Raw genomic sequence first — 288,358 nt, forward strand, 5'->3', positions numbered from 1 at the left:
AAGATACTTCATCCACAGACAGCAGAAACCAGTTTGGAGAACAGGCATCCACATTCCCAAGAGGGGTGTGGGAGGCTTTTGGTTATTTGGCAAGCTAAGGATGTTTGTTATAATTTAGGGTATTATAGTATATTGATACAAATTGAAAGTTATTTTTGTTACACTGTATATATGTTTCTACTCTTATTAAATGATTTTTGTATATCGATAAAAATTTAAAGCCGGGCAGTGGTGGCGCACGCCTTTAATCCCAGCACTCGGGAGGCAGAGGCAGTCGGATCTCTGTGAGTTCGAGGCCAGCCTGGGCTACCAAGTGAGTCCCATGAAAAGGCACAAAGCTACACAGAAAAACCCTGTCTCGAAAAACCAAAAAAAAAAAAAAAAAAAAAAAAAAAAAAAAAAAAAGATTATTTTTGATACAACATATTGTATATATGCTTCTATTCTTATTTAAGGTATTGTACCTATGAGGTTTATTTAAAAATGCAAGGTAAAATTCTAGTTTTTAAAAGCTGTTATTATAAGCTATATAAGATAATCAGGAAGCATAGGTTAGTGGTCAGTCATTTATAACAATCAAAATTGTAGATATGTTAGATATGCTTTCCAGATCATATAGAGATATATTTTAGATAGTGGTCTTCAAACCTTTCAAAGACATAGAATATGGCATTTAAAATGTTTTGTTAACTTAGGGATTTTCATGACAATGAGACACATCTGCTCCTGGCAGCAGCAATTTACTTCAAAGATGATGGGCATTGAAGAAACTCCTTATGGAGTTTGCTTTCCTTGTGGCTGTGCCCGCTGGGCAAAAAAACTGTTCTTCCCTTTGACTGCAGACAATGTGCTGTGCAGACTGGACATGCAGGACACACAGGAAAATGACTGACAAACTTTGCCAAAACAAAGCAGGACAGTCCTTCAAATTTCCTGCTTCACTGAAAAGTTTGCCAGGTATTTTGGGCCTGAAGGCTGAAAAAGTATGCACCAAGATTGCAGAGGACATTTGGGTGGCTGTCCAGGCAGCCAAATGTCTCTGTTGTTAGCTAGTATTACATCCTTCTGTGTCTTTGATAGAGTTGAATACTAGATAGTTACAGTTGCAGTTTTCCTTAGATATGATAGAAAGTAAATTAGGTATAAAAATTTGGATTCACTAAGATAGAATAGGTAAAGCATTATTTTCTCTGAATATGCTAACTACAAATAGACAGAATATTGTAAATGTAATTTTTACTTGATAATCGTTTTTGTTGTATGTGGTTGTACCATGTTAAAGTTAAACCTTTCTTTTCATTTAGAGAAAAAGGCAGAAATGTTGTAGAATATTATTTTACGGTGTGTCATTTTTATTTATGTTGTATTTGTTTAACTCTGTGAAGCTGTGTTACTTTGCCTGTCTAAAACACCTCATGGTCTAATAAAGAACTGAATGGCCAATAGCAAGGCAGAAGAAAGGATAGACAAGGATCGCAGGCACAGAGAATATATAGAAGAAGAAATCTGGGAAAGGAAGAAGTAGCCAGAGAAGGAGGAGGACTCCAGGGGCCAGCCACCCAGCTACACAGCAAACCACAGTGTAAGTAAGATTTACAGAAGTAAGAGAACAAGAAAAGCTCAGAAGCAAAAGGTAGATGGGATAATTTAAAGCTAAGGAAAGCTGGCAAGAAACAAGCCAAGCTAAGGCCAGCAATTATAATTAAGAATAAGCCTCCGTGTGTAATTTATTTGGGAGCTGGGTGGCAGGTCCCCAAAAATAGCAAAGAGCAAAATCCAACAACAAACAGTCAAGTTATCAACTATTTTTTTATCTTTTTGTATATGTCAGTGATGTTTGTGTGTGATTTGTACTCCTGTATCTGCCTGTGAGTTCAAGCATGTGCAGATCTGTGTGTGATCTGTACTCCTGTTTCTGAGTATAGGTGCATGCATGTGCATGTCAGAGTACATCCTTGGTGACAATCTGCCATCTACCTTTTTAAAAAATTATTTTTAATATGTGCACATGTGTGTGTGTTTGTGTATGTGGGTACCATGCCCAAGGAGACCACCAAGAGGACATTGGATGCCCTGGATCTGGAGTTTCAGACCATCAACATGCCTGACATGAGTGTTGGGAACTGAACTTGGTCCTCTGCAAGAGCAGCTGATGCTCTAACTACTGATCCACCTCTCCAGTCCTGCCGTCCACCGTTCTGAGTAAGGGCTTCTTGTTCTGTGTACCCCGAATGCCAAGCCACCTGGTCCCTGAGCTTCCTCAGTCTCCTGTCTGTTCTCTCATCTCACCATAAGAAATCTGGGGTTACAGGCACATGCTAACACATTCATCTTTATGTATGTTTGGAGATCTGAACTTGGGTCCTTGAATTTGCACAGCAAGCCCTTTACCATTTACCTGCTGGGCTATCTACCCAGCTCCTATAAATTATTTTGTAATGAAAAACAAAATCTCTGCTAGCTGTAGGATTTAGTATACACACACAAAAGAAAACATTAAATTTCCCAACCTTAAAATAATCTAAAAAAGATTACAACTTCTTCTAAAGTTGAAATTCTCTACATCCTGAATAAAGACAATGTATAAATAATGCAGTATGTAATAATATAACAAGAGCTCATTATTGGAAATATTAAAGATGAACTATTATTGGAAAGAAACTAGGCCATCAAGCTTTCTTGGGTATTACTTATTCTTGCACAAAAGTCTACTAATTGCCAAGGTTAAATTTGCTCTCTCTCTGCCTTGCTTCACCTCTTCCACAAAAACACAAGGCACAGATGCGGCTCTTACCTCATAGCCAATGCAGTTGGCTCAGTGTTACTGTAAACTTCAGATCTAGATATTGTCACCCATTTGCTCTTTCCAGAGACACTCAGCTCTGATTTCAGGACACCTGTCACATTGTATCACACTTTTTTAAAATGCCAGTGACAGTGCAGCTGGAAATTCAAATGGAATGAATTTGAATGGGTCAGCAGCACCTGTCCAGTAATTTTTAACTGGTGTTTGAGGCTGACATTTCCATGCAAGGTGACCAACTATGCAAAGCTGAGCCATATGTTTGGAGGCAAGTTCCTCTTATCCATGTCTATAGCCATTCCATTCAATGAAGCCTTGGTGATGAGAATCAAGTATGAAGATGGCTGAAATAATTGGGTCAAGTCTGCATCAGGCTGGTTCAGTAGTCAATGCAAATGAGGGCATATTAAAAAATTGTAGCAGATCATATTCTCTCTGGATAAAATGGGAATGAGGATGGTGATGCATCAACCAATTTCAGAAGACACTAGCAAGTAAAATATAAACCATTGATATTTATACAGGTGTGGAATAAAAGTAAACAATACTGTGTAGTATAAATGTAGGCAGAATTCTGTCACAAACACCTGATTTCTAGTTCATTCCTCCCCATAATAGTAGACTTAAAGAAGTTAGCCAGTAATGGAAGCAGTGGGGAGTTGGAATATTGGAGGTTAAGGAACTTCTAATACTCCTAGCTTTGCTGTGCTGGGTTGAGTTCCTACCATTTGGCATGACAAACTCACCTTTCCTCTATTCTACCATGTTTCAGGCCCATCAGCAGGTTCCCTTGTCCTTCTACTAGATCTCACCAGCAGAGAGCAAGAATGGGTGGAAAAGACCAGAGAATGACCTGTTTCCACTCCACTGGTGGGTGTGTCTGGGCACAGGTCAACACTCTCTGTTCAGATGGCCTTGCACACAGCCTGACTTCAGATGGCCTTGCACACTGCCTGACTTCAGATGGCCTTGCACACAGCCTGTCTTCAGATGGCCTTGCACACTGCCTGTCTTCAGATGGCCTTGCACACTGCCTGTCTTCAGATGGCCTTGCACACAGCCTGACTTCAGATGGCCTTGCACACTGCCTGTCTTCAGATGGCCTTGCACACTGCCTGTCTTCAGATGGCCTTGCACACAGCCTGACTTCAGATGGCCTTGCACACAGCCTCTCTTCAGATAGCCTTGCACACAGCCTGTCTCCAGATGGCCTTGCACACAGCCTGTCTCCAGATGGCCTTGCACACAGCCTGTCTCCAGATGGCCTTGCACACTGACTGTCTCCAGATGGCCTTGCACACAGCCTCTCTTCAGATGGCCTTGCACACTGCCTGTCTCCAGATGGCCTTGCACACAGCCTGTCTAACTTCTAGTGACACATTGCACAACTGTCCCAAATGGCTTCTGTATTCCTTGCTGACGCCTTTTGTAAATACTCCCTCCACGGAACTCTCCTCTATGCACTTGATCTAATTCATCATGTGTTTTTAGCTGGAATCCTAAATGAAATAGTCAGAAATCATGTTTCTGATTGTGGGGCAATTAGTGTCCATTCAAAAACAGTTGTTGGACAGTAACAAGAAGTGTGACTATTTCTCTTTACTCTGTTAATGGTTTCCTTGACAAACCTGAGGGGTACAGACTTTGATACTATCCCTCAACTCTTCTTTAAAGTTATACGGCCTCACTTTTATTAAAATTACTCTTGGTTTATGCGCTGTCTTGGGGAGTGGAGAGCAAGCAAGCAGCTTTGCCAGATTGACTTGAGTTGGTCTTCTATCCACCCACTGTACTGTGTGTGTGTGTGTGTGTGTGTGTGTGTGACAGAGACGGGGGTGAGAGAGAGAAGAAGAAGCAAGTAAGTCTGGTTTTCAAGTTTCTTTTTTAAATTTGTTTCTTTAGTATTAGTGCTAGGATTTTAGCTATGGTGAGTTTTAGACTTAGAGTAAACTTAGAGCTGGTGTTAGAAAGAGGGTTAGAGCCGGGCGGTGGTGGCGCACGCCTTTAATCCCAGCACTTGGGAGGCAGAGCCAGGCGGATCTCTGTGAGTTCGAGGCCAGCCTGGGCTACCAAGTGAGTCCCAGGAAAGGCGCAAAGCTACACAGAGAAACCCTGTCTCGAAAAACAAAAAAAAAAAAAAGAAAAAAAGAAAAAAGAAAGAGGGTTAGATACAAACTTAAAATGGAGCCATGTGAACATTAAATTTAAAGTTCCTATGGTTAGGGTTAGGGACAGATATTGGTGTAACACTGGGATGGGGGTATAATTACTGTTGAAAATGATTTACAGTTAGTTTTAGTCCTAGTTTTACTACTTGGGTTATATGTTCAGTTAGGCTAGTTTAATTCTTATTGGGAGGCAATTCCCAGGACAATGTTACCTGGGTTCTATCAGCTTTTATTCTAGAGTATTTTTTCAGGGATGTTTGTAGACAGCCTCAGGCAGGGAGCACAGATTTTCCTAACGTGTAAGAGAAGACAATGTCTCCCTCCAGGACATGCTTGGTCAGGTTAGCTCGTGGTTCACCAGAGAAGACTGGAAGTTCTAAGCTTGGAGTTTCTCAGCTATGCCCACTGTACCTGAAGCATACAAGTGGCCTCTTCACATGGCCTTTGGGACTTGAAAGACAAGGGGCACTAATGCAAGCCCACTCCTGTTCATTCTGACTGCTGTCTTATGAGTAAACGTGGCCTGTGTTTTATGTCTTCTGCTAACACCTATGGACTGTAGGAAGCTAAACTACTAGGTTAAGTGTCGGTCAGTCTCCTGTCACTATAACAAATCCCCAGATAACTAACTAATAAGGAGAAAGGGCATATCTTAGCTCACAAATGACAAGGCTGATGGAGTAGACCTGTAGATTTTGAGGCCTCTGGCATTGCTGTTAAAACAACCACAGCAGGATGCACAGGGCACAGAAAACAGCTGATCCCATGGCCAAGGAGCAAACAATAACAGGAAGGGGCCCATTTGAGAGCAGGCCCCCCGGGTCCTCAGGACCTACCACCACCCCCCGGTAGCACCATCCTAGAGACCAAGCCTTTCAACATAGGGGCCTTTGGGAGACATTCATCACTCAAACTACAGCAGCTTGCACACAGAGTCATATCTCATGCCCTTCACAGCCCTTGCCAGCCAATGGCATCCTTTGATTAGTTTCCATCCTGAAGTTGGGTCATTTTGTATCTATCAGGCCTGCTGACCTATGCAACTGTAACCACTTTCCCTCTAGATACTCTGGGCCATGAAGTGTCTCTCGTTTTTTTCTGTGTCTCTGTCCTCCCGCCTTCATTGATTAGAGAGCCTATACTCGTTACATTGCTCTCCATGATTAGAGAGCCTATAGTCATTACACTGCTCTCCAGTAGCAGCCACATCACAGGAAATGGCCTCTAAAGCAGTGTGAAGGCCACAGCACTTCTTTTACCAATGCTTTTCTCGGGCCCCATTTGGGGAAATAAAGTCAGAACTTGACGCCTAGGTTAGCAACACATGAAAAATCCACTCCCGTGGCCCTCTCTTCCTAGTCTTTAAGTTCTTCCCTCCAGGGCTGGGGAGATGGAGTTAACACTGACTGCTCTTCCAGAAGACCTGGGTTTGCTCCCAGTAATGACATGGCAGCTCACATCCATTCCTAACTCCAGATTCATGGAATCCAGTGCCCTCTTCTGTCCTCCATGGACAGCAGGCACAGACATTCCTGCAGACAACGTACCAACGCACATAAAAAATAAAATAAATTCTTTCCTCTATATTATGTGAAGGAGATGTCAGGGCTTGGCTGCTTTCAGTGCGGAACCAGCTGTTCAGTTAGCATGGCTTCCTGGAGTGCGAGAAGAGAGTGCCCGGAAGATCCGTCAGGTTGCTGGAGTGCGGGAAGAGAGTGCCTGGAGGATCCGTCAGGTTTTCACATTGCTGTGACCACAAAGACTGAAGGAATTGACTCCAGGGAAGAAAGGCTTGGTTCGTGGTTCTGAGTGTTTCCATCCATCGGGGCACAGAAGGCATGGTAGAACAGCTTAGCTGATGGCATCAGAAGTATGTGGTGGAGACACCGGGGTGCAGGGCAGAGACCAGCAGCAGGTATAACCTCCAGAGGTCCTCGCTTATGACCTGTTTCTACCAGAGAGGCTCTATTTCCTACAGGCTCCACAGGTTCCCAATCAACAGCACCACCAGTGAGGGGCAAACATTCCAAACTGGCATTTCAGATTCAAACCCTGACAGAGGCTTGAAGACATATACCAGCGAGGAAATACTTTCGCCTGGAAGTAGCACCTGCATTCACCTCAGATCCCATGGCCTGAAGCACAGGGCAGTCCCCACTGCAAAGGGCACGTGAAAGTGCAATCTTTCAAGGGAAGAGCAGGATGTTTGGGGACACTGCAGCCATGTGACCTGGAGCTGCACAGGGATGGAGAGTCACCATCACAAATGTCCATGCATCCTCTGGGGGTTCCGAGTTCCTGAAGCAGTCAACCTGGAGGGTTGGAACAGCCATGGTGCATGTTCCTCAGCTGTTGCTTTTTTCTCTTCCAACTTGTACGTAAAAAGCCTGTAGTGACTGATATTTTAAGCTGGAGTATTTCTGAATCTGTATCAATTCCCAACAAGCCCCGAGTCTACATACTTGCTTGTGTGTTTAAGAGTACGTTCTGGTGCTCACTTCAGCCCTACATTTACTACAACTGGGATGATACAGAGAAGATTAGCATGGCCCCTGTACAAGGATAACACACAAACTCATGAAGCGTTCCATATTAAAATAAAAAGAATGCTTCTGGTCCTGCCGGGGTTGTCTAATTGCTGCTGTTTTATGACGGAGTGTTGGCGAGTGTGCCCAGTGTTACGGTTTAGTGACAGTAGCTGGTTTATGGTGGCTCAGGCTGCCTAGTCACTTACTGTCCCCAGGTGGGACGCTTCACTTCTATCAGGACCCAGCAGTGAGCTGAGAGCAGCTTTTCAAAGAACGAATAGCAACAGTGTGGGCTTATTCCACAACCAAAAGTGCTTTCTCTGCAGCTTGGCCATCTCCAAGCAATGCCTTTGCTGCTTATGCCCATCCAGTGATAGTGGACGGGCTGGCCCAGATGCCGCGGTTTGTCCTCGTCCAGCGGTTCACTTAAAGCAGGGGTATTACGGGTTGTCACAGCTTGGTGCAATGTGCCCAAATGTGGCCTATGTTCTCATTGGAACCCAAGGAGGCTTGTCCCATGCTGCATTTCTCTGTGGAATATTGTGGGAGGTGCCACCACTTGCCCTTCTCCATAGAAAGGATTTCTGACTGTGCCTGGACTCCTTGAAACATCAAAGAGGTAGGGCTCTGAATTTTCATAGGGTTTATTTCCTATCCTTTTTAATTTTATTATTATTATTCTAATTTTGTTTGTATGTGCACACGAGGGCAGTTGCTCACAGAGTCCAGAAGTAAGAGTTGGATTCTCCATAGCTGGAATTACTGGCAGTTGTGAGCTAACTGACATCAGTGCTGGAAGCTGAAACTCATCCTCTGCAAAAGTATACACTCTTTTTTTTCTTAATTTATGGGCACTGGTGTCTTGCCTGCATGTATGTATGTCTGTGTCAGGTCCCCTGGAAATGAAGTTACTACACACAGTTGTGTGAGCTGCCATGTGGGTGCTGGGAATTGAACTCAGGACCTCTGGAAGAACAGTCAGTGCTCTTAACCACTGAGCCATCCCTCCAGCATGCACTCTTAGCCACTGAGTCATCTGCCAGGCCCGTCAGTCTTTTACAGCCAAACAGGATGTTCCAAGCAGATACAGGCGTTACTACCCTGCCTGTTTGCTGTCCAAGCTAAACTGCTCAAGGTGTGATTTACAGGCACTGCTTTCATTAGCAATAACAGTGGATCTGGGGTTCTGCTCCTTCCCCAAGCTACACAGCAGGGATGGCATGGTGGGTTTTGTAGCCTTTAGGCTTCTCCAAGGCAGTGCTCAAGCTGTTCCTTCTCCTGTGAAGTGGATCCTCAGTGGGCTGGCCACTGATTGTACTTCATAGCATTCTCATCACCATTCTTTCTCTGTACCACATTGTAGTAAACCCAATTGTTTGACTCTGTAGCTGGGCTCTGCCCCTTGCCCCCTGCAAGTTTGGTTTCCCATCATTATAGTGAGGAAATACAACGTGGCAGCATTTCCCAGTGTGGTGTCCGGGTGTCGGGGAAACTCACTGAAATGCCCTGTCCCAGTATTTGGAGCACAGTGTCTGAACTTCCTCTTCCAGGGTCTGACTAGGAGATTAGGAGGGAGTGGAGCTCATTGCTAACAGAAGAGTTTCCTGAGTCAAGTCAAGAAGTCACCACTGCCAACAGTTTCTGAACAGGGAACCCAGAATGCAGCCTGAAGCCACACAGCTGGGTGCCTCAACCTCCCTCCCAGTTATCAGGAGCAAGAGGACCAGGGCAACCCGATGCTATCCAGAAGCTTGGCTGCAAGGGGATCTGAGAAACAACACTCCTAGTTGGGTAGTCATGTGTTTCACCAAAACTTTTCCTCCAGCAGAAGGGAAGAACAGAGGTGAGGGCTAGTTTCAGTACGCTGACCCAGGAGCTCTTTGCTCTGCTGATTCTTCCCTAGCAACATTTCAGCAGGATCATGAGTTGCTGTATTCTTCCATCTAGGGAGAAAAAAAGAAAACTCTACTCATCCCCTTCCCTTTAACTGTGTCCCTCCTCTTATCCTGTATGCTATGAAAAAGTTGTCTTTAGACACTTCTTGGCTATGAGCCTAGCCTTTAATGGCTGAGCCATCTCTCCAATCCCAGATACTTCCGAGTGAATGCAAAGGGCACAGAGCCTGGATGATGATGCATCACATATACAGCTGAGTGCTGACAGAGGGGTAGAAGTTGAAGACTGTTTCTGAGTCACATCATTTTGAATGTCACTAGGTGTGTTGGACTGAACAATGAATCTCCAAAGATTTCTGCACATGTGACGATGTTATCTTTCAGGACAAAAAGGATGTTGCAGGTTGATTAGGAACCTCAAGATATGAAGCCGGGACATGGTTCCCAGGATAAAGGCACTTGCCACCAAGCTTCAGTCTGATCCTTGGGACCCACATAGCAGAAGGAGAGACCCAATTCCCTCAAGTTGTCCTCTGGCTGCCACCAATGCACTGTGGTATGCGGACATAATACACACAAATAAAACAAACAAATAAATAAAATGCCAGACGTGGTGGCACACACTTTTAATCCCAGCACTAAGGAGGCAGAGGCAGGTAGATCTCCATGAGTTCAAGGGCAGCCTGGTCTATATGGTGAGTTCCAGTATATCCAGGACCCACATAATGAGACCCTGTCTTAAAATTAAAAACAAAAAAGTGTAAGATGGAGGAATAAGTATCTCCTGTTGCTGGCTTCAAAGTTGGAGAAGAAAGATCAATAGCAAGTGTTATGCCTGCATCATGAGCCCCCCAGAGACCATCAGGAGTCTGAGTTCATATTTAAAAGCAAAGAGCCTTTATTGAAAGCTCAAGCTTGGGCTTTCTGTCTGTTCCAACACAGCAGTTGGATCAGGGAGAGCCCTGAGCTCAGTTATGGCAGGGATTTTAAGGAGTAAAGGATGGGGGGATGGTAATTCCAGATTCAGATGGGGGTTGAACTCCTGATTGGACAGGAGTGAGGCACAGAAGTCTTGTCAATCAGGGATTGGTACTGGCATTGCTGCAAGGAAATTAGCAACAATGTTAATAATAAAGGAAATGATATACAAGTGATGTGAGCTCTCCTTAATGTTCTGGAGCATCTAGTACTTGTTTGTCTCAATTCTGATTGGTCTCCTGCAGGGTACAGTTTGTGGCTTTTCCTGGTTATTGTAATGGTGAGGCCGAGTCCCAGTATTGTTTGCTAGTCTGCAGCCTGTCATGGCTGCACTAATGTTAAGCTAGGCCTCTTCACAAGGAGTGTGTGCATTCTCTGAAAACTTTGAACTGTTTACAGCTGCTGTCCAGAAAGGAAGGAACAGGGTTCTAACAATGACTCCAGTGAAGAAGAAGAGGAATTCTACCCTAGAGCATCCAGAAAATAACACAGTGCTGTCAACCTTTTGTTTTCAGCCCTCTGAGACCCATTGCCCCAGATTTCTGACTTCTGCAACAAGGAAATAAAATGAACAAACATTTTTTTTTTTTTATTTATTTTTTTGATATATATTTTTTATTTTACAATACCATTCAGTTCTACATATCAGCCATGGGTTCCCCTATTCTCCCCCCTCCCAGGTCAGAAACACAGGCGACTGACCTAGGATTACAGCTCCCAGTGTGTGCGCCAACAGAACACAGGCTGCTGGAGCTCCCAGAAGTATCTGAGATATTTTAATTTGTATCTTAAATTTTGGAAAACAGATACAGCTGTCACAGAATACACAAATGTCTACAATTAAGCTGTGTGGACATGCATACTTTCCCTCCTTTTTGTTCTGAAGGCTGAAATACCTAAGAAATAGAATGGTTAGATATTTCTTAGTTATCACTGCTGGATGTAATTCCACATCTTTAATCCCAGCACTTGGAAGGCAGAGGCAGACAGAGGCAAGCAGATCTCTGTTCAAAGCCAGCCTGGTCTACAGAGCAAACTCCAGGACACCCAGTACAGACTCTCTCTCTCTCTCTCTGTGTGTGTGTGTGTGTGTGTGTGTGTGTGTGTGTGTGTGTGTGTGTAATATTTCTTTCCTGAGGATATGGGGGATCAGAACTTCTACATTAGAAACATGCTAGGCAAGGGCAAAGATGCAGCTACTCAGGTGAGAATTAGAAGATTTCATGGAAACCAGAGTAGACAAAAGCAAGGGCCAGGGCCTCCAGCCTCTACGTACCGAGTGACACAGCTGAGGCCTTTATTCTCAGCCCTGGCTTTACAGGCCCTTGTTCTCTCTCTGGATTCATTGCAGAGCCCTGTAAAGCCAGCAGATCTTGCTTTAAAATCAGTGACTACCAACTGTGGGGCATGGTGGCACACACTTTTAATCCTAGTCCTGAGGAAGCAGAAACAGGTGGGTGTCTGTGAGTTCCGGGCCAGTCTGGACTACACAGAGAGACTGTCAAGAATGAAAGGGAAGAAGGAAGGAAGGAAGGAAGGGAGGGAGGGAGGGAGGGAGGGAGGGAGGGAGGGAGGGAGGACATCTTCAAATTAAAGCAGAGCCTTTATGAGTGAACATATTTAAATGAAAAATTCACTATCTCTGATTTCTCTGTTGCTGTCTAGAAGTTTCACCAAAAATGAATTCCAGCTCAAAACCACATGCAGTCACGTCTGCATCTGACACCTTTGTCTCTTCATTGCCTTGGTTTTTTTTTTTTTTTAAAGATTTATTTATTTATTATGCATACAATGTTCTGCCTGCATGTATGTCTGCAGGCCAGAAGAGGGCACCAGATCTCATTACAGATGGTTGTGAGCCACCAAGTGGTTGCTGGGAATTGAACTCAGGACCTCCGGAAGAGCAGTCAGTGCTCTTAACCGCTGAGCCACCTCTCCAGCCCGCCCCCCCCCTTTTTTTGTTTTGTTTTGTTTTTTTTGTTTAGTTTTGTTTTTTGTTTTTCGAGACAGGGTTTCTCTATGTAGCTTTGTGCCTTTCCTGGAACTCACTTGGTAGCCCAGGCTGGCCTCGAACTCACAGAGATCCGCCTGCCTCTGCCTCCCAAGTGCTGGGATTAAAGGCGTGCACCACCACTGCCTGCCTTGGTTTTTAATAATGGCTCTTAATAGTTCAAGAATTTTAGCTTTTTGAGAAACTCACAGTCTAAGCAAAACAGACAAACCTTTAATGGCTGTAACAAAACATGAAGTATGGTACTAGAGCATTTGAGACAGATTTCAGAAATTATGTTAAAAAGGTTTCCATGAGAAAGAATGGGGAAGATGACTGTAGGCAGCAATGGGTGTGTGTGGCTGAACATACAGAAACAGCCCCTGTTAGACTCTTCATTTCCAAAAGTAAATAGTAATGACATTTGGTTATAGAGCAAGAGTTTCTCCTATTTTCTAAACTTTAGCAATACACAAGGTATTCACTATGATTAGGTATTTCCCCCTAACCAGCTATTTTAGTTTCGACAAAAAAAAAAAAAAAAAAAAAAAAAAATTGTAGTGCCCCTTTAAGGAAAAGTTGCAAAGTAGAGATCATGGAAGAATAGGGAAAAGATTGTGGAAGTCAATCTCCAGGGTCTGGGTCAGTGTGACAAGGATATACTATTCCATCTGTATCTCTGGGAGACTCAGGACCACAGCATTTTGCCCACGTGGCCAAAAGGCAGAATTTCCCTGGTTGCAGATGATGACAAACCAAATATTTAAACATCAAGCGGAATCCAAGGTCAGAGAAAACAGCTAATGTTTGGGCAAATCAATCACTTGAAACTTCTCATCTGTGAAACAGAAAACTGCCTGTCTCTCGGTACTTTTGTGCAGATCAGCTCATATAGGTAAAGAACGTAGGATAGTGTTTGATTTCAGAAAATGACAAGATAGGCCATATATATTTATGTGTCTAATTGAGACACGTTTGCTTGCTCCCTCGATTTAGAGAGACCGTACCATACCATTTGCCATTTGTTTGCTCTTCAAACCTATACAGCTAAAAGCTTTGAGTGCACAGAATATGGTGTCAGAATGCCAACCTTTTGAATTCTAAATGAGTAGGACTTTTTAACACAAGTTCCAAATGTGAACATTTCACATTGGCAGTTACTTCCAAGTAAGCTATATTTTAGAATGATTCTATTCGGTTCAGAGATTATGCAGAGAAATCCCTCCTTAGGGCTCTAAACTCTAGTAACTGACTGAAATTTAAGCGAAGGTTTCCTATTTTGTGTTTTTCCAGCCAGCTTCTGTTTCCACCCCTAAAGACAACCGGGGAGCCTTCTCAGAAAAAAGCCTGTCTCAAGTTCCGCTCCACGGAGACTGGCCCTCACTAAGGCTTTCCTTTAGATGGAACAAAGTCTTAAGACGGCAGCCGGTGTTTTTGAAACGTCCCCAGTCCCTACAACCTCCGGAACCCTTCTGAGGATCCACAAAGACCAGCCAAGTTAGCGAAGCCAACAATCCTCCACCACCCTCCCCTGCATCCCTCCCACCACGCCCTTCAGTAACCTTGGTTACAGCCACGCCCTCCTCAGTAGCTGCCCAATCATAAACGTCTGATGTCACCGGACAGGGTTGGCCTAGCTTGAATCTCACCTCAGGTCATTGGCTTTAAGCATCTGAACGGAAACGGAAGCGGACTCATTTCTTTTAAAGATGAGTTTCCCCTAGTGCAGAAAGCGTGAGTGAGGAAATCGCGGCCGGGTCTTCCGGGGGGCGGGGACTCACCTGCCAGAGCAGGAGGGGGGCACGGGCGGCTTCCAGCTGCAGGGCAGACGAGCGCCCAGGTCCGCAGGTCACCCCGGCTGTCCTCGGGGCCATGGTGCAGCCGAGACTCTAGGCGACCCGCAGGCGAGGCGCCGACCCACTACGGCGGCACCGGGTGCATGCCGGTTGCCGACTAGGATGCAGCCCGCACCCGCGAGCATCCCGAGCGGCCGCCGCTGCGGCAGCCGCAACCACAGCGCGACCCGAGGACGCGGCGCCAGTGGCTGGTAAATTTTTCTCTAGAGAGAGCCAGAAGAGAAAACAACCAAAGAAGAGAAAAGTGCCAAAATCTCGGTTTGGTTCGTTTTCTTGGCTGTCGTAAGCTAATTTGTTTATGAAAATGCCCAGCGTGTGTAATCTGAACAACTGGAGGCGATGGATCCGACCCCTGATCATACTTACTTACGTAGTTGGCATCCTGATCTTGGTTCCCTTGTGTATTTGGGAACGTCACAAACTGAAGGTAAGAGGGTCCAGCACCTCTACCCTTTCTTACACTGTTTGGCAGAATCTCTTTGTCAGCTTTTAATTCTTGAGGGTCAGAAAAACATTTCGTCTTTGAACATTAAACGGACCCGTCTGATTTCACTTTACCGCTACAAGTATAGGTGGAACCGGGTGGAGAAAAATAATGTTGCTGCTTAGAATGCTTCGCTGATACCCATCAGTTCCCGGAAAACTATTCTTGAAATCACATCTGCTGTGCAGATACTGGGCTTGACCAGATCAGATAACTACCTTGAAAGCTCCCTTCTGGATTTTATAAGCTTTTAGCATGCTTCCGGGAACGAAAGGATTCCCGTTAGTTTGACTTTGCTAATTGTTTTTACGTTTGAAGTTACATCTTTTATTTGCTCCTTTCTTTAATGAGATAAAGTCTCATGTAGACCAGGCTGTTTTGGAACTTGCTTTGTAGCCTAGCATGGTCCTCCAACGTCCACATTCTCCGTGCTTCTGTTTATTCAATGCTGGGGATGGAACCCAGGGCTTTGAGCACTTGAGGCAAGCAAGCATTCTACCAACTGAGCTACATTCGCCCCTTGAAGTTACTCCTCAGCCCCTTGAAGTTACTCCTCAGTCAAAACAAAAGTTTTACAAAAGTTCCTCGTGTATTTGTTTCTTTTTTTTTTTTATGTATTTGGTGTTGGTGTATTCATGGGATGGCCCACTTGTGGAGGCCAGAGCACGGGCCAGTTAGGGGAGTTGTTCTTTCCTTCCATCATGAGTGCTGAGTGAGGACTGAGCTCAAGAGATCAGTGCAGTGTTGGAGGCAAGCCCCTTACCTGAGTCATCTCTCCAGCTGCCTTTTGTTACTTGTTGATGTCACAACATGACGTCATGTGACATTACTAAAGTATTACAAGCTGGATACCTAACATATCCGTAATATATGTATAAAATGAACTTAGAATTATTAATAATAATAACCGGAAAGTACTTTATTATTTTAGAAGAGTTATGACATACCATGTACATGACCCCCCCTTTTGAGTGTGGAAAATATTTTAGTTAAACAATATGTCCAAACGTGTCTGGAGGGTCATTTTGTTCACTAAACTTTTGTTGGCTTTTCTTATTATAGTCCACATAGTTATTTAAGACTCTTATAATATAACATTAAGTATTTCTCATTTGTTAAGTTTTTTGCCATTTAAAATATATCCACCCAAATTTAGGTATAGCAATCGTAATATAAATATAATTTCCTCACTTAGTATATTCCTTGGAGTACTTAATTCACTTAGTATTCTCTTAGTTGTGAGCTTCAAGCGTAGTTTGAAAGTGCCATGAACCTTTAAGACCAATTCTAATCTGCAGTGTAAACTGCTAACACCCCAAGTTGAGTCCCTCAAGTTCTGACAGGGATGTTTAATGGAGGATGTGCGGGTGAGCCTGTCAAAAAATGCACTTGGATATGCAAGTCTGGACCTCAGAACAGTTTCAACTGCAGGTACACGTCTTGTTTAATCTACTCTCTGCCATAATAAAGGGCCGTGGAGACGGCTCAGCAGGTGGAGCAATAACCAGGAAACCCGACCACTTGAGTTCCCTCTCTGTGACCCACCTGACTGGCATCTATGGCAAGATGGGAGGTGGACACGGAATTGCCTGGAAGCTCGCCAGCCAGCTGCCTCCACTCTGCAGCACAGCAGCAGAAACAAGAGACGCCCTGGTTCCTAAGCTGGAAGGAGAGCTGACTCCCCAGAGCTGACCTCTGACCTCCACACCTGCACACCTGCACTCACACACACAGAAGCACATGTGTATACCATGAACTGAGTGCCTTCAACAGGAATTTGTGTTTTCAGTCTTGAAAACTATTTTGGAGTCAGATATCATGGGGACCAGAGGGTTGCTGTCTAGGGAAGGTACTCTCAGGTTGCAGATGGCCATGCCCTTGCTGAATCCTCAGGTGGTTGAACGATCTCATTTTGAGATCGCCAGCCCTATGAGACTATGACCTCATTTCACCTAAGTCACTTCCCATCAGCCTTATCTCCAAATATGGCCGTTTGCAATAGGGGTTAAGTTCCGACCTCTAAAGGGGAGCACACCTAGGTACTAATGGTCAGACTTTAGACAGTGTCCGCAGTTAAAGAATGCTTGAGATCAAGGACACAGAGAAGGAGCAGCAAGGGACCTGGCACCAGCATTTCCCAGGAATTCACAAGGAACCAATGAAGTGAATGCCCGGGAGGAGGGTCTCGAGGGGACATTCTGAATAGTGTGCACTGTTGCCAACCTGCCTGTCACTCTTCACAAGGAGAAAGGTCAGTGGGAGCTTAGTGATCACTGGAGCTGGGAGGACCAAACCCAGAACAGAATTGTTGAAGTACGAATGTGTGGTGAAAACTTAGAATCCGGAGAATATATGAGTTTTGAAGATTTTGACTCCGAAGGAGCCGAGAAATGATAGCACAATAGGTGGAGGGGACTGAGAAGATCAAAGAAAGGTTTTGTTTTTGTGTTCAAGGTTAGAGGCTTAACTGGGGCATTTCCTCAAAATTTTAGCTCATAAACAGCAAACAAGAATCGGATACAGAAAGCAAATAACACACTAGGAATGGGCAGAGATACTATGCAAATGTTCTTTTTGTTTGTCTTTGAGGAGAAGGATGAGGAGGAGGGTTCTTTTGTCAGGCTGTCCTGGAGCTCACAGAGACCCTTCTGCCTCTCAAGTTACTGGGACTAAAGGTGTGTGCTACCACACTCTGTAAATCCAGCCCCAAGGAATCTAGCACCCTCTTCTGACCTCAGCAGGTACCCACACTCACACACGCACATATTCACACACATACATACATACATACATACATACATACATACATACATACATAGAATTTTTTAAAAAGTAAATCTTTTTTTAATTGCTACTAATTATTTTGGAAATATCAGGCAGTATTAGTAATCAAATGAAAATTTAAGAAAAAAGTATTGATCTTTATAGTTTTAATATCAGAATCTAAACTAATGTGTTCTTTTGTTTTTCAAGGTTGGAATACACACTAAAGCATGGTTTATTGCTGGTATCTTTCTGCTGTTGACAGTACCTGTGTCCCTCTGGGGGATTCTACAACACTTGGTGCATTACACACAACCTGAACTTCAAAAGCCTATTATAAGGTCAAATCTTAATGTATTTGCTATTACTAGTATTAACTGACTTAATTCAGAAAAATGATGTTAAATGTTTTTTATGTTTTACTTTCTGTAGGATTCTTTGGATGGTCCCAATATACAGTTTGGACAGTGTAAGTATATTTTATTGTATTGCGTTAAGAATTCTTGGGCTGGAAAGATGGCTCAGTGGTAAGGAGTACTTTGCTCTTCTAAAGGACCCAGGTTCAATTCCCAGCACCCACATGGCAGCTCACAACTATAACTCCAGTCCCAGGGAATCCAATTTCTGATCTCTGTAGGCACCAGGCATGAACATAGCACATATGCATACAAGTAGACAAAAATACTCATACACATAAAATAATAAAGTAAATAAATCTTTTTAGAAAAATAATTCTTTTATGACACTTTTTTTTTCTGGTTTTTTTGAAACAGGGTTTTTTCATGTAGCCATGGCTGTCCTGGAACTCATACTGTAGACCAGGCTGGCCTCATACTCAGAGACCCACCTACCTCTGTCCCAGTGAGTTCTGGGATCAAAGGTATGCACTACCACAGCCCAGCTTTTTCTTTCTTTCTATTTTTACTTATTTATTTATTTTTATATTTTTGAGACAGGGTCTCACTATGTAGTTCTGGCTGTCCTGGAACTCACTATGTAGAGCAGGTTGGTCCTGAACTCACAGAGAGCCCCCTGCCTCTGACTCTGGCCAAGTTCACGTGTTGTTAGTGTTGGTAAGGAAGATAATATAATGAAAAATGCAGATATTTCAAATATTTTTAATGTGTAGCTGTTTTTTGTTCAGTTGCTTAAATTTAAGATTAATGGCTCTTAATCTTTTAAAGAATGAAATATTGTAAATTACCCTCATCGATATGTAGCCACAGGGAACACTTTTCCACCCCAGGCATCAAAATGTGCTGATGCTCAGTTCCCTTATATAGAATGGTTAGCATCAGCATATGGACTAGTGTGTCTCCCCTGTCCTTACGGTCAGCTCTAGATGGCTTATGACACCTGATGGAATATCAGTGTCATACGCAGGTAAGGGGACCTCCATGAGTTCGAGGCCAGCCTTGTCTGTATAGTGAGTTCCAGAATGCAGACCTGGGGTCAGAGGCTGTTACAAATATTTCTGCTCCAGGGTTGGCTGAACCCATAGATGCAGATTCTCATAAGGATGCTGATAGTTCGCTATCATGCTTTTTAGTTATTAAGTCTTTTATTTGTACACCACCCCACCGCAAAAAAGAAAATAAAAGGAAAAAACACTTTCCACAGTAGACACAACTAAAGAAAATGGCATTAGCCAGGTGTGGTGTTGCATCCCTTTAATCCCATCACTCAGGTGGAACTCTTAAGTTGGAGGTCAGCCTGTCTACATAGTGAGCTCCAGAACATCCAGGTTACATAGACCCTGTCTGGAAAGAAAAAAAGAAAAAAGAAAGAAAATGCCTTCAGTAGCATTTTCTGAATCAGTAGCATTTCTCTTTAACATCTGTGCTTTTCCATAGTGGTTGGCTTTGAAATTTCCAAAAATCGCAATCTACGTAGATACCTGGAGAGAGTGTTATGAAGCTTATGTCATCTATAACTTTATGATCTTCCTTAACAACTACCTAACAATTCGATTCCCAAACGTGATGTTACACCTGGAAGCTAAAGATCAGCAACAGCATCTCGCTCCACTCTGCTGCTGTCCACCATGGGCGATGGGAGAGTAAGTGTGTTTGGTTTTAACGGGCCTCTGTGTGGGTCTGAAATATCAGTCAGCTCTCTGCAAGGGGCGGGGACAGTAGGCAGAGCTCTTACCCTACGTAGCACATAATACAGTTTGAAAGATAATAAAATACATTATTACAATGTACATGTTGGAAGGTTTTTGTTTTATTTTTACATTGCTTACCCAAATAGAAAAGTTCATCAATGTATTGTAGGAGAAAACCTTAGAAAATATTTAATCAGCATCTTTTTTACAGTTGGGAATTGGAGCCTAAATGATTGTGCACGTGATCATACAGCTAATTGTCTTGTACTCGTCTCCCTGCTGAGACAAAGTCACTGACAAAAGCAACTTAGGAACACAGTTGAGGGTGCAGTCCCTTATGGTGGGAAAGGCACGTGGCAGGTGATGATGTCATACTGCATCTGCTGTCAGGAAGCAGAGAGAAAAGCCAGAACTCAGCTCACTGCCTCGTGTTCAGTCCAGGGCCCCAGCCTGTGGATCGCCGCCCACCCTCAGGGTGGTTTGCCTGTCCCAGTAAATCTTTCTGTAAACACATTCACCAGGAAGCTGCATCCTAAATGTCAATGCTTTATACACGTGCGTGTGCACAAGCTCACAGTTCATTTGTGCCTCCGTTTTTCTCCTGTGTTAGTTAGAGCCATCACTATCAATTCTATCAGCAAAGCTCCTGAGATAATCGGTTTTATTTGACTCACAGACTCAGTTCATTTGGTCCTGTTGATTTGCAGTGTATCATGGCAAGACTGGGAAACAGGAAAAGACCAAGGTCCCAGCACCTTCTTCTGTTCCTTCTGTTCTGTGTTGCACTATAGTGGAGCTGAAGGGAGGCTTTAGGAGATAAAGTGATTAAATAATTTCAAAGTGGTCTTCAGATTTCCGTGTTGCCACCACATTCTTACCCTACTATCATTTAGGAGAACAAAATTGGCAGAATTCAGTATAATTAGTGTCGTTTGTCAAAGTGATTTTTAATTTGGAGGTTTTGCGATGTTCTGATGCCACTGAATAGTTGAGATGTTATGTTCTCTTTCTCCTACAGAATGCTGCTCTTTCGATGCAAACTGGGAGTGCTGCAGTACACTGTGATCAGACCAATTACCACTGTTACAGCACTGTAAGTATGGCCTTCCCTTAGCTTTTTTTTTTTTAATCTTCATGATACATAACTGGGAATATAGCTCAGCTGATAAGAGTATTTGCCTTGTATGTACAAAGCCCTGGGTTTAATTCCCAGCACGACAGAAACCAAGTGTAGTAATTCATGGCAAATAATCCTAGCATTTGAAGGTAGAGGCAGGAGAATCGAGAGTTTAAGGCCAGACTGGGCCCTGTCTTAAAAAACAATTGATGTTCTTAGATGGAAAAAACAAGTAGAAGAACAATGTTGATGAAAGCTGTAAATACGTATATAAAAGCTGGATTCCATTACAATGAACAATGCAAAGGATTGCCATGAGATTCACATCCTTTGAGAGCAGACTGAACAGCAGATCAGAAAAACCAAAACTCCTTCAGTTGGGTTAAACTAAATAAACACAGATTATTTTCTACCTTGTTAAGAGTTTATTAGGAACACTGTCTTTAACTGGTGCCACCTTTAATCCCAGCACTGAGGAGGCAGAGGGAAGCAGATCTCTGTGAGTTTGAGGCCAGCCTGGTGTACATAGAGAGACTGAGTCTCAAAATAAACACACACAAAATCCATTTGATGTCAAAATATGAAACATAATTAAACTACCTGGGAAACTGTTCCCTAAAAAATCCAAAATGTCAATTTATGATTTATCTATTAGATATTAACATTCTGCAGCTCACATAATAAGAGAAAGCCATGTTTAAAAAAAAAAAAAAATCAGGGGCTGGAGAGATGGCTTAGCAGTTAAAAGCACTGACTGCTCTTCCAGAGGACCCAGGTTCAATCCCCAGCAACCACATGGCAGCTCACACCTGTCTGTAACTCCAGTTCCAAGGGACCCTTACACAGACACACACAGGCAAAACACCAGTGCACATAAAATATGATTAAATCAATTACTTAAAAAAAAACAGTTCAACTCTTTAATAACTTTTGAGCTAGAATTATTTATGAAATTATGATTTATTTCCTTGCTGCTTAGAAACTGGGTGAGCATATAACTTAATACTTATGGTAAAATTTACCTGTGGGGTAGGGATGTCTGGGTCTTCAGATAATTACCTGCAATTTAGAGGAAAAAGTGAGCTGTAGTTAATGATTATCAGTCAAGTTTTCCAGAATTAGGCCTTGTTTTTTGAAGTTAATGATTATTCTCTAGCTTAATAGTTCTCAGTTTATAATTTCTTTAAGTTAAAAGGAATAATCATACATATCTAGAAAAATGTTTCTCTGTCAGTGACCAAAGACAAGGAATTTTCCATAGGTTTACTGAAGTAAACGGACTCTAAATTTTAAGTGTTGCTACCACTACACCTTAAGAACGTGTTCAGGGCTGGAGAGCACTCAGTGGAGCACTCAGTGTTAAGAGCACTTGGTACTCTTGCAGAGGTTTAGTGAAATCTAGTTCCAGAGTATCCAGTGCCCTCTTCTGGTCACCAAGGGCACTGCATGCACATTGTGCATAGGTAAGACATTCATATGCATAAAATAAGTCTCTAAAGGGTACATATTAAGATACGGGTTTATTTGGTCAGTCATAAAGTTGATTTTTGCCATTTTTAAGGGTATGTGAGCTTGTTGGTGTCTACGACGAAGGGAACTTTAGCTTCTCCAATGCTTGGACTTACTTGGTTATAATAAATAATTTGTCACAATTGGTAAGTAAATCATCATTCTTCTTAACTGTACTAAATTTGTTTCTGTTGCTAAATACTATTAGGTACTATTTCTTGAGGAAAAAAATTACCTTTTAATTTGTACATGGAACTTGAAACAGCTTTAATGTATACCTTTATACAATGTAGAAGTACAGTAATATGTTCATGAATAGTTTGGTGATTTACATGCAGAGCTGTAAATCTCTTGTGACCACACAGCCTTGTGGGGATAAGTATGATGTGCCTTCTAAATAAACAAAACATAATGCAATCAGCCTATTCAGTAAGAGGAAAAAGTCTAATTGGCACGAGAGGATAGAGTTTAAATAAAAATAGAAGAGTTCACCAGGTGGTGGTGGTGCACACCTTTTTTAATCCCAGCACGTGGGAGACAGAGGCAGGCAGATCTCTTGAGTTCAAGGCCAGCCTGGTCTACAGAGTGAGTTCCAGCACAACCAGGGCTATACAGAGAAACCCTGTCTTGAAAAACCAACCAAACAAACAAACAAAAGCAAGAATTCAAATCTCTGATATCTATTTAGAATTTAAGGAAAATAAAACTGAAATTTAAAAAAAAAATGAGTGCTAGGAACTGAAAGGCTCTCTTAAGCTGATGTGTATTTCATCTAAAGTCTTTGGATAGTGCTTTTTACAGTATAGTAAACACTTCTAATACATAATTATTAGAAGTTTATAATGGAACCGAGCATGGCATTGCATGCCTTTAATCCCAGAATTTGGGAGGCAGAGGCAGGCAGATCTCTGAGTTTGAGACCAGCTTGATCTACAAAGTGAGTTCCAGGACAGCCAGAGCTACACAGAGAAACCCTGTCTTGAAAAAACAAAACAAAACAAACAACAACAACAACAACAACAACAAACGAGGAAGGACGGAAGTACAAAAGAAAGGGGGGAGGAGAGAGAGAGAGAGAAGAAAGAGGAAGAGAGGGAAGAAAAGAAAGAAGAAACGAAGGAAGGAAGGAAGGAAATATATTATGTTGGAAATATATTATAATGGAAATAAATGGGGTCTGTCTCCAGAGCTTTCTCTCATGTTCATCTCCATGACCAGCAGTCTTTTTCTGGGAATGTAGTCTAAAGAAATGGTAGAAGTGTTTTAGCCTTCTGGGATGTAATGCCCATTATAAGAAAGGACTGGAAACACTCTAAACCCGGTGGGCACAGTTTGGTCTTCCCATTGGCATTTAGACAGATACTAAAAGTAAACCTTATGAAACATACACAAAAGTTAGCTACTTTCAGTTGAAAAAGATATTGGAATTAATATCATGAGTGTAATATCTTGAATGTAATTCATACCACCTAATTGTGAACTTAAAAATGGTTACAATTGCAATATTATGTTCATTTAAAAAAATAAGGTGGAATGTAATCACCGTATATTATATGTGTGTGTGAAGTTGAAGACAGCAATGTTCTCAAGTAGAAAGTGGTAATGGTGTCATGGGACTATGAGGATGCTGGACTAAAGTCTGTCTAGTTGTGCAAACAGGCAAATTTATACTATGTGAATTATTTGTCAATAAAGATTTTATAAAATGTTTAAAAAAAAAGAAAAAAAGATATTGGGAACAAATTTTTATTTTAGTTCATGACAGATGTTAGAAAATTGGGTTATGACTGTGGAATATGCCTGGAGTGTTTGCCTATCACACAGCCCTGGGTCAGATCCCAGCATGAGGGTCACAGTTCCTATGTACAGAGAAACGGCTCAGTGCTAAGAGTCTGTTTGTTTTTAGTGGTACTAGAGCTAGAACCCAGGGCCCGGGAGTGTGTGACGAGCACCCTGGGTGGCCCTGCTCCAGTGCAAGGTCTGAACTCGGTTCTTCCTTTACTGCTCTCATATCCTGAAGTATTTTAAATTAGCATAAAGTATCTCCTGGTTTTAATGGGGAAAGTAAGCTTCCAGAAATACTTCTTGCTGTTGAAATGCTGGTTGGTTATTGTAACTGACTCTAAACTTGGGCATTTATTTTAAGAAGTAAGGCCAGCTGGACTTACAGACTGCTCTCAAGGAAATGGTTTGTGTGATGCAGATTTCATGATCACAGTTATATTGAAACTGCTTATTTAATGTGTTGCCTTATAAACTCTGTGTGTGTGTGTGTGTGTGTGTGTGTGTGTGTGTGTGTGTGTGTATGTGTAAATGTTACACAAGAGACTAGCTAATAATAAGAATCTGTTTTTATAAAAGTGGCGGTAATTTGTGTTGCCTTTTTCTTTGACTGAAGGAAACCTTCCGTTCATGTCATTTGTTTATTGCTTTGAGTTCCAGTACGTGAACACTTAGAAACATATTCAGGAAAAATGTTACGTACCTCTCTTGAGAAATCTCACATATATGCATCTTCAGCAACATATTAAAAGCACTAAAACGTCAGTGGACTCTGATTTCGGCTTTAAGGAAAGGTTCTGTCACTGTCTTCCTGCTGCACAATGTTGAATGTTGCTTTTGTTTCTAGTTCGCCATGTATTGCCTCCTGCTGTTTTACAAAGTGCTAAAGGAAGAGCTCAGCCCTATAAAACCTGTTGGCAAATTTCTTTGTGTCAAACTCGTAGTCTTTGTCTCATTCTGGTAAGTATTGCTTGCTCTTAAATATTCTCATTTTATAAATGCCAATAAAACTGTTGGTTAAGGAGTTTTTTAAATAATGTGAATACAATGCCAGGCTCAGTGGTGCCTGTCTGTAATCCCAGCTCTTGGGAGACTGAGGCAGGACTACCACTCAAGGCCAGCCTGAACTAGGAAGATGCCTTTGGGGCTGGAGAGAGACTCAGCAGCTAAGAGAGTGTGCTGCATATCCAGAGGACCACAGTTTGGTCCCAGCACCCACGCCTGGCGGCTCACAACCTCATGGAACTCTAGCTCCAAGGGGTCTGAAGTCCTCCTCTGGCCTCTGTGAGCACATGCACAGACTTGCAGTCAGACACACACAAGAACATCTTTTTAAAAAGCCATCCCTTCAGGTCTTACAAGATTTACAGAAACAGGGATGGAGAGATGGCTCAGCAGACAAGAGCACTTTGCTACTCTTGATGAGGACCTGGGTTCAGTTCCCAACACCAACAAGGTTAGTGGCTCCCAACCTCCTGTAACTTCAGACCCAGGTGGTCTAATGCCCTCTTCTAGTATCTGCAGATACTGCACATGCATCATATACACACATGCAGGCAAAATGCATGCACATTAAAATAAATATTAAATAGTTTTAAAAAGATAAAAAACAAATAATCTTAGTCATGTGTGGTGGTACATACCTGTAATCCCAGCATTCTGGGTGAGGCAAGAGAATCTCACATTGTGAGTTTGAGGACAGCCTGCTCTATAAAGCAAGTTGTGGACCAGCCTCTGCCACCTTGTGTTATCTTGTATCTGAACAATCAAAGAAGTAGTCAGATGGCCACTGTGACATTTAAAAGATGAAGATAATTTGAGACAGCCTAAATATCTTGATGCTGGGTGTGGTGATGTATACCTTTAATCCCAGCACTCCCTGGGCAGGCAGAAGCAGGTGACTCTCTCTGAGTTCAAGGCTAGCAGGGTCTACATAGCAAGTTTGAGGCCAGTCAGCTACATAGTGAGACCCTGTCTCAAAATGAACAAATTACCTAAAATCTGTCATAAGTAAAACAGTATCAATTTGGGAGAAAACATGTAATGACAGGGAAATGTTTATCAGTGAGTGTCCTTTAAAACACAAGGTAAGGCTGGAGATTGATCACAGTGTCTGCCTGGTGTGTATCCACTGCCCTACTGTCTGTCTTCAATGTCACAAAGCAAACAGCAAACTAGCCATGGTGTTAGGACAGGATAGGTACTAAGAGTTATAGAAACAATCAGATCCAGTTTAGCAATTCAGTAGGGCAAAAGAGAAGGAATTCATGAAATTACACTGCCAGAAGTAATGATTAGCAGTTGAAGGCATACATCATATGCTACAGAGACTTCTGGGACTCGATGGCATTATAATGCAGATACTCTGTGGGCTGGCAGGCTAGCTCCATGGGGAAAGGCACTTTCTATGCACGCCTAATGAACTGAGTTTAATCCCCAGGACCTCTGTATAGGTGGAAGTAGAGAACCAACTCCACAAACCTGTCCTCTGGCACCCTGCCACACTAATCATAAGAAGTAAGGCTTAAAAAGGGAGAAAAATCAAAACTGAAATTAATAGGGCCAGTGAAATGGACCAGCAGGAAAAGATGCTTGCCATCACCAACCAGACGATTGGAGTTCCATCAAAGAGCCCACGAGGTAGATGGAAAGAAGTGACTCCTGCAGGCTGTCCTCTGACCTCCACACACACAACATGTTACATGTGTGCACACACACAGCCAGAAATAAATATTTTTTGTCCTAGTAATTATCCAGGCATGGTGGCACATACCTTTAATCTCAGCACTTGGGGGGCAGAGGCAGCCAGATCTCTGAGTTCAAGGCCAGGTTGGTCAGCATAGCAAGTCCTAGAACAACCAGAGTTCCATTGGTAGACCCTGCATCTGAATGAATGAATAATACAATCAAATCCTAGTACTGAATACACATGTAAACACACTTGAGTATCAGTCTTTACTTACAAGCTGTTAGAACTTAGAATCTAATTGTTTGTACATGTTTTCAAAGCAAAAAAGATATCTGAACCAAATGATGAAGTTCTGAGAATACATAATGAAATTCATCTTATGAAGCTAGTAGAATAAATTTGTAAGGCAAGGTGAGTATATTTAATATAAGCAGACCTTGTTTGGGAATATGCCCTGAAGGCAGTATAGGCCCCCACACTTATTTACCCCAGGAACTCTTGGGGATTGAAGGATAAGAGACTTAAAGAGTTAAGAAGCAGAGAGAAAACACGGGATAGACTCGGGCGGGCCTGGATCTTTATCCAAATGGGCCCAGAACTGTATTCCAAAGGACTATTTTATTTATAACAATGCCAAGGGGTGGAGCAAAAGACCTCCCCCTTGCTAGTTATAGTCACCTGGTACCCAGGCCCATGGTCTAGTCAATCTCTTATGCAGCCCTGCTGGGTACAGCCACTAGGAAACCCAGTGGGCTCCAACAAGACAGAACAGTGGGGGGTACTGGGGTACATTGAGGCCTTCACTGTTTCTAGGTGCACGTTTTAATCTCTTTGTGTATATGATATGTGTGTGTTTATTGTGTGAGTGGCACACGTCCATGCCATGTGTGCATGTGGAAATGAGGACAGCTTTGGGTATCGGTCCTCACCTTTCATTTGAGATGGAGTCTCTTAACTGTCACTCTGCACACATCAGGCTCGCCGGCCTGCAGTCTTGCCAGGATTCTCTTACCCCACCTCTCGGCTCACTGCAGGAGCGCCGGGTTTACAGATGTGCACCACCATGCCAGCCTTCCCCGGCTCCTGTGACTCTAACTCAGGTCCTCACACTTGTGCAGGAGTGCTTTACACACCAAGCCCCCTCCCGAGCCCCTGATTGCATAGACAGTTGGTCATTTCATGATCTAGATCTGACCTTCACCTTTTCTTGACATACAGGCAAGCAGTCCTTATAGCACTGTTGGTGAAGGTTGGCGTTATTTCTGAAAAGCGTACATGGGAATGGCAGAGCGCGGAAGCTGTGGCCACAGGCCTGCAGGTAAAAGTGCTGTCAATGAATCAAGGGATTTTACTGTTTAAGCTGTTTGACACAGTGTTGCCCCAAATGTACAAACAGTGAGCAAGGCTGATAGCTTACTCATGGTGAGGAGCGGGAGCCCTAGAGAAATGGCCCATAGGTACTGATTGGTAGTGGTTTTATTCCTGGTCCACATATGTCTGCACATTTCCTTTCAGTCCTTGGGGAGCGGATTAAGAAATACTTGGCTGAGGGAGGGCAAAAGAGATGTAAACCTTGGCTTGTCATGTTTTGAAGTAGAAAACATAATGTTGAAAAATGAATATAATTTGGATTATATTTTAAAAAGTTGACACCCTAAGTAACTTTGAAAACGTTAGCAGTTTGAAAAACTAGATTTAAAGCCAAAGATGTTTGATATTTTCATGGCTGTTGTAGGATTTTATAATCTGCATTGAAATGTTCCTTGCGGCCATTGCCCATCATTACTCGTTCTCCTATAAACCTTACGTGCAAGAGGCTGAGGAAGTCTCGTGCTTTGACTCTTTCCTGGCTATGTGGGATGTGTCAGATATCAGAGATGATATTTCTGAACAAATAAGACGTGTGGGTAAGTAACAGCTGTTTAACTTTGGTTAGTGTGAGTGTGTGTATAGGGGGGGTGGGGGTTGTCTGTATGTGCATGTGGGTTTAGAGATGAACCTCAGGTGTGGCCCCTCAGGAGCTGTTCAGCTTGGGTTTTGGAACAGGGCCTCTCACTGTCCTGGGGCTCACAGATTGAGCTAGGATCGCTGTCCAGAGGCCCCAGGATCCAGCTCTGTCGCTAGCACAGGACTGCAAGCTGCCCAGCTTGGGACCTGTGCTGAGGACTGAACTCAGGTCCTCATTCTTGTGTGGCAAGCACTTTGCAGACTGCGGTATCACCCCAACCCAAATACATAGATTTACTCTAGTAATTTAAGAAATAAGAACATACTTAAAGCAGTACCATGATACAGGCTCTTCAAATCTAGGGAGGACAAAGAGGGGAACTATTTTTAGAATGATAAAAATAACTTTTGGCTAATAAATTTATATTGTCTTAAAGGGAGAACAATGAGAGGTTACCCAAAAAAAAATTATTTTCCTGAAGACTCAGAGAATACTGAACACACAAGTCTGCTTTCCTCATCCTCACAAGATGCAGTTTCTGCATGTTCAAAGCCATCCTCGCCCCTGGGCCAATATCAGGGCTTTGGACACACAATTACTTCACAGAATGCAGCTGCTGCTTCCAAGCTAAGTGAAGACATTGTGAGTGATGTCCCAGAAGAGCAGGAACCTCCTGATACAGGCCAACATCAAGACTTTGAAGACACAGTTACTTCACAGGATACACTTTCTGAAGCCAAGCTATGTGAGGATGTCATGACAGATACCCCTGAAAAGCAGAAGGACCCCCCTGACCCATCAATGGACTCTTAAAGCTGCCACAATCCTCTCTGTGGCAGGATTGCCTATTCAAAGCTGGGCAAAAACCAGATATAACTACTATATATAATATACACATGCATATAATACTACTACACACGTTAGTATATATATATATATATATATATTTGTATATGTTTTGTATATCACAAATAACATTTAAATTTCCTAGGCTTTGGCTTTCTTAAACTGTTAGGATATCATATATTCAAACAGTAGGTAACAACTTCAGCTGAACTCTCTTGCATTTCTCAAGAGGATGGACATTTGAAAAAAAAAAAATCAGTGCTTCTTACCACTGCATGAATGTAATGCTCTGGACTGAAAAATGTAAATTTAAGATTAATTTAATTTAATCATAATCATGTGCCATTTAAGTTTACATAATTATACTTCAATTACATGTCTTTCAACAAATGCAATACCATTTTCTGAAACTTACATATCTTTTACTCTTTTCTTTCTTGATTTCTCTTTTTTTTGAGACAGGGTTTCTTTGTATATCCCTGGCTGTCCTGGAACTCCCTCTGTAGACCAGATATACTTATAACCATGCAATAACAATGAGAAAAGAGGCCACGAATTTGAAGGAGAGCAGGGAGGGATATATGGGAGGCTTTGCGGGGAGAAAAGGAAACAGGGAAATGTAATTATATTCTCAAAAAAATTAAAATATCACACCATAGGTTTGACCCACAAAAGCAAAACATGAGCAGGACTTGATCTGCCACATTCTACAACAGATGGCACCTGTGCACCCACAGATGCACACAGCCCTAGGTCACAAAGCCCTGGGAAGATGGCATTTCTGGACCTGGACATGAGAAATGATGGCATTTCTCGTCTTTGCTTTCCACACATAACACCTACACTGTCTTAGTTGCCATATCTAGAGCTCCCATAAGGACAGGACAACTATATCAATCAAAAGCTGCTGCAGAGCAAAGGAAAAATATCAGTGACCTCAAGCAGCAGCCTACCTACTGGGAAAAAGACTTGCAAACAATATCTAGCTTAAAAGAAGCTAATACCTATAAAGAACTCATACAGCTCAGTAATAGAGCAACGCTGCTACAAATGAGGAAAATCCTGAACAAACATTTCAATAAAGGCATACGTACACTTAGAAGAAAATTTTAAAATCACGTTGTGGGGGGCCATTACTCCAGCAGGTGCTGTCTGCTCCTTCCTGACTGTGGACATAATATGACAAGCCATTTCATGTTCCTGCCACACCACAGGACTGCATCCCTCCATAGACCTTCACTCTGTCTGCACTGAGAGCTGTGCACTTGGCTCCAGCCAGGTTCCACATCAAGGCTCGCTTCCTTGCCAAATTTAGTGCAGCCTGTGCCCAGAACAATTTGCAGGTTGAACACAATCATCAGCTTCAAGGTTATCGCAAATTAAGGCCCCTGCTGCCTCTGGGTCTCTGCAACCTAAGACATGCTGTGAACCATACTCTTGAGGAAATTCAGCAAGTGTCAGTCATACTAAAAACCTGGCCAGCAGAATACTTCTAGACTATGGAAGTCTTTGAAACAAAAACTCACTGGATTCAGTGACCTGGAGACCATGATAGAGCCAGAGTCTGCCAGGGGGAGCTTAGGCACAAGCTCTAAACAGCATGCTGGACACTGGATAGACAACAGACATTGGCCAACAGCTTCCTGGAGGCTTAACTAGAGCTGAGACCTCAGTGTCTGTAACCCCTGCAAAGGGAAGCCCAGAAGCAGGAACAGCATTCCAAACAAGATCTTTGGGGGCAGTGGGAGTGACACCCAGGGTACTGTGACCATAGCTAGGACCTGGCCGTGAAATACCTAAGAGCATGTCAGGCTTCTGGAAACCAGGACAAACGTGCCTAGACTTGAGACCGAATCCCGTCAACAGGACAGACAGCTTTCATACTGTTACCATCCAGCACTTTCACATTTATCCTGTCAGTTTGTTGTTCTAGAGCTGCTCTTTGTTCCTTTCTCAGAGCACCCAGGCTCTGGTGGTTTGTGGGGTCTGTGTCAGCCTCCTAAGAGCTGCGCTGATGGATTACCTGATACTTTGTATCCCCCCTCTCGTCCTCAGCACTCCTCTCTCCACTCCTCTCTCCACTTCTCTGCCGCGCTGGTGTATTACCTGATACTTTGTATCCCCCCTCTCGTCCTCAGCACTCCTCTCTCCACTCCTCTCTCCACTTCTCTGCCGCGCTGGTGTATTACCTGATACTTTGTATCCCCCCTCTCGTCCTCAGCACTCCTCTCTCCACTCCTCTCTCCACTTCTCTGCCGCGCTGGTGTATTACCTGATACTTTGTATCCCCCCTCTCGTCCTCAGCACTCCTCTCTCCACTTCTCTGCCGCGGTAACACTAAACACTAGTCTCACTCTTTTCCTCCTTCCCCTCCTACCTGGTGCCCAAGGTACGATCAGTGCTCCTTTACTTCCTGAAATAGCGTTTAAGGGATGGTTCATTTTAATTTGGCTGTGACAGTATTTTCACAGCTGACCTACCCTTGACAGTGATGATTGTTGCAGACGCTGTTGTCAGAGGAGTAGAGGGACCAGGCCAGGGACAGCAATCTAGCAGAAGAAAACAACACCTCACCCACATCCTTATCCCTCTAACACTGCAACACTTTCACTGAAAGAATAAAGGTGATGTAATGTTGGAGCCCATTTAGGCTTTACCCAGCAGGTCTGCATAAAGAGGATGACTGGACCACGGGCCTGAGTGCAGGTGTCTGAGATGGTCTGCACTCGGCTGTGCTGGGGGGAGGTCTTTTGCTCCACCCCTTGGCATTCCTTTAAAAACCCTGGGGTAGAGACAGTCAGACCCTGATGGATTAGGATCTGGGCCCTCCTGAGGCTGTCCTGTATTTTCTGTTTCCCTCCCCTCTTCTATCTGCTATTTCCTGCTGCTTCTACTCGAGAGTACTCTGGGGAAATGGGGGGTGATGGCCCACCACAACGTAATTTTAAAAAAAATTCCCCTAAGTGTACATCTGTGCACCACCTGCGTGCTTGGTGCCTGAGATCTGAAGAGGGGGTCAGATCCCCCAGAACTAGAGTTACAGGTGGTTGTGAGCTATAAGTGGGTGCTGGGAACCAAACTCGGGTCCTCTGCAAGAGCAACACATGTTCTTAATTCCTAGGCCATCTCTCCAGTTAGTACTTTACTTTTTGTGTGTATGGATGTCTCGCCTGCGTGTAAGTCTATGCACCAGTGTGCATGCCTGGTGCCCATGGAAGCTAGAAGAGTGCATCAGATCCTTGGGAACTGGAACTGTTGTGAGCTGCCATGTAGGTGCTGGGATTCCAACTCGAGTCTTCTGCAAGAACAGCCAGTGCTCTTAGCTGCTGAGTCATGTCTCCAGACCCATCAGCCAACAACCTAACAATAGAGGTTTAAGTTCAGGGCAAAAGCACAGGAAACTGGAATACCAAGACAATACAGCTATGTGAAAACCTACCAAACCCATAGTAACTACACCTGGTGAGAGCACATTAAATGAAATCTCAAGAATCAAAAGATGATTATGAATATATTACAAAAATAAGAAAACACGAACTCCTGAATTCCAAGAGAACATGCAGAGTGAACAAAAGAAGGACGTCAGCATAAGATATGAAAGAACAGTGAAGAAAAACCAAACAAACGGAAATGAAAATTCCAATAATTCAGAGATCCGTGGAAAGATTCAGAAACACAAAGGACCATGCAGAGGACAAGAATACCAAGGCTTGAGGACAATGAGAAATTAGATGTTCATTAACAAAGATACATTAATTTAAAAAATATGCCTGGGCTGGGCAGTGGTGGTGCTGCCTTTAATCCCAGCACTTTAATCTCAGTACTCAGAGGCAGACGCAGGCAGATCCCTGCAAGTTTGAGGCCAGCCTGGTCTACAGGGCTAGTTCCAGGATAGCCAAGGCTACACAAGGAAATCCTTTCTTGAGAAACCAAATATATGTGTATACATGTGCATGTGGATGTGCACACTTGAAACATGCATGATTCATGAACTATGAAAGGACTAAATCTATGAATCATGGACAGATTAAGTTTCATGTCAAAGGCACAGGAAAACATTTTCCATAAAGTTATCACAAGAAACTGTACCATATCTAAGATGCTCATATAGTACTAGAGGCATTTAGAATACCCAACCTCCCATGTTATCTTATGATCAAAACACTAAACATACACAGGGGAAGGATATCTAAAGCTGCAAAAGAAAAAAGTCACATTATAAAGACTGACTCATCAAAATAGCACATTCCTTCACAAATTATAAAAGAGGAGAGTTAGGAATGAAGTATTTCAAGGTCTCAAAGACAGTAACTTCCATCTCAGACTACTATCCCCAGTCTGCTGATGTGAATGAAAATAGACCCTATAGACTCATAGGGAGTGGCATTATTTGAAAGAATTAGGAGATGTGGCCTTGTTGGAGTGGGTGCAGCCTTATTGGAGGAAGTATATCACTGGTCATAGGTTTTGGGGTTTCAGAAGCTTAAGTCAGACCCAGTAACCACTCTTTCTTCCTGCTGCTATGGGTCAGAATGCAGAACTTTCAACTCCTTCTCCAGCACCATGCCTGCCATGATGATTGTCTTAGTTAGGGTTTCTATTGCTGCAACCAAACACCATGACCTAAAGGCAAGTTGGGGAGGAAAGGGTTTATTAGGCTTACACTTCAGCATTGCTGTTCATCACTGCAGGAAGTCAGGACAGGAACTCAATCAGGGCAGGATCTGATGCAGGGGCCATGGAGGGGAGCTGCTTACTGGCTTGCTTCCCATGGCTTGCTCAGCCCACCTTTTTATAGAACCCAGGACCACCAGCCCAGGGATGGCACCACCCACCATGGGCTGGGTCCTCCCCCATTAATCACTAAATGAGAAAATGCCTTACAGCTGGGGCTCATGGAGGCCTTTCCTTTCTGATGACTCTAACTTGTGTCAAGTTGACACACAAAACTAGCCAGTACAATAATGAACTAAACCTCTGAACTGTAAGCAAATCCCAATTAAATGTTTTTCTTTATAAGAGTTCCCGTGATATGGCAGCATCTCGTCACAGCAACAGGAACCCGAAGACAGAAGTCAAAATGCTATTGCTGTAGGGGGAGGGGTGTGTGTGCACAACACAACATGGACAGACCTGGCTTCCCAAGACTGCTAAGCCAGGTTAACAGAAGACACTAGAAAGAATTTTTTGGATTGAAGAAAACAAACACACCCAAGAGGCTATGGACAATACAGATACTGTGACTGTAGTCAAATAAATAAGATGAGAAGAATATCAAACACTACAGAGTGACAAGATCAATGTGTATCCTCTCAATACCAACCCTGAACAGTCATGTTCCCAATTCCACAATCAAAGACACAGACCAGCCCTTTGGGGTCAAAAGAAGGATCCGTTTATTTGTTGTCTGCAAGAAATGTGACACCAGTATAAACAGATGGTATCATGAGCTGAGAGGGTGGAAATGGTGCTCCAAAGAAATGGAACTATAAACAAGAGCCAGACAGCCAAAAGGTATAAGAAAAGTCATTTTATCGACAGCAACACTCTATCAAGAGGACATTACAATTCTAAACCTCTGTGCACCCAGTATGTGTGCACCATCTCATTAAACAAAAACTACTAGATGTAAAGTCAAAGATCAGAGGGTAGAAAGATGGCTCCGTGGACCAAGTGCTTGCCACACAAGGAGCAGGATAGGGTACTGAACCCCAGCACTCACATCCAAGCCAGAGAGGTGTGGTGATTTTCTGTAATCCCCAAACTCTGGAGAAGAGCCAGGATCCCCAAGGCAAACTGGCTAGATGAGACTATTTGTTATTGGTGCTCTCTGGCTTCAGCAAGAGAACACACCTCAATGAATGAAGAGTGAGTGAGAGAGACACCAGTGTCAACTCAGGGCTCAGCATTCGTGTATATATATTGTGTGTGCACACAAGTACATACATGCTCACACACACAAACCACATGCAAATAAAAATCTTAAGACAAAGTCACAAATTAATCCCAACACATAGTAGATGACTTCAATAACCCATTCTTACCAACAGATAGGTCATCTTGACAAAAATTAAACACCTGAGTTAACTGACATCATATCACTAGACCTTACAGATACCTACAGAACAGTCCATTCAAACACTTTAGAAGACATTCTCAGCAACCTGTAGAACTGGTTCTAAAATAGACCATAATCATTTAATGGGACACAAAGCCTTAACAAACAAAGGGACATTGAAATAACTTCTTTTATTTTGACCACAAGGCTAAAAGCTAAAAATCAATAGCAAGAGTAACTATAGAACATGTAAACTTGTAGAAATTCAACAACACACCATTGGGTAATGCACAGTCATTGAAGAAATTAAGAAGGCAGTAAAAGATTAGAAGAATCCAAGCAAAAGGAAAACATAACACACTAACACCTATGGGGCACAAAAAGCATTCCTAAGAGGAAAGTTGTAGCTAAACATGCCACATTAAAAAAAAAAAAAAAATCAGCAAATCTGAAATAAATAAAAATGCTCTTTAGAGTCTTGGGAGAAATAAGAACAAGCCAAACCCGAAAACAGTGGTTGGAAAATTAAGATGAAGGCAGAAATTAATAGAAGACTCAGTGAAGCTGAGTTGGTTCTTTGAGTCGATAACAAGGGATAGAAATGTAGTTTACCAAAATGTTTGACTAGCATGCCCAAAGCACTGAGTTTGGTCTCCAGCAGTACACAACCCAGGTGTGGTGGCACACACCAGTAATCTCAACATTTAAGAAGTAGAGACAGGAGATTCAGAAATTAAAAGTTATCCTTAGATACATAACTAATTTGAGACCAGTCTGGGATACATAAGACCTTGCCCTCCCAAAAAAAAGAAAGAGAGAGAGAGAGAGAGAGAGAGAGAGAGAGAGAGAGAGAGAGGAAGAAGGAGGAGGAGGAGGAGGAGGAGGGAAGGAAGGAAGGAAGGAAGGAAGGAAGGAAGGAAGGAAGGAAGGAAGGAAGGAAGGAAGGAAGGAAGGAGGAAAGGAAAGAAAAAGAAAGGAAAGAAAGAAAGAAGAGAGAGAAGAAAGAAAGAAGAAAGAAAAGAGAAAGAAGAAAAAGAAAGAAAGAAAGAAAGAAAGAAAGAAAGAAAGAAAGAAAGAAAGAAAGAAAGAAGAAAAGAAAGAAAAAGAAAAAGAAAGGAAGGTAGGGAGGAGGGAGCAAAGAAAGAGAGAAAGGAGAGGAGAGAGGGGGAAGGTAAGAGAAGAGAGAGGAGAAGGGGACAAAGGGGCAAGATCAGAAGTAGGGAAAGCACTTCAAGATGCAGACACGGGCAAGGGCTTTCTGAAGAGACTTTCGGATCACTCAGGAAGTAACGCCAACAATTAAAAAAGGGGTCCCATGGCCGGGCAGTGGTGGTGCACTGCCGTGGGATCTTTCTGTAGGCTGTGAACATGTGCTGCTCCCACTGGCTGGCTAACAAAGCTGCATTGGCCTATGGCAGGGCAGGATGGAGCCAGGCAGGAAAATCCAAGAGAGACAGTGAGAGAAGGGAGAGTGGGGAGAGATGCCAAACCGCCATCCAAGGAGCAACATGGAATGGGGCGTAGATAAAGCCACGGAACACATGGCGATACACAGATAATAGTAATGGGTTAAGTTATAAGAGCTGGCTAGCAAGAAGCCTGAGCCATAGGCCATATAATTTGCAATTAATATTAAGCCTCTGAGTGATTATTTTATAAGCAGATGCGAGACCCGGGCCAGGAGATACTTATGGCTACAGTGCATGCCCTTAATCCCAGCAGCAGAGGAAAGTGGGTCTCTGTGAGTTCGAGGCCAGCCTGGTCTACAGAGTGAGTTCCAAGACAGGCTCCAAAGCTACAGAGAAACCCTATCTTGGAAAACTATAAAACTAAAGGGGGGAGGAGATCCCATGATATGACAAAGTTTTGCAACAAGACATTCAAATCAAAATTTAGAAAATTTCTGCTTTTTAAGATCATTGATGTTTTGTCTGCATGTATGTCTACGTAAAATCCCCTGGAACTAACTTACAGACAGGTGTGAGCTGCTATGTGGATGTTGGGAATTGAACCCCGGACCGCTGGAAGAGCAGCCAGTGCTCTAACTGCTGAGCCACCCCTCCAGCCCCTGCTTTAGCATTTTTAAGCTTTTCTTTTTTCTATCAGTGTTGTTTTCTTTTTGCCCAAGTAGAGAAGGAAAAAACACCTCCTGAGGACACTTCCTCCTAAGCCCTTCACTCTTTCAGAAGAAAGCTCTGGTTCACAACCGCCCCAGTCTTCAGTAGAAGCCTACTTTTATATGTTGCCCAGTTATTATAAGCCAAGATCTCAAAACCTTAAAAATCTGCTTAACTGGCACAACAATGAGGCAGACACCTTTTAAATCCCTACAAAGTCCAACAAAATGGCTTCCTGATATAAAGAAACAGAAGACATACCCTTTTCTAGAGAGCAAGAACAAGGCTACACTTTAAGGCTGTCACCATGTGCTTTATTTAAGCCACCCTTAACCATTCTTGACCATGACAAGGATTTTACACACTCGTTTTACGATTAGAGTCTCGCTCACTGCTTCACTGTGATGCTGACATTGCTTTTGTGATGCTCAACACTGAGCACAAGCTCCTCCCCCACTTGTACCCGGATGGGGTTATTCAGGACCACGGCAGCTTGTTTCCAGTGGGAGGCTTCGCCTGAGGTGTCCAACCTGACTTCATCAAGGCACAAATAAAACCAAAATGGGACAGCAGTCACTCGTCCAGATCTACAAATGCGGACCTATGGAAATTGAATTTTGAACATTTCATCAAGGCAAGTAATTCTTCTTTCTCTTTTTAATCAATTTGAATGCAAAAACTAAAAATATACTGAACCACCCATTCAAACTTAATAACTATGTCTTAGACACTAATATTTATTCAATCTATTTTTGCATGTTGTCTAGAAGAGAAGATTGAAATCTTCAAAGGAAATGACAGACCATGTAAATATGGTGTCCCTCACTTAAGGTAAACTGTTCTGAAAGTGACAAGTGTGGTCGTTTGTGGTTGTCCTTACCTTTACTTCTCTACTGGAAGTGTTCAAATACGGAGTCATCAGATCTAATCTTAAGAGTTCCACTGGCTGGCTTAAAGGGATACATGGTAATGAAGATAAATCCAGAAATACACGGATAGGCACCTGAGGAGAGAGTACATGTTGACTTTCATCAGGTCTGCTCCATTTACAATTAGCTCCTTGTGACAGGACGCTTTTCATTGCCTCGTTTATTTTACGCATCAACCTAAGGCACGAATCCTCACAATCAGTTTTTCAGGATGAATGAACAAGCCAAGGTTTAGGCAGGCTCAACACTTTGCTATGGTTTGTTACCTTTCTCCTCCATGAAAGCACACTCAACTTTTAAGTGGCCAAACAATTCCAGAAACATTTGTACCTAGAATATGTGAGCTAATAAGCAAATAATCTAACAGTAAGTATTAAAAGTATTAATGTGTTTGATCAGAGGCACCAAATTTAACCAGGCATGGTGGGTGGCACACACCCTTAATCCCAGCACTTGGGAGACAAGAGGCAAGGGCATCTTATGAGAGGCCAGCCAAGGCTGCACAGTGAGTCCAGACCAGCCAAGGCTACACACTGAGATGCTGCCTCAAACAAACAAACAGCAAGGGATGGGCACAAAGGCATCTGAACAGATTCATCCTGAAAACCAAGGTCTTTCCTACAAGGCAATGGTTCCCAAAACCTCAGCTGCAAGTTCAAGTTACTCAGGGTACACTCCATGCCAACCTGTGGTCAGGTCCAGGATTCTGAAGCTCTCAGAGTCCCCACACACAGCAATTTCAGTTGCAATCCATCTGTCTTTCATACTTTCAAGCCCCTTCCTCATTTGAAATGAAGAGACAGTGCTGCTCAGAAGCTACTCTCCTGTCTGTGAAAGGTGGCGACTGCCACAGATTTTCAACCTCTCTGGAGCCCTCAATCATCCAACCTTTCATAAAAGCTCAGGGCCCACACCACTTCCGGTCTGCTTTCTGCCTTTACTCCTGTTTGTGCCAGCGACTGAGAACCCGACACTCCCACTTCTCACTGCCTGGGGCTGGAATCCTCTCCGCTCTACTCACACTGTCCACCCCACTTGTGTTTCTCAGCCTAACCTCCTGGCCTCTTGTCACCATCAATAATCTTTCAAGCTCTCTAAATTCAGGTCTCTCCAGGCACCAAGCACACATATGGTACACATACATACATGTAGGCAAAACACACTTAAAATAAACACATCTAAAAACATTTGAAAGACAAACAAACCCATTCGGAAATGGCCGACAGGAGACACACGTGGAGCAATGGTGATTTATACTACCTCTGTATTTGATCTTCTCTTGGCTTTGGTGTTGCTGCTCTCTTGGTTTTTGGTACAAAGCTCCTAAACACAGGAGTCTTCTCACCGTCAAGGGAACAGAAGAGTATCTTCTGTATACCAAGGCCACGCCAGGGGTTAGGGACTGCTGGAGTCTCGGGTTTGTTCTCAGGAAGAAGAAGGCGTGGCTACGGGGTCGGTCTTGACTGTCTCTCTTCCCTGCCTGGCCTCAAAGCCAGACTGAATCATCACTAATACCCAGTGGTGTCATATACACATGGAGCCCACAAGACCCACAGGACAGCGTTGGCAGACTGTGCAGCTCAGCATGTCCGGGAAGACCATGCACACTTTGTGCAGCCCAGCATGTCCAGGAAGACCATGCACACTCTGTGCAGCCCAGCATGTCCAGGAAGACCATGCACACTCTGTGCAGCTCAGCATGTCCAGGAAGACCATGCACACTCTGTGCAGCTCAGCATGTCCAGGAAGACCATGCACACTCTGCACCTTCCATGTGCCGCACCCTCTGCAGCTCTCCCGGTTCCTCGTCTGCACCCCTAGAATAAGTAGGTTAATCTAAGCCAATCATTTTCCTACGTCCTGGAGCTGCTACTGCAAATCCATCCAAATCTGAAGAGGGCTTTATAAACTGAGGGGACCTTCAATTTGTACCTGGTGGTTTAGAAGTACAGATGACAACCTACGAGGTACATCTGACTTCTGAAGTTGTGGCTGTCCTGTAGGTTCTGCCTACCTCCAGAGAGCAGGACCAGAACTGAACAGAACTAAACAAGGCCCAGTTGTTGTCTGCTGGGGAACCTGGGGAACGAACTGCTTGGTAGAGTGCAGGGTAAGTCCCTGCAGAGCTGTCATCAGGAGCACCGGAGCAAAAGGTGGGGGAGAGGAGAAAGAGCTCCTCATGGGAGAGGGGCACACAGCTCCCCGAGGTCTTAGTCGCTGGTCATTAACTCCATTTCAGAAGAGGAAAATCTAACCTGGCAACTAGCCTCTCCCCAGACCTGTCAGAAGCCCTCAGCAGAACAAACTCCTATGTCAGGAACAGACGGACAGTAAGACAATCAATCATCTTACCCCATCACTCACAAAACTGAAAAAGTGACTTCTGAACCCCAAATCCCCCATTCAATGTTAGGGTTTTTGTTTTACCTGGATATTGCAGCTTTTTCCATTATTTCCTGCTGAATGAGCCCAGATGGCTCAATGACATCTAATATAATTATGCTCCACAATTTGTCTGACTTGGGCCTTTGCAACACAGCAGCTTCATCCTCTATATGTCTCAGCCAAAACTCAAGTGTTTCCTTAGGGAAATGATTGGCTTCAGATATGAGGTCCAAAGTGACACAATGCTGGTCTTTCTCCACAGAACTATAGGGCTTAACCTCACCAAGTGTTCCAGCAATTACAGGCAAAAGAGAGAAGCCTTCAGACACATCCAACACATAGAAAGGGTCAGAGGTGCTCGGCGCAGCTGCGCTCTGTCCACTTGCAGAGTTCATCTCAGTATCCTGACAGGGAGGATCCACGGGCTGGCACAGCTTCTCTGGGGCCAGTGAAGACAACACCTTCCTCATCGCCATCTTAAAGCCTTCATGATAGGGAAGGTTATTGAGCAAAGCAATCTCTGTAGGTTCTAACACACAGGTCTGCCCCAGAGCGTCAGCTCTACTGGTCTGAAGGTTCGCTAGAGCACTGCAGAGCTCAGCCTCATTCCCTCGAGAGAGGGAGTCTCGACTCTCGGTACAATTGTGTATAACTTCCATTGCGTGTTCCAAATGCAAGATATTGATGCTCTGGATTCTCAGGTAACAATCCTGACAAGATGCTTCCATTGTCACACGGTCCCCAGGCTTTATCCAGTAGTCTGCATTAGTAAGAAAGAAAAATATACATAACTGATTGTCTTAGTCAGGGTTTCTATTGCTGTAATAAACACTATGACCAAAAGCAAGTTTGGGAAGAAAGGGTTTATTTGGCTTACACTTTCACATTATAGTCCATCATTAAAGGAAGTCAGGGCAGGAACCTGGAGACAGGAGTTGACGCAGAGGCCATGGGGCGGTGCTGCTTACCAGCTTGCTCCCCATAGCTTGCTCAACTTCCTTTCTTATAGAGCCCAGGACCACCAGTCGGCGTAGCCCCACCCACAATGGACTGGGCCCTCCCCCATCAATTACTAATTATAAAAATGCCCTGCTGGGCGGTGGTGGCGCACGCCTTTAATCCCAGCACTCGGGAGGCAGAGCCAGGCGGATCTCTGTGAGTTCGAGGCCAGCCTGGGCTACCAAGTGAGTTCCAGGAAAGGCACAAAGCTACACAGAGAAACCCTGTCTCGGGAAAAAAAGAAAAAAAAAAAAAAAGAAAAAAAAAAGAAAATAAATGAATACAGATTTTAAAATGTAACTTGCTGAGAGCCAAGCTTTTTTATTTCCATGTCTTATCATTCCTCCCTCCACCACTCTAGGGTAGACAGCATTGTCCTAGTTTCAGATATGACCCAATAAAAGATCTTTGCCAGCAAAGTCATTCAACAGGAGAACCAAGACCTGAACCCAAATCTTCAGACTATAGATTCCACAGTTTACTGTCCTGGTGAATCAGATCCCTGATAGAGACTACACAGACATGTACTTCCTTCCTGCTTTAAATGGGTCGAGTTCTTTATATATCTAACTGCGAAAAACATGGAAACCCATCAAACTGCTATAAAACTGTTTTATTTACCTAAATAGAAAAATATCTTTAATATACATTTTCACAGGAAAGTTTGCAGATCTCCAAATTCTCTTAAAAGTGCAAGATTTTGTACTTGCATTAATTTCTATATTTGTTTATTGGAGGCATATGCACACGCTCTGGCATGATCGGAGGACAACCTGGGGGAATCAGCTCTCTCTCCCACTATATGGGTTCCAGAAATCAAACTCGGGTCACTAGGACTGGCAGCAAGCACCTTTATCCACTGAGCCTCTCTCCAGCCCACAAGATACATTCTTATGACTTGGGCTCTACAAATGTTATCAGGAGTTAAGTACTCCCTCACTTAATACTTTCCTAACCCCTTTTTGGGAAAAAAAAAAAAAAGAAGAAGAAAAAAAGCAGTACTCACTTGAGAAGCACTTATAATAAAATTAAAACATTATCATGGTTTCTGAGCAAGGTCGACAGGCAAATTCATGAGTGTTTTATTTCTGCTTTGTTTTTTGTTTTTAAAGTAAAGTTTCTTTCATCTACTGACAACTAATACTTAAAACTATGCAATGACTAATGAGAGTTACAGCTAAGGAGCATGCAACAGAGTAATTTTTAAATTTTAATTTATTTCTTTAGAGACAGGGCCTCACTATGTAAACCTGGCTGGCCCTGAACTGCCTCCAGAGCGCGGTGATTAAAGGTGTGTGACACTGTACACAGTATTTTTGTTTTTTAACAGAATATCTTTTATTTACTCTTTGATAATTTTATACACATAAACAACACTTCTTGATCACGTGCATTCTCAACCCCACCTCCAGGAACTCTCAGCCCCTCTCCCACTTTCCAGGGCAATGATTGACTCTCTCATTATTTTTTGAGACTGGGTCTCAGTGTGTAGCCAAGGTTGGCCTAGATGTTGCTATACAGACCAGACAGGCCGTGGATTCCCAGAGGTCTGCTTGCCACCTGAGGCCTTCCAGTCCTGTGACTAATGGCATGTACCACCACAGCGGGCTTTAGTCTCTCTTCTGAACTACGTATTAGTTACTTATATTTACTTTTTTTTTTTTTGGTTTTTTTTCGAGACAGGGTTTCTCTGTGTAGCTTTGCGCCTTTCCTGGGACTCACTTGGTAGTACAGGCTGGCCTCGAACTCACAGAGATCCGCCTGGCTCTGCCTTCCGAGTGCTGGGATTAAAGGCGTGTGCCACCACCGCCCGGCCTTATATTTACTTTTGAGCAAAGATATTTATAATTCTGAAATATTTAAGTAATATTCTTTTGCTGAAAACTTCATCTCCAAAGGATTCTTTTCTTCTTTTTGGTCAGTGATTCAATTACTTATATTAAAGCAACAAATTTTGTTTGATTGGTTTTTGGTGGGGAGTTTGGTTTAAAAAAATTTTAAGATTTATTCATTTTTTAAAATGTATATGGATGTTTTGTCTGCATATATGTCTACACATCAAAAGAGGCTTTCAGATCCCATGGGACTATGGGTATGGACGGTTCTGAGCTGCCATGTGGGTGGGTGCCGGGAATTGAACTCGGGTCCTCTGGAAGAACAGCCAGTGCTCTTAACCACTGAGCCATCTCTCCAGCCCCCCAAATTTTTTAAATGAGATGATACTTACCTGCAAGGGCCTGTACTGGGTAAACAGCCTGTTCCCAACAGGTCTCCTCAGCAGGACTTGTGGACAGACTGTGTTCATCATCCAGCTGGAGAACAAACCAAACCATAACAGCATCCAGCAGGCCTTCTTTAACAGCAGGAATGCTGAGAGGATGCGGCTCTTTAGCTGCAAAGACCCTTTAATTCCTGAATAGAAATGTAAAATGGGTAAGAAAACAGAGTTTAGGAAACTAGTAAGGAGACAAAAAATGTAAATAATAAAAAAGAATGAGAAGGTTTTATAAATGGAATATGTGTTTCCCTCAATGTCATACCTGAAACCAATTCTTAAAGTTCACAGTCTTTGTTGTTCGAATCTCAAATGATCTTATAATAAAAAAAAAAAAAACAAAAACCCTGAGCCAGATATTGGAGTGAAAGCTGAAAGATCAGAGAAGCAGAGCAAGCCACAGCCAACCTCACCTCACCAACTCCACGAATCCTCTGACTGTATGCCTCTTCGTCCTCAGCTGAAAAAAAAGCCTTTAGTTCCTGTCTCCTCACACCTTATATACCTTTCTCCACCCACCCATTAAAGGCTATGTGTGCTTCCCAGTACTGGGGTTAAAGGTGTGTGCCACCACTGCCTGGCTCTGTTTCTCTCCTAGCCTGAGTCAATCTCATGCAGTCCAGGGTGGCCTTCATGGATCTCTGCCTCCCAAGTGCTAGTATTAAAGGTGTGTGCCACCATTGCCTGGCCTCTATGTTTAATCTAGTGGCTTGTTCTGTTCATTGATCCTCAGTCACTTTTATTAGGGTTCACAATATATCACCACCAGTCTCGCCCTGCCCAGTTAGGGAGTCACAGAATATCATACATCTGCTAAACATGCAGCAGACACATACACACACTCCTGATGAAAACACACCAGTGACGTGGTGCCGGAAGACAAAAACATGCAGCAAAGAACGGGGTCATTTTATTCGGGAAAAGTACTCAGGTGCACACGCACACATACGGAGAGAAGAGCAAGCCCAGAACACACTTTAAACAAGCGATGCAGGAAGAGACACCATTTCAAAAGGTGACACTGGGGCCTTTACATTTCTGTTCTGTCCTCCTTCAAAGTGTTAAACACACAGACACTGTTTTTAAAGCCAAAACCTTTACAGGGTGTGTGTGGTGTAAGGAAAAATTCAAATAAAAACTATTAAAATAAATACAAGAACAGCTGTGGGGAACTAACAGCCACACTCGCACTACTCCTGGGACCACTGTGTCTGGTCAGAAACGACCTTAGAACCCAGGACTCTCGACGTCGCAGAACCAAACTTAAAACAGCTGCACACCACCCTCGAGAAAGGGGACCTAAAGGGGAAGCTTCAACTCCATTTTCAAGTTCATGCTGAAGCACCCTTCGGTCTCCTGCCACCCCACCTCACAAGGGCGCAACTAGAACACCTGTCACGAACACCATTCTTTCTTCAAGACGTTAGAAGGGATGTACTTTACAGTTCTCTAGGGGCACTTTCCGCACATCTTCCTATCACCCCAACACACGCACACACAAACCAGGGCGGTCCACCTGGCGGCTCCTCAGGCCTGCTCTGGCTTTAAAAGGCAAACCCAGCAGGAAGTGCAGCTCGGCAGTACAGAGCCTTGTCTAGCATGCGCCAGGTTCTAGGTCCAATCCCTAGCATCCCCAAAACAAAAGACCTAAATGTCTCTGTCTCAGGAGTCCTTCAGCCCTTGGTGAAATGGGATATGCCATTTCCCTAACACAATGGTTCTCAACCTTACTAATGCGGTGACCCTTAATACAGTTCCTTACGTTGTGGTGACTCCCAACCATAAAATTATTTTCATTGCTACATCTTAACTGTAATTTTGCTACTGTTATGAAACGTCATGTAAATATCTGTGTTTCCCGATGGTCTTAGGTGACCCCTGTGAAAGGGTCATTCAACCCCTCTCCAAGGGGTCGTGACCCACAGGCTGAGAAACACTGTTCTAACAACTTTAATTTGAAATTTAGATTATTAGGTTTAGATTATTGCTCCTTTTAAGGAAAAGGATTAATTTGAGAAAACAGCATGATAAAGAGAAAAATAAAGATCTACGCTGGAACTTTTGCCTCTGCACTTACATACATGATAACATGGCAGAATGTATCCCTGCAAGCAGCTTCATCTAAAGAGCACACACACCTTACTTCTGCTGTCACAGTGAACGTTCGTGTAGAGCACATGGCACGGCACGGCACAGACTCTCCACAGACTCTAGAGAGCTTTTCCCATGCATTCAAAAAGAATTTTTCAAACGGGAATTTTAATTTGCTGCTAATCATTTCTTCATAAGTAGAACTTAATGTACATTCAAACAGTAAGACACAGCTGGGCAGTACTGGTGATGGCGCACACCCTTGACCCAGCACCCACTCAGGAGGTGGAGGTAGAGGCAGGTGGATCTCTGAGTTCGAGGCCAGCCTGGTCTACAGCATGAGTTCCAGGACAGGTCTGCACAGAGAAAGCATGTCTTGAAACAAAATAAAACAAAAAGTAACACTTCGAAAGAAAATAAAAAAAGTAAGACTTCATATATTACCTGAAACAATTTAGGATATTTTAAAAATTCTTAAAAGTAAGAATTAAGGGCCGGGCATGGTGGCACATCACAGAGGCAGGCGGATTTCTGTGATTTCTAGGCCAGCCTAATCTACAAAGTGAGTTCCAGGTCAGCCAGGGCTGCTAAACAGAGAAACCATGTCTGGGATGGGGGGTGGGGAAGAGAGTAAGAATTAACTTCTTGATTTGTTTTACCTGAAGACTGTTGAAATCCACTTTCATAATTTCAAAGCACTCTGTCAGAGGCAAATACCCTCCAGGGACCCGACTCATCTTCTCCGTTGTGTACGGTTCAGCTGCTTCTCCACTATCCACAGCAGAGTAGGCTGGGCTCTGAAACTTCACATTTGCTGGTAAATGGACACCAGCAATGTCCTTAGTGCCCACCCTGGTGAGAGTGTAAGAAAAGGAGGTAAAAGATGGGTTCTTTAATTATCAACATCATTATCTTACAGTTGAGAAAGTATAAATATAAAAGTGAAGTAAGACCCCAAAGCCACAGATTTCTTCAATTGTAAACATACACGATCACATGAAGAAAATATGATAGTCTATATTAAAATGAACAACTTTGTAGGACTGAGAGATGGTTGCTGTTCTTGCAGAGGTCCTGACTCCCAGTCTGACTCGCAGCACACACCACCTGTAACCCCAGCCCCAGGGGATATAACACACTCTTATGTCCTACAGACACCACATACACACGGCAGACAGTCACACAAACACACGTGCATAAATAAAAACTGGAAAACTTTAAAAAGGAAAATATTTAGAACACATATTCAACAAACGATTCATATTCAAATGTACACTTGAATTCCAACAAGTTAATAGAAGTTAATCAGATTTGAGTGTTTTCACTCGACTTACCTTTGGTTGCAGAAGTAAATGTTCCCATGCATGAATTAAACTCTCCACAATTCCTTCTCAAAACACACCTGCATCAACAGTTTCTGTTACAACTAGGGACACTCTATAGAATGATGTTTTAAAGATACATGTAAGTAAAATGACATGCTATTTATATAAAGCTGTCAAGACATGAGAAAAAGGCAAACATGTTACAGAAAATCTCTATGTAAACTTTCCTGATACATTTTATTTTAGTATCTTCCCCTGAATCCTGAGGTGTTCCTTGGGCTCCTCTCTTCTTCATCAGCTTCCTTTCCTTAATCTAGGCATAAAAGGGTTGCCTTCTCAGACTCTCATTCCCTGCCTAAGTCCTTAAGAGTAATTGGTACCCACATCTTTACTAGTCCCTTCCTTAACATCAAACACTGAGTTCTAACACCCCAGACAAATGTTTTTCTCCCAGCCAGAACTTGGGATGTGGAGACAAGAGGATCAGGCAGAAGTTATCTTTGACTATGTTGTGGGTTTGAAGCTAGCCTGGGCTACATGGAACCCTGTACTAAAAAAGCAAAAGCAAATCAAGGAGGGAATACATCCAGATTCTCTACCATCAATGACCTTTCTCAAAATGAATTTTTGTTTTGTTTTTGTTTTTTGGAGACAGGGTTTCTCTGTGTATCCCTGGCTGTCCTGGAACTCACACTGTAGACCAAGCTGGCCTCAAACTCAGAGATCCTCCTGCCTCTGCCTCCCAAGTACTGGGATTAAAGGCATGTACCACCCCACCAGGAATGAATTTTCTTTTTCAGCTTCCTTTTAAACATGTTTGTTTTGTGTGTGAATACATGTACATACTCTTTCTGTGGGTACAGGTGTACCATAATGCACATGTAGATGTCTGAGATGGTTCTCTCCTTCTATCTTGTGTGTGAATACATGTACACACTCTTTCTGTGGGTACAGGTGTACCATAATGCACGTGTGGATGTCTGAGATGGTTCTCTCCTTCTACCTTGTGGGTTTGAGGAACTGAACTCAGGTCATGAGGCTTGGCAACAAATGTCTTTACCCAGTGAGCCACCTTGCCAGTCCAGTTATGATTTGATATTCAAATAACATTTAATGCTGACAAGAATCTTCCCTCCCAAAATTCCATCTTGACCGTCTACATTACACGTATCTGACTACGCCTCCCCTACCCCTTCTCCAGTCTCCACAAACCTACCCCAGAGGTCCGCTCCTTTCCTCATTCATTCATTCTTTCTCAGAAAGAAGGTTTCCCCTTCTCTGAACTCCTCTAGCTTTCACTGCCGGCACCGTTCACTTCTGTATCTAAAGATGTACAAAAATGTCATAATAGCCCTTATGCTCCTCTCCAGATGTGGAGGCATCTGAGAGGTAGGGATGACTTGGGTATCCTCCACGGTACATAGACCCAACTACCTACAGACAGAAAACATTCACTATTTATAACCGCATACACTTAGAATATGAAAAGTACCTCAATCGTCTAGTCCTACAACTCAGTCCAGAAATTTGCTTATGGTCAAGTAGGAGTCTGAACTGAAATATCTATTTCACCTGCTTCAAAAGCACTCTGTGAGGAAAACACACATTACAGTAACCTTAGCTTCATGCCAGTCCAAATCTTATGTGGAAGCCCTAATCGTATACTTGGAGACAGAGCCCTTAGGAGGCAATTAAGGTTAATGAAGTCACCAACGTGAGGTCCTAATCCAGCAGGACTGGTGTCCTACTGAAAGAACCAACACTAGCATTAAGTCACACACAGGAAAGGTCCCATGAGGACACAAAGAACAGGTAGCCAACTGCACCCAGGAGGAACCCTACCTGAAAAATTATGTGCCTGATGTTTAAATTCTGTTATCTTAGGCTCCTAAGACAACTTAGGACAACGTTTCTGTTTTGTATAAAATGAGTATGCACCTGCATTAACAATCTGATAAACTTCTTCTCTAACAAAGACCACTGACAAGTGTAAGTATCATGCACACATTATTAAAACAAGAAGAAGACTTAAAAATCAGAGTTTGGGCTGGAGAGATGGCTCAGCGGTTAAGAACACTGGCTGTTCTTCTAGAGGTCCTGAGTTCAATTCCCAGCAACCACATGGTGGCTCACAGCCATCTGTAATGAGATCTGGTGCCCTCTTCTGGCCTGCAGGGATACATGCAGACATTACACTGTATAATAAATAAATATATCTTTAAAAAAAAAAAAAATCAGAGTTCAAATAACAATAGAGTACCAAAAACTTCTTTACATGTAGACTACATTTAAGTAAGCCACAAGACAGACAGCACAGGCAGTTACAACACAAGTGTTACATTATGAAAGGGAAAGTTCAGCCGGGGGGTGGTGGATCTCTGTGACTGTGAGTTCAAGGCCAGCCTGGTCTACAGAATGAGTTCTAGGACAGCCAGGACTGTTTCACAGAGAAACCCTGTCTTGAAAAATTTTTTTTAAAAAGGAACGTTCTTTAAAATGATGGGCCAGAGGACGTTCAAATCCCTTCTAGCTCTAATCTTCCATTGCTCTCCTGCCCACAGTGAGATGCAGATGAAAACATAAGGCTTCTCAGACTGCACATACAGTATCTGAAGGCCACAGGAAGACACTCTGTCAACTGGCACTTCTAAACTTTCATTTTAATCAAGGATGGTGATAAAAATGTGATGTCTGCTCAGTGTGAACTGTTTACACTTTAAACAGTTACTTAACACTGCTGACCTACAGGAAGTCTATCCACTTTTATGGAAAAAGCATGAGTTTACATGATGTGTTAAAGAAGGGTTTTTGTTAACTTCCTCAGTATCAATTTTTCTTGAGTTCTTTGGGTACTTTTTAAAAAGTACGTTATTATAAAATCCTGTACCACAAAATGAGGATGTTAATACTCTTTTTAACATAAGAAGCTGGAAATGCATCTTAATGTTTCTGGTGAGTTATAAACACACCTTTCAGGAATGTGTTTTGGAATCTCTATATCAAGTGACTTCATATGGAGGAGCTGAATCCCAGTGTCCATCTTGTTTGCGGCCATGACGTCACAGGCGAGTTCGTAAATGGTCCTGGACACTTCGCAGGCGTACACGGAGTGCGCACCAGCGTTCTTAGCAAACATGCTGCAAGAGAAGAACCCACTGTGAACACTTCCAATGTTAACAAAACTATGACTCCAAACATGAGGTTTCCTTCCATTCCTCAATATAACGACAATTTCTTCTGCATTTAAAGATCAGGGCCAGCAAGACGGCTCAACGGGTAAAGCATCTGCCACTCAAGTCTGGCAACTCAAGTTCAATCCCTGAACCCACAGTGGAAGGAGAAAACTGACTCCTGAGAGTTAACTTCTGGCTTGCACATGCACATGTACACACAAAATACAGCACACACACACACACACACACACACACACACACACACACACACACACACAGATTAATAATAATCTAATTAGGCCAGGCAGTGATGGAGCACATCTTTTCTTTTTTTTTTTTTTTTTTTTGGTTTTTCGAGACAGGGTTTCTCTGTGTAGCTTTGCGCCTTTCCTGGAACTCACTTGGTAGCCCAGGCTGGCCTCGAACTCACAAAGATCCGCCTGCCTCTGCCTCCCGAGTGCTGGTATTAAAGGCGTGCGCCACCAACGCCCGGCTACACAAGATTTATTTATTTATCATGTATACAGTGTTCTGCCTGTGCATTTGCCTCTAGGCCAGAAAAGGGCACCAGATCTCATTACAGGTGGTTCTGAGCCACCATGTGGTTTTTGGGAACTGAACTCAGGACCTTTGGAAGAGCAGACAGTGCTCTTAACCTCTGAGCCATCTCCAGCACCCTGTGGAGTATATCTTTAATCCCAGCACCCAGGAGGCAGAGGCAGGTGAATCTCTGTGAGTTCAATGCCAGCTTGGTCTACAAAGGACAGCCAAAGACATATAGTAAGACACTATGTCAAAAGGTCTAAAAAAAAAATTAAGATAAAAATAATAATGCCGGGCAGCAGTGGCACACACCTTTAATCCCAGCACTCAGGAGGCAGAGGCAGGCGGATCTCTGTAAATTCGAGGCTAGCCTGTTCTACAGAGCAAGATCCAGGACAGGCACCAAAACTACAAAGAGAAACCCTGTCTTGAAAAATAATAACAACAACAACAATAATAATAATAAATGAAGCTGGGTATGGCGGTGCACGTCTTTAATTTCAGCACTCAGGAGGCAGAGGCAGGCAGATCTGTGTGAATTCAATGTCAGCCTGTTCTACAGAGGGAGTTCAAGGACAGCCAGGAATATACAGAGAAACCCTATCTCAAAAAAAGAAAAATAGTAATAATCATCATCATAATAATAAATAAAAAGAAAGAATGAACTAGCATACTTGTTTAAAAACAAATCATTCAATAAAAAATGACATCCACACATTTTGTTTTGTTTTGTTTTGTTTTGCTTTTTGCTTTTTGAGACGGGGTCTCTCTACATAGCATTGGTTGTCCTGCAACTCACTGTGTAGACCAAGCTGGCCTCAAAGTCACAGAAATCCTCCTGCCTCTGCCTCCCCAAGTGCTGGAATTAAAGGTGTGTACCACCACAGCCGGTTCAGCATCCACACAATTAAGACACAACTGGTGCCGGGCGGTGGTGGCGCACGCCTTTAATACCAGCACTCTGGAGGCAGAGCCAGGCGGATCTCTGTGAGTTCGAGGCCAGCCTGGGCTACCAAGTGAGTTCCAGGAAAAGGCACAAAGCTACACAGAGAAACCCTGTCTCCAAAAACCAAAAACAAAAACAAACAAAAAAAAAAAAAAAAAAAAGACACAACTGGCAAGAAGTTTGCTCAATAGGCTTTCTAGATTCCACCAAAATACTCTAAATACTCTAATATACTCTAAATACTCTAATATAAAAAATACTCTAAAATTTGTTATTCGGAATTTCAATAAACCTAAGTTTTTCTTAGTTTTCTTGAACTTTTGATAAGTAAAATCATAGTAAAAAGTACAATACTAATAGTTGCGTCAAGCTGGGTGGTGGCGGCGGCGGCGGCGGCGGCGGCGGCGGCGGCGGCGGCGGCGGCGGCGTGTGCCTTTAATCCCAGCACTCAGGAGGCAGAGACAGGGAGATCTCTGTGAGTTGGAGGCCAGTCTGGTCTACAAAGTTAGTTCCAGGAAAGTTACACAGAGAAACCCTGTCTCAAAAAAAAAAAAAAAAATTAGTTACATGAATAACTCTAAAAATATTATGAAAAATGACTACTATTTTTATATACCAACGTTATAATTTTGCTCTCTAACAAAACTGTTCAGTCATGTAAATATGATAAAGAAAGAATGATTACAACAAACCTCAGTATTCCAGTTCCTGTGCCAATATCCAAAACACTTTTGGAGCCCAAGCACACGGCCTTCTGGATGGCTGCATTATAAACCCTATTCCTCTTGGCGTCATTGAGCATGAGGAAGTGCCAGCGCTCCACCAACCAGTTGGCAGCACGGTAAAAGTTCTCCTTTGCATCACTGAAGTCGGGGTTGAGCTTCACCGCTTTATGAAAATACCCAGCTGCCTCATCGTGAAAGCCCATTCTAGGGGAAGATATGAAAGAATACATTCACCTCTGCGTGGTCATTACAGTGCCTCTGTTCACTCACGACCCCAGATCCCAGAGCAGTCGACCTCCAGGCAAAACTTTCTCCTTCTGTGAGTAAGGCACTCTCCTGACTTCTTTTCTGAATCTCTACCTAGGCATCTCAGAGGGCCTGTGTGTGAGAATGGGGCAGCAAAGGCATTAACTTGTACTGAATTGAATATGAGCAGATAAAAAATAAAAGACAAAAGGGAAATACGATTAAGTCTTCTGAATGCTGCTTCTCAAACTGTGGTGAAAACCTCCCTGTCACTGTTTAAAATAGCTAATCATAGGCTGACTGCACTGCCCACAACTAGACACTTCTCACATCCCATCGGACTTCAGCAGCATCCAAACTGGTCTATACTTTGTTCACTCCACAAGCTCTCACTTGAGCAGAGGCACAGATTTCTACTACTATCAAATTCTCTACACAGCTGTCACGGATCAGGAGTTTACAGAGCACACATTCAACAGAGCAGAACAAGAGGAATCCTCACTCCTTTCTTCCCAAGCACCGTTAGTCACCATCCATTCTAGAGAAGCTTCATCATGACTATCATTCTAGGCATGGCTAAGACAACTGGGACAAGTAACAAAAGGGAGATGCTGGTTAGATTGTAGGCACTCACGTTTTAAAACTGAAATACTTAAGGTCAGTGTACGTTACTTCTTTGTTACCCCGAAGGGAGAGGTATCTTGTTTATATTCTGATACTGCACAGAACAACACATCACAGAAGAAAACACATGGTATTGATGTGAACAAGCCTCACCATGCTGAACCAAGATGTGTAACAAGGAAGACTACTGCTGACTTCATTTATTTTATCAGAACCGCAGAGACTGTACACACTCCCTTCTCCAGAGCCCTGGCCCTGCACAGCCCTTGGGAGTAGGAGACAAAACTACTAGGTTGATTATTGTGTTGGTTTGAATGTAACTGGCCCCGAAGTTCACAGGGAGTAGCACTATTAGGAGGTGTGGCTTTGTTGGAGTAGGTGTGGCCTTGTTGGAGGAAGAGTGTCACTGTAGGAAATGAGGATGGGTCGCACACAACCCTACCTCAAACTCATTTACGTAGTTGAAGCTACCCTGGAACTTCTGATTCTCCTGCCTCTACCTCCCAAGTGCTGGGATCACAGATGTGTGCTGCTACACTAGGTTTAGACCTCACACGTGCTGAGCACAAATCCACCAACTGAGCTAGGTCTCCAGCCATACAGTCAAATTTTACATTTATTTTTTTCTGTGCTGGGAGTGCAACCCAGAGCATCACACTCAGGGCCATTCTATGGCAAGCTGTTGTACAGGCCTATCCTCCAAGCCAAACAACTGCCATCTTGGAAGGGAGTTTAGCTGTGTCCACTTGCAAAGATCATACCAGATGGACTTGTTGACTGTTTACATCTCTCCTAGAAAGGCAGGCTGGGTCCTGAGACCCTCACTGAGTATCCTGCGGTTCGTACCACCTGTTGCATGCGACACTGCTCTAAGTGCATGGCTTCAAGTAGAGTCTAGAGCTACAGTTCTCAACTTTCCTAGTGCTGCACCCCTTTAACACAGGTCCTCATGTGGTGACCCCAACCATACAATTATTGTTGTTGCTACTTCATAACTACTTTTGCTATTGCTATGAATCATAATGGAAATTATCTGATATGCAGATATCTGATCTGTGACCCCTGTGAAAGGGTCATTTGAACCCCAAAGGGGCCACAACCCACAGGTTGAGAACCTCTGGTACAGAGTGTATAAGCCAGGGAAGACAGTGGAAGGTGGCAGGGAGTCCAGCTATGAGCTATGAGAAGGCTATCATCCCTGCTGGGTAAAGGCTTTCCAGTGTAGCCTTTTGTGAGGGGAGCACCCACATTCAATAAGTAACCCCTCATCTATGCTCTGTAAGTAAGCCCAATGAACTCACTGGTTCCTCCAGAGACCTCAGTTTGTTGTTGGGATCTTAGGGAAAAGGGCAGATATGGCTTATGTCTTCCCTGGATAAGAATTTTACCAACACAAGCACTCCTCCAATGATCTACACTCACAGCCAAATTGTATGTGTACTTTCAACACCCACTATTTATCTTGTCCATTCACAGAAGCAGCAGCTAGAACTGCACAAAGAAAAATTGTGTGGATTCTACTGCTGTCTATACACAGGAGCAAACTACCCAGAACGCTATCATATTCTGCGGTAAACCACCAGGCCCTAAACTTCTGTGAATTACAAAAGCCTAATGCTACTGACATCCAGAGGCCAGACCATGCTGCCAAACATGAAGGAAGACACAGGACTGGCTTGTGCAAAATGTTAACAGTGTCAGGTTGAGAAACTCTGGGCTAAACAAAGCAAGATCATCCACAGCTTAAACTGAATGTGCAATTACATTGCTTTTTGACATTGAGATTCTAATACTTGAAAACGTACAGTAAGTAGTTCAACAGGGTAACTTGCACATAAGGTGGATCCTCAAATAAAAGTCCCTTATCCAACTCCAGGACGAACAGTATTCCTTCTACACAGGATAATGGAAAGTCTCCAAGTTATGGCTAATTAAATTAGATACTGGAAGAGAGAAAGGACTACCCACTCTTATTAGCATTGAAAGGGCCTTTGGAACCTTAAGTGAGGCAGAAATTCTGAAACAGATGTGAGAAGACTTTTGACTTGTTACAAAAACCTGGCTGTATTGAGATGGGCTGCAGGAGAGCCCTGCAGGGAATCGACTCCCATAGTAGTCAGATGCTTGAAGTTTCCCAGTCTCTGTCACACACACACACACACACACACACACACACACACACACACACACACACACACACACAGCCCTGCAGGGAATCAACTCCCATAGTAGTCAGATGCTTATAGTTTTCCAGTCTCTGTCACACACACACACACACACACACACCACCCCGTCGTCACTGTTAAGATCGCAGGGTTTGACAGGCACTCGGGGAAGAAAGGCCTCACCTTCACGTCGTCTTTGAGCTCCGGCGCCAGGCTGAGCACCAGGAGGTAATGGGCATAGGCAGTGCCGAAGTCCTGGGCGCCCAGACAGTGCTCAGCGCTCTGCAAGGACCGCGCCACCAGCCGGTCCCGGCCGGCCGCCCCTGAGCCACCCCCGGCGCCGCGGCGGGGTCTGGGCCTCGAGTTCGGCATGGCTGAGTCTCCGCTCGGAAGCCCTCGAGGAAGACGCCCTCCTCCGGGAAAAGAGACTCTGGACGTCTCACTTCCCTGAGACCCAAGGCGGCCACAGAAGGCGCAAGAGGAAAGCGAGCTCGGCCCTAACCAGAAGGAAGCTCCGCCTTCTCAGCCTCCGGCGGAGCTGCGCACGCAACGCGGGGCGGCGCGCAGTGATGACGCAACGCCAGCGCGCTCTCTCGGGGAGACCCCACCCCCAGTGCCTGCGAGACCTAAACTGTGAGAGTCTCCGCCTTGCGGTCAGGTTGATTGGGCGGGTTGAAACCCAAGGGTTCGTCCTCTCTCCCACCTCCTAGAGTTTGCTGCTACTGCTGCTGCTGCTGCTGCTGCTGCTGCCCCTGCCGCTGCTGCTCCTGCTGCCGCTGCTCCTGCGGCTCCTCCTGCTGCTGCTCCTTCTGCTCCTTCTGCTGCCGCTGCTCCTGCTGCTGCAGCTCCTGCTGCTGCTGCTCCTGCTGCTGCTGCGCCAGACCCTACTTGCGTCTGGCGTGTGCGATGCTCAGAGCTCAGGGCGCCCGTCTCAACATTGCAAAACGAAATAAAAGAAACTTAAAGTTGGTCATGGTGTACCCTCTTAGCGTTAAGTATTCTCACAAAACCCCGTGAGACGAAACTTTGAATTACACTGGATAAAGAAGAAAAAGGCAATCTCTGAGAACTGCTTCAAGGTCGCACAAGTTGGTGGGATGGGTATAGCCGAATCCGAGTTTCCTGATGACCTGTTACATTAATACAGAAGACTTAGGTCACATGTGGCCTCTAAGATATTAATCCGAAAGCTTTAAACTATATATAGGAATTGATAGCATACGCTATTTTTGTCCCCATTGTCAAGAGACTGTGTGTCAAGTGGCTGACAGGAAATAGAAGATAGAGAGCATTTTGGACATCAAATTCTCCGGTTCTCCTAAAGTGAACCTTTGTGTGACTTTTTGCTTTCTCCTGTGACATTCTCTGCCCCACTCTTATAAGCACCTACCTATGTGCACCCTAAGTATATAGGACTTAACTATAGAATATTTCTCTAAGATGGAAACACAAAGGAAGGCCTCTACACCTAATAGAACTGTGTAGAACATAAAGATCGATAGACTTGGGGGAATGATCTTGTTCCAGTCCATGCTTTTCCCCTTCTTATTCATCTAGTAACCTTCCTTAAGACATTCATAAAGACCCAACAAAGCTCTCTTCCTGGCTTAAGTCATAAGGTTGCTCTAACTATACAGTGAAATAATCTATAAAAGCATTTTACTTAGACATACATAGTTAATGTAAGTCATTGTTACATTATCTAGAAACATTTAGAAATCATCTAAACTTTTAAAAAAGCTATTATACCTGTAATAACTGTAAACATCTAACCAAATATGTATGATGTCATTTGCATGGTATAAAAGTCAGAGGTGAAAGGCTGTGGCTGAGTAGAGAGAGAGATCTCAGTCCTTCTTTCCAGAGGGTTGCATTGGAGATATGCTGGTTAGTGTTAATTTTCAACCTAACAGAATCTAGAATCACCTTGCAGACTGGCCTCTGGTCATATCTGTGGGTGATTATCTTGACTGACTTAATTGAAGTAGGGAGACTTACCCACTGTGGGTAACACCATTGACTGATGAAAATCTGGACTGAGTAGTGGAGAAAGGAATCTGAGCCACAGTGTGCATTCACCACCCCCTGAATGTGACAATGATACGACCAGCTACTGCATGCTGCTGGTGCCCTGGCTTCCTTGCAATCTCTTTGTCTCTTAAATCCCTTTGTCAGAGCCTTTTATCATCTGAGAGCCAAAGTTACATTTTAATTACTATACGTCAGAGATCCATGACACAAAAATGCCTCTGATATGCAAGCCCCTTGCCCAAGGACAGGTAGTTCCTGAAACGCTGGAGGCTGTTGTTTATGGGAGACAACAAGCCACATGTTTTCATTCCCCTAAACAAGTTTATCTGACCCATCTGCACTGGGTGTGCTTGATCACATGTGGGCAGGAGGTTCACAGGCTGGAGGTATGTCAGGATGTATGCTTGTCCCTGATTAGACCTGATGGGAAGTGCAATGAATTATGGATTTTCCTTCTTAAACCGTTACAAACTGTGATTCTGGGTCATTTCCTGGGACAGGGGTATGAACCTGGCCACTTGACCAGTATTTAATTAAAGCTTGCTTCAAATTTGGCTTTAGACTGTGGTAGTAGGCTTATTCTCAATCCGTGGGATTAACAATCACAGCCAACAAGAAAAGAAACTAAGACAGAGACTGATGTTTGTTTGACTCTTAGTCCCTGGCTGGTAGCGCTCTCCCGGAAGATGGGTCACTGAAGTCCACCCTTAGGCTTTAATAGGCTAGCCCACCTCTCCCTTCTTGACAGTTCAATGAGATCAGCTGCCTCTGGTTCTTGCCACCAGGCCTTCCTGGCTATGGAGGATTGTGTTCCCTAAAACTGTGCTCACAAATAAAACCTTCTTCCCGAAAGATACTTGTTGTCAGGTATCTCCATAGCAACAAGAAAAGTAACTAATACAGGGAAGATCATCTGGATCACCACATGAGTTTCTGCTTCACCTGAATTATTTCATTTTGCAAGTTATCTTCTACTATTGGCATGTTTTCCCTTCCACAGGGCAAGTTTTCTTTTGGTCTCTTTTTTTTTTTTATCTGCTCAGTGTCTTGGCCTGACCCAAGTACCTAAAAGAACTAGACTACATTGTTCTAGAATATTAGTTGAAGATGTGTTACATATGCATGTTGTGGAATATTTGTTTAATGATGCAAAGATGTGTTGCGTTCTTTTATGTTGCATTTGTCTAATTCTGTGAAACTATGTTACTTTGCCTGTCTAAAACATCTGATTGGTCTCTTAAAGTGCTGAATGACCAATAGCTAGGCAGGAGAAAGAATAGGTGGGGCTGCCAGGCAGAGAGAATAAATAGGAGAAATCTGAGAAGTGAAAAGATCAAGGAACAAGAAAAGAAGGGGCCGGCCACACAGCCACACAGCCAGACATGTAATCAGAAGGAAAGAAAAGATATATAGAAATAGAGAAAGGTAAAAGCCCAGAGGCAAAGGGTAGATGGGTTAATTTAAGTTAAGAAAAGCTGCTTAGAAATAAGCCAAGGTAAGGCCTGGCATTCATAAGAAAGAATAAGCCTCTCTGTGTATTTATTTGGGAGCTGGGTGGTGGGCACTCCCCAAAAGAGAAAAAAAAAGAGTAAAATCCAACCAACAACAGTACATGAATGAAACTTAGAAGCTACATGATTCCTTGAAAGAAACATGAGGAAAAGTACAAATCATAGAGATCTAAAATTTCTGTGGGAAATGGTCCAGTGCCTGTTCTCTACTGTAGAATTCCTAATATGCCCAGCAAAGTGTGCCAGTTACATCTTCACCAAGTCAGTGTTGGTAAGAGTTGGAGGGTGGGGCTGGAGCTATGGTCCAGTGGTTTAGAGAATGAACTGCTCTTCCAGCAGACAAGTTCAGTTTCCAGCATCCACATCTGGCGGTTTACAAACTTCTGTAACTCTGGTTCTGAGGGATCTGCCTCCAAGAACATAATTCATAATACATATAATTAAAGATAATAAAAAAAACTTCTGGGCTAGAGATGGCTCAGTGGTTAAGAGCACTGGCTGCTCTTCCTGAGGACCTGAGTTTGATTCCTAGCAACCACATGGTGGCTCACAACTATCTATAGCAGGATCTGATGGCCTCAGCTGTCATGCAGGCATACATGCAAATAGAGTACTCCGATACATAAAATACACAAATAAATAAATCTAAAAAAATGAAAAAACCCTTTAAAAGAGAGAGATGGAGAAGACACTAGGCAAGAAGTGTAGAAAGAACAAGGAAATAGAGAAGCTGGGTGTGGTTATTTTTCTCATCGCCTCTAAGATCAACCTATGGACGGTGACTACTGTAAAAAGGAGAATGATAGTCTTCCTGCCTCTTCTAAAATACCTCAGATAACCATGAGCTACCAGATCCCACTAAGGTAAGTGTTAGTTATTTAGCTGTGTTGTGTTCTTACCCTGCAAGGAAGTGTCACGAAACACGACAGAATCTGCTTATAAGAGTTTATTAGAGTTAAAGGGACAGAGTGCGCAGGCCTGTGGGAGAGACACGTGCGTGGAGAAGAAGAGAGGAGAGAGAAGAGAGAGAAGAGAACTGGGAATATGGCGCTCCGCTTTAAAAACCAGCTGGGGGCGTGGCTAGGTCACGTCACTACTCCACATGTGTGCGTAGATCACATGGTCACGTTGCCCGCTTACGTAGCCATGTAACGTCACAGATCCTGGTCACGCAAGACCCCTTGTATCCTGGTTACGAGAGACGCTTTGACCCGGAAATGGCTATCCTGACTGGAATTGGCTAGGCGGAAGTGTCTGCCTGGTAAATGCGACCGTGGGGGGTGTGTTGTGAACCCTTCAGTAAGATGTAAGTGAACTAGGTTTGGCACAGGTCATTTTGGCTTCTTATGTGATATAGTTTGCAGACACTTAGGAGGTCTTTTGCAAAAATACAACTGACAAAGTGTAAGGCCTGGTTGTCATAAGAAACCACAATAGAGCCGGGCGGTGGTGGCGCACGCCTTTAATACCAGCACTCGGGAGGCAGAGCCAGGTGGATCTCTGTGAGTGCAAGGCCAGCCTGGGCTACCAAGTGAGCTCCAAGAAAGGCACAAAGCTACGCAGAGAAACCCTGTCTCAAAAAAACCAAAAAAAAAAAAAAAAAAAAGAAAGAAAAAAAGAAACCACAATAGAGCTAAGGGTGACGGTGCACTCAGGAGGTGAGGCAGGTAGCTCTCCAAGTCCAAGGCCAGCCTGGTCTACACAGTGAGTTCCAAGACAACCAGGGCTACAGAGAGAAACTCTGACTTGAAAAAAAAAAAAGATAAAAAATAAAATTTTAAAAAAATAAAGGAAAGAAAGAAGCCAAAAAAGAAAATATATGTGACTTCTTTTTTGTGCCTTTATTCGGTTCTTTTGGGGGGGGGTGAAACAGGGTTTCTTTGTGTAGCTTTGGTGCCTTTCCTGGAACCCACTCTGTAGCCCAAACTACTCGAACTCACAGAGATCCACCTGCCTCTGCCTCTCGAGTGCTGGGATTAAAGGCGTGCGCCACCACCGCCCAGCAATTCAGTTCTTAATGAGATTGAGAATTACTCAAGATGGTTATCTTTATTGCAAGTTAACTTTTTTCTTGTTGTTTTTTGAGACAAGATTTCACTGTGCAGCCCTGAATGTCCTGGAACTCTCTCTGTAGACCAGGCTGGCCTGAAACTCACACAGATCTGCCTGCTTCTACCTCCCAAGTACTGGGATTAAAGGCTTGCAGCTTCACCCAGTGCAATTTAACTTTTAATGTAGTTGCTATTGGACGTGCTATATATTCTTTACAGAGGATACAAATGTACAATTCAGGACGAATGGTGAATGTATATTGTGCTAATTAGTTTCTTGTCAACCTGACACAGACCGTGGTCACCTGGGAAGAGGTGTCAGAACACGATTCATGGATAAAGCTATGCAAGGAAAAAAAATCTGAGAATTTGTGAGAAAATTTCAAAAAAGCAAAACAGAAGTCTTGTGACCTGTGTTCCTCCATAATAAGGGTTGTTCTCGGAAGGTGCCTTCTTGGCCCTCCCAGGTGTAGTAAATAGGGTAGGTTTGCTTCAGTTTACCCATCACCTACTGTTGAGTCAGATGATGTTTCCAAGGTTGTCCATCTGACTGGATACAGCCAAACTCATGTGACTTTTACTCATTTGACCTTGCTTAACCCTCAGAATAGAAATTGTCTGGTGCACTGAATAAAGTTGGCTATTGCATGGAACATTAGTCTGCCTCATTTTTAGGCTTCACTCTCCAAGGTTCATGCTGCTAACTAGAGCAATAACAAGGGGGAACTTCAATTGAGAATATACCTCCATCAGATTGGCCTGTAGGCCTGTCTTTGGAGTTTTTTCTTGATTGATGGTTGAAATGGGAGGGGCCAGCTCATTGTGGGTGGTGCCATTCTTGGGCAGGTCGTCCTTGCTTGTATAATAAAGCAGACTGAGCAAGTCATGGGGAGCAAACCAGTAAGCAGCATTCTCCATGGACTCTTGACTCAGTCCTGCCTTCAGGTTCCTGTTTAGAGTAAATGCCTTGGGGTCCCTCAATGATGGACTGTAATCAGGACATGTAAGTCAAACAAACCTTTACCTTGCCAAGTTGCTTTTGGTCATGGTGTTTACCATAGAAATAGAAACCAAACTAGGACATATATTTTACTTCCTGAGAAAAAGATTTCTATTAAAAAAAATACTGAGAAGAGCAGGATATCTTAGTGAGCGTGAATTAATCCCAATGTCAAGAACAAGACCACTGCCACAATTTGAGCCAAATTTGAAGCAAGCTTGATGCTTTTATTGTGGTGCACACAGCAACTGCCTCCTAAGTCTGGTTAAAGTGAGCAGCCCCAAATTCATTTCTTGGGTCCCTTTCAAGGAGTAAAATCAGGAGTAGTTTTACAGAAGAGAGACAATGGTGAAATAACAAAATTAAAAAAAAAATTTTCAAAAAAAATCATGTGGTCACCATGTGATAATCCTTTTTTGTTTTTGTTTTTTGGTTTTTTGAGACAGGGTTTCTCTGTGTTGTTTTGGTGCCTGTACTGGATCTCACTCTGTAGACCAGGCTGGCCTCGAACTCACAGAGATCTACCTGGCTCGGCCTCCCGAGTGCTGGTATTAAAGGTGTGCGCCACCACTGCCTGTCTACCTTGTGATAATGTTATGCCCAGATTCTGGGAACCCCCAAAAGACTACCACAGAGACTGAATCCTATATGTAAAAACGAAAGTCCTTTATTTCAAGCTCGGGCTTGGTCTGCCCTCTGTCTGACACAGCACTGAGAGCAGAGAGCCCTGAGCCTGGGTGGGGCTGGGTTTTTGACATAGCAGAGGTTGGGAGTGAGGGGATTTCCGGGTTTCAGGACCCTAATGGCTGACATTTGTCTTGGGGTGTCTTGCAGAGGGGAATAGGTCTGTGCTGGGCTCAGGCATCTTGCAATCTTATCTAATCTTATCTGAGAGTTGGAATATTTGGATTGTGAGGTTCTTCCCATTAGATGTTGCCCCTCCCCGGGTGGTATCAGCTTATGGCTTTTCCTGGATCTGGGTGCTGCCTGCCAATAAACTGAAACTCAGGCCTACATTTTAGCTGGTTTTTATGGAGCCTGTCATGACGGCATTGTAGTCAAGCTGCTGCGTGTGTCCCATAATTAGGGAGGGTTTAAGGAGGGTCAGGGAGGGTAAGGGTATTCTCAAAAACTAGTCAAGGTCATGGGTTGGGGAAGGTCAGGTTCTAGGAAATCGATATATATATATATATATATATATATATATGGATCTTAAAATTTTTGAGATAATATTCATTCTTAAGAAAAGTGTTAAAGAGTCAAAACCAAAGGATTATGAGATTAGTGGCAATAAAATAGTCCCCAAATTTTGGTTTTTCTTTTGTCTCATATCAGGTGGCATTTATGAAATGAGACAGAGATTTTGGATTTTACTTTAACAAGCATGCTTAGGTAATCAAACCAAAGTAACACATCTTCACATCATTAAACAAATGCTCCAGAGCATAAACAAAGTAACACACCTTTTTTAAAGAAGCATAAATATTTATTTGTAACTAAGGAGTTTGTTTGCAGTGTTGAAAATCTACAACTTCCTGTTAAATTCACATTTGCACTTCACCTTTTTAAACAAACATTTACAATCATTATTTTATACAGATATAGATATGTAAATACATTGAGTTCAGTGATCCTTCAGCATTTTCCACTTAAATATTTTTTTAACATAAAAACAGGTTATAGTTCAAAAGTCCAGAGTTAATTGAAACTGGAAAATATTTTCTCTGTAGAAAATAGTAAAAATGATAACATTTCCCGGAAGCCCTTTTAAGCCAAATAATAGCTGAATTATACATATAAATATTAATTAGATTCTGGGATACAGAAGAAACCTATCTTCATCTGTTCAGAGAGCTGTTTTATGAAGTTGTGTAGTGAGATTCCTATTCATCTTCCCCTTCACTGTTTGATTTAAGGCAGACATTTTTCTATAGGCTAATCCATAATCTAAAAAGCTTTTAGCCTCCCTTCCTAAAAGTACAGCCAGCATATCCTTTCATCAGCTTGATATGGTATATATTCTTATCCTAATAGTGAAATGTTTCACTAAAGAATGCCCAGTGATGGGCTGGAGAGATGGCTCAGAGGTTAAGAGCACTGCTTGCTCTTCCAAAGGTCCTGAGTTCAATTCCCAGCAACCACATGGTGGCTCACAACCATCTGTAATGAGATCTGGTGCCTTCTTCTGGCCTGTGGGGATATGTATAGACAGAACAATGTATACATAATAAATAAATAAATCTTTTAAAAAAAAATGCCCAGTGACTGGGCAAAACCAAAACTTAATAAGTCACAGTCATCCTAGCGTCTTCCCTATTAGGTAACCTCCTTGGATCTGTGGGTTGCAGTCTGATTGTCCTTTGCTTTATATCTAGTATCCACTTATGAGTGAGTACATACCATGTTTGTCCTTCTGGGTTTGGGTTACCTCACTCAGGATGATATTTTCTAGTTCCATCCATTTGCCTGCAAATTTCTTGATGTCATTGTTTTCCTCTGCTGAGTAGTACTCCATTGTGTATATGTACCACATTTTCTTAATCCGTTCTTCAGTTAATGAGTATCTAGGTTGTTTCTAGGTTCTGGCTATTATGAATAATGCTGCCATGAACATAGCTGAGCATGTATCTTTGTGGTATGATTGAGCATTCCTTGGGTATATGCCTAAGAGTGGTATGGCTGGGTTTTGAGGTAGATCAATACCCAATTTTCTGAGAAACCGCCATACTGATTTCCACAGTGGTTGTACAAGTTTGCACTCCCACCAGCAGTGGAGGAACGTTCTCCCTTGCTCCGAATCCTCTCCAACATAAGCTGTCATCAGTATTTTTGATCTTAGCTATTCTGACAGGTATAAGATGATATCTCAGAGTCGTTTTGATTTGCATCTCTCTGATGACTAATTATGTTGAGCATTTCCTTAAATGTCTTTCAGTCATTTGAGATTCTTCTGTTCAGAATTATCTGGTTAACTCTGTTGCCCATTTTTTTAAATTGGATTGTTCAGTATTTTGATGTCTAGTTTCTTGAATTCTTTATATACTTTGAAGATCAGCCCTCTTTCAGATGAGTAACACACCTTAAAACAATATTCTACCACAGACTTTGGCAAAAGGAAGTGATAGGAGTTCCAGATGTGAGGGAGAGACATTATTTTCATTATAGTAGCCACTCATGCCTCATAAATAACCCCAGGCCATGATAACAGCAAACAACCCGAATCTAACTCAGTGTATCCTAAAAATAAATAAATAAGTGGAAGACATCAAAGTAGGAGTAGCTGGAAAGAAAAGGTTCAGTGGAAATGGGAGGGGGCAGGAAGAGGGAGCGGGATGAATATGATTAAAATACATTATCTGCATGTATGAAATTGTCAAAAAGTTAATTAAAGGAATTTCCAGATGACTCTTTAAAAAAGATCCCATTTGATAGCAAAGCTTTGTATTTTGTGGTATGAAATAAATATTATCTGATATCTGAAATTTTTATTGTTTTTTATTTGTTTGTTTTCTGTTTTTCGAGACAGGGTTTCTCTGTGTAGCTTTGTGCCTTTCCTGGAACTCACTTGGTAGCCCAGGACGGCCTTGAACTCACAGAGATCTGTCTGGCTCTGCCTCCCAAGTGCTGGGATTAAAGGCATGCACCACCACTGCCCGGCAATTTTTATTGTTTATTTATATTGTCAATTGTTTATTCAGATATTGTCAATTTATCTTCAAGTGAATGTATGGGTATTTACTAATTGAATAAAATAATAAAATAATATAAACACACAAGTAGATTGTAAGCTGGGCAGTGGTGGTGAATGCCTTAAATTCCAGCACTTGGCAGGCAGATGTCTGAGTTCGATGCCAGCCTGGTCTACAGGAAGAGTTCTGAGACAGCCAGGGCTACACAGAGAAACCTGTCTCAAAAAAAAAAAAAAAAAAAGACTCATTGATGGTTTAATAATATATCAAATACATTTCTCCTCAAAAGTAGTAAATATTATCGAGTATGAGAAGTAATTTATCTGGTAACTTTTGTTCAAGATCAGCCTCATACTCTGCATGTAGCAGATGCATTTTATGTGAAGGTTGAGTTTTGTCACATAGAATACTAAAACAATGTACACTCAAGGGGAAGACCATATAAAATTAGCAACTTTTAGTGCTTCATAGTGGCGTATCGAATGATACAGCCTTTATTCCCCTGCAGATGTGTGCTTCTGAAGAGTGCAGAGCACAGCTGCCTGGATTCACGCTCATGCACCAGTTCAATCCCTCACATTCTGTCCACCAGGGCAGATGTGAATCAATGAAAATGTCAAATAATGCCAAGTCCTGTAATTAAGATGGTGTTGACCTCTTAGCCTCTGGACTTTCAGAGGTTGAAGGACCACATGTGAGAACAGCCAACCTGGAATGTGAGCTATATGAGTTCACTCTGTCCATTGCTGACCACGGCTGTTGCTCTTCTCACCAACAGTCTGTGCTGGGAATATACAAAGGCACGGGGACTCAGTCCAATCCCATGGACTTATGGGCCTTGGGCTTTTAGAAGTGAACAAGTAAGACCTGGGACAGCACTGTATAGTGACAAGTTTGGAACCAGAGACCAGGAACACCCCAGCAGAGAAGAATGCTTCTCGGACTCTTGTTGGGATTCAGCCCAAGCCACTGGCATTTTGTACAGAAGTGTTTTGCATACAGTGGGATATTTATCAACCCTCTACTCCAATGCTTGCCATTGACAACTGAAAATGCCTTGCATATTTCTCAGTGCCCACCAGGGGGCCTGTATTACCGCGGCTCATACACATTTGCTAATAAGCACACTTTCTGATAAGCAGTAGAATTCAATACAGAGATCAGGATTTTAGAATTTACAGTTAGACTCCCTTATCGCATGTAGGATCCATAGCACCCGCTGGTTCTGGATAAGGGTGATAAGCCAAAACCAGACAACTACACTTCTCAGTGAAATGCTACACTTGGAGCTGGCAAAGAGGCTCAGTGGACAAAGGCATCTGCTACCATCCATGGCGACCTGATTTCCATGCCTGGGACTGACACGGTGAAAGGACAGCAACAGCTCCTGTCCCTGCCTTGTCTCTGACCTCCACATTTGTGCACTGGCACACTCCACCCCCACAAGTTAACTTCCAAGTGAAGCTGAAGCCTTTATAATAAGGACCACATTTATTCTTGTTTTGCTTTATTTTGTTTTGAGACGAAGAAGTTCTTGTTTTGTTTTGTTCAGAGCAATATAACACAAACCTAAGCCATGTAGTAGAGTTTGTGGTTGTCAACCAAAGGAAATAAAGGTTCAATCTGCTGCAAAGAGGAAGAAAATCCAAGGTCATGTGGTTAGAATTTAGGAGCCCAAGAAAGGGTAGTGCCCTCCTACTCTCCTGACTCAGCTGAAAAGACAGTTCCACCAGGAACAGGGAAGAGTAACTGAGACAGTCCCCAACCCTGCAGGACATTCCATTCCAAAGTTCCTTGACAAGGGAATGGGAAGACAGATGGCACATGGTGGGGCCTATGGCCAGGAAGAGACCAGCAGACTAGATGCAGACATGCTATCAGGAAAGGGGCTGACCTCCAAAGACTTAAGGGAATTGCCCTCCAGTCCATTACTTCCAAAGAGACAATATGCAAGCAGCCACCCCTCCTTAGTTGAGTCCATTACATTTTTAGGAGGTTCCCAGCTGCTCATTGTAGGCAGTTCAGCATCTATAGAGTCAATTATGTGTGGTTTGGTTGTTTGTGTGTTGACAAGCAAGTGTCCATTTTTTGGTTTTAGTTTTTGTGTTGAGACAGGGTCTCTCTATAGTCCTGGAACTAAGTTCTATCCTGGAACTTCTTATGTAGACCAGGCTGGCCTTGAACTCAAAGAGATCTGCCTGCTTCTGGCTCCAGGGTGCTGGAATTGAGGTGAGCGGCACCATACCCACCCAGCTCCAAGGCCACTTTCGCAATGTGCAGGTAGAAATACTCTGAAGTAGTAAGACTGGCTGAGGGTTTCCTAGGCAAAGAGGGCCGTGCATCTGCTTACAGATAGTGTCCTTTTATTTACTTCATTATATTATTTAAGTGTGTGCGTGTGTGTGTGTGTGTGTGTGTGTGTGTGTGAGAGAGAGAGAGAGAGAGAGAGAGAGAGAGAGAGAGAGAGAGAGAGAGAGAGAGAGAGCTGTAATCTATGTGTTATCCTGGCTGTCCTAGAACTCACTCTGTAGACCAGGCTAACCTCAAACTCAGAGATCCACCTGCCTCTGCCTCCTAAGTGCTGGAATTAAATGCATGTGCCACCACCATTCAGCTATTCATACTCCTTTTTTTTTTTTTTTTTGAGACAGGGTTTCTCTGTGTAGCTTTGCACCTTTCCTGGAACTCACTCTGTAGACCAGGCTGGCCTCGAACTCACAGAGATCCGCCTGGCTCTGCCTCCCGAGTGCTTGGATTAAAGACGTGTGCCACCACTGCCCGGCTTTTTTTTGTTTTTTTTTAAAGATTTATTTATTTATTTTGTATACAGTGTTCTGCCTACATGTATGTCTGCAGGCCAGAAGAGGGCACCAGATCTCATTACAGGTGGTTGTGAGCCACCACGTGGTTGCTGGGAATTGAACTCAGGACCTTTGGAAGAGCAGCCAGTGCTCTTAACCGCTGAGCCATCTCTCCAGCCCTATTCATACTCTTAATAGAGGGGTTTTTGTTTGTTGTTTGAACTTAGACATCATTTATTTGATAAACATTCATACGTCTTTGGAGATTAACAGGCGAAGTGGCTGTGTTCTAACACACTTCTGGTTTTGCAACCAAAGTCCTGTAAATCTCCTGTTCCCCTAATCAAGTGTACGGTCTTTCAACCTCCTCGCCTTATGTCAAAACTAAATGGTGGGAGCAAGGCCTGTGCTGAGGCTGATCTGTTTTGTTGTGCACCCGAAATCTTCAGCACTTCACTTTTGACATTTGATTCGTGAAAACCAAAACAAGACCTACAAGTTTGTTTTCAGGGGATTGCGAACAGGTTTATGGTTTATTCCATCCTTGGGAGCTTTGTGTTTCACTACTTGTTTACGTTTTCAGAAAACGTGAACTGGTAGCTCAGAAAACGCCTGTGCTTTCAAAAACAAAGAAGACAGCTGGGCGCTGGCACCTTTAATCCCAGCACTCGGGAGTCAGAGGCAGTTGGATCTCTGAGTTTGGGGCCAGCCTGGGCTACAGAGTGAGTTCCAGGATAGCTAGGGCTACACAGAGAAACCCTGTCTGGAAAAAGGTGTGGGGGGGGATGAGGAAGAAGGGAAAAGGAAGCAAAGAAGACTTCCTCCACTTTGAGGGTTTTTTTGGGGGGGCGGGTGTCGGGCGCAGGAGGTCTCCCTGTGTTTCTCAGGCTGGCCTTAAACTCGTGGGCTTAAGCGATGCTCTAGCCCAGGCCTCCACAGTAGCATATACCCCCATTCTGGCTCTTTCTCAGACTTCTTAATCATACTAGTGTGTTATTTGTGTAAGGTTCAAATCAAAAAACAGAAAAAGGGCTGTGGACTTAAATTTGATTTTCATCATTTGATCACCTTACTTGGTAACTAACAAGACATACATAAGTTAGAAAATCCCAGGAACTGACTTAAACTGGACATTCAAAGTCCAAGAAACATGTGAGATAAAACCAACTTGTCAGTAAGCATGACAAGGCATTTTTATCTTGCTCTCGTAATGCTCTTGCAAGCAAGCAAGAATTGATAAGCTCCTGGGAAACTCGATCAGTCACTCTACAAACCAGCTCAGCTCATCATCCAGACCTGGCAAAGACTGAAGGACTAAAACTCCTAAAAGCATTAGAATTTTTCTCCTGTTTGCTAAGTATGTTAAGTAAGAATGATTTTCATTAACAACGAATCCAATAAGAAACAGTTTCTCATCACAAGAAATACTCTGTGAGTCCATTTGTACCCTGCAAAAGGGGTGGTTGCTTGAGCTGCCCTGCAGAATGTTGCAGCAAGTGGTGATTAGAATTTGTGACTATGCTCCGAACAAGTTTGTCAGTGAGTGGTAGCCTGGCTCTTCTATGAGAGTTCAGCCTTGAGTTATGTTCCTTGTGTGTGATTCCTATGTGGCAACTGCTGTTTGTATTTCCAAGAATTTCCTCTATCCATACATATTTTAAATTTGCAAAATCAATCTCATAGTGTACTTACTATTTCATAAGTATTTTTCATTAGCAATGTGATTAGCAGGTGGTGGTGGCACTCATCCTTAGTCCTAGCACTCAGGAGGCAGAAGCAGGTAGATCTGTGTGAGTTCAAGGCCACAAGGTCTACAGAATTCCAGGACAACCAAGGCTACACAGAGAAACCCTGTCTCAAAAAAACAAAACCAAACTAAACCAAACCAAAAACCAGTGTGCGATTAATTTTTTAAAACCATATTTAACTTTTTAAAATTATATAGTCTAGCTATAACTTAATTTCTTAGTTCCCTATTGTTACACATATAGACTGTTAATAATTTTTTGTTTTGATTTTTAAAAGATTTATTTTACCACCACTACCACCACCACCACCACCACCACCACCACCACCACCAAGCAGGGGTTCATTATATAACTGGCTGGCCTGGAACTGCTATGTCGAACAGGCTTGCCTAACACACACATAGATCTGTCTGACTCCTGAATTCTGGGATTAAAGGTATGTGCCACCATGCCTGGCTCAATTTATTTTATTTTTAATTATGTGTATGTGTCTGTGTGTAGGTATGTGCTTATGAATGCAGGTGCCCAAGGAGGCCAGAAGAGGGCACTGGATACCCTGGAGCTGGAGTTAAAGGTGGTTGTGAGGCACCTTTTGTGGGTGCTAAGAACCCGATTTGGATCCTCTGCAAGAAGAGAGTGCACTCTAATGCTCTTAACTACAGGGCCACCTATCTAGGCCCTTGGTTTTGCTTTTTGTTTTGTTTTGTTTTTTCGAGGCAGGGTTTCTCCATGTAGTTTTGGTGCCTGTCCTGGATCTCGCTCTGTAGACCAGGCTGGCCTCGCACTCACAGAGATCCACCTGGGTCTGCCTCCCAAGTGCTGAGAGTAAAGGCGTGGGCTGCCGCCGCCGCCACCGCCGCCGCCGCCGCCACCACCACCCAGCCTAAAAAGTTTTTAATATATAAATATACAAATATATATCTATATAACTAATTAAAAAATGGTAGTATGTAGTATGTTGTGGCATATGCCTATAATTCCAGGATTCAACAGGTGGAGTCAGTCGAAATACTGTGTGTTCTAAGCCAGCTTGGTCTATGTCTATATAGTAAATTGCTGGCCAGCCATGTCTATGAGGGAAATTGTCTCAAAACAAGACAAAAAGTTGTGTTATAAATAGGAGGCATATCAAAAGATTTTAAGGAAAGGAATGATAAAGTTTTCCGCAGAAGGCTCATGCTGGCTTCTTTATTCTAAGGTATAAAGAGGGAGTCAAGAATCTATTTCAGTAATCTAAGACAGAGATAAATAGTGGCTTGAGGCAGGGGATTGCTGTGGAAGGAGTGGAGGAATCAGGGGCAGGAGAGGAGTGAAGGTCAGAGTCCTGCTGTATTTTTGGAGGAAGACAGTTGGCTATGGAGTGTAAGAGCAGGAGAAGCCTGCAGATTCATTCCACGTTTCTGAGACCGTAGCAGTTGGAAAGATAATGTTGACATTAAGTAACAGGAAAAAGCCTGGATGTGGGACATTGCATCTGTCCCTCAAAGCAGCAGTGGGGATTCAAATAGAGATACCCAGCCAGCACTGAAGAGTCTAGAGGTCTGGAGTGCTGAAAAAATGTATCTGGGGGTCATTAGCATATAAATGGTCTTTAAATCCTGGAGACTGACTTACATTCCAAAGGAAGTCAGTATGTCAGTATAAGCGAAGCGGGACTGAAAACTCAGAGGAGCATTCCAACATGTCAACTACTCACCGGGTGTGTTCTATGACCAGGCATGTTCTGTGTGTTCTGTGTTGCTTGTAGATTGACCCATTTAACTTTCAAAACAAATTTTGTTGTTCTTTTTGTTTTGTTTTTCAAGACAGGGTTTCTCTGTGTAGCCCTGGCTGTCCTAGAACTCACTCTGTAGACCAGGCTGCCCTCTAACTCAGAGATCCTCCTGCTTCTGTCTAGGATTAAAGGTGTATGCCACTATGCCCAGCTAGAAATACAGCTCTTCAATTTACAGAGGAGGGATCAGAAGCACAGAAAGATGGAATAAATGTTTCATGACATGAACGGATCACATAATGCAAACTTGCTCTGAGAAATGTCATGTGAAATTTTTCTTGCAGAAGTTTCATCAGTTTAAAAAAATATTGGAAATTCTGGGCAACATTCCAGTTATATTTTTAAGGATCATAAAAGGGTTAGAGGTGTTGCAGGAGTTGAGAAGACTTACTGCTCTTACAGGTACCTGATCCAGGTACTTATCAACTTACCACAACCTGCAACTCCAGCTTCAGAGGTCCGACACTCTCTTAGCCTCCATGGGCAATTACACACACACACACACACACACACACACACACACACACACACACACACTTAAATAGAAATAATAAACCAGGTGTGGTAGTGTATAACTTTAATCCCAGCACTTGAGAGGCAGAGCTAGATGGATCTCTATGAATTCAAGGTCAGCCTTATCTACATAAAGAGTTCTAGGTAGCCAGAACTAAAAAAAAAAAAAAGAATTAAAAAAAGAATCACCAAGACTAATTGTTTCAAAGGTGCACCTCATTCCCAATTAACAACATATTCTAGGAAAGAATACTAGAGAGACTGAAAAATAGTTATGTTCAAAGTAAGAGAACAGGGAGCTTATGTCTAGTTTTCTATCTTCTCCTTGTTGGTTTTTTTTGTTTTGTTTTGTTTTTTTTTGTTTTGCTTTTTTTTTTTTTTTTTTTGCGGCGCTCTTACCCTGCGAGGAAACGTCATGAACTAGGACAGAATCCACTAACAAGAGTTTTATTAAGATAAGGGAGAGGGACAGATGTGCACAGGCCTGCGGAAAGACATGTGAGTGAAGTGGGACAGGAAATCATGGCACCGACTTAGAAAGGCTGGGCCGCGCCTGCACACACAGGCCCATGTGGCTATTCCACACATGTGCATAGATCACATGGTTGCGCTGCGTGCTTTACGCAACCACGCAAAGCCACGGGGTCCTGGTCACACGAGGAAATGACTAGACGGAAGTGACTAGGTCCTGCTGGGCATGCGCGACCATGCCCAACCGTGGGGGTGTGTTCTGAATCCTTATCACTTCTTCCTTTTCTCCTTTGGTAGCACCGGCTGCTCAATCCCAGCCTTACACATGCTGGGCGAGCACTCTGCAATGAGATGTACCTAAGGCCCAATACTTCTTAGGACATTGTTATTTGCTTTTGTGTGAGTCTTCCTGATAAACAGGCACCCTGGGCTAGCAAGAAGGCAGCAGTAGAGCATTGCATGCAAGGCTGATGACCTGAGTTCGATCCCAGTGACCTACATGTTTGAAGTGAAGAACTGACCCTGACCTCCACGTGTGCACCATGGCACATGTGTATGTGTGCATGTACACACAAAAATAAATGAAATGTAAAAAATAAAAATGTTATTTAGAAAAAGGAATGGCTACCACTCCTGCCAGCTCATTCTATGATATATGCAGAACTCAGCGGGATAGTTTCTCGGACATGTGCACGAGACAGGGAAGGATAGGAAGTACTGCAATAGCTACTACAGAAAGTGTCCTGAAAGCTGATCCAAACCGCCATGCTGGCCCGGGGACATAACAACCACCACCACAAACACGTAAGAGACCTACAGTGTGCCTCCCCTCTACCTTGGGGCAGAGATGGTATGAAAGGGGAGGTAGGAAGGGAGAATTTTCAAATGCTTTTCCGTGCTGATCAAGTTCTGAAGGAAGGACCTGGAAATAACATCACCCTTACCAACAGTGCTCCTTATCAAGTTTCACAGGGGTTCTGGTAACTCAGGTGGATCATGGTTTCTTAAATAACCCACCAGGGAAGGAAGACCAGACAGGCATCTCCGTAAACCAGAGGTGATTACCGAAACACCCCTCTACTGCACACAGGAGCCAAGCACAGATGCTTGTGCTACCCCAGTCCTAGAGAGCAGCGCGGTCCTCACTGACAATACTGGGGAAAGGATCCAGAAATAATCCTGTTAAGGTCATTTTCATAGCATGAAAAAGAACAAAAAGATTGTATTTTGGGGGAAGATTATGTAATGCTAAAAACAAAACAAAACAAACAAAAAACTTAAAAGAAAAAGACAGAGCAATAACAAAGTACCCTTTTTCTTTTGCCTTTTTTTTTCTTCTAAAGACAGGATTACTCTACACTGTCCTGGCTGGAACTTGATTTGTAGACCAGGCTGGCCTGGAACTCACTCTGTAGACCAGGTTGGCCCAGAACTCACAGAAATCCTCCTGCATCTGCCTCCCAAGTGCTAGGATTAAAGATATGGAGGCCATCGTTTCTAGTCTCTTTTTAGCTATTCTTTTCTCAATAACCTCCTTTAAGGGAAAGAGGGTCAAGAGGAATGGTCAGGAGAAAACTTATATCCAAGAAATGTAAGAAATAGAAGATTTGTGCTAAAAAAGGACACAAAAACAACTTTGCGATTTTAATGAGTTTTATTCTGGACCCAGATAAATGACATCCAAAAATACTTAGAGAACTTGGGTTGCAGTCATGTAATAGCATGAATAGTTTCAGGAAACACTTTATGGGCAAAGTCAGCCTGAATTTATCAAGAGTTACTGCTGTTGAATTAACATTACATATATAAAAAATTAGTAAACTCAACCCCTAAAGTGAGCATGGGTAGATCACAACCTCCCTAGAGAATACTGGAGCTTGAACCCCAGCCCTAGAAACCCAGAAGCCTACAGTCTTTAGTTTGAGGAAACAAGATTAGCTGAGGAGCTGAACAAGCAAAATGAGACCTGAGAACACAAAAGAAGGCACTGCCCAGCCACTCTCCCCATATCTATTCAATATAGTACTTGAAATTCTAGCTAGAGCAATAAGACAACATAAGGAGATTAAAGGGATACAAATTGGAAAGGAAGAAGTCAAACTTTTACTATTTGCAGATGATATGATAGTATACATAAGTGACCCCAAAAATTCTACCAGGGAACTCCTACAGCTGATAAACTCCTTCAGTAAAGTGGCAGGATACAAGATCAACTCAAAAAAAATAGTAGCCCTCCTATACACAAATGATAAAGAAGTCAGAGAAACATCACCCTTTACAATAGCCACAAGTAATATAAAATACCTTGGGATAACAGTAACTAAACAAGTGAAGGACCTGTTTGATAAGAACTTTAAGTCTCTAAGGAAAGAAATTGAAGAAGATATTAGAAAATGGAAGGATCTCCCATGCTCATGGATAGGTAGGATTAACATAGTAAAAATGGCAATCTTACCAAAAGCAATCTACAGATTCAGTGCAATTCCCATCAAAATCCCAACACAATTCTTCACAAACTTGGAAAGAACAATACTCAACTTCATATGGAAAAACAAAAAACCCAGGATAGCTAAAAGAATCCTGTATAATAAAGCAACCTCTGGAGGCATCACCATCCCTGACCTCAAACTCTACTATAGAGCTATAGTAATAAACACAGCTTGGTACTGGCATAAAAACCGACATACAGACCAATGGAATCGAATTGAAGACCCTGACATTAATCCACACATATATGAGCACCTGATTTTTGACAAAGAAGCCAAAACTATACAATGGAAAAAGAAAGTATCTTCAACAAATGGTGTTGGCATAACTAGATATCAACATGTAAAAGATTACAAACAGATCCATATCTGTCACCATGCACAAAACTCAAGTCCAAGTGGATCAAAGACTTCAACATAAATCCAGTTACACTGAACTTGATAGAAGAGAAAGTAGGAAGTCTCTTGAACGCATTGGCACAGGAGATCACTTCCTAAATATAACACCAGTAGCACAGACACTAAGAACAACAATTAATAAATGGGACCACTCGAAATTGAGAAGCTTTTGTAGGGCAAAAGACATGGTCAATAAGACAAAAAGACAGCCTAAAGAATGGGAAAAGATTTTTACGAACCCCACATCTGACAGAGGTCTGATCTCCAAAGTATATAAAGAACTCAAGAAACTAGACATCAAAATACTGAACAATCCAATTAAAAAATGGGCTACAGAGCTAAACAGAGAATTCTGAACAGAAGAAACTCAAATGACTAAAAGACATTTAAGGAAATGCTCAACATCCTTAGTCATCAGAGAAATGCAAATCAAAACGACTGAGATATCACCTTACACCTGTCAGAATGGCTATGATCAAAAACACCAATGACAGTCTATGTTGGAGAGGATATGGAGCAAAGGGAACACTCCTCCACTGCTGGTGGGAATGTAAACTTGTACAACCACTGTGGAAATCAGTATGGCAGTTTCTCAGAAAATTGAGAATCAATCTACCTCAAGACCCGGCCATACCACTCTTAGGCATATACCCAAGGAATACTCAATCATACCACAAAGATACATGCTCAGCTATATTCATGGCAGCATTATTCATAATAGCCAGAACCTGGAAACAACCTAGATGCCCGTCAATTGAAGAATGGATGAAAAAAATGTGGTACATATACACAATGGAGTACTACTCAGCAGAGAAAAACAATCAAGAAATTTGCAGGCAAATGGATGGAACTAGAAAATATCATCCTGAGTGAGGTAACACAAACCCAGAAGGACAAACATGGCATGTACTCACTCATAAGTGGATACTAGATATAAAGCAAAGGACAATCAGACTGCAACTCACAGAACCAGAGAGGCTACATAGCAGGGGGGACCCTAGGATGACTGTGGCTTATAATGAGTTTTGGTTTTACTCAATCACTGAGCAAGCTTCAGTGAAACATTTCACTATTAGGGTAAGAATTTGTACTGTATAAAGCTGATAATAGAAAAAATTAAAAACAAACAAAGAAACAAAAAAATCCAGAAATCTCAAAAAAAAAAAAAAAAAAAAAAAAAGAAACCCCAAAAAACAAAAAACAACAAAAAATCCAGTACTCAGTCAGGCTAAACTCCACATCTTTTTTACTAGCATTATACTGAAACACTTCTAGATCATTAAATATTCTCCCACACTGTAATTTTAAATATCTACATAGCACTTGGCTATGTGATTATATCACAAATGACTTTACAAATCTGCTGTGGTCAAGTTCAAGCTTTAAAGCTTTGTCTTTTAAAAATCACACTAGGAGTCAGATGTGGCAACACACTCCTGGAATCTGTCATTCCTGAGGCCAGAGCAGGACGATTTCAAGTTGCAAGGTAGCGATGACTTGAGAGGGATAACTGTCTTCAAAAGCAAGAGCAGCTGCAGAGTGTGGAAGTCATGGCGGAATTATGATCATTTTCACAAAATTTGTAATTAGAACATTTCTCAGAAGAGCAATGGATCGAAGAGTTTAACACTGCAAGTCTTCAGATAAATACCACCCAGTTATTTTCAGAAAGAAGTGGCTTATGCATGTTTTTACAACATATCACTGTTTTCTCAAACTCTGATTGCTACTAGATTTCATCAGAAAGCTTAAAAAAATTACTGTGATAAAGCAGATGAACTACAACATTTATCAGTTTAGATGCATTTCAGTACATAACTCTTAGAGGCGTTAAATAGAATCTTAATGTTGTGCAACCATCACCACTTCATTTCTAGATCTTTTTCATTGTCCCATGCAGGAACACTATGTCCACAAAACAAAGGAAAAGATTAAAATTTTCTTCTAGTTTTTCCAAGCTCAACTTACCAGCTCTTGTTCTTTGGGCTATTTTCTTTTTGTTGTCATGTTTTGCTTTATTTTAGAATGTTTTAAAATATTTGTTTGTTTTTATTTACGCTATATATGTGTATATTGTGTGTGTGTGTGTGTGTGTGTGTGTGTGTCTGTGTGTGCGCGCGTGTGCGTGTGCGCCAGCAGGGGCCAGAAGGAGTCTTACGAGCAGCTGTGAACCATCTGTGTAAGAGCAGCAAGGGTTCTTAATTGCTGATCCATCTCTCCAGCTCCCTGTTTTGGAATTTTTGAGACAGGGTTTCCTGTAGCTCAGGCTGGCCTAAACTTGCTATGTAGCTGAGGCTGGCCTTGAAATCCTTATCTTACATCTGCTCCTGGAGTGCTGTGATTGTAGACATGTGACACTATGTGTGGCCTTTATGCTGTTCTTGGAAGTATGTGGCGTTCTCATTGGTTCTCAGAAGGGTGGACAATACAGAAATGAGTCATTCTTGGTTATGTTTCCAGTCATCTGTGTCAAAGAATTCTGTTCCCTGTACATGTGTCTCATACCACCAGACAAGTTGGAAATTCAGACTAGGAGTCCAGCAAACTCACCTAAGCTTATTTTTACTTCTTTTTATATGTATGGGTGTTTTGCCTACATACATGTCTGTTATACAACGCATGTATGCAGTGCTCTTGGAGGCCAGAAGAGGGTGTTGGATGCCCTGGTCTGGAGCTGTAGAAGGTTGTGAGCCACCACGTGGGTTCTGAGAAGCAAACCTCTCCTCTGGAAGAGCAGCCTGGGTTGTTGACTGCAGGGCCATCTCTCCAGCCCCCAAATCTTTTCAAAATGACCATTACTGGAGCGTTTCAATTAAAAAGGAAAGCTCCATGAGAAAATGATAGAGAATACTAGGTATAAAGCAGGCCAGTCAGCTCCAGGCAAAGGAAGAATTAAGATCTGGTTGCTTAGAGTGAAGAGATCATGGTGAGTGTTAGCTAGATCCTTGTTTCTTCAGCACACACTATAGGTAACTATGTTCTCCTTTCACAATATAGACAGAATGTTGCAGTATTTTACTCTGTCTATAGCAAGATAACCAATTGTAAATACCTTAAGTTTTCCCCTGAAGGTACTGAGTATCTACTAAGACACTTTGGTTGCAAGTAAAAACATAGATTCTAGCCACTAATACAGAAAGATATTTTGCTCAGTTTGTGAGGTGTTGGAGAAGCCTGCAGACCCTGCCTGGAAGAAGGCAGGTAGCCTGTGAAGAAACAGGTCTTTCTATTTCAACACGCTTGGCTGGAGTACATGAACTTTGCCTCTCCCGTCAGTGTTTTATTAGGTTCAGAAGTCAAAGTCTTGGAAACGTGGGTCTGGTTCTTGAAGTTAAATCATGTGTTTGGACCTTGGCTATGGCAGGACTTAGAGGAAGGCTTACAGCAAAGGTCTCCAGAGAGATTTTAGATCCTCTAGCTGGAGGCAGCCTCAGGAGATTTACCGAGAATGGGCATGGTATCTGAGAAAATGAACGCACAGGTGGAAATCAGGCTGCTGTTGGGAAGTGTAAACGAAGTGGAGCACAGCAAACGCCAGCATCCACCCCTTGAGCAAAGAGGGGATTCAGTGGGAACCAGGCTCCTGAACCTTTTGTGTTAGTCGGTATATGTTGGTTTAGTATTTTTCAAATGTTAAAATGGTAGCAGCCACCTCCTCCTGTCTTCCTTCCCTTTCTCTTCTGCCCTCTTTTCCTCCCTTTATTTTTCCCTCTAAGTATACACACTAAAAACCGTATTTCTTTAGACAGATTGCAGGCCTGAAGTTAATGATCCTTTGTATGGCTGAAGGATAAGAGTGTACATGCTCATAACTTTTTTTTTTTTTTTTTTTTTTCGAAACAGGGTTTCTCTGTGTAGCTTTGCGCCTTTCCTGGATCTCACTCTGTAGACCAGGCTGGCCTCGAACTCACAGAGATCTGCCTGCCTCTGCCTCCCGAGTGCTGGGATTAAAGGCGTGCACCACCACCGCCCGGCTATCTTTTCATTTTCTATTTTACTGAAGTGCCAACAGACTCTCAGAACATGCCTTCAATTGCTGTAGGTTGACTTTTAAGAGTCTGGATCTTTGCCTGGTTGAAGGTCAAACTGTGACCTTCACATACCATGGGTGCTCTGGGTGCTGGAAAAAGCAATCTTTACAGGTGCCTTCTTTTTCCTTTCTGACACGCATATGTATATAACCTCAGTTATATGCATATTGTTTCATACACATATTAATATCTGGACAAAACAGATTCCAAGGTCACTTCTTAGGCTAGTTCATCCACATACCACAGGAAAGAGGGCAGCATTTTCCTGGGGGTGGTCTGCGGGCATTGGAGAATGCTGATTTATTTGGACAGACATTTTTATGACCTGCCTAGCAAGTGCCTTCTCCTACGTGCCAAGTCTTTCTAAAAGCTGGGGATGGGTGGAGAAGCAGTAACTATACTAATGATAGGGGACTCCATGGGGTAAGGTACTAGTGTGCACCGTGACCTATATCTCCTTCAGCCAGACTCTAGTATCTCCAAATCTGAAAAGGACAGTGTGCCAGATTTTTTCAGAGGCTATGAATGTAAATGTGGGTGGAGTGAAAATCTGGCTCCCTGCATGCTCATTCCCTGTCTCCCCTTGCCTCATTAGGAGTGCTCACTTTTAGCCGGGCTGCCAGGCTGGTAGAGCAAACATCAGTGTCCTGCTTACCCACATGCCAGCTTGTTCCTTCTGCTCAAGTGTACCAGATGGCACCTCCAGACTGGGGACTTTGCAGGGCTATAATGGCTTGTCTACCTCATGTCCTTAGTTTTGCTTGCCTAACGTCACCAGAGAAGTACAATAGTAGAAGTTTCTTGGGGTCTCAAGCTCTTTTAAGCTGTAATGTCTGGGAGTCCTGGAAAACGTACTCTCTCGATAGGGGCCCACGCTCCACATTCCCATGGAAAGCAGCAAGCTTGTGCAACCCACTCACACGGATGTACCATTCCCTTTAGTCCCTCCGTGGCCCACTGTGCTCCAGCCTCGTGGCCCCTTCCAAAGCCGATTCCCCTGTGAGGGGTTCTCTCCACATACCATCGACACCTCTGTCTGCTAACCCTAACCCTTCAGGTCTCCCGAGACCACTGACATCTCAGCATAGTCCAAAGGCCCCTGGGTAGCACCATGTTCAGTGTCCCAGCACTGCTCAGCTTCCTCTTAACGTTTGTCCTCACAGATACTCTGTCTGCTGAAGGCTATTGGTTCATGAAGGTGGCAGCCATGTTCCTCTGGCTCCCTGTTGTCATAGAGAACTCACACAGTGTCTATCAAGTACTAGGCTCTCAGTAACTTCTGGCAGCAAGAGGATTGCCTGTCACCCCCACCTGCAGTCCTGGAGGGCGCAGAGATTTGGGAGGGACTCCCAATAGCACTAACCCAGCATAGTGCTCCCAGTGCAGTCTTTCTCAAGTCAAGGCCACAAACTCTAAATATTCTGGAAGAAATACAGATATGGTGAGTATGCCAAACACTTTTGGACAGTTATTCAGTGATAACTTGTTCTTTAAGGAAAGGCACATTATGGATTACGGACAGTGGTTATGTGTAGGGAGAACAGAGAGGTGAGGGGGTCTTTCTTTTTTTCTTTCTTTCTTTTTTTTTTTTCTGGTTCTTTTGAGACAGGGTTTCTTTGTGTTGTTTTGGTGCCTGTCCTGGATCTCGCTCTGTAGACCAGGCTGGCCTCGAACTCACAGAGATCCGCCTGGCTCTGCCTCCTGAGTGCTGGGATTAAAGGTGTGCACCACCACTGCTGGACAAGGGGGGTCTTTCCATCCCCCCTCACAATACTCTTCTATACATAACGAAGCGTACACTTTAATGATTTTCTGTATGCAGTTAGTTCAGTGCAGTTAAGTGTATTTACATCCTTGTGGGGTATCACCGTTGTACTTTTTATTGAACATTGTTAATAATTCACTGACCCACTGTGAAGCTGTTTTACATGTTTCTGGGTTAAGCTGTCCTTTGGTCATGTAATGGCCTCTGAGTGATCTGGACTACCTGACCTTACCCACCTCTTTTCCATAGTAACTGAGTGAATGGCAAGCCCGTTCAGTGTAAGGGTGCTATGGCCGCAGGAAAATAATTATAAGAACTCAGCTGGTCCTTTAAATACTATACAAAATAAGGGTACACAGTCCCCTAACTGGTTTGATTAGAAATTGAATGAGGAGCTGGGTGGTGATGGCGCACACCTTTAATCCCAGCACTCAGGAGGCAGAGCTAGGTGGATCTCTGTGAGTTCCAGGCCAGCCTGGTCTACACAGCGAGATCCAGGACAGGCACCAAAACTACACAGAGAGACCCTGTCTCGAAAAAAATCAAAAGAAAAAAAAGAGTGAGTTCCAGGACACACAGGGCTGTTACACAGAGAATCCCTGCCTTGAAAAACAAAACAAAACAAAAGTTATTAGCCTGTGTTAGAGACTGTCTATACTGGAACTACTACAGGGGAGGGACTTCCTCCCAGTTAACCTAGTTTATCTAGGTTGAAACTTGACCAGGTGCATTGTGATTGAGTCTGTAGCTAACCCAGGCACGGAGCAAAGCTTAACAACTCTGTTTCCAATGGTGTCAGTGCTGATGTACTGGAATGTTCCCAGACACCTCTAATTCACAAGTCATGTTCTGAAATTGGCCCTGTCCATCCCGGGTACCACACGGACCAGCACATTGGTTTCTTTCAAATAAACCACATTTCCATCCACCTATTTTGCCATTATGCCAGGATCTTGGGTTCTTCTGCCTTTTTTTTTTTTTTTTTTTTTTTTTTTTACTTTTATGGATTCTTTGTGGATTTCACACCATGCATTCGGATCTCACTTATCTCCCTGTTCCCTCCCATTCATCCTCTGCCCTTGCAACCTCCCCCCACTCCTCCCGCCCGCAAAAAAAAAAAAAAAAAAAAAAAAAAATTTAAAAAGAAAAATCAAAACCAAACAAAATAGTGCTCCCCCCCCCCAAAAAAAAGAATCTTGTCGTGGAAGCTACAGTGTGGTCCCATGAGTCACACAGTTTACCCTTTAGTCCATACATCTTGACTTGTTTTAAGTGTTTATTGCCATGAGTCACTGGTCTGGCTCAAGGCCTCTGGCTTCTGATAAAGGGCTCTCACTGGGACTCTTCTTGGACATCCTGTTGCTGTCCTGTGTCATGGAGATCCTGCTGTTTTGGGTTTGTAGGTTCATCTCCTTCACATGCTCCAACAGTTCATAGATTTGGTGGATGTTGGGGGAGCCAACTCATAGCCCTGGTTCTGGGCCTGGGTGGTAGCTGGGTTGTCAGCTCGATGGCTTTCCCTCATCATCACTGCCCAGATGAGCTCTCCAGTACTGCCTCTGCTAGCTCATCCAATGCAGCCTACAGCAAGCAGCGGGGCCAGCTCTGCCCTCGGGGCCAGCTCTGCTCTCGGGTCCTCAGATCCGGCCCCCCCCCCATTCATATCGCCAGAGTCAGCTCTACTATTTTGCCCAGGCAAGGTGCAGGGCCCCCTCTCCTGATTGCTTTAGGGGGTATATGGAGGGCAGGGTCAGCTCTCCTGTTCTCAATGCCCTCAGGGCTGGCACACCTGTGCCCTTGACAACAGGGTCAGCTCTAGTGTTCTGCCCAGATGGGAAGCAGAGACTGCTTTCTCGTGCAAGGCCACCAGTGAGGGGCAGGGCTCTCCTCCTCTTCTGACTCCAGGGGCCAGTGGGGTAGATGTTTTCCTGTCCCAGCTGCCTATTCCCAAATACCCAGCAGCTGCTTCCCAAATTACCACACAGAGGCTTGTATTAATTATAAATGCTTGGCCAATAGCTCAGGCTTATTACTAACTAGCTCTTACATTTTAAGTTAATCCATATTCCTTATTTATGTCCTGCCACATGACAGTAACTTTATTAGCATGGCATGCTCATCTCCTGCTCTCTCTGTCTGGCTGGCAACCCCGACTCTGCCCTTCTCCTTCCCATCATCCTTAGTCACCCTGCCTATACTTCCTGTCTGGCTACTGGCCAAGCAGCATTTTATTAAACCAATTTGAGTGACAAATCTTTACAGTGTACAAGAGCAGTCCAATTCTCTCACCTGCCCCAGGTGGTAATGGGTGAGGGGGGAAGGGCATCTTTCCCTCACCCATGCTACCACATGGCAGATGGGGGGGGGTCGAGGTCAGATCTCCTGCTCTCATGTCCTCAGGGGTGGCTCATCTTTGTCCCTGACCACAGGGGTCAGCTCTAGTGCACTTCCCAGGTGAAGTGTATGCCTATGGTGAGGGGTGGGGTCATTTTTCCCTGAGTGCAGGGGTAAGTGAGCTCTCCCCTTAAGGGTAGGGCCAGCTTACCTGCTGCAATATCCAGCGAGTGGCAGGAGCAACCATCCCAGGGCCAGTAAAGGGCAGGGCTGTCTCAGCACAGCATGGTTCCAATGATACCCTTGTAAACACCCCAGACCCCAGACCCAGACATGGCCCTCAGCAGCAGCTCGGGCCCACATACCACCATGACCCTGGTAGCAGCATGACCTCACAGGCATCAACATGGCCCCCCAGGCATCCGCAGAGCCCTTGGTGGCAACTGGAGCCATGGACAATACCCCCAGAGCCCGGCCTCTGCAGGGCCCTGGACCCAGACATGGCCATAGGCAGTGGCCTGTGCCTGGGAGTCTCCATGGCTCCAGTTGGTAGCGCCATCCATGGTTCATTTCGACACTTTCCTCACTTCCAATTGTGAAGTTCCAACAGTTGTGTCTGCAATGTCGCTTTGGAGAATTAAGTATGCCATTTCCTTCATAGTAGTTTTCCTATAGGACTCTCATCCTCTATACAGCTACTGGAGAGAAATCTCAAACTAGACCATGTTACTACCATGCTTTAAAGGCTTGCAATAGTGTGGGGATGACACAATCCTAAGCATGGCCCACAGGCTCTTTACACCTGGGTCCTGTCCCTCCACAACCACTAACGTACTTCCTGTCTCTATGGATTTCCGCTCTGGACATGTCATATCAGTGGACAATATTACATGTGGCCTTTGCCCTCTTGGCTTCATGAGTTCATAGTTCATTGCTCTGTAGGGCATGTTGTGCTGCATTCTTTCTCATGGTGGATTAATTTTGCATTGTATAGACACACACACTGTGCTCACTTTTTCAACAGCTGGTGGCTATTTGGGTTGACTCCATTTTGGGCTGTTGTAGAGAATGTTGCTATGAACATGCATGCACAAGCATGTCTGTGGATGTATGTTTTCATCCCCTATATACCTTCTCTTGGAAGTGCCCATCATGTATCTTTTTTTTTTTTTCTTCCGAGACAGGGTTTCTCTGTGTAACAGCTCTGGTTATCCTGGAACTCACTCTGTAGACCAGGCTGACCTCGAACTCACAGAGATCCACCTGCCTCTGCCTCCTGAGTGCTGGGGTTAAAGGCATGATCCACTACTGCCCAGCTCATCATGTATCTTAATCCTCTATATTGAACTTTTTGAAGAAGCCTCTGAAACCTCTCTTTTGGAGGGCATGTTCAGTTGGTTTTTTACAATTCTTTTGTGTGTGTGTGTGTGTGTGTGTGTGTGTGTGTCTGTGCATATAGGCACGAGTGTGGATGGAGGTCAGAGAAAAACCTGCAGGTGTTGTTTCTCTCTTTCCCCCTGTGGGGCCTGGGTCATCAGGCTTGGAGGCAGGCACTGTTAGCTGCTGAGCAATCTAGCTGGCTGTCTTGGGTTCTATTGCTGTGGGACATTGACCAAGGAAACTTATGAAAGGACATTTAATGGGGGCTTGTTTACAGTTTCAGAAGGTTAGTCCATGTCCATTATGACGTTTAGCATGGAGGTAGATAGGCAGGCAGACAGGTGCTAGAGCACTAGATGAGAGAGGATGAGAGAGAGAGAGAGAGAGAGAGAGAGAGAGAGAGAGAGAGAGAGAGAGAGAGAGAGAGAGAGAGAGAGAGAGAGAGATTGGTACTGGTTCAGCTTTTTGAAACCTCAAAGCCCACCTCCAGTAAGGCCCCGCCTCCTAATCCTTTCCCCAAACAGTTCCACACTAGGGACCAAGCATTCACATATAGGAACCCATGTGGGGGTCATTCTTATTCAAGCCAGGACACTGGCTTTTCCTTGTTTTGCTTATGAGACAGGATCTTGCTATGTAGCCCTGCCTGGCCTCATGCCTTGCAGTCCAGGCTGGCCTTAGACTCTCAATCCTCTTGCCTCAGCTTATGGGATTCTGGGATCATGGGGCCTCAGACACCATGCCTGGCAAGGTTTAGTTGTGTGTGTGTGTGTGTGTGTGTGTGTGTGTGTGTGTGTGTGTGTGCGCGCCTACGCGCGCGCGAGCGCGCGCAGAGGATGTGCTGCTCAGTGCGTTTGGCTCTTTTGCAGGGCCCTAATTCCATCTCCAGTCTTTCTGCCTTTCTCTCCTCTGTAGACTCCCTTGCTGATTTTGGTAGAAAATGAACCTTTCAAACTGTCTAGAAGTTATTTGCAAAGTATTTTGAACTAGGAGGCCGGACATTAAAACAATGCTTGTCTGTGGGCCAGGCTCTCGAACCGGTGCGGCTTTCTAACAGAATTTATTGGGTAGGCCTATTTAGCTGCTTGCAGAGGGCTGAGACTCCTACAGCTTGCAGGCCACACTTAATTACTGCACTCAGCCTGAAAGTTTTAAAGAGTCACTTTGAAGTTTCCTGGTACTATTACCATCATTAAACCTTTACATGTAAACATGTGTTGTGAGTTTCTGAAAGGAAGATATGTCATGTGTGCACCTAGCACATCGTAATTGCTTAAAAAATTGTTAGTTGATAGTGTCTCCCCTGAATGACACTTGTCATTCCCGTGTCTCCCGTGGTGTACACATTTCGGGGAGGGGAGGTATTGAGTTGTTTTAGAACGCATGAATAGGAAAGGATTTTCGTGGACGAACTGACACGAATTCACATTTGTCTACGCCGCCTCCCATCAGGTGAAAAACCAGAGTGTGGCATTTACTTTTGGAGGGCTATTTTTAGAATAAAGATCGTTTCTCCTACGCGTGTAAATTTAATCTGCCGAACAGAACAGAGAAACAGGGTCTACGCGGTTTAACCACACGCTCCCTTGCCCTAAATCATTAGGTGTGGACACAAAAGACAATGTTCTAGAAGCTGCAAAGACGATGCCAGGTGGGAATGGTAATCACTCCCGTGCAGGCGACCGAGCGGACCAGGAGGGCGAGCTCCCGGCGTGCGAGCCCCTGCACGGCGCGGCGCCCTTCCCTGGGTACACAGATAATGAGTCAATCATTTCCGCCCGCCCCGAGATAAGTCGTCTGACCGCGGGGACCGAGGCCTGCTATTACGAAGACTCCTTCCCGTTCGGTCGGGCGCCCACTTCGGGATCCGCCTGAGTCACCTGGAGTGCGCGAGCCGAGAGGAGGGAGGCGCAGGCGCCCGAGGGTGGAGGGCGCGGACTCCGTTCTCCACCGCCGATGCCTCGGAAGGAAGAGGAGGGGCGACTGCGTGCGGGGAAGAGAAGGAAGAGGCGGCCGGGGAAGGGCAGGGAGGAGAGCCGAAGGCGCCGGGGAGGTCGAGCAGGGGCGGGGGCGGGGGCGTGGCGGGCACGCCCGAGGCGGGGCGGGGCTGGGCGGGGCGGCGGGCTCTGCAGCCGGGGGCTGCCGGGATTGGGGAGCCTGGCTGTGCGCTCGCCCGGGTAGCTGGGTTTGGCGGGATATGCCGGGGCTGCGCTGGCGGAGCTCTCAGCCCTGCTAGCTCCCTCGGCCCGCACCTGGCCGCCGTCTCGGAGCCCAGTAGGCCTGCTCGCCGGCGCGCACCGCTGCAGTCATGGGGCTGCAGCCCCTGGAGTTCAGCGACTGCTACCTCGACAGCCCGTGGTTCCGGGAGAGGATCCGCGCACACGAAGCGGAGCTCGAGAGGACCAATAAGTTCATCAAAGAGCTCATCAAAGACGGGAAGAACCTTATCGCTGCCACCAAAAGTAAGCGGGGCTCGCTCGCGTTCGGGCTGCGGCATGGCGAGGAAGGCGGGAGGAGCGTCTTCCCTCCCGAGTGGGATGGCTCTGTGCCCCTCAACAGGGCTGGAGGAATAGATTCCTTAGGGGACAGGCTCCAGGACATTCCTCTTGCGGGCGCTTCGGGCGCGTCCCCCAGCCCGCCCTGGCCCCTCTTGGGCGCGGGAGCTGGGAGCGGTGCGAGGCAGCCGCCCCGGGGATCCCGCCTGGCCCAGCGGAGCTCGCCTCGGCGCCGGCCGGACCGAATCGAGACTCGGCTCCAGAGTCAGGTTTTACTGCGTCCTAACGCTGTTCCCAGGCTTCGGCCAGAGACATCAGTTCGACAGTTTTGTCTTGTAACCTTTCCAAGGAACTTTTCTTGGAGATTCTTTGAGACCCTGACTGTAGTCGAGTTCTTCAAAAGTCCCTTAAGCATGTGTGTGTGTGTTTAATTGATTAAGTATCTTTTATGTGTCCCCTTTCTGCCTTCCGCGACAGTCTTGACCTAGGTCCCTCATGTGCTGAACCAGAAAGTCTGCCCGACATTGTGCTGCCTTGTGCACATTCCTTCTGCCCTGTGCTGAGGCGGGTTCAAAGATTGGGGTCTGAAAGGGTCAGAGGGTGGACCGCCCCCAGGTTCTGGCCAGCAGCGCCTGTGAGTAGGGAATTCTACTCTTTTCAGACCTGATGCCTCCCACCTCGGTCCGATCCCGTATTAAACAGACAGATAAACAAACAAACGCTCAAGCCACGTCTGAAGACGACAGAAAGAGAAGTGTATTGGAGCTGTAATGAGTCAGGAGTTGAAGTTCGTGCAGAAACAGTTGTAGTGCTCTAAAGTGGGGCGAAGTTCTCCAGGGCCAGGTGCTGGCATCCAGGCCACTCTGGGACCCTGAGTCCCTCCCTCGAGTTACTGTGAGCACCCCTTTTCCCCCTTAGAAAGACCTGACTGCTCCTGACTGCTCAGGAGCCAAGCACAGGGGCGGTACCCAGACTCTTGGGTAGGTCTTTGTTAGGTTCCCTGGTTTAGTAATTGCCATCCCTGGGAGTTTATTCCATGTGTTTGTAAACATCACCTCTGGAAAAATAACCCAGGTACAGTCTCATCCCACCGTTTTGCATCCGGGAAGAATAAAATATACTGAGCAGTTCTTCTCATCTACCCGTCCAAATGCCTGGCCCAGTTCATACTCACTTAATGAATGAGTTGAAATATTTTTTAATGGGAAGAATTTAGTGGAGCCATCCCTGTAATTTGGGAAGCAAGTCACTCAACATCTCTGGACCATTTCCAGGGTTCCATTGGTTCTGTGACCTCTTTGGTGTTGTAAAGTTGAGATTGGGCATCACTTATGATGAGTGGGTCATTTGCTGGGTGGCTGGCTGTCCAAGCCTTTGGCTCTGAGTCTTTGTGCTTGGTGGGAAACAGGAGGAGGGATGGCCATCAGGGAGAGGTGTGTGGGGGTCAATGCACCCTGAAGTGTATGTGTTAGCATTTCTGTGGCTAAGGAGCATCACTAGGTGGGGACATCTGTAAACCTTCTCTTTGTGTGCACCAGGGGAGGGCAGAGGACAACTCTGTGGAGTTGGCTCTCCCTTTCCATGTTTATGTGTGCTCTGGGTACCTAGCTTTAAGCCGTCTCCATCCTCTTTTGTTGGCTAGAAATTCCCTTGAAGCCAGGGGGATGAGGAGAAGGGCAGATGGGGAAGTCGGTTTGGCCATGGGTAGGAAGCGATTTCTGTGACGGCTGCATGTTCCTGATGTGATGGCAGCCCATGTAAGGGGTGGGGTGGGGATGTAGGGGCTGTTAGCCTTCCTCTTCAGAAGGTGGAGTTTCTGGAATTTGTGATTAGGTGTTGCAGTCCTTGTGTTTATGGTTAAAGATAACACAAAATGAGTAATCCCATTTAAGAGAAGAGCTAGACAGTATCTTTTCTATCCTCATCCTTAACTTTACAGTCCTTCCCACAACAGTATAAGCTTCAGCGTATGCCCTTTTGGCAAGTTGGGAGGACCCTGGCCTTTTCCCACTTGACCAGTTAAGAGTTGTCTTCTAGTTTGTAGCAGAGAGTAAGAGGGTGGAGCTTGAACAAGGGACCTGGGTCAGTTCTTCTGAGGGGTCTGGCTTGGCTGGGCGGGGCACGCTTCCCTGTTGCTCTGGTTCCGGCATTTGGAACCGGGCTGATGAGGTCACTTAACCAGTTGTCTTTAACTTTGGATTCTAGAGATTGAAGAAAGGACGTTAGGGGAATCGTCTCCAGAAAGAACATTAATCAAGCTGGTCAGATCACCAAATTGCTTCTATTTCTTGGTGTTTTATAACTTGGTTTGCAGAACAAGGCCTCTTGTGCTCCTCTTTGGATTGTGTGTTTAAATGATTTCTGTTCTTCATTGTCCTGCAAGACACCCCCTCCTTGTCATTTGAATGTCTTGAAATGTCTTTGAATTCTTCCATCAATGTTTAAAGAAGGTGGAAGCCTGTGGGGCCTGCAGGGTTGCTGTGAGCTCCGTTCAGTGGTGGTGGGGAGTGAGTACCTACAGTCTGACGCCATGACTGGCTAGTCCGTGCTGAGTTCTTGAAATAAAGGATAAGAAGCAGTGCGAGTCAGGCCTGGGCTGTGGAGGGGCACTCCTGCAGTCCTTGTAGTCTGGAGGCTGATGCAGCAGGATTGCAAGTTTGAGGCCACCTTGGGTTACACAGTGAGAGCTTGTTTTAAAAAACTAAACTGGGGGCTGGAGAGGTGGCTCAATGGTTAAGAGCATTGACTGCTCTTCCAGAGGACTCAGGTTCAATTCCCAGCACCCACACCGCCTCACAGTTGTCTGCAACTCCAGTCCCAGGGCTTCTGACACCTCACACAGACATGCATGCAGACAAAACACCAATGCACATAAAATAAAAGTTAAATAAATAAATTAAACAAAACAGCAATAATAACAACAACAACTGTGGAGGGACTGGAGAGCTGGGTAAGCACATGCTGCTCTTCCAGAGGATCAGTGTTGGATTCCTAGCACCCTTACCTGGGCCCTCACAACCACCTGTAACTCCAGCCCCAGGGGGATCTGACACCTCTGGCCTCTGTGGCGCCTGGATTTGCATGAACATACCCCCATACAGACACACACACACACACACACATACACACACACACACACACACACAATACAAGTAATAAATACACAATACAAATATAAATAATAAATGCAAATATTAAAAATAAAAAAGAAGCCAAAGGGAGTAAGATTAAGTGGGATAAAAAGGTTAAGTGATGGTAGGTATCCCAACTTTGACAGGACAGATTTGTGCAGAGGAGAGCAGGGAAGGAGTGCTGGAAATTTGAGAACTCCCTGGTGTTTTATATAAGGAAGAGGACCTTGTCAGATTGGAAACAGCTGAGAAGGAACCGGAACACTTGCAGTGCTGGGAAGAATGAGGTGACCAGTTTGGCTGGAGGGAGATTTCATGTGAGAGCAGACTGCCAGGAACGGGAAGGTCAGTTTCAGATTATGGATGTGGGGAATGGGAGTGCTCCCTTGGAGAAGACTGAAGCTTGACACTAGGCAAGAGAGATGGGCTAGAGGCAGTGTATTGGATGTGTGTGGGATGAGTTTGGACGTTGAATGGGGTGGGGTGGTTGGCTTGGGTGGAGCGCCAGAGAGCCAGCGATTTCTGTGGGAGATTGGGAGATCATCCACTCACTCACTTCAATGGACTCTTTGTTCCAATGGCTTTTAAGTTCTTGCTTTTGTCTTTCCTCCCTTTCGTAGAAAGCCGGGTCCTCTTTCAGTGTGGTTTAAATGGTTGTGAGTTTTTCAGGCCATGGCTAGTTTTAGGTGCTTGTGATTCATACAGATACATAGCCAATTTCATGTGCATAAAACTTTCACATTCTGGTGTGCCTAACCTGTAGGAAAAGTGTCAACAGACAATCCTAACCATGTTAATCACTCCTTGGTATATGAGGTGCTCTGCAATAAACTTGGATTGTCTGGTTTTGTGTGACTCAAAGGCCTCACAACGGCCCCTCTCAGCCCCCATCACATATGAGTATGGACCGAAGGGTCTTTGCTCATTTTGAGCCGGGTCTAGATCGGGTCTACCCAAACTAGGTTTTGATATTTCTAGGCCTTTGTGATGATTTAGTGTTTCATTAGGCAAACACAGAAAGATCCCTTTCTTCCTGTGTCCTGGCTCAGAGGTGTTCTGTAGATGTATCCAACCGTCTTATTAAATAAGAAACACAGAACCAATGTAAAAGAGAAAGCCGAGAGGTCAGAGCTCAGAGCTAAAATCTCACCCTTCCTCCTGCGGTGTCCCAGCTTCCTGAAAAGAGAGCTATTTCCTTGTGTGTCAGTCGTTTCCATAGTCATTTTGCCTTCTCATTGGTTGTAAACCCAAACATGTGACTGCCTCGTCACTGTCTGAACGTACAGCCCCCTAGGTCTTAAAGGCATATGTCTCCAATGCTGGCTGTATCCCTGAACACACAGAGATCTATGGGATTAAAGGCGTGTGCCACCACTGCCACACTCTGTCTATGGCTCTAATAGCTCTGACCCCTGGGCAACTTTATTTATTAACATACAATCAAAATCACATTTCAGTACAATTAGAATACCACCACAGTGTTCTTTGGGGGAAATTTCTTAAGTTGCCTTTACACATCATATCAAGATTTAGAAGACTGGAAAGAATTTCGGTTCTCTGTGAACTTGATTTACCTTTTTGTATCAGCCGTCAGTGCAGACTGACAGCGGTCAGTGCAGACTGACAGCGACAGCATGGAAGGGTCTAAACGGGCGGAAGAGCTTTGCAGACGCTCTTGTTGATGCTGGAGAGACTTTCCGCTTCCACTGATCCAGATTTTGTTCAAGTAACTCAGGGAGAGGTACTTAGGAGTATTTCTGATTGATGTAACTGCTTCTAGCTCAGTCCTAACTGTGCCATAAGGACATAGGTGGGCAGACTCCAGTCCAGTTTGGGTAAATCCATTTTCTGGTCTGGCAAACTGTTTTACCATTGAGGATCCCAAGGGCTGGAGTTTATTCCCAAAGACTCATAAACCATGCGTGGCTTAGGCTGTAACACCTATACTCAAAAGGTACAGGTAGGGGGATCAAAAGTTCTTGGTCACCCTCGGCTACTTAGCAGGTTTTAGGCCAATCCTAGAAAAGAATGAAGATTCTGATTCTGGTAAAGCCGACTGATGGGAAGCCCGTTGTAGCTGGATAGCTTCTCTCCAGCCCCCGCCAAGCCCTGTCAGTCCCACAGCCCACTTATAAAATAAACACACAGAGACTTATATTGCTTACAAACTGTATGGCCATGGCAGGCTTCTTGCTAACTGTTCTTATATCTTAAATTAAGCCATTTCTATTAATCTGTAAGTTGTTACGTGGCTCATGGCTTACCGGTATCTTAACATGTTGCTTCTCATCTTGGCGGCTGGCAGTGTCTCCCTGCCTCAGCCTTCCACTTCCCAGAATTTTGCTCTCTCCTTGTCCCACCTATACTTCCTGTCTGGTTACTGGCCAATCAGTGTTTTATTTATTAACCAATCAGAGCAACACATTTAACATACAGAACATCTCACAGCAGCCTGCTGGAGACACAGGGCTCACAGAAAAAGATCTTTGCTCTGGGTTGTGGTGTGTCTGCCAGCAATGAAGTAATTATATCTGCATTCGTGATGCTGCCATGAGCCTGAGGCGACATCTGAATATTTGTTAAATCACATTAAGACAGTTTGGATTGGTGTTCTCTTGCTTGCTTTGTTGGAGCTGGTAGTGTAGATTTGTGCTGATGAGTGGAAATTAGAACAGTATAGAAAATAAAATATTTGTAAAAGCTCACAAAAGTTTAGTTTTTTCCTGAATAGAAGAAAGTATGTGCTTGCTTTTGTCCTGAAGAACTCCCCGTGGACCCCTCTGCTTGACCGGCTTCAAGTGCTTTTCTCACCCCAGGTGGTCCTTGATTCCATTTAGAGTGGGTTCCGAATCGGAATCTGGGTGTAGAATGGTTTCCATTCCGTTCAGTGAGCTGATGTCCTTGGGTCTTTGTGATCCATCAGTCAAACAGCCTCCCATCCTTCCCATCTCCTGGGAACCTTTTGTTTGTTTTTGTGAGACACGGTCAAGATGCATAGCCCCGCTGGCCTCTGACTTAGGACCCTTTTCTTTCTGTCTGTGTCCTTGCTGGGATTACTAGGTGTACACTGCCACAGCTGGCTCTTTTCCGACTTTTTCTAAGTTTTTAAGGCTTTTGGGCTATGATAGAGAGGGCGCTTTACATTTTGTGTTTAATCTTTGATGAGCCAGGTGTGGTGATGCAGTGCTTTTAATCCCAGCACTCAGGAGGCAGGAGTGAGTTGTAAACTGGAGTTTATAGGACATACTCCATTAGCTCACTGCTTGGACTGAGTTGATATATGCGAAGGTAGTGATTATGACATACCACCTATAAGGCCTTTGTCTGGGGGTACAGAGGCAGTTGTGGCTTACAGGCCAATTACCTAACCTCTTGGTACTCGCTGCTCCTAAATGGTGCGCTTGCCCAAGTCATCACTAGTGAACAAGCACAGAATCGTCAGAGTCTGGAAGGAGCCACATTCTGACAATGCTGAGAAGTTTTAGAAAAGAAATTAAAAGTAAAACTCACTGATACCTTGGGGAGACCTGATTCACAGGGATGTGAATGTCAAGTACAAGATGTCACAAAGGCTGTTAGCACGCTAGTGGACCATGCACATGCAAGCAGCCAGATACGGGTGTCATCCAGTTGCTCAAGGTTGAAATGGTGGCCCCAGTGACCAGAAATTTTAGACACTTAACATCCCTGAGATGTTCTGGGGATGTTCTTAAATGGTTGTCAGTCATGCTGGAAAACCATAACCCATTAACGGCTGTATTTGCTATAATAAATTCACAGCTAAGAAAGAGAGCCAGAGACCTCTGGGAGAGGGATTGTCCCAAGAGCTGTAAGGCAGTGTCCTTCACCAGGTGTGCCCTAAGTCATTGTAAACCGTGTTTTGAATGAGTGTTGAGTAGATGTGGCATTGCACAGATAAACTACATCTGACTACATGGGGCAGTGATGCCTTTTGTCATGTCTGTTGTTAGAAATTTCAATGTGAATACTTTGTCTTCTGGCATTCAGTGTCCTCTGACTTTGCCTTTGATTTTTTTAGAAGTACTTTTTAAAGGCAACTGGTCAAATTGGTTTTATTTCCAGTTCCAGAGGAGAGTGTTGAGCTTTGCAGATCATTCTGAGCAGAAGTGTCTTGAATGTTGTCCTTAAAAGTTAAACCTCAGAGACAGGCTTATTTAAATGTGCATTAAGTTATTCTGGGCCTGAGATGGCTCAGGGTTGTAGAGTACATGTCACTCTTGCAGAGGACACAAGTTTGGTTCCCAGCAACCGCATGGTGTATCACCATCTGAACTCCAGTTCCAAGGGATCCAACACCCTCTTCTGACCTGTATGCACACCAGGCATGCACATGATACACGTCTATACATGAAGACAACACACACACATATAAAAATGTAAGAAGTTAAACATTTCCTGTTTAAAATGTGTGTGGTAATTGCTAACTTTAGACTACCTGCTTTACTAGATGCTAATCTCATTGCTGTCATATATTAAGACTTTCTCCATGGTGTGTTGTTTTCCTGCTCTGTAGATTAGGAAACAGTTCAAGAGGTTTAATGCAATGTCCAAATGACAGTTTGGTGGGGTTGGAATGCTCACTTGGGTTTGTCCGATTCCCCAGCTGGTAACCACAGTAACAAGCCATCCCAGAATAAGGGTGTACTGTGGTCGGCAGGGCTGTTAGAGTGATAAATCCTGGTTATCTGAACGTGTACATTTGATGATCTATAGAATATTCTTATTAATTCAGTACAGTGACAATGGTGTAAAATTTGAACTGTGACCATTGTGGTCATTGTTATAAATAAAATTGACAATTTATAAGTATAGATATTCAGAAATTATTTTAGTTTAAGATCCAGTACAAGGCACAAACTTCCACTCAAAATTCTTTATCCTCCGTTCTTCTCTGTCTTTATCTGCACCTTTTGCCGTTTTTCCTCCCTTCTCTTCTAATTTCTTCTTCTCCTCCTCCTTCCTTCCTTGACAGAGTCTTTTTCTTATGTAACACTTGCTGTCCTGGAACTCACGCTGTAGACCAGGCTAGCCTGAAACTCCAAGAAATCTGCCTGCCTCTGCCTCCCTAGTGCTGGGGTTAAAGGCGTGTGCCACCGTCAAAATAGGCCCAAGGATGTGGCTTATTGGCAGAGTGCTGCCTAATATGAATGAGATCCTGGGCTTTATCCCCAGCACTGGGAATAAAAGTTCAAAATATTCATTCAAAATATTCCAGAAATAGAAAAAGACAAGAACTGTATAATTATTATCATGTATTGCCCAGCTTCAAAGAAACAAAAGCTGGTTGCTTCTCTCATTCTCCCTGAAAAGCAGGAACTATCCATCCCTGTTCTCACTGTTGCTAGGCTTTTGTTTGTTTTCAGACAGGGGCTCTATGCAGTCCTGATTGGTCTGTAGACCAGGCTGGTCTTGAACTCACAGAAATCCTCTTGCTTCTCCTCCTATGTGCTGGAAATAAACATGTGGGCCACCATGCCCAGCTACTTACTAGACATTTAATAGCTTGACATAGCAATTTCTGCATGCTTTTAGACTTTATATAATGGATATATATATATATATATATATACACACACATATACACCCCCACCACATTGTATTTGAGAGATTTAGACTTAGTGATACATAGTTCTGTTGCATTTTGTTCAACTGTTTTGAAATGAGTGACATTCATGCAGTTGTTTTTTGCACCTTATATCTGTCCTTTATATTTGTACACCCCAGCCCCAGGCTTTTATTTTGGTAGTAAAACCATAAGCATTCCTTGAGAATACTCATTACAAAACCTTGATTGTGATAAATTGAAATGACTACCTTTGAAAATGATCTATAATTATGAATCCATGAATCTCTTAAGACTTTTGGAGGTGCTAAGGCTCAAACCCTGGGCCTTGGGAGTGCTGGGTAAGCAGTACTAGGTACAGCTGTAGTGCTAAATTGTGTTCTTAGTATTTTGTGTTACTAGCTCAGTGCTATAATCAGAGAAAGCCAGTGCACATTTCAGGACCCATAAGAAATGACTGACTGGCCTGAATCAACAATAAGAACCTCAAGAGCCTTTTCTGTTCAACTGAGATTGGACTTGCCGTGTTTAATGTAAAGGGAAAATGATAACTGTGTTTCTACACACCATGTACATGAACAACTCGGCTTCAAGGCTCATGAGTGTGAGGCAGGATTGTTTGGTGTCTCTGATAAACTGGAGATCAAGTGTAAACAGAACCCAGATAGAAAGACAGGAAAGTGGTGGAGACACGAGAAGGCAAAGGAGCCCCTCACCTGCAATCCAGCGCGAGTCTCTTGCCAGCAGTGAAGCAAGAATTGCATGTAGCACCAGGTACAGGGTGACTTTGTCCCTTCTCAGCTGTGAACCTGCAGGTGAGGATGCTGCCAGAGCCCTTTTGTGGCCTTAGTGGCTTCTGCTTGGAGACATGCCTGCTTTACCTCATTTATCATGAGAGGAACAGGAGGAAAAAGGGTTCTCCTTTTGAGATGGACCCTGAGAGCCACCAGAGGGGTACAGACACGTGGCTAATGCTAAGAGAGCTAATTAATTGCCCCCCCCATATCTTCCATTGGGCGCATCTTGTTTTCTGCAGTTCTTTTGGAGAACCCCATGGCCTTGCTTTTAGGTGTAACTTTCTCTCCCTGAGTACTCTTAAAGCTTGGCTCTACATTAAAATAGTTCTATTAAATCCCACTCCTGCTTCATAAACTGTCGTTCTGAAATTCTTTTCTGTGTTAAAGTCATGAGTCAAGGTCACTGAAAGATCAGGGAAACTCCTCATGCTGCAGGAGGTAGCTGCCTGGAGCTGTGTCCCCTCTCAGCTGACAGAACTATGGCCTAGTTTACTTGGTTTTCCAAATATGGAAACATTCCTCCTAGATTGGCCAGAGGACTGCTTCTGCATTGACACCCTTAAATAACCAGACAGAAAATTCCGATGCGCAACTTGTGCGGGCAGGGAGCACCCCATGTCACCTGCCTCTGACCCAGCTGGGTTGCCTCCCCGGTCCAACGAGAATTTCTTCCCTGTTTCCCGAGGAAGATGTTAAGCCTGTGCCACTTAATGTTTCATTGCTGAGTGTGATTTCCCCTCACGCGTTGATTTGCTCACCCACAGGCGCCTCTGCCCTTGGGTGCTGAGGCAGTGTTGCCGTGGAGTAAGTGGTGGTGAGGTGTGTGGCTGGAGGGACTCCCTTAGCCCGAGCAGTGCTCCTCAGCCCACGTGCCGCCTGTGTGTGGTTTCTAGACAGCCGAGTCCTTTTCACTCTGACTGAAAAGTTGGCATCACATAGTAGTTGGGTGATGTTGGCCAAGTTGTTTAAGCCCTCAGTGCCTAAGGTTTCTTTATTAGTCAAAACTCTGGGTGATTTTCTGTACACACACACACACACACACACACACACACACACACACACACACACACACACACTTTTTTTTTTTTTTTTTGAGATAGTTTCACTCTGTTTCCTTTGCTGGCCTGGAGCTCAATGTGTAGACCAGGCTGACCTCAAACTCTTAGAGATCCACCTGCCTTTGCCTTTCCAGTGTTATTTTGTTATTTTTAAAAGGAGGTAGTCCCTATATTTTAGTTTACATTGACTCCAAATTTCTGGACTCAACTGGTCGTCCCCCCCCTCCCCTTAGCCTTCTGGTTACCTCAGCTACAGAGAGGGCTTCTGAACTGGCTGGGTGGTAGTATTTAACACTCACATCATCCATTAAAATAAAATAGAACTGCTTATAATCTTTATAAAAAACAAGTGTGGTGGAGCAGGCCTTTAATCCCAGCTCTTGGGTGGCAGAGACAGGGGAATCACGTTGATTAAGAGGCCAGCATAGTCTATACTATGAGTTCCAGGCCAACCAGAGCAGCATAGTGAATCCATGTCTCAAGAAACAAACAACTCTGTCCTGGATTCCTTTGGTTGATCAGTAGAGCTAGCAGTCAAGATAGCACTCTGAAAGCAGAGGCAGGTGGGTCTCTGTGAGTTCGAGGCCAGCCTGGGATACTGGCTTCTTTCCCTTCCCCCTCGTCTCCCTCCCTCCCCCCTCCTCTCCCTCCCTCCCCCCTCCTCTCCCTTCCTTCTCCCTCCTCTCCCTTCCTCCCCCACCTTTCCCTCCCCCTTCCTCCCCCCTCCTCTCCCTTCCTCCCCCCTCCTCTCCCTCCCTTCCCCCACCTTTCCCTCCCCCCTCCTCTCCCTTCCTTCTCCCTCCCTCCCTTCCTCCCCCCTCCTCTCCCTTCCTCCCCCCTCCTCTCCCTTCCTCCCCCCTCCTCTCCCTTCCTCCTCCCTCCCTCCCTCCCCCTCCTCTCCCTTCCTCCCCCCTCCTCTTCCTTCCTCCTCCCTCCCTCCCTCCCCCCTCCTCTCCCTTCCTCCTCCTCTCCCTCCCTTCCCCCTCCCCTCCCTCCCTCCTTCTTCTCCCTCCCTCCCTCCCTCCCTTTCTTTTTTTGGGGGTTTATTTTATGTGCATTGATGTTTTGCCCATGTGTGTGTCTGTGTGAGGTGCCAGATCCCCTGGGACTGGAGTTACAGACAGGTGTGAGCTGCCATGTGGGTGCTGGGAATTGAACCCGGGTCCTCTGGAAGAGCAGCCTGTGCTCTTAACTGCTAAGCCATCTCTCTGGCCCTTGCTTTTTTCTTTCAAGCTAACAATATTTTAAGGTTTAGAGCTGAATACAGGCCTCTCGCTGATTAAATGGGAACCCAATCTGAAATAGTGTGTTGAAATCTCCAGCCCTCCTTCACAGGTAAGGTCATATACTGAAGCCCTGGTACGGACAGCTAAGTGCCTTCTGGTTTTACCTGATCAGAGTCTGTGGTCACTGCCCACGGCATATCTGGAAGCCATTCTATAATCTCATCTATCAGAAGAGGAAAAAAAAAAACCTTGAAAGATTTGAGGATAAAGTGCTTGGGAATGGAGTGCACTGACAGGTTCGTGTACTTATTTGCGATCTGACAGATAGTACCTCTGTCACTGGGACAGGTGACCCCTGCTTTGTGCTGTCAGATTTGGGTCAAAGGCAGCAGAGGTGTTAGGTCACTGATAAAGTCAACTTTACTCACTGTGTGGCCTAAGGCGAGTTGAGTTGCCTGGTGTTCCTCTGGGTAATATACTGAACCGATTTAATCCTTGTAACGTTTTAGTTTTCCTTCTTTGACTCTTGGGAAAAGCAGTGAACTTAGTATGGGTTTGCTAGTAGAAAAAGTTTAAAAGCCTGTTTATACTCATGGCATGATGACCATATGTGTGTCTGTAAAGGAGAGGTCGCCTGGCATGACTGAGGCCCTGCTAACACGCTCTCCTTGCTGGAGGAGGAGACTCTGCACACAGCTTAGAGTTCCAGTGATGGGAAAAGGAATTAATTAAAAAGGTGACTTCATTTCTGGTGAAGTGTAGAATGCTCTACCATAGTTAACGCCACTGACTGGTTTCAGGGCCTGACAGAAGACAGCATTGACATTCCCACTGAGCTTCCTCATTGGAAACACTCCAGATCCCAAAATATCTTGAGTGCTGACAAGATGCCACAGGTGGAAAATTCTCTACCATGAAACTTTGTTTCATGCACAAAATTACTGAAAAACTGTGTCAAATTGCTCTTTGCACACACGCAATGGGTTTGGGGTTTAGAGCTGGGCTCCAACCCAAATCTCAAATCCCTGAAACACCTCTGGTCCCAGGCATGAGCAAGGGCCACTCATCCCGGAGTAACTGTAAGACCAAAGGAGGGTTAGGGCTTCTGCTGAGCGGGAGAAGGAATTCTCCAAGTGAAGGGAGGCTGTGGCCGAGAGGCCAGCGCCATCAGGCTGCATGCTGGTGGGAGCCGTGATACTGCAGACAGGGCAGGGCGTCCTCTGGGGGGGCATGTGAAGGAGGTGAGAAGTTCATCCTAAGGGCAGAGCGTTGTCACCACCAGCATGTTACTGCTCTGACTGTGACACCAAGGACTGAACACTTGGGCTGGAGGTCTTCCGCCCAGACCAGTGAGTGGCAGGAGGAAAGTCCCAGTTTAGAGCTGGTCTGGGCGTGGGGGTCAAGGTGAGGTGAGGTCTCAGTTCCTTGCTGTAGGAGGTGAGTGCCGGCCTCTGCGAAGTTCAGCTAGAGGAACAGGCTTGGCAGGAAGGAGTCTAGGGATGTGTTCAGTTGGCCTATTGTATGGTCATGTGTTTCCGGAAGAGAGAACAGGGCTACCGCTACCGCATGGAGACAGGAAGTGATGCTGTGTGCCTTCGGAGGGATCTGGGAACGAGGCAGCATTGGCTCAGGGCAGACCCTGAGAGCCCAGACTCGAGTGTTGTGTTACTGTCTTATTGCTATGATAAAATACTGACGGAGGCAACTTAGGGGAGAAAGGGTTTGTGTGGCCCACAGTTGCAGAGGGACACAGTCATCCGGGTGAGGACGGCGTGGCAGCAGCAGGAGAAGGCCTGGTGGGAGCAGGAGCCTGGCTGCTCACATTATGTCCACACTTGGGAGGAAGTGGCCTGGGCTGTCAGCTTTCAGGGCTTATCCCTGTGACTTACCTTCTTCAGCAAGGCTCTTTTAAGGTGCCACAGCCTTCTCAAATGCTGTCATAAGTTTGGGACTAAGTATTCAAACGCATGACCCTATGGGGGACATTTTGCATTCAAGCTACGGTAGAAGGAAGTTTAAGAAGTGTGGGAAAGGGGGTACTTCAAGAGAATGGAGGAAAGAGCAGATGAACGTGGGTGAGTCTGGATGGTCACAGAGGCCGAGGAAGAGCAGCCAAGGCCGTGCTTCAGAGTTCAGGTGACATTTCGTTAGTAAGACAGGAACTTTGGGGAGTATGAGGTGGCTAAGCAGGAGTGGGAGCAGGGTCCTTGGTGATGGTGGGGGAGCAGTTCTTTTTTAAATGATTTATTTATTTTTATTTTATGTGCATTGGTGTTCTGTCGGCACACGTGTCTGGGTGAGGGTGTCGGGTCCCCTGGAATTGAGGTTACAGACGGGTGTGAGCTGCCATGTGGGTGCTGGGAATTGAACTCAGGCCCCTTGGAAGAGCAGCCATTGCTCTTAACCACTGAGCCATCTCTCCAGCCCCGTGGGAGCAGGTTCTTGGTGATGGTGGGGAGAGCTGTGGGGTGGATGAAGAGGAGTGGGAGCAGGGTCTTTGGTGAGGAGGACATTAGGTATCCTGATAGGCCACTTTGCCCCGCTCCCTTAAGTCAGGTCTCATTGACCCTTGAACTAGGCTGACAACCAGCGTGCCCTAGTGATCTGTCCCTGCTCCTCATAGTCCTGGGAGTCTAGGCACGTGGGCCACACCTGCCTTTTGACGAGGGTACTGGGGGATTCCAAATCAGGGCTCTCCCCCTGAGCAATCTGCTAAGTCAGTTCTCCACCCCCAAAGGCAACTTTTAGTGAGGAAAAGTTTATTTTGGCTTATGGTTTTAGTTCGTGGTCACTTGGCCCGACTGCTATGGACCTGTTTGACAGTCCTCACAGGAGTGGGAAGTGGAGGAGCCTGGTTTTCTCCTGGAATCACATGACAGTGTCTGAGAATCCCTTCGTCAGGCTTGTGGAGTGTGCTGCGTACTGTCTGACGTAAGGATTGGGGAGTAGAGAATGAAGAGCGGCAGACAGCTCCTCTGTAAACTCTGGGCTCCTTTAAAGTCGACAGTTGTCTTCATCGGTGCGTCTGAAAGGGTGGTGTGGCTGTGCAGATGAGCCTGCTGGTGACCGGTCGTTCACACTTGAGGAACCGGATGTACCCTGGAACCACAGCTCACAAGGTTTTGTTTGCTGTGACACCACTGAGTGACACCACTGAGTGCCTTTTGGCAGTGTCTGTCTGAGTGACAGGTCTGATTTATCTGCATCCTTGTAAAACAAAAAAGGATTTTAAAAAGTGCTTTTGTGTTTAGCAAACAGAAGTAAATTTGTAAAAGAATTTTGACTTTTTGTGACTTTGAAATTAAGTTCAAACCTTAAGACTGAGAGTCACTTTGAGTGGGAACATCTGAGTTCAGTGCCTGAGGTGAAGACAGATGGGGGGAGTAGAGAGGGAGTGGGCGCCCCCATGGGAGCCAGTGCAGGCATCGGTGAGCACGTGACCTGGACCGTGACCTGGAAGGTGTGGGAGAGCCAACAGCAATGAAGGGCGCTGGCTGACTTTTTAATAAGTCACATAAGCTCTGAGTTTATAGTAGGAAGAAAAGCTAGAATAACATGGAGTCCATGGATGCTAGAGATGACCTTCAGTTGGAAGACTATTTGCCCTAGCATGCACAGTCCCCAGCACGTCATAAAAGTAGGCGGGGCTGGCACACATCAGTAACTGAAGCATTCCAGAAGCTTGAGGGCCAGAATGCTTCACATACCTGGATTGGGGTATTATTTTGTATAAAGCCACGGCGTTGTAATATCTGCAGTAATTATTTTAGGGAATCAAAAATGTTTTAAGCTGCTGTGGTGCTTTGAATAAGAGTGGCCCCCATAAGTTCACATGTTTGAAGGCTTAGTTACCAGAGAGTGGACCTGTTGGAAAGGATTGGAAGGATTGGGAGGTGTGGCCTGTTGGAGGAAGTGTGTCACTTCAGGTGAGCTTCGAGGTTTCAGAATCCCATGCCAGGCCCGGTCTCTTCCTGCCGCCTGTGGGTCAGGATGTAAAGCTCTCAGCTGCGGGCCACGGCCGCCTGTGTGCCACTGTGCTTTGACTGTGGTGATAATGGCCTCCCCTGAAACTGTGAGCAAGCCCTCAGTTAGTGCTGTCCTTTCTAAGTGCTGCCCTGCCCTGGTGTCTCTTCACAGCAGTAGGCCGGTGACTAAGATAGTTGCTAAGAGTCGCAGGAAGGACAGTCATTCTCAGATGGTCCGAATTAGTGTCTACACTGTCTGTCCATCACCAAAAAGGGCTGCTGTTTGCCTTTAACCAAAACACGATTTCAAAGTAATGTCAGTGCTAATGGTCTAGGGGACACACAGGGCACAGGCAGCCCGATACTGACGTATGCCAGGGCACTTTACCTCTGGCGGGCAAAGGCCTGTGTTAGTATTCTCCCGAATAAAGAGTTGGAAGAAGGTTTTGTTTCCCCCCAGAACGTACAGTGTGGCTCCGTGGGTAGAGTGCTCGTCTGGCCTGGCCGTAGGAAGCACTGCACAGTGGTGGCGGCAGTGGTGACATCATGCTCTCTTGAAGTGTCACTCGCTGTGGTTACCTGCAGGAGAGAAGAACAGAGTTGTGCCCACCCACTTTCCCACAAGGCCCTGCCCCCTGGAGGATTTATAGTTAGTTACAAGGGTAAGTCACAGAGGGTTATAAGCTTCTCATACCCCAGGATTTACAGGCATTTAACAGTTGCTGGGTGGGGGGAGAGACAGCTGAGGGTACTTAGCCTTCTCAGCAGTCAGCAGTTGCTGGGAGGGAGCTCTTTTCTTCCTTGGGTAGCCTCCTGTGCTGCTGTGAAGACCCCCATTCACACTCGTAGGTCACCGAGCCACAGTCGTGTGGAACCCTGTCTTTGCTTCCCTTGTGGGCTGGAGTAATGGGCCTGAAGAGCCTTTTGTACCGTGGGCCGCTCCAGCCTCTTCTCAGATTCCTGGGGCAGGCATGGAGGGTGAGACAGCTGGGATCATAAGGCCCGGGTGGAGTCAGCTCAGGGGTGCCTTTGGCCTCAGCTGAGTTGATGAATCTTGGGACCGTGAAGACAGCCTTAGGAGATGCTGGTCACAGGATGCATGTGGTGCCCCTCAGAGCCCCCCACACTGGCATGCCAAGGGCAGCTCGGCAGGGGCCAGCCGGACTTGTTTTGGTTGAATTTCTGTTACCATTTCAAATGGCTTCTTATCTTTAACATGCTGAAGGATATCTACATTTTTAATTCTATCATCAGCTATCGATAGTTGGGGTGAATTTTCTTTGTTATGTGTGAGGAAAGGTAGGGTGTTAGTGTTTGTGTTTAAAGAAAAACAACAGGAAAAGACAAAAATAATAATTCTACACAGTGACTATGTATGCTTTTGTTAGATTTATGATAGAACAGAGTCTCTCGAGAAACACATATGTTTCAAAAAGACAATTTAAAAATTCCCAGTGATATAATAAAAGTAAATTTGTTATTTAGGCAAAACCCAAAGGTGTAACATTAGATCACCTTGTTACTTTTAGAACAAAAAATGACATTTGGTTTCTCATGGTGTGTGATTTCTTACCTAAAATTTTTACTTCCTAGGTTTATTTTCCTTATTTGTCTCGTGTACCCAGTTCTGTGATAAACAGCCTGATGGTCTTTGTTCAGGGCATCTTGTTCCATTTAATTGCTTCCGGAAGATGTAAGGCCTTCGTTCCCTCAGGAAGGGGTCCTGCTCTAAGACTGTCAGTGTTACCCCGGCGTCAGGCTCCTGTTGAAGACATTGACCTCATGGCTTCTCCTTAGCAAGCTGCTGGCGATTCACGTCCTTCCTGACCTGCCCAGCTGATGGTTTCTGTAGAAAATGCACCATTGCTAGCGGCTGTGCCGTGCAGCTGCTGGGCCACGCACTGTGAGCACGTCTCCAGGACTGCTCGGTTGATAAAGCACCGAAGTTCATCAGGACTGACATCTGCGCGTGGCAGAAGAGCCAGTCTACAGACCTTGACCCAGTTGGCCATTTTTCTCTTAATTAGTCACGATTAGGTTGTTGTTGGCTGATTGCCCAGGTTGAGGATTCCGAGATCGGTTGCCTTTGCCTCATGCTTGCAAAGATGGTCTACACATCACAGCCGGTTTGGAAGGGTAAAAAAGAAGAGGAACAGGTGTCTGTGTCAGAAGCGATCCTCAGATTTGCCAATAAGCTGCTGGGTAATCTTGTAGGCCACAGATTCTCCCCGCCCCCCTTGAGACAGGGCTTCTCTGTATATCCCTGGCTGTCCTGGAACTCTCTCTGTAGCCCAGGCTGACCTCGAACTCACAGAGATCCGCCTGGCTCTGCCTCCTGAGTGCTGGGATTAAAGGTGTGCGCCACCACCGACCCGCTTAGGCTACAGTTTTTTACATTTTCCTTCAGTATAGAAGTAGGTGTGGGAAGAGAGTCACTCGTAGTTCAGCTCAAGGAAAGCAAGGAATAAAAGATTGTAATGGCTGTTGACTGATACAGATTCTAGATCTTGCAGTAACGAGTTCCCGAGGGCAGTGTGTCTTCTTAGGTTTGCCGAAAATCTGGTGTTCTCAGCTTGAAGCTCAAGGTCACTAGAAAGCCAGTGTTGTCTGGTTTTGTCCAGGTCGGTGTTTCCAGTCTTTGCTGTCATGTGCCGCTCATCTTGATTTCTCCTCATCTGCTGTGGCATCCATAGCTTCTTTCCAATCATGGCTTCTGCCTCCTTCACTCAGAGGCCTTCACCCCAGACTTCTCTCAGTCTTACCCGATGCTGTTTCTCCTGTGTAGACACTCACTCTTCTGTCCAGTTCCTCAGAGAGTTGGATTGGCCCAGCACTGCGGCAGTGTCTGTGTTTGGAAAGGTGGTCGAGCCTGGCTCTTGCTGGCCCTTCCTTGGCTAGCCTGACTGTTTGCTGCCTCTGGACATGCAGCCTGCTGCTGTCTAGTAAGCCTGTGGTACCTGAGCGGTTTGTGTGGAATTGCCACCTCAGCGGGGCTCAGAAGAACGGGGCCAGGTGGATTGGGAGACCAGGGACTTGACAGATACAAGCCCAGCAGTTGTGGCGCAGCTTGCCGTGTGCATCTGTTAGTCTGCAAATGCTTTATTTATTGAAAATAACTGTTTTCCCCCTCGTTCTATGAAGACTAGAGGGCAGACACACATGTCTATAGACTTGTGATTAGTGTTTTCTAGTCTGCTTTTTTGAGATACAAAGCATATCTCACGATCCATTTACTTAAAACATACAATTTGGTGGCTTTTCTTTTTCCTCCTCTGGTTTTTTGAGACAGGCTTTCTCTGTGAAACATCCCTGGCTGTCCTGGAACATGCTGTATAGACCAGGCTGGCCTCGAGCTCACAGAGATCCTCCTGTCTATTAAAGGCGTGCGCCGCCATTGCCCGGCTGGTGGCTGTTTCTAAGTCCACAGATTTCTGCAGCTGTCATCTGTTTTAGAAAACCCCCCGCCCATCAAGAAACCGCTCTTTCGATGTTGATAATGTGTAGGAGTAGTATAGAGCTCAGGCTTCAGTGCTCTGCTCAAGGAGGTGCTCACTTTCCCTCGACTTCTTCCCTGGCCTGCCTATTTCAGCCCTTCTGTGTATCTCCTGGGGCGAGGTGATTTTTAGGTCTGCTGTTGTCTGTTTTTCTAGGAAGGTCAGCCTTAGGGAGATGGATCTGGATTACAGTGTTTAGTGTGTGGTAGGTCATACTAAGCTGTTTGCAGGATGCACTGTAGGGCTGGTATCTGGAGCCGGTGAGTGGCTCCGGAGACCTGAGTTTGATCCCTGAATCCAGGTAAAGGTGGGGGACGAAAACTGATGCCACAGATTTGTCCTTTGACCTCCAGATGTGCGTCACCACCCCTAGTGATGTTAATTTAAAATTTTAAAGCTGGTTTCTTCATTTTACTCAGAGGGAAACTGAGGCTGAAAGGTAACTGGTAGAGCAAATTTATGCATCAAAGTGTATCTCCTTGCTTCCATTAAAAATACAGTACGAGCTGTATCATTAACTATTTTCTAGTAATCACCAGAGGAAGGTGAAGTGCGTGTAGTGTGTCCACAACACTGCCATTTAGGTGTGTAATCAGCGTGGAAGTTATGAGGCACTTTGCACAGCCCTCCCTTTTTGGGTGGAATATTAGAGTCTACTGTGCATGTCTGGCTTACGGGTTATCTCCATTTAGAAGAGCCGTATTCCTCATTAATTAATGTGCTAGCGACTGCTCTGCTGGAGTCAGACTTTGAAGTCTCTCGATGTTTCAAGTCACTTCCTGTCCAGTTGGGGGACGATCGAGAGCAGTGAGTGGCAGGTCACTTGCAGGGTGTTTGATTTTCCCAGTTAATTGAGGGAAGTATTTGAGACTCTTTTCAGATAGCTTGTGAATTTTCACAGATGATGACATCAAGATCTAGAGACCTTAAATAAAGTGACCAAATGTTCCAAGTTTTTAATTGGCTGGGGGCATGAGTAGAAGGAACGCTTTTGTTGGGGAGTTAACGGTGGGCCGGGCCTTTAACTGTACCCTCACAGAGTGTGAGTAACTCCTTCCTGCAGCCCCTTGGCAGCATGGGCTTGGAGTTGTTCACTGGAGTAGGTGGCTGCTTTTACCCTGTACTGCTGCTCTGGTCTTCAGATTTGTGTTGACTGGTGCTAAGCAAGTTCAGAGGCGGGCTCTAGGAAGCGCCAGAGGAAGGAGAAAAGGCAAACCTGCTGAATCCTGCTAGTAGCTGCTCCTGTTGGCCTTTCCCGAGCAATGGAGCTGGCTTCTTCTTCCTTTTTTTTTTTTTTTTTTCTGAGACAGGGTTTCTCTGTGTAGCTTTGCGCCTTTCCTGGATCTTGCTCTGTAGACCAGGCTGTCCTCGAACTCACAGAGATCTGCCTGGCTCGCCTCACGAGTGCTGGGATTAAAGGGGTGCGCCACCACCGCCCGGCAGGAGCTGCCTTCTTGTTTAGTCCTAGATTCTGATTTTGAGAAATAGATTCTTTACCTTTAGAAATTCCTTTTGAAATGTAAATATGCCTCTGATGAATGTGTTTTGACTGGTTCCACTCTTCATTGCTGTTAGGTCTTAGAAATTACTTGACATGGATGCAGATGGTAGTGTGTAAGCATATAGGACAAGGAAAATGGGAGTGGATGGAGGCAAGATATCACAAATGACAAATCCTTTCTCTTGCCTTTCTTGAGCGGGATGCCAGGCTAGGGTAGGGATGTGATTAATTGAAGAACAGACATCTACTCTTTTACGTGCTAGGAGTTGAGACAGGATAGTGATTTTTACAGAGGAGACAAGAGTGAGACCTCGACATAAACAAAGTAGTAACATCAGAACGATCTGTCACACTTAAACACACATGAGCTCGGAAGGCCCATACCACAGTGTGATAGCTCTGTTTCTGGTGGCTATGAGAAACATAGTGAGTTCTGAGTTAATACCTCTAAACACAGACTCAATAACTGTCCGAGGTAAGATGCCCTCCAGGAGAGGATGTCTTGAGAAGCTGTTGTGACACTAGTCCCCAGAACTATGTTAAGATCCTTTGAGAAACTTTACAGAAACTGGCTCCTTCAGATTGTCTTTTGCTAAGTGATTTTATCATCTTGCTTTAGGATGCAGGCTGGGCTTGGTAGTTTGGAGAGCATGCCAGGTGCCTCTGCTGTGTGTGGCCGGTCGGCAGAGAGACTGCTGTGGACCATGAGTGAACATCGCCTTATGTTGACAGTCACCTTGGACTTCAGCGGGAGTCATGATCGCCTAGGGTGTCCATTAACAACTTCCTATTGCTGTGACAGAGCACTTGAGGAACACAGTTTATAAGGGGGAATAGCTTATTCTGGCTCAGTGTTTTCATTGTGGTTGGCTCTGTTGATTTTGGATCTGTGGTGAGGCAGAGACATCTAGGAAACAAAACGGAAAGGCCTGATGTCTTACTGTCCCATCCAGGGTGCGCTCAGTGACTTAACTTCCTTCCAGTAGGCCTTATGTTTTAAAGTTTCCGTCACCTTCCTGGAACGCCACGGGCTGGAGAACTAACCTTTATTTAGCATGTGGGCCTTTGGGTCTGCTGTAGTATGGCGGACTGCTCCGAGAAATAGTTTCTATTACAGAATATCAGATCAGAGCAGGGCCAGTGGGAACCAAAGGGATTGGACAGGGTTTGTGGAATCTGGGACATGAGCGGGGTTCTCTTTCCTGCATTTTCTGCTTTTAAAAATACCTTTAGTTTCTGACACAAGGTCTTAGTGCTGCCCAGGTTGCCTTGAGGCCTTGGGCTTAAATGGCATGATCCTCCTGTCTCAGTCTCCCTCCTGGAGGGGACTGTTGGCACACATTCCTTAATGGTGGCTTTTGAGCTAATTCTCTCTAAATAGGAATAAATTAAGCAAGCAGATATTACATGTCTTCGATATGATTATGCTGCAAAGGTTATTTTTCACAAGTATGCTTGTCCTTAGAAACTGTTCTAAAATAGATTCTGGACCATGGAACCCTTTCTGTATCTAATAAATCCACAGGTACGCATCATCTTGCTTATAATCTGAGAGCTTTGTGATACAGTGAAGCCATTCAGCATTGCAGATGTTCATGGACTCCAGGCTAATCCTTAGCATAGACATAGACTGAGGGCCGTGATATTATTACATTGTAGTGAGTGGAGACATGTAGGGGTGCATGATGTATTCCTTGTTGCTGTGACCCAACACCCAGCAAGAAGCAACCTAAGGAAGGGCAAGCAAGTTTGGCTTACTGTTTGAGGGGATACAGTCCATCAGAATAGTGCTGCAAACATGCATATGGCCGGAGAATGAGGGGCTGGTCACGTGGCTTCTGCAGTCAGGAAGCGGAGAGTTGAGGACTGGTGTTCCTCTGACTGGCCAGGCTTTCTTCATTTTGGTTTCCCAGCCCGTGCAGTGGTGCCACGCTTGGGTCGTGAGAGCCTCCCCTCAGTTACACTTCTCCTCAGTTACGCTGTTCTGAATACACCCCACGGTCTGGCCCAGAGGTGTGTCTGCTAGCTGACGCCAAATCCAGCCAAGGTGATAGTGAGGCTTGACCATCGGAGCCAGCCTGCTGCATTTTAAACATCAACATAGTGTTCGCCAGTGTGCCACATCCTTTTCATTCCTCACAGAATGCAGGCTAATGCATGTGTGGTGCTGCGTTTTTTGAAGTAAAATATACTCCATCATGTGGCATCCTCAGTCCTCTGGGGAAGGCTGCAGGAGGAAGCTGCATGCAAACAGTATTTGGAGTCAGGTGTAATTCATGGCATGTTCTGTGTTGCTTTGGACGCATACCATGCAACGATTATAGTAAAGCAAGCTCAGTAATAAATCTGTTCAGCTTTGTTTAAACCCACCAGTTCCTAAGTTTATTTAACTAGGCCTTCTCTTCTCAAAACATTCTCTTACTTCTCAAAGGACAGAGATGGGTAAATATTGGTGTGACTTCTGGCTGGATGAACTGGAAGTGACCATGTGGCTGCGGAGGTTTTTTCCTCAGTCTTACGTGAGGAGACGGAGAACTGGCTGAGCAGTTAGGAGCACTGGCTGCTCTTGCGGAGAACCCTCGTTTGCTTCCTAGCACCCACACGGCAGCTCACAACCCTTCGTGACTCGGATTCTGGGGACCTGATGTCCTCTCCCTTTCTGGCCTCCACAGGCAGCAGGCACATACATGGTGCACATACACACACTCTGGCAACATATGCACATTAAATAAATTAAAAACAAGCACACACATGAAAAACATTCTGTAGTCCTTCTGTGTCAGAATTTAGTACAGCTGGGCGTGGTGGCACCCGCCGTTAATCCCAGCACTTCGGAGGCAGAGGCAGGAGGATCTCTGTGAGTGTGAGCCCAACCTAGTCTGGAGTGCAAGTTCTAGGACAGCCAGGGCTATATAAAATAGAGAGAATCTGTTCAAACAAACAAACAAACCAGAACAGAAACCTTAGTCCCCTTGTGAACATAGTGTCTTGTTTTAAAAAGCACCGTGAAAGGGCTGAACTCTTCCTGTAAGTCCCCTTAAGAAAACGGCTGTTCCTGCTTCTGTGAGAGAAGACAGAGGACACAGCAAGACGGGGCCAGGAGCTCGAAAGCAGAAAACAGAACACGGTGGAGGAGGGGGACCAGGGCAGACGACAGAAAGCCAGGACAGTGGGCCTCCAGCAAAAGGACAGGTGAATTAGACCCTGCTGCCGCCGTTTGATGGGTCTGCCCCCATAGTTCACACAGTAAGGCTTAGTCCTCCCGTGGTGGTGGATCTTTCAGTGTTGGAGCCTAGTCGGAGGGCTTTAGAACTGGGGGTGTTCCCTGGCCAGGGGCTGGGGGTGACACCCAGGCTTTTTGGCTTCTTTGCAGTGATCCTGTAATTTTTTTCCCCTCTTGCACACACTTGTCATCAGAGGCTGAACCACTGTCCTGCCCGCCCTAGCCTTTCAGCTTTCGAAAGTGTGAGCTCTATAAACCTTGGTGAAAGCATACCAAGGGTATTTCATTATAGCACTGAAAAGTGGACTAATGTAAACAGTGTAGGAAGGCTGCAGAGACGGAAGTCACACCACCGTGAAGAGGGAATGTACCAGCGAGTGCCCCCTTCCCGCCCCCTCCCCGCCCCCTCCCTCCTACAGCTGGCCTGAGAAACTGGATGTTTCAGAATGACTTCCAGACATTTTGCTGGTTTCAGCCGTACATCGAACCCTCAAGAAACAGTTGTGTTTGGCTGGCCTGTGTCCTGGCTCTGGAATATTCAGAAGGTGTAGTAAGATCTTTGACAGAAGTCACTTTCTCAGAGCAGTTATGCTGGGCTCTCTTCGGCAAACCCTCCCTGCCCTTCCCTACCCACCCCCTTCTGTTCTCCGTCCCGTTTCAAGCCAGAGGGACCATGAAGCTGAGCTTGGCAACCCTTGTATTGCTTTCTTGTAGTCTAAAAATATTTTCTGATGAAGAACATGTGGTTGATTTGAGCAGAAAGCCGGTCAACTTACTATCCCAAAATCCTAAAGACTGCTATTAACTCCAGCTCGACAGAGGGTTGCCCTCCCCAGAGCGGTTTCTCTAGCTAAGAGCTGCATCTAGTGAACTTGACTTGCTGACTTTGCTCCGGATGGAGGCTTCAGCATACTGACACCACCCCACCCCCTTGTCCTGGGACCTCATCAGCCAAGTTTTCTGTTTTTCCAAGGAATGTTGTTAGGGTTGGGGAGTTATCTCAGTGGTAGAGAGCAGAAGTCCTTGTTTGGGTCCTCAGCTTGGGGTGGGGTTGAGTGTCAGGGGTGGGGGGCTGGACAAGACAAAATGACAAAAACAAAACAACTTCCCAAGAGCCCCAAAACCCAACCAACCAGCCAATCAACCAAGCAAAACATCCATGAGGCAACCAAAGAATATTGTTGCCATTTTAGACTAGAGATAGATTATATAAACTATAGGAACTGAATGGATTTGATGACAGCTTTTAGGATTGTGAGTGTGCTGTGTGGGCGCACACGGAGGCCCGAGCAGGACATTTCCCGTCTGTCGCTCTGCCTTACTGTCTTGACGTGGTCTTTGGCTGACCTGGCGAGCTCTCGGGATGTCTGCCTTTACCCCGTGACATGAGTGCTGACTTGAACACAGGTGTCCATGTTTGCGGGCAAGTCCTCTTACACATGGAGCCATTTCCTCGGGCCTGTGGTTTCTTTTTAAAAATTTTTTATTTAAAAATATGGAAAGCTTCAAGAATTTGCATGTCGTTCTTGAGCAGGGACCATGCTGGTCTTCTCTGTATCGTTCCAATTTTAGTATATGTGCTCCCAAGCGAGCACTTATTTTTTAATTTTTAAAGTCAAGGTTTTACTCTGTAACTCTGGCTGGTCTAGAACTCACTATGTAGACCAGGCTGGTCTCAAACACAACTCAGAGATCTCCCTGCCTTTGCCTCAAGTGCTGGGATCTGAGGTGTATACTACCGTAGCATGGCCCACGGTTCCATTGTTTGCATCCTGATGTGTAGTGTTGTGTCCTTATTTCTCCTAGAATGGGATGATCTTGGAAGGAAGCCGTGATCTGTTTCACTGGTGAGACAGTTTCTCAACATACATGGTTCTGATCTTTAGGGAGGCACTGAAGAAGGGAGAAATGAAAGTATCTATTATAATTCATAATTGCAAATTTAAGGTTCTATATTTCCCTGCTTTTCATGGTTTCAAACAGATGGAAAATTTAAAAAAATGAACGACACATCCGGCATTCCGTTTCAAATATGTTCACCAAACTGTCTTTATGTGGTGAAGTCCAGTCTGCTGCCACTGTCTCCCTTTCATTCTGAAGACTGACAGGTCCTTTCCACAGCGGTGATTAGTATTTAAAGTGATTACCCTGGGGACACACAAAGTCCGTGTAATCAACAGTGATGATATATTTAGCCCAGCTTTCCTGCTGTATAGTTAATACCTTTTAATTGTTTAGAAATTAGGCATCAAGCCGGGCGGTGGTGGCGCATGCCTTTAATCCCAGCCCTCGGGAGGCAGAGGCAGGCAGATCTCTGTGAGTTCGAGGCCAGCCTGGGCTACCAAGTGAGTTTCAGGAAAGGCGCAGAGCTACACAGAGAAACCCTGTCTCGAAAAACCAAAAAAAAAAAAAAAAAGAAAAGAAAAGAAATTAGGCATCAGTTTGTGATCACGTTTTTGTTCGGTTTGCTAAAATGCTTTCTATCCCTATCATTTCAGTTTAGAAACTGTGGGAAGCTTCCAAGGGACCTGTTTTCATCTGTTTGCAGGTTTATAGACCCATGGCTGGAACTAAGAACATGTTGGGAACGCCTTAGGTGACTGCCAACTTTTTCTAAGCATGGAATCAAACAGTACATTTTTGGGTGATGAATAATTAGAATGTGTACTGAAAAATACTTCTTTTATGCACATGTTTCACATTACAGACTAGTGCCTGGCCTACTCGAAACAGAAGAAAAACATGTTCTGAGCTATCATCGTGTGTGCCGACTGTGTGTACTGTGTGTATTTTCAGGAACCACCATCGTGTGTGCCGACTGTGTGTACTGTGTGATTTTCAGGAGCCACCATCGTGTGTGCCGACTGTGTGTACTGTGTGTGTTTTCAGGAGCCACCATCGTGTGTGCCGACTGTGTGTACTGTGTATATTTTTCAGGCAGGCTCTTGCAGTGTTGCTGGTCTCAAACTCATGGGTTCAAGTGATCCTCTTGTTCAGCATCCCATGTGGCAGGAACCATAGGCGTACACCACCACAGGCGTGCACCACCACCGGCGTGCACCACGGCACCGACTTTGGAGAGATGGCGTGTCCCCACACTCGCAGTCCTCAGCATTCTTGTCACTGCCTCAGGTCACACGTCATTTGGGTTATAGCGAATGATCCGTGGGGGACACCCATCTCTTGCTTTGAGCTTATTTCCAGTTTATCACAGCAGGTAGGCATCCTAGCCTCTATTCCTGTGATTTTATAGCACTATTAACTTCCGTCACCGGCGTAATTAAACAGTATAACCAGTACTTATTGAACACTTAATTGATGCCAAGCAGAGTACTTAAATTAGGCAGAGTTGTTCATATTTTGGCCTGAATTCAAATTCTCTGTTACTTTGCTCAGATTACTAAATGTCTGGGAGCTGCGACATGGAGTACTTGTCTTAGTCAAAGCGAAGTACCCTGGACAGACAGATTGGCTTCAGCAGAATGTCGCTGTCTCATCCTTCTGGCTACGGAAATCTGAGGTCAAAGCGTTGGCAGCCTCCTCTGCTGCAGATGTAAATCTTCATATAACCTCTAACACAGATTTCTGTTGCTGTAACAAATGCCTGTGCTAATCAACTTAGGAAGTGAGGAGGTACATTTTGGTTCATAGTTTTGAAGGCTTTAGTCCATTACCAGTCGGTTTCATTGCTTTGGACCTGTGGTGGCACAATGTGTCATGGTGGGAATAGCAGAAAACTCTTCCATGCCCAGGGTGGAAGACAGAGGACAAGACCCGGGTCCCACAGCCAGCATGGAGGACCCCGTGATCCAAGCATTCCAGTAGGCCCCACTGAAAAGGTACCGTCTCCCACGGCCTAGCTGGCCTTTTAGCCACACGGGCCTTTGGGTCATATTCTAGATGTGCTCCCCAGGGCAGTGTATTTGAAGTGACTTTGGTGTGACATTGTTGAGAAGGGGACTTCTTAAGTAGGGCTGAGTATGGGAGGTGGCGGTTGATCCTGGTGAAAGGGTGAGCTTTTGGTTTGCTCCACCCCTTTCCAGCTGTGTCGGTTTGCTCCACCCCTCTCCAGCTGTGTCGGTTTGCTCCACCCCTCTCCAGCTGTGTCGGTTTGCTCCACCCCTCTCCAGCTGTGTTGGTTTGCTCCACCCCTCTCCAGCTGTGTCGGTTTGCTCCACCCCTCTCCAGCTGTGTCGGTTTGCTCCACCCCTTTGTAAAGTTTTATCCCTGATATGTAAACTTAGTGCATGCGTAGTGTTAACTGGTTCCTGGCTAGAGGTCAGGGAACACTTTTCTTTACACTCTATCATGTGTGAACAGTAGGTGTTGGTGAACTTGTGTTTCATGTATGTGCCTCTGTACAATTTTCCTTGACCCTATCAATGCCTCTAAGTAATTTAAGACTAGTTCAAGGGTCTCTTATGGGAAGTTTTTAATGCTTCTGCTCTCTTCCCTGCTACTCTCATTTGAAAATAGGTCAGGTTCGTTTCTTCTTTAGCCCACAGGAATGCTAGAGCCCTCTCTGGGTTTAGTAGTGACCTTCAGCTTCCTCTCTCCCTGATTCTTCTGGTGTGGGATGTATCTGCCAAAGGACAGTTCAGATTTCAAGGTTTAAAATATATCTGTCTGTCTGTCATCTGTCTATCACCTACTTAACTATCCATTCGCCTGCCTACTCACGAACCATCCTATCCATCTATCTGTCTGTCTATTATCATCTGTCTTAATCTATCTACCATTCATCTGTCTGTCTGTCATCATCTGTCTTTATCTATCTTCCATCCATCCATCCATCCATCCATCCATCCATCCATCCATCCATCCATCCATTCATCCATCTATCCAAGAAGCCAGGACCTTGGTGATAGGCAGACATTCCAGTGCTGAGTTATACTCACAGCACTTTTGAAAAGTTTGTGTTGCTTAGGCCTGCTCTGAACTTCTCCCCTCCGTTACTACGTTTTGTTTTGGTAGCACTGGGCATTGAACTCAGATCTTTGAGCATGCTGAACTTTTTAACCACTGAGTTGTACTACATGCCAAGTACCTCCAGGTTTGTTTTTCTTTTGGTATGTGCTGTACCTGTTAGTGTGTCTGTGCAGGTGCTCATGGAGGCCTGAAGTCCACAGTTGATATCAGTGTCCTTTGTAGATTGCTCTCCACCTTTCCTTCAGGAGAAAAAAAATCCCCCTTAAAAACCACATTCATTCATTCATTCATTACGCTAGCCTTACCTTTAGTTTTTTTTTTTTTTTTTTGAGATAAGACATCACTTTAGCTAGCTGGCTGTCTCTGTCCCTTCACAGTGCTGGGGTATAAGATGTGTTGCCATCCCGGGAGAGGGGGTGGTTTACATGAGCTCTGGGGACCTGACCTCTGGTCCTTCTTCTTGTGCAGAAGGCATTTTATTACCATACATTACCTTCTGGAGAATCCAACCACATGGCTACGGTTCCTAGGCTTACATTAATGCTTGCCAAAGCTGGCCATATTGGGCTCTCAATCCCCATTGGCATCAGAAGGGGAGAGTTTTTCATGAAGGCCCAATAGGTCTCTGCCATGTTGGGCTTCAGCAGCAGTCACAGGGCACACTCAGTGCACAGAAATCCAAAGAGGAACCTTATTGTCCTGAGGAAAGACATAAACAGAACCCCGGGCCACACCAACACCAGATTGGGTCCCCTCCAAGTGCCAGTAGAAAGATCCTTCCATCGCTCCAGAGGGTGATTTGCAATAGGAGTCCTCCAATTCATTTTGTCAATATTTTGTTGAGTATTTTTGCATCCATGTTAAGGAGGGAGACTGGTCTATAATTTTCTTTCTTTGTTGCTTCTTTGTGTGGTTTGAGTATCAGGGTAACTGTAGCCTCATAAAAAGAGTTTGGTAGTGTTCCTTCTCTTTCTATTGTGTGGAACAATTTGAAGAGTATTGGAAGTAGCTCTTCTTTGAAAATCTGGGGGTTGGGGATTTAGCTCAGTGGTAGAGTGCTTGCCTAGCAAGTGCAAGGCCCTTGGTTCAGTCCTCAGCTCTGGAAAAAAAAAAAGAAAATCTGGTAGAATTCTGCACTGAAACCATCTGGTTCTGGGCTTTTTTTTTTGCTTGGGAGACTTTTAATGACTGTTTCTATTTCCTTAGGGGTTATTGGTCTTTTTAAATATTTATCTGTTCTTGATTTAATTTTGGTATGTGGGATCTATCCAGAAAATTGTCCATTTCTTTCAGATTTTCCAATTTTGTGGAGTACAGTTTTTTGAAGTATGACCTGATGATTCTCTGGATTTTCTCATTTTCTTTTGTTGTGTCTCCCTTTTCTTTTCTGATTTTGTTAATTTGAGTGCTCTCTCTCTCTCTCTCTCTGCCTTTTGGTTAATTTGGATAGGGGTTTGTCTTTCTTGTTGATTTTTTCAAAGACCAATTCTGTTTCATTGATTCTTTGTATTGTCTTTGTTTCTATTTTATTGATTTCAACCCTCAATTTTATTATTTCCTGGTGTCTATTCCTCCTGTGTGAGTTTGTTTCTTTTTGTTCTAGAGCTTTCAGGTGTGCTGTTAAGTTACTAGTGTGAGATTTCTCCAACTTCTTTATGTGTACATTTAGTGCTATGAATTTTCCTCTTAGCACTGCTTCATAATGCCCCATAAGTTTGATTATATTGTACTTTCATTTTCATTGAATTCTAGGAAATCTTTCATTTCTTTCTTTATTTCTTCCTTGACCCATTGGTGTTTTAGTGGAGCATTATTCAATTTCCATGAGATTGTAGGCTTTCAATAATTTTTGTTGTTGTTGAAAATTAACTTTAAGACATGGTGGTCTAATAAGATACAGGATGTTATTCCAATTTTTTGTATCTGTTGAGATTTGCTTTGTGACCAAGCATGTGGTTGATTTTCCAGAAGGTTCCATGGGGTGCTGAGAAGAAGGTATATTTCTTTGTGTTAGGGTGGAGTGTTCTGTATATAGCTATTAAGTCCATTAAGTCATAACATCTGTTAAGTTTCAGTCTGGTAGATCTGTCCATTGGTGAGAGTGGTGTGTTGAAATCTCTCACTACTAGGGTGTAGGGTTTGATGTGCAATTTAAGCTTTAGTAATGTTTCTTTTACAAATATGGGTGCCTTTGTATTTGGGGCATAAATGTTCAGAATTGAGATTTTATCTTGGTGGATTTTTCCTGTGATAAATATGTAATGTCCTTCCTAATCTCTTTCAATTGATTTTAGTTTGAAGTCTGTTTTATTAGATATTAGGATAGCTACACCAGCTTGCTTCTTAAGTCCATTTGATTGGAAAGTCTTTGCCCAGCCTTTTACTCTGAGGTAGTGTCTGTCTTTGAATTTTAGGTGTGCTTCTTGTATGCAGTAGATGGATGGATCCTATTTTTGTATCCATTTTGCCAGCCTGTGTCTCTTTATAGGTGAGTTGAGACCATTGATATTGATGGATATTAATGACCAACGATTGTTAATTCCTGTTATTATTTTTTTTGTGTGGTCGTGTTGAGTTTCTCTTCTTTGGTATTTGTTGGTGTGGGATCATGTATTGCTGGAGTTTTCATGGGTGTATTTAATTTCCTTAGGTTGGGTTTTTCCTTCTAGTGCTTTCTGTAGGGCTGGCTTTGTGGACAGGTATTTATTAAATCTGGTTTTATCATGGAATATTTTGTTTACTCCGCCTATGGTGATTGAGAGTTTTGCTGGGTATAATAGTCTGGGTTGGCATCTGTGATCTCTTAGTGTCTGCATAAGATTTGTCCATGATCTTCTAGCTTTCATAGTCTCTTTGAGAAGTCTGGTGTTATTCTGGTGGGTTTGCCTTTATATGTTACTTGGTCTTTTTCCTTTGTTGCTCTTAATATTTTTCTTTGTTCTGTATGTTTAGTGTTTTGACTATTATGTGGCGAGGGGACTTTGTTTTTGGATCCAGCTTATTTTGGTGTTCTGTAAGCTTCTTGTATCTTCATAGGTATTTCTTTCTTTAGGTTAGGAAAGTTTTCTTCTATGATTTTGTTGAATATATTTTCTGTGTCTTTGAGTTGGTATTCTTCCCCTTCTTCTATCCCTATTATTCCTAAGTTTGATCTTTTCATGGTGTCCCAAATTTTCTGGATATTTTGTGTTATGACTTTTTGGTTTTAGTGTTTTCTTGGACTGACGAATCTATTTTCTCTATCGTGTTGTCAGTGTCAGAGATTCTCTGTTCGCTCTCTTGCATTCGGTTGGTTATGCTTGCATCTATAGTTCCTGTTGGTTTTATCAGATTTTCTATTTCCAGCATTCCCTCAGTTTGTATCTTCTTTATTGTTTCGATTTCAATTTTCAAATCTTGAACTGTTTCCTCCATCTGTTTAATTGCTTTTTCTTGTCTTTCTTTGATTTCTTCCAATTTTTTGTTTGCTTTTCCTTCCATTTCTTTAAGGGAATTTTTCATTTCCTCTTTAAGGGAGTTTTTTATTTCCTTTTAAAGGAAGTTTTTTATTTCCTCTTTAAGGGCCTCTATCATCTTCTTAAAGTCATTTTTAAGATTGATTTCTTCTGCTTCTGTGTTGGTATGTTCAGGTCTTGCAGGTGTAGAATCACTAGTGTCTGATGGTGTCATATAGGTCTTTATGTTGTTGCCTGTATTTTTGCACTGGCATCTACTCATCTCTCCTTCGGTCAGCACAAGTGGTGTCTGTGTCTGAGAGTGCCTCTCTTGTTCCAATTGATAGTCTTGGTCCACTGGGAGTTCTTGGTCAAATCAGTGCTCTTGGGCTCTGTTTCTCTGGGAGCAGCTTAGTCCAATTGGTGTTAGTGGGTTCTGTCTCAGAGAGCCAAGTCTCCTGAGTGCACTCTCACTCTCAGCTCTATTGTGGCTCCTTATGACAACCAGGCCTTAAACTTTGTCAGTTGTATTTTTACAAAAGACCTCCTAAGTGTCTGCAAACTCTACCACATAAAGAAGCCCAAATGATCTGTGCCAAACCTAGTTTACTTACATCTTACCTTTGTGAGTTCTGGTAGCTTATTGTTATCTGAGGTATTTTAGAAGAGGCAGGAAGACTATCATTTTTTTTTATCCTGTTTATTTTTTTTCTTTTATTTTACAATACTATTCAGTTCTACATAACAGCCACAGATTTCCTTGTTCTCTCCCTTCCATGCCCCCTTCCCCTTCCCCCCAGCCCACCCTCCTTTCCCACCACCTCCAGATCAAGGCCAACCCCGAGGACTGAGATCGACCTGATAGACTCAGTTCAGGCAGGTCCAGTCCCCTCCTCCCAGATTGAGCCAAGTGTCCCTGTATAAGTCCCAGGTTTCAAACAGCTATCTCATGCAGTGAGCCCAGGACCTGGTACCACTGCCTAGATGCCTCCCAAACAGATCAAGCCAATCACCTGTCTCACCTATTCAGAAGGTCTGATCCAGTTGAGGGCCCCTCAGCCTTTGGTTCATAGTTCATGTGTTTCCATTCATTTGGCTATTTGTCCCTGTGCTTTATCCAACCTTGGTTTCAACACAGAAGAGTAACAAGTATAGGTGTGAGATCCAAGATTTGTCTTCACACCAATCTGATTTTTCTCAACATAAAACTCTGGTAGGTCTCACCCATATTTTTTTCAAGAATAAAATAAAAAGAAAGCTTTTCCCTTAAGTGAATAAAAAACTATTTTTATATTTCATAAATGTATGACAGGTGATATGACTTGAGCAGAGATCCACCTGGTATATTTATTGATGTGTAGTTTTTTGATGTCCATTTCCTTTTTTGTCCCCTGAAGGATTACAATTTCAAAAACTGATAAGCAGTAATTTGATTTTGAGTGTGAATAAGGACATGTTTGTTGGCATATGTGTATATACACAGGATCTTCTCTAAGATTCTCAAAACTTAAAAGCAATCTTTCAAATACATTCATGATGTCTCCACTCAAATCTACCTAGATTAACAATATAATATTACCACTAATTACCACTATTGCCACGAATACAAACAGGTTGTTGGAACACTGTTATCATGCTTTATATTTGTTAATAGAATCTTAGTCCTAGTAGAGAATATATAGAGAATGTATCTAAGTTGTATTGTATTTTTGTTCATTTCTTCTTTTTACGATGTAAATTTCATGAGAGTATAACAGTTTCTTTCACACTCCTAAACCTAGTGCATAGCCTTGTGTACACACATTGCTTCTTAAATTACTAGTTAAACGAATGAATATATAAGCAGTAAATCCATGTCATTTCATTACATTCCTCTTCTTTTATGCTTAATCAGAACATTTATTAACATTTAATGATGTGAATCAGATCAAGGAATATTATAGTTATTTGTGAAGCCTTCAATAAATTGCTCAGTTAAATTGAAAAAAAAAAAAGGCCATTAGTTATGTTCCTTGTGAGCTGCCTGTTTTTTCTTTATGGTTCTTAGTTGTTCTTTTGCAGAGCTGCCAGCTTAAGTCGTGCTGGGTTCAAGAAAAATGGGCCTTGGTGGTTTGTGTTCTGAGAGTTGTGTCCGTGCCAGTGGATGCCCACACATTCCAGAAGAGAATTTGACATTGCTGATGCCGTTATTGCTGTTATAACAGTGGCGGCCACCGCTGCTACTGTTTCTGGGATTACCATTTCATAATTGCTTACTATGGTGATATTTTACTTGTACTGAAATGTGATTTTAATTGTATGTTAATAAATAAAGTTGCCCGGGGGTCAGAGCTATTAGAGCCATAGCAAAAGCTGGGCGTTGGTGGTGCATGCCTTTAATCCCAGCACTTGGTAGGCAGAGCTAGGTAGATCTCTGTGTGTTCAAGGATACAGCCAGCATTGGAGACACACGCCTTTAATCTCAATACCATAGAAGACCTGGAGGGCTGTACAACAGGCAGTGACGAGGCGGTCATGTGGTTGGTTTTACAACCAATGAGAAGGCAGAACAGAAAGACTATATAAAGACAAACAGACAGGAAGCAGCTCTTTTTCGGAGAGGTCTCTTGGCTTAAAAGGTTAGCTGCAGCAGGTGGGTAAGGCTCTTAGCTCTGATCTCTTGGCTTTCTTCTTTGCATTGGTTCTGTGTTTCTTATTTAATAAGACGGTTGCTTATATCTACAGCTTACTACAGCCAGCACAGTGGAGACCCTGGCAGCAAAAGTAGCTACCACAGTTAGTTAATCTTTCATTCTATTGGGCATGATAAATTTAATTCAATAGTTATATACATTTCAATTGGCTTTGAAAATTATAAATTCAGAACTCAAGTTCCATTTGCTTTTGGGATACCATCTTCCAAGGACTCCAATTTGCAGTAAGGCTCGTTAAGGAAGTGAATGGCTCAGTTGCCTTTAGCCTACTGGCTATGGGTGGGTTAGGACTTCTGTTGGTCTTTTCTGTGTTGAAAACACAGATTGCAAGCCCAGCACCACTTTGATATCTTTGGTAGCAGTTAACTCTGCAGCTCACACACGATTGAGCCTGTATGATAATGAGTATTCAGAGACGGGTAATCCATGGGGGGAGCTCACCAACCTAAGACAGAGTTCCTGTGTGGCCTGGTCAGGCATCTCCATGACGGGTAAGGTGACCTGATGACATCCCACATAACCTAAGTCAGAAGCTCATTTATTAGTAAAAGGGGGCACCTGTAGAGCCCTGGCCCCCGTTTTGGGTAACTGTTGCCTTGCTTGCTGACCTTGACCTTGATATCCCCCCTATGCTAATTCCCTGCTGCGTTCCACCCTCCTGAATGCTTAAGGGGAAGTTCCTTGTCTGTCTATTCTGCATATTGGGCTTTAACAGCTTAGATGCAAGATTGTAAAACATCAATAAATGGCATTCAGCATTAAGATAGATAGATAGATAGATAGATAGATAGATAGATAGATAGATTAAATAAATAAATAAATAAATAAATAAATAAATAAATAAATAAATAAATAAATATGGCTGAAATAGTTGGGTCAAGGCTGCATCGGGTTGGTTCAGTAGTCAATGCAAATGAGGGCATATTTTAAAAATTGTAGCAGAACATATTCTCTCTGGATAAAATGGGAATAAGGATGGTAGTGCATCAACCAATTTCAGAAGACACTAGCAAGCAAAATGTAAAACATTAATATTTATACAGGTGTGGAATAAAAGTAAATAATACTGTATAGTATAAATGTAGGCAGAATTCTGTCCCAAACACCTGACTTCTAGTTCATTCCTCCCCATAATAGTAGATTTAAAGAAGTTAGCCAGTAATGGAAGTGGTGGGGAGTCAGAATATTGGAGGTTAAGGATTCCTTCTAATACTCCTGGCTTTGCTGTGCTGGGCTGAGTTCCTACCGTTTGACATGCCAAACCCACTCTTCTCTCCCATGCTCCAGGCCCATCAGCAGGTTCCCTTGTCCTCTGGATTCTACTAGATCTCACCAGCAGAGAGCTAGAATGGGTGGAAAAGACCAGAGAATGACCTGTTTCCACTCCACTGGTGGGTGTGTCTGGGAACAGGTCAATACTCTCTGTTCAGATGGCCTTGCACACAGCCTGTCTCCAGTTGGCCTTGCACACAGCCTGTCTTCAGATGGCCTTGCACACAGCCTGTCTTCAGATCACCTTGCACACTGCCTGACTTCAGATGGCCTTGCACACAGCCTGTCTTCAGATGGCCTTGCACACAGCCTGTCTTCAGATGGCCTTGCACACACAGCCTCTCGTCAGATGGCCTTGCACACTGCCTGTCTCCAGATGGCCTTGCACACTGCCTGTCTTCAGATGGCCTTGCACACTGCCTGTCTTCAGATGGCCTTGCACACAGCCTCTCTTCAGATGGCCTTGCACACAGCCTCTCTTCAGATGGCCTTGCACACAGCCTGTCTTCAGATGGCCTTGCACACAGCCTGTCTTCAGATGGCCTTGCACTCTGCCTGTCTTCAGATGGCCTTGCACACAGCCTTCTTCAGATGGCCTTGCACACAGCCTCTCTTCAGATGGCCTTGCACACTGCCTGTCTTCAGATGGCCTTGCACACTGCCTGTCTAACTCCACATTCTAGTGACACATTGCACAACTGTCCCAAATGGCTTCTGTGTTCCTTGCTGACACCTTTTGTAAATACTCCCTCCACGGAACTCTCCTCTATTCAGTTGATCTAATTTATCATGTGTTTTTAGCTGGAATCCTAAATGAAATAGTCAGAAATCATGTTTCAGGTTATGGGGCAATTAGTGTCCATTCAAAAGCAGTTGTTGGGGCTGGAGAGATGACTCAGAGGTTAAGAGCACTGACTGCTCTTCTAGAAGTCCTGAGTTCAATTCCCAGCAATTACATGATGGCTCACAACCATCTGTAATGACATCTGGTGCCCTCTTCTATGTACATAATAAATAAATAAATCTTGGGCTGGAGAGATGGCTCAGAGGTTAAGAGCACTGACTGCTCTTCCAGAGATCCTGAGTTCAATTCCCAGAAACCACATGGTAGCTCACAACCATCTGTAATGACATCTGGTGCCCTCTTCTGACCTGCAGTCATACATGCTGCATACATAATAAATAAATAAATCTTTAAAAAAAAACAGTTGTTGGACAGTAACAAGAAGTGTGACTATTTCTCTTTACTCTGTTAATGGTTTCCTTGACAAGCCTAAGGGGTACAGACTTTGATGCTATCTCTCAACTCTTCTTTAAAGTTATACGGCCTCACTTTTATTAAAATGACTCTTGGTTTATGCGCTGTCTTGAGGAATAGGGAACAAACAAGTAACTTTGCCAGATTGACTTGAGTTGGTCTTCTATCCACCCACTGTAGTGTGTGTGTGTGTGTGTGTGTGTGTGTGTGTGTGTGTGTGTGTGTGAGAGAGAGAGGGGGGGGAAGAGAGAGAAGAAGCAAGTAAGTCTGGTTTTTTAGTTTAATTCTTTTTTTAATTTGTTTCTTTAGTATTAGTGCTAGGATTTTAGTTATGGTGAGTTTTAGACTTAGAGTAAACTTAGAGCTGGTGTTAGAAATAGGGTTAGATACAAACTTAAAATGGAGCCATGTGAACATTAAATTTAAAGTTGATGTGGTTAGGGTTAGGGACAGATATTGGTGTAACACTGGGATAGGGGTATAATTACTGTTGAAAATGATTTACAGTTAGTTTTAGTCCTAGTTTTACTACTTGGGTTATATGTCCAGTTAGGCTAGTTTAATTCTTATTGGGAGGCAATTCCCAGGACAATGTTACCTGGGTTCTATCAGCTTTTATTCTAGAGTATTTTTTCAGGGGTGTTTATAGACAGCCTCGGGCAGGGAGCACAGATTTTCCTAACGTGTAAGAGAAGACAATGTCTCCCTCCAGGACATGGTTGGTCAGGTTAGCTCGTGGTTCACCAGAGAAGACTGGAAGTTCTAAGCTTGGAGTTTCTCAGCTATGCCCACTGTACCTGAAGCATACAAGTGGCCTCTTCACATGGCCTTTGGGACTTGAAAGACATGGGGAGCTAATGCAAGCCGCTCCTGTTCATTCTGACTGCTGTCTTATGAGTAAACGTGGCCTGTGTTTCATGTCTTCTGCTAACACCTATGGATTGTAGGAGGCTAAACTGCTAAGTTAAGTGTCGGTCAGCCTCCTGTCACTATAACAAATCCCCAGATAACTAACTAATAAGAAGAAAGAGCATATCTTAGCTCACAAATGACAAGGCTGATGGAGTGGACCCGTAGATTCCACTACATAACAGAGGCCTCTGACACTGCTGATAAAACCACAGCAGGATGCACAGGGCACAGAAAACAGCTGATCCCATGGCCAAGGAGCAAACGATAACAGGAAGGGGCCCATTTGAGAGCAGGCCCCCCGGGTCCTCAGGACCTACCACCACTGCCCCGTAGCACCATCCTAGAGACCAAGCCTTTCAACATAGGGGCCTTTGGGAGACATTCATCACTCAAACTACAGCAGCTTGCACACCGAGTCTTATCTCATGCCCTTCACAGCCCTTGCCAGCCAATGGCATCCTTTGATTAGTTTCCATCCTGAAGTTGGGTCATTTTGTATCAGGCCTGCTGCCCTATACAACTGTAACCACTTTCCCTGGAGATACTCTGGGCCATGAAGTGTACCTCTTGGTTTTTTCTGTGTCTGTCCTCCTGATTAGAGAGCCTATACTCATTACACTGCTCTCTATGATTAGAGAGCCTATAGTCATTACACTGCTCTCCAGTAGCAGCCACATCACAGGAAATGACCTCTAAAGCAGTGTGAAGGCCACAGCACTTCTTTTACCAATGCTTTTCTCAGGCCCCATTTGGGGAAATAAAGTCAGAACTTGACGCCTAGGTTAGCAACACATGAAAAATCCACTCCCGTGTCTCTCTCTTCCTAGTCTTTAAGTTCTTTCCTCCAGGGCTGGGGAGATGGAGTTAACACTGACTGCTCTTCCAGAGGACCTGGGTTTGCTCCCAGTAATGACATGGCAGCTCACATCCATTCCTAACTCCAGTTTCAGGGAATCCGACGCCCTCTTCTGTCCTCCATGGACAGCAGGCACAGACATTCCTGCAGACAACGTACCAACGCACATAAAAAATAAAATAAATTCTTTCCTCTATATTATGTGAAGTTGATGTCAGGGCTTGGCTGCTTTCAGTGCGGAACCAGCTGTTTAGTTAGCATGGCTTCCTGGAGTGCGGGAAGAGAGTGCCGGGAGGATCTTTCAGGGTTTCACATTGCTGTGACCACAAAGCCTGAAGGAATTGACTCCAGGGAGGAAAGGCTTGGTTCGTGGTTCTGAGTGTTTCCATCCATCGGGGGCACAGAAGGCATGTTAGAACAGCTTAGCTGATGGCATCAGAAATATGTGGTGGAGACACAGGGTGCAGGGCAGAGACCAGCAGCAGGTATAACCTCAAAAAGTCCTCGCTTATGACCTGTTTCTACCAGAGAGGCTCTATTTCCTACAGGCTCCACAGGTTCCCAAACAACAGCACCACCAGTGAGGGGCAAACATTCCAAACTGGCATTTCCAGTTCAAACCCTGACAGAGGTTTGAATACATACACCAGCGAGGAAATACTTTAGCCTGAAAGTAGCACCTGTCATTCACCTCAGATCCCATGGCCTGAAGCACAGGGCAGTCCCCACTGCAAAGGGCACGTGAAAGTGCAATCTTTCAAGGGAAGAGCAGGATGTTTGGGGACACTGCAGCCATGTGACCTGGAGCTGCACAGGGATGGAGAGTAACCGTATCACAAATGACCATGCATCCTCTGGGGGTTCCAAGTTCCTGAAGCAGTCAACCTGGAGGGTTGGAACAGCTATGATGCATGTTCCTCAGCTATTGCTTTTTTCTCTTCCAACTTGTACATAAAAAGCCTGTAGTGACTGATATTTTAAGCTGGAGTATTTCTGAATCTGTATCAATTCCCAACAAGCCCCGAGTCTACATATTTGCTTGTGTGTTTAAGAGTACGTTCTGGTGCTCACTTCAGTCCTACATATACTACAACTGGGATGATACAGAGAAGATTAGCATGGCCCCTGTACAAGGATAACACACAAACTCATGGAGCGTTCCATATTAAAATAAAAAGAATGCTTCTGGTCCTGCCGGGGTTGTCTAATTGCTGCTGTTTTATGATGGAGTGTTGGCGAGCGTGCCCAGTGTTACGGTTTAGTGACAGTAGCTGGTTTTTGGTGGCTCAGGCTGCCTAGTCACTTACTGTCCCCAGGTGGGACGCTTCACTTCTATCAGGACCCAGCAGTGAGCTGAGAGCAGCTTTTCAAAGGACGAATAGCAACAGTGTGGGCTTCTTCCACAACCAAAAGTGCTTTCTCCGCAGCTTGGCCGTCTCCAAGCAACGCCTTTGCTGCTTATGCCCATCCAGTGATAGTGGACGGGCTGGCCCAGATGCCGCGGTTTGTCCTCGTCCAGCGGTTCACTTAAAGCAGGGGTATTACGGGTTGTCATAGCTTGGTGCAATGTGCCCAAATGTGGTCTATGTTCTCATCGGAACCCAAGGAGGCTTGTTATGCCTGTATCATGAGACACCCCTGTAGCAGGAATCTTAAAAGTTCTTATTAATAAAATCAAACCCAAGGCCAGTTATTGGGGTCCATGCTGGTAGATCAGAGAGACAGAACAAGCCACAGCTATCTCACCTCGCCAGATCCTCAGCTGGTCTTGTCTCCTCAGACTGGAGGCCTCTGAGTCCTCATCCGGAATGGGTCTCAGCTGAATTACTGCTCAAAAGCCTGAAGCTTAACCAGGCCAAATGCTTAACCAGCCAAATGCTTAACCAGCCAAAATCTCCTAGTTTCTGGTCCTCAAGCCTTATATATCTTTCTGCTTTCTACCACCACTCCCTGGGATTAAAGGCTGGCTTTCTGGGATTAAAGGTGTGAGTCACCATGCTTGGCTATTTCCAATGTGGCCTTGAACTCACAGAGATCCAGAGGGATTTCTATCTCTGGAATGCTAGGATTAAAGGTGTGAGTGCCACCATTTTCTAGCCTTTGTATTTAGTGGCTGTCTGTTCTCTGACCCCAGATAAATTTATTAGAGTACACAATATTTTGGGGAACACAATACCACCACACACACACACCCCAAGGACCACCAGGAGTCTGAGGTCATATACAAAAGCAAAGAGCCTTTATTGCAAGCTCAAGCTTGGGTTTGTAGATGAACAGTCTTATTAAATAAGAAACACAGAGCCAAATGCAGAGTTAAAAGCCCAAGAGGTCAGAGCAGCAGCTGAGAGCTGAGACTTAAAAAACCGCCTTCTTACCCTTCCTGCTGCTGCTGTCCTTCCCCTCAGCAAGAAAGCTACTTCCTGTGTGTCTGTCTTTTTATTGACTTTCTGTTCTGCTTTCTTATTGGTTGTAAACCCAACCACATGACCTCCTCATTACTACCTGTCTATACAGACCTCCAGGTCTTCTATGGTTGGTATTGAGATTAAAGGTGTTGTGTCTCCATGCTGGCTGTATCCTTGAACACACAGAAATCTGTCTGTCATGTGATCTGGATTAAAGGTGTGCACCCCAGGCAACTTTATTTATTAACATACAAATAAAATCACATTTCAGTACAAATAAAATATCACCATATGTCCCCTTTTCTATTTTAATAAAAGGAAAAAAGTTATAACTAATATAAGAAAAACTATATACAAAAGTACAATAACTATATACCACATATATATATAAGCAATAAATACCTAAACAATGTCTAGTCCATTTGCATTTGACAAATTCAGAGAAAATAATTCCATTATCTATCCTATTTTGGTAAGTCCGAAATGTATGTGATTCACTTTCTTTCCTAACTTATATTACTAACAGAACTATCTTATAACGTCTTTCAAATTTATACACTTAACTCTTTAGTGAGTTTCTTTTCTAAAATTCTTAACAAGGAAAGCTATAACTATCTAAATTTAACTATAACTATCTAATCTTCCACTCTAACTAACTAATCTTCAACTCCCTCAGAGATCCAAGAAGAAAATAATATTACCTAATAAAAAATAAAAACAGGAAGTGCAACCATCAGTCATTGGATGAGAGTTTTAGCACAACAGTTAGGGTTTTTGGCCATCCTATCACCAGAGTAGGTCAGTTTGGGCTTCCTCTCAACCATTGCCAGTAGTCTATTGTGGCGGTATCTTTGTGGATTTCTGGGGACCTCTCTAGCACTTTGCTTCTTCCTATTCCCATGTGGTCTTCATTTATCATGGTCTCTTATTCCATGTTCTCCCTCTCTGTTCTTGATCCAGCTGGGATCTCCCGCTCCCCTAAGCTCTCTTTCCCTTGACCTTTGCCCTTCATTACCCCCACTCATGTCCAGGTTGTTCATGTAGATCTCATCCATTTCTCTGTCATTGGGCTATCCCTGTGTCTTTCTTAGGGTCCTGTTTTCTAGGTAGCCTCCCTGGAGTTGTGAGTAGGAGTCTAGTCATCCTTTGTTTTACATCTAGTATCCTCCTATGAGTGAGTACATACCATGTTTGTCTTTCTGAGTCTGAGTTACCTTACTCAGGATGACTTTTTCTAGATCCATCCATTTGCCTGCAAACCTCATGATGTCATTGTTTTTCTCTGCTGAGTAGTACTCCATTGTGTATATGTACCACATTTTCTTTATCCATTCTTCAGTTGAAGGGCATCTAGGTTGTTTCCAGGTTGTGGTTATTACAAACAATGCTGCTATGAACATAGCTGGGCATGTGCCCTTATGGTATGATTGAACATTCCTTGGGTATATGCCCAAGAGTGGTACAGCTGGGTCTTGGGGGAGATTGATTTCCAATTTTCTAAGAAAGTGCCATGTTGATTTCCAAAGTGGCTGTACAAGCTTGCATTCCCACCAACAGTGGAGGTGAGTTCCCCCTTGCTCCACATCCTCTCCAGCATAAGCTGTCTTCAGTGTTTTTTATCTTAGCCATTCTGACAGGTGTAAGATGGTATCTCAGAGCCATTTTGATTTTCATTTCCCTGATGATTAGGGATGTTGAGCAATTCCTTAAATGTCATTCAGCCATTTGAGCTTCCTCTGTTGAGAATTCTCTGCTTAGCTCTATAGCCCATTTCTTAATTGGACTGTTAGGCATTTTGATGTCTAATTTCTTGAGTTCTTTATATATTCTGGATATCCACGGCCAGGCCCCAGGTGGAGCTCCAGGAATCCAATCAGCGAGAAAGAGGAGGGATTGTATGAGTGAGAATTGTTAAGACCAAGATTGGAAAAAGCACAGGGACAAATAGCCAAACTAGTGGAAGCACATGAACTATGAACCAATAGCTGAGGAGCCCCCAACTGGATCAGGCCCTCTGGATAAGTGAGACAGTTGATTAACTGGAACTGTTTGGGAGGCCCCCAGGCAGTGGGACTGGGACCTGTCCTTAGTGCATGAGCTGGCTGTTTGGAACCTGGGGCCTATGCAGGGAGGACTTTGCTCAGCCTGGGAGGAGGGGACTGGACCTGCCTGGACTGGATCTACTAGGTTGAGCTGAATCCCCAGGGGAGTCCTTGCCCTGGAGGAGATAGGAATGGGGGGGTGGCTGGGGGAAAGTTGGGGGGCAGGAGGAGGGAGGACAGGGGAATCCGTGGCTGATATATAAAATTAAATCAAATTATAAAATAAAAAATTAAAACAGTAAGTGCACGCAAACAGCTTCCCCCAAAAAATGTGAGTTGACAGAAACAGCCAGCTGCCTAGATAGTCACCTGAGGTTTCTCCACAGTGTTGGGGCATCATCTTCAGCCTATAGACTTAGCATATCTGACAGACTCATTTGTGAAGTAGGATGTACACAAGGTCAACAGTTCGACCTCACATTGAGTGAGAGCAGTCCATGTACCAGAAACACCTGAATTCCACTAGTGTCATGTCATGATTCAGGATTTTAAATTCTGGAAATTGTTGATGTTTTTTTGAATTCAGCTGTCCATTCTTCTTGGCTGTGTATATATGGCTTCATCTCAGCATCCCCTTCTTCTCCACATCCCTCTATTAAATGCCAATCTACTATTGAGAGGCGTGAGCTTAGTTACGCTTCAAGAATAACTGTTTCAGCTGCTGTCCCATTGCACATCAGAAGCCATCAGCCCACTGCCTGTTCAGCTGCCTTCGAAGAAAAGGACACTGTGCCTTTTCCGGATTGCGAAGGCCACTTCAGGGATGGTGCCATATTGTCCTGGCCTCAGAAGATGCTTTTTGTTAAAGCCACAACCACACTTGTTTTGGCAAGAATCAGTAGTCCTTTGTTTCTTGTCCTGTCTGTCCATTTTGTCCTGTTTGTCAGGGGTTGATTAGAGGATAGTTTTTTGTCCAGTGGCTAACTTTTGCCACAGTGAAAGTTAACTCCATATGCAGTTTCTTCAATGCCCATATTTTCGCTGAAGTAGATTGGTACTGCCAGGAGCCAACATGTCTCATAGTCATAACAAAAAAGAAAATTTGTCTAAGTTATTAAAACATTTTAAATGCCATATTCTATAGATCTCTGAAGGGTTTTAAGATGACCTGTCTATCTAAAATATATCTGCTCGATCTTGAAAACACACTTAATATAACTAAAAGTTCTATTGTAATGTCTAACTACTAACTTTCTTTTCTTTTTATCCTAATACTTGATAATAATAACATTCAAGGATCAGCAAATTGCATTACATTGTTAAATGAACGGTACAAGTACAATATCTTGAACAAGATTAGAAATATATGTATAGCATTTTCTAACAATATCAATATCAATATATATAATTTGTATACAATATAAAACAATCCAGTCCAATGTAAAGTATTTAAAACTAGTAATTGTCTTTTTTTCTTTTCTTTTTTTTAAACAAGAACCTTAAATCTAATCTCCTTTGCTTAACCCTTTTCCTAACCCTTAACAACTACTTGTAACCAACCCCCCTAAACAATGAAAATTATCCCAGACCCAAAAACCCATTAAAAGACCAAAAAACCACCCGCCCCATATCACCTCTTTGGGAATGTGGGCATAGTATTCTTAAAATTGCTTTCTGCTGGGTATGGGCAATGGTATCTTTATTCTGAAAAGAAAAATTTTGGGTTAATTGTCAAATTCTAAGAAAGGTAGCTATATCCTTTGTTGTCCAGTTTGAGCATAATGCCAACGTTCAGGGCTTATCTCAAGTCCTTATTCAAGTAGTCTTTGAAACTGGATCATCTCATCTAGTCCTCTCAAAATTGCTCTGAGCACTTTATAGTCCAAAGCTGATCTGTAGATGATATTTGTCAGCTTAGTGATATTATTATTGTCCATGTGGAATTATTGTTGTTGTGGGGCCATATCTTCTTCCTGGAGACTTCAGTTAATGTTAGGCCTGACCGTGATTTCCTGCAGAAAACTGATAAGAGACTAGAACACAAAGACATGTATAAGCAGCTAATTGAAGCCTTTTTTCTAGAAATAGTTAGTACTCTATATGACAATTAATATCTTAACAAAGTTAATATATATATATATATATATAAATCTTGTAAATTTTGTTATAAAATTCATACTTTAAGAAAAGTTTAAAGAATCAGAATAGAATTAAAGAATTGAGATTAGTAGTAATAGAATAGTCCCTTAATTAATTTGGTTTTTCTTCTGTCCCATGTCAGAAGATGGCTCTTTCTTCTGGCATGATACAGGGAGTTTGCATTTTCCTTTTAACAACATGCTTGAGTTTAAAGAAGGAGAGAGCCATTCTCCAACTCCAAAGTCAGCTTTAGATCTTAATTGAACTGGGACTACAAGAAGACCAATAGTGTTAAATGTCTTTAGAGAAGAACAGAAACAAACATTTAGGAAAACTTATGAAATTTTATAGATGATATACCAATAGGCCATTTTACTCTTTTTCTTGGGACAGATGATTTTTCTTCAGTTGTCTCATTTGTCCAGTGTTCTTCAGATTCCTTAGCCTTCATTCTCCTAAAAGACAAAAACAAAAACCTTTCCCCAAGACTAATTTTGAGGAGGTTCCCTTTTGGTAAGTTATTATCTGATTAAATGAAAAGGCATGTGTTACTGGTATAAATTAGTTTAAATTGGATGTTCATGCTGGTTGATGAACTATCACCTCCTCTAATTAAGAGGTCTCTCTTGTTCAAATCAAACCTTTATCAATTTTGATGGTACCCACAGCTTATCTTCTCCTGTAGAAACAAAAGCAAAACCTTGTCCCCAATGTAATACATATCCTGGTTTCCATTCTGAGGTCAGCACATCCTTAAAGTATATAGGCTGGTTTAATTCTGTAGTTTTTTCTATTATCCAATGTCTCTCTGCAGCTGTTGTTCCTTTCTCATTAGCATTGAGAAAATTCAAAGTTAATAGAGCATTATGCAGTCTATTTCTGGGGGGGGTTTGTTACCCCTTTCTGTTTATTTTGCATATCCTTTAGAGTTCTGATTAATCTTTCAATAACTGCTTGGCCTGTAGGATTATGTGGTATACCTGTAATATGCTTTATATTGTAATAAGCAAAAAAAGTTTAACAGAGCATTGTCAGTTTTAATTTGTGCAGGTATACCCATGATGGCTATAACTTCTAGCAAATAAGTGATGACAGAATCAGCTTTTTCAGAACTCAAAGCACTTGCCCATTGAAATCCTGAATAAGTATCAATGGTATGGTGTACATATTTCAATTTTCCAAATTCTGAAAAGGGAAACACATCGATCTGCCAGATTTCATTCCTCTGAGTACCCTTTGGGTTACATCCTGCTGGTAATGGTGTCTGATTCTAAAAGGAACAAGTAGGACATTTCCTTACAATTTCCTTGGCTTGTTGCCAGGTTATGGAAAAATCCTTTTTTAAACCTTTACTATTGACATGATGTTTTTTATGAAATTCTGAGGCCTCCAGCACATTTCCTATCAATAATTTATCAATTTCATCATTACCTTGTGCTAGAGGGCCTGGCAGACCAATATGGGATTGGATGTGAGTTATATATAAAGGATGACTCCTTTTCCTGATTGTATCTTGGAGTTGAATAAATAGTGAAGTTAATTCTGAAGCATCAGGGATAAATTCTGCAGTCTCAATATGTAATACCACTCTTTCAGCATACTGAGAGTCAGTAACTATGTTGAGAGGTTCTGAAAAATCCATTAATAAGAACAGAATAGCATACAATTCTGATTTTTGAACTGAATTATAAGGACTTTGAACCACTTTACTTAAATTTTATGATTTGTAACCTGCCTTTCCTTGTTTGTTTGCATCTGTATAAAATTAAAAACTCCAGATATGGGTTTTTCCGATACAATTCAAGGCAAAATCCAATCAGCTCTCTTTATAAGATCAATTCTACCGCTTTTGGGATATTTGTTGTTAATTTCTTCCAAAACATTGCTGCAAGCTCGTTGCCAAAGTTCACTTACTGTCCATAATTTTTCAATATTCTCCTTAGTTAAAAGTACAACAATTTCTGCTGTTTCTATTCCTGCTAATTTACGAAGTCTCAATTTTCATTTCCAAATCAAGTCAGAGATCTTTTTCCACATAAGTTTTTAATTTTTTATTTGGTTTATTTGGTAAAAAAAATATCCATTCCAATATAATACCTTCCCTCTGCATTAATATTCCTGTAGAAGAATGCCTAGAAGGTAAAATAACCAAAATGCAATCTAGTTTCGGATCAATATGATCCATATGTCCTTCATGTACTTTCTTTTCTACCAAGGCCAATTCTTCCTCAGCTTCAGATGATAATTATCTTAGACTATTTAAGTACTTGTCACCTTCTAAGGTTTTGAACAAATTATTCAATTCATCATTTTTTACCCCAATAATAGTTCATAGATGAAAAATGTCTCCAAATAATCTTTGAAAGTCATTAAGAGTCTGTAGTCAATCTCTCCTAATTTGCACCTTTTCGGGTCTATTTTTTTGTAGACCAATTTTATATCCTAAATAATTAATAGAATCTCCTCTTTGTATCTTTTCAGGAGCAATTTGTAACCCCCAGCAAAGCAAAATTTTCTTTACTTCTTCAAAAATTCTGAAGTATCTGCATTTGAGTCAGCTAGTAAAATATCATCCATATAATGATAAATTATAGATTCAGGAAATTTTTTACGTATCACTTCCAATGGCTGTTGTACAAAATATTGGCACAGGGTTTGGCTATTCAACATTCCCTGTGGGAGGACCCTCCATTGAAATCTCTTAACCGGTTGAGAATTATTTTAAGTAGGTACCATGAAGGCAAATCTTTCTCTGTCTTTTTCTTGTAAAGGTATTGAAAAGTCACCGGGCGGTGGTGTCGCACGCCTTTAATCCCAGAACTCGGGAGGCAGAGGCAGGCGGATCTTTGTGAGTTCGAGGCCAGCCTGGGCTACCAAGTGAGTTCCAGGAAAGGCACAAAGCTACACAGAGAAACTCTGTCTCGAAAAACCAAAAAAAAAAAAAAAAAAAAAGGTATTGAAAAGAATTATTAATCTTTTAAATTAATAACTATAAGAGGCCATCCTTTTGGTAACAGAGTAGGCAAAGGAATTCCAGATCTTAGAGAGCCCATTGGCTGAATTACTTTGTTAATTGCTCTAAGGTCTGTTACCATTCTCCATTTACCAGATTTCTTTTTAATAACAAATACAGGAGAATTCCAAGGGCTGGTTGATTCTTCAATATGCTGAGCATTTAACTGTTCTTCTACCAGCTCTTCTAAAGCCTGGAGTTTCTCTGTTGTTAAAGGCTATTGGTGAACCCATACAGGCTTGTCTGTTGACCATTTTAAAGGCAGAGCTGTTGGTGTCTTTGGAAGATCATCAGTTCTTGTGTCCTGTTCTTGTATAATATGGATGGCTGGTGACACTCATTAGAAAAATATCTTCTAATATTTCTCTCAGAAACATGTGCTAGTTTATGATTTGTTTCTGAGGTCGGAGGGATGTTAATCTGAGTATTCCATTGTTGCAACAGGTCTTGACTCCACAGGTTCATAGCTATGTTAGCCACATATGGTTTTAATTTTCCTCTCTGTCTTTCTGGACCTATACATTCAAGCCATCTTGCACTGTTTCACTTGAGATAATGTTCCAATTCCTAGCAGATGAACATTTACCTCCTGAAGAGGCCAAGTTGGTTGTCAAAATTCTGGTGCAATTATGGTCACGTCAGCACCTGTGTCTGCCAGTCCAGACAACAAAACACCATTTATTTTTATTGTTAATTTTGGTCTTTGTTCATTTATAGAAATTTGCCAAAAAATTTTCTTTATGAATTCTCCTGAATTTTCTATTCTCTCTGTTTCATCATCCCAAGCAACATGATTTATTCCAATAGGCATTTGGTTATGTAATTGCTCTGAGTAGGGGTTTCCTCTATGACTGCAGGAAAGGTCTGAACTGGATTCACTGTGGGGGCCTGCCTGAGGCCCCTCTGGGAGGTTCTGAGGCAAAGTATTACCTTGCCTGTCCCTTGATGATCTACATTCGTTGGTCCAGTTTTTCCCTTACCACACCTTCTGCATACTACAGAAAAAAGGGGCATTCTGTTGCCATTGTTCCTTGAAGAAACATTATTTCTAGGAATGCCCTGTTTACAGTCCCTTTTCAAATGTCCTTGCTTTCCACATCCAAAACATCTGACATTCCTCAAACCTCTTGAAATTGCTTCCCCTATCCACATATCATCATAGTCATGAGCCTCAACATTAAATGTGTCTCTAATCCAATCTTCCAAGGTTGCAGATCTTACCTTTAATAGTCTGATTGTTCTCTTGCATGCTGCATTCATGTTCTCAAAAGCCAAAGATTCGATTATTATCTGGCTAGCTTCTGAATTCTGGACCATTCTCTTTACTGCTGAAGTCAGTCTTTGTAAGAAATCTGTGAAAGATTCTTTTGGGTCCTGTATAACCTTTGCAAATGACTCAGTTTTCTTTCCTGGTACTTCAACTCTGTCCCATACATTCAAGGCTGCCATTCAACATAGAATTAGGGTTTGGATATCATATAAACATTGTGTTTGTATTGCAGCATATTGGCCTTCTCCAACAAGCTGATCCTGGAAGATTTGTATACCTTTAGCACTCCACTGATTTTCTATGTTTTTGACTTCCTCTTTGAACCACATTTGACACTGCAGCTGTGCCTCAGGTTCTAGAACAGCGTTTTCCAGCTCTTGGCCGTCCTGTGGTATAATCTTATTACAAGTTGACCAGGACTTTAACATTTGCTTTACAAATGGGGAATGCATGCCATAAGATACTATTGTCTCCTTAAACCTTCATAAATCTAACATTTCAATTGGAGTCCAAATATTTTGTGCATTCACTTGACAGGTAGCTGCTGTACAGTTATCAGATAAATTAAGGGTGATTGTGTGAAAACAGGCTTTCTTTCTGAAACCTTATAAACCAATCCTGAAACAATTTCACTGTTAATTGCTTCTGTCTGAATCTGAATTTCTCTATAATTCATTTTAACAGGTTTTTCTAAAGCTTTTATCCTGGCACTTTAATTGACTATCTTTTTAAATAGTAAAGTAAGGATAAGGAAAGTAAAAATGTGCATAATCCCATCAACATTAATCTTCTCATATAGTTGTTCCATTTTCAGACTGCCTAAAATGTTATCAAACAAAGCCCAATTTTCTTCCAATGTACACATAAAACCCATTTTATTTAATGTGGAAAAAAATTTCTCTTTTAAATAGTTTTTTCCTTTAAAATATCTGATACCTTAATTGACTTACAAAGTCTGTGTAGAACAGTAGAAATCTGAGGGAATTTCAAAACAGCTACCTAGTGTCCAAGGTGTGAATCCAGAAAGAGAGAGAGGAATCCAGAAAGAGAGAGAGAGAGAGAGAGAGAGAGAGAGAGAGAGAGAGAGAGAGACAGAGAGACAGAGAGAGAAAGAGAGAGAGAGAGAGAGAACATGCAAGCAAGCAAGAAAGCTTAGCCATGAGTTCTGGCTAAAAGCTTAAATCTAGCCACGTGTTCCCACTTGAGCCAAGTTGAGCCTGGGCTCTGGCTTCCTTAAGCTCCGACTGTGTGTGTTGACGTTTCAGGCAAAAGCAGCTCTTTCTGCAGTTGCATGTATTAGCAGTAGCTCCGGCAGGCCTGAGTTTTTCATAGCACTAGTGTAGCTACGGTTGGTCAGGCCTGGGTCCTAGGCCAAGCTGGCCCGAGCTGGGGAGCCGGGGAGCTGGAGGGCCACCAAGCCACCACAACCGGCTATGTGTAGCTCAGGTCTGAGTCGGGGGGGTCCCTAAAGGCCACAGGCAAGTGACTTTGTCTTGAATTTGTACCACGAACATTGGGAGCCAGATGTAAATGAACAGTCTTATTAAATAAGAAACACATAGCCAAATGCAGAGTTAAAAGTACAAGACGTCAGAGCTGTAGCTGAGAGCTGAGACTTAAAAAACCGCCTTCTTACCCTTCCTGCTGCTGCTGTCCTTCCCCTCAGCAAGAGACCTACTTCCTGTGTGTCTGTATTTTTATTGACTTTCTGTTCTGCCTTCTCATTGGTTGTAAACCCAACCACATGACCTCCTCATCACTGCCTGTCTATACAGACCTCCAGGTCTTCTATGGTTGGTATTGAGATTAAAGGCATGTGTCTCCATGCTGGCTGTATCTTTGAACACACAGAGATCTGTCTGTCATGTGCTCTGGATTAAAGGTGTGCACCACCACAGCCCAGCTTCTGCTATGGCTTGCTATTAGCTCTGACCCCCAGGCAACTTTATTTATTAACATACAAATAAAATCACATTTCAGTACAAATAAAATATCACCATATGGGTTCTCTGTTCTGACAAAGCAGTTGGATCAAGGAGAGCCCTGAGCTCAGTTATGGCAGAGTTTTTAAGGAGTAAAGAATTGGGGGGTAGGGGAATTCCAGATTCAGATGGGGGTTGAACTCCCAATTGGGCAGGAGTGGGGCTCAGAAGTCTTGTCAAACAGGGATTGGTACTGGCATTGCTGCAAGGAAATTAGCAACAATGTTAATAATAAAGGAAATGATATACAAGTGGTGTGAGCTCTCCTTAATGTTCTGGAGCATCTAGTACTTGTTTATCTCCATTCTGATTGGTCCCCTGTTGGGTACAGTTTGTGGCTTTTCCTGGTTATTGTAATGGTGAGGCCGAGTCCCAGTATTGTTAGTCTGCAGCCTGTCATAGCTGCACTAACGTTAAGTTAGACCTCTTCACAAGGAGTGTGTGCATTCTCTGAAAACTTTGAACTGTCTGCAGCTGCTGTCCAGAAAGGAAGGAACAGAGTTCTAACAATGACTCCAGTTAACAAGAAGAGGAATTCTCCCCTAGAGCATCCAGAAAATAACACAATGCTGTCAACCTCTTGTTTTCAGTCCTCTAAGACACATTGCCCCAGATTTCTGACTTCTGCAATAAGGAAATAAAATGAACAAACACTTAAGCCACTAAGTCAATAGTTTTTATTATGACAGCAAAAAAAAAAAATTGCAAGCAAGCAAGATACCATGTCCTGTAGCTAGAGTTTTCCTGCGTTGCCCACAGTCAGGACAAATCTCTGTCACTCGCCAGTCTCACAGCTGCTCAGACCCAACCAAGTAAACACAGAGACTTATATTGTATACAAACTGTATGGCCGTGGCAGGCTTCTTGCTAACTGTTCTTATAGCTTAAATTAATCCATTTCCATAAATCTATACCTTGCCACGTGGCTTGTAGCTTACCAGCATCTTCACATGCTGCTTGTCCTGGCGGCAGCTGGCAGTGACTCTGACTCAGCCTTCTAATTCCCAGAATTCTTCTCCTCCTTGTCCCACCTATACTTCCTCCTGCCTGACTACTGGCCAATCAGTGTTTTATTTACTAACCAATCAGAGCAACACATTTGCCATACAGAACATCCCACAGCAGTGTCCCTCAAGTCTTTCTTCCTGGGGACAACTCTGAGAATGTGGGAGCATTGAAAGCTCTGCCTGATTCTTATCCTGACCTAGAGATGGTTCCAGGAAACGACCAAGTTGGAAAGGAAAACACAAGCCAGTGTTCCCCTCTTTTCCTTTTTTTCCAGGAGAGGAACATGGAAAGTACACAGCAGAATGTATACTGTACAAGATATTCTTTCTTCATGACTGCAACAAAATCCTGATGCAGAAAGACTTACCATGAAGAAAGCTTTTGGCTCACAGTTTCTGAGGGTTCCATGGCTGCTGGACTCCATGAACTCGGGAAGAACATCAAGAAGCAGAGGGAGGAGACACAGACTGGGAAGAAGTGTAACCCTCAAGGCATGCCCCCAAGCACCCTACTTCCGTCAGCCAGGTTCCACTTCCGAAAGTTCCACAGCTTCCCACAGCAGCACTGCCAGTCGGGGAGCGCCTATTCACTCACATTTCCTACAGAAACAAGACAAGTAGACTCAGAGAGAAAGCCTGTGTCAAAAACCGAGGAGGAGGAGGAGGGGGGGGGAGAAAGAGGAGGAAGAGGAGGAGGAGTCAAATTCAACCCTTATCTACAAAGGGAAGATGTTGCATAAACAGGTACTGTTTGCACTAGCTAAGCCTGGTGGACTCCATTCACAGCATGGAACACACAGAGCACTCACTTCCAAATGCAGGACACACATGCACACACTCATGTCATGTAAATGAGACCATTCAGGATGCATGCTTATGTGTTTACTTACACAAGGGCACTCAACAACCCAACATATGTGAGAAAAGTAAAGGCGAAACTTCTGCCTCCAAAGAGCCTTCTCCTCATAGTTGAAGACAAAACTCATTCTTCACATTAGCACAAAACCCTCCCTCTAATCTTTTGTGGAAGCCAAAGTTACATTCTTGTTTTTGCTTTGTTTTTTTGGTTTTTTGTTTTGTTTTGTTTTGTTTCGTTTTGTTTTGTTTTGTTTTGTTTTGTTTTTGTGCCTGTCCTGGATCTCACTCTGTAGACCAGGCTGCCCTTGAACTCACAAAGATCTGCCTGGCTCTGCCTCCCGAGTACTGGGATTAAAGGCCTGTGCCACCACCGTCCAGCTCAAAGTTATGTTTTAAGTTTTAATTACTCTGCCTAAGAGACTCATGAAACAAAAACGCCTCCCATCTGCAAGCCTCTTGCCCAAGGACAGATGGTTCCTGAAATGCTGGAGGCTATTGTTTATGGAGGTAACAAACCACATTTTCATCCCCTAAACAAGTTTGGTTGACCCAACTACACTGGATGTGCTTGATCATGTGAGCGAGAGGCATGCAGACAGGAAGTGCATCAGGATGTATGCTTGCCCTGATTGGATGTAGGCAAGAGGTACACAGGCAGGAAGTAGTATGTCAAGCTATATGATTGCCCCTGATTGGACCTCATGGGAAATACTGTGGCCTTATGGGTTTGTCTTTTTAAGCCTCTGCAAAATGTGACTCATGGCCATTTTCTGGAAATCCAGGAATGGACCTGGCCAGAGTCCATTGTCCTAGTCAGTGTCTAATTAAAGCTTGCTTCAAATTTGGCTCAAAATTGTAGTAGTGGTCTTATTCTCATCTGGCAGGATTAACATCTCCCTTTGCTTGTACAAGTCAAAGATTTCTTTGGGGATCACCATGTAATGCACAAATAACATTTCATTTTTATTCAAAATCATAAAAATTTTCAGTATAACTTTTTTATTCTCATGTTTTTTTTTTATTTTTTATAATATAAGGAATCATCATCCTTGCCACAAAAACTTTTCCTCTCAACTTTTCTAGGTAACACAATTTCTGTTAAGTTACTAGGATTTTTCCCAAATCAGATGTGATGGCTCAAAACTACAATTCCAGCCCTCAGGAGGCTGAGGCAGGATAATTACAAAGCTTGGGGCCAGCGTGAGATGCAGAATGAGACCCTATCTCAAGACACACACACACAGGGGGTCAGGGATTTTGTTTTCATCTCTTTTAGCCTGCACCTTGATGCTCGACAAGTGTCACTTAAATCGGTCTGAAAACAAAACGCTGGTGGAAATAAGTAAAGACTGGGCTGTAGGAAGTGCTCCGTCGGTAAAGCAGTTGTCCAGCACACATGAAGCACCAGGTGCAATCCCAGCACTGCATGAACTGCCCTTGGCGCTGCAGCCCCGTAACCCCAGGACTTGGGAGATAGAGAAGGATCAGAAGTTCAAGGATCTTGGATATGTAGCAAGTTTGAGGTCAGCCTGGGATACAAGAGAGCCAGAAAGAGGGAGAGAGGAGGGAAGGGGAAGGGGAGGGGGAGGACAGGAGCAGAAAGGAAGGGAAGGAAGGAAGAAGGCTGGAAAGCTCATCTAGAGAGTACTAATTTTTATACGAGGTGATTTGTTACTACAATACGTTGTTTACACCTTCACAGTACTCCATCTTCAGCTAATCACCTTCATTACAGAAATCTACTGGGCAGGAGAAGGCACTTTGTCAGTTTTCTTGTGAAGAAACTAGAGAAGCTGATAGTCATGGATCCAGTATCTCTAGTAGCACACCTTGAGGATAAGGGCAAGGGAAATTCAAATATTCATTTAAATATTTATCTCAGTGGTTTAACCAAGGAACAAACAAAACCCAGGGTAAAAGTTTGTGTGCTGGGGAAGTGAACCAGAGTAAAAACTGGAAAAGTAAAGCTTGTAAAGCATAGGAAGCCATCAGAAACTATTCAGATAAGTACTGCGAATGTGGGGATGGTGTCTGAAATGAAGAAATCAAGGCCAAGTTGAAGCGTAAATCCAGGTCAGAAACACAGGCGACTGACCTAGGATTACAGCTCCCAGTGTGTGCGCCAACAGAACACAGGCTGCTGGAGCTCACAGAAGTGTCTGAGATATTTTAATTTGTATCTTAAATTTTTGAAAACAGATACAGCTGTCACAGAATACACAAATGTCTACAATTAAACTGTGTGGGCATGCATACCTAAGAAATAGAATAGTTAGATATCTTTGCTATCACTGCTGGGCCTCCAGTCTCTACGTACCGAGTGACACAGCTGAGGCCTTTATTCTCAGCCCTGGCTTTACAGGCCCTTGTTCTCTCTCTGAATTCATCGCAGAGCCCTGTAAAACCAGCAGATCTTGCTTTAAAATCAGTGACTATCAACTGTGCGGCATGGTGGCACACACTTTTAATCCTAGCCCTGAGGAAGCAGAAACAGGTGGATGTCTGTGAGTTCCGGGCCAGTCTGGACTGTAGATGTAACCAACCGTCTTATTAAATAAGAAACACAGAAACAATGTAAAAGAGAAAGCAGAGAAGTCAGAGCTCAGAGCTAAAATCTCACCCTTCCTCCTGCTGTCCCAGCTTCGCGAAAAGAGACCTACTTCCTGTCGGTTCGTTTTTTTAAAGTATGTTGTTCTGCCTTCTCATTGGTTGTAAACCCAAACACATGACTGCCTCGTCACTGTCTGAATGTACAGCCCCCTAGGTCTTAAAGGCATATGTCTCCAATGCTGGCTGTATCCCTGAACACACAGAGATCTTATGGGATTAAAGGCGTGTGCCACCACCGCCACACTCTTGCTATGGCTCTAATAGCTCTGACCCTGAACACACAGATATCTATGGGATTAAAGGCGTGTGCCACCACCGCCACACTCTTGCTATGGCTCTAATAGCTCTGACCCTGAACACACAGATATCTATGGGATTAAAGGCGTGTGCCACCACCGCCACACTCTTGCTATGGCTCTAATAGCTCTGACTCCCAGACAACTTTATTTATTAACATACAATCAAAATAATAATTCAGTACAATTAGATTATCACCACACTGGACTACACAGAGAGACTGTCAAGAATGAAAGGGAGAAATTTAAAAAAGGAAGGAAGGGAGAGAAGAAGGAAGAAAGGAAGGAAGGGAGGGAGGGAGGGAGGGAGGGAGGGAGGGAGGGAGGGAGGGAGGGAGGGAAGAAGGGAGGACAGAGGAAGGAGGAAGGAAGGAAGGAAGGAAGGAAGGGAGGGAGGGAAGAAGGGAGGACAGAGGAAGGAGGAAGGAAGGAAGGAAGGAAGGAAGGAAGGAAGGAAGGAAGGAAGGAAGGAAGGAAGGACATCTTCAAAATAAAGCAGAGCCTTTATGAGTGAGAAAATTCAAATGAAAAACTCACTATCTCTGATTTCTCTGTTGCTGTCTAGAAGTTTCACCAAAAATGAATTCCAGCTCAAAAACAAATGCAGTCACATCTGTATCTGACACCTTTGTCTCTTCATTGCCTTTGTTTTTAATAATGGCTCTTAATGGTTCAAGAATTTTAGCTTTTTGAGAAACTCACAGTCTAAGGAAAACAGACAAACATTTAATGGCTGTAACAAAACATGAAGTATGGTGCTAGAGCATTTGAGACAGATTTCAGAAATTATGTTAAAAAGGTTTCCATGAGAAAGAATGGGGAAGATGACTGTAGGCAGCAATGGGTGTGTGGCTGAACATACAGAAACAGCCCTGTTAGACTGTCATTTCCAGAAGTAAACAGTAAAGACATTTGGTTATAGAACTTTAACAATACACAAGGTATTCACTAATGATTAGGCATTCCCCCTAACCAGCTATTTTAGTTTCAACCAAACAAAATTTGTAGTGCCCCTTTAAGGAAAGTTGCGAAATAGAGATCATGGAGGAATAGGGGAGAGATTGTGGAAGTCAGTCTCCAGGCTCTGGGTCACAGTGTGACAAGGATACGCTATTCCATCTGTGTCTCTGGGAGACTCGGGACCACAGCATTTTGCCCACATGGCCAAAAGGCAGAATTTCCCTGGTTGCAGATGATGACAAACCAAATATTTAAACATCAAGCAGACTCCAAGGTCAGAGCAAACAGCTAATGTTTGGGCAAATCAATCACTTGAAACTTCTCATCTGTGAAACAGAAAACTGCCTGTCTCTCGGTCCTTTTGTGCAGATCAGCTTATAGTGTTGCTACATGACCACACATGTTCAGCAGCCAAGCAAGAGGCTTAGTCACCCCTTATGTCCTACATAATCCCTGTGCTGCATGGCGGTGTAATTTACACAGTGTGATCACGCAGTCCATGTGCATGCATGGCACAGCTCCTAAGCCCATATGTGCACGTGCGGGGGCATCCATAAAAAGCAGGTCACAGACTCCTCCCCCCTTCTCCTTCTTCCTCTCTCTCCATACACAACCTCCCATAGGCCTAAAGCACATCCCCCTCTGTTCCTTCTCCTAATAAACTCCTACGGTGGGTTTTGTCATACCTCCTGGCTTTTCTCTCGTAATAAACAGTGCTGCTTAATGAATAACACAGCACCACATAAAACTAACCCTTGTAGGTAAAGAACGTAGGACGGTGTTTGATTTCAGAAAATGATAGAGGCCATATATATTCACGTGTCTAATTGAGACACAGATGTTTGCTTGCTCCCTTGATTTAGAGAGACCTTATGATCCCATTTGCCATTTGTTTGCTCTGCAAACCTATACAGCTAAAAGCTTTGAGTGCACAGAATATGGTGTCAGAATGCCAACCTTTTCAATTCTAAATGAGTAGGACTTTTTAACACAAGTTCCAAATGTGAACATTTCATATTGGCAATTACTTCCAAATAAGCAATGTTTTAGAATGATTCTTCTACTCGGTTCAGAATTATGCAGTGAAACCCCTCCTGAGGGCTCTAAACTTTAACAAATGACTGAAATCTAAGCAAAGGTTTCCTATTCTGTGTTTTTCCAGCCAGTTTCTAATTCCATCCTTAAAGACAACCAGGGAGCCTTTTCAGAAAAAAAGCCTGTCTCAAGTTCTGCTCTGTCCCTCACTAAGGCTTTCCTTTAGATGGAACAAAGTCTCAAAAATGCAGCACGTGTTTCTGAACCATCCCCAGTCCCTACAACTTCCGGAATCCTCCTCATGATCCACTAAGACCAGCAAAGTTAGGGAAGCCAACAAACCTCCACTATCCTCCTCTGCATCCCTCCCACCAGGCCCTTCAGTAACCTTGGTTACAGTCACGCCCTCCTCCGTAGCTGCCCAATCATAAAGGTCTGACGTCTGACTTCACAGAAAAAGGCTAAAGAAGAGAAAGTGTCAAAATCTTGATTTGGTTCATTTTCTTGGCTGTTCAGTGATTTTTCACTGATGAAAATGGCCTGTCCGAGCAACAGGGAAAACTGGAGGCGATGGATCCAACCCCTGGTCATACTCATTTATATAATTAGCATCCTGATCTTGGTTACCTTGTGTATTTTGAAATATCACAATGTGAAGGTAAGAGGGTCCAGCACCTTTACCCTTTCTTAGTCTGTTTGGCAGGATCCCTTTGTCAGCCTTTAATGCTTGGGGGGTCAGAAAAACATTTCATCTCTGAACATTAAACAGACCCGTCTGATTTCACTTTGCCGCTACAAGTGCAGGTGGAACCTGGTGGAGAAAAACAGTTAACGTTGCTGCTTAGAATGCTTCACCGGTACCCATCAGTTCCCAGAAAACTATTCTTGCCGGGCGTTGGTGGCGCACGCCTTTAATCCCAGCACTCGGCAAGCAGAGCCAGGCGGATCTCTGTGAGTTCGAGGCCAGCCTGGGCTACCAAGTGAGCTCCAGGAAAGGCGCAAAGCTACACAGAGAAAAAAAAAACTATTCTTGAAATCACATCTGCTGTGCAGATACTGGGCTTGACCAGATCAGATAAACTACTTTGAAAGCTACGTTCTGGATTTTATAAGCTTTTAGCCTGCTTCCTGGAACGAAAGGATTCCCGTTAGTTGGACTTTGCTAATTGTTTTTATGTTGGAAGTTCCATCTTTTGTTTCTTTCTTTAATGAGATAAAGTCTCATGTAGACCAGGCTGTTTTGGAACTTGCTTTGTAGCCTAGGATGGTTCTCCAACCTCCACATTCTCAGGGCTTCTGTTTATTCAACACTGAGGATGGAACCCAGGGCTTTGAGCACTTGAGGCAAGCAAGCATTCTACCAACTGAGCTACATTCGCCCCTTGAAGTTACTCCTCAGCCCCTTGAAGTTACTCCTCAGTCAAAACAAAAGTTTTACAAAAGTTCCTCGTGTATTTGTTTCTTTTTTTTTTTTTTAATGTATTTGGTGTTGGTGTATTCATGGGATGGCCCACTTGTGGAGGTCAGAGCACGGGCCAGTTAGGGGAGTTGTTCTTTCCTTCCATCATGAGTGCTGAGTGAGGACTGAGCTCAAGAGATCAGTGCAGTGTTGGAGGCAAGCCCCTTACCTGAGTCATCTCTCCAGCTGCCTTTTGTTACTTGTTGATGTCACAACATGACGTCATGTGACATTACTAAAGTATTACAAGCTGGATACCTAACATATCCGTAATATATGTATAAAATGAACTTAGAATTATTAATAATAATAACCGGAAAGTACTTTATTATTTTAGAAGAGTTATGACATACCATGTACATGACCCCCCCTTTTGAGTGTGGAAAATATTTTAGTTATACAATATGTCCAAACGTGTCTGGAGGGTCATTTTGTTCACTAAAATTTTGTTGGCTTTTCTTATTATAGTCCACATAGTTATTTAAGACTCTTATAATATAACATTAAGTATTTCTCATTTGTTAAGTTTTTTGCCATTTAAAATATATCCACCCAAATTTAGGTATAGCAATCGTAATATAAATATAATTTCCTCACTTAGTATATTCCTTGGAGTACTTAATTCACTTAGTATTCTCTTAGTTGTGAGCTTCAAGCGTAGTTTGAAAGTGCCATGAACCTTTAAGACCAATTCTAATCTGCAGTGTAAACTGCTAACTCCCCAAGTTGAGTCCCTCAAGTTCTGACAGGGATGTTTAATGGAGGATGTGCGGGTGAGCCTGTCAAAAAATGCACTTGGATATGCAAGTCTGGACCTCAGAACAGTTTCAATTGCAGGTACACGTCTTGTTTAATCTACTCTCTGCCATAATAAAGGGCCGTGGAGACAGCTCAGCAGGTGGAGCAATAACCAGGAAACCCGACCACTTGAGTTCCCTCTCTGTGACCCACCTGACTGGCATCTATGGCAAGATGGGAGGTGGACACGGAATTGCCTGGAAGCTCACCAGCCAGCTGCCTCCACTCTGCAGCACAGCAGCAGAAACAAGAGACGCCCTGGTTCCTAAGCTGGAAGGAGAGCTGACTCCCCAGAGCTGACCTCTGACCTCCACACATGCACACCTGCACACACACACACACACACACACACACACACACACACACACACACACACACAGAAGCACATGTGTATACCATGAACTGAGTGCCTTCAACAGGAATTTGTGTTTTCAGTCTTGAAAACTATTTTGGAGTCAGATATCATGGGGACCAGAGGGTTGCTGTCTAGGGAAGGTACTCTCAGGTTGCAGATGGCCATGCCCTTGCTGAATCCTCAGGTGGTTGAACGATCTCATTTTGAGATCGCCAGCCCTATGAGACTATGACCTCATTTCACCTAAGTCACTTCCCATCAGCCTTATCTCCAAATATGGCCGTTTGCAATAGGGGTTAAGTTCCGACCTCTAAAGGGGAGCACACCTAGGTACTAATGGTCAGACTTTAGACAGTGTCCGCAGTTAAAGAATGCTTGAGATCAAGGACACACAGAAGGAGCAGCAAGGGACCTGGCACCAGCATTTCCCAGGAATTCACAAGGAACCAATGAAGTGAATGCCCGGGTGGAGGGTCTCGAGGGGACATTCTGAATAGTGTGCACTGTTGCCAACCTGCCTATCACTCTTCACAAGGAGAAAGGTCAGTGGGAGCTTAGTGATTACTGGAGCTGGGACGACCAATCCCAGAACAGAATTGTTGAAGTACGAATGTGTGGTGAAAACTTAGAATCCGGAGAATATATGAGTTTTGAAGATTTTGACTCCGAAGGAGCCGAGAAATGATAGCACAATAGGTAGAGGGGACTGAGAAGATCAAAGAAAGGTTTTGTTTTTGTGTTCAAGGTTAGAGGCTTAACTGGGGCATTTCCTCAAAATTTTAGCTCATAAACAGCAAACAAGAATCGGATACAGAAAGCAAATAACACACTAGGAATGGGCAGAGATACTATGCAAATGTTCTTTTTGTTTGTCTTTGAGGAGAAGGATGAGGAGGAGGGTTCTTTTGTCAGGCTGTCCTGGAGCTCACAGAGACCCTTCTGCCTCTCAAGTTACTGGGACTAAAGGTGTGTGCTACCACACTCTGTAACTCCAGCCCCAAGGAATCTAGCACCCTCTTCTGACCTCAGCAGGTACCCACACTCACACAAGCACATATTCACACACAGACACACACATACATAGAATTTTTTAAAATAGTTTTTTAAATTTTAATTTTTTAAAATAGTTATGTTCAAAGTAAGAGAACAGGGAGCTTATGTCTAGTTTTCTATCTTCTCCTTGTTGGTTTTTTTTTGTTTTGTTTTGTTTTTTTTGTTTTCTCTAAGGAAAGAAATTGAAGAAGATATTAGAAAATGGAAGGATCTCCCATGCTCATGGATAGGTAGGATTAACATAGTAAAAATGGCAATCTTACCAAAAGCAATCTACAGATTCAATGCAATCCCCATCAAAATCCCAACACAATTCTTCACAGACTTGGAAAGAAAAATACTCAACTTTATATGGAAAAACAAAAGAGCCAGGATAGCTAAAAGAATCCTATACGATAAAGCAACCCTTGGAGGCATCACCATCCCGGACCTCAAACTCTACTATAGAGCTATAGTAATAAAAACAGCTTGGTACTGGTATAAAAACCGACATACGGACCAATGGAATCGAATTGAAGACCCTGACATTAATCCATGCACATATGAACACCTGGTTTTTGACAAAGGAGCCAAAACTATACAATGGAACAAAGAAAGTATCTTCAACAAATGGTGCTGGCATAACTGGGTGTCAATATGTAAAAGATTACAAATAGATCCATATCTGTCACCATTCACAAAACTCAAGTCCAAGTGGATCAAAGACCTAAACATAAATCCAGTTACACTAAACTTAATAGAAAAGAAGATAGGAAGCACTCTTGAACGCATTGGCACTGGAGACCATTTCCTAAATAAAACACCGACAGCACAGACCCTGAGCACAACCATTAATAAATGGGACCTCTCAAAACTGAGAAGCTTTTGCAGGGCAAAAGACACAGTCAATAAGACAAAAAGACAGCCAACAGATTGGGAAAAGATCTTCACCAACCCCACATCTGACAGAGGATTGATCTCCACAATATATAAAGAACTCAAGAAACTAGACATCAAAGCACTGAACAGTCCAATTAAAAAATGGGCTAAAGAGCTAAACAGAGAATTCACAAAACAAGAACTACAAATGGCTGAAAGACATTTAAAGAAATGCTCAACATCCTTAATCATCAGAGAAATGCAAATCAAAACGACTCTGAGATACCATCTTACACCTGTTAGAATGGCTAAGATCAAAAACACCAATGACAACCAATGTTGGAGAGGATGTGGAGCAAAGGGAACACTCCTCCACTGTTGGTGGGAATGTAAACTTGTACAACCACTGTGGAAATCAGTATGGCGATTTCTCAGAAAATTAGGAATCGAACTACCTCAAGACCCAGCCATCCCACTCTTGGGCATATACCCAAAGAATGCTGATACATACCATAAAGATACATGCTCAGCTATGTTCATAGCAGCACTATTTGTAATAGCCAGAACCTGGAAACAACCTAGATGCCCATCAACGGAAGAATGGATGAAAAAAATGTGGTACATATACACAATGGAGTACTACTCAGCAGAGAAAAACAATGAAAGCATGAAATTTGCAGGCAAATGGATGGAACTAGAAAAAATCATCCTGAGTGAGGTAACCCAAACCCAGAAAGACAGTTATGGTATGTACTCACTCATTGGTGGATTCTAGATATAAAATGAACAATCAGACCACAACCCATAGAACCATAGAGGCTATATATATAGCATGGAGGTCCCTAGGACGACTGTGGCATATAATAAATTTCAGTTTTACTCAATTATTGAAAAAAAAAATAGCCAAATGAATGGAAACACATGAACTATGAACCAAAGGCTGAGGGGCTCCCAGCTGGATCAGGCCCTCTGAATAGGTGAGACAGTTGATTGGCTTGATCAGTTTGGGAGGCATCTAGGCAGTGGGACCAAATCCTGTGCTCATTCCATGAGTTGGCTGTTTGAAACCAGGAACTTATGCAGGGACACTTGGCTCAGTCTGGGAGGAAGGGACTGGACCTCCCTGGACTGAGTCTACCAAGTTGATCACAGTCCTCGGGGGAGGACTTGTCCTGGAGGAGGTGGGAATGGAGGGTGGGCTGGGGGTAAGGGGAGGGCGTGGGAGGGAGGAGAATAGGGGTACCCATGGCTGATATGTAGAACTGAATGGTATTGTAAAATAAAAAATATATATCAAAAAAAAAAAAGTAAATCTTTTTTTAATTGCTACTAATTATTTGGGAAATACCAAGCAGTATCAGTAATCTAATGAAAACTTAAGACAAAAATATTGATCTTTATAGTTTTAATATCAGAATCTAAACCAATGTGTTCTTTTGTTTTTCAAGGTTGGAATACATGCTAAAGCATGGCTTATTGCTGGTATCTTTATGCTGTTGACGGTACATGTGTCCTTCTGGGGGATTCTGCAACACATGATGCATTACACACAACCCGAACTTCAAAAACCTATTATGAGGTCAAATCTTAATGTATTTGCTATTACTACTATTGACTGACTTAAATCATAAAGATGATATTAAGTGTTTTTTATGTTTTACTTTCTGTAGGATTCTTTGGATGGTCCCAATATACAGTTTAGATAGTGTAAGTATATTTTATTGTATTTCGTTAAGAATTCTTGGGCTGGAGAGATGGCTCAGTGGTAAGGAGTACTTTTCTCTTCTAGAGGACCCAGGTTCAATTTCCAGCACCCACATGGCAGCTCACAACTATAACTCCAGTCCCAGGGAATCCAATTTCTGATCTCTGTAGGCACCAGGCATGAACATAGCACATATGCATACAAGTAGACAAAATACTTATGCACATAAAATAATAAAGTAAATAAATCTTTTTAAAAAATGTTTTAGGACACCTTTTTTTTCTGGTTTTTTGAAACAGGGTTTTTCCATGTAGCCCTGGCTGTCCTGGAACTCATACTGTAGACCAGGCTGGCTTCATACTCAGAGACCCACCTACCTCTGTCTCCCCAGTGAGTGCTGGGATTAAAGGCGTGTGCCGCCACCACCTGGCTTCTTTTCTGACACAACTATGCTTACTAAAGAATGCTTAATAGCCAGGCAGTGGTGGTGCACGCCTTTAATACCAGCACTCGGGAGGTAGAGCCAGGTGGATCTCTGTGAGTTCGAGGCCAGCCTGGTCTACAGAGTGAGATCCAGGAAAGGCACCAAAACTACACCCTGTCTCCGGAAAGAAAAAAAAAAAAAGCTTAATAAAGTAATAAACACATAATATTGACTTTTAAAAAGAGATTAATAGTGAAATTTTTCATAGTTTTTTGTGGGTTTTTTTGTTTTGGTTTTTGTTTTTTGGGTTTTTTTTTTTGAGACAGGGTTTCTCTGTGTAGCCCTAGCTGTCCTGGAACTAACCCTGGAGACCAGGCTGGACTCAAACTCAGAGATCCACCTGCCTCTGCCACCTGAGTGCTGGGATCAAAGGTGTGTGCGCCATCACAACCCAGCTTTTTCTTTCTTTCTGTTTTTACTTATTATTTGTCTTTATATTTTTGAGATAGGGTCTCACTACGTAGATCTGGCTGTCCTGGAACTCACTATGTAGAGCAGGTTGGGCCCGAACTCACAGAGAGCCCCCTGCCTCTGTCTCCCGAGTGTTGGGATTAAAGACGTGCGCCACTGCAACTGGCCAAGTTCACATGTTGTTAGTGTTGGTGAGGAAGATAATATAGTGAAAAATGCAGATGTTTCAGACATTTTTTAAATATATATTATATATATTTATTTATTATATATTCAGTGTAATGTCTGCATGTATCCCTGCAGGCCAGAAGAGGGACCAGATCTCATTACAGATGGTTGTGAGCCACTATGTGGTTGCTGGGAATTGAACTCAGGACCTCTGGAAGAGCAGTCAGTGTTCTTAACCCCTGAGCCATCTCTCCGGCCCTGTTTCAGACATTTTAATGTGTAGCTGTTTTCTTTGCTCAGTTGCTTAAATTTAAGATTAGTGGCTCTTAATCTTTTAAATAATGAAATATTGTAATTACCCTCCTCAATAAGTAGCCACAAGAGAATACGTTCCCACCCCAGGCATCAAAATGTGCTGATGCTCTGTTCCCTTATATAGAATGGTTAGCATCAGCATATGGACTAGTGTGTCTCCCCTGTCCTTACGGTCAGCTCTAGATGGCTTATGACACCTGATAGAATATCAGTGTCATACGTAGGTAAGGGGACCTCTGGGAGTTCGAGGCCAGCCTTGTCTGTATAATGAGTTCCAGAATGCAGACCTGGGGTCAGGGGCTGTTACAAATATATCTCCTCCAGGGCTGGCTGAACCCATAGATGCAGATTCTCATAAGGATGCTGATAGTTCGCTATCATGCTTTTTAGTTATTGTCTTTTATTTGTACTCCACCCCACCCCCAAAAAAGAAAATAAAAGGAAAAAACACTTTCCACAGTAGACACAACTAAAGAAAATGGCTTTAGCCAGGTGTGGTGTTGCATCCCTTTAATCCCATCACTCAGGTGGAACACTTAAGTTGGAGGCCAGCCTGCTGGACATAGTAAGTTCCAGGACATCCAGGTTACATAGACCCTATCTGGAAAGAAAAAAGGAAAAAATGCCTTCAGTAGCATTTTCTGAATCAGTAGCATTTCTCTTTAACATCTGTGCTAACATCTGTGCTTTTCCATAGTGGTTGGCCTTAAAATTCCCCCAAGTTGGAATCTATGCTGATACCTGGAGAGACTGTTATGAAGCTTACACCATTTATAACTTTATGATCTTCCTGACCAATTATTTAACAATTCGGATCCCAAATGTAATGTTATACCTGGAAGCAAAAGAGCAGGAACAGCATCTCATTCCACTCTGCTGCTGTCCGCCGTGGGCGATGGGAGAGTAAGTGTGTTTGGTTTTAACGGGCCTCTGTGTGGGTCTGAAATATCAGTCAGCTCTCTGCAAGGGGCGGGGACAGTAGGCAGAGCTCTTACCCTACGTAGCACATAATACAGTTTGAAAGATAATAAAATACATTATTACAATGTACATGTTGAAAGATAATAAAATACATTATTACAATGTACATGTTGAGAGGGGTTTTTTGTTGTTTTTTTTTATTTTTTTAAATTGCTTACCACAATAGAAAAGTTCATCAATGTATTAGGAAATATTTAATCAGCATCTTTATTTCAGTTGGGAACTGGAGCCTAAATGATTGTGCACGTGATCATACAGCTAATTGTCTTGTACTCGTCTCCCTGTTGAGACAAAGTCACTGACAAAAGCAACTTAGGAAAACAGTTGAGGGTGCAGTCCCTCATGGTGGGAAAGGCATGTGGCAGGTGCATGATGTCATACTCCATCTACTGTCAGGAAGCAGAGAGAAAAGCCAGAACTCAGCTCACTGCCTTGTGTTCAGTCCAGGGCCCCAGCCTGTGGATTGCCGCCCACCCTCAGGGTAGTTTGCCTGTCCCAGGAAATCTTTCTATAAACACATTCACCAGGAAGCTGCATCCTAAATGTCAATGCTTTATACACGTGCGTGTGCACAAGCTCACAGTTCCTTTTTGCCTCCGTTTTTCTCCTGTGTTAGTTAGAGCCATCACTATCAGTTCTAACAGCAAAGCTCCTGAGATAATCGGTTTTATTTGACTCACAGACTCAGTTCATTTGGTCCTGTTGATTTGCAGTGTATCAGGGCAAGAGTGGGAAAAGACCAAGGTCCCAGCACCTTCTTCCGTCCCTTCTGTTCTGTGTTGCACTATAGTGGAGCTGAAGGGAGGCTTTAGGAGATAAAGTGATTAAATAATTTCAAAGTGGTCTTCAGATTTCCGTGTTGCCACCACATTCTTACCCTACTATCATTTAGGAGAATGAAATTGGCAGGATTCAATATAATTAGTGTCAGCTGTCAATGTGATTTTAATTTGGAGGCTTTGCGATGTTCTGATGCCACTGAATAGTTGAGATGTTATGTTCTCTTTCTTCTGCAGAATGCTGCTCTTTCGATGCAAACTGGGAGTGCTGCAGTACACTGTGATCAGACCAATTATCAGTCTTATAACATTGTAAGTATGGCCTTCCTTTAGCTTTTTTTAAATCTTTATGATACATAACTGGGAATATAGCTCAGTTGATAAGAGTGTTTGCCTTGTATGCACAAAGCCCTGGGTTTAATTCTCAACATGACAGAAAACAAGTGTAGTGATTCATGGCAAATAATCCTAGCACTTGAAGGTAGAGGCAGGAGAATTGAGAGTTTAAGGCCAGACTGGGCCCTGTCTTAAAAAAAACAGTTGATGTTCTTAAATGGAAAAAACAAGTAGAAGAACAATGTTGATTAATAGTGTGAATACATATATAAAAGCCGGATTCTATTATGATGAACAATGCAAAGGATTGCCATGATTTTCACATTCTTTGAGAGCAGAATGTACAACACATCAGAAAAACCAAAATTAGGCTTACTAAAGTAAACAGACTTACTGAAGTAAACAGACTTTACTAAAGTAAACAGACTCTAAATTTTAAGTGTTGCTACCACTACACCTTAAGAACGTGTTCAGGACTGGAGAGCACTCAGTGGAGCACTCAGTGTTAAGAGCACTTGGTACTCTTGCAGAGGTTTAGTGAAATCTAGTTCCAGAGTATCCAGTGCCCTCTTCTGGTCACCAAGGGCATTGCATGCACATTGTGCACAGGTATACATGCAGTAAAACATTTGTATGCATAAAATAAGTCTCTAAAGGGTACATATTAAGATACTGGTTTACTTGGTCAGTCATAAAGTTTATTCTTGCCATTTTTAAGGATATGTGAAATGGTTGGTGTCTACGATGAAGGGAAATTTGGTTTCTCCAATGCAAGGACTTACTTGGTTCTAATAAATAATTTGTCAGAACTGGTAAGTAAATCATCATTCTTCTCAATTGTACTAAATTTGTTTCTGTTGCTAAATATTATCAGACACTATTTCTTGAGGAAAAAATTACCTTTTAATTTGTACATGGAACTTGAAACAGCTTTAATATATACCTTTATACAATATAGAAGTACAGTAATATGTTCATGAATGATTTGGTGACTTACATGCAGAGCTGTTTGCTCTTGTGACCACACAGCCTTGTGAGGATAAGCATGGTGTGCCTTCTAAATAAACAAAACAATGCAATAGACCTATTCAATAAGAGGGAAAAGTCTAATTGGCATGAGAGGAGAGAGTTTAAATAAAAATGGAAGAGTTCACCAGGTGGTGGAGGCTCACACCTTAATTGGGAGGCAGGGGCAGGCAGATCTCTGAGTTTGAGGCCATCTGGTCTACAGATTGATTTCCAGGACAGCCATGGCTACACAGAGAAACCCTGTCTCAAAAGACCAAATAAATAAACAAACAAAACAGCAAGAATTTAAATCTCTGATCTATATTTAGAATTAAAGGAAAATTAAAAATGACTTTTTTTCCCTCCAAAAAAATGAGTGTTGTTCTAGGCACTGAAAGGCTCTCTTAAGCTGATGTGTATTTCATCTAAAGTCTTTGGATAGTGCTTTTTACAGTATAGTCACAAACACTTCTAATACATAAATTATTAGAAGTTTATGATGGAGCCAAGCATGGCATTGCATGCCTTTAATCCCAGAATTTGGGGAGCAGAGGCAGGCAGATCTCTGAGTTTGAGGCCAGCCTGATCTACAAAGTGAGTTCCAGGACAGCCAGGGCTACACAGAGAAACCCTTTCTCAAAACACCAAAAAAAAGAAGGAAGTAAGGAAGGAAGGAAGGAAGGAAGGAAGGAAGGAAGGAAGGAAGGAAGGAAGGAAGGAAGGAAGGAAGGAAGTTTATAATGGAAATAAATGGGATCTGTCTCCAGAGCTTTCTCTCATGTTCATCTCCATGACCAGCAGTCTTTTTCTGGGAATGTAGTCTAAAGAAATGGTAGAAGTGTTTTAGCCTTCTGGGATGTAATGCCCATTATAAGAAAGGACTGGAAACACTCTAAACCCGGTGGGCACAGTTTGGTCCTCCCATTGGCATTTAGACAGATACTAAAAGTAAACCTTATGAAACATACACAAAAGTTAGCTACTTTCAGTTGAAAAAGATATTGGGGAACAAAATTTCATTTTAGTTCATGACAGATGTTAGAAAATTGGGTTATGACTGTGGAATACACCTGGAGTGTTTGCCTATCACACAGCCCTGGGTCAGATCCCAGCATGAGGGTCACAGTTCCTATGTACAGAGAAACGGCTCAGTGCTAAGAGTCTGTTTGTTTTTAGTGGTACTAGAGCTAGAACCCAGGGCCCGGGAGTGTGTGACAAGCACCCTGGGTGGCCCTGCTCCAGTGCAAGGTCTGAACTCGGTTCTTCCTTTACTGCTCTCATATCCTGAAGTATTTTAAATTAGCATAAAGTATCTCCTGGTTTTAATGGGAAAAGTATGCTTCCAGAAATACTTCTTGCTGTTAAAATGCTGGTTGGTTATTGTAACTGACTCTAAACGTGGGCACTTATTTTAAGAAGTAAGGCCAGCTGGACTTACACACTGCTCTCAAGGAAATGGTTTGTGTGATGCAGATTTCATGATCACAGTTTTGCTGAAACTGTACTTATTTAACGTGTTGCCTTATAAACTCTGTGTGTGTGTGTGTGTGTGTGTGTGTGTGTGTGTGTGTGTGAATGTTACACAAGAGACTAGCTAATAATAAGAATCTGTTTTTATAAAAGTGGCGGTAATTTGTGTTGCCTTTTTCTTTGACTGAAGGAAACCTTCTGATCATGTCATTTGTTTATTGCTTTGAGTTCCAGTACATGAACACTTAGAAACATATTCAGGAAAAATGTTACGTACCTCTCTTGAGAAATCTCACATATATGCATCTTCAGCAACATATTAAAAGCACTAAAACGTCAATAGACTCTGGTTTCAGCTTTAAGGAAAGGTTCTGTCACTGTCTTCCTGCTGCAGAATGTTGAATGTTGCTTTTGTTTCTAGTTCGCCATGTACTGCCTCCTGCTGTTTTACACAGTGCTAAAGGAAGAGCTCAGCCCTATAAAACCTGTTGGCAAATTTCTTTGTGTCAAACTTGTAGCTTTCGTCTTGTTCTGGTAAGTATTGCTTGCTCTTAAATATCCTCATTTTATAAATGACAATAAAACTGTTGGTTAAGGGAGTTTTTTAAATAATGTGAATACAATGCCAGGCTCAGTGTTGCCTGTCTGTAATCCCAGCTCTTGGGAGACTGAGGCAGGACTACCACTCAAGGCCAGCCTGAACTAGGAAGATGCCTTTGGGGCTGGAGAGAGGCTCAGCAGCTAAGAGAGTGTGCTGCATATCCAGAGGACCACAGTTTGGTCCCCAGCACCCATGCCTGGCGGCCCACAACCTCATGGAACTCTAGCTCCAAGGGGTCTGAAGTCCTCCTCTGGCCTCTGTGAGCACATGCAGAGACTTGCAGTCAGACACACATAAGAACATCTTTTTAAAAAGCCATCCCTTCAGGTCTTATAAGATTTACAGAAACAGGGATGGAGATATGGCTCAGTGGACAAGAGCACTTGCTACTCTTGCTGAGGACCTGGGTTTAGTTCCCAACACCAACAAGGTTAGTGGCTCCGAACCTTCTGTAACTTCAGATCCAGGTTATGCCCTCTTCTAGTATCTGCAGATACTGCACATGCATCATATACACACATTCAGGCAAAATGCATGCACATTAAAATAAATATTAAATAGTTTTAAAAAGATAAAAAACAAATAATCTTAGTCATGTGTGGTGGTACATACCTGTAACCCAGCATTCAGGGTGAGGCAAGAGAATCTCACATTGTGAGTTTGAGGACAGCCTGCTCTATAAAGCAAGTTGTGGACCAGCCTCTGCCACATTGTGTTATCTTGTATCTGAACAATCAAAGAAGTAGTCAGATGGCCACTGTGACATTTAAAAGATGAAGATAATTTGAGATAGCCTAAATATCTTGATGTTGGTGTGGTGGTGTATACCTTTAATCCCAGCACTCCCCGGGCAGGCAGAAGCAGGTGACTCTCTCTGAGTTCAAGGCTAGCAGGTTCTACATAGCAAGTTTGAGGCCAGTCAGCTACATAGTGAGACCCTGTCTCAAAATGAACAAATTACCTAAAATCTGTCATAACTAAAACAGCTATCAATTTGGGAGAAAACATGTAAGGACAGGGAAATTTTTATCAGTGAGTGTCCTTTAAAACACAGGGTGGGGCTGGAGATCCATCACAGTGTCTGCCTGGTGTATCCACTGCCCTACTGTCTGTCCTCACTGTCACAAAGCAAACAGCAAACTAGCCATGGTGTTAGGACAGGATAGATACTAAGAGTTATAGAAACAATCCGATCCAGTTTAGCAATTCAGCAGGGCAGAGGAGAAGGAATTCATGAAATTGCACTGCCAGAAGTAATCATTAGCAGTTGAAGGCACACATCATATGCTACAGAGACTTCTGGGACTCGATGGCATTATAATGCAGATACTCTGTGGGCTGGCAGGCTAGCTCCCTGGGGAAAGGCACTTGCTATGCAAGCCTAATGAACTGAGTTTAATCCCCAGGACCTCTGTATAGGTGGAAGTAGAGAACCAGCTCCACAAACCTGTCCTCTGGCACCCTGCCACACTAATCATAAGAAGTAAGGCTTAAAAAGGGAGAGAAATCAAAACTGAAATTAATAGGGCCAGTGAAATGGACCAGCAGGAAAAGATGCTTGCCGTCACCAACCTGACGATTGGAGTTCCATCAAAGAGCCCACGAGGTAGATAGAAAGAAATGACTCCTGCAGGCTGTCCTCTGACCTCCACACACACAACATGTTACATGTGTGCACACACACAGCCAGAAATAAATATTTTTTGTCCTAGTAATTATCCAGGCATGGTGGCACATACCTTTAATCTCAGCACTTGGGAGGCAGAGGCTGCCAGATCAAGGCCAGGTTGGTCAGCATAGCAAGTCCTAGAAAAACTAGGGTTCCATTGGTAGACCCTGTATCTAAATGAATGAATGAATAATACAATCAAATCCTAGTAATTACACATGTAAATACACTTGAGTACCAGCCCTTTACTTACAAGCTGTTAGAACTTAGAATCTAATTGTTTGTGCATAGTTTCAAAGCAAAAATGATATATGAGCCAAATGATGAAGGTCTGAGAATACATAATGAAATTCATCTTATGAAGCTAGTAGAATAAATTCATGAGGCAAGGTGAGTATATTTCATATAAGCAGACCTTGTTTGGGACTATGCCCTGAAGGCAGAGCAGTGGGGGGTCCTGGGGTACATTGAGGCCTTCACTGTTTTTAGGTGCACGTTTTAATCTCTTTGTGTATAGGATATGCATGTGTTTATTGTGTGAGTGGCACACGTCCATGCCATGTGTGCATGTGGAAATGAGGACAGCTTTGGGTATCGGTCCTCGCCTTTCATTTGAGATGGGGTTGTGGTGGTATTGTTTTCCCCAAAATATTGTGTACCTTAATAAACTTATCTGGGGTCAGAGAACAGAAAAGCCACTAGGTAGGCGGTGATAGCACACACCTTTAATCCTGGCATTCCAGAGATAGAAATCCCTTTGGATCTCTGTGAGTTCAAGGCCACATTGGAAATAGCCAAGCATGGTGACACGCCTTTAATCCCAGAAAACCAGCCTTTAATCCCAAGGAGTGGTGGTAGAAAGTAGAAAGATATATAAGGCGTGAGGACCAGAAACTAGAGGCATTTGGCTGGTTAAGCATTTGGCCTGGTTAAGCTTTCAGGCTATGGAGCAACACAGTTCAGCTGAGACCCATTCCGGATGAGAACTCAGAGGCCTCCAGTCCGAGGAGACAAAACCAGCTGAGGATCCGGCGAGGTGAGATAGCTGTGGCTTATTCTGTCTCTCTGACCTTCCAGTATTCACCCCAATAACTGGCCTCAGATTTGTTTTTATTAATAAGACTCTTTAAGATTCATGCAACATGGGGTCTCTTAACTGTCACTCTGCACACATCAGGCTCGCCGGCCTGCAGTCTTCCCAGGATTCTCTTACCCCACCTCTCGGCTCACTGCAGGAGCGCCGGGTTTACAGATGTGCACCACCATGCCAGCCTTCCCTGGCTTCTGTGACTCTAACTCAGGTCCTCACACTTGTGCAGCAAGTGTTTTACACACTGAGCCCCCTCCAGAGCCCCTAATTGCATAGACAGTTGGTCATTTCATGATCTAGATCTGACCTTTACCTTTTCTTGACATACAGGCAAGCAGTCCTTATAGCACTGTTGGTGAAGGTTGGCGTTATTTCTGAAAAGCATACGTGGGAATGGCAGAGCGCGGAAGTTGTGGCCATGGGCCTGCAGGTAAGTAGTGCTGTCAATGAATCAAGGGCTTTTACTGTTTAAGCTGTTTGACACAGTGTTGCCCTAAACCTGCATCGTGCAAACCATGGGCAAGACTGTTAGCTTACTCCATGGAGAGGAGCGGGAACCCTAGAGAAATGGCCCATAGGTACTGATTGGTAAATGTTTTATTCCTGGTCCACATATATCTGCACGTTTCCTTTCAGTCCTTGAGGAACAGATTAAGAAATATTTGACTGAGGGAGGGCAAAAAAAAATGTAAACGTTGGCTTGTCATGTTTGAAGTGGAAAAAATGTTGAAAAATGAATATAATCTGGATTATATTTTAAAAGTTGACACCCTATGTAACTTTGAAAATGTTAGCATTTTGAAAAACTAGATTTAAAGCCAAAGATGATGGATATTTTTGTGGCTATTGTAGGATTTCATAATCTGCCTTGAAATGTTCCTTGTGGCCATTGCCCATTACCATTTCTTCTCCTACAAACCCTACATGCGAGAGGAAGAGGAAGGCTCGTTCTTTGACTCTTTCCTGGCTATGTGGGATGTGTCAGATATCAGAGATGATATTTCTGAACAAATAAGACACATGGGTAAGTAACAGCTATCTAACTTCTGTTGGTGTGAGTGTATATATAGGGGGTTGTCTGCGTGTGCAGGTACGGTCAGAGGTGAACCTCAGGTGTGGTCCCTCAGGAGCTGTTCAGCTTGGGTTTTGGAACAGGGCCTCTCACTGTCCTGGGGCTCACAGATTGATCTGGGATCGCTGTCCAGAGGCCCCAGGATCCAGCTCTGTCTCTAGCACAGGACTGCAAGCTGCCCAGCTTGGGACCTGTGCTGAGGACTGAACTCAGGTCCTCATTCTTGTGTGGCAAGCACTTTGCAGACTGAGGTATCACCCCAACCCAAATACATAAGATTTACTCTAGTAATTTAAGAAATAAGAACATACTTAAAGCAGTACCATGATACAGGCTCTTCAAATCTGGGGAGAATAAAGAGAGGAACTATTTTTAGAATGGTAAAAATAACTTTTGGCTAATAAATTTATATTATCTTAAAGGAAGAACAATGCGAGGGTATCAGAAAAAAAAAAAAATGTTTTCCTGAAGACCCGAAGCAGACTGAACACACAGGTCTGCTTTCCTCATCATCAAAAGATGCAGTTTCTGCAGGTTCAAAGCCATCCTCACACCTGGGCCAATATCAGGCCTTTGAACACATGATTACTTCACAGAAAGCAGCTGCTGCATCCAAGTCATGTGAAGACATTGTCATTGATGTCCCAGAAGAGCAGGAACCTCCTGATACAGGCCAACATCAAGACTTAGAAGACACAGATACTTCACAGGATACATTTTCTGAGGCCAAGCTATGTGAAGATGTAATGGTTAATATCCCAGAAGAGCAGAAGGAGCCCCCTGGCTAATAAATTTATATTATCTTAAAGGGAGAACAATGTGAGGGTATCAGAAAAAAAAGTTTTCCTGAAGACTCGGAACATTCTGAACACACAAGTCTGCTTTCCTCGTCCTCACAAGATGCAGTTTCTGCAGGTTCAAAGCCATCTTCACTTGCCCCAGGACCAATATCAGGGCTTTGGACACACGATTACATCACAGAATGCAGCTGCTGCATCCAAGTTATGTGAAGACATTGTCACTGATGTCCCAGAAGAGCAGGAACCTCCTGATACAAGCCAACATCAAGACTTGGAAGACACAGTTGCTTCACAGGATACACTTTCTGAGGCCAAGCTATCTGAAGATGTCATTATTGATATCCCAGAAAAGCAGAAGGAGCCCCCAACCCATCAATGGACTCTTAAAGCTACCACAATCTTCTTTGTGTGTAGGCTCAAGATCTGAACAGTTCAAAATGTTGGAAAAATTCAAAGACAGGCAAAAAACAGATATAACTACTATATATAATAAACACACATAAAATGCCAATACACACATGTTAATATATATATTTGTGTGTTTTGTATATCACAAATAACATTTAAATTTCCTAGGCTTTGGTTTTCTTAAACTGTTAGAGTATCATATATTCAAACAGTAAATAACAACTTCAGCTGAACTCTCTTGCATTTCTCACTAGGATGGACATTTGAAAAAAAATATCAGTGCTTCTTACCACTGCATGAATGTAATGATCTGGACTGAAAATGTAAATACAAAATTAAGATTAATTTAATTTAATCATAATCATCATGTGCCATTTAAGTTTACATAATTACAGTTCAATTACATGTTTTTCAATAAATGTAATACCATTTTCTGAAACTCTTACGTATCTTACTCTTTTACTCTTTTTTTTTTTTTTTTTTGAGATAGGGTTTCTTTGTAAATCCCTGGCTGTCCTGGAACTCCCTCAGTAGACCAGGCTGGCCTTGACTCACAGAGAGCAGCCTGCTTGTGCCATCAGACTAAAAGCATTCACCACCACCAACCTGGCTGTGTCTTACTCTTTAAACATAAATTCCTAACGCTTTAACAAAAATTGCTTGATTAAAAGTCCACATTTTTTTTTTAATTTTTGAGCTAGACTTAACAGTGTACACATTTAAACCCAGCACTCAGGAAGCAGAGGCAGGTGGAATTTGGGGAGTGCCCGGCCAGTCTGGTCTAGGCCAAAACAAAAAAAAAAAAAACATTGGTCAAAGAAACAGAAGATGAAGCTAAATGGAAGGACACCCTGTGACTCAGAATAAATCTTATCAGAATGTCCACACTACGAACAGGAACATATAGATCAATGTAACTGCCGTCAGAATCCTAGTGGCATGATTCAGGCAAAGAACAGTCCTAAAATTCATATAGAAATATTTTTTTAAAAGGCCAGACCACTTCTGAGGAAAATTGGACACATGGCATTTCCTGATTTGAAATACAAGCTGGGTGCCATGGTTCGTGGCCTGTCATCCTAGCATAGGATGTTTGAGATTATCCTGAGCAACATAATACACACACATACCCCATGTCTTTTTTTTAAGAAACTTTTTTATTCATTTTACATACCAACCACAAATCGCCCTCTCTCCCCTCCTCCCACTCTGCCCCCTAGCTTTTCCCTCCCACTCCCATTCCCTCCTCCAAAAGGGTAAGGGCTCTCAAGGGGAGTCAGCAAAGCCTGGTACATTCAGTTAAGACAGGACCAAGCCCCTCCCCCCTGCAGCAAGGCTGAGCAAGGCGTCCCACCATAGGTAATGGACTCCAGAAAGCCAGCTCATGCACCAGGGATAGATCCTGATCCCACTGCCAGGGGCCCCTCAAACAGATCAAGCTACACAACTGTCTCACTTATGCAGAGGGCCTAGTCCAGTCCCATGCAGGTTCCACAGCTGGCCAGACATTTCTTACAGTGCTATTATTGTATAAAAGTATCTGATCGTCTAGACAGATCTCATGTAGTGAAAGCAAAGAATTAAATTTTAAAAATCTTTGCTAGTTTTAGGTATACAGTAGCACCTTGGGTTGATTTCATTTTTATTTCCTTAATAGATTGAAAGGTGGTATACCATGTGATTTAGCTTTCAATTCTATTGTTTTGTTCTAATATGCCAAATTATGAATTAGTTCCTGCTGATAGTTTCTTATTTTCAGTCTCAAATAGTTTCTCTAAACATAAGCCTTTGGTTTTCTCTCATACCATAGTAGTTACTTTCTTTTAGTCCAAGGGTAAAATATATACCTGTCTTTTGAAAATTAGCAAACATGTCTTCTCATGGAAATTCCAATCTTGACTTAATAACCTGTGAAATCTTAAGTAAATTATTTAATGTCTCCAAACCTTGATTTTCAAATCTATAAGATAAGAAACAAAATAATGTATACCTCTTAGGGATGGAGTGACAATTAAATTAAAAATACATATAGGGTTTTTTTTTCATTTTTATTTTTTTCTATTATCAGCTTGATACAGTATAAATTCTTATCCTAATAGTGAAATGTTTCACTGAGGCTTGCCCAGTGATTGAGTAAAACCAAAACTTATTATAAGCCACAGTCATTCTAGGGTCCCCCCTGCTATATAGCCTCTCTGATTCTGTGGGTTGCAGTCTAATCGTTCTTTGCTTTATATCTAGTATCCACTTATGAGTGAGTACATACCATGTTTGTCCTTTTGGGTTTGGGTTACCTCACTCAGAATGATATTTTCTAGTTCCATCCATTTGCCTGCAAATTTCACGCTGTCATTGTTTTTCTCCGTAGTACTCCATTGTGTATATGTACCACATTTTCTTAATCCATTATTCAGTTGAAGGGCATCATCTCTAGGTTGTTTCCAGGTTCTCACTATTGCAAATAGTGCTGCTATGAACATAGTTGAGCATGTATCTTTGTGGTATGAGTGAGCATTCCTTGGGTATATGCCCAAGAGTGGGATGGCTGGGTCTTGAGGTAGATCAATTCCCAATTTTCTGAGAAACCACCATACTGATTTCCACAGTGGTTATACAAGTTTGCACTCCCACCAACAGTGGAGGAGTGTTCCTTTTGCTCCGCATCCTCTCCAACATTGACTGTCATTAGTATTTTTGATCTTAGCCATTCTGACAGGTGTAAGGTGGTATCTCAGAGTTGTTTTGATATGCATTTCTCTGATGATTAAGGATGTTGAGCATTTCTTTAAATGCCTTTCAGCCATTTGTGATTCTTCTTTTGAGAATTCTCTGTTTAGCTCTTTAGCCCATTTTTTAATTGGACTGTTCAGTATTTTGATGTCTAGTTTCTTGAGTTCTTTCTATACTTTGGAGATCAGTCCTCTGTCAGATGTGAGGTTGGTGAAGGTCTTTTCCTATTCTGTAGGCTGTCTTTTTGTCTTATTGACCATGTCTTTTGCCCTACAAAAGCTTCTCAGTTTGAAGAGGTCCCATTTATTAATTATTGTGCTCAGTGTCTGTGCTGCTGGTGTTATATTTAGGAAGTGATCTCCTGTGCCAATGCATTCAAGAATACTTCCTACTTTCTCTTCTATCAAGTTCAGTGTAACTGGATTTATGTTGAGGTCTTTGATCCACCTGGACTTGAGTTTTGTGCATGGTGACAGATATGGATCTATTTGCAATCTTTTACATGTTGACATCCAGTTATGCCAGCACCATTTGTTGAAGATACTTTCTTTTTTCCATTGTATAGTTTTGGCTTCTTTGTCAAAAATCAATACCCCATGTCTTAAGAAAAAATTGTTACAAAGCTACAATGGTCAACAGGGTGGTGGGCTGGAGAGTTTGCTCAGTGGTCAAGTACACTGGCTGCTCTCCCAGAGGACCCAAGATTGACTTCCAGCACCAACATGGTAACTCTATCTGTAACTGTAGTTCGGGAAACGTAGTGCCCTCTTCCGACCAGCTCAGGCACCAGGCATGCACACTGGTGCACAGGCTTGTATACAGGCCAAACACCCAAACACATAAATAAAAATGTTTAAAGGAAAAAAAGTGGGATGCTAACAAAAACCAGACAAGTAGAACAAAATGGAAAGTCAGAATAATTGCTGACAAGAGTACCAAGTGGACGCACTAAGAAAAAATAGCTTCCACCCAGTGAATTGTCCCAAGAAGTCTGGATTCCAATACCACAGAATGAAACCAGACCCTTATTTTACACCAGACCCCAAAATCAACTCACTGTGCAAGGCACACAAATGTGAGGCCTGTAACTAAACTAAGAGAAGCCCCTGAACCATTGGCTTTGCCAGCGACTTTCAGAACACCACACCAGAAGGTACCATGCAAGCTTCCAAAGTCCAACACATCTATGGCAGAACCACGTCAACAACGCGCATGCCGTGACGACCCTAAAGCACAACAGGGGCATGCGCACCTTGGCCGTAACCAACAGCTCTAACGACTGAAGATCTGCTCGACAAGAGGAAACCTGCCTGGGACTGGAAGCCTGGCTAACTCCTTAGTGCTAGTGATTACTGGAGGAGAATCTACAACCACTAATTTACTAAACCAGCATAATCCCTAACAACAATCCATAAACATCTGTCCTTGACAGATAAATGTAGATTTTACCCCTCATCAAGGAAACATCTGCAACAGACCATTACAGAAAACCATTGCCAAATGCAGAGTTGTGGAGCCCAGTCCCAGTGGACACATCAACAAAACACTCCCACACCTAAGGCTCAGGGAACATTGCAGAAGATGGAACTGGAAGATTGTAAGACCCAGAGGATCAGGGACTTTGCTGTGAGATTGTGTCTTCTAGTAATGTCAGAAGCTACACTCCTAAAGTCTCACAAACATGACTGCCCAAATGTGAGCTGAACAAGGACAACACCAAGGGAAAAGCCCACAGGCCTCAACCCTACACAAAGAACTATAGGCAACTGAGGAAAGCTGGACGTCGGAGAGATGGTCTTTTCCATGAAAAAGCATAATAATTAGTTGTCTAGTGCCAAATGCTCAGCTCCTAAAAACATAAATACAGGTAGCATTATACAGACTGGGCAGGCTATATCTAGGAATATATATGGTATACTTATAACCATGCAATAACAATGAGAAAAGAGGCCATGAATTTGAAGGAGAGCAGGGAGGGATATATGGGAGGCTTTGCGAGGAGAAAAGGAAATGGAGAAATGTTGTAAATATATTCTAAAAAAAAATTAAATTAAGATCACACCATAAGTTTAGCCCACAAAAACAAAACATGAGTGAGCAGGACTTGATCTGCCACATTCTACAACAGATGGCACCTGTGCACCCAGAGATGCACACAGCCCTAGGTCACAAAGCCCTGGGGAGATGGCAGTTGTGCTGGACACGGACTTTTCTTGTTTATACTTTCCACACAAAACACCTACACTGTCTTAGTTGCCATATCTAGAGCTCCCGTAAGGATAGGACAACTATATCAATCTAAAGCTTCTGCAGAGCAAAGGAAAAATATCAGTGACCTCAAGCAGCAGCCTACCTACTGGGAAAAAGACTTGCAAACAATATCTAGCTTAAAAGGAGCTAATACCTATAAAGAACTCATACAGCTCAGTAATAGAGCAGCCCTGCTACAAATTAGAAAAATCTTGAACAAACATTTCAATAAAGCAGACAAAAATGGCCAGCAGGTGCTGTCTGCTCCTTCCTGACTGTGGACATAATACGACAAGCCACTTCATGTTCCTGCCACCACACCACAGGACTGCATCCCTCCATAGACCTTCACTCTGTCTCCACTGGGAGCTGTGCACTTGGCTCCAGCCAGGTCCCACATCAAGGCTCGCTTCCTTGCCGATTTTAGTGCAGCCCCTGCCCAGGACAATGTGCAGATTGGACACAATCAGCAGCTGTGGGGTTATCTCAAATTAAGGCCCCTGCTGCCTCTGGGTCTCTGCAACCCAAGACATGCTGTGAACCATACTCTTGAGGAAATTCATCAACTGTCAGTCATACTAAAAACCTGGCCAGCAGAATACTTCTAGACTATGGAAGTCTTTGGAACAAAAACTCACTGGATTCAGTGACCTGGAGACCAGGATAGAGCCAGAGTCTGCTGGGGTCTAAACAGCATGCTGGACACTGGATATACAACAGCAGGGTCAACATTGGCCAACAGCCTCCTGGAGGCTTAACTAGACTTGAGACCTCAGTGTCTGTAACCCAGCCTGCAAAAGGGAAGCCCAGAAGCAGGAACAGCATTCCAAATGAGATCCTTGGGGGCAGTGGGAACGACACCCAGGGCACTGTGACCAATAGCTAAGACCTAGCCATGAAATACCTAAGAGCATGTCAGGCTTCTGGAAACCAGGAAAAACGTGCCAAGACTTGAGACCGAATCCAGTCAACAGGACAGACAACTCTTATGCTGTTACCTTTTTATCCACATTTATCCTGTCAGTTTTGTTGTTCTAGAGCTACTCTTTTTTTTTCTTTCTCAAAGCACCCAGGCTCCACTGGTTTGTGGGGTCTGTGTCAGCCTCCTAAGAGCTCGGGCTGTTATATTACCTGATACTTTGTATCTCCCCTTCTTGTGGCCACATTGGGAGACCCCCAAGCAAGACCACCACAGAGCCAATATCTGTTGCAAAACACACAGGGGTTTATTGATAACAAGCAAGCCCAGGCTTGGTCTGTGTCCAACACTCAACACAGAGAATAGAGGACAGCCCTGAGCTCTCAGAGTGAGGGGATTTTAAAGGGAAAAACCGCAAGCAGGGTGGTACAAGCCTTGGATTCATATGATTGGGTGAGGGTATGTAATCTTTGAATTTACTGGTTAGGAGTTACAGTTATCATTTTGGGACAGGCCTGGACAAGTTCCAGGCTCTGTCCTTGAGCTGCCATGGAGGCAGGCTGGCCTGGCATGTTCACATTGACCCATGCATATAGCTCTAAGTTGGTGAAGAGTCTCAGACAGTAAACAATTGACTGAACCTTGAGCAGTCAGAGTACGTGCAGAAAGGGAGCTACTGCAAGGACTATGTCATGGCCCTGAAACTGCTGCTCAAGTCTCAGGAAACTGAAATTGAGGCCTGACCTCTGAGAGAAGACTGACAGCCTGCTATGGCGTCTGCTTGGTCCTTTCATTGCCCCCTTGAGTGGTATATAATCTCCAATCTTGGAGATGTTTCTTTTTGGTAAAAGACTTTATCACCACAGTAGTAGATCATTTTAGAGACTAATTGTATCAGGACTTAAGAGTTTTCCCATTATCAATGGCAAAGTGAGTCTCCCCTTATTCAGTTGTTGCCATCTGCAAGTGTGTTGTGGGTTCAGGGGTTGATATTTGGATTCTAGTATCCTCAGTTTAGTGGTACCCAGACAGGAATCTTCACTTAGTTAAGACATCAGTAACATAAGAGCCAACAGTAATTAGCAGAAGCACAAGGGCCAAAAGCCCTGTGATGGCTGACAGTTCCTTATCCTGAAGGAACTTGGAAATGAGAATGGGGACCAGTTATTACTTTATCTCAGGCTCCCTATGACAAGAAATTCCCTTTTGATCTAACATTCCAGGTGGGGGACAAGGGCAACGTTTTCACTTCTGTAATTACTTCCTGATGACATTGGGACATTGTTGTCAGGGCCCTGGAAAGCTGGAATGTTAGTCAAAGGCAAGGAGGGAATGTTTTATTGATCAGCTGAAGAGATGGCATGTATATTGGCTGAATTGGTTAATATCAGCTTTCAGCAAGTTCAGGGCTCACAATCATTTGGAGTAGGTTGTCACCAGGAAACAATGCTTGGATGTGTCTGTCAGCCAAGTGGAAACCTGTTGAGAGATATAAACTAGGATCAGGAGCTAAAATTCATGAACTTATTTGGAACATTCAGATTCATAGTCTCAGTACTTGTAGTATTATCAATTTGCATTGAAATCTATATTGTGTTTTCTATCTAGAGAGACAGGTATAGATTGGACTGAAATGTCTTTGGCCCAATAAAAAGCATCTATCTCTATATATCTCTCTCTATGTCTCTCCCCGGCTCTCTCTCCCTGGTGTGCTCTCTCTCTCTCTCTCTCTCTCTCTCTCTCTCTCTCTCTCTCTCTCTCTCTCTCTCTCTCTGTCTCTCTCTCCTCTCTCCCCTTTCCCTCCTAATAAAGCTCTAAAAAGAATTTAAAGAAAAAAATGCATCTATAAGTCTATATTCAGAACCTATTTCTCTCTCTTTTTTAAGAGACTTAGTAGCTTTAATTAATTAATGCATTGATCAATTAATTAATAAGGTGGCTGCAACCTTGTGGAAGACTCTGGCTGACTGATGTTGCTAAGCTGACAGAGCTACAGCTAGCCCTGTCAGTGCCATCAGAGACCTGAAAAGGATACATTGTACCTGAGTGCAGACTTCCAAATCTATTAAAAAAATGACAGGCTATCCATTACCCAGACCGCCATCACCCCAGGCTCCTGTAGTCTTCATAGCATTGGCAGGACAGGTGTCAGGACAGCATCAGCCTTGGCTGCTGGGCCCATGACGTGAAATTTTCCCTGTGGAGGAACAACTTGGGAAAGACTGACCTTATCTTGTCAGTGTCTCATTTGGGAATTCTGGGCCAGATCCCTGGCAGCAGGTGTTGAGCTGGGGCATCTTGCTCAGTGGTTGGTGTTATCACCAATTCAGGTGACACCTTCCTGTCATTGTTCCATATCTTCTTTGGAGATCCTGGGATTGCTGGGAGCTGGGAGTCTCTGTATGTTATAGTAAGCTTTTTATCAAATAATTTAAATACCATATTCACCAGATCTTTGATGGGTTTGAGGATCATTATCTATTAAATATATCTGAGCCAAAAAAATCTAGGCCTAATCTTGAAAACATCTCTAAGTTTGGTAACAATAACCATGCTAATTTGTTATCTGTAGATATATTAGTCAAATGTACCTCTCAGGTTCTGTTTTTTTCTTATTTAAATAGCTTATAATTAAATAAGAATTAACAGTACATGCTTTAAACTAGTACCTGGATTCCCGGATGACTAGCATTAACTTGTATTCCTTAACAAAGAGGACATGCAAACTCATACATTCAAAATCAAGCATACATGTGGCCACATTTTTATCCATACCTGTGGAGCATACATGGGCTGCAAAAAGGGTGCTGAGAGAAATTCAGATAAATAGAGCTTAAGCTTTAAGCTGTTTACGCAGAGAGTGGATACAAATGGTACCAGAGGAAGTTAGTTTAAGCTGTTTGTACAGAGAATAGATACAAAGGATGACAAAAGGAAGTTAGCTTGGGTTGTTTGTATGGAGATTAAAGACCAATGGTGAGAAAAAGTTAGCTCAAGTTATTTATGCTAAGATAAGATACTAAAAACAGGAGATGATGTCAGGGCATAAACAACTTGTAAATAGGGTGCCCTTTAAAATGATTGCTTTGTTCCTTCACCCCCTCCTAGGGTTCTGAGGTTTTCTGGTAGAAAAGAGGCTTACTGCCCATCAATAAAGGAGTTCTTGCTTAATTTGACTCCCCGCTGTGTCTCCAGGTAAGAGGGAGGCTGGGAAATGGGCGAGCGGCCTGCACTTGCCTTTCCTTGGTTCCAGGCCACCTCTTCACAGGTGACCTAAGTTCCCGGTGGGGCAGGTCCCCACACATACCTATGGAGTAGACCGACATTTTTAAAATTATGAATCTTTGGAGACTCAATGTAACAGCAGAATAGCAAGAAAAAGAATCTGAAACATGCTTCATTCTTTTATACACCTTAAGTCACTTTTTTATCATTACTTAAGCCTCTTTACCCTCAGATCTTTATATCTTGCATTTTACATACTTTCCTTCTTCCCAAAACATTTCTTATATTCTTATAGCTAAAACATTTATATCTTAGACCCTACATAAACTTTATTTATACTCAAACCTCACAACTTACTTAAACTTTAAAATACTTAATGACAGGATGATAAACGGTGCTGGTGGCAGCGTGCGGCACTGGTGGCGGTGCTGGTTACCAACGGAAAAGTCACAAGCCATGGCCATGACTAGCAGAGTTACAGAGAGCTTTATTGGAAGGAAGTGGGGGAGAGGAGAGAGGAGAGAAAGATGATGACATGGTGGGCGAGGGCAGCAGAGCAGAGAGAGCAGAGGGAGCGTGGAGTCTGCATCTGGCTTTTAAGGCACAGAATGTGTGACCATGCTGTGCATACATAGTTACCAGCGCCCACTGATGACGTAAGACGCCAGACCCTGAACGGCACATGTGCAGTCATGTAGCTGGAGTGAGGGCAGAATTCTAACACTTAAAGTTCCACATTTGTACACCTCAAACTACTTTCTCAGACCCAAAACATCATATACTCAAACCTGCATGACATACTTAAGGCTTCAAATTTTTACACCTTAAACTGCTTCCTCAAATCAAAACATCATTTATTCAAACTTTTATCCTCATATCTCAAGCCTTTATATTCTTATAAAAACATTACAACCTAAAACAACTTTTTTTATTTAATTCATTGAGCTATCCTTTACTTGGAATTTGACACAGGTTTTTTTTTCTCCTTATCATAACCAACAATAATTTGTAACCAATTCTCTTAAGTGATTGCAAGTACTTGTAACCCATTGAACTCAAAATGACCAAAACCCATGTATCTTTGACTGTTAATTTAATATTTTTCTTTTCAAGCAATATCAGGACAGAGAGGAGTTAACAAGGATAGCTGCTGACTGGCAGAAGAGACCTTCAAGTTATCACAGTGAAGAACTTGGCTTAGGAAGGAAGGGGGGCGGGGTTGGCAGCCAGGCATAGAGTGTGTCCTTGGCTGCCAGTGTTCCTGAAAAAAGTTTTTGTTAACTCCTCTGACTAAAATCAGATTCTCTGTTCAGTGTTCACACAGTTTTTGTCAATTGCAGGCAGTCCCCATCCCCCTGCCCATAGCTCCCATCTCCGCCCACCTGTACCGAGAGCGCACACCCCCACCCTCTGTGCGAGTGGCTGCTGCAGTCCTGATAGCAAGAGAGCTAGGGAGGGAGGGAGGTGGCCCTCGCTGTGCCTCTCTCTCCTCTTTCAGGAGAAGAGGGAGGCTAGAAGACAGAAACAAATAACATTCACACAGACAATCCAAGTGCCTGAACATCGGCACTGAGATGACGGCCTCCCTCGCAGCTAGTGAGCCCCTCTTACAGTACAGCAGCCCCACTTGGCAGGAGCTACCTGCTTATCTCAATTCAGTCAGGGGGACCCAGTTCCCTCTATTGTGGGCAGTGGCTCACGCACATCTGTCAGGCCTGCCGACAGTCAGCTGGGTAGCTGGGTAGAGGCTTGCGGATTGAAGAGACAATGAAGAAGACAGAAAAGAGTGCTGGTCAATGCTAGACAGTCCCGAGTTGATTTCACAGCCAGCTTATATACAGTCTTGAAGGACAGAGGTAGAACAATGCACAGCACAGGCATTCAGCAACAATCTATCCTGCCTTGCATCAAGGAGCAGGCAGTTTCATTTTCTATCTCAATATACCTCTGGCTGGCATGGACAGCCTGCATCTAGCTAGATAATGTGTTCCTTCTTGTAGGATAATCAGGACTTTCTCACAGCCCTTCAAGGAGGCTCTGTGGGCTAATCAAAACTTTCTCACAGCCCTGGAGCACACAAGCTTGAACTCTACTGACTCAGAATAGACTTCAGATTCAAACTAGGAAACTGAGTCAGTTGTGGGCTCCCACTATTCCTTTTAATTTATTTTAAGACTCCGCTGAGTCTCTCAGATGACTGTGCCTGTCTTAGGTGTTTCCTTATCACACTCCAATCTTACCCATCATGTGAGCATGAATTCTATCATTCACATCCTGTCTTAGGTTGAAAGGAAGTAAAGAAAACTTACCCGTCTTTGGCTACCAGCATCTGGTGTTAAGTCAGAGGAATGTGCATAGTTTTATTCCATGGAATTCTGAGCCCAGTCTCCATAACAAGTTCAAAATCAGCTTGAGAATCTGTCAGGGGCAAGGACAGAATCTCTGGTTAGTGGAAAAATACAGACCCCCGATAAGACAGGGAACTAGATCAGCTTACAGTCAGGTTGTCTAGCAACAGGACATTGAGTCAGAGCCCTTGACCCTTTCACCCAGTAAACATCCTATAAAAACATCCTGTTAGCTTGCCCCACCTTATGCAGATGACAGCTTCTTGCTCCCCCGACCCTGCAGGAACTATATAAACCTTTCTGGAGAAAATAAAGTTGCACCTTGATCAGAATCCAGACTTGATGTATTTTCCTTTGTATCTCCTGTCCCTACATTCCCTCCTTAGGGTGGTCGAGAACCCGTTGTAGCCCTGCAGGCAGGGCAAGAATCATAGGCAAACAGATTATGCCTACTACATGCTCCAATAGCTACAACACTACTTAAAGGTGAAGTAAATGATGACCGTGAAGGGATAGCCCTTTTGAATTGTTCTAGAATATCTTCAGCTGTTTTAACTGCATCTAAATTCAATTTAGCCTTTTTCATTTCTGTAAATCTCTTGATGTAATTTAGCCAAATCTAAGGATTCATTAGAATCATGCCAAATTCCTTTTAAGATGTGCCTTAACTCTTTCCCATCCAATAGCACTTTCATTATACACAGAAGATATAACACAAATCCATTCATAATTAGCATGACATTTCAAATGTACTCTAGTTTTCAGGCTTTGGAGCTCATCTCCCAGAAACTGTACCACATCTTAAAAAGCATTCAATTTATGTTCTATTTTCACATCTATATCTCTTTAAATCTCTAATATCATAAAGACGTTCATAAACAATTTGTGAACAAATCCTGCTATTTGTGAACAAAACCTGCTGTCTGAGTGGATTGAGACAAAGCCACTGAAACCACTGTAGTAGTAACAAAAGCTGAAATTCCTGCTATAACTAATCCAGCAATATGCTTCTGTCTGCTTAAAGCTTTCTTGATTTCTTCAATCACTTGTAACCTTTTATCCTCAAACCATGGATCACTCGCATATACTGACAATATTACAAAAGAAAGTTATTTTTATACCATTACATGAATACAGTTATCCATTTGAGACATACAATTGGTTAAAATACAATTAAGACATGATACATTGAACATAGAACCATTTATAGAAATATTTGCTTCACCAACTAAAAGAACATAGGGCATTTTGACATAAGCTAAAATAGTTCCTTTTAAAGAACAAACAGGTTTAAAGTGACTGAAGTGTCCTGCAACTGTTCCCATGGCAGCAGCAAGTTTCCAAACAGATGTTTGTGGAGATCTAGTACTGAAATACCAAATTCCAGCTGACAATCCTTGGTCCCAAGATTCTTCTGTAGACACTGTATAAGAGTCACTACAATGTCCTGATTTCCAGACCAATCAAGAATATACTTCTGTCCATGTGATATTATACTTTAAAGGAATAATGCCAGTACATCATCTCCATAACAAAGTTCTGTTAGGTTCTCGCAGTTCTTTTGTACATGGAGGAAACTGTTGAGGGGGTGAAATATTACTTATCCATTTACCTTGAGGAAGCAATCCAAGACATCCCTCCAAAGTAATATTTTTTGTAAAATGTACAGGAATCCCTTTACCAATATCCAAAACAAGAAAATTGTGAGCAATCTGGAACTCTTGGGTGGCAGGTGGATCTAAAAGCCTGGTATCATTAATTGCAACCACAATTTCTTTTCCTTCCCAAGTTGCAGGATGTAAAATTGGTGGATCAGGAACATAGGCCCAATAGGTTTCACTCTGGCATCTCTGGATGGTCATCAGCAACACCAGGATCAGTATTTCTCTGCTCCATACACCACACCAATCTTTCAGGCAACCAACAAGTTTCATTTTCATCCTGTGAGAAAACATAAACATGCCCTTGTCCCCATATTAAACAGGATTGGGGTCCTTCCACAAGCCAGTATAAGGATCTTTACATTTAACTTGAGCAAGTTTTGTGGTGGTGCCTTCATGCCAAAATTGATCAGCTACAGATTTTCTAGCAGCATCCACATTTTAAAAAATTAAAAAACAAATAACGCATGATTTAAAGCATTATGTTGTGACTGGGGTTATAACTCCCCCTTCTTTAATTTTTGAAGATGTATTTTGAGGCTGCTGTGAGCTCTCTCAACAATACCTTGTCCTTGAGGATTATAAGGAATGCCTGTTTTATATTTGATTTGTCATAAATGATTAGGAAGAAGACCTTGAGGATTTACTCCAAAGTGAGGTACAGTCAAATATTGAGGACATGTACCACATTTCTTTAACAATTTGGTGAACAGTTCCTCTTGTTAAACCAAATTGTTTTCTTAAGCTTTACTATTCTGATGATGCAAGCCATGTGATCACTGAGCAAGCTCAACTTCAGATAAAGCGATCAACTGGTAAAGCGATGAACTGAATAAATTTATCAGCTAAAGCATTTTTTTAACCAATGGACCAGGAAGATTTGAATGTGTTCTTATGTGTTCCACAAAATATGGCAATTTTCTTAAATAAATGGTATCCTGAATTTGTTGAAATAACATTCGTAATTGCTCATTAATAGTTTTAATATAAGAATGTTTCTATAGCTTGAAAAGCTCTATAAATATATTGACTATCTCTATATAAATTAAATAAATTATCTTTTTTAAGAACTTGAAAAACCAACAGCTCAACTCAACAACTTGAGCTGAATCAGGAATAGTTTTAACTACATGTCCTTCACCTTTAATCACCATTAATAAGCTGCTTTCCCAATAGAAGAACGATCAGTAAAAACCAAAGCAGCATCTTTCACTGGAGTATATACTAATACTTTAGGAAAAGTAAAAGAATGCATCTGAGCAAACTGTAATAGTTGATCAGCAGGATAATGATTATCAATTGGATGCAAAAGGAATTGCCCAAGAACCATTATTTTGAAATAGCCCACCAGTTCGTTGTTTAGTAAATGGAACATTTATTACATTTGGTTCCTTTCCAAAATATCTTCTAGAATCAAGCCCATTCCATTTTCCTGTGACTCATGCTTCTCATGGCCAACACCTGGCAAAACTGTTAAGATCCATAACCCTCAGCTGTTTCTCATGATCACTTCATGTCTTTAAGACCATTATCATTTGGGAGACTCTTAAATTGCAAAGTTTACCTGTCAGAGCAAGGTGCATTCTTGTGTATAAAAGCATTGAGGTGCAGCTTTAATATTTTATTAAACATTGCTTTAAGCCTATCTTATTAAACCTTTTTTTTTTTTTTTGGTTTTTCGGGACAGTGTTTCTCTGTGTAGTTTTGTACCTTTCCTGGAACTCACTTTGTAGACCAGGCTGGCCTCAAACTCACAGAGATCCTCCTGCCTCTGCCTCCCGAGTGCTGGGATTAAAGGCGTGTGCCACCACCGCCCAGCTTAAAGCTTATTTTTTATGACATGAAATATCATATATAAATCTATCCCAATCCAAAATATTTGAGGATTGTTGCCTCCTTAGTCTAAAAGGAGATACAATGAACAGATTCTTTAACTTTATTTAAAGATTGTTGCCAGCCATGTGGCTGCCCACTTCATGATGAGGTCACCAGCCAAGATGGAGGAAAGCCATGTGGTTGCTGTTTAAAATTAAACAATAGTTACATGCACACATACACACAGTTGGATCCAACTTTCATTCATACCCATAAATCACATACAAGTCCACATATATACACACATGTATATATTTCCATTTTTAACATAAACATTTTTCAATGAAGAATCATCAGCTATTTTTAAAATAAAACCAGAATTAACATTATGTTTAAATCCCACATATATCTTACAGTTTCCCTTCACATTCAGCATAGTTCACGTCCCCTCTGACCTTGTACAACTTAGCATGTACCTTCAGGTCAGGCCCTTCCCTATGTTTGCTCTTCTGGTTCAGCCTGACATAGACAAACTCCTTTTTCCCTTTCCTACCACTATTCCAATCTTTCACCTTCTCTTGCTTTTCAAACAACATGCAAATTTCTACCAAAGTTCTTTTTCTTGTGGTTTCTTTTCAGCAGTTTAGAACATTGCATAGGTATAACATTTCAAACAAGAATAGAAACATGTAGATATATGCATATATCATAACAAAAACCTTATTTTTGCATTAATATATTAAAAACCTGTATCAATGTGAAACATTTCAGATTAGCAGAAGTTTTTCTTATCTTAATCAATAATAGTTTGTAATCAATTCTCTTAAATGATGACAAGTATTTGTAACCCATTGAACTCAAATGACCAGAATCCATGTATTTTTTCTTTTCCTGTGGAGGCAAAAGCATAATTTTTTCCAAAACATCAGAGTATGCAGGCTGGTAATTGAACATTTTTTTTTCTCAAGCAGTATCAGGACAGAGAAGGGTTAAGGTGGGTTAAAGTTGGAAGTTGCTGGCCAGCAGAAGAGACCTTGATGTTATCACAGTGAAGAACTTGGCTTAGAAAGGAAAGGAGGTACAGAGTGTATCCTTGGCTGCCAGTGTTACAGAAAAAAAAAAATTGTTAACTTTTCTTACTATAGTAATTACCAATTAACATCAGATTCTCTTTTCAACGTTTGATCAGCTTGCCAAATAGTAGGAACGAACTCCCTGCCACTTCATCTGCAGCTTCTGTCTCTGCCCTTTCTGCTCCAAGAATGCACACCCTCACCCTCTGAGAGCTGCTGGCTGGCTGCAGGCTTCTCCTGCTGGCCAAGACCAGCTCCATTCATGTTGCAGGCCTCATAGCAAGACGGAGGGAGGTGGCCCTTGACATGCCTTCCCTCCTTCTCTTCCAGGAAAACGAAGAAGATTAGTAGGCAGAAATGAGTAACACTGACAGAGACATAAGTCCTGTACATCAGCACTGAGACAATGGCCTCACGAGTCCCGTCTAACAGATGACTTCTCTTGCTATACATAAGCCACACCTGGCAGGAGCTACCTGCTTATCTCAGTTCATTGGGGGGACCCAGTCCCCTTAAACACGTGGAACAGAACAGTAACATAGTGACAGTCAGAACATTTACCAGTCACAGTGAACAGAGCTGAAAGTGAGACACTGGGCTAATGGTTTGTGGTCATGACTGGCTTAATCTCTCCAATTCAGTAGCACAAGCAATACCTGGTTGCAGGACCACAGGGCCAGCCTCAGGTGAGCAAATCTCACTGCCACCTCCCTCTAGGTTTGGGACCTGGACAGCCAGGAGATCCCCTGGACCTCTGGCTCTGTTGAAGTCAGATGGCTGGCTTATGGCCACAGTATTTGTTAGTCGGTCCAAAGGTAGTCCTTGGCCATACCTGGGACTTCTCAGGCCCAGGTGATTTTTTGTGTGTGTGGAATGGACTCTGAACTCTCAAAAGGATCTAATCCTTTTGAATTTTGCACAGCCCTAGATATAATCCCTTTATATGAAAGGGTCTTTGCTTCTGATGAAAGGAGCACTGTGGAACGTCTGTAAATATGTTTTTATAATTCCATTCAAAGCTGCTGTGCACTCAGATGAAAGCTGTCAACCTCTGCTGTCTGTCCAGGGCTGTGATGGAGTCAGACCTTGGGAGTGAAGGTGTCTGTTCTTTGAAGCTAGCCCGGTGCTCTGACATTCGATTCATTGTAAGTTGCCACTACCAACACGAGACCAAAGTGTGTGACTTGTCATTATGCAGTGTGACAGCATTAAAGACTGATGGTGAACCTCAGGGGAGCAGTCCTTGGACTCTGTTTGAGGGCTTTGCTGGGGCGGGGAGGCATGGTGAGAGTCCTCATCTAGAGAAAACTTTCCCTTGTGGAACATGGAGGTTTCCCCGTTCTGAACCCCAGCATCACTGGTGAAGGTTGGGGTGAGGGCCTGCCCTGAGCGCCTTTTCTGCCTTGCAAGGCTCTTGGCCACATCTGGGGACCACCAGGGCTAAAGATTAAAATACTCTGTGCCCGAATCCCCACTGCCAACTAGGTAGGCCTGGCTAGACCAGAGCTAGGATGTTAGGCTAGCTGCTTGGAGGTAACCCAGGGTCTGTTCTGCCCTGTGAGAAGTGGGGGGGAAAAACCTACTTCCTGTTTCAACTTCCTAGGAACTTCAATCTCCTTAAAGAACTGCATAAAGTATAAAGCAGATGGGACATAGACTTACAGGAGTGTGTTGGTTTTCTTTCTTTCTGTGCTGTTGAATGGTTTTTCTTGTTTCTTTTCAGGTACACAGACATACTCTGATATATTTCCGGTCTTGCGAACATTCTCGGGCCTCTTGAAATAATAAATACTTAATCAGATTTGAGTGCTTTCACGCAGCTTACCTTTAGTTGCAGAAGTAAATGCTCCCATGCATGAATTAAACTCTCCACAATTCCTTCTCCAAACACACCTGCATCGACAGTTTCTGTTACAACTAGGGACACTCTATAGAATGATGTTTTAAAGATACATGTAAGTAAAATGACATGCTATTTATATAAAGCTGTCAAGACAAGAGAAAAAAGGTAAACATGTTACAGAAAATCTCTATGTAAACTTTCCTGATACATTTTATTTTAGTATCTTCCCCTGAATCCTGAGGTGTCCCTTGGGCTCCTCTCTTCTTCATCAGCTCCCTTTCCTTAATCTAGGCATAAAAGGGTTGCCTTCTCAGACTCTCATTCCCTGCCTAAGTCCTTAAGAGTAATTGGTACCCACATCTTTACTAGTCCCTTAACATCAACTATTGAGCTTCTAACACCCCAGACAAATGTTTTTCTCCCAACCAGAACTTGGGATGTGGAGACAAGAGGATCAGGCAGAAGTTAAAGGTAATCTTTGACTACATCGTGGGTTTGAAGCTAGCCTGGGCTACATGGAACCCTGTACTAAAAAAGCAAAAGCAAATCAAGGAGGGAATACATCCAGATTCTCTACCATCAATGACCCTTCTCAAAATGAATTTTTGTTTTGTTTTTGTTTTTTGGAGACAGGGTTTCTCTGTGTATTCCTGGCTGTCCTGGAACTCACACTGTAGACCAAGCTGGCCTCAAACTCAGAGATCCTCCTGCCTCTGCCTCCCAAGTACTGGGATTAAAGGCGTGTACCACCCCACCAGGAATGAATTTTTTCAGCTGTCTTTTTTTTTTAAAAAAAAAAACATGTTTGTTTTGTGTGTGAATACATGTACACACTATTTCTGTGGGTACAGGTGTACCATAATGCACGTGTGGATGTCTGAGATGGTTCACTCCTTCTACCTAGTGGGTTTGAGGGACTGAACTCAGGTCATGAGGCTTGGCAACAAATGTCTTTACCCAGTGAGCCACCTTGCCAGTCCAGTTATGATTTGATATGCAAATAACATTTAATGCTGACAAGAACCTTCCCTCCCAAAATTCCATCTTGACCGTCTACATTACATGTATCTGACTACGCCTCTCCTACCCCTTCTCCAGTCTCCACAAACCTACCCCAGAGGTCCGCTCCTTTCCTCATTCATTCCTTCTCAGAAAGATTTCCCCTTCTCTGAACTTCTCTAGCTTTCACTGCCGGCACCGTTCACTTCTGTATCTAAAGATGTACAAAACTGTCATAATAGCCCTTATGCTCCTCTCCAGATGTGGAGGCATCTGAGAGGTAGGGATGACTTGGGTATCCTCCACGGTACCTAGACCCAACTATCTACAGACAGAAAACATTCACTATTTATAACCGCATACACTTAGAATATGAAAAGTACCTCAATCGTCTAGTCCTACAACTTAGTCCAGAAATTTGCTTATGGTCAAAGTGAACAAGTAGGAGTCTGAACTGAAATATCTATTTCACCTGCTTCAAAAGCACTCTGTGAGGAAAATACACATTACAGTAACCTTAGCTTCATGCCAGTCCAAATCTTATGTGGAAGCCCTAATCGTATACTTGGAGACAGAGCCCTTAGGAGGCAATTAAGGTTAATGAAGTCACCAACATGAGGTCCTAATCCAGCAGGACTGGTGTCCTACTGAAAGAACCAACACTAGCATTAAGTCACACACAGGAAAGGTCCCATGAGGACACAAAGAACAGGTAGCCAACTGCACCCAGGAGGAACCCTACCTGAAAAATTATGTGCCTGGTGTTGAAATTATGTGATCTTAGGCTCCTAAGACAACTCAGGACAACGTTTCTGTTTTGTATAAAGTGAGTATGCACCTGCATTAACATGATAAACTTCTTCTCTAACAAACACCACTGACAAGTGTAAGTACCATGCACACATTATTAAAACTAGAAGAAGACTTAAAAATCAGAGTTCAAATAACAATAGAGTACCAAAAACTTCTTTACATGTAGACTACATTTAAGTAAGCCACAAGACAGACAGCACAGGCAGTTACAACACAAGTGTTACATTATGAAAGGGAAAGTTCAGCCGGGGGGGGGGCGGTGGATCTCTGTGACTGTGAGTTCAAGGCCAGCCTGGTCTACAGAGTGAGTTCTAGGACAGCCAGGACTGTTTCACAGAGAAACCCTGTCTTGAAAAATTTTTTTAAAAAGGAAAGCTCTTTAAAAATGATGGGCCAGAGGACGTTCAAATCCCTTCTAGTTCTAATCTTCCACTGCTCTCCTGCCCACAGTGAGATGCAGATGAAAACATAAGGCTTCTCAGACTGCACATACAGTATCTGAAGGCCACAGGAAGACACTCTTGTCAACTGGCACTTCTAAACTTTCATTTTAATCAAGGATAGTGATGAAAATGTGATGTCTGCTCAGTGTGAACTGTTTACACTTTAAACAGTTACTTAACACTGCTGACCTACAGGAAGTTTATCTACTTTTATGGACAAAAAAGCATGAGTTTATGTGAGGTGTTAAAGAAGGGTTTTTGTTAACTTTCTCAGTATCAATTTTTCTTGAGTTCTTTAGATACTTTTTAAAAAGGACATTATTATAAAATCCTATATCTTATCTTATTAAACTGGCTGATAACCGTACCACAAAATGAGGATGTTAATACTTTTTTTAACATAGGAAGCTGGAAATGCATCTTAATGTTTCTGGTGAGTTATAAACACACCTTTCAGGAATGTGTTTTGGAATCTCTATATCAAGTGACTTCATATGGAGGAGCTGAATCCCAGTGTCCATCTTGTTTGCAGCCACACACATCACAGGCGAGCTCGTACATGGTCCTGGACACTTCGCAGGCATACACGGAGTGCGCACCAGCTTTTTTAGCAGACATGCTGTAAGAGAAAAGAACCCACTGTGAACACTTCCAATGTTAACTAAACTATGACTCTTCAAACACGAGATCTTCCTTCCATTCCTCAATATAACGATCATTTCTTCTGCATTTAAAGATCTGGGCGAGCAAGACGGCTCAAAGGGTAAAGCATCGCCACTCAAGTCTGACAACTCAAGTTCAATCCCTGAACCCACAGTGGAAGGAGGAAACTGACTCCTGAGAGTTAACTTCTGGCTTGCACATGCACACGTATACACACACACACACACACACACACACACACACAGAGAGAGAGAGAGAGAGATTAATAATAATCTAATTAGGCCAGGCAGTGATGGAGCACACCTTTTCTTTAAAAGATTTATTTATTTATCATGTATACAGTGTTCTGCCTGTGCATTTGCCTCTAGGCCAGAAAAGGGCACCAGATCTCATTATAGATGGTTCTGAGCCACCATGTGGTTGTTGGGAATTGAACACAGGACCTTTGGAAGAGCAGCCAGTGCTCTTAACCTCTGAGCCATCTCCAGCCCCCTGTGGAACATATCTTTAATCCCAGCACCCAGGAGGCAGAAGCAGGTGAATCTCTGTGAGTTCAAGGCCAGCTACATAGCAAGTTCTAGGACAGCCAAAGATACATAGTGAGATACTATCTCAAAAAGGTCTAAGAAAAAAAAACAAGATAAAAAATAATAATAAATGAAGCTGGGTATGGCAATGCACATCTTTAATTTCAGCACTCAGGAGGCAGAGGCAGGCAGATATGTGTATGTTCAAGGCCAGCCTGGTCTACAGAGGGAGTTCAAGGACAGCCAGGAATACAAAGAGAAACCCTGTCTCAAAAAAAGAAAAACAGTAATAAGCATCATCATAATAATAAATAAAAAGAAAGAATGAACTAACATACTTGTTTAAAAACAAATCATTCAATAAAAAATGACATCCACACATTTTGTTTTGTTTTGTTTTGCTTTTGGCTTTTGGCTTTTTGAGACGGGGTCTCTCTACATAGCATTGGCTGCCCTGCAACTCACTGTGTAAACCAAGCTGGCCTCAAAGTCACAGAACTCCTCCTGCCTCTACCTCCCAAGTTCTGGGATTAAAGGCAGTACTACCATACCCGGCTCAGCATCCACACAATTAAGACACAACTAGCAAGAAGTTTGCTCAATAGGCTTTCTAGATTCCACCAAAATGTTAATATAAAAAAATACTCTAAAATTCATTATTCGGAATTTCAATAACCCCAAGTTTTTCTTAGTTTTCTTGAACTTTTGATAAGTAAAATCATAGTAAAAAGTACAATACTAATAGTTGCATCAAGCTGGGTGGTGGTGGCATGTGCCTTTAATCCCAGCACTCAGGAGACAGAGACAGGGAGATCTCTGTAAGTTGGAGGCCAGCCTGGTCTACAGAGTGAGTTCCAGGACAGCCAGGACTTAAGTTCCTGACTTAAGACCAAACGCACCCACTTTGCCTGCAATGTGGAAGTGTATCTGGCCTGTAACAGCCACCGGTCAGTACAAGGTGCAGGAGACACCGCAGAAGGGAAGTGTTCTGGTCCCCTGTGCTCAGGCTCCCTGGGTGCTTGGGAGGCAAGAGCATCCCAGGGCATGGCGCCAGCAGCAGTGGTGGCAGCTTACCTAGGACTCCGCCCAGCGGAGTTTCATTAACAGTATGCTCCAAATATATACTTCCCCATTAGGCCTTCTCTGTTGCCCCAGAAGGAAAAATTCTAGCAAGTTCTAAAGAACAGATGCACCAGTTTTCTGCCAAGGCATCCTGTGAACCACAGCTGTGCCTTTTCAAACAAGGACTGGATCTGAGTCCAGTAAAGAAACCTCTCCCTTTGACAGACAGTTCCTCAGTCCCAAGGGTATGACTCTTAAATAACATACTGTAAAACTGCCATAGCCCTGCAGGTAAGGGTTCCTGCCACTAAGCCTGAAAACCTTAGTTCAGTCCCCAAGGTCTACATGGCAGAAGGTGAGAACCAACTCCCAAAAGTTGTCCTCTGACATCCACATGCAAATCATGGCACATTACCCACACACATGTACAAATGCACACATACCCACATGTGCACACACAAAATAAACCTAATTTTAAATTACATGCCATCTTTACTATTCCTATATTCTTTTGAGTTCTCCTTATTACCAACTAATCACTCATTCCTCCAATCCTGTTATAGTTAATTATGTACAATAAACTTTCCCTATTTAAATTACTCTATCTACAGGCATAGTGGTGTATACATGTAGTACCTGGCTGAGATATCACGTAAGCCCACAAATTCCAGCCCAGACTGAGCTGGTGGTAAGACTCCATTGTAGCTAGAGTTTTCCTGCCTTGCCCACAGTCAGGACAAATCTCTGTCACCTGCCAGTCCCACAGCTGCTCAGACCCAACCAAGTCAACACAGAGACTTATATTGCTTACAAACTGTATGGCTGTGGCAGGCTTCTTGCTAACTGTCCTTATATCTTAAATTAACCCATTTCTATAAATCTATACCTTGCCATGTGGCTCGTGTCTTACTGGCATCTTCACATGCTGCTTGTCATGGCGGTGGCTGGCAGTGTCTCTCTGTCTTCCTGTTCCCTCAATTCTCCTCTCTGTTAGTCCCGCCTATACTTCCTGCCTGGCCACTGGCCAGTCAGTGTTTTATTTATTGACCAATCAGAGCAATTTAACATACAGACCATCCCACAGCACTCCATCTCAAACCAAACAAAGTAAGTTAATGCATAACATATACTTGCTTTGGATTGATAAAGAATAATCTTCAACAAGTAATAGTTAAGTCACTACAAACCTGAAGAGATGCTCTCCCATACTATTGCAAATCACTTCATCGTCAGGAAATAGTTCCAAGGCCTGCTCATAGCAACCAAGTAAGTCTTGTATTCCACTGAGTGCATCAAGTTCTTCAGCCCACTTGAAAAGTGTATACTGAAAAGTTTCCTTTACAAACAAGGAAAAAAGTACAAATTAGTAAACAATAATGAAGAACACACAACTCTAGCTGAAGAGTCCAGCAAATGGAACTATAGCAGAAATGAATGATGGCTCTGGCAGGCCTTGCCCTTCTCCCCATTCCCTCTGCCTTGCTAAGAACCGTTAGAGTACATTCCTGAAACTAGTCACCAAGGTCTGTTCCCTTATTTGGCCACTTCCTCCCCCTGAGGCTGACTACCAAGGTCCAGCTGTCAAAGTATTGAAGTCCAGCAATCAAAAGCCCCCTTTGGCTCACCTAATGAACATGCCCAATTAAAACTAAACACCTCATCCTAACATGGGGTTTCCCCCTTTACCTTTATAAACCACCATTTGCCTCTGGACACATCTGCCTCCTCTCTATCCCGGGGTGGTCCTATGTTCCCCTTGGGATAAATGCCCCTCCCCTCTCCCTGCTTCCCTTCCCCTTCTCCCTGTCCTCTCTCTCCTGGCTTTGTCTCTTATTCCCCACCCTTTGTCCCTCTGGGACAAATAAGTCTCCTTTGTGTTGAGAACTTGGTCTTGGGGTACCCTGAGCCGATATTGGTCCCTTTTACTGCACACAGGTGGCACGTATACATATATACAGGCAAATATTCCTATATATTAAGTTTAAAAATTTTAAGACATTGCCGGGCGGTGGTGGTGCACGCCTTTAATCCCAGCACTGGGGAGGCAGAGCCAGGCGGATCTCTGTGAGTTCGAGGCCAGCCTGGGCTACCAAGTGAGCTCCAGGAAAGGCTCAAAGCTACACAGAGAAACCCTGTCAAAAAAAAAAAAACAAAAACAAAAAAAATTTAAAACGTAAGTGGTTTAATGTTATTTGTTTTCTTACTCTTTGTCCATTTGGGGGCCTGCCACCCAGTTCCCAAATAAATCACACATGGAGGTTTATTCTTAATTATGAATGCCTAGCTTTAGCTTGGCTTGTTTCTTTCCAGCTTTTCTTAACTTTAAATTAACTTGTCTGCCTTTTGCCTCTGGGATTTCACCTTTCTCTATTTTTGTAATCTTACTTTCACTCTTACACCATTGATGGCTGTGTAGCTAGGTGGTGGGCCCCTGATGTCCTCCTCCTCTTCTCGCTCCTAGATCTCTCTCCTCCCAGATTTCTCCTTCTATATATCCTCTCTGGCTGCCAGCTCTGCCTGTTTCTCTCTCCTTAACTAATGGTCTTATAATGGCTACATTTAGGCTTATAAATTTTAAGGTATCTTCAAAGGGGGCTAAATGAATTTCAGGAGGCCAATAAATGTTGCCCAGAGCCACTCCTGAAAAGTAGGTACTACACCAGCTTGAAGAGGATTTTGAAAATGAAAAGGCTTAGTTGGCATGCTACAGTTAACAAATGGAGGTCAGTGACCTTCAGGGTTATCCTTAATCTCCAAGGTATCTGGGTGACACATTCTCAAACATACTTGAAAAGGCAGTTACCATACATTACCTTCTGGAGAATCCAACCACATGGCTACAGTTCCTAGGCTTACATTAATGCTTGCCAAAGCTGGCCATATTGGGCTCTCAATCCCCATTGGCATCAGAAGGGGAGAGTTTTTCATGAAGGCCCAATAGGTCTCTGCCATGTTGGACTTCAGCAGCAGTCACAGGGCACACTCAGTGCACAGGAATCCAAAGAGGAACCTTATTGTCCTGAGGAAAGACATAAACAGAACCCCGGGCCACACCAACACCAGATTGGGTCCCCTCCAAGTGCCAGTAGAAAGATCCTTCCATCGCTCCAGAGCGTGATTTGCAATAGGAGTCCTCCACTTCATTTTGTCAATATTTTGTTGAGTATTTTTGCATCCATGTTAAGGAGGGAGACTGGTCTATTATTTTCTTTCTTTGTTGCTTCTTTGTGTGGTTTGAGTATCAGGGTAACTGTAGCCTCATAAAAAGAGTTTGGTAGTGTTCCTTCTCTTTCTATTGTGTGGAACAATTTGAAGAGTATTGGAAGTAGCTCTTCTTTGAAAATCTGGGGGTTGGGGATTTAGCTCAGTGGTAGAGTGCTTGCCTAGCAAGTGCAAGGCCCTTGGTTCGGTCCTCAGCTCTGGAAAAAAAAAAAGAAAATCTGGTAGAATTCTGCACTGAAACCATATGGTTCTGGGCTTTTTTTTTGGTTGGGAGACTTTTAATGACTGTTTCCATTTCCTTAGGGGTTATTGGTCTTTTTAAATATTTATCTGTTCTTGATTTAATTTTGGTATGTGGGATCTATCCAGAAAATTGTCCATTTCTTTCAGATTTTCCAATTTTGTGGAGTACAGGTTTTTGAAGTATGACCTGATGATTCTCTGGATTTTCTCATTTTCTTTTGTTGTGTCTCCCTTTTCTTTCCTGATTTTGTTAATTTGAGTGCTCTCTCTCTCTCTCTCTCTGCCTTTTGGTTAATTTGGATAGGGGTTTGTCTTTCTTGTTGATTTTTTCAAAGACCAATTCTGTTTCATTGATTCTTTGTATTGTCTTTGTTTCTATTTTATTGATTTCAACCCTCAATTTTATTATTTCCTGGTGTCTATTCCTCCTGTGTGAGTTTGTTTCTTTTTGTTCTAGAGCTTTCAGGTGTGCTGTTAAGTTACTAGTGTGAGATTTCTCCAACTTCTTTATGTGTACATTTAGTGCTATGAATTTTCCTCTTAGCACTGCTTCATAATGCCCCATAAGTTTGATTATATTGTACTTTCATTTTCATTGAATTCTAGGAAATCTTTCATTTCTTTCTTTATTTCTTCCTTGCCCCATTGATGTTTTAGTGGAGCATTATTCAATTTCCATGAGATTGTAGGCTTTCAATAATTTTTGTTGTTGTTGAAAATTAGGCATGGTGGTCTAATAAGATACAGGATGTTATTCCAATTTTTTGTATCTGTTGAGATTTGCTTTGTGACCAAGCATGTGGTTGATTTTCCAGAAGGTTCCATGGGGTGCTGAGAAGAAGGTATATTTCTTTGTGTTAGGGTGGAGTGTTCTGTATATAGCTATTAAGTCCATTAAGTCATAACATCTGTTAAGTTTCAGTCTGGTAGATCTGTCCATTGGTGAGAGTGGTGTGTTGAAATCTCTCACTACTAGGGTGTAGGGTTTGATGTGCAATTTAAACTTTAGTAATGTTTCTTTTACAAATATGGGTGCCTTTGTATTTGGGGCATAAATGTTCAGAATTGAGATTTTATCTTGGTGGATTTTTCCTGTGATAAATATGTAATGTCCTTCCTGATCTCTTTCAATTGATTTTAGTTTGAAGTCTGTTTTATTAGATATTAGGATAGCTACACCAGCTTGCTTCTTAAGTCCATTTGATTGGAAAGTCTTTGCCCAGCCCTTTACTCTGAGGTAGTGTCTGTCTTTGAATTTTAGGTGTGCTTCTTGTATGCAGTAGATGGATGGATCCTATTTTTGTATCCATTTTGCCAGCCTGTGTCTCTTTATAGGTGAGTTGAGACCATTGATATTGATGGATATTAATGACCAATGATTGTTAATTCCTGTTATTATTTTTTTTTGTGTGGTCGTGTTGAGTTTCTCTTCTTTGGTATTTGTTGGTGTGGGATCATGTATTGCTGGAGTTTTCATGGGTGTATTTAATTTCCTTAGGTTGGGTTTTTCCTTCTAGTGCTTTCTGTAGGGCTGGCTTTGTGGACAGGTATTTATTAAATCTGGTTTTATCATGGAATATTTTGTTTACTCCGCCTATGGTGATTGAGAGTTTTGCTGGGTATAATAGTCTGGGTTGGCATCTGTGATCTCTTAGTGTCTGCATAAGATTTGTCCATGATCTTCTAGCTTTCATAGTCTCTTTGAGAAGTCTGGTGTTATTCTGATGGGTTTGCCTTTATATGTTACTTGGTCTTTTTCCTTTGTTGCTCTTAATATTTTTCTTTGTTCTGTATGTTTAGTGTTTTGACTATTATGTGGCGAGGGGACTTTGTTTTTGGATCCAGCTTATTTTGGTGTTCTGTAAGCTTCTTGTATCTTCATAGGTATTTCTTTCTTTAGGTTAGGAAAGTTTTCTTCTATGATTTTGTTGAATATATTTTCTGTGTCTTTGAGTTGGTATTCTTCCCCTTCTTCTATCCCTATTATTCCTAAGTTTGATCTTTTCATGGTGTCCCAAATTTTCTGGATATTTTGTGTTATGACTTTTTGGTTTTAGTGTTTTCTTGGACTGACGAATCTATTTTCTCTATCGTGTTGTCACTGTCAGAGATTCTCTGTTCGCTCTCTTGCATTCGGTTGGTTATGCTTGCATCTATAGTTCCTATTGGTTTTATCAGATTTTCTATTTCCAACATTCCCTCAGTTTGTATCTTCTTTATTGTTTCAATTTCAATTTTCAAATCTTGAACTGTTTCCTCCATCTGTTTAATTGCTTTTTCTTGTCTTTCTTTGATTTCTTCCAATTTTTTGTTTGTTTTTCCTTCCATTTCTTTAAGGGAATTTTTCATTTCCTCTTTAAGGGAGTTTTTTATTTCCTTTTAAAGGAAGTTTTTTATTTCCTCTTTAAGGGCCTCTATCATCTTCTTAAAGTCATTTTTAAGATTGATTTCTTCTGCTTCTGTGTTGGTATGTTCAGGTCTTGCAGGTGTAGAATCACTAGTGTCTGATGGTGTCATATAGGTCTTTATGTTGTTGCCTGTATTTTTGCACTGGCGTCTACTCATCTCTCCTTCGGTCAGCACAGGTGGTGCCTGTGTCTGAGAGTGCCTCTCTTGTTCCAATTGATAGTCTTGGTCCACTGGGAGTTCTTGGTCAAATCAGTGCTCTTGGGCTCTGTTTCTCAGAGCAGCTTAGTCCAATTGGTGTTAGTGGGTTCTGTCTCAGAGAGCCAAGCCTCCTGTGTGCACTGTCACCCTCAGCTCTATTGTGGTTTCTTATGACAACCAGGCCTTACACTTTGTCAGTTGTATTTTTACAAAAGACCTCCTAAGTGTCTGCAAACTCTACCACATAAAGAAGCCCAAATGATCTGTGCAAAACCTAGTGTACTTACATCTTACCTTTGTGAGTTCTGGTAGCTTATTGTTATCTGAGGTATTTTAGAAGAGGCAGGAAGACTATCATTTTTTTTATCCTGTTTATTTTTTTCTTTTATTTTACAATACAATTCAGTTCTACATAACAGCCACAGATTTCCTTGTTCTCTCCCTTCCATGCCCCCTTCCCCTTCCCCCTAGCCCACCCTCCTTTCCCACCACCTCCAGATCAAGGCTACCCCCGAGGACTGAGATCGACCAGATAGACTCAGTTCAGGCAGGTCCAGTCCCCTCCTCCCAGATTGAGCCAAGTGTCCCTGTATAAGTCCCAGGTTTCAAACAGCTATCTCATGCAGTGAGCCCAGGACCTGGTACCACTGCCTAGATGCCTCCCAAACAGATCAAGCCAATCACCTGTCTCACCTATTCAGAAGGTCTGATCCAGTTGAGGGCCCCTCAGCCTTTGGTTCATAGTTCATGTGTTTCCATTCATTTGGCTATTTGTCCCTGTGCTTTATCCAACCTTGGTTTCAACACAGAAGAGTAACAAGTATAGGTGTGAGATCCAAGATTTGTCTTCACACCAATCTGATTCTAAAGCCTGATTTTTCTCAACATAAAACTCTGGTAGGTCTCACCCATATTTTTTTCAAGAATAAAATAAAAAGAAAGCTTTTCCCTTAAGTGAATAAAAAAACTATTTTTATATTTCATAAATGTATGACAGGTGATATGACTTGAGCAGAGATCCACCTGGTATATTTATTGATGTGTAGTTTTTTGATGTCCATTTCCTTTTTTGTCCCCTGAAGGATTACAATTTCAAAAACTGATAAGCAGTAATTTGATTTTGAGTGTGAATAAGGACATGTTTGTTGGCATATGCGTATATACACAGGAACTTCTCTAAGATTCTCAAAACTTAAAAGCAATCTTTCAAATACATTCATGATGTCTCCACTCAAATCTACCTAAATTAACAATATAATATTACCACTAATTACCACTATTGCCACGAATACAAACAGGTTGTTGGAACACTGTTATCATGCTTTATATTTGTTAATAGAATCTTAGTCCTAGTAGAGAATATATAGAGAATGTATCTAAGTTGTATTGTATTTTTGTTCATTTCTTCTTTTTACGATGTAAATTTCATGAGAGTATAACAGTTTGTTTCACACTCCTAAACCTAGTGCATAGCCTTGTGTACACACATTGCTTTTTAAATTACTAGTTAAACGAATGAATATATAAGCAGTAAATCAATGTCATTTCATTACATTCCTCTTCTTTTATGCTTAATCAGAACATTTATTAACATTTAATGATGTGAATTAGTTCAAGGAATATTATAGTTATTTGTGAAGCCTTCAATAAATTGCTCAGTTAAATTGAAAAAAAAAAGGCCATTTGTTATGTTCCTTGTGAGCTGCCTGTTTTTTCTTTATGGTTCTTAGTTGTTCTTTTGCAGAGCTGCCAGCTTAAGTCGTGCTGGGTTCAAGAAAAATGGGCCTTGGTGGTTTGTGTTCTGAGAGTTGTGTCCGTGCCAGTGGATGCCCACACATTCCAGAAGAGAATTTGACATTGCTGATGCCGTTATTACTGTTATAACAGTGGCGGCCACCGCTGCTACTGTTTCTGGGATTACCATTTCATAATTGCTTACTATGGTGATATTTTACTTGTACTGAAATGTGATTTTAATTGTATGTTAATAAATAAAGTTGCCCGGGGGTCAGAGCTATTAGAGCCATAGCAAAAGCTGGGTGTTGGTGGTGCATGCTTTTAATCCCAGCACTTGGTAGCAGAGCTAGGTAGATCTCTGTGTGTTCAAGGATACAGCCAGCATTGGAGACACACGCCTTTAATCTCAATACCATAGAAGACCTGGAGGGCTGTACGACAGGCAGTGACCAGGCGGTCATGTGGTTGGTTTTACAACCAATGAGAAGGCAGAACAGAAAGACTATATAAAGACAAACAGACAGGAAGCAGCTCTTTTTCGGAGAGGTCTCTTGGCTTAAAAGGCTAGCTGCAGCAGGTGGGTAAGGCTCTTAGCTCTGATCTCTTGGCTTTCTTCTTTGCATTGGTTCTGTGTTTCTTATTTAATAAGACGGTTGCTTATATCTACAGCTTACTACAGCCAGCACAGTGGAGACCCTGGCAGCAAAAGTAGCTACCACAGTTAGTTAATCTTTCATTCCATTGGGCATGATAAATTTAATTCAATAGTTATATACATTTCAATTGGCTTTGAAAATTATAAATTCAGAACTCAAGTTCCATTTGCTTTTGGGATACCATCTTCCAAGAACTCCAATTTGCAGTAAGGCTCATTAAGGAAGTGAATGGCTCAGTTGCCTTTAGCCTACTGGCTATGGGTGGGTTAGGACTTCTTTTGGTCTTTTCTGTGTTGAAAACACAGATTGCAAGCCCAGCACCACTTTGAGATCTTTGGTAGCAGTTAACTCTGCAGCTCACACACAATTGAGCCTGTATGATAATGAGTATTCAGAGACGGGTAATCCATGGGGGGAGCTCACCAACCTAAGACAGAGTTCCTGTGTGGCCTGGTCAGGCATCTCCATGACGGGTAAGGTGACCTGATGACATCCCACATAACCTAAGTCAGAAGCTCATTTATTAGTAAAAGGGGGCACCTGTAGAGCCCTGGCCCCTGTTTTGGGTAACTGTTGCCTTGCTTGCTGGCCTTGACCTTGATATCCCCCCTATGCCAATTCCCTGCTGGGTTCCACCCTCCTGAATGCTTAAGGGGAAGTTCCTTGTCTGTCTATTCTGCATATTGGGCTTTAACAGCTTAGATGCAAGATTGTAAAACATCAATAAATGGCATTCAGCATTAAGATAGATAGATAGATAGATAGATCGATAGATAGATAGATAGATAGATAGATAGATAGATAGATAGAGGGGTTGTGGTGGTAATCTAATTGTATTGAAATATTATTTTGATTTGTACTGAAATATTAATTTGATTGTATGTTAATAAATAAAGTTGTCTGGGGGTCAGAGCTATTAGAGCCATAGCAAGAGTGTGGCGGTGGTGGCACACGCCTTTAATCCCATAGATATCTGTGTGTTCAGGGTCAGAGCTATTAGAGCCATAGCAAGAGTGTGGCGGTGGCAGCACACGCCTTTAATCCCATAAGATCTCTGTGCGTTCAGGGATACAGCCAGCATTGGAGACATATGCCTTTAAGACCTAGGGGGCTGTACATTCAGACAGTGACGAGGCAGTCATGTGTTTGGGTTTACAACCAATGAGAAGGCAGAACAACATACTTTAAAAATACGAACCGACAGGAGGTAGGTCTCTTTTCGCGAAGCTGGGACAGCAGGAGGAAGGGTGAGATTTTAGCTCTGAGCTCTGACCTCTTGGCTTTCTCTTTTACATTGTTTCTGTGTTTCTTATTTAATAAGACGGTTGGTTACATCAACATCTGGCGCCCAACGTGACAAGAATCCATTAAAAACTGCTTGGCTTGGCAGCAGGTCCGCTTTCCCGCAAGGGCGGCAGGCGGCCCGCGGCGGCAGCTGCGGCGGCAGCAGCGGCACACGGCGGCCGGCGGCGATCGGCTTCTTAGTCCGAGCTGCTGGCGTCCTAGTCCGGGTAGCAACTTCTAGCCCGGGCCTAGGTCTGTGAGCAGCTTGCCTAAAGCCGGTGCTACAAACAACTCAGACCTGCCCTGCCGAACAGGGCCCTGCCTGTAAAGCCAAAGCACGTGGTCGGAGCTTAAGGAAGCCAGACCCAAGCCTTGACTCGGCACAAGAGGGAACACGTGGCTGCATTTAAGCTTTAGCCGGCTACGCTTTCTTGTGCGTTCTCTCTTTCCTCTCTCTCTCTCTCTCTCTCTCTCTCTCTCTCTCTCTCTCTCTCTCTCTGGATTTACACCTGGGACACTAGGTGGCTGCTTTGAAAATCCCCTCGGATTTCTACTGTTCTACGCAGATTTGGTAAGTCATAATATATCAGATATTTTAAAGGAAACTATCTAAAAGAGAATTTTTTTCCACATTAAAAAACAAATGGGTTTTATGTGTACATTGGAAGAAAATTGGTTTTTGTTCGAAATTTTAGGCAGTCTGGCAATGGAACAACTATATAATATTAGTATTGGTGGAATTATGCACCTCATCACTATAATAATCCACATTTTAATATTTAAAAAGATAGTCAATTTAAGTGCCAGGATAACAGCGTTAGAAGAACTTGTTAAACCTGTAAAAATTCAGACAGAAGAAATTAACAGTGAAGTTGTTTCAAGTCGGGATCATAAGGTTGCAGAAAGAAAGCCTGTTTTCACACAGTCACCCTTAATTTATCCTGTAACAGTACAGCAGATGCCTGATCAAATGGCTACACAAAATACTTGGGCTCCAATTGAAATGTTGGATTTAAAAAGGTTTAAGGAGGCAATAGTATCTTATGGCATGCATTCCCCATATGTAAAGCAAATGTTAAACACTTGGTCAACATATAATAGGATAGTACCACAGGACTGGCGGGACCTCGCACAAGGTGTTCTGGAACCCAGCCAGAGACTTCAATTTCTGACTTGGTTTAAGGAGGAGGCTAAAAACATAGAAAAACAATGGAGGGATAAAGGAGTACAAGTTTGCCAGGATCAGCTTATGGGCGAAGGCCAATATGCTTCAGCACAAGCACAATGTTTATATGATGTCCAAACCCTAATTTTATGTCGAACGGCAGCCTTGAATGCATGGGACAAAGTTGAGGAACCAGGAAAAAAATCTGAGTCATTTACAAAGGTGAAGCAAGGCCCAAAAGAGTCTTTTACAGATTTTTTACAAAGACTGGCTTCAGCAGTAAAGAGAACGGTCTCGGATTCAGAAGCTGGTAAGGCAATAATTGAATCTTTGGCCTTTGAGAATGCGAATGCAGCATGCAAAAGAATAATCAGGCCATTAAGGGCAAGATCTGCACCTATGGAAGATTGGATTAGAGAAACAATTAATGTTGAAGCTGATGAGCATGATGATACATGGGTAGGAGAAGTAATTTCAAAAGGTTTGAGGAGTGTTAGATGTTTTGGATGTGGAAAGCAAGGACATTTGAAAAGGGACTGTAGACAGGTCATTTCCAGAAACAATGTTTCTTCAAGGAACAATGGCAACAGAATGCCCCTTCCTTCTGGAGTATGCAGAAGGTGTGGTAAGGGAAAACACTGGACCAACGAATGTAGATCAACAAAGGACAGACAGGGTAATCCTTTGCCTCAGTCTTCGGGAAACTCCCAGAGGGGCCTCAGGCAGGCCCCCAGTGCAAATCCAGTTCAAACCTTTCCGGCAGCCATAGAGGAAATGCCTGCTCTGGAGAGCGATTAAATAACCAAATGCCTATTGGAATAAATCATGCTGGTCAGAATGATGAAACAGAGAGAATAGAAAATTCAGGAGAAAACATAAAGAAAATTTTTTGGCAAACTTCTATTAATGAACAAAGACCAAAATTAACGATAAAAATAAATGGTGTTTTGTTGTCTGGTCTGGTAGACACAGGTGCGGACGTTACCATAATTGCACCAGAATTTTGGCATCCAACTTGGCCTCTTCAGGAGGTAAACGTTCAACTGTTAGGAATTGGGACATTATCTCAGGTGAAACAGAGTGCAAGATGGCTCGAATGTATAGGTCCAGAAGGACAGAGAGGAAAATTAAAACCATATGTGGCTAACATAACTATGAACCTGTGGGGTCGAGACTTGTTGCAACAATGGAATACTCAGATTAACATCCCTCCAATCTCAGAAACAAATCATAAACTAGCACATGTTACTGAGAGAAATATTAGAAGATATTGTTCTAATGAGTGGTCACCAGCCATCCATATTATACAAGAACAGGGCACAATAACTGATGATCTTCCAAAGACACCAACAGCTCTACCTTTAAAATGGTTAACAGACAAGCCTGTATGGGTCCAGCAATGGCCTTTAACAACAGAGAAACTCCAGGCTTTAGAAGAGCTGGTAGAAGAACAGTTAAATGCTCAGCATATTGAAGAATCAACCAGCCCTTGGAATTCTCCTGTATTTGTTATTAAAAAGAAATCTGGTAAATGGAGAATGGTAACAGACCTTAGGGCAATTAACAAAGTAATTCAGCCAATGGGTTCTCTACAATCTGGGATGCCTTTGCCTACTCTGTTACCAAAAGGATGGCCTCTCATAGTTATTGATTTAAAAGACTGTTTCTTTTCAATACCCTTACAAGAAAAAGACAGAGAAAGATTTGCTTTTACAGTGCCTACTTATAATAATTCTCAACCGGTTAAAAGATTTCAATGGAGGGTCCTCCCACAGGGAATGTTGAATAGCCCAACTCTGTGCCAATATTTTGTACAACAGCCATTGGAAGTGATACGTAAAAAATTTCCTAAATCTATAATTTATCATTATATGGACGATATTTTACTAGCTGACTCAAATGCAGATACTTTAGAAATAATGTTTGAAGAAGTAAAGAAAATTTTGCCTCGCTGGGGATTACAAATTGCTCCTGAAAAGATACAAAGAGGAGATTCTATTAATTATTTAGGATATAAAATAGAGCTACAAAAAATTAGACCCCAAAAGGTGCAAATTCGGAGAGATAGACTACAGACTCTTAATGACTTTCAAAGATTATTTGGAGATATTTCTCATCTACGAACTATTGTTGGGGTAAAAAATGATGAACTGACTAATTTGTTCAAAACCTTAGAAGGTGACAAGGACTTAAATAGTCCAAGAGAATTATCACCTGAAGCTGAGAAAGAATTAGCATTGGTAGAAAAGAAAGTGCATGAAGGACACGTGAATCGTATTGATCCAAAGCTGGATTGCATTTTGGTTATCTTACCTTCTAGACGTTCTCCTACTGGAATATTAATGCAGAGGGAAGATATTATATTGGAATGGATATTTTTACCAAATAAACCAAATAAAAAATTAAAAACTTATGTGGAAAAAATCTCTGACTTGATTTACAAAGGAAAAATGAGACTTCGTCAATTAGCAGGCATAGACCCAGCAGAAATTGTCGTACCATTAACTAAGGAGGACATTGAAAAATTATGGACAGAAAGTGAACCTTGGCAAAGAGCTTGCAGTAATTTTTTGGGAGAAATTAACAGCAAATATCCCAAAAGCAATAGAATTGATCTTATAAAGAGAGCTGAATGGATCTTGCCTCGAATTGTACGGCAAAAACCCATATCTGGAGTTCGTACATTTTATACAGATGCCAACAAAGAAGGAAAGGCAGGTTACAAATCAGAAAATTTAAGTAAAGTGGTTCAAAGTCCGTATAATTCAGTGCAAAAATCAGAATTGTATGCTATTCTGTTGGTATTAATGGATTTTTCAGAACCTCTCAACATAGTAACTGACTCTCAGTATGCTGAAAGAGTGGTGTTACATATTGAGACTGCAGAATTTATCCCTGATGCTTCAGAATTAACTTCACTATTTATTCAATTACAAGATACAATCAGGAAAAGGAATCATCCTTTATATATAACTCACATTCGATCCCATACTGGTCTGCCAGGCCCTCTAGCACAAGGCAATGAAGAGATTGATAAATTATTGATAGGAAATGTGCTGGAGGCCTCAGAATTTCATAAGAAACATCACGTTAATAGTAAAGGTTTAAAAAAGGATTTTTCCATAACCTGGCAACAAGCCAAAGAAATAATAAAGAAATGTCCTACTTGTTCCTTCTACAATCAGACGCCATTACCAGCAGGATGTAACCCAAAGGGTACTCAGAGAAATGAAATCTGGCAGATGGACGTGTTTCACTTTGCAGAATTTGGAAAATTGAAATATGTACACCACACTATCGATACTTATTCAGGATTTCAATGGGCAACTGCTTTGAGTTCTGAAAAAGCTGATTCTGTAATCACTCATTTGCTAGAAGTTATGGCCATCATGGGTATACCTGCACAAATCAAAACTGACAATGCTCCATCATATGTCTCTGTTAAAATGAAACAGTTTTTTGCTTATTACAATATAAAGCATATTACAGGCATACCACATAATCCTACAGGTCAAGCAGTTATAGAAAGATCAAACAGAACTCTAAAGGATATGTTAAATAAACAGAAATGGGTAACAAAAACCCCCAGAAATAGACTGCATAATGCTCTTCTAACTTTGAATTTTCTGAATGCCAATGAGAAAGGAACAACAGCTGCAGAGAGACATTGGATAATAGAAAAAACTACAGAATTAAATCAGCCTATATACTTTAAGGATGTGCTGACCTCAGAATGGAAACCAGGGTATGTATTACATTGGGGACGTGGTTTTGCTTTTGTTTCTACAGGAGAAGATAAGCTGTGGGTACCATCAAAATTGATAAAGGTTCGATTTGAACAAGAGAGACCTCTTAATTAGAGGAGGTGATAGTTCATCAACCAGCATGAACATCCAATTTAAACTAACTTGTATCAATAAAACATGCCTTTTCATTTCATCAGATAATAACTTGCCAAAAAGGAACATCCCCAAAATTAGTCTTGGGGAAAGGTTTTTGTTTTTGTCTTTTAGGAGAATGAAGGTTAAGGAATCTGAAGAACACTGGACAAATGAGACAACTGAAGAAAAGGGACAAATCATCTATCCCAAGAAACAGAGTGAAACGGTGTATGGGTATATATTATCTAAAAAAATTTTATGTCTTCCTAAATGTTTGTTTCTGCTTTTCTCTAAAGATTTAACACTATTGGTCTTCTAACAGTCCCAGTTCAATTAAAATTTAAAGCTGACTTTGGAGTTGGAGAATGGCTCTCTCCTTCTTTAAAATCAAGCATGTTGTTAAAAGGAAAATGCAAACTCCCTGTATCATGCCAGAATAAGAGCCATTTCTGCTATGGTACAGGACAAAAGCAAAATTAATTAAGGGACTATTCTATTACTAATCTCAACTCTTTGATTCTATTCTGATTCTTTAAACTTTTCTCAAAGTATAAATTTTATATCAAAATTTACAAGATTAATATATATATATATACATTTTAAACTTTGTTAAGATATGAATGGTCACATAGAGTACTAACTAATTCTAGAAAAAAGGCTAGCTGCATATATATGTTTTTGTGTTCGAGTCTCTTATCAGTTTTCTGCAGGAAATCACGGCCTGGCCTAACATCAACTGAAGTCTCCAGAAAGAAGATGGGGCCCCACAACAACAACAATTCCACGTGGACAATAATAATATCATTAAGCTGACAAACATCATCCACAGATCAGCTTTGAACTACAAGGTGCTCAGAGCAAATTTGAGATGACTAGCTGAGATGATCCAGTCTCAAAGACTACTTGAATAAGGACTTGAGATAAACCCTCAACTTTGGCATTATACACAGACTGGATAATGAAGGATATAGTTACCTCTCCTAGAATTTGACAATTAACCTAAAATTTTTCTTTCAGGATAAAGAAAACTTCGCCCATACCCAGCAGGAAGCAATTTTAAGAATACGACGCCCACATTCCCAAAGAGGTGGTGTGGGGCGGGTGGTTTTTTGGTCTTTTTAATGGGTTCTGGGTCTGGGATAATTTTCAGTATTTAGGGGGGTTGGTTACAAGTTATTGTCAAGGGTTAGGAAAAAGGCTAAGCAAAGGAGATTAGATTTAAGGTTCTTGTTTAAAAAAAAAAAAAAGAAAGAAAGAAAGAAAAAAAAAAAGAAAGAAAAGAGAAAGACAATTACTAGTTTTAAATACTTTACATTGGATTGAATTGTTTTATATTGTACACAAATTTGAAACTGATATTGTTAGAAAATGCTATATGTATATTTCTAATTGTATTTATTCCATCCATTTAACAATGTAATGCAAATTTCTGATCCTTGAATGTTATTATTATCAACTATTAGGATATAAAGAAATGAAAGCTAGTAGTTAGACATTATCATAGAACTTGTAGTCATATTAGATATGTTTTAAAAATTGAGCAGAGATGTTTTAGACAGGTCATCTTCAAACCCTTCAGAGATCTACAGAATATGGCATTTAAAATGTTTTAATAACTTAGAAAATTTTTCTTTTTTGAGACATGTCGGCTCCTGGCAGTACCAATCTACTTTAGAGAAAATATGGGCATTGAAGAAACTGCATATGGAGTCAACTTTCATTCTGGCAAAAGTTAGCCACTGGACAACAAAGTATCCTCGAATCAACAGGACAAAATGGACAGACAGATCACGAAACAAGGGACTACTGATTCTTGCCAAAACAAGTGTGGTTATGGCTTTATCAAAAGGCATCTTCTGAGGCCAGGACAATATGGCCCCATCCCTGAAGTGGCCTTCGCATCCGGAAAAGGTATGGTGCCCTTTTCTTCGAAGGCAGCTTAACAGGCAGAGGGCCGATGGATTCTGTTGTACAATGGAACAGCAGCTGAAAGCTCATGCCTCTCAAAAGTAGACTGGCATTTAATAGAGGGATGTGGAGAAGAAGGGGATGCTGAGATGAAGCCATATATACACAGCCAAGAAGAATGGACAGCTGAATTAAAAAACTGTCAACAATTTCCAGAATTTAAAATCCTGAATCATGACAGGACACTAGTGGAATTCAGGTGTTTCTGGTACGTGGACTGCTCTCACCCAATGTGAGGTTGAACTGTTGACCTTGTGTACATCCTACTTCACAAATGAGTCTGTCAGATACACTAAGCCTATAGGCTGAAGATGATGCCCCAACACTGCGGAGAAACCTCAGGTGACTGCCCAGGCAGCTGGCTGTTTCTGTCAACTCACAAAATTTTTTTTTGGAAGTTGCTTGCATGCACTTCCTGTTTTTATTTTTGTTAGCTAATATTATTCCCTTCTTGGGTCTCTGAGGGAGTTGAAGATTAGTTAGTTATGGTTGAAGATTAGTTAGTTATAGTTGAAAATTAATTAGGATAGAAAGTACATTAGATACATCTTGGATTTACCAAAATAGGATAGATAATGGAATTATTTTCTCTGATTTGTCAAATACCTGTTTAGGTATTTATTACTTGTATATATTGTATATAGTTATTGTACTTTTGTATATAGTTTTTCTTTTGTTAGTCATAACCTTTTGCTTTTTTTCTTTTTATTAAAATAGAAAAGGGGAAATGTGGTGGTAATCTAATTGTATTGAAATATTATTTTGATTTGTACTGAAATATTAATTTGATTGTATGTTAATAAATAAAGTTGTCTGGGGGTCAGAGCTATTAGAGCCATAGCAAGAGTGTGGCGGTGGTGGCACACGCCTTTAATCCCATAGATATCTGTGTGTTCAGGGTCAGAGCTATTAGAGCCATAGCAAGAGTGTGGCGGTGGCAGCACACGCCTTTAATCCCATAAGATCTCTGTGCGTTCAGGGATACAGCCAGCATTGGAGACATATGCCTTTAAGACCTAGGGGGCTGTACATTCAGACAGTGACGAGGCAGTCATGTGTTTGGGTTTACAACCAATGAGAAGGCAGAACAACATACTTTAAAAATACGAACCGACAGGAGGTAGGTCTCTTTTCGCGAAGCTGGGACAGCAGGAGGAAGGGTGAGATTTTAGCTCTGAGCTCTGACCTCTTGGCTTTCTCTTTTACATTGTTTCTGTGTTTCTTATTTAATAAGACGGTTGGTTACATCAACAAGGGGTACAGACTTTGATACTATCCCTCAACTCTTCTTTAAAGTTATACGCCCTTACTTTTATTAAAATTACTCTTGGTTTATGTGCTGTCTTAGGGAGTAGAGAGCAAGCAAGCAGCTTTGCCAGATTGACTTGAGTTGGTCTTCTATCCACCCACTGTAGTGTGTGTGTGTGTGTGTGTGTGTGAGAGAGAGAGAGAGAGAGAGAGAGACAGAGACAGAGACAGAGACAGAGACAGAGACAGAGACGGGGGTGGGGGAGAGAAGAAGCAAGAAAGGATTTTAGTTATGGTGAGTTCTAGACTTAGAGTAAACTTAGAGCTGGTGTTAGAAATAGGGTTAGATACAAACTTAAAATGGAGCCATGTGAACATTAAATTTAAAGTTGATATGGTTAGGGTTAGGGACAGATATTGGTGTAACACTGGGATAGGGGTATAATTACTGTTGAAAATGATTTACAGTTAGTTTTAGTCCTAGTTTTACTACTTGGGTTATATGTCCAGTTAGGCTAGTTTAATTCTTATTGGGAGGCAATTCCCAGGACAATGTTACCTGGGTTCTATCAGCTTTTATTCTAGAGTATTTTTTCAGGGGTGTTTATAGACAGCCTCGGGCAGGGAGCACAGATTTTCCTAACGTGTAAGAGAAGACAATGTCTCCCTCCAGGACATGGTTGGTCAGGTTAGCTCGTGGTTCACCAGAGAAGACTGGAAGTTCTAAGCTTGGAGTTTCTCAGCTATGCCCACTGTACCTGAAGCATACAAGTGGCCTCTTCACATGGCCTTTGGGACTTGAAAGACATGGGGAGCTAATGCAAGCCGCTCCTGTTCATTCTGACTGCTGTCTTATGAGTAAACGTGGCCTGTGTTTCATGTCTTCTGCTAACACCTATGGATTGTAGGAGGCTAAACTGCTAAGTTAAGTGTCGGTCAGCCTCCTGTCACTATAACAAATCCCCAGATAACTAACTAATAAGAAGAAAGAGCATATCTTAGCTCACAAATGACAAGGCTGATGGAGTGGACCCGTAGATTCCACTACATAACAGAGGCCTCTGACACTGCTGATAAAACCACAGCAGGATGCACAGGGCACAGAAAACAGCTGATCCCATGGCCAAGGAGCAAACGATAACAGGAAGGGGCCCATTTGAGAGCAGGCCCCCCGGGTCCTCAGGACCTACCACCACTGCCCCGTAGCACCATCCTAGAGACCAAGCCTTTCAACATAGGGGCCTTTGGGAGACATTCATCACTCAAACTACAGCAGCTTGCACACCGAGTCTTATCTCATGCCCTTCACAGCCCTTGCCAGCCAATGGCATCCTTTGATTAGTTTCCATCCTGAAGTTGGGTCATTTTGTATCAGGCCTGCTGCCCTATACAACTGTAACCACTTTCCCTGGAGATACTCTGGGCCATGAAGTGTACCTCTTGGTTTTTTCTGTGTCTGTCCTCCTGATTAGAGAGCCTATACTCATTACACTGCTCTCTATGATTAGAGAGCCTATAGTCATTACACTGCTCTCCAGTAGCAGCCACATCACAGGAAATGACCTCTAAAGCAGTGTGAAGGCCACAGCACTTCTTTTACCAATGCTTTTCTCAGGCCCCATTTGGGGAAATAAAGTCAGAACTTGACGCCTAGGTTAGCAACACATGAAAAATCCACTCCCGTGTCTCTCTCTTCCTAGTCTTTAAGTTCTTTCCTCCAGGGCTGGGGAGATGGAGTTAACACTGACTGCTCTTCCAGAGGACCTGGGTTTGCTCCCAGTAATGACATGGCAGCTCACATCCATTCCTAACTCCAGTTTCAGGGAATCCGACGCCCTCTTCTGTCCTCCATGGACAGCAGGCACAGACATTCCTGCAGACAACGTACCAACGCACATAAAAAATAAAATAAATTCTTTCCTCTATATTATGTGAAGTTGATGTCAGGGCTTGGCTGCTTTCAGTGCGGAACCAGCTGTTTAGTTAGCATGGCTTCCTGGAGTGCGGGAAGAGAGTGCCGGGAGGATCTTTCAGGGTTTCACATTGCTGTGACCACAAAGCCTGAAGGAATTGACTCCAGGGAGGAAAGGCTTGGTTCGTGGTTCTGAGTGTTTCCATCCATCGGGGGCACAGAAGGCATGTTAGAACAGCTTAGCTGATGGCATCAGAAATATGTGGTGGAGACACAGGGTGCAGGGCAGAGACCAGCAGCAGGTATAACCTCAAAAAGTCCTCGCTTATGACCTGTTTCTACCAGAGAGGCTCTATTTCCTTCAGGCTCCACAGGTTCCCAAACAACAGCACCACCAGTGAGGGGCAAACATTCCAAACTGGCATTTCCAGTTCAAACCCTGACAGAGGTTTGAATACATACACCAGCGAGGAAATACTTTAGCCTGAAAGTAGCACCTGTCATTCACCTCAGATCCCATGGCCTGAAGCACAGGGCAGTCCCCACTGCAAAGGGCACGTGAAAGTGCAATCTTTCAAGGGAAGAGCAGGATGTTTGGGGACACTGCAGCCATGTGACCTGGAGCTGCACAGGGATGGAGAGTAACCGTATCACAAATGACCATGCATCCTCTGGGGGTTCCAAGTTCCTGAAGCAGTCAACCTGGAGGGTTGGAACAGCTATGATGCATGTTCCTCAGCTATTGCTTTTTTCTCTTCCAACTTGTACATAAAAAGCCTGTAGTGACTGATATTTTAAGCTGGAGTATTTCTGAATCTGTATCAATTCCCAACAAGCCCCGAGTCTACATATTTGCTTGTGTGTTTAAGAGTACGTTCTGGTGCTCACTTCAGTCCTACATATACTACAACTGGGATGATACAGAGAAGATTAGCATGGCCCCTGTACAAGGATAACACACAAACTCATGGAGCGTTCCATATTAAAATAAAAAGAATGCTTCTGGTCCTGCCGGGGTTGTCTAATTGCTGCTGTTTTATGATGGAGTGTTGGCGAGCGTGCCCAGTGTTACGGTTTAGTGACAGTAGCTGGTTTTTGGTGGCTCAGGCTGCCTAGTCACTTACTGTCCCCAGGTGGGACGCTTCACTTCTATCAGGACCCAGCAGTGAGCTGAGAGCAGCTTTTCAAAGGACGAATAGCAACAGTGTGGGCTTCTTCCACAACCAAAAGTGCTTTCTCCGCAGCTTGGCCGTCTCCAAGCAACGCCTTTGCTGCTTATGCCCATCCAGTGATAGTGGACGGGCTGGCCCAGATGCCGCGGTTTGTCCTCGTCCAGCGGTTCACTTAAAGCAGGGGTATTACGGGTTGTCATAGCTTGGTGCAATGTGCCCAAATGTGGTCTATGTTCTCATCGGAACCCAAGGAGGCTTGTTATGCCTGTATCATGAGACACCCCTGTAGCAGGAATCTTAAAAGTTCTTATTAATAAAATCAAACCCAAGGCCAGTTATTGGGGTCCATGCTGGTAGATCAGAGAGACAGAACAAGCCACAGCTATCTCACCTCGCCAGATCCTCAGCTGGTCTTGTCTTCTCAGACTGGAGGCCTCTGAGTCCTCATCCGGAATGGGTCTCAGCTGAATTACTGCTCAAAAGCCTGAAGCTTAACCAGGCCAAATGCTTAACCAGCCAAATGCTTAACCAGCCAAAATCTCCTAGTTTCTGGTCCTCAAGCCTTATATATCTTTCTGCTTTCTACCACCACTCCCTGGGATTAAAGGCTGGCTTTCTGGGATTAAAGGTGTGAGTCACCATGCTTGGCTATTTCCAATGTGGCCTTGAACTCACAGAGATCCAGAGGGATTTCTATCTCTGGAATGCTAGGATTAAAGGTGTGAGTGCCACCATTTTCTAGCCTTTGTATTTAGTGGCTGTCTGTTCTCTGACCCCAGATAAATTTATTAGAGTACACAATATTTTGGGGAACACAATACCACCACACACACACACCCCAAGGACCACCAGGAGTCTGAGGTCATATACAAAAGCAAAGAGCCTTTATTGCAAGCTCAAGCTTGGGTTTGTAGATGAACAGTCTTATTAAATAAGAAACACAGAGCCAAATGCAGAGTTAAAAGCCCAAGAGGTCAGAGCAGCAGCTGAGAGCTGAGACTTAAAAAACCGCCTTCTTACCCTTCCTGCTGCTGCTGTCCTTCCCCTCAGCAAGAAAGCTACTTCCTGTGTGTCTGTCTTTTTATTGACTTTCTGTTCTGCTTTCTTATTGGTTGTAAACCCAACCACATGACCTCCTCATTACTACCTGTCTATACAGACCTCCAGGTCTTCTATGGTTGGTATTGAGATTAAAGGTGTTGTGTCTCCATGCTGGCTGTATCCTTGAACACACAGAAATCTGTCTGTCATGTGATCTGGATTAAAGGTGTGCACCCCAGGCAACTTTATTTATTAACATACAAATAAAATCACATTTCAGTACAAATAAAATATCACCATATGTCCCCTTTTCTATTTTAATAAAAGGAAAAAAGTTATAACTAATATAAGAAAAACTATATACAAAAGTACAATAACTATATACCACATATATATATAAGCAATAAATACCTAAACAATGTCTAGTCCATTTGCATTTGACAAATTCAGAGAAAATAATTCCATTATCTATCCTATTTTGGTAAGTCCGAAATGTATGTGATTCACTTTCTTTCCTAACTTATATTACTAACAGAACTATCTTATAACGTCTTTCAAATTTATACACTTAACTCTTTAGTGAGTTTCTTTTCTAAAATTCTTAACAAGGAAAGCTATAACTATCTAAATTTAACTATAACTATCTAATCTTCCACTCTAACTAACTAATCTTCAACTCCCTCAGAGATCCAAGAAGAAAATAATATTACCTAATAAAAAATAAAAACAGGAAGTGCAACCATCAGTCATTGGATGAGAGTTTTAGCACAACAGTTAGGGTTTTTGGCCATCCTATCACCAGAGTAGGTCAGTTTGGGCTTCCTCTCAACCATTGCCAGTAGTCTATTGTGGCGGTATCTTTGTGGATTTCTGGGGACCTCTCTAGCACTTTGCTTCTTCCTATTCCCATGTGGTCTTCATTTATCATGGTCTCTTATTCCATGTTCTCCCTCTCTGTTCTTGATCCAGCTGGGATCTCCCGCTCCCCTAAGCTCTCTTTCCCTTGACCTTTGCCCTTCATTACCCCTACTCATGTCCAGGTTGTTCATGTAGATCTCATCCATTTCTCTGTCATTGGGCTATCCCTGTGTCTTTCTTAGGGTCCTGTTTTCTAGGTAGCCTCCCTGGAGTTGTGAGTAGGAGTCTAGTCATCCTTTGTTTTACATCTAGTATCCTCCTATGAGTGAGTACATACCATGTTTGTCTTTCTGAGTCTGAGTTACCTTACTCAGGATGACTTTTTCTAGATCCATCCATTTGCCTGCAAACCTCATGATGTCATTGTTTTTCTCTGCTGAGTAGTACTCCATTGTGTATATGTACCACATTTTCTTTATTTATTCTTCAGTTGAAGGGCATCTAGGTTGTTTCCAGGTTGTGGTTATTACAAACAATGCTGCTATGAACATAGCTGGGCATGTGCCCTTATGGTATGATTGAACATTCCTTGGGTATATGCCCAAGAGTGGTACAGCTGGGTCTTGGGGGAGATTGATTTCCAATTTTCTAAGAAAGTGCCATGTTGATTTCCAAAGTGGCTGTACAAGCTTGCATTCCCACCAACAGTGGAGGTGAGTTCCCCCTTGCTCCACATCCTTTCCAGCATAAGCTGTCTTCAGTGTTTTTTATCTTAGCCATTCTGACAGGTGTAAGATGGTATCTCAGAGCCATTTTGATTTTCATTTCCCTGATGATTAGGGATGTTGAGCAATTCCTTAAATGTCATTCAGCCATTTGAGCTTCCTCTGTTGAGAATTCTCTGCTTAGCTCTATAGCCCATTTCTTAATTGGACTGTTAGGCATTTTGATGTCTAATTTCTTGAGTTCTTTATATATTCTGGATATCCACGGCCAGGCCCCAGGTGGAGCTCCAGGAATCCAATCAGCGAGAAAGAGGAGGGATTGTATGAGTGAGAATTGTTAAGACCAAGATTGGAAAAAGCACAGGGACAAATAGCCAAACTAGTGGAAACACAAGAACTATGAACCAATAGCTGAGGAGCCCCCAACTGGATCAGGCCCTCTGGATAAGTGAGACAGTTGATTAACTGGAACTGTTTGGGAGGCCCCCAGGCAGTGGGACTGGGACCTGTCCTTAGTGCATGAGCTGGCTGTTTGGAACCTGGGGCCTATGCAGGGAGGACTTTGTTCAGCCTGGGAAGAGGGGACTGGACCTGCCTGGACTGGATCTACTAGGTTGAGCTGAATCCCCAGGGGAGTCCTTGCCCTGGAGGAGATAGGAATGGGGGGTGGCTGGGGGAAAGGTGGGGGGGCAGGAGGAGGGAGGACAGGGGAATCCGTGGCTGATATATAAAATTAAATCAAATTATAAAATAAAAAATTAAAACAGTAAGTGCACGCAAACAGCTTCCCCAAAAAAATGTGAGTTGACAGAAACAGCCAGCTGCCTAGATAGTCACCTGAGGTTTCTCCACAGTGTTGGGGCATCATCTTCAGCCTATAGACTTAGCATATCTGACAGACTCATTTGTGAAGTAGGATGTACACAAGGTCAACAGTTCGACCTCACATTGAGTGAGAGCAGTCCATGTACCAGAAACACCTGAATTCCACTAGTGTCATGTCATGATTCAGGATTTTAAATTCTGGAAATTGTTGATGTTTTTTTGAATTCAGCTGTCCATTCTTCTTGGCTGTGTATATATGGCTTCATCTCAGCATCCCCTTCTTCTCCACATCCCTCTATTAAATGCCAATCTACTATTGAGAGGCGTGAGCTTAGTTACGCTTCAAGAATAACTGTTTCAGCTGCTGTCCCATTGCACATCAGAAGCCATCAGCCCACTGCCTGTTCAGCTGCCTTCGAAGAAAAGGACACTGTGCCTTTTCCGGATTGCGAAGGCCACTTCAGGGATGGTGCCATATTGTCCTGGCCTCAGAAGATGCTTTTTGTTAAAGCCACAACCACACTTGTTTTGGCAAGAATCAGTAGTCCTTTGTTTCTTGTCCTGTCTGTCCATTTTGTCCTGTTTGTCAGGGGTTGATTAGAGGATACTTTTTTGTCCAGTGGCTAACTTTTGCCACAGTGAAAGTTAACTCCATATGCAGTTTCTTCAATGCCCATATTTTCGCTGAAGTAGATTGGTACTGCCAGGAGCCAACATGTCTCATAGTTATAACAAAAAAGAAAATTTTTCTAAGTTATTAAAACATTTTAAATGCCATATTCTATAGATCTCTGAAGGGTTTTAAGATGACCTGTCTATCTAAAATATATCTGCTCGATCTTGAAAACACACTTAATATAAATAAAAGTTCTATTGTAATGGCTAACTACTAACTTTCATTTCTTTTTATCCTAATACTTGATAATAATAACATTCAAGGATCAGCAAATTGCCTTACATTGTTAAATGAACGGTACAAGTACAATATCTTGAACAAGATTAGAAATATATGTATAGCATTTTCTAACAATATCAATATCAATATATATAATTTGTATACAATATAAAACAATCCAGTCCAATGTAAAGTATTTAAAACTAGTAATTGTCTTTTTTTCTTTTCTTTTTTTAAAACAAGAACCTTAAATCTAATCTCCTTTGCTTAACCCTTTTCCTAACCCTTAACAACAACTTGTAACCAACCCCCCTAAACAATGAAAATTATCCCAGACCCAAAAACCCATTAAAAGACCAAAAAAACCACCCGCCCCATATCACCTCTTTGGGAATGTGGGCATAGTATTCTTAAAATTGCTTTCTGCTGGGTATGGGCAATGGTATCTTTATTCTGAAAAGAAAAATTTTGGGTTAATTGTCAAATTCTAAGAAAGGTAGCTATATCCTTTGTTGTCCAGTTTGAGCATAATGCCAACGTTCAGGGCTTATCTCAAGTCCTTATTCAAGTAGTCTTTGAAACTGGATCATCTCATCTAGTCCTCTCAAAATTGCTCTGAGCACTTTATAGTCCAAAGCTGATCTGTAGATGATATTTGTCAGCTTAGTGATATTATTATTGTCCATGTGGAATTATTGTTGTTGTGGGGCCATATCTTCTTCCTGGAGACTTCAGTTAATGTTAGGCCTGACCGTGATTTCCTGCAGAAAACCGATAAGAGAATAGAACACAAAGACATGTATAAGCAGCTAATTGAAGCCTTTTTTTCTAGAAATAGTTAGTACTCTATATGACAATTAATATCTTAACAAAGTTAATATATATATATATAAATCTTGTAAATTTTGTTATAAAATTCATACTTTAAGAAAAGTTTAAAGAATCAGAATAGAATTAAAGAATTGAGATTAGTAGTAATAGAATAGTCCCTTAATTAATTTGGTTTTTCTTCTGTCCCATGTCAGAAGATGGCTCTTTCTTCTGGCATGATACAGGGAGTTTGCATTTTCCTTTTAACAACATGCTTGAGTTTAAAGAAGGAGAGAGCCATTCTCCAACTCCAAAGTCAGCTTTAGATCTTAATTGAACTGGGACTACAAGAAGACCAATAGTGTTAAATGTCTTTAGAGAAGAACAGAAACAAACATTTAGGAAAACTTATGAAATTTTATAGATGATATACCAATAGGCCATTTTACTCTTTTTCTTGGGACAGATGATTTTTCTTCAGTTGTCTCATTTGTCCAGTGTTCTTCAGATTCCTTAGCCTTCATTCTCCTAAAAGACAAAAACAAAAACCTTTCCCCAAGACTAATTTTGAGGAGGTTCCCTTTTGGTAAGTTATTATCTGATTAAATGAAAAGGCATGTGTTACTGGTATAAATTAGTTTAAATTGGATGATCATGCTGGTTGATGAACTATCACCTCCTCTAATTAATTAAGAGGTCTCTCTTGTTCAAATCGAAACTTTATCAATTTTGATGGTATCCACAGCTTATCTTCTCCTGTAGAAACAAAAGCAAAACATCGTCCCCAACATACACATATCCTGGTTTCCATTCTGAGGTCAGCACATCCTTAAAGTATATAGGCTGGTTTAATTCTGTAGTTTTTTCTATTATCCAATGTCTCTCTGCAGCTGTTGTTCCTTTCTCATTAGCATTGAGAAAATTCAAAGTTAATAGAGCATTATGCAGTCTATTTCTGGGGGGGGTTTGTTACCCCTTTCTGTTTATTTTGCATATCCTTTAGAGTTCTGATTAATCTTTCAATAACTGCTTGGCCTGTAGGATTATGTGGTATACCTGTAATATGCTTTATATTGTAATAAGCAAAAAAAGTTTAACAGAGCATTGTCAGTTTTAATTTGTGCAGGTATACCCATGATGGCTATAACTTCTAGCAAATAAGTGATGACAGAATCAGCTTTTTCAGAACTCAAAGCACTTGCCCATTGAAATCCTGAATAAGTATCAATGGTATGGTGTACATATTTCAATTTTCCAAATTCTGAAAAGTGAAACACATCGATCTGCCAGATTTCATTCCTCTGAGTACCCTTTGGGTTACATCCTGCTGGTAATGGTGTCTGATTCTAAAAGGAACAAGTAGGACATTTCCTTACAATTTCCTTGGCTTGTTGCCAGGTTATGGAAAAATCCTTTTTTAAACCTTTACTATTGACATGATGTTTTTTATGAAATTCTGAGGCCTCCAGCACATTTCCTATCAATAATTTATCAATTTCATCATTACCTTGTGCTAGAGGGCCTGGCAGACCAATATGGGATTGGATGTGAGTTATATATAAAGGATGACTCCTTTTCCTGATTGTATCTTGGAGTTGAATAAATAGTGAAGTTAATTCTGAAGCATCAGGGATAAATTCTGCAGTCTCAATATGTAATACCACTCTTTCAGCATACTGAGAGTCAGTAACTATGTTGAGAGGTTCTGAAAAATCCATTAATAAGAACAGAATAGCATACAATTCTGATTTTTGAACTGAATTATAAGGACTTTGAACCAATTTACTTAAATTTTATGATTTGTAACCTGCCTTTCCTTGTTTGTTTGCATCTGTATAAAATTAAAAACTCCAGGTATGGGTTTTTCCGATACAATTCAAGGCAAAATCCAATCAGCTCTCTTTATAAGATCAATTCTATCGCTTTTGGGATATTTGTTGTTAATTTCTTCCAAAACATTGCTGCAAGCTCGTTGTCAAAGTTCACTTACTGTCCATAATTTTTCAATATTCTCCTTAGTTAAAAGTACAACAATTTCTGCTGGGTCTATTCCTGCTAATTTACGAAGTCTCAATTTTCCTTTCCAAATCAAGTCAGAGATTTTTTTCCACATAAGTTTTTAATTTTTTATTTGGTTTATTTGGTAAAAAAAAATATCCATTCCAATATAATACCTTCCCTCTGCATTAATATTCCTGTAGGAGAATGCCTAGAAGGTAAAATAACCAAAATGCAATCTAGTTTTGGATCAATATGATCCATATGTCCTTCATGTACTTTCTTTTCTACCAAGGCCAATTCTTCCTCAGCTTCAGATGATAATTATCTTAGACTATTTAAGTACTTGTCACCTTCTAAGGTTTTGAACAAATTATTCAATTCATCATTTTTTACCCCAATAATAGTTCATAGATGAAAAATGTCTCCAAATAATCTTTGAAAGTCATTAAGAGTCTGTAGTCAATCTCTCCTAATTTGCACCTTTTGGGGTCTATTTTTTTGTAGACCTATTTTATATCCTAAATAATTAATAGAATCTCCTCTTTGTATCTTTTCAGGAGCAATTTGTAACCCCCAGCAAAGCAAAATTTTCTTTACTTCTTCAAAAATTCTAAAGTATCTGCATTTGAGTCAGCTAGTAAAATATCATCCATATAATGATAAATTATAGATTCAGGAAATTTTTTACGTATCACTTCCAATGGCTGTTGTACAAAATATTGGCACAGGGTTTGGCTATTCAACATTCCCTGTGGGAGGACCCTCCATTGAAATCTCTTAACCGGTTGAGAATTATTTTAAGTAGGTACCATGAAGGCAAATCTTTCTGTCTTTTTCTTGTAAAGGTATTGAAAAGTCACCAGGCGGTGGTGGCGCACGCATTTAATCCCAGAACTCGGAAGGCAGAGGCAGGCAGATCTTTGTGAGTTTGAGGCCAGCCTGGGCTACCAGTGAGTTCCAGGAAAGGCGCAAAGCTACACAGAGAAACTCTGTCTCGAAAAACCAAAAAAAAAAAAAAAAAAAAAAAAAAAAAGGTATTGAAAAGAATTATTAGTCTTTTAAATTAATAACTATAAGAGGCCATCCTTTTGGTAACAGAGTAGGCAAAGGAATTCCAGATCGTAGAGAGCCCATTGGCTGAATTACTTTGTTAATTGCTCTAAGGTCTGTTACCATTCTCCATTTACCAGATTTCTTTTTAATAACAAATACAGGAGAATTCCAAGGGCTGGTTGATTCTTCAATATGCTGAGCATTTAACTGTTCTTCTACCAGCTCTTCTAAAGCCTGGAGTTTCTCTGTTGTTAAAGGCTATTGATGAACCCATACAGGCTTGTCTGTTGACCATTTTAAAGGCAGAGCTGTTGGTGTCTTTGGAAGATCATCAGTTCTTCTGTCCTGTTCTTGTATAATATGGATGGCTGGTGACACTCATTAGAAAAATATCTTCTAATATTTCTCTCAGAAACATGTGCTAGTTTATGATTTGTTTCTGAGGTCGGAGGGATGTTAATCTGAGTATTCCATTGTTGCAACGGGTCTTGACTCCACAGGTTCATAGCTATGTTAGCCACATATGGTTTTAATTTTCCTCTCTGTCTTTCTGGACCTATACATTCAAGCCATCTTGCACTGTTTCACTTGAGATAATGTTCCAATTCCTAGCAGACGAACATTTACCTCCTGAAGAGGCCAAGTTGTTTGTCAAAATTCTGGTGCAATTATGGTCACGTCAGCACCTGTGTCTGCCAGTCCAGACAACAAAACACCATTTATTTTTATTGTTAATTTTGGTCTTTGTTCATTTATAGAAATTTGCCAAAAAATTTTCTTTATGTTTTCTCCTGAATTTTCTATTCTCTCTGTTTCATCATCCCAAGCAACATGATTTATTCCAATAGGCATTTGGTTATGTAATTGCTCTGAGTAGGGGTTTCCTCTATGACTGCAGGAAAGGTCTGAACTGGATTCACTGTGGGGGCCTGCCTGAGGCCCCTCTGGGACTTTCCCAAAGACTGAGCCAAAGTATTACCTTGCCTGTCCATTGTTGATCTACATTCATTGGTCCAGTGTTTCCCTTACCACACCTTCTGCATACTACAGAAGAAAGGGGCATTCTGTTGCCATTGTTCCTTGAAGAAACATTATTTCTAGGAATGCCCTGTTTACAGTCCCTTTTCAAATGTCCTTGCTTTCCACATCCAAAACATCTGACATTCCTCAAACCTCTTGAAATTGCTTCCCCTATCCTCATATCATCATAGTCATGAGCTTCAACATTAAATGTGTCTCTAATCCAATCTTCCAAGGTTGCAGATCTTACCTTTAATAGTCTGATTGTTCTCTTGCATGCTGCATTCATGTTCTCAAAAGCCAAAGATTCGATTATTATCTGGCTAGCTTCTGAATTCAGGACCATTCTCTTTACTGCTGAAGTCAGTCTTTGTAAGAAATCTGTGAAAGATTCTTTTGGGTCCTGTATAACCTTTGCAAATGACTCAGTTTTCTTTCCTGGTACTTCAACTCTGTCCCATACATTCAAGGCTGCCATTCAACATAGAATTAGGGTTTGGATATCATATAAACATTGTGTTTGTATTGCAGCATATTGGCCTTCTCCAACAAGCTGATCCTGGAAGATTTGTATACCTTTAGCCCTCCACTGATTTTCTATGTTTTTGGCTTCCTCTTTGAACCACATTTGACACTGCAGCTGTGCCTCAGGTTCTAGAACAGCATTTTCCAGCTCTTGGCCGTCCTGTGGTATAATCTTATTACAAGTTGACCAGGACTTTAACATTTGCTTTACAAATGGGGAATGCATGCCATAAGATACTATTGCCTCCTTAAACCTTCATAAATCTAACATTTCAATTGGAGTCCAAATATTTTGTGCATTCACTTGACAGGTAGCTGCTGTACAGTTACCAGATAAATTAAGGGTGATTGTGTGAAAACAGGCTTTCTTTCTGAAACCTTATAAACCAATCCTGAAACAATTTCACTGTTAATTGCTTCTGTCTGAATCTGAATTTCTCTATAATTCATTTTAACAGGTTTTTCTAAAGCTTTTATCCTGGCACTTTAATTGACTATCTTTTTAAATAGTAAAGTAAGGATAAGGAAAGTAAAAATGTGCATAATCCCATCAACATTAATCTTCTCATATAGTTGTTCCATTTTCAGACTGCCTAAAATGTTATCAAACAAAGCCCAGTTTTCTTCCAATGTACACATAAAACCATTTTATTTAATGTGGAAAAAATTTCTCTTTTAAATAGTTTTTTCCTTTAAAATATCTGATACCTTAATTGACTTACAAAGTCTGTGTAGAACAGTAGAAATCTGAGGGAATTTCAAAACAGCTACCTAGTGTCCAAGGTGTGAATCCAGAAAGAGAGAGAGAGAGAGAGAGAGAGAGAGAGAGAGAGAGAGAGAGAGAGAGAGAACATGCAAGCAAGCAAGAAAGCTTAGCCATGAGTTCTGGCTAAAAGCTTAAATCTAGCCACGTGTTCCCACTTGAGCCAAGTTGAGCCTGGGCTCTGGCTTCCTTAAGCTCCGACCGTGTGTGTTGATGTTTCAGCCAAAAGCAGCTCTTTCTGCAGTTGCATGTATTAGCAGTAGCTCCGGCAGGCCTGAGTTTTTCATAGCACTAGTATAGCTACGGTTGGTCAGGCCTGGGTCCTAGGCCAAGCTGGCCCGAGCTGGGGAGCTGGGGAGCTGGAGGGCCACCACAACCGGCTATGTGTAGCTCAGGTCTGAGTGGGGGGGTCCCTAAAGGCCACAGGCAAGTGGCTTTTTCTTGAATTTGTACCACGAACATTGGGCGCCATATGTAAATGAACAGTCTTATTAAATAAGAAACACAGAGCCAAATGCAGAGTTAAAAGTACAAGACGTCAGAGCAGTAGCTGAGAGCTGAGACTTAAAAAACCGCCTTCTTACCCTTCCTGCTGCTACTGTCCTTCCCCTCAGCAAGAGACCTACTTCCTGTGTGTCTGTATTTTTATTGACTTTCTGTTCTGCCTTCTCATTGGTTGTAAACCCAACCACATGACCTCCTCATCACTGCCTGTCTATACAGACCTCCAGGTCTTCTATGGTTGGTATTGAGATTAAAGGCATGTGTCTCCATGCTGGCTGTATCTTTGAACACACAGAGATCTGTCTGTCATGTGCTCTGGATTAAAGGTGTGCACCACCACAGCCCAGCTTCTGCTATGGCTTGCTATTAGCTCTGACCCCCAGGCAACTTTATTTATTAACATACAAATAAAATCACATTTCAGTACAAATAAAATATCACCATATGGGTTCTCTGTTCTGACAAAGCAGTTGGATCAAGGAGAGCCCTGAGCTCAGTTATGGCAGAGTTTTTAAGGAGTAAAGAATTGGGGGGTAGGGGAATTCCAGATTCAGATGGGGGTTGAACTCCCAATTGGGCAGGAGTGGGGCTCAGAAGTCTTGTCAAACAGGGATTGGTACTGGCATTGCTGCAAGGAAATTAGCAACAATGTTAATAATAAAGGAAATGATATACAAGTGGTGTCAGCTCTCCTTAATATTCTGGAGCATCTAGTACTTGTTTATCTCCATTCTGATTGGTCCCCTGTTGGGTACAGTTTGTGGCTTTTCCTGGTTATTGTAATGGTGAGGCCGAGTCCCAGTATTGTTAGTCTGCAGCCTGTCATAGCTGCACTAACGTTAAGTTAGACCTCTTCACAAGGAGTGTGTGCATTCTCTGAAAACTTTGAACTGTCTGCAGCTGCTGTCCAGAAAGGAAGGAACAGGGTTCTAACAATGACTCCAGTTAACAAGAAGAGGAATTCTCCCCTAGAGCATCCAGAAAATAACACAATGCTGTCAACCTCTTGTTTTCAGTCCTCTAAGACCCATTGCCCCAGATTCTGACTTCTGCAATAAGGAAATAAAATGAACAAACACTTAAGCCACTAAGTCAATAGTTTTTATTATGACAGCAAAAAAAAAATTACAAGCAAGCAAGATACCATGTCCTGTAGCTAGAGTTTTCCTGCGTTGCCCACAGTCAGGACAAATCTCTGTCACTCGCCAGTCTCACAGCTGCTCAGACCCAACCAAGTAAACACAGAGACTTATATTGTATACAAACTGTATGGCCGTGGCAGGCTTCTTGCTAACTGTTCTTATAGCTTAAATTAATCCATTTCCATAAATCTATACCTTGCCACGTGGCTTGTAGCTTACCAGCATCTTCACATGCTGCTTGTCCTGGCGGCAGCTGGCAGTGACTCTGACTCAGCCTTCTAATTCCCAGAATTCTTCTCCTCCTTGTCCCACCTATACTTCCTCCTGCCTGACTACTGGCCAATCAGTGTTTTATTTACTAACCAATCAGAGCAACACATTTGCCATACAGAACATCCCACAGCAGTGTCCCTCAAGTCTTTCTTCCCGGGGACAACTCTGAGAATGTGGGAGCATTGAAAGCTCTGCCTGATTCTTATCCTGACCTAGAGATGGTTCCAGGAAACGACCAAGTTGGAAAGGAAAACACAAGCCAGTGTTCCCCTCTTTTCCTTTTTTTTCCAGGAGAGGAACATGGAAAGTACACAGCAGAATGTGTACTGTACAAGATATTCTTTCTTCATGACTGCAACAAAATCCTGATGCAGAAAGACTTACCATGAAGAAAGCTTTTGGCTCACAGTTTCTGAGGGTTCCATGGCTGCTGGACTCCATGAACTCGGGAAGAACATCAAGAAGCAGAGGGAGGAGACACAGACTGGGAAGAAGTGTAACCCTCAAGGCATGCCCCCAAGCACCCTACTTCTGCCAGCCAGGTTCCACTTCCGAAAGTTCCACAGCTTCCCACAGCAGCACTGCCAGTCGGGGAGCGCCTATTCACTCACATTTCCTACAGAAACAAGACAAGTAGACTCAGAGAGAAAGCCTGTCTCAAAAACCGAGGAGGAGGAGGAGGGGGGGAGAAAGAGGAGGAAGAGGAGGAGGAGTCAAATTCAACCCTTATCTACAAAGGGAAGATGTTGCATAAACAGGTACTGTTTGCACTAGCTAAGCCTGGTGGACTCCATTCACAGCATGGAACGCACAGAGCACTCACTTACAAATGCAGGACACACATGCACACACTCATGTCATGTAAATGAGACCATTCAGGATGTATGCTTATGTGTTTACTTACACAAGGGTACTCAACAGCCCAACATATGTGAGAAAAGTAAAGGCGAAACTTCCACCTCCAAAGAGCCTTCTCCTCATAGTTGAAGACAAAACTCATTCTTCACATTAGCACAAAACCCTCCCTCTAATCTTTTGTGGAAGCCAAAGTTACATTCTTGTTTTTGCTTTGTTTTTTTTTTTGGGGGGGGGTTTGTTTTTGTTTCTGTTTTTTTTTTTTTTTTTTTTTTTTTTGTGCCTGTCCTGGATCTCACTCTGTAGTTGAACTGTCCTTGAACTCACAAAGATCTGCCTGGCTCTGCCTCCCGAGTACTGGGATTAAAGGCCTGTGCCACCACCGTCCAGCTCAAAGTTATGTTTTAAGTTTTAATTACTCTGCCTAAGAGACTCATGAAACAAAATCGCCTCCCATCTGCAAGCCTCTTGCCCAAGGACAGATGGTTCCTGAAATGCTGGAGGCTATTGTTTATGGAGGTAACAAACCACGTTTTCATCCCCTAAACAAGTTTGGTTGACCCAACTGCACTGGATGTGCTTGATCATGTGGGCGAGAGGCATGCAGACAGGAAGTGCATCAGGATGTATGCTTGCCCTGATTGGATGTAGGCAAGAGGTACACAGGCAGGAAGTAGTATGTCAAGCTATATGATTGCCCCTGATTGGACCTCATGGGAAATACTGTGGCCTTATGGGTTTGTCTTTTTAAGCCTCTGCAAAATGTGACTCATGGCCATTTTCTGGAAATCCAGGAATGGACCTGGCCAGAGTCCATTGTCCTAGTCAGTGTCTAATTAAAGCTTGCTTCAAATTTGGCTCAAAATTGTAGTAGTGGTCTTATTCTCATCTGGCAGGATTAACATCTCCCTTTGCTTGTACAAGTCAAAGATTTCTTTGGGGATCACCATGTAATACACAAATAACATTTCATTTTTATTCAAAAATCATAAAAATTTTCAGTATAACTTTTTATTCTCATGTTTTTTTATTTTTTATAATATAAGGAATCATCATCCTTGCCACAAAAACTTTTCCTCTCAACTTTTCTAGGTAACACAATTTCTGTTAAGTTACTAGGATTTTTCCCAAATCAGATGTGATGGCTCAAAACTACAATTCCAGCCCTCAGGAGGCTGAGGCAGGATAATTACAAAGCTTGGGGCCAGCCTGAGATGCAGAATGAGACCCTATCTCAAGACACACACACAGGGGGTCAGGGATTTTGTTTTCATCTCTTTTAGCCTGCACCTTGATGCTCGACAAGGTCACTTAAATCGGTCTGAAAACAAAACGCTGGTGGAAATAAGTAAGGACTGGGCTGTAGGATGTGCTCCGTCGGTAAAGCAGTTGTCCAGCACACATGAAGCACCAGGTGCAATCCCAGCACTGCATGAACTGCCCTTGGCGCTGCAGCCCCGTAACCCCAGGACTTGGGAGATAGAGAAGGATCAGAAGTTCAAGGATCTTGGATATGTAGCAAGTTTGAGGTCAGCCTGGGATACAAGAGAGCCAGAAAGAGGGAGAGAGGAGGGAAGGGGAAGGGGAGGGGGAGGACAGGAGCAGAAAGGAAGGGAAGGAAGGAAGAAGGCTGGAAAGCTCATCTAGAGAGTACTAATTTTTACACGAGGTGATTTGTTACTACAATAGGTTGTTTACACCTTCACAGTACTCCATCCTCAGCTAATCACCTTCATTACAGAAATCTACTGGGCAGGAGAAGGCACTTTGTCAGTTTTCTTGTGAAGAAACTAGAGAAGCCGATAGTCATGGATCCAGTATCTCTAGTAGCACACCTTGAGGATAAGGGCAAGGGAAATTCAAATATTCATTTAAATATTTATCTCAGTGGTTTAACCAAGGAACAAACAAAACCCAGGGTAAAAGTTTGTGTGCTGGGGAAGTGAACCAGAGTAAAAACTGGAAAAGTAAAGCTTGTAAAGCATAGGAAGCCATCAGAAACTATTCAGATAAGTACTGCGAATGTGGGGATGGTGTCTGAAATGAAGAAATCAAGGCCAAGGAGAAACGTAAATCCAGGTCAGAAACACAGGCGACTGACCTAGGATTACAGCTCCCAGTGTGTGCGCCAACAGAACACAGGCTGCTGGAGCTCACAGAAGTGTCTGAGATATTTTAATTTGTATCTTAAATTTTTGAAAACAGATACAGCTGTCACAGAATACACAAATGTCTACAATTAAACTGTGTGGGCATGCATACCTAAGAAAGAGAATAGTTAGATATCTTTGCTATCACTGCTGGGCCTCCAGTTTCTACATACCGAGTGACACAGCTGAGGCCTTTATTCTCAGCCCTGGCTTTACAGGCCCTTGTTCTCTCTCTGAATTCATCGCAGAGCCCTGTAAAACTAGGAGATCTTGCTTTAAAATCAGTGACTATCAACTGTGGGGCATGGTGGCACACACTTTTAATCCTAGCCCTGAGGAAGCAGAAACAGGTGGGTGTCTGTGAGTTCCGGGCCAGTCTGGACTACACAGAGAGACTGTCAAGAATGAAAGGGAGAAATTTAAAAAAGGAAGGAAGGGAGAGAAGAAGGAAGAAAGGAAGGAAAGGAGGGAGGGAGGCACGGAGGGAGGGAGGGAGGGAAGGAGGGAGGAGGGAGGAAGGAGGAAGGAAGGAAAGAAGGAAGGAAGGAAGGAAGGAAGGAAGGAAGGAAGGAAGGAAGGAAGGACATCTTCAAAATAAAGCAGAGCCTTTATGAGTGAGAAAATTCAAATGAAAAACTCACTATCTCTGATTTCTCTGTTGCTGTCTAGAAGTTTCACCAAAAATGAATTCCAGCTCAAATACAAATGCAGTCACATCTGCATCTGACACCTTTGTCTCTTCATTGCCTTTGTTTTTAATAATGGCTCTTAATGGTTCAAGAATTTTAGCTTTTTGAGAAACTCACAGTCTAAGGAAAACAGACAAACATTTAATGGCTGTAACAAAACATGAAGTATGGTGCTAGAGCATTTGAGACAGATTTCAGAAATTATGTTAAAAAGGTTTCCATGAGAAAGAATGGGGAAGATGACTGTAGGCAGCAATGGGTGTGTGGCTGAACATACAGAAACAGCCCTGTTAGACTGTCATTTCCAGAAGTAAACAGTAAAGACATTTGGTTATAGAACTTATCAATACACAAGGTATTCACTAATGATTAGGCATTCCCCCTAACCAGCTATTTTAGTTTCAACCAAACAAAATTTGTAGTGCCCCTTTAAGGAAAGTTGCGAAATAGAGATCATGGAGGAATAGGGGAGAGATTGTGGAAGTCAGTCTCCAGGCTCTGGGTCACAGTGTGACAAGGATACGCTATTCCATCTGTATCTCTGGGAGACTCGGGACCACAGCATTTTGCCCACATGGCCAAAAGGCAGAATTTCCCTGGTTGCAGATGATGACAAACCAAATATTTAAACATCAAGCAGACTCTAAGGTCAGAGAAAACAGCTAATGTTTGGGCAAATCAATCACTTGAAACTTCTCATCTGTGAAACAAAAAACTGCCTGTCTCTCGGTCCTTTTGTGCAGATCAGCTTATAGTGTTGCTACATGACCACACATGTTCAGCAGCCAAGCAAGAGGCTTAGTCACCCCTTATGTCCTACATAATCCCTGCACTGCATGGCGGTGTAATTTACACAGTGTGATCACGCAGTCCATGTGCATGCATGGCACAGCTCCTAAGCCCATATGTGCACGTGCGGGGGCATCCATAAAAAGCAGGTCACAGACTCCTCCCCCCTTCTCCTTCTTCCTCTCTCTCCATACACAACCTCCCATAGGCCTAAAGCACATCCCCCTCTGTTCCTTCTCCTAATAAACTCCTACGGTGGGTTTTGTCATACCTCCTGGCTTTTCTCTCGTAGTAAACAGTGCTGCTTAATGAATAACACAGCACCACATAAAACTAACCCTTGTAGGTAAAGAATGTAGGACGGTGTTTGATTTCAGAAAATGATATAGGCCATATATATTCACGTGTCTAATTGAGACACAGATGTTTGCTTGCTCCCTTGATTTAGAGAGACCTTATGATCCCATTTGCCATTTGTTTGCTCTCCAAACCTTTACAGCTAAAAGCTTTGAGTGCACAGAATATGGTGTCAGAATGCCGACCTTTTGAATTCTAAATGAGTAGGACTTTTTAACACAAGTTCCAAATGTGAACATTTCATATTGGCAATTACTTCCAAATAAGCAATTTTTTAGAATGATTCTTCTACTCGGTTCAGAATTATGCAGTGAAACCCCTCCTGAGGGCTCTAAACTTTAACAAATGACTGAAATCTAAGCAAAGGTTTCCTATTCTGTGTTTTTCCAGCCAGTTCCTAATTCCATCCTTAAAGACAACCAGGGAGCCTTTTCAAAAAAAAAAAAAAAGCCTGTCTCAAGTTCTGCTCTGTCCCTCACTAAGTCTTTCCTTTAGATGGAACAAAGTCTCAAGAATGCAGCACGTGTTTCTGAACCGTCCACAGTCCCTACAACTTCCGGAATCCTCCTCATGATCCACTAAGACCAGCCAAGTTAGGGAAGCCAACAATTCTCCACTACCCTCCTCTGCATCCCTCCCAACACGCCCTTCAGTAACCTTAGTTACAGTCATGCCCTCCTCCGTAGCTGCCCAATCATAAAGGTCTGACGTCTGACTTCACAGAAAACAGCTAAAGAAGAGAAAGTGTCAAAATCTTGATTTGGTTCATTTTCTTGGCTGTTTAGTGATTTTTCACTGAAGAAAATGGCCTGTGTGTGCTATGGGAAAAACTGGAGGCGATGGATCCAATCCCTGGTCATACTCATTTATATAATTGGCATCCTTATATTGGTTACCTTGTGTACTTTGAAATTTCACAGAATGAAGGTAAGAGGGTCCAGCACCTCTACCCTTTCTTAGTCTGTTTGGCAGGATCCCTTTGTCAGCCTTTAATGCTTGGGGGGTCAGAAAAACATTTCATCTCTGAACATTAAACAGACCCGTCTGATTTCACTTTGCCGCTACAAGTGGAGGTAGAACCTGGTGGAGAAAAACAGTTAATGTTGCTGCTTAGAATGCTTCGCCGGTACCCATCAGTTCCCAGAAAACTATTCTTGAAATCACATCTGCTGTGCAGATACTGGGCTTGACCAGATCAGATAAACTACCTTGAAAGCTGCGTTCTGGGTTTTATAAGCTTTTAGCCTGCTTCCTGGAACGAAAGGATTCCCGTTAGTTGGACTTTGCTAATTGTTTTTATGTTTGAAGTTCCATCTTTTGTTTCTTTCTTTAATGAGATAAAGTCTCATGTAAACCAGGCTGTTTTGGAACTTGCTTTGTAGCCTAGGATGGTTCTCCAACCTCCACATTCTCCAGGCTTCTGTTTATTCAACACTGAGGATGGAACCCAGGGCTTTGAGCACTTGAGGCAAGCAAGCATTCTACCAACTGAGCTACATTCGCCCCTTGAAGTTACTCCTCAGCCCCTTGAAGTTCCCCCTGAGCCCCTTCAAGTTTCTCCTCAGTCAAAACACAAAGTTTTACAAAAGTTCCTCGTGTATTTGTTTCTTTTTTTTTTTTTTATGTATTTGGTGTTGGTGTATTCGTGGGATGGCCCACTTGTGGAGGTCAGAGCACGGGCCAGTTGGGGGAGTTGTTCTTTCCTTCCATCATGAGTGCTGAGTGAGGACTGAGCTCAAGAGATCAGTGCAGTGTTGGAGGCAAGCCCCTTACCTGAGTCATCTCTCCAGCTGCCTTTTGTTACTTGTTGATGTCACAACATGACGTCATGTTGTGACATTACTAAAGTATTACAAGCTGGATACCTAACATATCCGTAATATATGTATAAAATGAACTTAGAATTATTAATAATAATAACCGGAAAGTACTTTATTATTTTAGAAGAGTTATGACATACCATGTACATGATCCCCCCTTTTGAGTAAGGAAAATATTTTAGTTAAACAATATGTCCAAACGTGTCTGGAGGGTCATTTTGTTCACTAAACTTTTGTTGGCTTTTCTTATTATAGTCCACATAGTTATTTAAGACTCTTATAACATTAAGTATTTCTCATTTGTTAAGTTTTTTGTCATCTAAAATATGTCCACCCAAATTTAGGTATAGCAATCTTAATATAAATATAATTTCCTCACTTAGTATATTCCTTGGAGCACTTAATTCACTTAGTATTCTCTTAGTTGTCAGCATCAAGCGTAGTTTGAAAGTGCCATGAACCTTTAAGACCAATTCTAATCTGCAGTGTAAACTGCTAACACCCCAAGTTGAGTGCCTCAAGTTCTGACAGGGATGTTTAATGGAGGATGTGCGGGTGAGCCTGTCAAAAAATGCACTTGGATATGCAAGTCTGGACCTCAGAACAGTTTCAACTGCAGGTACACGTCTTGTTTAATCTACTCTCTGCCATAATAAAGGGCCGTGGAGACAGCTCAGCAGGTGGAGCAATAACCAGGAAACCCGACCACTTGAGTTCCCTCTCTGTGACCCACCTGACTGGCATCTATGGCAAGATGGGAGGTGGACACGGAATTGCCTGGAAGCTCGCCAGCCAGCTGCCTCCACTCTGCAGCACAGCAGCAGAAACAAGAGACGCCCTGGTTCCTAAGCTGGAAGGAGAGCTGACTCCCCAGAGCTGAACTCTGACCTACACACACACACACACACACACACACACACACACACACACACACACACACGCACACACACACACAGAAGCACATGTGTATACCATGAACTGAGTGCCTTCAACAGGAATTTGTGTTTTCAGTCTTGAAAACTATTTTGGAGTCAGATATCATGGGGACCAGAGGGTTGCTGTCTAGGGAAGGTACTCTCAGGTTGCAGATGGCCATGCCCTTGCTGAATCCTCAGGTGGTTGAACGATCTCATTTTGAGATCGCCAGCCCTATGAGACTATGACCTCATTTCACCTAAGTCACTTCCCATCAGCCTTATCTCCAAATATGGCCGTTTGCAATAGGGGTTAAGTTCCGACCTCTAAAGGGGAGCACACCTAGGTACTAATGGTCAGACTTTAGACAGTGTCCGCAGTTAAAGAATGCTTGAGATCAAGGACACACAGAAGGAGCAGCAAGGGACCTGGCACCAGCATTTCCCAGGAATTCACAAGGAACTTTTTTAAAAAGTAAATCTTTTTTTAATTGCTACTAATTATTTGGGAAATACCAAGCAGTATCAGTAATCTAATGAAAATTTAAGACAAAAATATTGATCTTTATAGTTTTAATATCAGAATCTAAACCAATGTGTTCTTTTGTCTTTCAAGGTTGGAATACATACTAAAGCATGGTTTATTGCTGGTATCTTTATGCTGTTGACGGTACATGTGTCCTTCTGGGGGATTCTGCAACACTTGATGCATTACACACAACCCGAACTTCAAAAACCTATTATGAGGTCAAATCTTAATGTATTTGCTATTACTACTATTGACTGACTTAAATCATAAAGATGATATTAAGTGTTTTTTATGTTTTACTTTCTGTAGGATTCTTTGGATGGTCCCAATATACAGTTTAGATAGTGTAAGTATATTTTATTGTATTTCGTTAAGAATTCTTTGGCTGGAGAGATGGCTCAGTGGTAAGGAGTACTTTTCTCTTCTAGAGGACCCAGGTTCAATTCCCAGCACCCACATGGCAGCTCACAACTATAACTCCAGTCCCAGGGAATCCAATTTCTGATCTCTGTAGGCACCAGGCATTAACATAGCACATATGCATACAAGTAGACAAAATACTCATGCACATAAAATAATAAAGTAAGTAAGTCTTTTTAGAAAAGGAATTCTTTTGTGACACTTTTTTTTCTGGTTTTTTAAACAGGTTTTTTTTTTTTGTGTAGCCCTGGCTGTCCTGGAACTCATACTGTAGACCAGGCTGGCTTCATACTCAGAGACCCACCTACCTCTGTCTCCCCAGTGAGTTCTGGGATTAAAGGCGTGTGCCACCACCGCCTTGCTTCTTTTCTGACACAACTATGCTTACTAAAGAACGCTTAATAAAGTAATGAACACACAATTTTGAATTTTAAAGGAGATTAATAGTGAAATTTTTTTTCTTTTTTTTCTTTTTTTTTTTTTCTTTTTTTTTCTTTTCTTTTCTTTTTTTTTTTTTTTTGAGAGAGAGGATTTCTCTGTGTAGCCCTGGCTATCCTGGAACTCACTCTGTAGACCAGGCTGGCCTCAAACTCAGAGATCCACCTGCCTCTGCTGCCTGATTGCTGGGATCAAAGGTATTCACCACCACAACCCAGCTTTTTCTTTCTTTCTATTTTTACTTATTTATTTATTTTTATATTTTTGAAACAGGGTCTCACTATGTAGTTCTGGCTGTCCTGGAACTCACTATGTAGAGCAGGTTGGTCCTGAACTCACAGAGAGCCCCCTGCCTCTGACTCTGGCCAAGTTCACGTGTTGTTAGTGTTGGTAAGGAAGATAATATAATGAAAAATGCAGATATTTCAAATATTTTTAATGTGCAGCTGTTTTTTGTTCAGTTGATTAAATTTAAGATTAATGGCTCTTAATATTTTAAAGAATGAAATATTGTAATTACCCTCCTCAATACGTAGCCACAAGGGAATACTTTCCCACCCCAGGCATCAAAATGTGCTGATGCTCAGTTCCCTTATATAAAATGGTTAGCATCAGCATATGGACTAGTGTGTCTCCCCTGTCCTTATGGTCATTTCTAGATGGCTTATGACACCTGATAGAATATCAGTGTCATATGCAGGTAAGGGGACCTCTGTGAATTCGAGGCCAGCCTTGTCTGTATAATGAGTTTCAGAATGCAGACCTGGGGTCAGAGGCTGTTACAAATATTTCTGCTCCAGGGTTGGCTGAACCCATAGATGCAGATTCTCATAAGGATGCTGATAGTTTGCTATCATGCTTTTTAGTTATTGTCTTTTATTTGTACACCCCCCCACCCCAAAAAAGAAAATAAAAGGAAAAAACATTTTCCACAGTAGACACAACTAAAGAAAATGGCTTTAGCCAGGTGTGGTGTTGCATCCCTTTAATCCCATCACTCAGGTGGAACTCTTAAGTTGGAGGCCTGCCTGTCTACATAGTGAGCTCCAGAACATCCAGGTTACATAGATCCTATCCCCCATCCAAAAAAAAGAAAACAAAAAAAAAAAAAACAAAAAGAAAAATAATGTCTTCGGTAACATTTTCTGAGTGCGTAATATTTCTTTTTAACATCTGTGCTTTTCCATAGTGGTTGGCCTTGAAATTCCCAAAAATCGCAATATATATTGATACCTGGAGAGACTGTTATGAAGCTTACGTGATCTATAACTTTATGATCTTCTTTAACAACTACTTAACAATACGGTTGCCAAACGTGATATTACACCTGGAATCTAAAGATCAGCAACAGCATCTCTTTCCGTTCTGCTGCTGTCCGCTGTGGGCGATGGGAGAGTAAGTGTGTTTGGTTTTGATGGACCTCTGTGTGGGTCTGAAATATCAGTCAGCTCTCTGCAAGGGGCGGGGACAGTAGGCAGAGCTCTTACCCTACGTAGCACGTAGTACAGTTTGAAAGATAATAAAATACATTATTACAATGTACATGTTGAGAGTTTTTTTTTTAACATTGCTTATCCCAATAGGAAAGTTCATCAATGTATTGAGGGAGAAAACCTTAGAAAATGTTTAATCAGCATCTTTTTTACAGTTGGGAATTGGAGCCTAAACGATTGTGCATGTGGTCACGCAGCTAATTGTCTTGTACTTGTCTCCCTGCTGAGACAAAGTCACTGACAAAAGCAACTTAGGAACACAGTTGAGGGTGCAGTCCCTTATGGTGGGAAAGGCACGTGGCAGGTGCATGATGTCATACTGCATCTGCTGTCAGGAAGCAGAGAGGAAAGCCGGAACTCAGCTCACTGCCTTGTGTTCAGTCCAGGGCCCCAGCCTGTGGATCGCTGCCCACCCTCAGGGTGGTTTGCCTGTCCCAGGAAATCTTTCTGTAAACACATTCACCAGGAAGCTGCATCCTAAATATCAATGCTTTATACACGTGCGTGTGCACAAGCTCACAGTTCATTTGTGCCTCTGTTTTTCTCCTGTGTTAGTTAGAGCCATCACTATCAGTTCTAACAGCAAAGCTCCTGAGATAATCGGTTTTATTTGACTCACAGACTCAGTTCATTTGGTCCTGTTGATTTGCAGTGTATCATGGCAAGAGTGGGAAACAGGAAAAGACCAAGGTCCCAGCACCTTCTTCTGTCCCTTCTGTTCTGTGTTGCACTATAGTGGAGCTGAAGGGAGGCTTTAGGAGATAAAGTTACTAAATAATTTCAAAGTGGTCTTCAGATTTCCGTGTTGCCACCACATTCTTACCCTACTATCATTTAGGAGAACGAAATTGGCAGGATTCAATATAATTAGTGTCATTTGTCAAAGTGATTTTTAATTTGGAGGCTTTGCAATGTTCTGATGCCACTGAATAGTTGAGATGTTATGTTCTCTTTCTTCTGCAGAATGCTGCTCTTTCGATGCAAACTGGGAGTGCTGCAGTACACTGTGATCAGACCAATTACCACTCTTACAGCACTGTAAGTATGGCCTTCCCTTAGCTTTTTTTTTTTTTAATCTTCATGATACAAGGCTGGGAATATAGCTCAGTTGATAAGAGTATTTGCCTTGTATGCACAAAGCCCTTTAATTCCCAGCACAACAGAAACCAAGTGTAGTGATTCATGGCAAATAATCCTTGCACTTGAAGGTAGAGGTAGGAGAATCGAGAGTTTAAGGCCAGACTGGGCCCTGTCTTAAAAAACAATCTATGTTCTTCAATGGAAAAAACAAGTAAAAGAACAATGTTGATTAATAGTGTAAATACAAGGGTTGGGGATTTAGCTCAGTGGTAGAGTGCTTTCCTAGCAAGCACAAGGTCCTGGGTTCGGTCCTCCGCTCCAGCCGGGGGTGGGAGGGGGAGATAAATATGAAAATGTAGTCATAAATTTTAGCCAGACGGTAGTGGCACACACCTTTAATCTCATCACTCAGAAGGCAGAGGCAGGCAGATCTCTGTGAGTTCGAGCCCAGCCTGGGCTACATAGTGAGTTCCAGGAAAGGCACAAAGCTACACAGAGAAACCCTGTCTTGAAAAAAAATAGTGTAAATACATATATAAAAGCTGGATTCCATTTCAATGAACAATGCAAAGGATCACCATGAGATTCACATTCTTTTGAGAGCAGACTGAACAGCACATCAGAAAAACCAAAACTCCTTTAGTTGGGTTAAACTAAATAACCACAGATTTATTTTCTACCTTGTTAGGAGTTTATTAGGAACACTGTCTTTAACTGGTGCCACCTTTAATCCCAGCACTGAGGAGGCAGAGAGAAGCAGATCTCTGTGAGTTTGAGGCCAGCCTGGTCTACATAGAGAGACGGAGTCTCAAAATAAACACACACAAAAACGATTTGATGTCAAAATATGAAACATAATCAGACTCCCTGGGAAACTGTTCCCTAAAAAATCCAAAATGTCAATTTATGATTTATCTATTAGTTCTTAATGTTCTGCAGCTCACAAAATAAAAGAAAGCCGTATTTTTATTTATTTATTTATTTATTTTTGGTTTTTCGAGACAGGGTTTCTCTGTGTAGCTTTGCGCCTTTCCTGGGACTCACTTGGTAGCCCAGGCTGGCCTCGAACTCACAGAGATCCGCCTGGCTCTGCCTCCCGAGTGCTGGGATTAAAGGCATGCGCCACCACCGCCCGGCAAAAGCTGTATTTTTTAAAAAAACAGTTCAACTCTTTACTAGCCTTTGAGCTAGAATTATTTATAAAACTTCGCTTTATTTCCTTGCTGCTTAGAAATTGGGTAAGCATATAACTTAATACTTATGGTAAAATTTATATGCAGGGTGGGAGTGTCTGTAACTAGAGTTTTCCTGCTTTGCCCACAGTCAGGACAAATCTTTGTCACCCGCCAGTCCCACAGCCGCTCAGACCCAACCAAGTAAACACAGAGACTTATATTGCTTACAAACTATATGGCCATGGCAGGCTTCTTGCTAACTGTTCTTATAGCTTAAATTGATCCATTCCCATAAATCTATACCTTGCCACGTGGCTGGTGGCTTGCCGGTGTCTTCACATGCTGCTGGTCATGGCGACGGCTGGCAGTGTCTCTCTGCCTCAGCCTTCCGCTTCCCAGAATTCTCCTCTCTCCTTGTCCCACCTACTTCCTGCCTGGCCACTGGACAATCAGTGTTTTATTTATTGACCAAACAGAGCAATTTGACATACAGACCATCCCACAGCAAGTGTCTGGGTCTTCAGATACTTACCTGCAATTTACAGAAAAAGGTGACCTATAGTTAATGATTATCAGTCAAGTTTTCCAAAATTAGGCCTTGTTTTTTGAAGTTAATGATTATTCTCTAGCTTAATGGTTCTCAGTTTATAATTTCTTTAAGTTAAAAGGAATAATCATATCATACATATCTAGAAAAATGTTTCTCTGTCAGTGACCAAAGTCTAGTAATTTTCCATAGGTTTACTGAAGTAAACGGACCCTAAATTTTAAGTGTTGCTACCACTACACCTTAAGAACGTGTTCAGGGCTGGAGAGCACTCAGTGGAGCACTCAGTGTTAACAGCACTTGGTACTCGTGCAGAGGTTTAGTGAAATCTAGTTCCAGAGTATCCAGTGCCCTCTTCTGGTCACTAAGGGCATTGCATGCACATTGTGCACAGGTATACATGCAGGTAAAATATTCATATACATTAAATAAGTCTCTAAAGGGTACATATAAAGATATGGTTTTGCGTGGTTAGTCATAAAGTTGATTTTTGCCATTTTTAAGGGTATTCGAGCTTGTTGGTGTCTATGGCGAAGGGAACTTAAGTTTCTCCAATGCTTGGACTTACTTGGTTGTAATCAATTATTTGTCACAACTGGTAAGTAAATCATCATTCTTCTTAATTGTACTAAATTTGTTTCTGTTGCTAAATATTATCAGGCATGATTTCTTGAGAAAAAATACCTTTTAATTTGTACATGGAACTTGAAACAGCTTTAATGTATACCTTTACACAATGTAGAAGTACAGTAATATGTTCATGAATGGTTTGGTGACTTACATGCAGAGCTGTTTGCTCTTGTGACCCCACAGCCTTGTGGGGATAAGCATGGTGTGCCCTCTAAATAAACAAACCATAATGCAATCAATCTATTTAGTGAAAGTGAAAAGTCTAATTGGCATGAGAAGATAGAGTTTAAATAAAAATGGAAGAGTTTGCCAGGCAGCGGTGGTGCATGCCTTTAGTACCAGCACTCAGGAGGCAGAGGTAAGCAGATCTCTGTGATTTGAGGCCAGCCTGGTCTACTGAGTGAGTTCCAGGACAGCCAGGGCAACACAGAGAAACCCTGTCTCAAAAAAACAACCAACCGGGTTGGGGATTTAGCTTAGTGGTAGAGCGCTTGCCTAGCAAGCGCAAGTACCTGGGTTTGGTCCTCAGCTCCAGAAAGAAAAAAACAAACAAACAAAAAGCAAGAATTCAAATCTCTGATCTATATTTAGAATTAAAGGAAAATAAAAACTGATTTTTAAAAAAAATATGAGTGCTGTTCTAGGAACTGAAAGACTCTCTTAAGCTGATGTGTATTTCATCTAAAGTCTTTGGATAGTGCTTTTTACAGTATAGTAAACACTTCTAACACATAAATTACTAGAAAGTTATGATGGAGCAGAGCATGGCATTGCATGCCTTTAATCCTAGAATTTGGGAAGCAGAGGCAGGCAGATCTCTGAGTTTGAGGCCAGCCTGATCTACAAAGTGAGTTCCAGGACAGCCAGGGCTACACAGAGAAATCCTAGGCTACACAAACAAATCTTGTCTCAAAGCACCAAAAAAAAAGGAGGGAGGGAGGGAGGGAGGGAGGGAGGGAGGGAGGGAGGGAGGAAGGAAGGAAGGAAGGAAGGAAGGAAGGAAGGAAGTTTATAATGGAAATAAATGGGGTCTGTCTCCAGAGCTTTCTCTCATGTTCATCTCTATGTCCAGCAGTCTTTTTTCTGGGAATGTACTCCAAAAAAAATGATAGAAGTGTTTTAGCCTTCTGGGATGTAATGCCCATTATAAGAAAGGACTGGAAACACTCTAAACCCGGTGGGCACAGTTTGGTCTTCCCATTGGCATTTAGACAGATACTAAAAGTAAACCTTATGAAACATACACAAAAGTAAGCTACTTTCAGTTGAAAAAGATATTGGGGAACAAAATTTCATTTTAGTTCATGACAGATGTTAGAAAATTGGGTTATGACTGTGGAATACGCCTGGAGTGTTTGCCTATCACACAGCCCTGGGTCAGATCCCAGCATGAGGGTCACAGTTCCTATGTACAGAGAAACGGCTCAGTGCTAAGAGTCTGTTTGTTTTTAGTGGTACTAGAGCTAGAACCCAGGGCCCGGGAGTGTGTGACGAGCACCCTGGGTGGCCCTGCTCCAGTGCAAGGTCTGAACTCGGTTCTTCCTTTACTGCTCTCATATCCTGAAGTATTTTAAATGAGCATAAAGTATCTCCTGGTTTTAATGGGGAAAGTAAGCTTCCAGAAATGCTTCTTGCTGTTGAAATGCTGGTTGGTTATTATAATTAACTCTAAAGACGTGGGCACTTATTTTAAGAAGTAAGGCCAGCTAGACTTACACACTGCTCTCAAGGAAATGGTTTGTGTGATGCAGATTTCATGATCAGAGTTATATTGAAACTGTGCTTATTTAATGTGTTGCCTTATAAACTGTGTGTGTGTAAATGTTACACAAGAGACTAGCTAATAATAATAATCAAGTTTTTATAAAAGTGGTGGTAATTTGTTGTAGATGTTACCAACCGTCTTATTAAATAAACACAGAACCAATGTAAAAGAGAAAACCAAGAGGTCAGAGCTCAGAGCTAAAATCTTACCCTTCCTCCTGCAGTGCTCCTAGCTTCCCGAAAGAGAGCTACTTCCTGTGTGTATGTCATTAAACAGTCTTTCAGTTCTGCCTTCTCATTGGTTGTAAACCCAAACACATGACTGCCTTGTCACTGCCTGTAAGTACAGCCCTCCAGGTCTTAAAGGCGTATGTCTCCAATACTGGCTGTATCCCTGAACACACAGAGATCTATGGGATTAAAGGCATGCGCCACCACCGCCACACTATTTCTATGGCTCTAATAGCTCTGACCCCCGGGCAACTTTATTTATTAACATACAATTAAAATCACATTTCAGTACAAATAAAATACCATCATATTTCCCCTTTTCTATTTTAATAAAAAGAAAACAAGCAAAAGGTTATAACTAACATAAGAAAACTATATACAAAAGTACAATAACCATATACAATATATACAAGTAATAAATACCTAAACAATGTCTAGTCCATTTGTATTTGACAAATCAGAGAAAATAATTCCATTATCTATCCTATTTTGGTAAGTCCAAAATGTATCTAATTCACTTTCTATCCTAATTAATCTTCAACTATAACTAACTAATCTTCAACTATAACTAACTAATCTTCAACTCCCTCAGAGATCCAAGAAGGAAATAATATTAACTAACAAAAATAAAAACAGAAAGTGCATGGAAACAACTTCCAAAAAATTTGTGAGTTGAAAGAAACAGCCAACTGCCTGGACAGTCACCTGAGGTTTCTCCACAGTGTTGGGGCATCATCTTCAGCCTATAGGCTTAGCATATCTGACAGACTCACTTGTGAAATAGGATGTACACAAGGTCAACAGTTCAACCTCACATTGAGTGAGAGCAGTCCATGTACCAGAAACACCTGAATTCCACTAGTGTCATGTCATGATTCAGGATTTTAAATTCTGGAAATTGTTGACAGTTTTTGAATTCAGATGTCCATTCTTCTTGGCTGTGTATATATGGCTTCATGTCAGCATCCCCTTCTTCTCCACATCCCTCTATTAAATGCCAGTCTACTATTGAGAGGCGTGACCTTAGTTACTCTTCAAGAATAACTGTTTCAGCTGCTGTTCCATTGCACAACAGAAGCTATCGTCCCACTGCCTGTTAAACTGCCTTTGAAGAAAAGGACACTGTACCTTTTCCGGATAGCGAAGGCCACTTCAGGGATGGGGCCATATTGTCCTGGCCTCAGAAGATGCCTTTTGATAAAGCCATAACCACACTTGTTTCGTGTTCTGTCTGTCCATTTTGTCCTGTTGATTTGAGTATACTTTGTTGTCCAGTGGCTAACTTTTGCCACAATGAAAGTTGACTCTATATGCAGTTTCTTCAATGCCCATATTTTCTCTGAAGTAGATTGGTACTGCCAGGAGCCGACATGTCTCAAAAAAGAAAATTTCTAAGTTATTAAAACATTTTAAATGCCATATTCTGTAGTTCTCTGAAGGGTTTGAAGATGACCTGTCTAAAACATCTCTGCTCAATTTTTAAAACATATCTAATATGACTACAAGTTCTATTGTAATGTCTAACTACTAACTTTCATTTCTTTATATCCTAATACTTGATAATAATAACATTCAAGGATCAGAAAATTGCATTACATTGTTAAATGACTGGTATAAATACAATTAGAAATATACATATATCATTTTCTAACAATATCAATTTCAAATTTGTATATAATATAAAACAATACAATCCAATGTAAGTATTTAAAACTAGTAATTGTCTTTTCTTTCTTTCTTTCTTTCTTTCTTTCTTTCTTTCTTTCTTTCTTTCTTTCTTTCTTTCTTTCTCTCTTTCTTTCTTTTTTTCTTTCTCTTTTTTTTAAACAAGAACCTTAAATCTAATCTCCTTTGCTTAGCCTTTTTCCCTTTTTTTTTGGTTTGTTTTTTTTATTTACTTTTTTATTTATTTTTTTAATTTTATTTTACAATAGTATTCAGTTCTACATAATAGCCACAGATTCCCTTGTTCTCCCCCTTCCTGCCCCCTCCCCTTCCCCGCAGCCCACCCCCCATTCCCATCTCCTCCAGATCAAGGTCTCCCCCGAGGACTGGGATTGACCTGATAGACTCAGTCCAGGCAGGTCCAGTCCCCTCCTCCCAGATTGAGCCAAGCGTCCCTGCATAAGTCCCAGGTTTCAAACAGCTAACTCATGCAACGAGCCCGGGACCTGGTACCACTGCCTAGATGCCTCCCAAACAGATCAAGCCAATCAACTGATTCACCTATTCAGAAGGCCTGATCCAGTTGGGGGCCCCTCAGCCTTTGGTTCATAGTTCATGTGTTTCCGTTCGTTTGGTTACTTGTCCCTGTGCTTTATCCAACCTTGGTTTCAACAATTCTCGCTCATATAAACCCTCCTCTTTCTCGATAGTTAGACTCCTGGCGCTCCACCCAGGGCCTAGCTGTGGATGTCTGCATCCAGATTCCTCAGTCCTTGGATGGGGTTTCTGGCCCAACGATTAGGGTGTTTGGCCATCCCATCACCAGAGTAGGTCAGTCCCAGCTGTCTCTCGACCATTGCCAGCAGTCTTTTGTGGGGGTATCTTTGTGGATTTCTGAGGGCCTCTTTAGCTCTTTGTTTCTTCCTTTTCTCATGTGGTCTTCATTTACCATGGTCTCCTATTCCTTGTTCTCCCGCTCTGTTCTTGATCCAGCTAGGATCTCCCGCTCTCTTTCCCTCGACCCTCACCGTTCATTGCTCCCACTCATGTCCAGGCTGTTCATGTAGATCTCATCCATTTCTCCGTGTCTTTCTCGGGGTCCTGTTTTCCAGGTAGCCTTCAGTCATCCTTTTTCCTCATCTAGCATCCTCCTATGAGTGAGAAAACAACTCTGAGATGCCACCTTACACTTGTCAGAATGGCTAAGATCAAAAGCACTGAAGACACTTTATGCTATAGAGGATGTGGAACTAGGGGAACTCTCCTCCACTGCTGGTGGGAATGCAAGCTTGTACAACCACTTTGGAAATCAATATGGCGCTTTCTTAGAAAATTGGGAATCAATCTCCCCCAAGATCCAGCTATACCACTCTTGGGCATATACCCAAGAAATGCTCAATCACACGACAAGAGCACTTGCTCAGCTATGTTCACATCAGCATTGTTTGTAATAGACAAAACCTGGAAACAACCTAGATGCCCTTCAACTGAAGAATGGATAAATAAATTGTGGCACATATACACAATGGAATACTACTCAGCAGAGAAAAAAAATAACATCATGAGGTTTGCAGGCAAATGGATGGATCTAGAAAAAATCATCCTGAGTGAGGTAACCCAGACTCAGGAAGCTTAGCCTTTTTCCTAACCCTTGACAACAACTTGTAACCAACCCCCCAAACAATGAAAATTATCCCAGACTCAAAACCCATTAAAAAGACCAAAAAAACACCTGCCCCACACCACCTCTTTGGGAATGTGGGCGTCGTATTCTTAAAATTGCTTCCTGCTGGGTATGGGCGAAGTTATCTTTATCCTAAAAGAAAATTTTAGGTTAGTTGTCAAATTCTAGGAAAGATAACTATATTCTTCATTATCCAGTCTGTGTATAATGCCGAAGTTCAGGGTTTATCTCAAGTCCTTATTCAAGTAGTCTTTGAGACTGGATCATCTCAGCTAGTCATCTCAAAATTGCTCTGAGCACCTTGTAGTTCAGAGCTGATCTGTGGATGATGTTTGTCAGCTTAATGATATTATTATTGTCCACATGGAATTGTTGTTGTTGTGGGGCCCCATCCTCTTCCTGGAGACTTCAGTTGATGTTAGGCCTGGCCGTGATTTCCTGCAGAAAACTGATAAGAGATTCGAACACAAAGACATGTATAAGCAGCTAATTGAAGCCTTTTTTCTAGAATTAGTTACTACTCTATATGACCACTCATATCTTAACAAAGTTTAAAATGTGTGTGTGTGTATCTTGTAAATTTTTATATAAAATTCATACTTTAAGAAAAGTTTAAAGAATAAGAATAGAATCAAAGAATTGAGATTAGTAATAGAATAGTCCTTTAATTAATTTGGCATTTGTCCTGTCCCATAGCAGAAGATGGCTCTTTTATTCTGGCATGATACAGGGGGTTTGCATTTTCCTTTTAACAACATGCTTGAGTTTAAAGAAGGAGAGAGCCATTTTCCAACTGCAAAGTCAGCTTTAAATTTTAATTGAACTGGGACTATTAGAAGACCAATAGTGTTAAATCTTCAGAGAAAAGCAGAAACAAACATTTAGGAAGACATAAAATTTTTTAGGTAATATATACCCATACGCCGTTTCACTCTGTTTCCTGGGATAGATGATTTGTCCCTTTTCTTCAGTTGTCTCATTTGTCCTGTGTTCTTCAGATTCCTTAACCCTCATTTTCCTAAAAGACAAAAACAAAAAACCTTTCCCAAGACTAATTTTGGGGATGTTCCTTTTGGCAAGTTATTATCTGATTAAATGAAAAGGCATGTGTTATTGATACATGTTAGTTTAAATTGGATGTTCATGCTGGTTGATGAACTATCACCTCCTCTAATTAAGAGGTTTCTCTTATTCAAATCGATCCCTTATCAATTTTGATGGTACCCACAGCTTATCTTCTCCTGTAGAAACAAAAGCAAAACCTCATCCCCAACGTAACACTTACCCTGGTTTCCATTCTGAGGTCAGCACATCCTTAAAGTATATAGGCTGATTTAATTCTGTAGTTTTTTCTATTATCCAATGTCTCTCTGCAGCTGTTGTTCCTTTCTCATTGGCATTAAGAAAATTCAAAGTTAATAGAGCATTATGCAGTCTATTTCTGGGGGGTTTTGTTACCCCTTTCTGTTTATTTAGCATATCCTTTAGAGTTCTGTTTGATTTTTCTATAACTGCTTGACCTGTAGGATTATGTGGTATGCCTGTAATATGCTTTATATTATAATAAGCAAAAAACTGTTTCATTTTAACAGAGACATATGATGGAGCATTGTCAGTTTTAATTTGTGCAGGTATACCCATGATGGCCATAACTTCTAGCAAATAAGTGATTACAGAATCAGCTTTTTCAGAACTCAAAGCAGTTACCCATTGAAATCCTGAATAAGTATCCATGGTATGGTGTACATATTTCAATTTTCCAAATTCTGCAAAGTGAAACATGCCCATCTGCCAGATTTCATTCCTCTGAGTACACTTTGGGTTACATCCTGCTGGTAATGGCATTTGATTGTAGAAGAAACAAGTAGGACATTTCTTTACTATTTCTTTGGCTTGTTGCTAGGTTATGGAAAATCCTTTTTTAAACCTTTACTATTGACATGATGTTTTTTATGAAATTCTGAGGCCTCCAGCACATTTCCTATCAATAATTTATCAATCTCATCATTGCCTTGTGCTAAAGGGCCTGGCAGACCAGTACGGGATCGAATGTGAGTTATATATAAAGGATGACTCCTTTTCCTGATTGTATCTTGTAATTGAATAAATAGTGAAGTTAATTCTGAAGCATCAGGGATAAATTCTGCAGTCTCAATATGTAATACCACTCTTTCAGCATACTGAGAGTCAGTAACTATGTTGAGAGGTTCTGAAAAATCCATTAATACCAACAGAATAGCATACAATTCTGATTTTTGAACTGAATTATAAGTACTTTGAACCACTTTACTTAAATTTTCTGATTTGTAACCTGCCTTTCCTTGTTTGTTAGTATCTGTATAAAATGTACGAACTCCAGGTATGGGTTTTTGCCATACAATTCGAGGCAAGATCCAATCAGCTCTCTTTATAAGATTAATTCTATCGCTTTTGGATATTTGCTGTTAATTTCTCCCAAAAAATTACTGCAAGCTCTTTGCCAAGGTTCACTTTCTATCCATAATTTTTCAATGTCCTCCTTAGTTAAAGGTACAACCATTTCTTCTGGATCTATTCCTGCTAATTGACGAAGTCTCAATTTTCCTTTCCAAATCAAATCAGATTTTTCCACATAAGTTTTTAATTTTTATTTGGTTTATTTGGTAAAAATACCCATTCCAATATAATATCCTCCCTCTGCATTAATATTCCAGTAGGAGAACGCCTACAAGGTAAAATAACCAAAATGCAATCCAGCTTTGAATCAATATGATACCACATGCCCTTCATGTACTTTCTTTTCTACCAAGGCCAATTCTTTCTCAGCTTCAGGTGATAATTCTCTTGGACTATTTAAGTCCTGGTCACTTTGTCTAAGGTTTTGAACAAATTAGTCAGTTCATCATTTTTTACCCCAAAAATTGTTCATAGATGAGAAATATCTCCAAATAATCTTTGAAAGTCATTAAGAATCTGTAGTCTATCTCTCCTAATTTGCACCTTTTGGGGTCTAATTTTTTGTAGCTCTATTTTATACCCTAAATAATTAATAGAATCTCCTCTTTGTATCTTTTCAGGAGCAATTTGTAATCCCCAGCAAGACAAATTTTTCTTTACTCCTTCAAACATTCTAAATTATCTGCATTTGAGTCAGCTAGTAAAATATCATCCATATAATGATAAATTATAGATTTAGGAAATTTTTTACGTACCACTTCTAATGACTGTTGTACAATATATTGGCACAGAGTTGGGCTATTCAACATTCCCTGTGGGAGGACCCTCCATTGAAATCTTTTAACCGGTTGAGAATTATTATAAGTAGGCACTGTAAAAGCAAATCTTTCTCTGTCTTTTTCTTGTAAGGGTATTGAAAAGGAACAGTCTTTTAAATCAATAACTATGAGAGGTCATCCTTTTGGTAACAGAGTAGGCAAAGGCATCCCAGATTGTAGAGAGCCCATTGGCTGAATTACTTTGTTAATTGCTCTAAGGTCTGTTACGATTCTCCATTTACCAGATTTCTTTTTAATAACAAATACAGGAGAATTCCAAGGGCTGGTTGATTCTTCAATATGCTGAGCATTTAACTGTTCTTCTACCAGCTCTTCTAAAGTCTGGAGTTTCTCAGTTGTTAAGGGCCATTGCTGAACCCATACAGGCTTGTCTGTTAACCATTTTAAAAGTAGAGCTTTTGGTGTCTTTGGAAGATCATCAGTTGTTGTGCCCTGTTGTGGTTGTATTGTGTTCCCCAAAATATTGTGTACTCTAATAAATTTATCTGGGGTCAGAGAACAGACAGCCACTAGATACAAAGGCTAGAAAATGGTGGCACTCACACCTTTAATCCTAGCATTCCAGAGATAGAAATCCCTCTGGATCTCTGTGAGTTCAAGGCCACATTGGAAATAGCCAAGCTTGGTGACACACGCCTTTAATCCCAGAAAGCCAGCCTCTAATCCCAGGGAGTGGTGGTAGAAAGCAGAAAGACATATAAGGCGTGAGGACCAGAAACTAGAAGATTTTGGCTGGTTGAGATTTTGGCTGGTTAAGCATTCAGGCTTTTGAGCAGTAATTCAGCTGAGACCCATTCCGGATGAGGACTCACAGGCTTCCAGTCTGAGGAATCAAGACCAGCTGAGGAATTGGCAAGGTGAGATAGCTGTGGCTTGTTTTGTCTCTCTGATCTACCAGCATGGACCCCAATAACTGGCCTCGGGTTTGATTTTATTAATAAGTACTTTTAAGATTCCTGCTACACCCTGTTTTTGTATAATATGGATGGCTGGTGACCACTCATTAGAATAATGCCTTCTAATATTTCTCTCAGAAACATGTGCTAGTTTATGATTTGTTTCTGAGATTGGAGGGATGTTAATCTGAGTATTGTTGCAACGAGTCTCGACCCCACAGGTTCATAGCTATGTTAGCCACATATGGTTTTAATTTTCCTCTCTGTCCTTCTGGACCTATACATTCGAGCCATCTTGCACTCTGTTTCACCTGAGATAATGTCCCAATTCCTAACAGTTGAACGTTTACCTCCTGAAGAGGCCAAGTTGGATGCCAAAATTCTGGTGCAATTATGGTAACGTCCGCACCTGTGTCTACCAGACCAGACAACAAAACACCATTTATTTTTATTGTTAATTTTGGTCTTTGTTCATTAATAGAAGTTTGCCAAAAAATTTTCTTTATGTTTTCTCCTGAATTTTCTATTCTCTCTGTTTCATCATCCTGACCAGCATGATTTATTCTAATAGGCATTTGGTTATTTAATTGCTCTGAGTAGGGGTTTCCTTTATGGCTGCAGGAAAGGTTTGAACTGGATTTGCTATGGGGGCCTGCATGAGGCCCCTCTGGGAGTTTCCTGAAGACTGAGACAAAGGATTACCCTGTCTGTCCTTTGTTGATCTACATTTGTTGGTCCAGTGTTTTCCTTTACCACACCTTCTGCATACTCCAGAAGGAAGGGGCATTCTGTTGCCATTGTTCCTTGAAGAAACATTGTTTCTAGGAATGACCTGTTTACAGTCCCTTTCCAAATGTCCTTGCTTCCCACACCCAAAACATCTAACACTCCTCAAACCTTTTGAAATTGCTTCTCCTACCCACATATCATCCTGCTCATGAGCCTCAACATTAACCATGTCTATAATTTAGTCTTCCAAAGGTGCAGATCTTGCCTTTAATGGCCTGATTATTCTTTTGTATGCTGCATTCACATTCTCAAAGGCCAAAGATTCAATTATTATCTTACTAGCTTCTGAATCCGGGACCATTCTCTTTACTGTTGAAGCCAGTCTTTGTAAAAAAAAAAAAAAGTCTGTGAAAGATTCTTTTGGGCCTTGCCTAACCTTTGTAAATGACTCAGTTTTTTTTCCTGGTTCTCAACTCTGTCCCATGCATTCAAGGCTGCCATTCGACATAAAATTAGGGTTTGGACATCATATAAACATTGTGTTTGTACTGAAGCATATTGGCCTTCTCCAATAAGCTGATCCTGGCAGACTTGTATACTTGTATGCCTTTATCCCTCCATTGTTTTTCTATGTTTTTAGCCTCATCCTTGAACCAAGTTAGCCACTGAAGCCTTTGGGAGGGTTCCAGAACAGCTTATGCCAGCTTCCGCCAGTCCTGTGGTACAATCCTATTATATGTTGACCAAGAGTTTAACATTTGCTTTACATATGGGGAATGCATGCCATAAGACACTATTGCCGCCGGGCGGTGGTGGCGCACGCCTTTAATCCCAGCACTCGGGAGGCAGAGCCAGGCGAATCTCTGTGAGTTCCAGGCCAGCCTGGGCTACCAAGTGAGCTCCAGGAAAGGCGCAAAGCTATGCAGAGAAACCTTGTCTCAAAAAACCAAAAAAAAAAAAAAAAAAAAAAAGACACTATTGCCTCCTTAAACCTTCGTAAATTGAACATTTCAATTGGAGCCCAAATATTTTGTGTAATCATTTGATTAGGCAACTGCTGTACCGTTACAGGATAAATTAAGGGTGACTATGTGAAAATAGGCTTTCTTTCTGTAACCTTATGATCCAAACTTGAAACAACTTCACTGTTAATTTCTTCTGTCTGAATTTTTACAGGTTTAACAAGTTTTTCTAAAGCTGTCATCCCGGCACTTAAATTGACTATCTTTTTAAATAGTAAAATGAGGCTGGGCGGTGGTGGCGCATGCCTTTAATCCCAGCACTCGGGAGGCAGAGGCAGGCGGATCTCTGTGAGTTCGAGGCCAACCTTGGCTACCAAGTGAGTTCCAGGAAAGGCGCAAAGCTACACAGAGAAACCCTGTCTTGAAAAAACCAAAAAAAAAATGCTAATAAGCTGCATAATTCCAACAATACTAATCTTCTCATATAGTTCTTCCATTGTCAGACTGCCTAAAATTCCAAACAAAACCCAATTTTCTTCCAATGTGCACATTGAACCCATTTTTAATGTGGAAAAAATTTCTCTTTTAAATAGTTTTATTTAAAATATCTGATATGTTGTGACTTACCAAATCTGCATGAAACAGTAAAAATCTGAGGGAATTTCAAAACAGCCACCTAGTGTCCAAGGTGTGAAGAGAGAGAGAGAGAGAGAGACAGAGACAGAGAGAGACAGAGAGAGAAAGAGAAAGAGAGAGAGAGAGAGAGAGAGAGAGAGAGAGAGAGAGAGAGAGAGAGAGAGAACACAAGAAAACGTAGCCGGCTAAAGCTTAAATCCAGCCACGTGTTCCCTCTTGAGCCGAGTCAAGGCTTGGCTCTGGCTTCCTTAAGCTCCCACCACATGTGTTGGCTTTACAGGTAGGGGCCCTGTTCGGCAGGGCAGGCTGAGTTGTTTGTAGCACTGGCTTTAAGCAAGTAGCTCCAGCTACAGTACCTGCTCGTAGCTACGGTCAGTTGGGCCTAAGCCAAGCTAGGCCTGAGCTAGGGAGCCGGACCCACCCAGGTGGGAAACTGGTCCTGCTGCCAAGCCAAGTGGTTTTTAATGAATTTTTGCCACGTGGGCGCCAACTGTAGATGAACAGTCTTATTAAATGAGAAACACAGAGCCAAATGCAGAGTTAATAGCCCTAGAGGTCAGAGCAATACTAAGAGCTAAAAACCTTACCCTTCACTGCCACTGTTGTCCTTCCTCTCAGCAAGAGGCCTACTTCCTGTCTGTCTGTCCTTTTATTGACTATCTGTTCTGCCTTCTCATTGGTTATAAACCCAACCACATGATCTCCTTGTCACTGCCTGTCTGTACAGACCTCCAAGTCTTCTATAGTTGGTATTGAGATTAAATGTGTGTGTCTCCATGCTGGCTGTATCCTTAAACACACAGAGATCCGCCTGGCTCTGCCTCCCAAGTACTGGGATTAAAGGCATGCACCACCACTGGCCAGCTTCTGCTATGGCTTGCTATTAGCTCTTACCGCCAGGCAACTTTATTTATTAACAAACAAATAAAATCACATTTCAGTACAAATAAAATATCACCATAACATATGGCTTTAATTTTCCTCTCTGTCCTTCTGGACCTATACATTCGAGCCATCTTGCACTCTGTTTCACTTGAGGTAATGTTCTAATTCCTAACAGTTGAACGTTTACCTCCTGAAGAGGCCAAGTTGGATGCCAAAATTCTGGTGCAATTATGGCCACATCAGCACCTGTGTCTACCTGAGCAGAGATCAAAACACCATTTATTATTATTGTAAATTTTAGTCTTTGTTCATTTATACAAGTTTGCCAAAAATTTTTCTTCATGGTTTCTCACGAATTTTCTGTTCTCTCTGTCTCAGCTGTTCCATCACCCTGAGCAGCCTGGTTTATTCCAATAAGCATTTGGTTATTTAATTGCTCTGAGTAGGGTTTCCTCTATGACTGCAGGAAAGGTCTGAACTGGATTTGCTGTGCCGGACTGCCTGAGGCTCTTCTGGGATTTTCCCAACTGAGGCAAAGGATTTCCTTGTCTGTCCCTTGTTGATATACATTCGTTGGTTCAATGTTTACCCTGAGTTGGCGATTCAGCCGCAAGGAGCTGTAGCTACAGTCGAGTGCAGCTGGACCGGAAGCTCTGGCCAGGCTGAGGCCAAGTCGACCTGGGCTCGGGCTAGGGAGCCGCCCACCTGGGCTAGGGAGCCGGCCACCCTTGCAGGGAAACCAGACCTGCTGCCAAGCCAAGCAGTTTTTAATGGATTCTTGTCATGTTGGGTGCCAAATGTAGATGTAACCAACCATCTTATTAAATAAGAAACACAGTTCGAGGCCAGCCTGGTCTGCCAAGTGAGTTCCAGGAAAGGCGCAAAGCTATACAAGAGAAACCCTGTCTTGGAAAACCAAAGAAAGAAAGAAAGAAAGAAAGAAACACAGAACCAATGTAAAAGAGAAAGCCAAGAGGTCAGAGATCAGAGCTAAAACCTTACCTTCCTCCTGCGGTGGTCCTACCTCTCCAAAAGAGAGCTACTTTCTGTGTGTTTGTCTTTAGATCGTCTTTCTGTTCTGCCTTCTCATTGGTTGTAAACCAAACACATGACTGCCTCGTCACTGCCTGTAAGTACAGCCCTCCAGGTCTTTTTTTTTTTTTTTTTTTTTTTGGTTTTGGTTTTTCGAGACAGGGTTTCTCTGTGTAGCTTTGCGCCTCTCCTGGGACTCACTTGGTAGTCCAGGCTGGCCTCAAACTCACAGAGATCCACCTGGCTCTGCCTCCTGAGTGCTGGGTTAAAGGCGTGCGCCACCACCGCCCAGCTCAGCCCTCCAGGTCTTAAAGGCGTGTGTCTCCAATGCTGGCTGTATCCCTGAACACACAGAGACTTACTTAGCTCTGCCTACCAAGTGCTGGGATTAAAGGCATGCGCCACCACCACCACCACGCTCTTGCTATGGCTCTAATAGCTCTGACCCCCGGGCAACTTTATTTATTAACATGCAATTAAAATCACATTTCAGTACAAATAAAATACCACCATAATTTGTGTTGCCTTTTTCTTTGACTGAAGGAAACCTTCCATTCATGTCATTTGTTTATTGCTTTGAGTTCCAGTATGTGAACACTTAGAAACATATTCAGGAAAAATGTTACATACCTCTCTTGAGAAATCTCACATATATGCATCTTCAGCAACATATTAAAAGCACTAAAACATCGGCTGATTAGCCCTAAACTCCACCGGGAACATTACTGTAGACTCTGGTTTCAGCTTTAAGGAAAGGTTCTGTCACTGTCTTCCTGCTGCAGAATGTTGAATGTTGCTTTTGTTTCTAGTTCGCCATGTACTGCCTCCTGCTGTTTTACGAAGTACTAAAGGAAGAGCTCAGCCCTATACAACCTGTTGGCAAATTTCTTTGTGTCAAACTCGTAGTCTTTGCCTCATTCTTGTAAGTATTGCTTGCTCTTAAATATTCTCATTTTATAAATGCCAATAAAACTGTTGGTTAAGGGAGTTTTTTAAATAATGTGAATACAATGCCAGGCTCAGTGGTGCCTGTCTGTAATCCCAGCTCTTGGGAGACTGAGGCAGGACTACCACTCAAGGCCAGCCTGAACTAGGAAGATGCCTTTGGGGATGGAGAAGAGGCTCAGCAGTTCAAAGAGTGTGCCACGTATCCAGAGGACCACAGTTTGGTCCCCAGCACCCATGTGCCAGGTTTACAGATGTGCACCACCATGCCAGCCTTCCCTGGCTTCTGTGACTCTAACTCAGGTCCTCACACTTGTGCAGCAAGTGCTTTACACACCGAGTGCCCTCCCGAGCCCCTAATTGCATAGACAGTTGGCATTTCATGATCTAGATTTCACATTTACCTTTTCTTGACATACAGGCAAGCAGGCCTTATAGCACTGTTGGTAAAGGTTGGTGTTATTTCTGAAAAGCATACGTGGGAATGGCAGAGCACAGAAGCTGTGGCCACAGGCCTGCAGGTAAGTAGTGCTGTCAGTGAATCAAGGGGTTTTACTGTTTAAGCTGTTTGACACAGTGTTGACCCAAATGTACAAACAGTAAGCAAGGCTGATAGCTTTCTCCGTGGTGATGAGCTGAGGAGCGGGAGCCCTAGAGAAATGGCCCATAGGTACTGATTGGTAGTGGTTTTATTCCTGGTCCACTTTTATCTGCACATTTCCTTTGTTTTGAATAGCAGTAGTGACATGATTTCCCATTTTTATATTTCCATGGAGATAATTCAAATGCTTTTCCATTTAGTATAGTATAGACTTTGTACTGTAATCATGTACTCTGACAGCATTGTATAGACAGGAAAATACCCCCCAAAATCATCTAAGCTACTGAAAAGAGAGAAGAGCCAGTTGTGTGGCTCACATCTGTAACCCCAAACAGTACAGTAGGCTGACGTTGGAGGACTGTCTTGACCTCAGAGTCAGTGTGTGCTATCTAATAAGTTCTTGGGCAGCCTGGGCTACAGAGTAGTGAGATCTTGTCTCAAAAACTCAAACCACAACTACAACAAAATCTACTTTAAAAAGAGTGAGAATAAGGAAATGAAAATCGGTGGAATGTAGCCTGACTTTGTGTGAGCCCATGGAACCACACACCTCCACACAGCTCCCCCATGCCCTTCTCTTCTCCTGGGCTACTATGTAGGAAGACCCCAGAACTGAATGTTTTGTGGCAAATTTTAAATACAAATATAGAACTCTGAACAAAACTAATCTAAAACGATCCTATGGGCAGTAAATGTCGTAGAGAGTTAGTACTGGACTCTGTGAAGGTGGCCGCTTGCTCTTTCCCCAGGGGAGCTGTATACAACGCCAGAAAGAAGTTCGAATTCAATACAGACCATCTCTGTTCCAGCACGTGGGCACCCACTCATCATTTCCGGGACCTCAAGGTAAAATTCTGAAATGGAATTTCAGTAACATAGCCTCGATGAACTTAGAAACCTTAAGAAAAGAAGAAGTGAGGATTGTGATAATATGCCTGTCATTGAAAGTTTATGCATTTATATTGCTATAATTAACAAGGCAATTCCACATAGTTTATCTGGTAATTAAAAGAGGTTTATTTCAGGGGTAACTTACAACCAATAAGAGGTCGATTACAGGATCCAGGAGAGATGAGGTGCCGTCCAGTGTAGTTCTCTGGGGAACCCTGACTTGGTCTGTAAATCTCAGGTCCTAAAGGGTCTCCTTTTGGCCACACCCCAGGGGCAGGTCACAGGCAGGGTGGCAGTTACCTGCAGCCACACTGGGGGCAGTGTTTCAAGGTCAAATCTATTTATCTTCCAAGAACCCAAGTCATTTACCATGGTAAAAAGAATTTGGTCTGCATAAATTTATTCTTATTAGCTGTGCAATCCAAATAAGACTTAAAAAGTGTTTTGAAAAAGAAAAACACTGCATCTGTCACTATTTTGGTCTAAAATAAAAATTGTTAGCAAGAATATTTCAGAAATGGAAAGCCCTTATAAATATAATCAGTATGTTTATTTAAATAACTATTGACCAAATGAAAAAAATCAGCATTATGTCATGTTCAGTCACTCTCAAATTTCACATCAGTTTTGGAAAGAGTGTTACTGTCGCTGAGAAGAGTACCTGAGACAACCAACTTAACACAAGGGTAAGGTTTGTCTTGGCTCACAGTTCAAGTAGGGTCAACCCAGGCTTGCTCAGCCCTTTTGCTTTGGGTCCGTGGTACAAACACGTCATAAGGCAAACACAGGGCAGAGAAACTGAGCACAGAAAGAAGGGCCTGGGTCACAAGTACACACCTCCAGGAGCCAAAATCTTCCCCTTGGTTTCCATCTCTTAAAGCTTTTACCGCTCTCCAGCTACCAGAGCCTGCTGACCAAAACTCCACACGTGTGCTTTTGGGCTGTTTACCCAAACCATAGTGGCATCTAGATGGTTAAGAGGAAACAGTCCAGGTTCCAAATGGCACGGGTTTGTTGTGGTGGTGCAGAGTGGATCAGCAGTTAAGAGTAAGAACTGCTCTCCCAGGGGAGCCCCACACGCTACTTCCTCCATCTCTAAAACCAAGAGTTTAAATCATCCAGAAGACGTCATCTACCACTGAGAGCCTCGGCATCTCTGCCGTCCGTGTCTTCACAACCAAAGGAAGTAATGGCAGAGATTCTTTGTCAACTGAAACAGCCGTGATTCAGGCCCGCCCTTCTCTCTCTGGACCTGTCGCTGTGAACTGCACGACACTCAGTGTAGGGAGTGGACGCTGTCAGTGTTGGGCCCCAGCTGGCAGGAAATCTAAGGCAAAGATCAGAGCAGACAAAGAAGGCCCCGGAACAGCAAAAATGATCTTCTGTGAGCCCATGTAACTGTAACAGCATCCACCACATAAAGGAGGCAGCAGGTGCACTGAGACCCCCGTCTGGGTGTGGTTGTAATGGAATGTTTTTCTCATGTTATGTATTTTGCCTAGTAAAACAGTTGAATCTAGCTGAGCAATGGTGGCACACGCCTTTAATCCCAGCAGAGGCAGGTGAATCTCTTGAGTTCATCAACATCCTGGTCTACAGAGTGAGTTCTAGGACAGCCAGGGCTACACAGAGAAACTCTATCTTGGAAAAAGAAAGAAAGAAATAAAAAGAAAGGAAGGAAGGAAGGAAGGAAGGAAGGAAGGAAGGAAGGAAGGAAGGAAGGAAGATCTTAATCTAACCTTGTTAATTCATGATGGGTTAAAATGAATGAGTATATAATACCTTATATTTAGATATCATAATCTTGGTACTTTTCATCTTAACCTTCACAGCACATAAGACAGACATAAGTAGCAATTTACCAAATGTGAGTATGTGAGTATACTAATTTTTTTTTTTTTTTTTTTTTTTTTACATTTCTTTTTTTTTGGTTTTTCGAGACAGGGTTTCTCTGTGTAGCTTTGCGCCTTTCCTGGGACTCACTTGGTAGTCCAGGCTGGCCTCGAACTCACAGAGATCCACCTGGCTCTGCCTCCCAAGTGCTGGGATTAAAGGCGTGCGCCACCACCGCCCGGCTTTTTTTACATTTCTAACAGGACCATTTTTACTAGGATTTCCCTAAATCTCACAATTTCTTTAAAAATTGTCAGACTCATTTTTGGGGAAAAGGGCACAACAAGAATCAGATTTTTTCAGATTACACTGGATAAGAGACTACATTATACTGTTTAATATTAAGCCTTCAGTAATAAAGTGAGTATACAAATTCAATCTGTCTGTACAGTTATCAGGTGGCTGTTCATCTCACAACATAGAAAAATCTTGCACCTCATATGGGTTCAAATTTGTTACTAGACTTCCCTTGATGTTCATTACTTAAGTGTTTCAAAAACACTTGTATGAAGTAAGTTCCCAAACCATATTATGTGTGACACTTACCATAAATTTTTAAATGTACAATAGAGCTACACTGTAGATTTATTAAGAAATTATTTCATCTCTGGTCACTCGCTTATAGCAAAAAAAAAAAAAAAAAACAACCAACATTATCATATCCTTTTAATGATGAACCTTAGTTTTGAAATTTCACTAGATCTTCAACTTTAATAAGTTCTATAATACATTTATAACAAAAACTTTCTCTTGTGTTAGTGGAAAGGTAATCTCTTCAAATGACTACAAATGCTCCAAAGGGGGTGTGCCTTTTGGTTGGCAGGCCAGTGAGAGCTTCACTATAACTTGTTAAAGTTGCGTTTGTGTGAAACCATTCCCGTTCTTGTGTAGTGTGCTGCACACGGCCACACTGCTCCACTGACTCTGAATTTCAGTTAAGCGATGGTTTTATTGTTGTTTGAGACAAGGCCTCACTATGTAGCCCAGGCTGACCTCAAACTCCAATGCCTCTGTCTCATCTCCAGAGTGCTGGGATTGCAGTAAGCATCATCATGAGCTGCTGGCAGCACTGACTCTATCTTTCAATTTTCTTTATGTTTACTTATGTGTATTGTGGGGAAGAGAGGATATGTGCATGTGAGTGTGGGTGCCTGAGGACTCTCCAGAGCTGGCACTACAGGGGTTTGGAATTGTGAGTCATATGATGTGGGTGCTGGGAATTGAACTCAGGTCCCCTGGGAGAGCAGTTCTTACTCTTAACTACTGAACCATCTCTCCAGACCAACAATAACTTTTTCAAAGAGGTGTACTGTGTGCATTGTTGTGTGCATTGCTGTGTGCATTGCTGCGTGCATTGCTGCGCACATTGCTGTGCACATTGCTGCGCACATTGCTGCGTGCATTGCTGTGACTGCTGCTGCGTCTGACAGGCAACAAGTAATAGTTGAACAATTATTTAAGGCTCATCCTTGACTTTTTTTTTTTTTTTTAAGCTGAGGACCAAACCCAGGGCCTTGTGCCTGCTAGGCAAGCGCTCTGCCACTGAGCTAAATCCCCAAACCCAGCTTCTTTTTCTTCTGAGGGGCTTTTCAGTTAACATGCAAAGTGACGGGTTTTATTATGGAATTTTCATGCATATTTTGTTGTCCCTGTTCCTCTCCCCCTCCCCCCCAAGCCCTGCCTGGTCCTGCTGTCCCCCTCCCCATTCCTCCCGTCCCTCTCTTGCTTTCGTGTCACCTGCATCCACAATCTTTTCTCTCTTCCCATCACTCCTGCCCCCCTCATGGTCTCTTCAAAGTGACTTCCACGGGACCGATAGTGTTTCTTTAGCTGCAATGATCTTTTATATACACGCTTTCTCAGGAGCCCTACAGACAAAGTCTACATTTGGTAATTTAACAGTACAACCACGCTGAGATTGGTGTTACCTACCAGTGCAAGTGATGAATTGATGAACTATGGCTTTTGTTGATGCTTCAAGGAGATGGCGTGATAATATTGAGGTGAACACAATAACTGAGTAATATCAGGAAATTACTACAGAAATGGTTATATCTTTACTGATTAAAAAGTTCTTTCTGAATATTACAGATTTCTTGTTTTTATTTCAGGAATATTAAAGATAATAAACATACAAGAAGAAACTTTGTCATACCCGATCCCTGACATGTTGGTTTCTAACGGTATCTTTCAGAAACAAGAAGTGTGGGAAAATAAATTACCTAGAAGAGGACAAATCAGTGAACACAGTACTTGAAGGCATTAAATGACTTCTTATGTCAAGACAAAAATAGAGCTTTTGTCAGGGATATTTTTAGCCTAAAGAGTTGAATTTTAAAACAGTACAATTAGAGACATTACTAACATTTAAAAACTATATTTTATTGATGTAGACAGCAAGGCCATTACACAGAAATATCTAACAGCTCAGAAGTGTGCTGCTGTCATGGACAGGCTCTGTGGGAACTGATCTGTGTGCTGTGATCATTTTGCAAAGATCTCTAAAGAACTAGAAAGCGTAGATCCAGCCTGGGCCTGTTTGTACCACCATGTCTTACAGCCTACCTTTTAATAAACATGTTTCAGCTATAAACACACCTGAGTACCATAGGAACCTATCATCAGATACCTTGGTATGTGACATATTTTTGATAGTCATTCATTTCTAAAAATGTCACAGTTGGGTCCATGAATCGTTTGGGAACAAGTTATCTTTCCATCTGTTCTTTATTGATTTCTGACTGCATTGCTGTTAGGATGAGTTTATCTGTGTGATAATATCTGAGGACTCTTGTGAATTCTAGCGCTCCGTAGCTTAGACAAGAATGTGTGGTCCATGAACGTGCCTTTTCAAATGTTACATTCACTTGTTTCTGTGGATGTTGATTTTATAAATTAAAAATGCCTTTTTAAAGTATTCTGAATTGTTGGATACAGAGTTCCCTGGTATTTAAGTTTTTTTAGCCCAGTTTTTTTTTTATAGGCATCTTTTAAGGCAGTTATTCAATAGTGAAATATTTCATTTACTTTATATAATTTAAACAATAAAAGATAATTCTTTTTTCTTATATTTTAGCCAAATGCTCTCTAACTTAATTTTGTGTGTATATATTATACACAGGTAAATGTTCATGCTCTTGTGTGGGCAGATGTCCATAAATGTGCAGGTGTGCATGCTCATGTATGTGCATTTGTGTGGAGGTCAGAGGTCAACTTTGGGTGGCATTCCTCAGTAGCCATCTGCCTTGTTCTTTTGAAACAAGTCTCACCAGGACATGGGGTTCATCAGTTTAGTCAGGTGACTAAGCTTTCTCGCCAGTCCACACACATTTGACTCAGCATGAGTGTTTATAAGACTGCAGAAAGTGAACTGTTGCATCCATTTTCTCCTCTCCTGTGAGAAGAACAGCGGCACAGATGCCTTCCAAAGAGTTTAAACTTGACTGAAAATTTCACCTTTTGGAGTGTCTTAATTAAATATTTTACTTCGTATTCATAAATGCATATGTATGTTAGGATCTAAATTGTCTCCCCAGGCCTATGCTAAGCAAATACAAAAAGTCAAAGGTCCCTCCAGGTGCAGTTCTTCTCAAGAGGCAATATTCCTCAAACACTGCTTACATGGACCTGTAAGCCAGTCAGTCATCCAAGCCAGGAGCAGAAGGACCGGAAGGCTAGGACCTTATGCTGGGGCAGGCACTGAAAGACTGACAGCCCAGCGCAAGGCTGAAGGCAGATGCCCTGATACTCAAAGGGCCATTCGAACCACAGCTGGATCCTGGGAACATGCAGGAGCTGGAAGGAAGTAGAAAACAGACAAACAAACAAACAAAAAACAGTTACCCTGTCTGTAAAGAAATGATTTGCAAAGTTGGGGAGGCCGACACACAGCATTTCTAGGAACTTTGTCTGATGTACTGAGTAGAGTGCCCATCTCTGCTGCTCACAAATGGAGGGGGGCGGTGGGGGAGGGGTCATGGACCTGGCTTACCACTCAGGATCTTAGACTCAGGTGTATCAGGAGGAGACTGAAATATCTGGTGTCGATTTGGGGGCATAAAGAATTGCTTCATTGGTGGCTTGGGCATTTACTTTATAGCAATAACATTGAGTCTGTTATTGAGATCACCTCTCTACAAGGAACAAGCGTAGGCACTGAGTACTGCAGCAAGTCTGTAGAAACTGGATTTTCTAGGTGTTTAATGAACCTTCTTCCTTAAGCTCTGCAGACCGTGGGAGTGGGAGTGCCGTTCTCTGTTGCCCAACCTTCTCTCAAGTATTGATATAAAAAGCCACCAACCGCACTTTGTGCTACTGAACATGTTAGTCTTTTCCATCCCTGCTATGGGATGGTTGCTGCAAGTTGCAAAAATATATGAAGTAGGATTTCAGCTGATTATGACAAGCTAAGACCTGAAAGAAGCCAAGGGCCTTCCAGAGGCCAAGCCGAGACTCAAGGAGTCTTGGTGATATTGACTTTTGATTATTAGCGATGTCCTACTATGGATTTCTCATGGGCTATTGTAGCTTTTCCATTATTCTTTGAACACAATTTCCCCTCTACTAAAGGAATATTTAGATAACCTTCTGAGCAGTAATGCAGCCAGGATCCCTAATTTCAGGTCTTTCTGTAATTATTGTCATTAGCAGTATCCGGCCACGACCATCCCCAGAGGGACAAAAGTATCTTATCAGAGATACCACTGTACTTTCTTTTTTTTTTTTTTTTTTAATTTATTATATATACAGTGTTCTGCCTGCATGTATACCTGCAGGCCAGAAGAGAACACCAGATATCATTACAGATGGTTATAAACCATCATGTGGCTGCTGGGAATTGAACTCAGGACCTCTGGAAGAACAGCCAGTGGTCTTAACCGCTGAGCCATCTCTCCAGCCCCAACCTCTGTACTCTCTAAGAACGGACTTAAGCATCCAAACTACCTGTTTGAGAAGGCCTGGCGGATGTGCTAATTAAGCTTAACTTTCTCCTTTCCAAAGTCTTATCTCTAGTTTTAGATCCACCCTTAACAATTAACTCAGAACTAAAGGGTTCCTACTTACAGGTACATCTAGCTGTGATGGAAGTTGCCTAGTCAAGTTGCCTAGTGACTGAGCACACTTCCCCCCACCCTGCCAGAAACTGTGGGAGCAGAGATAGCTTGGAGGATAAGGGATAAAGGGATAAAAGGCAGTTTCATTTTCAGAGCAAGGACTAGACAGAGAAAAGAGAATGGAAGAACTAGATGGGTAAGAACTGAAGAGGAACATACTAGATGGGGAAGAACTAGATTGAAGGGCTAGAAGAGAGGACTAGAGGAACAAGATGGAAGATGAGGAAGAGCCACATGGGGAAGAACAAGATGAGAGAGAAGGAGATGGGAACAAACCAGATGGATGAGAACCTACATGAGGCAGAACTAAGATGAGAGAATTAAGATAGAACTTAGAGAGGACAGGAGATAAATGTAGAGAGAAATCAGGCAAGAAAGGAGCTATGCGTGAGAGCAGAACTGAAGCTGTGTAGATAGGATTTTTATCCCAGAGGAATAAAGTAGATGGACTCAGAGAATGGTATACATAGATTCTTTCCCTGAAAATAATTCTTGCCATTCGTAGCCTCTCTTCTGGGCCCCTGGGAAGAAGATTATTAAGGCTGGTCCTTAATAATATTTGAGAGATGGTCTTTTTGTATGCTGTGAATATGTGTTGCTACCATTGGTTAATAAAGAAGCTGCTTTGGCCTATGGCCAGGCAGGAAATCCAAGCAAAGAGACAAAGAGAAGAAAGGCGGAGTCAAGTGGACTCCACAAGCCAGCCCACCGCCCAAGGAGCAGCATGCCAACAGACTGGTAATGCCATGGCAAAGTGGCAAAGCATAGGTTAATAGAAATGGTTAATTTAAGATGAAAGAGCTAGCTAGCAAGAAGCCTGAGCCATAGACCAGTTTGTAATTAATATCAAGCCTCTGATTGGTTATTCAGGAACAGGCGGGGGTTGGGGGGATTCATTCATTTACACATCCTTGCCACAAATACCTAAGGCAATCAACTTACAACATGGTTGCTGCAGCTCATAGCTGTGGAGGTTCTTATTCATGGTTGTCTGGCACTGTTGCTTTTTGGGGGACCGTGGCAAGGCAGTGAATCACTGTGTGAGTGTATACAGAGCAGCTCATCAGCACAGGGCCAGGGAGAGAGGGAGGAAGAGAAAGGGCCCCACTGTCTCCTTTACAGGCAGGTCCTCAGTGAGGTGAAGACTTCCCACTGGGTCCCAACTCCACCACCCTCCACACACCAAGCTTGGGTCCACGCTGGCATTGGGCACAAAGGCCTCACACTCACAGAGAAGCACTAAGAGAACCGGGAACATTAGTTTTGCAGGGGTGTCTCCTCCATGAGGGAGATGAAATCAAATGCCTGCATTCCATCAGAGAGCTACGAGTGGAGGCTGCTAACGACCTGGTGACATTTTTGCTGTCTGAAGGGACAGACCTAACTGACCCTAATTCCCCAGAATGATTATTCCAGACTCTTTCCTCTTAGTGCTTTTCTCTGAGTACAAGACACTCATGCCCTCTACATCTTTCCAATTCTGTTTTTAAAGAAAAATTAGTGGCCATGATTGAGGGCATGGCAGAATGCATTGTCTCCATGTCTCTCTAGCCCTATTATAATTCTCTTATGCTTGCCTATTTTATTGAACACCTGAAAATTGAATGATTATGAGAGTTATTGTTGCCTGGAGACCCTTTTCCAAATTCTAGTGTGTTCAAATATGCCTACTATGAACTGTCTGGCATTAGAACCCCAAAATCTGATCCAGGTTGATGAAGTCAGTCTGCACCAGGTTTTCATTCTCATCTCTGTCTGTGGTTTGTTTCCCTGTATGACACCTGCAAGGATTCCCCTCACACACCTGCAACACATGGACCTTTAGGGGAACATTCCAGATTTAAGCTTTAGCAGAGTCTGAAGTACCTAGCAATGTAGTAATATTTACATATTAATAGTGATGATAAACATCTCTTCATTCTTGGGTAGAGGAGATGGAGACACGGGCTGTTAATATAGGAATGGAAAGCTGTCATGAGGTTGTGGACTAAACACCTCCCACTGTGAAGGAACTGTGAAAAGTGTGAACAGATGATGGGTGTTCAAGTCTGGGCAGCTATTTCTCCTGAGAACATGATTTTTGTTTTTCAAATATTTTAGAAATACCATTGGCATCCATTTACAGATGCTTTGTGGATTTTAGTAGACACTTCTACCATTTAATGATGAAGTCCTTTGCATGCGTTATTTTATTTTGGTGATGTTAGATTTTTCTCTATAAGCCCAAAATGGATGCTAGACATATAGCTTAAGCCAGACAGTTTTCATAGAAAAACAGAACAAGCTGAGGGGAAGTAAAATTCACAAAGCACTACCAACCCCAGGTGGTCACAGGTTTGTATAAGGGAATTCAACTCAATATATATTTCTTGGCACTGGGTATTGAACCCAGGGCTCTCCACAATGAAGGCAAAGTTTCAAAACCCCAAACAGTTGTAGTCCACTAATTCTAAATTGCTTCAGATCAAAGCAAATTTCCAAATTCTTTAATGGTGTAAATGTAATAATACTTAATCTGGATAATGATCACAGGCACACACTACATAACAACAAATGCTAACCGGTCCAAAATTTCTGAGTGCAGTATTAGCTGTCCATATACACCCAACCACGGCCTGTCCTGGTATTTACATCCAGGGTGTATGAACCTTAGGGGCCTGTTAGGAAACTTGTTATTACATTGAATAAGCAAGTTTTTAAAAGATCATTTTATTACTTTCACAGAAGCTGGAAAGCTATTTGAAATAATTCAACATGTCTTCCATACACACATGAAAGAGGCTGGAGCTGAAGCTTTGGGGCAGAGCCTCAGAAAAAGTCCATGACCCTGCAGGAAAAAAAATGTGATGTTGCAGGGATTGGGTGCACGGGTATCTCTTTGACATGTACTTCCTCTCCTACACTGCTTGTGAGAATACAGGACAACTTGACTGACAGAACAGACTTAGTACTGTATGAGACAACCACATAGTGCTTAAACAGTTATGAGACCCTGTTAACCGGCTGCCCAAAAGGCTCAGATTAAAGACGGTCCAGGTTCAACAGTGGAGGAGCAACAAGAACTCTTGCATATTGCCGGTGGGAACTTAAGATGGCACAGCCACATTGTAACAAGTAGCTAAGCATCTTCCTACCCAGACCCTCCAGCATCTCACCCATTCTGCTGCTAGTCGCTGCTGAAGAGGAGACTTGTCTAGGAACACCCACAGCATCTTTATTCACAGTAGCTCTGAATTGGAAGCTATCCAAACATCCATTTAAAAGGAGATCTGTAAACAGTTGTATGTCAGTACAGTGGGAAGCCATGCAGCAGTGAGGAGGAGCAAACACTGGATCCAGACACACAGATGAATCTCAGCACGCTGGCTGGAGGGAGCCAGAAAAAGAAGTGCTGGTTAAGCTCCATTTCTGTCAGATTCCACAAGAAGTCTGTGGTTGCTAGGGATGGGGTCAAGAAAGCTTTTGGAAGTGACATGTTCCTTATTGTGTTGCTAGGATGTTTGCATATCCCCAAAGTCAGCAAATTGTATACAAAACATATTCCAAAGAACCAATTAAGAAAGGATAAGATCGCCGGGCAGTGGTGGTGCACACCTTTAATCCCAGCGCGCGCACATGCGCGCGCGCGCACACACACACACACACACACACACACACACAAAGGATAGGATCATGTCCAAAGACTACCAGAACTGACTTGAAGACACCTCCTTCAGTTAACCTAGGGCACTTTGGGTACTGCAGTAACTGAGCGAGTGACTGGATAAAACAGACTCTATGAACCTATGCTAAGACAGGATGGGTTCATGAGTGAAGATGTATTTGTATTTATTTATATTTGTGTCTAATAATGAAAATGTGTTAAGTTACTGTAATGAAACCACAGTAAAATTGATTCAAGCAAAGATGATTGACACATCCTAAATCAAGGAGACAGTCTGAGCATAGATGGACAGAAAACAAGACATTTACACAGATTCAAAGTTTGGTCACACACAGAATTGACAGCATACAGAAGGGAAAAAAGTAAGTAACACCTTCAAGCAGTGTTCAAGATAATAAAGCAATTATGTGTCTCTGTAAAATTATTAATAATATTGATAGAATGAAAAATATATAGTTTCATTTATAATGTTAGCATTTAACATGTCACAACACATATGAAATAGGAAGTTTCCTGACTGGTAATCATGAGCACTCAGCTGTTAAAATACAGAAATATAGAAAAAAATATCTACCATATGAAATTTGGCATGCCTATCCTGACAATCCTCTAAAACCGTGACTAAGATAAAATTCCGGGGACAAGGGATGTGAGATGTGGCGCCGCCGATAGAGCTCGTTTAGTGCCCACCAACAGGGCTTCGATCCCAAGTGCTGCATTAACAGTACTGTGGTCCGAAGTTCAGAAAGCAGAGAAAAGAGGATCAGAAACTTAAGGTCATCGTTGGCTCCACAATTAGTTTCAGGCCAGCCTGGACCCGTCACAGAACAAAATAACCACAAAGAAAAAAGAAAAACTAAACTAAACTAAATTAGATCCGTCCGTCCGTCCGTCCGTCCGTCCATCCAGGAGCCAATTAAGACGCGACGCGTAGAACCGAGCAGTCTGCAGAGCGGGCAGCTTGAGCTCCAGAGAGCTCCTGACGTTGGGATCACCGCATCCCCAGGGTCGCCGCGCGGCCGCTGGGTCCCGAGCGGCGGTTGAGCCGGCGGCTCGCGCACCCGGGCGGCTACAGCATCCTCCGGCGCGGCCGCTCGCGCATACGCAGTTAGCAGTCGCTGCTGGGCGGCTGCCGGCGGGATCGGTCTGGGGAGACGCAGGGGACCGAGTAGCAGCCAGTCGGACACCTGAGCTGCCGCTGCCGGACACAAGCCCGCAGGACAGGTGTGTGGACCGCGGGGCCGGGGTGAGGAATCGGGTCCGGATGCCCGGGCTGCACCCGATTCTGAGTCCAGAAGGTTCAGCTGGGTGCGGCCAGGTGAGGCTGGAGGTTGAGTTCAAGCATGGAGGTGCAGCAGCTAGACGCTTGGGGAGTGGGCTCTGCCAGCCTCGGGTAGAGAGATCAGCCCTGGGTGGAGGGAGACGCCACTTCGAGCGCTCCACCTGCTGCGCTGGCGCTGGGGAAGGCCGGGTGCCCTGCTCAGCCCGGAGCCCCTGGAGTCCGTTATCCCAGCGGTTGCCATTGTGGCCCCGTTCCACGGAGCCCTGGCCACGCTCCCAGGGGAGTTCTTCGCATCTTTCTAAAAAAGGTAAACAAAACCAACTTGGGCTCCTCATAAGCAGCCCACCTCTGTGCAATCCACCTCTGCGAAGCCAAAAGGACACCACCACCACCACCACCACCACCACCACCACCACCACCACCACCCGGTGAAGGTGGCCCGAGAGTCCTGGCCACTCCCTAGACACTTGGGTGGAGCCTAGCGGGCGCCTCTAGGGAGCGAAGCAAAGTGTGTTGAGTTCAGCTAAACCGTAATGACTAGAGACTCATTATCTAAAGCCTGTTTACTATCAATCAGATACTTGAGCTGAACTTAAGTGGCATCTGCCGCACCCAGGAGGAAGAGGCTCTGCAGGCGTTCCTTCAGGGTTAAAAGATAAATGGCTAGGAAGTTGGGAACTGGAGACGGAAGGTACAGAAACGAACAAATTAGGCAAAAACAATACAGTCAATGGGAAGATATTTGGAACATGTTTAATTTGTGTTGAAACTTTGTGATGCATGAAATAGTAAACTGCGCATTTTTGGTTTGCTTGCTTGCTTGCACTAACATTTTTACATCTCTCTAGATAGCCCTCTTCTTGGTCATTCTAATTTTGACGACTTTATAGTCCACATTTTGTTGGTGTGGTCATCCAGTCACATTGACCTTGTTCCTCAAATTCTTAGAACAAGATATTCTTCTTTTGTCCTGTTTTTCTGATTGGTTGGGATGGTTTACCGTATGTAGATGGTGGCATGTGTTGATGGATATGCACTGGTGGGTGCTGTAAATTAGCTTCAGGGTTTGTTTTGGTGTCTAATAAATTTTCCTTCTTAATTGTGTAATTAGAAAATTGGAACTGTCAGCACTGATGGGACTTGGCTCATGCCACTCAACCCTCTCACTTCATGGGTGAGAAGAGGCCCAGAGCACATGCCCAGTTCCGGTGCCCTCTGGACAACAGCGCTAGCCACTTAGAAGGCAGCAAGGTCAGGAAGCTTTCGACCTCTGTCATTCTGTAGTTAATTTCTGAAGCCACAAGAAAGAGCCACAGTTCTCCAACCGCCACTCCTGAGGTGCGTCAATGACGTCTGACACCTCAGTCTGCCTTAGACCTGAGCACAGGCAAAAATCCTCAGTTATTAGAGGAGCTATTTACAGGAGTGTAAGTGTGTTAAAAAGGAAAGGACTGGGGCTGGAGAGCTTTCTCAGAAGTTAAGAACACACACTGCTCTTGCACAGGCTCTGGATTCAGTTCCCAGCACCCACATCAGATACTGACAACCACCTGTAACTCCAGTTCCAGGGCATCAATGCCCTTTTCTGGCTTCCTCTGGCACCCCCCCCCCCACACACACACACATGTACATAGCCCTACAGGAGAAACACACATATACATAATTAAAGTCTTAAAAAATATGTAAGGCAAATACCCAGAATAAAAGAATGAGTCTTGGAGGAAGCAATCTATAAGAACTACTGAAAATGTTTTAAGTAGAGTCCAAGTTAAGAATTGTTGTTAGAAAACATCAGGCTTGCAAGAAGGCAGGGGTTGGTTATGAAGGTTAACCAGAATGTAAATGACACAGTGACAATTAGTGATATCTGTCAGGAGGTCATGTCCCTAATGAAGGCTGAGGGGTGAAAATGTGTTCATTTCACAAATGCCCTAATGAGATTAGTTACCAGAGACCCCAGGGGGCCTGTGGTGCAATCTAGTCCTGCTTTGTTTTCTGTGGAACCCAGGGCCTTGGGCATGCCAGGCTAGTGCTGTGCAGTGAGCTCATTCCCAGACCTAGTCCATCCACTTAGGACCACTTTGGTTGACTAGAGGGGATGGTAATAGAAAGGGGAAATAATCCAGGCACAGTGGCGCACATCTCTACTCCCAGCACTTGGGAGGCAGAGGTAGGTGGATGTCTTGTGATTTTGAGGCCAGCTTTGTCTACATAGTAAGTTCCAGGATGGCAAGGACGAAACAGAGATCCTGTCTCAAAAATCAAACTAAAAAGTACATTTATTTATTTATTTATGGGTGGGGTGGTCTAATACTATGGCCCACGTGTGGAGGTCAGAGCCTTTGGAAATCAGTTCTCTTTGGTGTGGGTCCTAGGGATTAAGTTAGTTCCTCAGGCCATCTTAATGGGCACAATGTTTCAATTCAGAGGAAAGAGCAAGTTCAAATTAATGAAGATGTTGGGTCATCTTTGAGACTGAATAATTCTTCAAACTGAAGAGTGACCTCTGAACTGTGGGGTTTGGGAATCCTCAGATAGCTTTCGTAGGAAGAAGCAAAAAGTATCTCTAGAAAGATGACAGGGTGTGGTGGTGCGCACTTGCAATCTAGTGCTGCGGAGACAGGAAAGCCGTTATGGAAAACACTGTGGAGGCTTCTCAGAAATTACAAACAGAATCGTCATAGGATCAAGTGATCAGGTATATGCCCTCTTTATTAATTCTTTTGTTGCTGAGACATAACACTGGATAAAAGCCACTTGAGGAGAGAAGGCTTCTTCTGGCTTACAGTCTGAGGGGATACAGTCCATGTGGCCAGGAAGGCATGACAACAGGAAGAGGAGTCTGCAGTCAGGAAGCAGCGAGAGATGAACGCTGGTGCTCAGCTTCAGCTCAGGGCTCCAGCCCAGGGTTGGTGCTGCCTTCATTAAGAATGAGTCTTCATACCTGGACTAACACAAATTAGAAACCTCTATGAACAGGCCTGCCCAGAAGGCTTTCTCCAGGGGATTCTAGATTCTGTCAAGTTGACAGTATTAACCATCCAGGAACTTAAACTGAAAATTTATTTTGAAACAGAAAACATGGTTCTAAAGTGATATTGATATTCTTTTAAATTTTTTTACATTAATTTATTTACTCTGCGTGTGTGTGTGTGTGTGTGTGTGTGTGTGTGTGTGTGTGTGTGTGTATTGTCTCTGTCCATAAAGATGGCAGTACCTGAATATAGAAAGCTCCCATCAAGGTAGAATTTCTACTTAGTGGTTTTGAAAACGTACATTTTCAAAGTAAACACAGGAGTGGTAGCCAGCAGCCTTCAGAAGAAATCGAAGTCTCTGGCCCAGACATTCATCTAAAGTTATGATTTAAAAAGGGGTTGTGTCGGTTGAACTAGTTTGGTAGAATAATGCTTTTTTGTGATGTTTTATAAACTGCTTTAATGATATATTATTTGTGTACTATCAAGTTCAACTGCTTAATATATGTAGTTATATTTATAGAGTTGGGTAACTATTACCAAATTCCAATATTGGACATTTCATCCCCTACATGCCCACTAGCTGTCCCCAATCCTGATGTCTTATCTAGTCTCCAGTTCTTGTTTTCTTGGGTTTCTCCTTTCTCTAAAGAGAAATGGTACATTTATGATTTTCCCATGGCTTTTCCCTGGGCTCAGTAGTTTTGAGTTCATGCATTCTTGTATGGGTGTTCTCTCTTTTGCTGTTGCTGGGTACTTTCCCATGGTATGAGTGCTTCAACTTACGTCTGTACACTCTTGAATTGAAGGGCATTTGAATCGGTCCACATTTGAGTTCATACAAGAACTGCATTTCGTGGCTTGTATCTAAGAATTTGTGAGGATATAAGTTTGGGTTTTATTTGGCTATCCTTGAGTGGAATCACTGGGGCATGTTGAAACCTGCCACACTATTTCCCACCTCCGTTGGTGTGGTACCTTGACGCACCTCAGCAGTGGGTGAGAGTTCCGGTTTCTCCGATCTCTGTGATTATCAATTGTCATTTTTGATGATAGCAATTCTGGTGACTGTAGTGCCATCTTTCTTAAGTAGGCCCAGATATGTCCATAGCTATCTATGGTCTGAAAAGCTTTAGAGTTCTAAGAATCTACTTTAAAAATGTCCCCGTGTTGATGTTAGCTTTGGGGAAAAGAATAGCATACATGATGATGATGTGTTATTGTATGACTGCTTTTGAATCAATGACACTGAACTGTTTCGGTGCCCAACAGTACTCGAAAGTCTGTTAGCACCAAGGGAGAGATCTTGAATTATTTATGCTAATGATCGTGGGTGAGAACATAACTGCATAAATCAAGCGCTTCTGCTAAGTGGATGACAGGTTGCATTTGGCATTTCTTCTAACACAAGGAACAGCAGTTATGCAGTGTTTGAAGGCACATGTGGTCAGATAACTATGTGATGATCATGGAATTATAGGAACAATGAGTTCAAAAGAACGTGGTCCCCAGCAGACAGCTTTATACAACATGGGATTTGATTTTGGCAAAACACTATTATGTTAAATGTATGATTAAAAACCCTTGGTTTTGGGTGTTTAGATGTAAGTGGACTCAAGCTTTATAATTATAAAATGTCTAATTTTGCATATACTTAAGCTACATTATTTGAAATAATATAAGTGAAAATTTAGGGATCATGATAGCTTTTTTTCTTTTCAATGAATTAACATTATTTGCATTTGATTGACGATGTTGCTGATATCTTTATATTTTTATACCATTAGCTCTTTGGTTCTGGAAGACTTAGAACTGCAAATGTGAAGTTGGTGTTTTACTTGTTCAAGGCTTAATTTAAATAATGTTGCTGGTGATGAAACCATCACAGAATAAAGGAGAAATTATTTCTTCCGATGGTTCTTACCACGTGGCATCCATGTCTGACTTTTCGCTGGCTGCTTTAACTTTACAGATGGTCAATATGCATTTCCAAGGTGTTGGACTATGCTTGAGTCTTCTGTTCATCACTGTCAATGCAGAATTTATGAATGATGGTGTTGAAGTAGAAGACTTGAATGAAAATTCAGAAGAGAGTAATATTAAAGAAGATGAATCTTCCTCAGGGGTAAGACAGCTGTAAGAAATGTTATAAGTTATTCTTCCCATGGTCATAGGAGTGACCGGTCCCTTCTGACAGGGCTAGTCTTCCCGGGGCATGGGAAAGTGTCGCTTTTCCCACTGTGTTCCTTAGCGTCCTACAGCTGATTGATGACACCTCTGCCAGTTGTGCTCAATGAGCATGTGGGGAGTTTTCGCTACCAAGGCAAGAGTTCGCTGGTTAAAGAGGATCAAGTTCTTTAGCAAAGACAAATGCCTTCAGTTCTAGTTCTGATGATATCAGACTTTGCCAGACACAATGGAAGGCACTGTAACTTGTGGTTCTTCAAGAAGTAAAGGAAGTGGCTTTGTTTATTTCTCCATGTGTAGAAAATGCACACGAGGAGGGCGGGTTTGAAAGGGAAGGAGTGTCCTTAGGCAAACACCTTATTACAGAGGGGTCTTTAAAAGTTTACACTCTAAAAAACTGGCACGCATGCTCACCACTCAAGTGTATTTGTGGGATGACAAGTGGGGGAAAACACTTACAATTTTATCACCAGACATCAGTTGTACAAAACAACAGGTTTCATTATGACATTACTAAGAGGTGAGTTTTGCAACCAGAGCCCATGCCGCCTGAATCTCTACTGCCCATGCGCACTGCGTACTAGGTTCTGAACTATCAGGATGACTTCAGATATTTGCAGAAATGAATAACTTTGGCTTTAAAACAATCTCTTTTCTAGACTATTAAATATAAGACACCTCAGCCTATAGGAGAAGTGTATTTTACAGAAACATTTGACAGTGGAAAGCTGGCTGGGTGAGTGCTCCTGAAAGACAGCATTTTCTTCCATTTGATGGGTTTTCTGAAGCTATTGGTCTGTGAAAATCAGCTCTCATGTGACTTTGTGGAATAATTTAAAGCTATGTGTTTATACAGAGAGACACACAAATTAGGAATGCAAAGAATACACAGAGCATTTCCTAGTTCTCTAGGGCAGGTGTTGACAGTGGAGATTCACAAGACTACTCTGCATTACTGTTGCAGCCACAGTGACCGCATGCCTCGCTGTAACGTAACTACTGACTAGTATGCTCCAGAGCCTCTGCTAGGAGATATGTAGTCCACCCCAGTCCCCACTGAGAAACTGAGACCTGGTGTGCGAGCTTACTCCCGCACCGATACTGAAGAGCAGATGCCAAGCCTCCTGGAATTGTTCAAAGGCTAGATTAACTTATTAACTTCTTGGCACTAATTTATTTTGAATGAAAAATGATTATGTTAGGTAACCTCTTGTATTTTTACATTTGTTTTATCTGTAAGTTGCATATCTTATTTTAATGGCAAATATCTGTCTTCACCTTTATTTACAGGTGGGTCTTATCAAAAGCAAAAAAGGATGATATGGATTCAGAAATTTCCATATATGATGGTAAAATACTTACTTAAATATTAGATAACAATAACCCATGTTCACTAGCCTTTGAGATTGTATTTTTGTTAAATTATGTTGGCCAGAAGTGCCAACCAGACCTCACAATTAAATGTTCAATTTTTCATCCTGTTCCTCAGTGTTTCAGGGATTGCCGGATTGAACCAGTTTTCTGATTCTTAAACCGTAGTTGGATTTTGACCCCAGGGGGTTAGCTTGCACTGTGCTGTTCTGGATGTTTCCCTCAAGCCTGGGCACTCATAGATCAAGAGCAGAGATGTCTTAATGAGCACTCTAAGATCATGGCCACCACTACAGCCCACAGCTTCAGGCCATGCCCAACATCCACAGGATCCCTGATGGCGCTGTCTTCAGGTTGGCTGTGGAAGTATCTTTCAGGGTCATATGAAAGACCACCTTGGAGAATGACAAAAGAATGTCCCCCTCCTGCTCTAAAGCAGCCTCCTCAAGCATTCTATATTCTCTGCTGCAGGGGACCGGGAGGGGAAGTCCCCTGTCTGGGCGGTCCTTACACCCTTCAGCACATGACCTAGAACTCAGACTCGGCAGGCAGCCCCATCAGAGCAAGTGCTAGACTTCAGCTCTCAGTTCCCTCCCACAGCTTCTGAATTGTGTAAGATAAAGACATGCCTGCCTGCCTTCCTCTACACGAAATGTTCGCCATCCCAGCAAATCACTCCTGCCACCATGTGTGTGCAATCCCCGTGAGCACATGTGCGGACCAAGCTAAAGCCATTGACCGAGTTCTTCCCCTCAAAGAAACAATGGGTCCAGGGGATACATTGCTAAAATTGATCCAAATAAACCCAGTATCACTAAAAAACAGAATGCTTGATTTAAGCAACTGTGTTTTTTTTTTTTTTAAAGAAAAACCAAGTAAAATGTTCTCTCTAGAAAAATGTAAGACAGAGTGTGCTTGAGGGAAACCCGAATTTATTTTGTTTTTAAGATGGGTCTTGCTATGTGACCCAGGTTGTCCTCACACATGCAATCCTCCTGCCTGAGCTATTTGAGTGGTGATGTGATTACAGGCACATACAACAAGGTGCTGCTCTTGAAAATCCTTGAGATTCCTTTTAAAATCCCAATAGTGTATACAAAGTGACACCAAAACTCAAGTTGATTTGATCTTAAGACTTGTGGTAGTGGTATTGTTCTTTAGAGAGAAAAAAAAAAAAGCAGTCTAGAGCATTAGTAATTTAAATGTGTCCATAAAAATAATTGTGAGTTCAAACATTATAACAAAATAACCATCTTTTGCTGAATTGAGTTTAGTTGGAACAGACAAACACATATAATTTTCAAACATATAATTTTGAAATTAACATAAGTTGATTTTGATTTTTTTCTATTTTAACGGAGCAAAAGAGTGTCAACACAGAACTTTGGGGCTACAGTTAGCCCGCCTGGCTCACGGCCATGCGGTTTAATCAGAGAAGAGTTTGTGTGCTGAGATAGTTTTCAAATGCAACTTCAGTACCTACAGCACCTGCTGTGCAGACTGCTCACTTCCCGTTAAGGATGCACTTTCTTGTATACTTTTTTAAATATGTCATTTTTTTAATTTCATTTTATTCTAAGTGTCCAGACAAGGCAAACTTTTCTCTTGATCAAGAAGATGTACCTGGGAGAAGGAACTCACAGACAGGAAGGGCACTTGCTCTTATAGCTCATTTTTTAAAGTCGGCATTCATAGACCTTATGAGATAAAGCATATTTATCATTTATTTCATTGAGAGTAGGTCAAGAAGTTCTAAGCATTCATTTTAGAAGTGTACCTGCCATGTTATTTGTTAGTCTTCTGAGTTTGGACTACAGAAATGAAACCAGTTCCTGACAAATGACAAGAAGAGGAGGAGAGAGGAAAGAAAGGAAGAGAAAGGACGTGGAGATGGGGGAGGGGAAGATGAAAAGGAAGAATGAGAGGGCGAGGAAGGAGGGGAGATACTGGCTGCAGATATGATTTCCTGATGTGCTATTTGGTTTTATTTTTCCATAATCAGTTTTCACGGGAAAGATCACTGCTAACAGCTGCTGAGATGTGACTTTCTGTGTGTCTTCTGTTTCAGCTCACTGCTTTGCTTTCTCTTTTAGGAAGATGGGAAATAGAAGAGCTGAAGGAAGACCAGGTACCCGGCGACCGAGGACTGGTTCTGAAGTCTAAAGCCAAGCACCATGCAATATCTGCCGTCCTCGCCAAACCCTTTGTTTTCTCCGATAAACCTTTGGTAGTTCAGTAAGTTTTAGGACTTTTCAATTTGTGTTAGTTTGGTGTAGTTTGGCATCTGAATGTATGTTAGGTCTTGGTGCTGTGTATAACAAGAAAAATTCCCACATTTCCCTTTCAAGGTTCATATACAAATGTCCATATATATAACCACACCCTGGGCTTTGAGGGGGCAAACAGTTTAGTGATAAACTACACATCACATGTCTTGTATGCACAATTCTGTCACTGTAAAGGATGGTACACTGAAGCCACCACTTTTATCTTAGTTTTTCTAGTTCCTTGCTGATAACAGTCACTTCAGGACACAGAACAGAACCATAAGCCTGGCCAGCTTACCTTCCTGTTCATGCCGAGCCACTCAAGGCAGCAGATTAATTCTAATAGGAAATTGTCCGCAGGTCAGTGTTTTTCGAGCATGGAACTCTTTTGAAAGCTCCATGCTGAAAAGACTTTCTCTTCCCCCTGCACCGACATCAGCCATGTGGTCTGCTTGTGCACTGGCCCAAGGTCAGGCTAAAGGCCCAGCCTTCTCTCACCGGTAGGCTGTGAAGCCGCAAGGAAGCTCTGAAAACCCTTCCCTATTCGGACCATACAAGACAGGAATGTGGCAATTGGCATGGTGTCTGAAACCATCCCAAGTGTGTATGTCCTGCAGAAATAGCGGTAGACCCTGGTCTCCAGACCCCCAGTTCCCCGCTGACGCAGTGAACAGCTCCTTCTTGGGATTTGCTGCAGTCTAGATAAATCCATGTCAGTGGCTATTCACTACTAAGTGAGGACAAGTACCTGAACTAATTAAAATAACATTACAAACACCAAGTGGGACCAGTATCCACATTGGTATTATTTATAACTAATTAGGATTTGGTCTGATTTTTATTTTGCTGATAATTTTTTTTCCTTATTTTCTTCTCTGTAGTGTGTGTGGAGGTGGCGGGGCAGGGGAGGGGGTGCATCGAGTGTGTGTGTGTGTGTGTGTGTGTGTGTGTGTGTGTGTGTGTGCCATGGAAGCCTGAGACTGATGCTGGGATCATCCTTGATGCAATCCTACCCTGTTCACTGAGACAGAGTCTCTCAATCTGCAACATGTCTCCCTAGCCAGCTTGCGCTGTGAATCCCCTGCCTCCACCTTCTGAGGCTGGAATTACAGGCTGGCCTCCATGTTCACCCAGCGTTTTACATGGGTTCCAGGGATCTGAACTCTGTCCTAATGCTTGGGTGTCAGGTGCTTTAACTACTGAGCCATCTCCCCAGCCCTTCCTTGAGACTGTAAGGTAGTCCCACTCTCATTCTCTTAGAAGTTAGATGTATAGAGCATCACTCTATGCACTCTATGAATGTACTATTCATTTGAAAAGGGTTGTACAGGAAACCAATACAAAATTAAAGTTGTCAGGGATAAAATGAATGGAGTGTTTTCTGTGCCAATCACTGACAGGAAAATGATCCCTTGCCAGATAGGAAGCAAACAGAAAAACACATCTAAAAATTTCCCAAACAACTGTGAAATGATTGTTTTGAAAAAAAAATAAAAATAAAGAGGATCAAGAACTGAACAGCAGTCAGATGGGCTGAAATGAAAATATTGTATGTTAAGTGCTGTGATTGGCACATGAATCTGCTGACTTTTGGTTCTTTTCCAGTGTGTGCACATGTCAACACATGTCAAGCGCACCTAGCCTGAGACCTGAAATGCTTTGAAATTTAAAACATGTTTCCAACCTTTGTGATCACTTCTTCATATAATAGCAGCTCTGTACTACTGTTTTTGCTCAATATTTGTTCAAATCTTAATTTTACACATGCTATCTGTGTGGTGTTTGATATTTTAATAGATATGTTATGGTCAGTATGTAATGGAAATTGACATTTCTGTCTCTTTAAACGCTCATCACATCTTTGTGTTGAGACCCTCCCTTCTGGCTCTTTCTAGAACATAAATTATTGTAGTCACCTGCTGCTGCAGAGGGCACCAGAACTTCTTCATCCTCCCTGAGTGTGTTTTGGTCCCCGAGCTTTAGCTTCCTTTTTTCCTTCTTCTCTCTTTCAATTCAAAACCTCTAATGACTCCTTTCACTCCTATAAAACCAATGTTTTACCTCCCAAAAGAGTGAGACCGTGTAGTAAATGTCAAGTTTTTTGTTGGAATTATTTTACTTAATGTGATGCTCCATGGTCCCAGCCATGTCTCTGTGAATAAAAGTTTAATCTTTTTAAGTGGCTGAGCAGTATTCCATTGGGCATATGGACCACCTTTCCCTTACCCAACATCAGTGGTCACCTCAGCCCCAAGGAATCTAGCACCCTCTTCTGACCTCAGCAGGTACCCACACTCACACATGCACATATTCACACACAGACACACACATACATAGAATTTTTTAAAAAAGTAAATCTTTTTTTAATTGCTACTAATTATTTGGGAAATACCAAGTAGTATCAGTAATCTAATGAAAACTTAAGACAAAAATATTGATCTTTATAGTTTTAATATCAGAATCTAAACCAATGTGTTCTTTTGTTTTTCAAGGTTGGAATACATGCTAAAGCATGGCTTATTGCTGGTATCTTTATGCTGTTGACGGTACATGTGTCCTTCTGGGGGATTCTGCAATACTTGATGCATTACACACAACCCAAACTTCAAAAACCTATTATGAGGTCAAATCTTAATGTATTTGCTATTACTACTATTGACTGACTTAAATCATAAAGATGATATTAAGTGTTTTTTATGTTTTACTTTCTGTAGGATTCTTTGGATGGTCCCAATATACAGTTTAGATAGTGTAAGTATATTTTATTGTATTTCGTTAAGAATTCTTTGGCTGGAGAGATGGCTCAGTGGTAAGGAGTACTTTTCTCTTCTAGAGGACCCAGGTTCAATTTCCAGCACCCACATGGCAGCTCACAACTATAACTCCAGTCCCAGGGAATCCAATTTCTGATCTCTGTAGGCACCAGGCATGAACATAGCACATATGCATACAAGTAGACAAAATACTCATGCACATAAAATAATAAAGTAAATAAATCTTTTTAAAAAATCTTTTATGACACCTTTTTTTTCTGGTTTTTTGAAACAGGGTTTTTCCATGTAGCCCTGGCTGTCCTGGAACTCATACTGTAGACCAGGCTGGCTTCATACTCAGAGACCCACCTACCTCTGTCTCCCCAGTGAGTGCTGGGATTAAAGGCGTGTGCCACCACCACCTTGCTTCTTTTCTGACACAACTATGCTTACTAAAGAATGCTTAATAGCCAGGCAGTGGTGGTGCACGCCTTTAATACCAGCACTCGGGAGGCAGAGCCAGGTGGATCTCTGTGAGTTCGAGGCCAGCCTGGTCTACAGAGTGAGATCCAGGAAAGGCACCAAAACTACACCCTGTCTCCGGAAAGAAAAAAAAAAAAAAGCTTAATAAAGTAATAAACACATAATATTGACTTTTAAAAAGAGATTAATAGTGAAATTTTTCATAGTTTTTTGTGGGTTTTTTTGTTTTTGTTTTTGTTTTTTGGGTTTTTTTTTTGAGACAGGGTTTCTCTGTGTAGCCCTAGCTGTCCTGGAACTAACCCTGGAGACCAGGCTGGACTCAAACTCAGAGATCCACCTGCCTCTGCCACCTGAGTGCTGGGATCAAAGGTGTGCACCATCACAACCCAGCTTTTTCTTTCTTTCTGTTTTTACTTATTATTTGTCTTTATATTTTTGAGATAGGGTCTCACTACGTAGATCTGGCTGTCCTGGAACTCACTATGTAGAGCAGGTTGGGCCCGAACTCACAGAGAGCCCCCTGCCTCTGTCTCCCGAGTGTTGGGATTAAAGACGTGCGCCACTGCAACTGGCCAAGTTCACATGTTGTTAGTGTTGGTGAGGAAGATAATATAGTGAAAAATGCAGATGTTTCAGACATTTTTTAAATATATATTATATATATTTATTTATTATATATTCAGTGTAATGTCTGCATGTATCCCTGCAGGCCAGAAGAGGGACCAGATCTCATTACAGATGGTTGTGAGCCACCATGTGGTTGCTGGGAATTGAACTCAGGACCTCTGGAAGAGCAATGTTCTTAACCCCTGAGCCATCTCTCCGGCCCTGTTTCAGACATTTTAATGTGTAGCTGTTTTCTTTGCTCAGTTGCTTAAATTTAAGATTAGTGGCTCTTAGTCTTTTAAATAATGAAATATTGTAATTACCCTCCTCAATAAGTAGCCACAAGAGAATACTTTCCCACCCCAGGCATCAAAATGTGCTGATGCTCTGTTCCCTTATATAGAATGGTTAGCATCAGCATATGGACTAGTGTGTCTCCCCTGTCCTTACGGTCAGCTCTAGATGGCTTATGACACCTGATAGAATATCAGTGTCATACGCAGGTAAGGGGACCTCTGTGAGTTCGAGGCCAGCCTTGTCTGTATAATGAGTTCCAGAATGCAGACCTGGGGTCAGGGGCTGTTACAAATATATCTCTTCCAGGGCTGGCTCCCATAGATGCAGATTCTCATAAGGATGCTGATAGTTCGCTATCATGCTTTTTAGTTATTGTCTTTTATTTGTACACCACCCCACCCCAAAAAAAGAAAATAAAAGGAAAAAACACTTTCCACAGTAGACACAACTAAAGAAAATGGCTTTAGCCAGGTGTGGTGTTGCATCCCTTTAATCCCATCACTCAGGTGGAACTCTTAAGTTGGAGGTCAGCCTGGTGGACATAGTAAGTTCCAGGACATCCAGGTTACATAGACCCTATCTGGAAAGAAAAAAGGAAAAAATGCCTTCAGTAGCATTTTCTGAATCAGTAGCATTTCTCTTTAACATCTGTGCTTTTCCATAGTGGTTGGCCTTAAAATTCCCCCAAGTTGGAATCTATGCCGATACCTGGAGAGACTGTTATGAAGCTTACACCATTTATAACTTTATGATCTTCCTGACCAATTATTTAACAATTCGGATCCCAAATGTAATGTTATACCTGGAAGCAAAAGAGCAGGAACAGCATCTCATTCCACTCTGCTGCTGTCCGCCGTGGGCGATGGGAGAGTAAGTGTGTTTGGTTTTAACGGGCCTCTGTGTGGGTCTGAAATATCAGTCAGCTCTCTGCAAGGGGCGGGGACAGTAGGCAGAGCTCTTACCCTACGTAGCACATAATACAGTTTGAAAGATAATAAAATACATTATTACAATGTACATGTTGAAAGATAATAAAATACATTATTACAATGTACATGTTGAGAGGGTTTTTTTTGTTGTTTTTTTTAATTTTTTTACATTGCTTACCACAATAGAAAAGTTCATCAATGTATTAGGAAATATTTAATCAGCATCTTTTTTTCAGTTGGGAACTGGAGCCTAAATGATTGTGCACGTGATCATACAGCTAATTGTCTTGTACTCGTCTCCCTGTTGAGACAAAGTCACTGACAAAAGCAACTTAGGAACACAGTTGAGGGTGCAGTCCCTCATGGTGGGAAAGGCACGTGGCAGGTGCATGATGTCATACTGCATCTGCTGTCAGGAAGCAGAGAGAAAAGCCAGAACTCAGCTCACTGCCTCGTGTTCAGTCCAGGGCCCCAGCCTGTGGATCGCCGCCCACCCTCAGGGTAGTTTGCCTGTCCCAGGAAATCTTTCTGTAAACACATTCACCAGGAAGCTGCATCCTAAATGTCAATGCTTTATACACGTGCGTGTGCACAAGCTCACAGTTCATTTGTGCCTCCGTTTTTCTCCTGTGTTAGTTAGAGCCATCACTATCAGTTCTATCAGCAAAGCTCCTGAGATAATCGGTTTTATTTGACTCACAGACTCAGTTCATTTGGTCCTGTTGATTTGCAGTGTATCAGGGCAAGAGTGGGAAACAGGAAAAGACCAAGGTCCCAGCACCTTTTTCTGTTCCTTCTGTTCTGTGTTGCACTATAGTGGAGCTGAAGGGAGGCTTTAGGAGATAAAGTGATTAAATAATTTCAAAGTGGTCTTCAGATTTCCGTGTTGCCACCACATTCTTACCCTACTATCATTTAGGAGAACGAAATTGGCAGAATTCAATATAATTAGTGTCAGCTGTCAACGTGATTTTAATTTGGAGGCTTTGCGATGTTCTGATGCCACTGAATAGTTGAGATGTTATGTTCTCTTTCTTCTGCAGAATGCTGCTCTTTTGATGCAAACTGGGAGTGCTGCAGTACACTGTGATCAGACCAATTATCAGTTTTATAACATTGTAAGTATGGCATATCTTTAGCTTTTTTTTAAATCTTTATGATACATAACTGGAAATATAGCTCAGTTGATAAGAGTGTTTGCCTTGTATGCACGAAGCCCTGGGTTTAATTCTCAACATGACAGAAAACAAGTGTAGTGATTCATGGCAAATAATCCTAGCACTTGAAGGTAGAGGCAGGAGAATTGAGAGTTTAAGGCCAGACTGGGCCCTGTCTTAAAAAAACAGTTCATGTTCTTAAATGGAAAAAACAAGTAGAAGAACAATGTTGATTAATAGTGTAAATACATATATAAAAGCCGGACTCTATTATGATGAACAATGCAAAGGATTGCCATGATTTTCACATTCTTTGAGAGCAGAATGTACAACACATCAGAAAAACCAAAATTAGGCTTACTAAAGTAAACAGACTTACTGAAGTAAACAGACTTTACTAAAGTAAACAGACTCTAAATTTTAAGTGTTGCTACCACTACACCTTAAGAACGTGTTCAGGGCTGGAGAGCACTCAGTGGAGCACTCAGTGTTAAGAGCACTTGGTACTCTTGCATAGGTTTAGTGAAATCTAGTTCCAGAGTATCCAGTGCCCTCTTCTGGTCACCAAGGGCATTGCATTCACATTGTGCACAGGTATACATGCAGGTAAAACATTTGTATGCATAAAATAAGTCTCTAAAGGGTACATATTAAGATACTGGTTTACTTGGTCAGTCATAAAGTTTATTCTTGCCATTTTTAAGGATATGTGAAATGGTTGGTGTCTACGATGAAGGGAAATTTGGTTTCTCCAATGCAAGGACTTACTTGGTTCTAATAAATAATTTGTCAGAACTGGTAAGTAAATCATCATTCTTCTCAATTGTACTAAATTTGTTTCTGTTGCTAAATATTATCAGACACTATTTCTTGAGGAAAAAATTACCTTTTAATTTGTACATGGAACTTGAAACAGCTTTAATATATACCTTTATACAATATAGAAGTACAGTAATATGTTCATGAATGATTTGGTGACTTACATGCAGAGCTGTTTGCTCTTGTGACCACACAGCCTTGTGAGGATAAGCATGGTGTGCCTTCTAAATAAACAAAACAATGCAATAGACCTATTCAATAAGAGGGAAAAGTCTAATTGGCATGAGAGGAGAGAGTTTAAATAAAAATGGAAGAGTTCACCAGGTGGTGGAGGCTCACACCTTAATTGGCAGTCAGGGGCTGGCAGATCTCTGAGTTTGAGGCCATCTGGTCTACAGATTGATTTCCAGGACAGCCATGGCTACACAGAGAAACCCTGTCTCAAAAGACCAAATAAATAAACAAACAAAACAGCAAGAATTTAAATCTCTGATCTATATTTAGAATTAAAGGAAAATTAAAAATGACTTTTTTTCCCCCCCCAAAAAAAATGAGTGTTGTTCTAGGCACTGAAAGGCTCTCTTAAGCTGATGTGTATTTCATCTAAAGTCTTTGGATAGTGCTTTTTACAGTATAGTAACAAACACTTCTAATACATAAATTATTAGAAGTTTATGATGGAGCCAAGCATGGCATTGCATGCCTTTAATCCCAGAATTTGGGGAGCAGAGGCAGGCAGATCTCTGAGTTTGAGCCCAGCCTGATCTACAAAGTGAGTTCCAGGACAGCCAGGGCTACACAGAGAAACCCTTTCTCAAAACACCAAAAAAAAAAGAAGGAAGGAAGGAAGGAAGGAGGGAAGGAAGGAGGGAGGGAGGGAGGGAGGGAGGGAGGAAGGAAGGAAGGAAGGAAGGAAGGAAGGAAGGAAGGAAGTTTATAATGGAAATAAATGGGGTCTGTCTCCAGAGCTTTCTCTCATGTTCATCTCCATGACCAGCAGTCTTTTTCTGGGAATGTAGTCTAAAGAAATGGTAGAAGTGTTTTAGCCTTCTGGGATGTAATGCCCATTATAAGAAAGGACTGGAAACACTCTAAACCCGGTGGGCACAGTTTGGTCCTCCCATTGGCATTTAGACAGATACTAAAAGTAAACCTTATGAAACATACACAAAAGTTAGCTACTTTCAGTTGAAAAAGATATTGGGGGACAAAATTTCATTTTAGTTCATGACAGATGTTAGAAAATTGGGTTATGACTGTGGAATACACCTGGAGTGTTTGCCTATCACACAGCCCTGGGTCAGATCCCAGCATGAGGGTCACAGTTCCTATGTACAGAGAAACGGCTCAGTGCTAAGAGTCTGTTTGTTTTTAGTGGTACTAGAGCTAGAACCCAGGGCCCGGGAGTGTGTGACAAGCACCCTGGGTGGCCCTGCTCCAGTGCAAGGTCTGAACTCGGTTCTTCCTTTACTGCTCTCATATCCTGAAGTATTTTAAATTAGCATAAAGTATCTCCTGGTTTTAATGGGGAAAGTAAGCTTCCAGAAATACTTCTTGCTGTTGAAATGCTGGTTGGTTATTGTAACTGACTCTAAACGTGGGCATTTATTTTAAGAAGTAAGGCCAGCTGGACTTACACACTGCTCTCAAGGAAATGGTTTGTGTGATGCAGATTTCATGATCACAGTTTTGCTGAAACTGTACTTATTTAACGTGTTGCCTTATAAACTCTGTGTGTGTGTGTGTGTGTGTGTGTGTGTGTGTATGTGTGTGTGGGTGGGTGTGAATGTTACACAAGAGACTAGCTAATAATAAGAATCTGTTTTTATAAAAGTGGCGGTAATTTGTGTTGCCTTTTTCTTTGACTGAAGGAAACCTTCCGATCATGTCATTTATTTATTGCTTTGAGTTCCAGTACGTGAACACTTAGAAACATATTCAGGAAAAATGTTACGTACCTCTCTTGAGAAATCTCACATATATGCATCTTCAGCAACATATTAAAAGCACTAAAACGTCAGTAGACTCTGGTTTCAGCTTTAAGGAAAGGTTCTGTCACTGTCTTCCTGCTGCAGAATGTTGAATGTTGCTTTTGTTTCTAGTTCGCCATGTACTGCCTCCTGCTGTTTTACACAGTGCTAAAGGAAGAGCTCAGCTCTATAAAACCTGTTGGCAAATTTCTTTGTGTCAAACTTGTAGCTTTCGTCTTGTTCTGGTAAGTATTGCTTGCTCTTAAATATCCTCATTTTATAAATGACAATAAAACTGTTGGTTAAGGGAGTTTTTTTTAAATAATGTGAATACAATGCCAGGCTCAGTGGTGCCTGTCTGTAATCCCAGCTCTTGGGAGACTGAGGCAGGACTACCACTCAAGGCCAGCCTGAACTAGGAAGATGCCTTTGGGGCTGGAGAGAGGCTCAGCAGCTAAGAGAGTGTGCTGCATATCCAGAGGACCACAGTTTGGTCCCCAGCACCCATGCCTGGCGGCCCACAACCTCATGGAACTCTAGCTCCAAGGGGTCTGAAGTCCTCCTCTGGCCTCTGTGAGCACATGCACAGACTTGCAGTCAGACACACATAAGAACATCTTTTTAAAAAGCCATCCCTTCAGGTCTTGTAAGATTTACAGAACATCTTTTAAGAACATCTTTTTAAAAAGCCATCCCTTCAGGTCTTGTAAGATTTACAGAAACAGGGATGGAGAGATGGCTCAGTGGACCACTCTCTCGGAACCTGCCTCTCCACTCAGTCAGGAAGGGCAAGCCATGGCTCCGCATCTACCACGGCGTGGCCACAATGCAGAACTCCATCATAAGAGTGCAGTCTTTACAGATGAGGACTAGGCAAAGTTTTACTTGCTTATCTGACTCCATCTGATGCTGTGCTAGGTGGTATATGAATCCTTGTAAGGTCAGGAAACTCAGTAGCAGTTCTGGGTAGAGTGTCCTTATATTCAAATTGGACCATTGATGACTTTCTTCCCTGAGATGTTCTAGAATTATTACAAGTAAAAACCCGTGTGGCTAAACTGACCGAGTCTAACACGAATTTCATCTCTGCGCAAAGTTTCGAGAAAGTTCGTTCCTTGAGCTTAGCCGCTTACGTGTCTTTCTTTTTTGTGAGAGAAGAGTGCGATGACTTAACTCTGATGAAGAGTTGACTGTAGGAAAGGGTTGGGAAGAAACTCCTGAGAGGAGGGTGCAGGAGAGTGTCTTCTTGGCCCTGGTGCCGACTCTGATCCGTAGCAGTGGCTGGGGACAGAGACTTGGGGACAGAGGCCTGGGGACAGAGGCCTGGGGACAGAGGCCTGGGGACGGAGGCCGGGGACGGAGGCCTTGCCTCAGCAGTGCCTTCTGCACATTTAGTGCTTCCTTGCGTTTGTTTTTTTAAACATTTTTCGTATTTTTAGCCTCCAGTAGACTTAACTGTGCATGTGATTTATGTGTGTTATGTATGATCAACCTTGCCTGGTTTTTCTTTGTAGGAAGAAAAGAAGAAGTTTGACAAAGAGACAGAAAAGAATTACAGTCTAATTGATAAACACTTGACTCTCTCTGCCAAGAAGAAAGACTCACATTTGCAAGAGGTATTCTTTTCGTGTTGCTCTTGATATGTGTAGTGACCTCTTTCTTTTTAAAAATTTCTTTCCTTGTGAAAACTTCACCTGAGATTGTATAGGCACGGGGAAGACAGATACTGCAGTGAATTCAGAGCAGAGTTCTGTGAATGAGGCAACAATGAATGTCTCATGGCATTGATCAAGTGTGGAGTCATAGCAGTACCTTTTAGGCTCTGAGTTTTTCATAGGAGCAATGTTAGCATTTATTATAAAGAACTTACACAGCCCGGCGGGATGGCAGCGCCAGCGCCTTTAACCCCAGCACCCAGGATGCAGGTCTCTGTGAGTTTTGACGCTGGCCTGGTCTACAGAGTGAGTTCTAGGGCTACACAGAGGATCCCTGTTTTGAAAAACTAAACAAACAAACAAACAAACAAACACCCCCCCCCGCCCCCCATTCCTTGCAGGGATAGGCCTGTTCTTGCTTTCAGGTCTCCTTGATGAACTGAACTGAATGAGCTCACACAGTTTTATGTATGTAATAACAGCATTAATCTAACTGAGTGCTGAGCTCTGTGTGTGTGTGTGTGGACTCTTACTGGAAACAGTGAATCTGTTCTACTCGTGTTAATAGGCAGGTTTTTTTTTTTTGGAAAGCAGTATGTAAGCAGAAAGGAATTTATATCTTACCTCTCATTTTCTCCATTTCTTTGTAAATTTCTAGACTATTTTCCTCTCTCTCATAGGCTTGAATAGAAACTTCATTTATTTACAATATGGTACATAGACTTTTAAAAGATTTCTTTGAATTTTTAAAAACAATACATGTACGTCTATGTGGGGTATATGTGCACATGAGTGCAGGGGCCCACACAGGCCAGAAGAGCGTGACGGTCCTTCGGGGCTGGAGTTGCAGTTGGCCAGGAGCTGCTTCCTAGAAGTGCCGGGACCTGAACCTGTGCAAGAACAGCGTGCACTCCTTTTTTCAGAAAAAAAATAGTTCTTTGTCCTTGAGAACACATGTGCATACATGCACACACAGACTCCCCCCTTACTCTGACACCACATACACGCACACATGCACACACACACACACACACACACACACACACACACACACACACACACTGTAGGACCATACATACTCCCTATTTTCCCCCAGCTACCAAGGACCTCAGTGCCTTCCCTTAAACACCCAGCCGTCTCCTCAGCCCCAGATCGTAGAGTTAATTAGCAATAATGTGATACGTAGTTGAGATTGTGACTTAGAACAGAAGCAGAACCCTGCCTCCCTCCCTGTGCTGGCCTTTGAGCACACAGGAATCTGTGCATAATGCTCTGTTACATATGTACTTGTTGACCTATCATCCCGATGAGAATAGTATGAAACCAGCTGTGTATGCAGACTGTATGTGTGCATACATCATTGGCTTGACATCTACAAATGACAGTTTGTAGATGTAATTCTGATCGGTTTTATTAAATAAGAAACACAGAGCCAAATGCAGAGTTGAAAGCCCAAGAGGTCAGAGCAGCAGCCAAGAGCTAAGACCAAGACTGCCTTCTTACCCCTCACTTCCCCTCAGAAAGAGACCTACTTCCTGTGTGTCTGTATTTTTATTGACTTTCTGTTCTGCCTTCTCATTGGTTGTAAACCTAACCACATGACCTCCTCATCACTGCCTGTCTATACAGACCTCCAGGTCTCTATGGTTGGTATTGAGATTAAAGGCGTGTGTCTCCATGCTGGCTGTGTCCTTGAACACACAGAGGTTCTGCCTGTCATGTGATCGGGATTAAGGGCATGTGCTACCACTGCCAGACTTCTGCTAAATGGCTTGCTATTAGCTCTGACCCCACAGGCAACTTTATTTATTAACATACAAGTAAAATCACATTTCAGCACAAATAAAATATCACCATATTTCCCTTTTCTATTCTAATAAAAAGAAAAAAGGAAAAAAGTTATAACTAATATAAGAAAAACTATATACAATAAGTACAATGACTATATACAATATATACAAGCAATAACTACCTAAACAATGTCTAGTCCATTTACATTTGACAAACTCAGAGAATATAATTCCATTATGTATCCTATTTTGGTAAGTCGAAAATGTGCCTGATTCACTTTCTATCCTAACTTATATTACTACAGAACTGTCTTTTGATGTCTTTCAAATTTATACACTTACACCTCTTCATTGAGTTTCTTTTCTAAAATTCTTAATAAGGAAAACTGTAACTATCTAATCTTTAACTAACTAACTAACTATAACTATCTAATCTTCAACTAACTATAACTATCTAATCTTCAACTAACTATAACTATAACTATCTAATCTTCAACTCCCTCAGAGACCCAAGAAGAAAATAATGTTACCTAAAAAACAACAACAAAAAACCAGGCAGTACAAACAAGCAACTTCCAAAACATGTGAGTTGACAGAAACAGCCAGCAGTCTGGACAGTCACCCGAGGTTTCCCGCAGTGTTGGGACATCATCTTCAGCCTATAGGCTTAGTGTATCTGACAGACTCATTTGTGAAGTAGGATGTACACAAGGTCAATAGTTTGACCTTACATTGGGTGAGAGCAGTCCATGGACCAGGAACACCTGAATTCCACTAGTGTCCTGTCATGATTCAGGATTTTAAATTCTAGAAATTGTTTATGGTTTTTTTAATTCAGCTGTCCATTCTTCTTGGCTTGTGTGTGTGGCTTCAACAGTTTCTTTGTGTTTCTTATACCTTTGACATTTGGATGACATTTAATACTTTATAAAGAGAAAATAGCTTTTATATCACTTAATCCTCACAACAATGCGTGAGGTGTGGGCTCTGCTCTCCTCTTACTGCATTCTGCATAGGAAGGCACACGTGGGCTCCCACTGCCCCCAGTCGGTTCTGCAGGGACAGTGGCTGGCTGACTTTTACGCTTTCTGCTCTTTTTACCTCTCTTCTCCATTATCTCTACTTTCAGTTATTTCAAAGACAATTTTTATGCCTCAAGTCACTTTCCGCCGCCACATCACTCTAATTAGCCATCTGTTCCTGAATGTTCCTTGTGTGTAGTGTAGGAGGCATCTTCAGCTCCCACACTCCACCTCTCATCCATCAGCGTGATGGTGCATCCAGAAGCCGTGGGACCCAGGACCCTATGTGCTATGCACTGCCCACTCAGGGCAGACAGGTTTCTTGCTGGGGTGCTTTGCATTTCTTCTTCTTGCTGCTTAGAATATGGTATTTTTTTTTTTAATCTGATGCATTGGTAATTGAAGTCAGGGCCACATACATTCCAAGCATACACTTTACTACTGAGCACACCCTACCCCTGTCCAGTCCAGACCCACAAGTCTGCCTCCTTCAGATACTGTCCCAGATACCCTTTACTCAGGCCATGTGTTAGGAAAACTTCTTCCTGCTGTCTGTAAAGATGACCTTCTTCCTGTGGCTTACTGTTTTTCTTCCTCTTATTATGTACTGTTGCATGGCTTCTTTCAATGGCTATAAGCCCTGTGAAGGCTACAATCTTGCTTTAATTCTGTCCCCTGTCTGCCTAGAATGTACCTGTCAGAGCAAGTAGTTTGTATGACGTACGAACAGGATGTGTGCACAGCTTTGGCCGTGTCTCCAATCCCAAAGACAATTAAGCTGCAAGTCATGAATTTGAAGAGGCCCCAAAGATGAATGGTTTTAGTTTCCAATTTCAATTGACCGTCTTTTCTCTCTTGTTCTATTTATTCTTCATAAACATAGAAAGAGCCTTCTTGCAAGCATGCAGACGTTAGAAGGGAAAGAAGTCTTGGTGTTGGATGCTCATTGCTTTTTCGAGCTGCTAATGTGTGGCTGATCTTCAGCGAATTGACTTTAGTTCAGGAGATTAATTAAGGTTGCTGGGGATGACCGTGAGCAGAGGCGCGGAAAGGCATTGGCATCGTTCTCCATTCTTGTTGAAAGAGAAGAGCAGAGCCCTGTAGTGTGTTCCCTGCTGACCATTTTACTTCTACAAGGAGCTGCGGCTCCCACTCTATGGGTACCATACACAGGAACTCTCACCTTCCCTATTCCAGGGTAGGGGAGAAGATTTCCATTTTTCTTGGGTTTTAATGTTTTTTTTTTTCCCTCCAGTAGACACAGGGTACTATTTCCGTTTAAATATCACTGGAGAAGTAACACTTTAATAATTTTATGTGGGACTCATCTTCTGTCTTCTACTTGTGTAGAGCTCCAAGTGGGTAATAAAACGCAGTTGTTTATCAAAAGTGAACAACTTTGGCTTAGTGTATGTGTTACTCCATTTTGTGTTGCTGTTACAAAACACACATGGATGTGTGGTTTATACACAAAACAGATGTTTAGCTCATAGTTGTGGAGATCTGAGAGCATGACATTGGCATCTGCTTGGCTTGGATGTGAAGGGCCTCACCATAGTTATGTGCTTCATGTGATGATGTGTGTTTAAGAGACTCGGGAGGTGCCAGGCTCCTTAAAGCAGCCTAGTTACTTGGGAATTCCATGAGGTCTTCATTAATCCCTTCCAAAAATAGTGCCTCCATGACCTGATAACCGTGTAGCAGGCCTCATTTCTTGACTCCATCACCCAAGAATGACATATCAGAGGCCAGGCTTTCCAGTACATTAAAGTTTGTCAGGCACTGGTAAGCTACATCCAAATCATGATATGTGGGAAAAACTTAGCGAGAGCATTTTAGACTTGGGCAGGGTGAGAGTAATCATTCTGTACCCACAATACAGTAGGAATATTGTGGTATTGTTGTAAGTTATGAGCGAACTGTGACCTGGGGACTCTGGTGATTGAATTGTAAAGCACATCGTCCAGTCCTTCTGGATGTCCAGAACGTTAGGGGTGGCGATGGAAGATGACCAGCAGTGTGAGGAGAGTGCGCCACAGCAAGAGCAGCCGGAGGCGTCCCGTCTCATGTGGTAATTCCCAGTGTTGATAAACAAGGAACACTCCTTTGAGCTTCGAAGTTTCTTAGCTGCTCAACATGATTACAGAGTTTTAGTGTGGGTTCCCCTGTTGGTTGGGGAATAATCAGACTGATTATCGGGGATTTTTAGGTAGAAACTCTCATTATGGTAACTTTACATTTAAACTTTATTTTACTTAAAGCATTTTAATTGTTTTTAGAAACTTCTGAAATTTTGTTGCACACTCTATCTTCATTTGTTTTAGCTTGAACTGTACAAGGTCATTGGCTTCCTAATGCTTTGCTTGGCTGTGCAGCCCTTTCCCACCCCTGTCTCCGGGCTTACAGGAACCCTTTGCCTGTGAAGACTCCCCCAAGGCTTCCAGCAGCACCGTCATTCTGACTGTCACTCTGTCTGTCTGTTTTAGGTAGTTCATGTATTTGGAGTTTCTATTTTTATGTCTGATGTATTGTATTTAGTATGAGAGGCTAACTGTTCACCCATGTTTCCCCCTCCCCTCCCCTCCCTTCCCCTCCCCTCCTCTCCCCTCCTCTCCCCTCCCCTCCCCTCCCCTCCCCCTTTTGGTGTAACCCTGGTTGACCTGGAACTCACTGTGTAGACCAGGTTGGCCTCCAACTGTCAGAGATCTGCCTGCCTTTGCCTCCTGAGTGCTGGGAGTAAAGTCGGGTGTCACCACTGCCCAGCTGCTTTCTTTTCTTTTTAAAGCCACAGTCTTGCTGTGTAGCCCAGGCTAGCCTCTAACTTGCCC

The 288,358-nt window shown here is 42.6% G+C and overlaps 6 protein-coding genes and 4 non-coding genes across 16 annotated transcripts in view; 8 read left to right on the forward strand and 2 right to left on the reverse strand.

Moving 5' to 3' along the window:
- The first annotated feature begins 7,461 nt into the window (after positions 1-7,461).
- On the forward strand, positions 7,462-7,568 carry LOC121829960 (U6 spliceosomal RNA). The gene has a single exon (XR_006072999.2). It is a non-coding gene; the product is annotated as a U6 spliceosomal RNA (small nuclear RNA).
- Positions 7,569-14,026: 6,458 nt separating this feature from the next.
- On the forward strand, positions 14,027-29,877 carry Tmem184c (transmembrane protein 184C). The gene is made up of 10 exons (XM_076571477.1): positions 14,027-14,645; positions 17,676-17,806; positions 17,898-17,934; positions 19,319-19,524; positions 20,591-20,665; positions 22,251-22,344; positions 24,828-24,940; positions 27,888-27,987; positions 28,405-28,576; positions 29,054-29,877. The coding sequence occupies exons 1-10, from the start codon at positions 14,517-14,519 to the stop codon at positions 29,428-29,430; spliced, it is 1,434 nt and encodes a 477-aa protein (XP_076427592.1). The 5' UTR covers positions 14,027-14,516; the 3' UTR covers positions 29,431-29,877.
- An 8,053-nt stretch (positions 29,878-37,930) lies between these two features.
- Positions 37,931-189,031, reverse strand: LOC121826478 (protein arginine N-methyltransferase 9-like). Its single transcript, XM_076571513.1, is given in 10 exon segments — positions 37,931-38,641; positions 39,828-40,384; positions 40,995-41,712; positions 44,179-44,343; positions 46,416-46,434; positions 46,977-47,169; positions 47,569-47,754; positions 50,612-50,779; positions 52,997-53,233; positions 188,872-189,031. Coding segments are annotated over 9 exon segments (1,791 nt in total). The 5' UTR covers positions 188,892-189,031; the 3' UTR covers positions 37,931-38,641; positions 39,828-40,299.
- LOC143273212 (transmembrane protein 184C-like) lies at positions 85,075-172,984 on the forward strand. Its single transcript, XM_076571579.1, has 12 exons — positions 85,075-85,213; positions 87,652-87,777; positions 87,837-88,510; positions 153,465-153,595; positions 153,687-153,723; positions 155,797-156,002; positions 157,097-157,171; positions 157,914-158,007; positions 160,095-160,207; positions 163,364-163,463; positions 163,886-164,057; positions 164,528-172,984. Exons 1-12 carry the CDS (start codon positions 85,075-85,077, stop codon positions 164,572-164,574), a joined length of 1,914 nt encoding a protein of 637 aa, XP_076427694.1. The 3' UTR covers positions 164,575-172,984.
- LOC143273650 (U6 spliceosomal RNA) lies at positions 114,012-114,117 on the reverse strand. Its single transcript, XR_013051832.1, has one exon. It is a non-coding gene; the product is annotated as a U6 spliceosomal RNA (small nuclear RNA).
- Positions 128,940-129,046, forward strand: LOC143273665 (U6 spliceosomal RNA). The gene has a single exon (XR_013051847.1). It is a non-coding gene; the product is annotated as a U6 spliceosomal RNA (small nuclear RNA).
- Positions 189,032-208,487: 19,456 nt separating the features above from the next.
- On the forward strand, positions 208,488-208,594 carry LOC143273666 (U6 spliceosomal RNA). Its single transcript, XR_013051848.1, has one exon. It is a non-coding gene; the product is annotated as a U6 spliceosomal RNA (small nuclear RNA).
- An 18,184-nt stretch (positions 208,595-226,778) lies between these two features.
- Positions 226,779-255,782, forward strand: LOC143273119 (transmembrane protein 184C-like). The gene is made up of 11 exons (XM_076571491.1): positions 226,779-226,981; positions 229,405-229,535; positions 229,627-229,663; positions 231,365-231,570; positions 232,632-232,706; positions 234,975-235,068; positions 249,669-249,781; positions 250,226-250,325; positions 251,155-251,251; positions 253,393-253,549; positions 255,384-255,782. The coding sequence occupies exons 1-10, from the start codon at positions 226,859-226,861 to the stop codon at positions 253,416-253,418; spliced, it is 1,002 nt and encodes a 333-aa protein (XP_076427606.1). The 5' UTR covers positions 226,779-226,858; the 3' UTR covers positions 253,419-253,549; positions 255,384-255,782.
- Positions 255,783-261,124: 5,342 nt separating this feature from the next.
- Positions 261,125-281,309, forward strand: LOC143273514 (calmegin-like). Its single transcript, XM_076573594.1, has 12 exons — positions 261,125-261,211; positions 262,974-263,285; positions 268,197-268,349; positions 269,071-269,147; positions 269,702-269,760; positions 271,876-272,017; positions 274,542-274,672; positions 274,764-274,800; positions 276,853-277,058; positions 278,161-278,235; positions 278,979-279,072; positions 281,196-281,309. The coding sequence occupies exons 1-7, from the start codon at positions 261,125-261,127 to the stop codon at positions 274,591-274,593; spliced, it is 882 nt and encodes a 293-aa protein (XP_076429709.1). The 3' UTR covers positions 274,594-274,672; positions 274,764-274,800; positions 276,853-277,058; positions 278,161-278,235; positions 278,979-279,072; positions 281,196-281,309.
- Positions 280,998-288,358, forward strand: part of LOC143273118 (rho GTPase-activating protein 10-like) — a 48,886-nt gene continuing 41,525 nt past the window's right edge. For 2 of the 7 annotated variants that reach the window (XM_076571484.1, XM_076571485.1), the window contains exons 1-2: positions 280,998-281,308; positions 282,578-282,679. In XM_076571484.1, the coding sequence (XP_076427599.1) occupies positions 281,177-281,308; positions 282,578-282,679 (234 nt within the window). In that variant the 5' untranslated portion in view covers positions 280,998-281,176. Of the gene's footprint in view, positions 281,309-282,577; positions 282,680-288,358 lie in introns of those variants that run through there. The other 5 variants (XM_076571486.1, XM_076571487.1, XM_076571488.1 and 2 more) reach the window with 4 other exon arrangements.

The sequence above is a fragment of the Peromyscus maniculatus genome, chromosome 5 (assembly GCF_049852395.1).
Source record: "Peromyscus maniculatus bairdii isolate BWxNUB_F1_BW_parent chromosome 5, HU_Pman_BW_mat_3.1, whole genome shotgun sequence".
Classification (NCBI taxonomy): domain Eukaryota; kingdom Metazoa; phylum Chordata; class Mammalia; order Rodentia; family Cricetidae; genus Peromyscus; species Peromyscus maniculatus.

Bases quoted from the DNA above. Each gene is read 5' to 3' on its own strand.
- LOC143273212 (XM_076571579.1), top strand. From the start codon at position 85,075: ATGGCCCCCCAGGCATCCGCAGAGCCCTTGGTGGCAACTGGAGCCATG. The intron at 153,596-153,686 runs GTCAAATCTTAA...TACTTTCTGTAG, and splicing joins CTTCAAAAACCTATTATGAG to GATTCTTTGGATGGTCCCAA. The intron at 164,058-164,527 runs GTAAGTAACAGC...ATTATCTTAAAG, and splicing joins TGAACAAATAAGACACATGG to GAAGAACAATGCGAGGGTAT.
- Tmem184c (XM_076571477.1), top strand. From the start codon at position 14,517: ATGAAAATGCCCAGCGTGTGTAATCTGAACAACTGGAGGCGATGGATC. The intron at 17,935-19,318 runs GTAAGTATATTT...GCTTTTCCATAG, and splicing joins CAATATACAGTTTGGACAGT to TGGTTGGCTTTGAAATTTCC. The intron at 28,577-29,053 runs GTAAGTAACAGC...ATTGTCTTAAAG, and splicing joins TGAACAAATAAGACGTGTGG to GGAGAACAATGAGAGGTTAC.
- LOC143273514 (XM_076573594.1), top strand. From the start codon at position 261,125: ATGACCCTGCAGGAAAAAAAATGTGATGTTGCAGGGATTGGGTGCACG. The intron at 263,286-268,196 runs GTGAGGCTGGAG...TTAACTTTACAG, and splicing joins GTTCAGCTGGGTGCGGCCAG to ATGGTCAATATGCATTTCCA. The intron at 272,018-274,541 runs GTAAGTTTTAGG...TTGTTTTTCAAG, and splicing joins GATAAACCTTTGGTAGTTCA to GTTGGAATACATGCTAAAGC.
- LOC143273119 (XM_076571491.1), top strand. From the start codon at position 226,859: ATGGCCTGTGTGTGCTATGGGAAAAACTGGAGGCGATGGATCCAATCC. The intron at 235,069-249,668 runs GTAAGTAAATCA...TTTTGTTTCTAG, and splicing joins TCAATTATTTGTCACAACTG to TTCGCCATGTACTGCCTCCT. The intron at 251,252-253,392 runs GTAAAATTCTGA...CATTTCTAACAG, and splicing joins ATCATTTCCGGGACCTCAAG to GACCATTTTTACTAGGATTT.